The 288358-nt window shown below is 34.3% G+C and overlaps 4 protein-coding genes and 3 long non-coding RNA genes across 10 annotated transcripts in view; 3 read left to right on the top strand and 4 right to left on the bottom strand.

Annotated features, from left to right (window-relative positions):
* Nucleotides 1-27105: 27105 nt before the first annotated feature.
* Nucleotides 27106-30561, bottom strand: LOC119077597. Its single transcript, XR_005087836.1, has 3 exons — nucleotides 30550-30561; nucleotides 27684-27688; nucleotides 27106-27203 (listed from the first exon to the last, which is right to left on the bottom strand). It is a non-coding gene; the product is annotated as an uncharacterized LOC119077597 (long non-coding RNA).
* Nucleotides 30562-65357: 34796 nt separating this feature from the next.
* LOC119077594 (zinc finger protein basonuclin-2) lies at nucleotides 65358-225509 on the bottom strand. Of its 2 annotated transcripts, XM_037184803.1 has the most exons (5): nucleotides 224894-225509; nucleotides 170450-170644; nucleotides 111026-111081; nucleotides 68208-69251; nucleotides 65358-68108 (listed from the first exon to the last, which is right to left on the bottom strand). In XM_037184803.1, exons 4-5 carry the CDS (start codon nucleotides 69171-69173, stop codon nucleotides 65898-65900), a joined length of 3177 nt encoding a protein of 1058 aa, XP_037040698.1. In that variant the 5' UTR covers nucleotides 69174-69251; nucleotides 111026-111081; nucleotides 170450-170644; nucleotides 224894-225509; the 3' UTR covers nucleotides 65358-65897. The 2 variants fall into 2 exon arrangements, with proteins under 2 accessions (XP_037040698.1, XP_037040697.1); XM_037184802.1 differs by lacking the exons at nucleotides 111026-111081; nucleotides 170450-170644; nucleotides 224894-225509 and adding an exon at nucleotides 97849-98445.
* On the bottom strand, nucleotides 131510-146584 carry LOC119077595. 2 transcript variants are annotated; one of them, XM_037184805.1, is made up of 3 exons: nucleotides 145656-146584; nucleotides 145477-145584; nucleotides 131510-131520 (listed from the first exon to the last, which is right to left on the bottom strand). In XM_037184805.1, the coding sequence occupies exon 1, from the start codon at nucleotides 146558-146560 to the stop codon at nucleotides 145760-145762; it is 801 nt and encodes a 266-aa protein (XP_037040700.1). In that variant the 5' UTR covers nucleotides 146561-146584; the 3' UTR covers nucleotides 131510-131520; nucleotides 145477-145584; nucleotides 145656-145759. The 2 variants fall into 2 exon arrangements, with proteins under 2 accessions (XP_037040700.1, XP_037040699.1); XM_037184804.1 differs by lacking the exon at nucleotides 131510-131520 and adding an exon at nucleotides 138283-138293.
* LOC119077596 lies at nucleotides 191683-203228 on the top strand. The gene is made up of 3 exons (XR_005087835.1): nucleotides 191683-191869; nucleotides 196382-196386; nucleotides 203218-203228. It is a non-coding gene; the product is annotated as an uncharacterized LOC119077596 (long non-coding RNA).
* A 9662-nt stretch (nucleotides 225510-235171) lies between the features above and the next one.
* Nucleotides 235172-239291, bottom strand: LOC119077593. 2 transcript variants are annotated; one of them, XM_037184800.1, is made up of 4 exons: nucleotides 239071-239291; nucleotides 237709-238691; nucleotides 237230-237652; nucleotides 235172-237173 (listed from the first exon to the last, which is right to left on the bottom strand). In XM_037184800.1, the coding sequence occupies exons 2-4, from the start codon at nucleotides 238573-238575 to the stop codon at nucleotides 235260-235262; spliced, it is 3204 nt and encodes a 1067-aa protein (XP_037040695.1). In that variant the 5' UTR covers nucleotides 238576-238691; nucleotides 239071-239291; the 3' UTR covers nucleotides 235172-235259. The 2 variants fall into 2 exon arrangements, with proteins under 2 accessions (XP_037040695.1, XP_037040696.1); XM_037184801.1 differs by having other exon boundaries at nucleotides 237230-237436; nucleotides 237916-238691.
* A 2840-nt stretch (nucleotides 239292-242131) lies between these two features.
* LOC119077592 (protein disconnected) lies at nucleotides 242132-247404 on the top strand. Its single transcript, XM_037184799.1, has 2 exons — nucleotides 242132-242543; nucleotides 245994-247404. Exon 2 carries the CDS (start codon nucleotides 246078-246080, stop codon nucleotides 247374-247376), a length of 1299 nt encoding a protein of 432 aa, XP_037040694.1. The 5' UTR covers nucleotides 242132-242543; nucleotides 245994-246077; the 3' UTR covers nucleotides 247377-247404.
* A 40413-nt stretch (nucleotides 247405-287817) lies between these two features.
* The window catches only part of LOC119077591, a 4214-nt gene continuing 3673 nt past the window's right edge, over nucleotides 287818-288358 (top strand). The window contains exon 1 of the long non-coding RNA XR_005087834.1: nucleotides 287818-287964. This is a non-coding gene — a long non-coding RNA (uncharacterized LOC119077591). The remainder of the gene's footprint in view (nucleotides 287965-288358) is intronic.

Here is a 288358-nt window from a genome sequence, read left to right as displayed (position 1 = left end):
TCAATGTTAACAGATAAAGAAAAATCGTAAAATAGCTTGGCCGATTTTAATAAAGCTTGATTGTCAGGTTATAGAAATACCTCTTCAATAGTCAAAATCCGTGGAAACACAGACGAATGAAAGTATATATCAGAAATTTCAATACATTACAAACGAATTAAGCCAAGTAACTGCTCCCAAATGTCAAACTAGGCATTTCACAGAAAACAATTGAATGGGCGATTCTTCACGCAGGCAGTCTCAATTTACTTTCTTTCAGAACCTGAAACAATGCTCCAATGACAACTCACCAAAGTAAAAATGCTAAATATGAAAACTACAGACTTGAATTAGGCTGTGTGCCTTATAATATAGCTGCAGAATTTATATTGCGGTAACAACGCTTCGAAATAGGAACGTATTAAAGCACAAGCAAAATTAGCACAACAGCAGCATAGGTGACGGTCGGATTCTCAGGTTAAGCATCAATGGGCGCGGTTAGTACTTGGATGGGTGACCGCAAAATTCATGAAAGTTTAGGAAAAAATTTTATTTCTCGAGATAGATTTGAAACGCATCTCACAGCTATAATATAAGTTACACAGCTATTTTAACTACAGTCTTCGCAATATGCATTACACAGCTATATGCCAAAAAATGGGGGTGCTAAGTCCACTTATAGATCTCATACGCATATTGGGATTTTCCGTGTAAAAGGTTCAGCAAATTAGTCGAATCACATATGTAATGTATGTACCGTACCTCCACACTCCGCACCGGTTAACCGTAACCATTACACTCTTTTAAAACGCACAACAAATTCGTTAAACTGTGTGTAGAAAAACCATATTAAAAAGTGAGACTGCAACTCAATTATTATTCGTCTCGAAAAATGAATGTCTACAGTTTGATTTGGTGTGATTTATTTAGCCCCATGGGGTAATATGTTTTGGGTTTAAACATCAATTTCGTTGTAGTTGTATAAAAGGATGGTTGTTCTGGTTGTTCTTTTGACAAAATGCCGACCTAATAATACGTTTTTATGATTTTAATTTAACATTTTTGTCATTTACATTATGAAATCGAATTTGAAAATACAAAAAGAAAAAAAAATCGAAATTTTAATTTAGTTTTTCAATAGGTTACCTTTAATGACAATCAGGAAAAAATGTAATTTATTATATTCCGAAACCAATAAATCAATGACTGTACGAAAAAATATTGTGTTGTGTTCAGTGTTCTTGTTCTTGTCGACGTTGTTGTATTATAAGATATTTGATTAAAAAAATGGATATTAATTTAATATTTGGGTTTGTTTGGATGTAACCGGGAAAAAAATGTGACAAATGTTTTAATTGAATCAAGTCTGATTGGTACAGATGTTTATAAAAACGTGTTCTTCATTTTCGGTATTTTACAATTTCGATTTCATAAGCAGCAGAACTAATATACCGATAAACCCATATTTAACCTTTCTCAAACGGCTAGCATATCAGTAGGTAGTTTACTATTGGATCTACTACTTCATTTGATCTAAATACATATTTTCAAGAGATATTTTAGAAAATGACAATAAAATATTTCGTCAAGATTTTTTCATTGAGATTTAGTACCGAAGATCGAGGTAACAATCCCTCTTTGGATTGATACTGATACTCTTTGAATACGATAACTCGTTGTTTCCTTGTATCCTTGTAACTTTGTCTCCAGGTAATCTACAACAGTTGTGGCAGAAGTAGCGCCACATGCAAAAATTGCATCTGCGTCAGATAATCATGCCCGAACGATAGTAAGCGGGCGTGACGCAAGTCACCTATCAAAAAAGTTTTAAATTTTTTTTGTGGTGTAGATTACCTCGAGACAAAGTTTCCTGTAACAGGTGAGACTCTCAACTTTTTTTCCTCACCTCTTCTTTCATTGTAAATTCAATCCAATTTGATCGATCATCTTCTGTCTTAAGAAAATATTTACTGAAATTTTCACACACAAAATTAATTTGATAAATGAAAATCTAGATTTTTTTATTCTAGTTCAAAATATCAAAAATTCAGAAATTATAAATCTAGATTTTCATTTGTTCAACAAAATTCTTGTGGAATCATTTTCAAACCACAGCAACTATCAAAGCATAAAACATGTCGAATTTCACTTTTCTCTTCTTGTGGGCGAGAAATTGTACTGTGAAATTGTGAAAAAGTCGACGTTTCAAAATATTCACTTTGACCACATTTTTGGACCACCAAAAAATTTGAAAAAACTTCTTTGGTGTGGGAAATTTAATTCTCGATATCATCCATAATAATATGAAATATTTTGTTCAGAGTGTTCCGAAAAAGTATCGAAAACTGAGATAGCCCAGACTTTCCCCGTCTTTTTCCCGAAAACTGGCAGGATTTCAGCTTGACACCCGAACGTTTCTTTTTCAGGGTACCAATAGCTATCCAAATCGCGTGCGTCAAGTTGTATTTAGTGGTGAAGTGGAAGGATTTATGGTTGTCATGTTGCACAAGACTAAGTTAGACAACATACGAAAATGAATTCACCTGAAAGTTTGGATCTGTAATTTCTCTGTTTGTTTGGAGTAGCAAGACAATTATCTACTCAATTTAAGTCATCTGTGGGAATTACAGAATTTCTAAAAATATGTTTAATCATTTACCTCTGGCAAGCATATTTTAATCAATGTCTCCAATGGGAAGAAGTACCAGAAGCCTGGGAAAATGCGGTAATTACATTGCTGCATAAAAAAGGAGACATAACAAAGCTGGAAAATTACCGGCCCATAAGCCTATTGTCAACACTCTACAAGTTGTTTATGAAAATCATTACGAAGAGGAACACTAACAAGTTCGACTTCTACCAACCTGTTGAACAAGCTGCTTTCAGATCTGGTTTCAGCACAAACGACCATTTGCAGGTGATGAGAACGCTTATTGAGAAGTGTCGTGAATACATCGACATAGTCTTGCTATTCATAGACTTCGAAAAAGCTTTCGATTCAGTGGAAACATGGTCGATATTGGACGCATTAGACGAATGTAGAGTAGACTCAAGGTACTCCAACACAATTCGATATGTGTACAAAAATGCTACTTCATGTATAAAACTTCATAAGAGCACGGAGAAATTCAGAATCGGCCGAGGTGTAAGGCAGGGTGACACTATTTCACCGAAATTATTCACGGCGATTCTGCAGAGTGTTTTTAGGAAGTTAAACTGGAGTAAAATGGGAATAAAGATAAATGGAGAGTACCTGAGCAATCTCCGCTTCGCTGATGACATTGTACCGATAGCAGCGAATATAGGTCAGGCTCAGCTTATGCTACAACAGTTAAGTGAAGAGGCAATCAAAGTTGGCCTCAAGATGAACTTATCGAAAACAAAAGTCATGACCAACATCAGGGACGATAGAGAAATCAAAATTGGTGACACTGTCATTGAACGAGTCGACAGCTATGTATATCTAGGACATAAACTGAAGTTAGGTCTCGACAACCAGACTGCAGAAATAAGACGTAGGATTGGTCTTGCATGGGCAGCGTTCGGAAAACTCAGACTAATTTTCAAAAGCAAAATGAATAATAGTCTGAAACGCAAAGTTTTCGACACTTGTGTCCTTCCAGTGCTCACTTATGGAGCGGAAACGTTAACTTTAACGAAAGCATCCGAAGATAAATTGAGAGTGACACAAAGAGCCATGGAACGGACAACGGAGTATGCTTGGAATAACACTCAGAGACAGAATGACGAATCAATGGATTCGACAACAAACCAGGGTCGTTGATGTCATGGAAAGAATAGCATCTCTGAAATGGAGCTGGGCGGGACATATTGCAAGAAGGACAGACGAACGTTGGACCAAAAAGATCATGAACTGGCGACCATATAAAAGACGAGCTATAGGTAGACCACCAGAGAGATGGACAAACGGAATTAAGAATATTGCAGGTACAAACTGGCAGCAAATGGCAATGGATCGTACGAAATGGAAAGAAGTTGGAGAGGCCTACATCCAGCAGTTTCAGTTTCCAGTTTCTATCCAACAGGCTGAAAAAGAAGAAGAAGAAGAAGAAGCATATTAACTGTTTGACCATTCAAACTATTACCTCATTTGATCGAAGATTTTCATAGATTGGTTTCACAAATCTTTTACTTCATTTGTTTTGATCATGCCTTTTGATAAGACCTCATTAGTTAAAGCTTGTCGTTTATTCTTGCTGTTGTTGTCGATAACATATGACAAAACCGTCTGTATACAGGTTAAGAGTCTGCCATATCCAGTATATATCTTCAAAATCTTGTACTTTTATAGTTTGAACACACGTTTTGCTGAACACAAAGTTGATCATTCATTTTTTAGAGTGGTTGTCGATCGAGTCAACTTGAAAATACGTCTTTTTGGAATGCTTAATGCGAGCAAGGCTGTATACTTTGGGGACCTCCTCAATGTACACAGCCTTGAATGCGACCGCATGAACACCCGCAACTTACTATTGATATGGCTATTCCTCGCATTGTGATTCTGTATGTTACTTGTATTGTTATTTGGAGTGTTGTGATTAAGAGTGTTATGATTAGGAGTGTTGCGATCCGCTGAGGGTCTGCATTACCTTCAGTGTTTATATACTTTGGTTATAATGTCAATAAATATTGATTTTTTATTGTTAATCGATTGAGAACGATAAAATATTATAGATCATCTTCAAGTAATAGTACTTTCATACTTAACCTCACTTTATTAATTTTCGTTAAATGTTTTGTTCATTGATTCATTTGTATGATTTTTTGTAATGTGGATGACCGTATGAAATGTCCTTGAAGATGATCTATTAGCATTATAGAAATATCTTGTTCCATCGAAATGGTCACATTGGAGACTGTAGATAAAGCCCATATACCGATATCAATTTAAAGATTGTCGTCAGTCTAATCGACAATATAATATTTTTCCCCTTCTTATAAAAAATTAATTAGCCATGATGAATGCCGTTCTAAACGCGATTTACTTGTCATTTTACGTATTAAATTCATTGTTGATAATAAACGCAAATGTAACCCTTCGATATGTTCAAAGTATAGAGGAGAGAAAAAAAAACCGAAAATTAACTGAACTTAAATATATTACAACCATTTTCTTATTACAATCCTCCCCTTTCGCATTTGCAATTTATTTTTAGTTTCCGTAATGTGACATATTTGCCCTTGTTTACAACTACCTGACGTGTGTGCCTATACTTTCAAGTTTGCAGAGTTTAAATAAAAAAAAAATTGAAAATCAATACGATAGCGTGTGCATGTGCAATTTCAGCTGCAACGCTTTTACACTTCCTGAGGATACTAAGTACTTAATACTACTTTTTGTTATACAACGGAGATTGTGATAAAGCTGGATAAAACGGTATAGGTAGAATAATCTAAATAAGGACTTTGCATCAGTAGGTTGTACGTATACGTACATAAAGTAAGTTATTGAATTTGTTACCTGTCCGGTTAATTTACATTAACAGAACGCTATTTACTCATTCCAACTTTTCATATAGAATTATCGTGCTCGAGGCTACAGAAGTTTATAAGCTCAAAGACTTCGTATTCCCTCTACATGACGACCTGAGACCATTATAGAGATGTAGAGAGTGTGTGTGTGAGAGAGAGAAACACATTTTCCTATTCCTTTTGTCTATAGACTTGATTTATTCACGAATAAAAAATTGGTTTCAATGAATGTGTCTCGAACTCAAACAAGAAATAATATGTCATGCCCAGGAGGTCCTTTATTTGCTTACAACAACAACAAAAACTGTAAAAGAATTCTACTCTCAAATCCATCCAGCGAAACTTGATTTTCAAATAAATTATTCAAGATACATCCTTGTCAATGTGTTCAATTGCTTCACATCTATCTTTGTTCTACCAGTCCTTTTTCAGCCAAAATCGAATTAGTCGAGCAAAAAATAAAACAATTAAATTAAAGCCCCGGTTGCTAGAATAACCCTTAATCAAGAATCGTCTGTACTACATTGGTTCGATTGGAAAGCCAATGAGGGTAGGAAAATTGCTTATGAGGATATGTTGTTTATAGGTGAAACAGAAAAGAGATATTCCAGCAATGAACAAAGCATTGATCAAAATACTCGTCGCATTCAGTGGCGAACATATTGAGGCTTTCCGTTGTTGTTGTTGTTGCGCTCTCGGTAGAGAATCACTTTCGTGAATACACGGTAAAGTGTACGTAATTAATCAAGGTGAATCGATGGAAATTATGATGAGACTGCTTAAGTTTTGTACAATTTGATCAATTGGTTATGGATTGTTTATATGCTACGCAAACCTCCATAACAAGAGAATTCATGTTGTACGGCGCTTAGCATTATAAATTGAAAGACACATTCGCGTTGTATATAGCCTTAAACTACAAAATAGTATACAATTATTCCGTCATTGAGTTTCATCAATTTATAACTCGATTCGGGTTTTTTTTTCGCCTTCATTTTTAACCCGAAAGTTTGTGTACCGAATTATCTAAGCAACTATTAAACATTGTAATATGTTGATCGGTTTTTAATATTTCTGAAATTTTTCCCATTTTCGAGTCAAATCTCAAAAAGCTGTTGTTCTAGACGTTAAAATGATGTTTGTGTTTGGACCGTGGTTTGAAAATGGTAAATTTGAATTTAATAACGTAACAATACCAAAATTATAAACGATTTAAAGAGTTTACCGGTAATTGTTTCACAATTATCATATTACAATCAAGGTAAGACACACTTTACGGGTTGCATTTAGATGATCAGTCCGATTTCAAGTAGATGGAATATAAACTCAAGTTAAGTTTGGTTTAATTTTCTGCTGTAATTTCCATGAAGAACAGCTGAAGGCGATAGTTTACATTACATAATCGAACAATAAACGATGGGCATTTTTAAGTTTTATTTTCTTTAAAAAAAAGTGGATAAACTCTTACTTGTCATAGCACAACAAAGAACATATTAAAAATATGTTAAATATGAAAGTTCTATCGAAATAAGTGAAAAATCTAGGTCTGGATATATTGATTACACCACAAACAATAGTTAGTAGTCAGCGCTGCCAACCAGGTTTTTGGAGCTCTTTGCAAAAAATTGTTGGAATTACAAACTATATTTTTAAAATAATTTCCCCTACAAATAGAAACTTACCCCCAGTAAACACTTAAACTGCAAATAATCTGCTATCGACAACAATGACAAAAGTAAGCCGTGATCCCCTGGGTACTGTGGTTTTATACGAGAAAATGTATTTTAAAACAAATGATAAACAAGATTTTTGGTCAAGTACTTATTGCACTTTGAACAGTGGAAGTAGTAGATTTAATCAGTATATCAAGCCACTTGCCACAGTGCGTTTGAATGAATTTTTGATAGAATTTAAATACTCTTTTGATATTTTAGGATAACTTGAATCAAATCATTGCTCTGAACAAGGTTCTATAAAATATTTTGATTTCTGATCGCACCATTTGTGTGTGGAAGTCAAGGAGTGAACGCTGGAGAACTGATTGAGATCTAATTCTAATAAAAGTGTTTCTAAACTGGTTCCATTTGTGGTATAAGAAATGTTGTTTGTGTTGAATTATACACTTAACATAATTCTATCGGAGTAGTCTTACTCACAGAGAAAATCGAGTAACCTTAGTTAGGATGGAAATTGTAATTTTTACTTCTCAATAAACAGCCGAAAGGCAAGGTTGTTTTTTACTGGAAGTCGGTGTATACGTTCTACCCGTAATATCCTGCAGCCAACCCACAACTTTTTTTTCGGAAGATAGTCTCCCTGCGAGGAACTATTATAACGAAAATCTTTTTTTTTTTAATGGGATGCATCTGGTACATTTAGTAATTAATCATACTAATAGAGTAGCATGCCTGCTTCTAGTCTTAAAAAAGAAATTTTTGAAAACAGTCTTTAACAGCTTGTAACATGGTAATCTTTTGTGTAAAAATGTTCATTTAAAGTACTAAATCGGATACCATCTCTGAACCGTTTCGTACAGACCGTTTTGAAAGATTTTCTATTTTGTGACTAGTAGAAGATTTGCAATTATGATCAGCAATGGTGATTTAACAATGGCTTCTTGACAGTGTCTAGATTCGTGACTATATTTTCGTAAATTTTCGCGAGTTTTCTTTAAATTTTTTTAATGAGAATTTGTCTTGAAAATTCGCGAAAATCTAGAAAATTGAAGATTTTTTTTTCGAGAATCTAACCACTTCTTGTAGACATTATTAAATGTTCTAAGATGAAACATCTATCTATTTTGTAACTTTTGAACCGGAACTTTTTGGAGCTTTGTGTGATTAGACTCAAGAACGCTATAAATTGACTTCTTCAACTATATCCAGCATCTTTTCTGTGTCCATCACACAAATCCACGAAACTCTCAATGTAATTAGTATACTCAACGCGACGATAATTCATCATACAGGCTTTAAATGACAAAAATACTCAATGATATATTAATTTTCTAAAGATATAAGTCGCACAACATCCATCATCAATTGATTGCGTTGCATTGAATCAGGTAGCGAACGGACCAGGCGATGATGTGAGTGAAAAACATTTCTTTAACGACATTTTTCTATGTGAATGGAGAGAAAAAATCCAGTCACAGTGCCCATTGTTCGGATTTCGTATTTAATCTGAAGTGAAGTAAAAAAAAAGAAAAGAAATATTTTTTATTCGATTCAACACCAGTGAGCTGTAATAGACACAAAATGTGATTTGATGAGTTAAAATTACCTTCATGTCATAACAAAAATAAAGTCGCACCGATCTGAACGACAAACAATTTTGATTAATTGTTATTTTACTTTCATTTTTATTACTTAATACTCCGTCTACTGAACAGTTTTCAATGGTGATGAGGATTAAAATGTTCAAGAGAATTCTTGATGAAGAAAAAAGTGCTAACAATAGACAGTTTTTTTCATTTGAATAAAGACCCGCCGCAAAGTCAAATTCCAGTATCAAACAAATGTATACGCGTAAACATTAAACATATCGTACTGATCACGCTACCTAATTTGGAACCTACTAATTCATTCATCCATGCAAATTTTTTTCTTCCACCCAATGCTAATCATTCATCATGAAGCAATTAGAGTCCACTATGAGTTGGATTACGTTCGATGCTGCGAAAGTAATTCATTGGATGAGGTAACAATTTTGTGCTAAAAGCAAACTCACAAGTGTGTTTTTTGAGTAAGAGATTTCGGTAACTGTCTTTTCGACTAATCCGCGCTGAAGGCGAGGTGTACAACTACACTATTTGAAAAACAGTTCGAGAAGCAAGTTGCTCAAACGACTGAATTTCCTAGTGGCACAAATTTATTTTCGAATTATTGAATTACGTAACAGCATCCAATGAATTCTCACTGCCTGCCCCATGCGGAAGTTGATTATCACAACGTATTCACCTGAAACGAGCCGATAACACAATCTTCATGTAACACGTAACAGTCAATTTTCGCAGAGAGCAAACTGCCATTTAATGGTCAAGTTGCGCATGGGGTTGGTAATAAAATATAAGAAATAACTTTTTTTTTTATTTTGAATGTTGTATTGCTTCGGTGGTGTTCCGAACATTGAAATAATTTTTTATGCATGAAGATTGCAAGTTACTTGACAATGAAATTGAAATTTGGAAATAAAATTTTTGTTTTACGCGCCCTGACGAGATTTGAACCCCAGACCTCTTGCGTATGAAGCAAGCGTTCTACGTATCAGTCTTGTGGTTTGATACGTAGAACGCTTGCTTCATACGCAAGAGGTCTGGGGTTCAAATCTCGTCAGGGCGCGTAAAACAAAAATTTTATTTCCAAATTTCAATTTCATTGTCAAGTAACTTGCAATCTTCATGCATAAAAAATAACGTTCAAGTAATGTGACACAGGGGCGTCATTCACCAACACGGAAATCGTGGCTGTAGGTAAAAAGTATTTAGAGTTTAGATACTTTAGTTGATTTTGTCGACTAAGACGATGTAGGACGAACCCACTACAATAAAATACGGGCCAATTGCAATAGACTGTACTGCTAGCCATAAGTTTTTTTTTTTAGAATGTTTGATTTTAAACGCTGAAAGAATCAATAAAAGTTTAACCCAGGCATGGCCTAATGTCAGGGCGGAGGACAGAGATACCTTAGTTAACGCACTAATTTTTATATTGACATAAATTGGTAGTACGTCGAAGATAAATCGGTCGATTTCGATTTATTTTTTCGTATGGCTTTGGTTTGACTGGGAGGTAGTTACTGCACTCACAACTAACCTCTGTTCGTATTTCTCGTGTAGTTCTTGATTTTGTAATTTTTACACCAACGAACACCTAAAAGTGCCGCCGTGTTATCAATCCCTCATTTCTCATTCCTCCATAGCAAAAGTATGGCGAAGTGAGAGAAGTGCAAGAAACAGAGAGAAATAAGATATTTAGAATAAAACAGCACTTTTAGGTGTTCGTCGGTGTTTTCAGAACTAATATATTTTAACATAACCCAATACGCACAAGGTCTATACGTAACGTACACAGAGGATGAAGCCAGAGGAGAGTACAAACCTTGTGTGTATTGGGCTATTTTAAGCATAGTTTTACTGTAATAGATGATAGAGTGTTGATGAAAACGTCAAAACCGATTCATTTTTTAACAACCGATTCATTTGTCTCCCGACCGATTCATTATCTCATATCTGATATTAACACAATCTGATCGTTTACAATAAAACATTATTCTTCCAGCCTATAATTGAGTTGAAAGTCAACTCTAAAATGTCTAGATGAAATACATAACTTCTGCGAAAACATTCTCCAAAAACATGTACTAACTGCATTCGATTGAATGACCTAATCTCAGTTATTTCTACAGATATTTTCGCGTCGAAAATTTATAAGAATAAAAAATGAAATAATTAAACGTAAGTTTGCTAAAGTCTTAAAATTTTACCGCAGTTAAATAATCGTTAAAAATTTATATAAATCATCGCATCAAACATAAAGATGCCATTCCAAAAGTTACTTCCGAAGTTTTGAGTGCGCGGCAATACAATTTTATTTGAGTGCTGCGATGCAATTTTCGAATAAATGAGATGCTTTTATTGCCGTATACTTATAGCTGATGGTTGACCAATTTGGCAGTTCGATTATTCAGTCAACGGCAATCATTCATTGCGATCAGTTTTTTTTATATTAACGCAACACTAAGCTGAATAGTTCGGGTATGTTTATATCGTTTAAATGTACAAGTGGAAAGCATAATTAAAGAACTTAAATTAGGGTTACAATAATTGTACTCAAGCTTTAAGATCATTAAACCATTATCCTCATATAATTATATCAAACAGTTTTATGAATCCACTTTTTAGAGTTTTTTTTGATCGCTTTTTAATTTTGAAATACACGCCACTTATTTGTTATTATTACGTTTAAAAAATCTGTTTCTCTAACTTCGATGACGACAGCCTTTTATATATGTGTACACATTTATACGCTGTACAAGACATTCAAAATATATAACACGGTAACATGTCAGACAATGTGAATTGTGAAATGAAAAAGAACCTGGCGATAATTTTCTTTTCCTCGAATTCAGGACATTTTCATGCGTCACGCGACTTTAGGAAATGGCGCCTCCTTATTTCACCTATAAATTTACATTCAATATTGTTTTTTGTTTTAGATCTATATAGATGATTTTCGCTGGGTGAACATGGAAAAGTTAATTTATAACCTCTATGTGTGTAAGGTAAATGTGTAATCTATGACCTATCAAACGCTAAGTTTACTGGTGCAAATGGAAAAAGCAACACAAGAAAAATTTCAACTGCATTAACATTTGCCAGAAAGAATGAATGTTTGGAAAGTGGCATGGAAAAAAATGGGTTCGGTATGGTAATTTCCGGTAGCTTATTTTCTATCAATAGGATAGTAATCAGCTGTGTGCAGTGCATGGCATAAGGCACTATCTCAATGTACAGTAAAAATAAATAATTTCACTGTAAAATAAAAGTTAACGGCATCGAGGACAAAAGACATTACTCAACTGACAATCTTTTGCGTAGGGCTTTATTTTCTAAGCAAACTACAAGAGATTAATCCCACAATGAAACGACAAACCTTTCAGTGGAACAAAGCTCTTATGCAAAGGAAATAGGGCTTCATTGCGAATTGGCAAAGGACCATTAGAATATCATATGAGTGAGTGCTCCATAGAAAGGGAATGAAGGAAAAATCATCTTGCCCAACCGCGGATTCGAACACGGGACCTCTCGATTATGAGTCAAGAGCTCTAACGACAACTAATAAACTCAATTTGTACGTTTTACATTGTTTACTTGTGGTTTGAGTGCCCAGCCCATCTAACAGTATACAAAAAATCGTAATCAAAATTTGATCCTTGGTCCTTAGTCTATGCTTTGATCCTTAGTCTATGCTCCAAAATAGAGAACGAAGTTTGTAGACAAGTTATAAGAATTTTGTTTCGCTGGTTTTTTACAGATGTTTTACTTCATCCTTATAAAATGCGATAAAACTATAAAATAGTCAAATTCGATAAAAGTCCTGAAAAAATTGTAAGAAAAATATAGAAAATTCTTAGAAATCCAGGAACTTACTCAAAACGCAAGGAGAAAATCCTTAAAAATTGCTGGAAATGATCGAAAACCACAAAAAATGGTAAAGAAGTCCTTCTCAAATCATACAAAATCGTGAGGAAATCATTGAAAATTGTGTAAAGTCTTGTACCGCTAAGGAATTCAAAGCCAGTAGAAACGAAAATATTTTCCTTTTACGTTGACAACGTATATAATTTTCAATCAACCGAGGCAACAACCGACGTATGCAACCAAATCATTCAAAATCTTCATAGGATTTCTTTATGAAAAATTTTTTGTCAACAAAATTTGCATATATCCGACCTTTGGCTTCTGATCAAAATTGATGATGGATACGTCAAACGAAAGGTATCGGATGAGACGAATCAAATCATTGTAAGTTTTCAAAAATCGTGTGACTTGGTAACGATTACTTGCTTTTCAGCCAGGCACTATTTTTAGGAAAACATTTTCCTACATTTCCACACATTTTCCCAATGTTTCTTTCGTTGGTAAAACAATAGAAATGTTTTCTCCTTTACTTTCGTTTGATTTTCGCCTGTGTTTATCACAATCATTTATGAAAATTTGTTTCCTTAAACTACTTAGAAATCACTAAAATGGTCGCAGACTTGTAAATTATTAGACGACACTGTTTTGCTACAGTTTCACTTCGGTTTAAAAATCATAGCAAAGTCTATTTTCCCGCACCTCCTGCTAATTTTCTACGGACGCAAGTATTTTTACCAATTTAAGTATCTTGAACGCTACTATGCACCATCGGTCAATCAGTAATTACTTGCACCCAGATAATTTCTGGTTATCAAACGAATAGATTACATTGTAGTAAATGGCATGTTAAAATTCGGATTGAATGATTCTACTTTCAAAAGCCTCCGCTCCATTTTATCGAATCTTTCAAATATCCATTTCGGAAAGAAAATGTTTGCACCATGTTCGGCATTTCATCCGAAAAATAATTCAATAATTATATCAAATGCTCAAAACATGCCCAAGGGTCCGATTATCGGTTGAACGTTTTTCTTCTTTTTGTAAAGAACACACCAACAATCCAATATGCAGTAAAAAAAATGTGAAGTACAAAATTGTTCGTGACCTATTATTTTTGAGACCAGAAGCGCGCACAGGACTACTGAATATCAAACAAATGTTATCCAAATTGTTATTAATTATTGAAGGCAAACAAAAAAATTGTTTTAGCATGTGGCGAATTGTTACCCGCTTCAAACACACAAAAAAATGATCAGTTTAATCATTCCTAGAAGGCATTTCGGTTTTGAGCAGACAGCGCAATTATTAACGTTCGTTTTGAGCTGTGCATACACCTTCGTGATCTATTATTTTATTGTAGATCAAAGTGAAATTTGACGTTACAGTTTTGAATTTCGTATGGCGGTGCACTTTTGTTCAGCATTGCTCTGTGTGGTACTATTTATGATTCACACCATTGACAAGTCTTAAAACGATAGATCCACAAGGTAACCCTCGAGACAAACAAACATTCCACTAAAGTAAAAAAATTCAAAAAAAGAGTTGGATTTTCAATGAAAAACATGGTAAAAATCGAGCTGGAGCTGTTTTGTCCTACGTTATAACCTGTTGGGTGGGTCAGATCCCTATACTGTTTAAATTTCTCAATAGTTTTTGTATTGGTAACGATTTAACGGCTTATTTTGATTGCCACAAAAACTCAATTAGAAGAAGAACTACTAGAACGGTCTTAATATCTCATTAATAAATTAGTTCTATTTAGTTACACTGAAGATCTTTGAAACATTCTGAACGTTATAAGCCGATACTTAATTTTGGCTTTCATAACTTCATTTTCTGGGAGTTGCGGGAATCGTTTCTCGTATATTTACTTGTGCAAACATGTTTATTAAAGTTTGTAATTTCCATATTTTGTTTCGGAATTTGTAGGATGAACATGATTTTTGTTGTACTCTACTGTTATTGTCCTACAGGAAATAATTTTGGTCTGATGATTGCACTACTTCCCGCAACTCCCTGGTACAAACATGTCTGGCATTATGCTAACATTAGAGTGTTATCGTCTATATAATGTCTGGTTAAAAAAGGCGTGTGTGTTCAATAAAGCTTAAACTCGTGTAAACTGCTGCCCTCGCTTCGCTCTGGCCGTAAACTTCACAATCTTTAGATTTTGATCTGTTTATTCGCTTGTATTAACAAGGCAAAATTACATAACAAGAAAAATACTATTGAAATAGATACAAAATTTCGTTTAGTAACAGCGGCGAGATCGTTGAACACAATATATCTTGAAGCGTAGCCTCGGGAATTCCATTCTTCACCAAACAATTTTTTTTAGTGGATCGTGTTATCGTGTTAAAAAAAGAGAAGAAAAGTCTTCTTTCGAGAACTACTCCCAGATGGTTGAACCGATACCTATCATTTTCGAACTTGTCCTGAGGATTTCAATACTTCATCGAATAAAAAAAAAGTTTTTTAAAAATCGGTTAAATCCATTACATTTTTCATCATAGTGATCGTGCTGCGTACGGTGTATTTTCTGTTGTAAGACCCATGACCTACAGCCTCTCAACTGCCATAAACTCTAATGAAAATATCGTCTTTTAATTTTTTCGAACAGTTTACAACGGTTTAGAGGCTGTTTTAAGCTGGTAACTTTCTTAACATCCAAGGGTTCCTCAACTTTTTATTTCAGAAAATATATTTTTAGGCATAAATGCATGAGTTGGTGCTTATTGAGTTTTCAACGCGTTACACTGACAAAAAAGAGTTGCAAATCTCACCTGCAGCAGGTAACTTTGTCTAAAGATAATCTACATTATCTGCCACAAATATTGCAGATTGCCTGGAGACAAGTAAATACCGATGAACTGACCGATGATGCTGTAAGTTAGCTTTCGACCCTCAAATTGTAATGTTCTGTCGTCCTACTTGTGATGTTCTTTTTAATTTAAATTCAATTTTTATCTTTTCTTTCTTGTTCCTTTAAATTATACGATTTTGAGACAAATAAACGATACGCTAAATAAGTACCTGGAGACAAAGTTACCTGCTACAAGTGATATTTTTGATTTTTTTTGTCAGTACCACTTGGTGCTGGGGAGGAAAATTTAAGACAGCTTTGATTTGAACCTTTAAGCCCGGTAATTGTCATTGCAGCTCTTGAATCTTTTACTACTTTTATTTAAAAGTTTGCTCAATATTTGATAAATTTGTTGTTTCATTCGTTTTAACATTGACTTCACTACTCGCCATCGATCGCATATCATTTTTAGTCTATCACTCAATGTGGATGATATGAATAGGCCTCGTTAAATAATATATGATCTACACGGAAAATTCGGCAAATTCGACATTTGTTGTGTGCTGCATATATTTGCTGCAGACTGAATAATGTTCCCGTGTGTTGTATTACAATAAACATGTAATATGAATATTTTCAAAATATAGTTCCGGCAACAATATTATTCAGCTCGTAGGAATATTGTGAGGTTCCCAGGTATATATTTGCTGTGTGCTGAATTATATCTTCAAATTAGTTGTGGGATGTATTACTTAACTTTACCTGCATGCCGAATATTGACTAAATGGTACTATCGAACTATACCTGCATGCTGAATATTGACTAAATGAATAAAGTCGTCTGAATTTAGAATGGACTATGCAACAATAAATTTATTGTTTTAATGAAATAAAAGGAAGATCTCAAGAACATACGCATAAAGATGATTATCAAATCTAATTTTATTCCTTCATTTAAAGTTATTTCTATTTTTACCGAATTAATATGCAATGATAATGTTACATTTATGTATTTCAATAGAAATTTTGACGAACGAACTTTTAAATCCATTTTCGGTGTTAAAGGCTTTTGAAATGTTAACAGAAATAGTTGGTGGTATTCAGCAATAAATGATGGAATTTGTTTATGTACTGTCCGTTTGACAAGAGGATCGCCACGGTTCAGCAGGGGGTTTTGAACATTTGTTTTTTACACGTTGGCACACGTACTCTTGTCAGATTCAAGATTCTTTTTACGAAGGTTACGCTGATTATACTTTGTGAAAAAGGCCAATACCTTGCAAATATGTCATATCTTGGACAGAATTTGACACTGCAATATCTGCAACATGAAAAAACTAAATGTTCGAAACCCCCTGAAACCCCGTGCTTCCACCTACGTAATATACACAAACTAGGTGAGCCAATCTTAATTTATTAATTCGCGTAATAGATGCTCACTATTAATGTGAACAGTTTTTTTGTAGAACGATTGAAAAAACCTCTAATTCAGAACCAGGCTCAGAATCAAAATAATAATATCCGATTACATTGCTTAGTGGGGAGGAGTACTACATTTCATAGAAAATAAATTCAATTAAATGTTGTTGCATAACCCATTCTAAATACGGACGACTTTATTCATTTAGTCAATATCCAGCATGCAGGTATAAATATGCCTGTGTGCTGCATAAAGCAAAGTAACAACGGTTCGAAATAAGACTGCCACTATATGCAAGCAGTATAGCAGCAGTGGTAAAGTCGTTGGCAGTCAGAAACTGAGGTTAAGCATCGATGGTCGCGGTCCGTACTTGGGTGGGTGACCGGAAAAAACGTAAGCAAAAAAAAATTCTGTTAGCAATTTAATATGATGAATTTAAATATAAATCTACGGCTAATAACAAAAAATAATAATAAAATTGAAAATAATAAAAAAAAATTTTTGAAAAATTTTTTTCGTTTTTTTTGCTAACGCAAATAATATTGATAAAGTTAATTAAATCAATTTCTTCTATTAAACGATAAATTAGGTTGTTTATTGAATTGAAAAAAATGGCGTCATTTTATATTATAAAACAGGCATACAGCTAAGACCTGCACGCTGAAAAATAATATCCAGCACACAACAACAATATTCATTAGGCGGGCATTGTATGATCCTCAGATATGCAATATGCAGCACACAACTAATGTTCTATAATCGTGAAGCTGTTCCCGATTTCTTCGTCTGGGGTGCATATATGAGTTTTCCGTGTACTTTCTGCACTAACCGAACTACGTCTTGACAGTGCATACAATGATGCTCACCCCACCCGAAATTGAATTAAATTAGCTTTAATAATAAAATCGATTTGAAAACGTTGCATGTTCTGTGGTCACTTACTGCTTGTTAAACTGTTAAACACAATGCTGTAAATTGAAATGCGGTTATTCGGTAAAATTTGCAGATCTATTAACGAAAGCTGTTGATGATGGTGTGTAGGCTATTATGCATATGCACACTTTAGTTTTGTGATCAAAAGATGCAGATTACGAAAAACAGAACAAAAAATATTATTTTTCTGGGTAGAAATATATCAATTTTAACTTTAAAAACTCGAAAGCCCCATTTAATAAGCTATCGACAATTTATTGTTTCATGAATTTTTAATTTCGACTATGGGAGCCGCAAATCATAAACTTATTTCGAAAACCGAAACAGAAAAAAAAATCAATTTAAAATCTCATCCGAATGAACTGAAAATATATTCCATCCGATGCATCATAGAGGGAGGAGGATACATACAGAGATACATATACTTCACATTGCTTGAAAGAGATTAATCGATCTCCGACTAAGTGGTTCCTGCCGTCTATTTAATTTATTTTTTTTTTCTTTTGCCATCGGTTTCATTTATTTGTAAACTTTTAACATTATGATAGTCATCCTGTTTTATAATATTATGATGATATTATCCTTCAGTCAACATACATGTATCCGTCTTCGCTTCTTAATGTTATGTAAAATTATTCATGCAGATTTATTCAACATGAATGTGGGACATTTGTTATGAAGCAATATTAGGAAAAAAGAGAAATAAGTGACGGGGAGGCAGCTTTTATATTGGTCGATCTTTTCCATTTTTAAATTAATGAACATACAGATTAGAAAGATTACAATGAAAATTCGTACCCTCCCGGCAACATAAGCATATTTTTCCTTTGGAGTTGGACTCAATCTAAGAGATAGACGAATTGCAGAAATCGCAATAATTCTGGTAAAGGTCGGAGGTTGGTGTATATAATTCTTGCGTAACTTACCCATAAATAAACAGATGAAGAAAGGTAGCTACGCCGAACATTATTGGAACAATATTGTTGAAACTGGATGTTACGAGAGCAATGAAATGACTGACACAATTCTGATCGAAAATAATTTTTTATGAAATCATGGGGTGCGCATAGATAAAACTAAAAGCCGAACGATAAAATAATCTAAATTGTCGACAAAATGAAAACGATCAAATAGAAACGACTCATCACAAAAATCCTGATTTTTTTTTGTCTTGTGATGATGGCCGGAGCGGTTATAACATTGTATACAAGCGGGATGGATTTGTGCAAGTCATTTTCATTTTTAACAGTAGTTTCATGTTGAAATCACACAGTTTATTAATGCATTGAAAAATGAAATAATGAAAATATTTTGATTTCTTTCCGAATAACTTATCCGTCTAATATAAACGGTCCGAGTGGGAGTTGTATGTATGTGCATTTAAAATGGGTATTGATGATGCATTCATTATTTAGATGGATTTTTTTACGTTGGTTCTAATGTTTATAGGAATTTCTACACTTCAACATTCTTCACGTGAATGAGTTGACGTAGATTAGTAAGATGTGTTCAATCAATTTGTCAAACGTGATGACGAAAATGAAATTTTTCTTTTACAATTTGATGAACTGAAATACTGGCAGTTAGACGGCAACCTCAACAAACACTAAATATTTCTGAATGGTATGTATGCCGGAAACTTTTGGGAGTTGGGAATAAGTAAGAATTTTTAGCAAACAAGGAAATGATTTTGAAAGAAATTTTCAGAATTTTTTCAAATTCTTTAACGAAGTAACTATTTGCACCCGGATACTACAGTGCATCCTTTTCGCAAATACAAAATAAATTAGTTACCGCACTTTTACGACTGAAACTATTATATCACCAATGAAGTCAAGTATGCTTTCTTGAACAAACTGAATAATATTTCGTGCTTCCTTGCACAAACAGAAGTTAGATTTTTTGAATTGGTTCATTGTGGTTCAAGGAGGTTTGACCTTAGGGAAATTGTACTTTTACGAACCGTACAAAGTGAATATGGAAGGTCGCTTTACTCGATTCCACTGAATTTATCCTTCCCCCCACTGGTGGTCGCGACTCAGGGAAGAGAACAACTCATGTGCAGAGCTCTTCAAATTGCATACATACTATGAAAGTTGGAACCACCAATCTTTCGATCACATGGTAGATGAGCAGGTGGCCCTAGTAAAAATAAAAGTCTCAAAGGTTCGAAAAGAGACGTCTCATGTCTCACAATACAAAGGATTTGAGAACGTTAGACGTCTCTTTTCGAACTTTTGAGACTTTTATTTTTACTCGGGGGTGTCACACTGATTACATGGAGCAATGGGAAAATGCTTGAGCGGGATGTCATGATACGAGACACATTAGTATACCACTCGTACATGTCATCATTGAGAGCAGCTTCAGTAGCGAGCCGTGGGACAGTTGACAAATTCATCAGTGTAAAAGGAGATTATATTGTCGTCCCATTTGCGTGTGAAACATTAGGACCTTAGTGCATCGAATCCCTTCAATTCGTGCAAAAACTTCGAAAATCGATGCTATTAAGTAGAATATTTTAACATTCATACCCTGTCCTTCGAAAATGGGTTTGTTTGATTTTATTAACAGAACATTGTAATTTCTCCATCATATAACCGAAGAACTAAGATCACTCCAAAGAGGAATGACGAACCAACGCTATGGATAAATTCACCAAATAATATTCCACCAACCAATCCATACATTTTACTATTTATGCTAAATGAGCCTCTTCACCAACGTATAAGAATAAACAATAAATAAATTCAATGAGTGATAAATTTATGTGTACACACGGATTCACTATTCAATACAGTATAAGAATAAGAATCAACATAAACGAACGGCAAGAAGATATAATTTTTATTTGGGAAAAATCGTTATTTGCCCCGGAGGGAAAATTGTTGATTAGATTTATCGAAGCGCAAAATCGATGCTCATTACTCAAAAGAGTTGGAACCTTAACCACACTATGAATTACCCCACCGAAAAATACTAACAACCGTAATTTATGAAATTTTGCTATAGTCATACAAAGTATGTAATAGGTATGGCTGATACTCCATGTATAGTATAGTATATACATATATATTGCATGGTGTTTAATGATGATATGATAAAATGATTTTAAGATACAAGAGGCCTCCCATTCATCCTTCAGAAAATCATTTGTGTTTTGGATCGGGGAATACGTAGGTATAATGATATAATAATATTGAAATTGATGGTATATATTACACAAAAAAATATGAATATTATGTAACATTGAAGGATTGAAAGCAAAGCACCAATTCTTCTGCTACCGGTTTTACACCATCAGATCTCTTTCTCTTTTTTTATTCTTACGTATTCTGAACAACGAAATTTTGTTTTACTTTGATCGGCTCACCCAATTAGTATGTAAATATTGATTATAAGTCGCTGATATGAATAATAAATAAATTTTAATTTATTATGTGTTAAGTGCGTTTTAATGGATGTAATGAGTTGACCTTGGGATTTATTTCTTCTTCTTAAATATTTGTTTTTTTTTCTCTTCTCTGTTTCAAATTAATTACAATTTTGTTTGACATCGCAATTTGTTGGGTACGTTCGTTGGCTAATGAGTTGATTGATTTAACAGATGAATTCAAACACACAACGAAATTTATTGTGTATTCGGTCGCCATGAGAGAAAACCACTCACCTTTTTCAAATTATTATTAATTAGGAGTTGCACTCATACAGAACACAAAATGACATAATATAGGGGGTCTTTGCGCCTATAAATTTGGCAGAGGCTATTCTGAGAATTAGAAATATTTTTTTTTTACTGAAGTGGTCAGGGTCGCTTGGAACCATAAGTTGCAAAGCTGCACTTTTCCAGTTCAGGTTCAGGTTTCTGTTTAGCTTATTTCTTGGAAAAGCTGGTGAAGTTACATGAACCTCAATCTGTTTTTTAAGCTGTTTCAAGGAGTACCAATCTTAAGATATTCAAGAGTCATTTCATTTTGATGAACCCTGTTAGGACTGAAATTGAAATACATCCATGATATGCCTTAAAAATGCCAAAAAAGTATTGCAAAATTCGATACAAAATGGTGTACTGAAATTACCGGAACAAGTGAATACCGAAAGAAACAACCGATTTCAAACCATATCATAACTTGAAGTGAAACGTGCGCTTGGTATTTCAAGTTGAAGATTCTGGGCTAGTGTCCGAGCTGTATACCTATTCTTCTTTCAAATAGTCACTAGTACACAACCGCAGCATCTACGTTATAGCATGATCTGATCACTCATGTTCATCTGATTTAGTTGTCCGTTGCCTGTTAGCAACGTTAAAAATTCAGAAGTTACTTAAGTCGATAAGGCCCGTCATTGGGAAATGACAGGACAGTTTCCCGAACATGAATGGAAAATGTTATCACAAAAATCCACCGAAAAAATTCAAAGAAACTCACCTCTTATGCTTTCCATTGTATTCGGGCATAGTCTCTTTAGGCCGCCAAGGCATATTTGAACACTAAACACTTTTTACTCGATGCAAAAACAAAAAGTTTTTTTTGTTTTGTCGCGACAAAAACACTGAAAATATTTCGACACAACTGTGACACTCCGCTACTGTAAGTACTAGAATGAATGTTTGCTGTGTTCACTTCGGCGGTAAAATATTTTCAGTCAAAAAAGTGTCGGACATATTATAAAAATCATGAATTATGTCACCTCGTTGAATAAAAATATCGACCGAGTTCTACTAATTCTCCGCTGAGCTCTAATAATTCTTCGCTGAACTTTAACAAACCTCCGCTGAGCTCTAATAATTCTCCGCTAGGCTTCAGGAAGTGTCCGTTAGGCCTAAGCAAGCTGCAGGAAGGCTTAATGGAGCGAATCGGACACTCAGCGGAGATCTGCCAAAGCTAAGTGGAGTCTTATTAAATCATAGCCACAATTATTAGGTATCTGCTGATGCTTATTGAGTGTTCGCTTAGCTTCATTGCCTTACTACAACGTGGTAAGATCTGACGAACTCTTACTGAAGCCTAGCGGAGAATTATTAGAGCTCAGCGGAGGTTTGTGAAAGCCTAGCAGAGAATTATTCGACCTCAGCCGATATTTTTGTTCGAAGAGGTGGCATAATTAGACTCAGCGAAGTCTTGTTAGCTTACTAAAGAAGTGGGAGAGGTTACAATTTTAATAAATGTCTACCATCGTTGAAGTGTCGGAGACTTTTTGAATGAAAATATTTTACCGCCGAAGTGAACACAGCAAACATTCATTCTAGTACTTATAATAGCGGAGTGTCACATGTTGTGTCGAAATATTTTCTGTGTTTTTGTCGCGACAAAACAAAAAAAACCTTTTTGTATTTGTATCGAGTAAAAAGTGTTTAATGTTCAAATATGCCTTGGCGGCCTAAAGAGACCATGCCCGAATACAATAGAAAGCATAAAAGGTGAGCTTCTTTGAATTTTTTCGGTGAATTTTTGTGATACAATTTTCCATACATTTTCGGGAAACTGTCCTGTCATTTCCCAATGACGGGCCATAAGCAGATAAAACTGTATCAACTATGTTAAATCGACTGCTTGTGGAAGTTTAAGGACAAAACTATAAAGTTACAACAGTGGATATAGGCGCCTTGTTGCATCATAGTTGCAGGTTTTAGTTAAAACTTCCTAAAGTAGTATCAGACTGTGAGCTGGTCTCGGAAAAAATATTTTAATTTATTATTAAAAATTTATACCTTGTGTACACATCGTAGCAAAGAGTTCTAGAGACGGGCTTGACGTAGACGCTTCACGAATGAAGACTCTACATTTTTGTTGAAACGATTAAGTGAAGCACAATTAGACTCTTGGATTATACGCCTAAGACTCTTGCTAATAACATTCTATACTGGTTGCTGAAATATTCATGCCAAGTAATTGCACATTTAGTGACTGAGAAATTCCACTAGTACATACGGACGAACCGTCATACGTGGCTATCGCCAGATCAATATATCAATCAACATGTACGTTGAATTTCTGTGGAAACTGACATCCAATTGCATGCTTGATACATTATTCCACAAAGTCATGATTTTATGCCATACCAAAACCCTCAACATTATTACCCGTTCGTACAGGCATATAATCAAGCAATGAAGACGGGCAATTATGATACATTTTATTACCAGTTATCCATAGCATATCACAAAGAATCACAACTTAAAACGTATGAAAATTATTATATATTTTGTCCCATCACAACAGGTTCAATATTTTCATAAAATTCATGCCAAGTATGATAATTGTTGCGTGGGAACGCATGTTATTGATAAGTTCTTTGCATTAATTTGTTCTGGCAGGCAATGCCATTATTTATTCACATTATACTTTGACTGGAAGATGAAAATAAAAATTCTACGATGAGTTCAAAAATGTACGGATTAAACGTTGGTGATCATGTGGAGAGTATTGATTGTTTAAGGAATTGTTAAGTTTTTTTTTGTTTCTTGTTCAATCGTCTTTGATGGTTTCGTTGTATTATTGTATAATTATCTGGAAATAAAAATGTTTCAGCACAAAGTGGGAAACTGAAATAACGTGAACAGTGAGCACAGTGCTGAATGTCATCTCTGGAAAAACTTACTTGAACCATCAAAAATGTGTTGAATGTTCTGCTTATCACAAACACAATCTTATAGATTGCCTTAGTCCAATAATGCCAAGAGTGGGGTTACACTTTATTTTGTTATTCCTCAGACGACAAAACCTTTTTCCTAGAACGGGCGAATTCGATCCGACCGGAACCCGAAACTGAACTAAAATGTCAGGTTCCACATATAGAAGAATCGTTTGTCTTTACGTTTCTTCAATTCCACACGACACTCTTTACGATTCTTTTGTTGACAACATGTAGAACGATGTGGAACAATTAAAACTGTAGAATACTAACCAATTACAAACTTAAGAGTGATATCGCGAAATCTTCAAGCAATCGGCAAGCCATGCCAACCGGATTTTTGACGAGTATGGTACCCATCGTTCTTGCTTCATTACGAGTTCAACGAGGTATATCTCGCCTCTCTCGGAATTGTCGTTTTCGTGGTAGAGCTGTTTGAAAAATCGGTGGTTTTCAGGTGGAAATTTTTTCATCCTGATTATCAACAAATTTCGCATTTTATGTAAGAAGTAAAGTCAGGAAAATTATCATTGGAAAGCTGAGGTACCAAGCAACTCTGTAAATTAAATTTAAGGTGAAAAAAATGAAAGTGGTCGACAAACCGGTCGAAATTTCTTTGGAGTAATAGGTGACATTTTAGAAATTGTCCTATCTCTTATTGCCAGTAGTCCCTCCAGCATAAGTTTTTATATTTTTAGGAAGTACCGAGTCTAAGCCTTCTAATGGAACCCTAAACCTTTAGGTTTGCTGATGCGCGCACCCGTTAGTAGTCAGAGAAAATTTTTCTTAATACAGTCACTGAAGCCAGTACAGCCAACAGCCCGACGTATTTGGTAGCTTATGTGATCGGTCTAGTCTAGCACTACAATCCCCTGAAATTTGAACGAAGTCGACTCTTTATTACCCGAGATAATCTGTGTGAAAAAATTTCCACTTGAAAACCACCGATTTTTCAAACAGCTCTACCACGAAAACGACAATTCCGAGAGAGGCGAGATATACCTCGTTGAACTCGTAATGAAGCAAGGATTCGATGGGTACCATACTCGACAAAAATCCAGATACGTTGAATTTGTCCTCCATACAAATTGTTCGAAGATTTCGCGATATCACTCTTAATTGAGTTGAGTTTAGTAGAGTTGGATCGTGGAAATGTCCGAGAACTCAAAAATTTTACTCATTTGCTCATTTACTCATTCGCACATCCCGATTATATAGGCCCTGTCGAAAGTCGAACGTCTAGAACTTAACACTTGATTTCCTCTTACCAAAAAAGTACTCCGTGGAGCGGGAAATTTGTTCAAATGGCAGGCAGGCACATCACACGTCAGGACTGCTATCGATTCTATTGCTTGATTGGATCTCAGATTTTTTCGACAGACTCAAATGAAATCTTTTACTTCATTTGTTTGTAAATTAATTTTACATCTTTTAACATTAGCTGAAGACATAGCCGTAAAAGTTTTTGACTATGGGTTTATGCAATGCGTTGCCACGCTGCACATGATTTGGCTGCACATGTTCATGACAAAGTGGAATATAATTTTCATTTAAGATAACCACATCATTATCATCGATTTCTGCAAGGTAAATTGCAGTTCTACCAATAAGAAGTCTCCTATCATCTTAACATTGTATATCGAAACCAATAAACATTAAAATAGACTCAGTGTAATAATGTGTTCTCCTCCTCACCCGGTCAAAACGTGTTGTACGCTAAGAATATCCCGAAATCATCTTCGAACTGCGAACAAATTGCGAGAATTTCATACGAAAAGCTCATAAATAACAAACAGTTTAGATTTAATTACGATTGAATTTAGTCGTCATGTTCGCCATAACGTGTGTTAAAACAATCCATTTTTCATACGAAAACATTCACGCAAATAAATTATCTCTCTGTCATGTAGCAATTTAATAATTACGCCATGGTACAATCTGATTTTGAGATTAAAAAAAACGTTTTTTTATTTATATAATACAATTTATACATCGAGGATAAGTATAGGTTACACAAAATGGCTACCCACCCTTAAAAATATGATTCTATATTGTTCCTAAAAGATTTTTTTCTGGCTATTCATATTCATAGACCGCATTTTGATTGCGTGTAAAGCTTTTTTTTTGAGTTGTTTCCACCCTCGTAATTTCTATTCATTAAACATTTTCAACCCTCTGGTAATAAGTAGGTGCATGACATGAAATTGTCTTCTATACGTCATACATATGTAAGTATATAACTATGCCACCATCAGGAACAACAATATTATCTATATTTTACCAGCAGACACGTACCCATATTTATCGAAATTGTACGCTGTGATATACAATGTTTGTGTGAAAAATTAAATAATTTCAGTGGAAACGCATCACAACAACAGACTAGAGTGTGACAAGCTCCGCCTGGTTGGTATAATTTAAAAGAAATGACAAATTTCGTCACTTGAAATTAAAATAGACATTGCGGCTCCACTGAAATATGTATACATATCTCCGATGTGGGTGTCACAAACCCAGTCGCTTTGAATACGCAATCGCGTTTAGAGTGACAATGTTTTTATTTGTTTATTCATTGAAATCCAACGTACTGTGTCACTGTGTATATGACCGGTTCCGTTTACTCCCACAAGAAAATATCGACTTGTTAGTTGTTGATAGTTCAGGATAGTTTTCGGGTATTCCATAGCACCGATTCTAGCACGAACACTCATTTCTGCAATGTCAAAAAGCGTTCAAATTTTCAAATATGTATGTGAGTACGATTGTATGTGTTGTGTTATTCACACCAAGAAATCATGACTCCTATCTTGATTGCATAAGCCTCCGAATATTTGTTATGTTCATGCTAGAAGCAAAGTTGTGGTCTTTCCGATATAAGAGGCATTGTAGCCACATACCATCACTTATCTATGTCGTCGCTAAGATGACGTTCATACTTTTTCTCGATATTTTAAGAATCACTCCCTTGTCTGCTTTTGCCTCTTTAGTGGTTATCCCCCCTGTGTGTGGCGCCTTTTTTATTACCCCTTCCAGTTCTTGTATTTTTTTAAATAGCGTCTTTGAATGGCATCATTTTTGTAATACTCAAGAGTTGTAAGTCCTCCAGAACTACGACTACCCAGTAATTGCAATCCGCGAAGATTACACGGGACAGTATAATTTCTGTAGATTCTTCTCAAATCATAAATGGTTCGTGTTACCTCTCCTTATGTCATATGTGCCTCATTTTTCAAACCTTCGTCATTTTGTGAATGGCTTCTTAGCAGATCAACTTGACCTCACCTGTCCTAAGCGTCAATATCAATAGTATTGACAAAAATTTTGTTTCTTCACTTAAACGTTCAGCAGTTCATGCCTACCAAAACATAACCCGCTTCGCGTACAATTATCATTTGATATTAGAGTCGTATTGTGTACGGTCATTTGGCCGTTCCTTTCAAAGGATTAAAATCATTAAAATAGTTAGAGTCATCATCATTATTTAGTATAAACACAGAGTGTGCAGCTCGTAAATTAATATCCTTTTAAAACAGAAATCAGTGCCCATTAATAATGCTAATTCGTTGAAGGGAGTACGTTAAATCCAAAATGCATTTTATAATATTTTACTATCATCAATTAGGCAAAACATAATATTAAATATATTAAAAGGATTCCATTCCGAATCCATCTGTTTGGAATATACCTATAATTTAGACAAACATCAATTATTTTTTGGAAAATCACGGAATATTTATAACAAAAATGTAAAATAAACAAAAACCGAAAGAAATATGTATTCATTCATAGGTCGTTAGAATGTACCATTTTTATTATACTTAATTGTTGTGGTGATGTCTTTGCACGAAGGTGGCTCGGATGCCAATGATGTTTTCTCTTTCAAGCAATAAAATTTTCTGAAATTTTTATTATAGTTTTTCGATGATTTATCTGTAATGTCGGTTTAATTATTGTCCTGAAACCACAGCAGAAAAGGTTTGGATCGTTTTATTTTAGAGAGAAAATAACCATTTTAGCCACGAGCCGACTAGACATTCCTGGAATTTAAAATATGTCTCGCTTCTGTAATTATATGCTGTCGGAAAGATCGGAATTTTAAAATTCCATTCTTGCATTTTTCTGGTAATGAAATTTCGTTATTTCGAAGTGAATCACAAAGAAAAATTAATAAAGAGAGCGGCTACGCTGGGTGCCATCTCGTCTTTTTCATTAAAATGTTTTCATCGTCGTAAGTCTTAAATGGAACAGTGGAACAAATTTTGGCAGTGTAAAAAAAATCTGGAAAAATTGTTCAGTATTCTATTTGGCAGCTGTCTTAAAGTGCGTTCAGTCTCGGCGCGGAATTAAGAAATCTTTTACTTACTTTGCTGTAAGTTTCGCTGAGCGTTCTACACAAAATCTTTTACTTCAATACTTTTAACATATGATTTGCTATATAAGAGAACACTAGCCAGAGCTAGTCGTTTCTTTTTGTCTACACTGTTCATAATAGATGTCTAACCATTTCAAAGAGGTACGTTGCTCTACATCCAAATATTTTTTTTTGAACGCTAAAGTGATTTAACGATGTAGGATTAAGTTGTCGATGTATATTAACTGTAGAATATAGCCATGCCCCGACCAAACTTTTGCGTATGAAATACCAGTCTTAGTATACTTTGTCGTAAGGACCGTTCACAATTATATTCATCACGCTACTTAAAAGATTTTTCGATATCCCTCTCGTCACGCGAAAAGGGTCAGAATTAGTCCAAATTTGAAAGAACCGTCAAGTTTCATTGACAATTTCCTTTCACCACTGATGTTGACATGCCGTGAGTACCCTGAATGTGGAAAGCATTTCGTTAGGCCTGATCGAGTTAGGGTGTCACTGTGACTGTCATCGGTGAGGTGATCCTTACCAAATCACTCCAAGAACATGCAAAGGAACAGATTTTATTAACTGTCATTTGCCCCTTATTTTTTATGGAACGTCCGTAACGCAGTGACATTATACCAACAGAAAAAATTAAATTTATATGAGAATTTCGGACTCTGCTACTGATCTTCATCACTTAACGATAGCTAAATATCGAGAAGTATTAGATTTATATCTTATCTAGGTACGACGGGTCCGATCTAACCCAATATGCTAGTACGACTGAATATTACTTAAAATTGATTTTCAAGCAACTAAGAGAAGTGTTTTCTTTAATTTATGGTTACCTTATGCACTTTATCCGCCCCTCTTTATGCGCCTGCGTGTCCTTTTTTTAATCGAACTTTACATGGAACCATAAAAGCTGGAACAAAATGAAAACGTAATTGTAGTCGGAATCGGAACATAATATGCCAATTTAGGCAGACACTTTTAAAGTGTCTATTAAAATGCAGATGTACAATGTATGCAATGGTGTGTGTTTCCAACTAATCATGAAATTGGTCTCGATTTCATCGTACCAAATAACGAAAACAATCATCACTCATCAAAATAAATTTAATAAAAAATTTAAAACAAAAAAAAAACCGAGAGAGAGAAGAATCGAATGTAATGAAATAAAGCTATGATTTTCCGCTGCAAACATTTAATAAGCACCATATATATAACATGCGTGCTGTTATATCCAAAACCGTTCCCATGCAAATGAGTGTAACGTGCCATAAAAAAAAAAATTGGCCACAAATCGCGTCCATATTATTCCGTTGTTAATTCAGAAAAAAAAAATGAATTAAAAATTGACTTGTGTGTATATATACCTACATACGAACTGAATATTACTTTTCTACTCGATGTACAAAAACCATACAGGTGGTTTAGATATTTATTAAATTGTTTTTGTGTAGAGGTAGAAAATGATTACTGATCACCAATCGGAAGCATTATTTTATGCCAGATCGTGCACTGACATGCCCCAATCTGAGTATAATATGCGAGCGATCCACATCGTATTATATATAAGAATAAGACCGATAATCGTTAAAACCGCATATATACCGTGTGGTATAATTGCTTATTAGAAAATTTTATGTGGTGAAACAGCACCCAGTACAAGTTAAAAATTGTGTTTCTATATTGACTACATATAACCACGACGCGTATATGTATACCTTAATTGTCTCTTGAACGGTATGATTTAGATGGAAAATAAGTCATTTATGGATTAGAAACGTTACGAGAGAAAATTAAAGTCGAAGATCGCATTTGATAGTCTTTCTACTCACGAATTTCTAAAAACCCACTTGGACATTAAACACTAGAACGAAAGTCGTGAAGAGTTGAATCTAATTATTATTATTTTTAAGACGAAGATTCAACTTCAGTTACAAGGACATGACACATTAGAGTTTCTTACCGATACCGTACGAAAGTAATAACTCAAATTGAAGAGGTTTCTTCTCTTGTTTATGGGTCTAAACCGTCTAAACACCTCGGAGAACGTTACAAGCGTCCGCATTATGCATTTTATACCGTCCATTCAGTCACTGACTGCCCGTGAAATTTTCCACAACAAATTATAAAAAAATCCAATTTCCCCGACTAATTGTGCATTGTGCATTTTGTGTCGTAATATTGTGGTGTAATGCACAAATAAATATGAAATATTAGGCTAATTTTAACCCTTTGCATAATAATGCGATAAACATGGCATATAACAATATGGGTTCACTTAAATGACTTGGACACGCATTTCCGTGAACCATTTTTCGCTGATTTATATTTTTAGCTCATTTACAGATTAACGGTATCAATTACAATGCCATCTGATATGAAATAGAACCGGTAAACTTACTGAAAAAGTGAATAATTAGGTTAGAGCCGAGTCAGACTTGGGAGTACCAAATTTTTGGAAGAATTTCGCGAAATTGAATTTTAATAAATAAAATGTAAAATTTCTAGAGTACGTGCGAAGGATGCTGGCTGTGTCCACTACTGGAGCGGAAGTCGATAGAGCACACTCGTACATTCTCGGAAGAATATACATCGAGTGAATACTGAATAGTGAAAACAGAAATAGAAATTTTATTAAAAAAATTTTTCCCGGGAGGCCCGAAAAAATCTGACCTGATCCGATCAAAAATGAGAATCGGTTGGGGTTCATACCATTCGGACTTTTCGAAAACGACGTTGAAAACCTGTTACAGACGGCTGTCATCTGTTGTCGACAACGACAGCAATAATAAACGACAAGCTCTAACTGATGAGGCCTTACATAGGAAAAAGCAAGTTCAAAACAAATGAAGTAAAAGATTTATGAAATCAATCTCTTAGCACCTTCGATCAAATGAAGTAATAGTTTGAATAGTAAAACTGTTTTGTTTATATGCTTGCCGTCTGTGACAGGTTAATCTAAACTTTGAAACAAACATACCAAACAAAGACATTCTATTGATCAAATATGTGACTAAACATGTAGTTTTGCTACCAGGCAGCTTCAACATTTTTTGTTCTTATCGCGTCTACAAACGGCCTCATTCAACTCTGGAGCGGCTGGAAAAATGTGATATCAAGGGTCAAGGTTCTTACGACAGAAAATACGTCTTCAAGTTCACAATGATCGGTTTTATGTGAAATGTTGTCAAAAAATGGAAAATACTAAAATGTCTGTAACGCATGGTGGCACGAACTTGAGTAATTCTGGACCGATTTTCAAATCGACGAGGAATAAATTTCCTGATGCGAGGGTAGGTTCATAGATAGACAATATCGACCGAATGATCTGGGAGTTATTGCCAAAAGAGTTTTTGACTGGTTTTTTGATGACACGATCACTTGAGACATCCTGAACAAATTTTGAATATTTTGGTTTGATTTGACAAGTGATAAAATTTGGCTTACTTCATTAAAGAATCAAATTTATGGGATCTGGTATTATCTCCAGAATCTATGAGTTAAAGAGAGTTAAAATTCCAATTACTTTTGGGTGTTTGTAATGTAGTGTTTCTTTTCCCAATCGTATTTTACTTATTGCAGTTGTCGCCTTTAGCTCATTGCAGTGCAGTGCCTATATTCGCGAAAATATTTTCACGAATTTTCTCACATTTTCACGATTTTTTCAAATTTTCGTGAATTTTCCCAAAAAGTTTTTTGTTAAAATTTGTGAAAATCGCGAAAATTTGAGAAAATTCGTGAAAATATTTTTGCGAATATAACCACTATTGCAGTAGTGTGTCAAGCTTTATGCATTTTATGGTCTTAATTTAGAGAATGTGGTTTAGAAGTTACAATAAAACAATTTTGCAAAGTCTTTCGATAACTTCATCAGTCAAAGGACCTGACCCACCCATAAGGTGGGACCTGGTTATTTCAAAAATTACTATTTTTAAGTAAATTCACGTACTTTAGGGACATTTTAGAACGAATTTTGCTCAGTATAACGTTCTTTGTCGAAAATTGTCTTAGCTTAGCTCTTCAAGCAATGCAACTCGCCAACGAAATTGCCATGAACCTCGCCATGAACTTTGTTTTTTTTATGGAGTAATAAAATATTTTAGAACATTCTTGTGGCAGCGCGACATTTTTTTGTGTTCTTCAGCGAATAAATTAATTGATGCCATTGAGTGTTTCGATAACGTGTGTGGTATTTCACATTGATTTATACGAAAATCAGCAAACTCGTTTTAAAGATCTAACAAACTCAAAAAAGGCAGCATTTCACCTTGATGCTGGGCTGTAGTAATATGAATTATGTTTGCCGTCGCTCCATTGCGAACAAGAACATGATCAAAACCCCAAAATTAATGAAAAGCAAGAAAGAAAAAGAAAAAAAAAATGCCAAAAAAATATTGCGAACACGCAAAATCAAAATAAAATCATCACGTGTCAATTTCAAACCGCCTATGGCTTTCGGTACATCGGACTTAATGTAAATTTAAAATTTATATTATTTTTTGAGTCTCTCAAACACAACAAAGTCGGCAACAAAAAAATGATTTAGATAAATGGAAAGAATCAAAAGAACAAGAGGCATAAATAAATAGAAGAATGTTTGCTGTAACCGGTCATTTTTGACTGAGATATTTTGTGTCATTGGCAAAAGCAATTATAAAATTGGCGCTGCGAATTTTCGCTATATAACAAAGAAGAAGTGGAAAGAAAAGATGCGAAAAAGTCCGAGGGGTGATGCACTTCATGGACCGAATGGACCAACTATACTAAAAGGACACTACAGCATATAGGACTAAACAGGAATGGAGATTGACGTCACCCCTCGTAAATGTTGGACCACGCAAAAATGGGAAAATCGTTTCGTATCGTGCATGTTGGATATTGTTCCATTGAGGTTAAATGGTTCCTATCAAGATTGTTTCCATATAACAACCCAAAAAACGAGCGAAAGGGCGTTTCTCTCATTTATATTTTTTTTCGTGAAAGATCTGAAACGGAAATTGTAAGACAGTGCAGATGCTTTTATTGTATAAAAATCATATCGTTACCGAAAAAAACATAACAAAACCATAGCTAAATGAAACATCAGTCAAAATATATATGAAAATAATTATTATTCGTTTATGGCCATTCCATTTTTATATAAACATTTTTATAAAAGTGCTGCAGAAGTTGCAGCAGATAAATCATTATTTTTAAATTACATTGTATGTTCTCTCTCGGTCGACTAAAATTCTCTATGTGATATGGGACGGGGCTGAAAATGCAGTCAGCTTTAACGAAAGGAAGAAACGAAAGACGAAAACATTTTAGAAAAATATGTGAAACGTTTAAAACGAAATTATACTAATATCACTTAATAGCACGCCAAACTCAACCATTCATTTGTTTTAATTAAAATAATATTTGTGTTTAACAGCCGTTTTGATGGGTTGGTTGTGTTTACGAAGAGACTTTTTTGTTAGTTGAATTGGGTGCAGAGGCCTATTTTTCAGTCAATTTTCGGTTTTCGAGAGCAGACAGGTAGGTTATTATATTGTTCGTCGATGGCTCTTGGATTTTGGTTTAACTTTCGGAGAATATCGTAGACAATTTTTATGCAGTAATGCTGGAAAATAAAAAAGAAATATTTTGGACAAAAACAAAAAAAATTATCCGAACGGAAGGAACAATTTTTGCCTAAATATTTTCAGAAATTATCCATCAATAATCTCTGATGGAGCTCATTAAAGCATCAAAATTAATTGTAATAAAAACTATTTTTCAATCATTCAAGATTATACCCTTCAAGGAAAAACAGGGTATGATACACGGTATGTCTACTACATTTACGTGTAAAACTCAAATGATGTGCACTTAAAGCGTACAGTTTTCCATCTTACTCGTATAATTTGTGAATGATTCACCTATTGGTCGTTACTCGATCGTGATCTTATATGTAATATTTAAGTCTCCCACGACTCATCCCTATAGAATACAACAAAAATTGTAATAATTTTACGAAAAAGCTATTAGGACAAAGTGCCAATAGCCACAGTATTATAATGTGACTATTGGCACACTATAAATAAAAAGACAACGAACACTATTTGCACCCGAATTATTAAATTTCTCGAAAATCATTGAAAAATCATTGTTCGCATGAATTATATTATCGAAAATGCTAGGAGTTTTATTTTCCTACTGAATTCCTCCTTCTACAGATTGTGCATGGAAGGAGTTTGGTTGGTTCCAACTGAATTCATCCTTCTAGAGATTGTGTTAGGAAGGAGTTTCGTTTGTTCCAACTGAATTCATCCTTCTAAAAACTATACAGGGAAGAAGGTTGGTTACCTCCAACTGAATTCATCCTTCTACAGATTGTGTTAGGAAGAAGTTTCGTTTGTTCCAACCAGGGGCTATTTAGTTGAATTTTCAGCGAATTTTGGCGAATTTGGAGAATTTGACGAATTTTGGCGAATTTCGACGAATTTTGACGAATTTTGACGAATTTTGGCGATTTTTTGTGAATTTATACATGATTTTAAGAAATTTCAAAGAATCGTAGAGCTTAGTTACATATTTTTGGCCAAGACATTCTAGAAATCTATTTTTAACCGGGAAGCCATGATGGCTTTTTTTTGGAAAAACGATGAAAAATGTCCTAATTTTGTGAATTTTACATATATATTTGTGAATTTGGTAGATTCTTGCATATTTTTGTTATGCTATATCACAAAACTAGCAAAATATTTCAAAAAACATAAATTTGGAAGAAAATTTTCAAAATTTGAATTTTTTAATTTGGGAGAATTTCGGCGAATTTCGACGAATTTTGGCGAATTTTGGCGAATTTCGGCAAATTAATTCAACTAAATAGCCCCTGGTTCCAACTGAATTATTCATATCAAAAATCTCAAAGCGTCGGAAGTAAAAAATGTAATTCACTAAATCTAACGAAATAAAATTTTGGTTTGAAAAGCATGTTCCTTTGATAGTTGAAACGAAAGATTAGGCAATGTATGAGCTATTTGCAGTCGAATGGTCTGCTAACAGAATTGGCAGAGAGTAACGTCAGTTTTTCTTAAAATGTGAGAGAACAGCAGACTATTGTCTTTCAGTGCGAATGGTCTCCTTATTATAGTGTAGGTGTAGTCCAAATATTGAAATAGAGACTACACCATTGGAGGTTACGTGGAGGTTACGTCGATTGAATCGAACTTAGACCTACAATACGAAATAAAATCACATAAGTTTTCAGTCCTCAAAGTTGGGTGCCAATAGTCACATTATAATATTGTCTTTTTCTTATACTGTGGCTATCGGCACAAAGTGTCAATAGCCACAATATTATGATGTGATAATAATGACACAAAGTGTCAATAGCCATAGTATCATAATGTGACTATTGGCACTATTGGCATGATGAAGAAACTATTGGCACTCTTAACCATCATCAAAAACTCAACAGAAACCTAAAATCTTCGGAAGGTCTATGAAGAAACAGTAACTGTAATGGGAAATCCCTTAAAAATGTGTGAAAATCATTGAAAATCCACCAAAAATGGTGAAGTAAATCCTCTCAAAATCATCAGAAAAATCAATGAATTTTCTTCAGGAAAATCCTAAGTGTATTTTCTTAAGGAAAATCCTAAGTGGATTTTCTTAAGAAAAATACTCAGTGGATGTTCTTTAGCAAAATCCTCAGTGGATTTTCTTTACACTCACGGAATTTCGAAAACCGACACATTTTCTGTTTCTGTGTTTTACGTAAGTTATTTATTTCTCCATAGAAAAATATTTGTAAAATTCACAAGGAAAACAGTCAACCACAAAACAGAAAATGAGTCGGTTTTCAAAATTCCGTGAGTGTAGTACAATCCTACGTGGATTTTATTCACAAAATCCCGAGGGGTAACCGACTGGCCAAAATGGTGGGAAATCAATTTCTAATTCCTTTCAATTCCGTTTAATTACCTCAATTACCGGACCAACTCGTCTAATTGCCGGATTCGCTCTATTTCCTTTCAATTCCTTTCATTTCCTTTCAATTCTGTTCAATTCCGTTCAATTCCTTTCAATTTCCTTTCAATACCCTTTCAATTTCTAAAGGTACTTCCTGTCAATTCCTTTTAATTGCTCTTAATTCCTTTTATTTCTTTAATTAACGGATTAACACCACTACTTGCCGGATTCGCCCTTCAATTCCTATAATTCCAATCAATTCCTTCAATTCCACGAATTTGAATTTTCGAAATAATTGCTCGATATTTCCAAATACAGCCAAGGACAGGCAAAAAAGTGCATTTTTATGATTTTCGTTTTTATCGATTTCAGCTGTTTTAACAATACAAATTACAATGGCAAAACAGCTGAAATCGATGAAACACGTATAGAATAAAAATGCACTTTTTTGACTGTCTCAGGCTGTAGATATAAATTTAAAGTCAAAGTTAAACCCTTGAGCATTTTGGAAAAAGAATCGTTAGACTATATCAAGATAAAATTTGGAACAACTATGCTGTCCTACATTTGTGACTCATTTTGTTAGAATCTTTAATTTTTACTCATACTTTTAGAAGAGATTTTTCAATTTCAATTTAGATTAAACCGTCCAATTGACTGCAGTTTTGTTTAAAAATTTCACATCGCAGATCATTGTTTATTTTAGATAAATAGTATTTTTCGTACCAAGTCAGGAAATGACGAAAAACTTTTGTGCCGACAACTGAAATACGACATATTTTGCCATGATTTTTCATTAGGAAATGTCAGTTTTTCCCGAACTATATATCGTGCAGAATTTACGTATATGTTGTGGACGGTATATTTTAGGCAATTTCGCGGATTGTAGTGCGAACGAAGTGAGGGCGACAAGCGAAAGTGCCTAAAATAAACCGTCCACAACAGATGCGTATACAACTTTTCATGCTGAGGGCCTAAGTTACGAGAAACATTCCGTAATTTATGCCCAAGGCATGAAAAAAACTTCATTTCTTGACGGTTTATGGTGCGGGAAAGAAATTACATGAATTTTTCCATGACTATACGATTGATTAATATGGTGAATGTGAAGTGTGTCTGTTTTCAAGTAAATTTCTGTGTTTTGTCTATTTCAGTTGTCCGATGCACAAAACGTTGTTCGTACCTCGACAGGAAATGGATTTGTTCAGCACACGTCAGCAAAAGCCAAAGCACTCAATTTTTTGTTTCGTTCAAGTGATCGACATCGTAAGATTTTAGGCTTTTGAAAAGTTGATGTCGGTGATGCCTTTTTTTGTAAATTTGGTTTGAAACTAGAGCATTTCGCATCGGCAATGCCCCAGCCTAACATTCCCCCGATGAATATTCACTTGTTTGTTGCGGCTCAAACTCTTCCGTATCTGATTCACAAGAATCCTCTGAAGAAGAATCCTTCAGTGTGCATATTTTGAACATAAAAGGACGTTGGACCAGTTCTAAAATGGAACTGATCAACACTGTACACTGTTATTTATTGTGCGGGAGCTTTTAAAATTAAAACAAAAAGGAAATAATGTGGTTTTGCATTCGCTGGTCCTTCTTTCCGATTATCACACTTATCAGCATTTACTCTTATTTACTTTCAATTCCTTACAATTCCACATATTTACAGTCAATTCCTATCAATTCCGATCAATTACTGCCATATCCGATCAATTCCAGTCAATTCCGGTCAATTCCAATTATTTACCGGATACTCCGGCAATTTCTTTGAGGGTGTGTAGTCAATTACCCGAGTCGGTTACCCCTCGCAAAATCCTTTGTAGATGAGGCATCGCATAATTTTATTAGCGTAAGTTCCTTTCTTATTCTTTTTTGCGTAAATTTTATTGCGTGGCGAGTGTCAGCACTAGCAAAAATCTTAAATTATCGTACAAGGGACGAACTCTTCTTTTGTGATGTCAACTATTTTTCAATCGGATAATCTAACAACGTTTAAGACAATAGACTATGAAGTTAAAACATATTGCTCTGTTGGAATCTTTATCATGTAGAGTAGTATCAGCCTACAATACTCTAAATTATGTTGCCAGTAAAAGTATTCTCACATTTTTAGCAGCGTTCCTCCTTCAACATAAACATATAATTAAAACATTTACTTTCGCAATCCTGGTTTGAACATTTAAGACATATTGCTTTGATCTGCCTTTGACTGAAACAAACCAATAAAAAGAAAACCGCAGAATAAATGATATAAATTCAAATCAAAAATGGATCGCATTAATATCACGAATATGAGTATATTCTCTGCGTACAGAAAATTAGTTTAATTGCTTTTTCCAGAACAGTCGCGACTAATTAATAAACAAAATGGTATCGATTTTAGAGCCATCATTAAAATTTTAGTTTTACGACTAACGATTTAATGCGAAAAAAAAATTTATGCCGACTTCTATTTCCATTCCCGTTGCAGCTTAATGCATTTTAGAAATGAAGCACGATGGATTTAATTAATTCATGATGGAATAGAATATTTTACTAAATTATTATGGAATTAACAATAAAATATTTATGCGAAACAATGGCATTAATATGTGGTGGTACATACACAGTTATGGATTTTTGCAGGGATAATAAAATGGGATGGGAAAGGATTTATTACATGGCTGACGACTAATGTAATACGCATCAGCATAATAATTACTGAATAAAGGGATCATCCTCAGCGTAAAGCGGACAATTTTAACATTTTGTAATATTTCGCACTTCAAGTCTTGTACTCGTAAATGACGTTTTTCAGGTCAGGTTTGACTTGAAATTTAAAAACCGAGTTCAGGTGACATCATGTCATGTTCAGTCATATGCTATGGTTCAATAAGTATATGTTTCACTTTGGTTGTATGAGCTTATATCAAAATGTTAGAGTTGAAAGTTCGGATTTGCTCAATAGATAGATTTATTTATCGCCAAATATTTCGTACTCACATCAAGGACATTGTCAATGACTGAAAATACATTAGCTTCAATAATGCTTTCGATGGCAACATAATCAAAAAGTGTAAAGTAGACGAGTTAACCACTAAACGATTGAGTTCTCTCTCATCTACAATACTTACTTGAAAAAAACATCTTCGTTAAATTTTACTGATCCGAGTCGACGCCGAGATCAATAATCAATAATGACAATTTAATGACAATTAAATTTCCTTTCTTGATTCAATGTTTCATGTTTTTCGTACTTTGAGCTACAAAATGCATTACATCTATCTCTTTGATGAAATGATGAAAATCTGTTGGAGCTGCTCTCATAGTCGAGTATCTAATATTAATTAACGCAATATTGCCATTTATTTAATTGTAACCAAAGCTCTACATAGTTACAGTAATTTTACCATATCAAATTTTCAACATTTTTGAATTATTTACAGTGAAATTCATAATTAAGCTACAGCGTTCGAATTCCATGATTAGAGTTTTTTCACATATCGACGCCATATCAAATGAAAATAAATTAAACAAATGCAAACCAATTTAGCTAATAAGTTAATATCTCATCATCAATAGAATCGACCTAATTCGCCCTTAACATTTTCAGATGATAGATGGTAAATATATCTAAAATCAGCCACGAACTAAAACTTTATTATGCGAAACCCTTTAATGTTGCCAACAATTATTCTTTCAACCCGGCCACCCAATAAACATTTGTAAAAGTAATTTCGTACGTAACAATTTTACATGTATGCTTTCTATGCAAATTTCATATTCAAACAAGCTCAAAATAGCCCATTTCGATGTAATCACTACTTTGGATAATTTGTAACATTGTACGTGTAGCGCGACGTGTACATATAATTTATTTGGTTGCAAAAACTTTTCGCTGCGATTCTAATTGACTTTACGAACAATTGTATGTATATCCGAAACTTTAACACAAAACTCACTATCATTGGATATTGAATGGTTCTGTTTGCAAGTCGGTGTGGCGCCGCATGGCTTACCAAATTCGTTCTCGGCGATAATGTAACGTTTCGCTTTATTGTTGATTTTGTGCTGGGGGGGTAAAATGCAGAGACAAAATCTTCCGATCCATACAAAACGACTAGTCAGTCATATTTGAATTAATGGTTAAATACATTTTGTTGTAGTTGTTGTTGATAGATTATCATGTCTGAATGGGTGAAATGAACAAAACTTGACTACGATAAGAAATTCAATTCAGTTTCATAGCATGAAAGCGCACGATAGCAAAGTCTCATCTGTTAACCCTTCCCAGATGGCGAGCAGCAGTACAATCAGATCTATTCCTACATTCGATCGATTCGATCTAAGTATTTTCAAGAGATGGGTTGTAATGAAAGTTCATGGTTTGACCGTCGAAACTGATCGCCAGCGCCAATGTCAACCTTTTCTTTTTGATTTTTCACTTCAATGATCTATTGAAATTGAGATATAGACTCAATAAACCAATTTATTCAACGTATACTACATGCCTGAAACATAAATAGTTTCACAAATTACTGAGTATTTACTGAGCGTCATAGACCTGAAACGACATTCTTCTTCATCTTAAAATGGCGAAAATCACAATACATTGATTTCAATCTTTTACTTCATATTTTGAACATGGTTTTTGCTATATAAGCCCGCGCAATTATCAGAATTTGAGGTTTCTTCCTGAAGATGTTTCAATGATGGTATTACTCCTAATTTAGATTGTTAAGAAAATGGTTGAAAACATAAATAATCATAGAAAGTTTCCAACATTTTTTTTTAATTCTTAAAAGAATTAATTTGAGAATGACATCAAAAGATGTAGATCGCTGACAAAAGTAATTTTATGACGAAATGTACTAGAAGCGTAATAGTCAAAAATCTATTAAATTTGAGTTAAAAGCCTCAAATAACGTTTCCCTATCCAATATTGGACACCATCAAACATTTATTTGTTTTAGACTTTGAAGTATTAGATTTTAATTTGATTAGAACTTGACGCATCATGTGAATCATTTCCTATAGATCTAGTACTTCAATACATATTTAGTGGATTAGAGCTTAAGGCCCGTTATTGGGAAATGACAGGACAGTTTCCCGAAAATGCATGGAAAATTTTATCACAAAAATTCACCGAAAAGATTCAAAGAAACTCACCCATGATGCTTTCCATTGTATTCGTGCACCGTCTCTTTATGTCCCCAAGGCATATTTAAACACTAAACCACTTTTTATTCGATGCAAAAACAGAAAGTTTTCTTTTTGTTTTGTCGTGACAAAAACACAGAAAATATTTCGACACAACTGTGACACTCCGCTATTATAAGGACTAGAATGAATGTTTGCTGTGTTCACTTCGGCGGTAAAATATTTTCATTCAAAAAAGTGTCCGACACTTCAACGATGGTAGACATTTATTAAAATTGTAACCTCTCCCACTTCTTTAGTAAGCTAACAAGACTTCGCTGAGTCTAATTATGCCACCTATTCGAACAAAAATATCGGCTTTATCAAACCTCCACTGAGCTCTAATAATTCTCCGCTGAGCTTTGACAAACCTCTAATGAGTTCTAATAATTCTCCGCTAGGCTTCAGTAAGAGTCCGTCAGACCTTAGCACGTTGTAGTAAGGCAATGAAGCTAAGCGAACACTCAATAAGCATCAGCGGATACCTAATAATTGTTGCTATGATTTAATAAGACTCCACTTAGCTTTGACAGATCTCCGCTGAGTGTCCGATTCGCTCCATTAAGCCTTCCTGCAACTTGCTTAGGCCTAACGGACACTTCCTGAAGCCTAGCGGAGAATGATTAGAGCTCAGCGGAGGTTTGTTAAAGCTCAGCGAAGAATTATTAGAACTCAGCCGATATTTTTATTCAAAGAGGTGGCATAATTAGACTTCGCGAAGTCTTCTTAGCTTACTAAAGAGGAACGAACATTTATTTACGCTCTTTACGCTATGTAGACATGAAGGCATTTTCAATCCTACTCTTAGTCACATTTCTGTGACAGAATTTGATTCTTTTGTAAGAAAGAATTATAAGAAGTTACATTTTCAATGGAATCAATATGTTCGATTTGATTGTAGTTGTTACTGCTTATAATATAATGTAATAAAGTAGCTCCTTAGAATTGTTTACAAACTGGAGCTACGCAGGTCACTTGTTATGTTTTATTTTTATGAAAAATAAATGAAATGAAATGAAATGAATTCCGAGACTGTACCACAATTATTTTCAGTATTTCATTCTTTGCACACTATTTTTTGGTGAAATAACTTGACTCTGTCATAGCACATTTAGAAGACCTGAGTAGCAGTCCTTAGAGCTTCTAAATGACGAAACAGACTGCCTCTGTTTAAAAATTGATTTCATCCAGGACGCCTTGTCCTTAACGGAGTCCCATGTTTAGGCTCCAACGAGAGTTCTTGTTTGTAAGATTTGTCTGTTGCTACATGTTATACTTAAATGGTCCGTTGCCAATCTGCAACGTTAAAAAACTGAGTGAATTTTATGCACTCCCTATCTGATAGACACGAAGCACGAAGTGCTGCGAGTTTATATTTGTTCACCAAAAAGATGGCTACGTATAATGTGATATCAGACAATGTCAATTAAATGTTTGGTTAAAAAAGCTGAAAGAAACTTGGAATCAGAAGGAAAAAAAGTTCCTGATGAATGTTTCTGGATGTAATAGACTTTTACTAATTCCTAAATATTAAATCTCTATTAGATTTTAGTGAAATTTTACACGAAAAATGAACTAGTACTCAAATAAATTCTTGAATTTCTTAAATTCGACGAAATGTATTCTAGTTGCTGGTTGTAAAATCAACCTTTTCAACCTTACTATTATGTCATAAGTTTCCAAACATGAAACCTATGATAGATATACGTAAAAAAAGTCCAATTTTTCCTACTCAAAGAGATTGAATATTTCAATTAGGCTGAGAATTAATTATCATTTTCGTTCGATATTATGCCCGGCAAAACTAACAATAAATTGATGAACAAAATAAATATAAATAAATTAATTATATAATTAAGTGTATACGCAATGGTTTTTAGCTGTAACCCATAGCAAAATATCCGACAGCCACCTTGATAAATGACCATATCTCATTATATTGTGTGCCTTCTACACTCATATATACCTCTCTCTCAATAAAATATTATTCCAACAAAACCAATTGTCGGTTTTTAACTATATGACAACTAATTGTTGAATGTGGAGAAGAAGAAGAAGAAAAAAAAACATTTTTTTTTACTTTAATAATATATTGGTCTAGAAATATTTGTGTGTGGATAGATACCATCCAGTTATATATGCATATTATATACTGAGCCATGAGAGTTACAGAAAAACATCGTGTACACAAGAGGCAAAAGGTAAGACAAATAATCACCTAACATTAAAAATTCTTGAAGATAAATCTTCACAATAATAATGGCATTAATCAATCAAATCGATCAAACATATGTCAGCAAAATTGGTAAAAAATTACTCTGAAAAAAAAAACCATTTTTGTATTCAACAATATAAATTATAGACCTTTTGTAATTGTTATTATTTATTTATTTATAAAGCGTGTTTTTTTCCCCGACGGTCGGAATATTTCAATTATCGATCGAAATAGTGACTTTCTAAAAAATTTAAGTGTTAAAGGTTATGTCGTATTGAGAAGTAGTTTACACACAGCCATAAATCATAACACAACATAAATACACTCCATGATGAAGAGAACGAAGTCTATATATCTCATATACACAAAAAACAAATATTTAAGAAAAGGGATATTCGTCCTACATCCGTCTTACAAGCTTTTATTTTCGGGAACAAGTTTATTTAATACACCTAAATACCAAACGATTACATATATCGCACACAACATTTAGACCCAGAGCATGATAAACAAACTGCAGTGAAGCAGAAAAAAAATTGATTTATCGATTCCATTCGAACATTAACATCGATGATATTTTGTCGCGGATTTTTAATTTATTTTGCTTCGATTAGTTTTTTGCTCTTCAGCCAACGAAAAAAAAATCATCATCTCTGATACCTTTCATTATTTTGTTTGTTTTAAGCGTATTTGCAACGAACGTAAAAGAGGAGAAGAATAAAAAAACACTCAATCCCGCAGTGCCTTAAAAGGCGCCAATGTCTCGCACTCCATGGGGTTCTTCCTTTGCGTTTTTCAGTGCATTTTATTTGGTGTGTAAAAGGTTCGGAACCTCAGATGTTTGGTTATTATTTAAAATAGTGATTATGTGTTACAACTTTGTCAAATATTTCAAATACACTTTCGGGTGGGTGTAATTAGTTATGAATTTAATATTTGTTCGTTCCCATCGACGTATTATTGAATGAATCCCAACGCAGGCAAGATCAACTGGAAGACTTTTTAAAGATTCTTTGATTTATGGTTCATTGACAGAATTTTTTTAATCTGAAACGATTTAGAAATTCTGAAACGAAGCTTTATTGCATTGCATTAAAAGTAAAATTTGTAAATCTGCATGCAGCACAAGGACTGACAAGACACAGTCAAATTTCATAATTGTTTACGCCTAAGCTTAATTCTAAAGAGTTTTGATTCCATTCAACATTCTAAAAAATTTATTTTAAACTGGCCGCAGACATGTTTTGAATAGGTTCACTACCTCGAAAAGCGATATGTGTGAATGGGCAATGTTGTGTACTAATCAATGTCTCTTCCATCGATGAAATTTTTGTTTGTTATTTTTCATCGGTTGACAAGTGTTCAAAGCTCATGGAATGTTTTTCTTGAAGCTTTATCCTGAAAGAACTGGACGCTAGCTTATGTTGAAGCTTATGCCAGTTCTACTAATTCCACAATAGGATAGGATAGACGGGAAAGGAACTAATATTTCTTTCCTACCTATAAGTCGCTAATGGACCTGTTGTGTCTACCCTCGTTTTGTTGGAGAAAGATTCCTTTTATTTCCTATTTAGGACTCCTAATTTAGGAGTAGGAAGTTATTTTTTCTATTTGAATATAGATGTCGCACTTGTTAGTGTAATATGGTGGCAAATGAGAATTTCATTGTATTTTGTGAGTCTATGTAGGAGCTAATTAGAAATTACTAATAGTAAAGACTAACCATCCATGATTACGAAAAACCATTTGTTGTTCGCTCAACCCTCTACCGATTGAGCTACACGGACTTCCATTATTCGAAACCCCCATTGTTCGCCAATTTTCTCAACTTTATATAAATTTTCTCTAACTAAATTATATTTGTCACTTAGGGCTTAATTTCTACTTACAAAAAAACCAATTCGTTATGCCTTGTATAGCTAAACCACGCATCTTTTCTATTGTTTAAATAGGAAACGCAGAGACAACTGAGAGCTTTTTTTTGTAAGTCGAAATCAAGACTAAAAGTGTGACTTTGACATTTGTGTTCATCATTTTTGTTACATTATTTGATTCATTAAACCTTAGCTGTTAAAATTTGATCAAAGATTCAACAAAAGATTCAAATTTATGACAATTTTTCTCGTCACGAATCACTAGGGGAACCAAAAATATAAAATAAAACCAAGAGCTTTTTGCACCACCCTAGTAGCTAGCATGATTTTCACGATTTTTGTGTAACTAGTCCTATAAATTAAATCAATCAAATGGAGCTAAAAAAAAAACATTCAATCTGTACAGGTTGCATGTTGATGGACACTTAGCTTGAAATTAGAAATGGTTCAATCTTTCATTTGTTGCAGAAATTAAATTAACAAAAGAAAATAATATCTCAAACAGTGATGGGACCAACCCATCCAGAAAATGGTAAATGGTAACTAGATTCAAACAGAATTCGTTTTATTAAACCGACTAAATATCAGTTTCGATGATGAATTTTCAAAGTAGCAAAACAAATTCCAATTTGATTTAATTAACTCGAAAAGTTTAAGCCAATTATTTTGGCGCCCTTCAATCTATCATCTTCAACAACAACAAAAAAAAAAAGAAAAAAAGAAAAAACGATTTCACTTCAACAACACGTAAAGACACACAAATTAAAATAAAAGAAAAATCAGTTCACCCAAAAACGAAATAATGTGTTTGGCCCTACTATATTTAACAATAATAAATGCAAAACTTTTTCGAAGCCACTCACTCCATTAACGAATAGCTTTTAATTTTCGTTCAACCTCCAATTTTCTGTCTATACAGTTTTTTTTCCCGCTCAAGACTATGCAAATTATATTCACAAATTAGTCCAATTTAAATTTTATACCGAGAAAAAAAATTGTTGTCTAATAATAGGTAGAAGAGCATTTAAGTAGCTATTTCTGCTTGAGCCAATCAACAAAGAAAAAGAAAAGAAAATCAATAGCAAATACGTCGTAGACTTAATTCTTTTTCTTTCTTTTTTTTTTGTTATTTAAAATGGTTTTGGCCTGTCACTTTTCATTAGATTGAAAATATCTATTTTGGTGAGCGCAACCCCTTTTTGGTGTGTTGCTTTTTTCACAAATTCATGAATAAATCCCCAATGAATTTTCCACTCGGTCAATGGGTTCTTGTCTTCTATCAGGTATTTGGTGAGAGAGTAAATAAATTTTATCGACACAAAAGATATATTGCGGTTGTTAGCATTCACAATTCACCTATAACATTTTACCCTTCTGTTGATGCTCTTTCGATTTACGTAAATATTTTTTTTTTAAATAAAATGAATGGAAAAAGATGAAAGAATATTGGGCATAGTGAGGGATCTAAAATGGATTTTTTTTTGTACAGTTCGGGGCAACCGCAAATTTCTTTCAGCTTTTTTACAGGTTGGTTATGGTCATACAAAAATTCTCGAACATTTTTGGTCAACTTCTGTCTACTGTCTTCATTTGGCTAAAAATGTACCATGATGGCTTTATGGTGAAAAATCGAATTAACGAATAGGGAGATTGCGATTTTCACTCTTCAAATTTGGAGAAGCTACTTAAAGTTTTCAAGTTTTACGTAAATTACAAGTGAAAATCGCAATCTCCTTTATGTCTTGGCCGAAAATAAGTTTTGAAGATCTACAATACGTTGCACAGGAGAAGTCAGTGTAATTTAGACACCAGCTTCATCTGTATTTCAGTTGATCCACTCATAAAAATAAAAGTGCTTAATACGTCTTTATTCGGTTTTACCACGCTAGCGCGACTGTAAGCACTCTTGTTTTATTAGTGGTCCAGCTGAAAAACAACCGAAGCCAATTCATGTCTAAATGTAACTGATGTACGCTGTACATAAATTTGGTCGGTTTTAACTCTATTTTGAAAATGTTGCAAGATTGCGTTCATGACATAGATTGAACGATGAGTACTGTAAGAATTATTTTAGAGAAAGAACGCCAGAGTAGGCATTCAAAGAATTTGAAAAAATGGTCTGAGAATGAGAAAGGTAATTGTCTACTGCTCTGGTACAGTACGAAACACAGACAAATGTTTCATTTTCATACACCTTTCTAGACTAGAAGTAGTAGTAGAATCGAGAAGAATATAAATTGAAGCGTACACCGGGATACAGTAAAACCTCTGTGACCGACAATTAGTGATTTAAAGTGAATATGCGGGGAATATAAGGACGGAGAAACCCAGGGATTTTCGTAATGACCTCCAAACGTGAACATAGTACATTTGAATATTCACCCTTAAGAAAACTTTGATACTTCCAGGACTTCACAGCCCCCCAGTATCATACTCAAAGATATACCTACAATTGCCACCACGAAATTGATATAGCATGTCTGCTGTAGTAAACAAACTGAAATACTTAGTCTGGTTAGTTTTAAGTTAGTTGCGAACTCTAACTAAAGCCATACACTTACGGATTGGTCATATCTATTCAGAACAGCGGAACATAATTTAAAACTTTTGCATATACACATCCACATAGACGATAAGATAAAAGCAAATCCTTGAACGGTTGAAATCCAGGGAATGTCATGCAGACAAAATGTTATGCTTAATATGTGTAAAACAAGGGATGCAAATCTTTGGAAAAGTTTTCGCTTACTTTAACTTCTGTATGATGTTTGACTGCGGAAACTTTTCCACTTACATAATCTATGACGAAACCCTTTCTAAGATTTTCCAATCACATGTGAGTTGTGGGATTTATTTACTGTCACTGAAAGATTTAAGTACGGTTTTCAACTTGAATAGTAGCCGAAAGATAAAAGGGAAACACATTTCTTTTCCTCTCCGTGCTTTATTTTAGCATCATGTAATAGTACATTTTCTACCTTGGTGTATATTTCGAGAATAACTTCGTATGTACAATTGTATATAACGAGCGCCAGCGAGTGTATATACAATTGTACATAAGAAGTGATTCGAGAAATATACACCACGGTAGAACAATGTTTTATCTCCTGCAAGCTGATATTTCATACATTAGCGAAATAACCACAAAAATTTGGATTTAAAATTAATTAATTAAGCATGTTGTTTTAAAACGCATTCACAACAAAAAAAAAACATCATACAGAGAATCCTTTATTTACTTACTCACACACATATACTTATACTATCCACCTCAACATTTCGTTCAAATCACATCATTCCGACTACTCTGATTATTTGATCGATGTAGAAGTGACTAACGAACCACTACCGACACCAATTGTATCGCGTTATGTGATTTGTTGGCGTAGTGGTCAGCATGTTTGGTTCATATGCTGCTGGTTCCGTGTTCGCTTCCGCCGTTCGGCGTTTTTTTTTTTTTCAAATATGTAGATGGAAAGTAAATTTACCCTAGGTGGGTTATGTGTGAATTATCCAATCGTATAGGCTGTGGTTATGTTTATGTTTGTGTTTATATGCAGAAACGCGTAATGTATGAAATATCAGCTTGCAGGAGATAAACATTATTACCGTATAAAGGCATAAAATGTTCTGCAGATTTTCATGATTGAAATGGTTTCGTCTGAGAGATGTGAATTTACAATCAAATTTAATTATTCTCGGTGCCAGAGGTGAACCAATTTTAGTTTATGTTCACATGTTCTGCGATGCACTTTCAATATATAAACATCTGAATGCATTATAACGTAGCGCTTCGCTGGTAATGAGTGTGTGATGGAAACGACACTCAATGGGTAAATCTTTTTGAAAAACTAATTTACTTGAAATTAATCCTTTTAGTTTTATTCGTCTTATCTTTTCAGTTTCATTCTGTTTTTTTTAACAGTTGAACAATGCTCGTATATGGGACATTCCATGGTTGGTTGCGTTACATTTTGACATTTTTTGACTGCTGTCATAACTGTTAAAGATTTTGTCATTTTGGCATAAAACTTTTTTTGGTCAACTTTATTTTCTCTCGAACCACTTCTCAGATAAGATTCTTCTTTGTCAATTTCAATGGTAAACCTAGAGTTGTGATGACTTAGCTTTACCAGGAGAAAAAATTATTGGAGATAGTTCGACGATTCTTGTACGCTTTTAAAAAGTAGTAGTGGATCCGTTCACTTACACTTCATGACAGAAAAGCATTTTTAAAGAAGAGAATTAAAATATTTTCACAACGCAGTCGAGAAAAGAGTCAATATCTCCCCTCCACTGAAACTTAGGATTCCGAATTGTGTTTAAAAATTTCTGGTAAAAAAATTGGAAAGTTGGAAATTGAATTTTCTCAGGTGAATTGTAGCCCTCGCTACGCACTTTTCTTCCCTCGTTGAACAAAAAAAATATTTACTAGTTTGTTGTATTGCTGGTCATGGATACAAGCTACACAATCAACAAGAAATTAAAAAAATATTTATATTCGAGAATATAGTTATTTGTTCATCAAGGGAAAAGAAAGTTGGAAAATGTATTTCGATGGAGTTGATTGTGGCCAGAGCGTGGCGATGATGGTAGCAAGAAAACCGAGAACATGCAAATTCCAACTTTTTACAACGTTAAACAAAACGTTTTTCACAACAAAGGCTTCTGAAGTTTCAGCGGAGTCGGAACTATTTTCATTTTTTTTCAAATTCTGTGTTTCATTTGACATCAACTTTGACAAAATAGTTTAGAGAAAAGATTGAGTGTTGTCGGAAACATTGAAAAAAGTCACACTTAACGTGGAATGTCCCATGTATGTAATAGCAAACAATGAGTCGCTGTGCAGATCGACGAGTGGTTTGGTGAATTATTGCTTGCATTTTTTTGTGTGGAAATTTAACTCCAGAGATGTGAACTTTGTCATTTGTAACCAAATTATACCCCAAAAGTGTGAAACTAACGAAATAAAAGACTTGTCATCGATCTGTTGAAAACACTTCGATCTAAAGAAGTAATAGATTCCGTGATTGTCATAACCCTATTATGTCATATGAATAGAACTGACAACTCATGATATGTGACTGAGCTATACCTCCTTATCGAAAATGCTATTAACGTGAATGGTAAACGAAATTACGCATCAGCATAACCAATTTTGTTCTACCGGATGAGTATACATAATATTCGTTTCATAAGGTAGACAAATTCGTTCCTCTGAACGATATATGCACGGCATGTTCATCTTTCGTCTTCTTCTTTTTTTTTAAAGCCAACCACCAATTTCGTTTTCGGATTTATTCTCACGATTCTAACTCCCGTGTGTTGTACTGTATTTACAGCTAAAAGTATCATCAAATGTGATCATGTACGGTGTGTGTATCCTCAGTTGAGGTAGTAAAGATGCACAGATTTTTTTTCCATCTTCGCGAATATATTTTTGCTTTTATGAGCATACGCTGATTCTTAGTAAATTGCTTGGCAGCATCGTATAATGATAATAATGATTCGGAACGCCTACTTTGAACTCTAGCTCTCAACCGTGTGTATGTGTGTAGTGTATGTACATGGACATGAAGTTCCTCAGCACTCAGCATATTATGCACCTATGTTGATTTGTTGTGATTGGTAAAGAGTAAAAACTGGCACTTGAATTATTAATTATACATCTCTATCCTCTGTAAAGCATTAAACTGTCACATAAAATTGCAACAAATTAAACTTCGACGAAAAGATTAGGCAATGCACGGACACACAGAATTTATATATGAACACAACAATCAGGCATATTGTGCACTTACTAGCATCGTAAAATTACAACGATCGAACATAATTTCCTTCCGCCCGAGCACAGTGAAAAACAAGGGTTAAATTCTTTTGAAGAGAAGCCTTCACAGACAGTTGACAGTCTCAAAATCTGATAGATCTTAGATTCGTTCTTCTCCTAATTTTGGATGCTTTTCCGAGGATTTTTGGAGTATTTTTTTACTAATTCTGGATGGATTTTCAGATGATTTTTTCTCGATTTTCAAGGATTTTCTTCTCAGTATTTGATTCTCCTTTAAACGATTTTGTGAATTTCCTTGAGGATTTTCGACTAATTTGGGATATTCCAAGGATTTTCTTTTAGCTGACCAATGATGTTCTATGAATATGAATATTTGCCCCTCGAGAAACTCAACATTGATTTTGTCAACGCACTTCAAGCAAAAGTGCTATTCATGACAGCTGCCAAATAGAGTACGATTTAATTTGAGGATATTCCAAGGATTTTCTTTTGGATGACCAATGATGTTCTATGAATATGAATATTTGCCCCTCGAGAAACTCAACATTGATTTTGTCAACGCACTTCAAGCAAAAGTGCTATTCATGACAGCTGCCAAATAGAGTACGATTTTGTATGAAATTTTAAACCCACTCTTTTAACAGTGTAAAATTTTGTATGGAGCACTGTCAAGTTTCAGTACCCTATTTAGAGTACCACTTTTGCTTGAAGTGCGTTGATTTTGTCCAAAACTCTACAAAATATGAGTTGAATGTATTACAGTTTTATGACAGCATCAATTGCGGACGACTCTTAGAAGTTTCGAGTAAAAAGCTCCTTAGAAACGAGAACAATAGTTATTTGTTCACCAAGAATTAAAGTGAAAAGAATTCTTCAAAATGGGTTGTACTGCTGGCATATACGATTGAAATTTCTCAAAGTTTGTTACTGTTGAGGTTTACTTCTATTCAGCCAATTGTGTGGAACGTTGGCAAACTAAAGTAATTTTGCTTTAATTCCACACAATTGGCAGAAGTAAACCTCAACATAACAAACCTTGTGAAAAGAATATTTTCGGTTCGTTTAACGAAAATTTCTTGGTGATAATTACCTTTCGCATGAGGCATTAACCTAGAATAAATTGGATGCTGCTTCATAATTCACGACACTGAGGAAACTATTTTGTGAGAAAAGCAACCTCGCGTGCTATTGTTCAGCTTGCGTCGGAAACTACTTTTCGACGAGAGTGACAGTTCAGCTCGCCCTCGGCTCGTATACACAAGACATTTAATCATACACACATACATGTTTGAAATTTGAAGGCTTTTTAACGTTGAGAATATGAGTGTTCGTGATGGGAGCAGTGCTATGCTCTGATATAAAAACTCTAAACTTGTCGAAGAGACAGTAACCGAAGCGTGTTACTAAAAGAAACAAAAAACACACGTGTGAGTTCACTCTTATTAGAAAATTGTTATCTAATGTTCAATGGACTACTTTCACAGCATCTAATGTAATCTACTATTTCACAACAAAGCCACCTGAAGTGTCAACTGGTGGTCGGAAAAATGGTTTTTTTCCCATTCTGCTTTGTAAATAGCTAATTAAATTGAGAGTTGACCTTGGAATTGACTCAAATATTCGCTGTTCAATTGCAATTTGCACTATTCGTTCAGCTTAAATTTCGATTCAAGTATCGTCGATCAACTATTGTGGGTCTCAATAGTAATAGACCAAAGGAAAATACACGGCACCCACGAAATTTGTACCGATTCTTTGTTATTCTATTATTTTCTATTGTATACACAGCACACACGCATATGACATTTAAGAAATAAATTTCTCATACAGCGCCCCAGCCATACGATTAATGGCCACAAATTTTTAACATTTAACAAGAAATTATTAATAATTTTTATTTTTGACAAGTTGAGTGATTGATTTCCTTAAATTGAAAAGCACAAAGTTGAATCAATTAATGAGGTCATTGCTGTCCACCATTATAATACATTTCGTCCACATGATGCATACAGCATAAGAACAGTAATGAATACATATTATATACAGAGATGAGCATCATTCACAAAAACGTTAGACATTTGGCTATTCGGATGGATTAGGAAAAAAAAACCAAAACATTGTCTTAATCATTGTTTATGATGATGCCCAGTGGGAGACATTTTATATCTTAAATCAAAATCCATCATATGCTGCCGGTAATTCGTTCTCGTTTTTTTTTTGTTCTTCTCTTCTTCAGGAGATCGCCTTCATTCGTTTATTGTACCATTTTTATAACAAAAATATTATAAAGTTTCTCTGGTTTATTATATGGATGTTGATAAATGTTGTGCATGGCCATAAAGACACCGCCATCATATTGACAAAATGGTCAACTGATCGATTCCGATTGTTATATATTGTGGATCAATCGAACGCTTGGAAATTTGTTGTTGTTTTTTTGTGTGTGCTTGTATGTTCGTCTCTCGTTTCGAAGCTGTTGTGTTTTGTTCAACATTTTTACAGCATTGCTGAACTGCTGTAACATGCAACAACAAAACAGCTTCAAATTAGAAATATTTTTTTTGTCTGTTCGTTGAATAAAAAAGATCTATCCTGCAGTTTGGTTCATACGATTTTCTTAAATTATATTCTCATAGCAGGAGATTGGCCAACAGATTGTCTATACCATACAGATGACTGTTATTAATTAATAATTGAAGATTATATACACATGATAATGTAATTAAATGTTTTATTTTTGTTACACAGTATTTACATATGCTACGCGAACAATTTTGTGCGTATAATTGCCTTTTTGTTACGAACATTGCTGTGAACTTACGGACATTTTTGTGATCAACGCTGATGATAACAAAGACACCATAACAACAGCAGTTGGTTGATCAGCATGAATAAATTTCGTAATTTTTTTTAACGAATTGGAAGAAATGGCCCACCGATTACTGTTCAATTTGAAATTATTTTGATCCATTTGAAACGGTAATGGACTGGGAAAAGTTCTCAAAATATTTGATTTTGTATCTGCATTTTAAAGGGCATTTATTGCCAAGTTTTTTAACGTTACGATTTGGCAACGGACTAAATGCAACACTAGAACTCAACCACCGCGCAAGGCCATTAAACAGAAGATAAGTTCACAAACAAATCCAACGCTGTTCCCTTTCCCAGGGCTCGAGTTTAGTGAATGAATTGAGAAGAACCAGGCTGTTTCGTCCTCGAGAACTAGCGGCGATCCAAAAGTCAAAGTGGACTGACTATGTTCAGTTGTTTCCGCTAACCTCTTACACAAGACAGCAGTAAATTTTCGGTTGAATTAATATTTAAAAAAAATTACATAGACAAATGCCATCTTCTGACGGAAAGGTTGGACACGAGAGTAATGCCACTTCGACGAAACCTGAAGCGTAGCAGACAAGAGTTAAAACATTCAGCAAAAACAGTCTAGCACTCTACTTACTCACTCATTATCACAGAAAACCATTCAAAGCCGACTCTGACTTTTGGACCGCCGATAGTTCTCGAGTTCGAAACAGCCTTCTCTTTCTCCATTCGTTTTCTAAACGGGAACCCTGGGAAAGTGAAATGCGTTGGCTTTGTTTGTGAACTTATTTTCTGTTTTAGCCTTGCGCTGTGGGTGAGTTCTAGTGTTGCATTTAGTCCGTTGCCAAATCGCAACGTTAATAAAACTTTGCAATAAATGCCCTTTCAAATGAAGAGGCCGAAACAGTGTCTCCTTTCGATGTATGTTTCCATCATAATTCACTTTACGTGATAATTAGCAGTGGTACGGTAAGAGCAAATTTTGCTCTGTTAAGCGGTTTTGATAAAGTGAGAATTTGTGTAGTCCGTTGCTAAAGCGCAACGTAAAAAATACCGTATGCTCAATCTTTGAGTATTTGATGTATACATATATGCCAGGGGCCTATTTTAAGGAAATTAAATTTCCAAAAATTCTTAAATTTTTCCATCACTTTTCGTCATTTCGTCAAACAAAATTTAGAAATTTTAAGAACTTTTGTGAAATTTGTGAACTTTTGGAAATTTTTGGAAATTTTTGGAAATTAAATTCCTTAAAATAGGCCCTGATATATGCACCGTAAAGTGTGTCGAGTCCCAGAGCCGAACTACCTAAGAGCCCCTCAGGCATTGAATTTGTTAAAGGTCCTTCGTTCATCCAAAAAATATAAAAGCGTTTCGGGCATCGCCAGACTGTTAGCATTACCACAGTAATAGAGCCTACTGAATCCTGTATAAAGATACATGATTTGTTTTCGTTGTAAGGTTCAAACATACAGTAAAAAGAATCCACGTTGAAGTTAATTGCGGCTTGTCAACTTTCGGCACCCTGGACTTTACTTAAATCGTCGAGGAATGCCTCCAAATAAATTTCTAAAAATCCAAAACGGAATTCTAGATTTTTAGAAATTTATTTGGAGACATTCCTCGACGATTTAAGTAAAGTCCAGGGTGCCGAAAGTTGACAAGCCGCAATTAACTTCAACGTGCTTTAGCTGCTGTGCTCATTGCTAAAGCATCGAAATGTGACGCTTGATAAAATCAGTGTTAATTCTAGGACCTATGAACTGAGTTCTAACATTACGAATACTACGAATACTACTGTCAAGGTTCTGGGTCAATAAATGAAACCGAAAGCCACGTTTCTTCTTAAACCTATTAGAAACGACAGCACCTGTTGACGACAACGAAGAATAGCAAAACTCGATACCCTAATTGTTTGGAACTCTATATTAGAGAACTTTAGGAAATGAGACGAAATGGGTAAATAGTTCACAAATCATGGTGTGTTATGTGGTGGTAGAATTCAAATTTCTTGTGAAAGTACTTTAACAGAAATTAAATTGAAATAGAAAAATATAATTTTTCGGGTTGATATTTTCTATATTCTTTGAAAAGAAGACGTTTCATTTCGTTTCAAGCCATTTGACTTGCATTTTGGTTCTTATATTTCTGCCGGGAAATTGATTTCCAATTTTACAATTATTTGAGCATCGTTTGGATATTAACAGAAAAATATCTCAAACAACTTGAAACGAGTGAATCTCCTGGACTTCTGGAGAGGGATTACGACATTAGTTCTCTTTCCTCTATCCTATGTCAACTCTATCGATTGAGTACGATTCACTATTTCACTGAAAGATGTCGCAGCAACAATGTCAACAGAGATAATAATCAACGGATTTTAGTCAAATAAAATGCCATCGTATAGCACATGGACTCAGGACTCTGGAACAGTAATTAGTTTTTCAGTTGGCCCTATATTTTCTTGGAAACAAGGGTTTGAAAAAACGGATTCCTATCGTGTCATCCTTTTATAATACTCTTATCGCAAAGTCGATATGGGGCCCATTTAAAAACTGATTACTGTTCCATACTATGGAATCCATAGTCACTGTTCATGGGCAAATACGATAACATTTTGTTTGACTTACATCAGTCGAGAAATTAATTATATTTCTGCTGATATTGCCTTTGTTGCAGTGACATCTTTTAGTGAAATAATGAATCGTACTCTATCGGTAGAATAGAGAACTGATGCCGTAATCTCTCTCCTGGACATGAGATTTCTATTACAAATATATTTCGCATCAAATCTGGCTCAATTCAGTTTCATGTATTCCTGTTGTGTGTAGATAATAGCGTGCTTCGATACTGTAAAGCGATGTTGCATCTCAGCGAATTGAAATTTTTCTTTTTCATCTAAATATATTAAGCTAATATAATAAAATCCAACAGTAATTGCCATGTTCAAAGAATTTTTTTTCACCGAAAATTTTCTTTGCACTGCTTTGAACACAAACAAAAACCATTCACATCCTTTGAATGGGATGCCCTTTCAGCGCAAATAATAAAAACCATTGCAAGTATAGAAATAAAAAGGACATGCGAAAACATTTCAATCATGGTGTGCATGCAAAGAATGATGGGTACAGCTCTGAATGACTGGATGTATAGTTACAAGTATGGAAGCATGTGCAGAGTTTTTAATTTATTTTAAAAATAAAAAAAAAATTGAAGAGAGCAATAGAAATTATACGTTCCTACTTGAAAGGGATAGTACATTAAGCTCGATTGGAATATGTATGATAATCAAAAGGGCAACATGCTAAAGGGAACGATGATATTATGTTAATTTGCATTGGAAATAAAAAGCAGTGTAAGGGATAAAAATTCACTTGACCATTTTGACTTTGATGGTTTTGCGTAATGTACAACATTTTTTTTTGTACTGAAATGTTATTCATTGTGTGGTGTGATCAATGGGAAAGCAGATGGAACTCAATGTTAACAAAATGTAATTAACTGATTTATATTCTTCTTTGCTGGTTGCCCGCAAACATGCATTATATTATGAGTGTTTGGATATTCAGAATTATTTTTACGCTATCACGTTGTGGCCAGTTCATTGTCAATATCTACAATTTTTTTTTTATGAAAAGATTCCAGTTTCCAGGTTAATTAAAAACTGCAATTAACGTTAAACCTCCTCCAGTTCTGTAGGTTCTTTTATGTTCAGTGTTCACTGGAGCTATCAGCAATTCTGCCATCACTCCACAAATCGGTTTTTGTCACCATTTGTCGGCTTGGCGCATAAAAGTTAAAGACGGCACTGTTGCAAGGTATATGAAAACTTTATCTCTACCGCGATTAGACTGTGGAATTATCTGCTCATGTTTTCCCATTACGATCCCAAAACACCATCAAAAAGAATATTCGTTCCCATAAGCCCATCTCCTCCTTTACATAAAACTGTGCTTGATGAACTTTAGTAAGCTATTGAAAGCTTTCAACTAAATTCTGAAGAGCTTAATACAGACTAATAAGAAATGACTTATGTCTCTGGGTTGGCTTTGTAGAAAAGGATCAGGTGTATGGGCAGTTGACTCAAAATTATTTTACAACTTTTAATCGATTTCACATTAGTAGAAGATGTCAAAATATTCCATACTCTCACATACGTGAGTATGTAAAGAAGGATATTGTAACCCTAGGTTAATCAATAACGAATATTGTCAACCTATTATAATTTAAAGAACTTTTTTTGAAATTTAGTCATATAGTCCAGTAGCCATGGAAGTAGCCAATGAAAAATATTGTTCATAATTTTTTTCAGATTACCCTGTAAGTTGTCTTAGACGCTTAAAGATTCAAGAATGAAACTACTAATATTCGTAATAGTTCGTAATAGACTCAGCTTCGGACTAAGTTCATATTCTTCTGTCTTTCACAAACATTGTGATCCATCCTGTATTATCCAAGTGCTTGTAGCCATATTTCTAATTGTTAGATGTTCGATAACTTATTGATAACTTGGAATTTTGCTTACTTCTAAATGTCAATATATGTATCAAAATAGTGGCCGCACTTGATATTTTCCTAGTGAAATCTTCTTTCTCAAATACCCTGAACACCATGTTAAACTTAAAAAATCATAAAAAATATAATTCCATCGCCAATCTTCAACATTTCTGCGACAAATTTGGTTAAAAATAGCTATCATTATTTCTCTATGGACGCAACATAACCATTGTTCAGGACCACCCGGTAACCTTCAGTGCCTTTAGACATTTGAAAAATGGTATAGAGAATTTTCCGGGCAACAATATCGGAGAACATTATCTAAACATAAACTCATTGTTTCCAATAAACTGGGCTCAGATTTTATATTCTGTGTGGTTCAAGAGTTTTTCTGGTTCCACACGATCCACAGCGCTTTGAAAGCTTATTTAGTAACCATGCCCTGCTGCCCTCTCATTCAATTTAGTCGAAGCTATCAATTTCATTCGAGACAATACATACACATTTTTCGGTTGAATATTTACTGTACCAACTACATAAATACCAAGCGATTCAAATGCAAAGTGTTACAAGTCAGGTTCTGTTTGTAATTGATCAATTAGTTTTGGTGCTTCTTTTACTAATTCTGACGCGTTACTTAATTGTAGAGTTGACTCTACTGTGCACATATAGAATTCTTCTATCTTAGTTCTTATCTTATGTATCAATAGTGTGCGAAATTTATTCTACAAATCAAGTCCGCTGGTGATGTTTTATGTTCTCATATGCCTAATGAAGGACAAAATACAAAATTCCTAAGAACTAACCGAAGAATAAAACATTTTTAGGATTGTTAATAGTCTACGTTCTACAATATGAAAATGTAACGACATTTTAGTGGACAACATACCGAGGTGATTATGGAAAGTTCAGTTAGAACAGACATCTGAAAAGAATTGCGATAGTCGCCTTTCGACGAACACACACTTGGTGTATGACATTTCTTTTATTTATTATCATTGTTGTGCAAGTGTCAACCAATTCTGTTTTTCTTGTGAGGTTTGATCTCTGTGAATTAGATAAATAATTTTGTATTGTCTCAAGTGAAACTGATAGCTTCGACTAAATTGAATGAGAGGGCAGCAGGACATGGATATTAAATTAGCTTTCAAAGCGCTGTGGGTCGTGTGGAACAAAAAACTCTTGAACCACACAGAATATAAAAACTTATTTTGAGCCCAGTTTATGATAAAAACAGTGAAAAATTAGATGTTTCAAAATAATTCTTCACTTTGACCACATTTTTGGACCACCCTGTGTTGTCAAAAAAATTTGAAAAAACTTCTAGGGTTTAGGAAATTTAATTCACTATCGATTACATCCATAAAAATATTTTGTTCAGAGGATTTCAACTTCTCTTTTTCAGTGTAACAAGGGCTATCCAAATCACCCAAGACATCCCGTGCACCTTTCATGGACACAGGCACTTCCGTGGCTGCTGCATTAATAGCGAAGATAGCTAACCTTATAATTTATATGGAACTTTACTCACCTGTTATCGGCATCGACGCGACGAAAATAAGCGATGAACTCTGGGTAATTGAGTTTTATATAGCAAAATGTGTGTTAAAACTATTGAAATAAAAGTTTTTTATCGATCTGTTGTAATTTCTGTTTTTACATTTTTCGAAGTAACAGACTCGGTTTCCCGTAAATTAGATCACTTATAATGTTCAACTAAATACCAGTGTCCGCTTTTAAACTTTTATTATTCAAACTAGAACGGAACGATATGAAACTGAATTGAGAGAAATCTTTTACTTGTTTTCTATATAACCTTTGCCACTTTTCTCGCCGTTTGACTTTTCATTTTGTGATTGGCAAAGAAAACAGTTATGAAATTGTGACAGTATTGACGAGCTCCAAATCTCTTTCATTGCAGTCTTCATGATTCATGAATCATGAAAATATTCACAGAATATTTGCAGCAATTTTAGCTTTACCTAAAATCAGCTGATTGAACCAATAAACTTTTGAAATCGAACGAACTCTCGTACTTTATAACAATATTTCCAGGGACTGTAACGCTATCCTTTCCAAGTAATTCTTCTCTAAAATTTCCCTTTTTCAACAATTTTCAACTTACTCTTTCGTAAACGGCTAGCCATTACTTATTAACCAGACTACAATCTTAAAGATGTGATATTTATATATTTGACGATTGGGATGCATATAATCTATTTGCTTTTCATTGCTATTGCTACATGAACTTGCACCAGTTGCAATGATGTTTTTTAGGTAAATTGGAGAGCATTAATTCCATTAAATCTTCCAAATCGCACATATTCTCTCAAAAGTAAACAGACAGCATAAACCGGTAATGTAATGTTGTATTCCAAGCTCAGGACAGAGAGCACATTTTTTTACTCAATTTTACATTAACTGTCTCAATCTGAATTGTGTGCACTGAATCGGTAAAGAAAATGTGTAGAAACCACCAGACACTCAGTGGACATTTATTTATTTTTCTTATAAAACTCCGTCCCAGTACACACAATAACACTCCATGTGAGTGAGAAAATAAAAAGTGAGCATAAAATAAGCACACAACAACAATGGGCTCACGAGAGATATTATTTATCGAGCGCAATATTGTACCATGGTTAAGCAATATATCGCTTCGGTGCAATATCAAAGTTTCATGCATTTTTGCATGATATTATTGTCCGCATATTTGTACACATATATAACACACAGTTGTTCTTTCGGTTATTTCGGACAAAAATGTTTTAGGTTCTCGTTTTCATGTGAACGAAAGAGGTTCTCGTAGAATATATATATGGGGCGTCGCAGCTATAGAACTCCTCCCACTCTTGTTAAAACAAAGGAATGAAAAGTCGATGGTTATAATGTTATTAAAAAAAGCAAAGCACGAAACGAATGTGAAAAATGAATTTTAGAAAAACTGCAGAAGAACTAAAATAAAAAAGGAAAGAAATAAAAACTTTAATATTGTGTCTTCTTGGCCGTGTTCTCAGAGTGTTCTTTAATGCAACACAGACAATATTTATTTTTTCCGTTCTGTTCATCATTTTTAAATGCCTTTTGCTCCAGCAAAATTAAAGTGTCTTCTGATCTGACATGGGACTCTTAATTATATGTGTGCAACCTTAAGGTACATTTTTAATATTGACTGTCGGCCAAACAATATGGCAGCTAAATGTTTTTATGTCGTTATTTTTGTACGCTTTTATGTTGTTGTTTAAAAAAAAAAATATTGTTGCCGTTTGTTGGATGATGTTGACGGTTATATATTCTCTTGTATATATAGTCAAGCATCTTTAATTCATTTGACCATTATCGTTAAAGAACATAAAATGGTAAAAGAGACCGTTTTCGTTCGATGCAATACCTTTTGAAGACATTTTTATATTAAATAGCTGTGTGTATAAGACGTCGTCGTGACATGTTTTTCTTATGTCAAATCATGCACCTGAAAATCAATTAAAAATTGAAAGAGCGAACAATTTTTGTTGTTTTTTTTTGTTGTTTAAATTTAATTTATTATTTCTCAAGAGCCAATAGTTATTACAGAGCGTACATTTTCATTTAATTGATTTTTTATAGACTTTCTGATGTACAGGTTTTCATGGTTTTTAGAGGAGTATTTGTGTGTAATCGTAAAACTGGTTTCGTTAAATTTTACTTTATGAATTTGATATTAAACTTACGAACAATATTGTTTAGCAATAATAGTGAAATTTAATAAATTGTTTTTTTGTTTGTTTCTTTGTTTATATTTATTGATAGATTTTTCATACTGGGTGATGGTAATTTTATGCACAAGTTTTGGTTTTTGAAAACATTTTTGAATATCAAGCAGTTGGTTTTTTTTTGTAATTTACAATTTTCCCTTTCTTTTAAATAGTTTTTTCTTTTGTTATTGAATAGAATTGTTATTGATATATTCAGTAAGATCAGTCTGTCGATTTTTTCATCTCATTTCTTTTTCTATAAATTATTATTTGATTTTATAGTTTTTTGTTTAAAATTTTGCTAATCAACTTTTTGTTTTGTTTTTAATAAACTTTGTTTGTTTTTTGTTCGTATACATAGAATTGAAAATAATTTACAATTAAAATTTAATAAATTCTTTCTGCTTCCGTTTTTTTGTTGTCGTCCCCAAACCAACATTTACATTTTTTTTATCTTTCTTACTTGTTCGTCTTAAAATTAAAACAAATAACAAAAATTCAACCGAATTATTGTAAATGTATCAATTTGTAGCCTCATCACATTGAAAAAAGTTTTGCTTTTAGTTATCAATTATTATAAAAGCATCCAAATCGCTCGAAAACACAATCAACCGATATATACAGAAGAAAAACCACTTAAGAGACATGGATACTTAAGTGAAATTGGAGTCTTTGGTATTTTCCGTTCCTTTTTTAAATTTAAGAAGACAATAACCACCACAAATGTGTTCGCTTTCAATAAAAATTTATTTCTTTGTTCTGAGAAAAGTCAACAATTTGCCTAATTTTGCATAAACTGCCGAGTTTTCTCAGAGATGGTCAAACTGTCACGAAAAAATCAATTTGAAAGCTAACACATTTATGGTGGTTATTGTCGTCTTAAGTGCACATTTGCACATTTGTTGCCTACAAAAATGTTGGCTTTTCAACAAAACATCCATTCCTCTTAACTTGAAAAGTATGTTGCCTTTCAGACGAAAAATTCGATGAAATTTCTATTGAGCAGGTATGGAATGAATGCTCAACTAAAATGCTTACATTAGTGCTCAGCACTGACGCAAAGAATTCTATTTTTTATTGAAAGCAAACGATTTTTCGGTCTGTATTGCAGGTTTAAATTTTTAAAAAGGATTCTGATACAAAGATCTCATTGAAAATAAAATACGAAATTTCAACTAAGTGGGGCCACACCTCTCAATATTGTTACATTGTCAATCACAGGCTCATAAAACGTCAATCCGGAAAAGTACAGCTTATATGTCGCTCATGTCTTTACGCCTACGCTACTTGTATGCAAGTCTCTTCAAATATATTTACAATTGTGAAATAAACCGAAACAAACACTAGATATCAACTTGACAGGAGGAAAAAAATGCAAGACTAAACATCCAGACCACAATTAATTTCGAACGTACTTTAGGCAGCCCAGAAAAGTTTTACCCATTGCGTTCCTTTCAAAGAATGCAGTACTGTAAAAACAATGTTGTTCAATTTCAGAACTAGTTCTCCGAAACATAACGAAATTTCACATAGTAATCGGCTTCAAAAGAGGCACCAGACCGTCCAGAGTTGGATCGGTTATCCGAAAAACCGAAAATTTCGGTTCGGATTAACCCGAACCGAGAATTTCGGTTCGGATTAACCCGAACCGAGAATTTCGGTTCGGATTGAACCGAACCGAATACTTTGGTTTTGTCGTAAAACAATATGAAATGAAGGCAGACTCGTCAAAATTGATTGATTTCATTATGAACTAACCAAAAAGAAGTAAATGGAGCAATTGCATGATACTTTTATTGAGAATTGAAAATCTCATAAGTTCTTGTCAAATTCGTTTTCTCACAAAAATCGCATGCAATTGCTCCATTTACTTCTTTTTGTTTAGTTCATAATGAAATCAATCAATTTTGACGAGTCTGCCTTCATTTCATATTGTTTTACGACAAAACCAAAGTATTCGGTTCGGTTCAAACCGAACCGAAATTTTCGGTTTTTCGGATAGCCGATCCAACTCTGACCAGACCTTCTGCTGCGATTAACACAACTCTTTAATCGTAAGGGCCCGTCTAATGTACCCCATATATCAAAGCGAAACCGTATTTTAGTAAAACAGAGACTATTTTCGAAAATTAAAATTTTCTGAATATCGAAAAAGTTCTGGAAAAATTATCAAAAATCAAAAAATTTAGATTTTTTAGAGAATTTAAATAATTTGAATTGTCGAAATTACTGTATGAAATGATTCACCTGACATCTAAAACTAGGATCGACATTGTCCAGAGCTTAAAGCTCTGAAAAGGTGGTTTAATCATGCGTGTATTTTAAAATGTAAAGAGAAATTGCTGAACTATTTTTTAGATTAATCTAGTACTTCATAAAATCGATCGGTCGATTGTATTTTCGCGCATTTTTTGTCTTGGCTCTGAAAAATGTGTCCCTATATTTTCACTGATTTTAACTTTGTATTTATATATATAATCTACGAGTTTGAGAGCAAGAGAGCCATTTTTGATTTACCTACCATATTCATATAAATTATGTTACACTTTTCCTTTTGTTTTATTGTTTTCTTTTATTCTTCTTCTTCTTCTTACGATTATTATTCCTCTTCTTATTGTTCATGTATACACAAGCTTACAGTTACGTATAATAAATTAAACCTAATTTAATAAGTAGAGAGAATTATATAGAACGAGACGATAGATTGTGAATTATATTGCACTTTATTTAATTAACTTGCGTTTGTTTGTTTGTTTTTTTTTTCATTTATTTTTTGTTTTTAATTATTTTTACTTTAAACTTTAATTTTACTGATACGAGTTGTTTACAATCACTAAATTATTTATACTTAAAGAAAAGGAGACTGAATAGCATATTCTCTTAGTAATTCTTCTTTCTCTTTTTTTTTGTTTATCACTGGGCACCGTTTATCGCAACAGTAGTGTTCACACACTCAATAAAATGTTCAGTTTTCTTCAATTTTGAGATCACCTAAAACACAACAAATGAGAAACTTACCACCAAATTGCTCCGTTTCACCATTCGGGTGAAAAGCGTACAAACGGATTCGTTTTGTACGGTCACGACAATCCGTCCGGGGTGCGTCGAACACAGGATTTATCGTCAATGGGCGTTGTTCGTTCGTCGTCGTGATGTTGAGATATTGGCGATGATACGTGCGTGCTATTCGGCGGTGAGCATGCCGATATTGGCGAATGGGAATCGGACGAGTGGCGTCGATTGTTCAGTGCCGAGAAGCCGTTTAGGGGATGAGGTAGTAGATGCGGAGCAAATGTGCTGAAATTCGGAAATCCGGGTAGACCGCCCAGCGGAGGAAATAAGAATGGATTCGGTGGATGGTGGCCAGCGGCAGGAAATCGACTATCGCTGCCATTCAATAGGCCACTGGCGAATGGATTCATTTCGGGGAAATTGTTTTTGAAAGCCTCTAAACTGAACGGAAGTCGCTGCGAATCGGCGTAGAGACGAGCGAGAAATTCCGTTTGCAAAGTGTTCGGTAATGATGTGAATGATTTGTCCGGTGGTGGTGGTTCATCCAGTCGATCGGACGATGTTGAGAGCAATTTTCTGTGCAGATTCAAGTTAGCACTGTGCCGGTCACGACTACGCTTACTGGGAAACGCAGCGTTGCATCCGTCAACATTGCATTTATGCAACAATTTCAAATGAACATTTTGATAATGAGTTTTAACACCGAAGTGATTCTGGAAGACTTTGCCGCATGCTGCACATTTCCTTGGATTGTCCTTGTCAATCGGAACATCCATTCCGTCGATATACAATCCGTTTTCGTAATCTTCGTCATCACATTCTGAATCGTTGTCGGGATTTGGGTCATTATTTGTCGGTGACAACGTATGCGATCTTGCCGGACTCGGTGGTGTGGCATTCATCATGAATCCTAGGTTCGAAAATTGATTTCCCAGCAGGTTGTTTCTAGTCATTATCAGATCGTTGATACGATTTTGCGACAAGTTTTCCAATCGTCTCAACGCACCTATCGACATATCGGACTCATCGTACTTTTTCACTGGTTCATAGTCGACAATTTCACGTTTGATTTCTGACGTTTGTCCGAACATTTTCTCAGACTTTGCAACGATTTCGTTATTGTTTTCATTCGCCGGCATTTCGTCCATATCGGTGGCTGTGCCTTTCTTGCACGACAAATCCAGAGTCAGATTTTCTGGTTGTTCGTCACACGTGTCCTTTTTCTCTTCTTTAATTGCAACTGGTTCGGATTTGATAACTGGTCGTTCATCGTGTTTGTGATTGTGAACAGATAGGTTTACCGCGGAGAATGGTGGAGGTGAGGTTGTCTTCGATCCATTCGGTGGTTCAACGGATTTGGGTCGTTTGATGAGTGGTTCGGGCTGGTCTTGCACAGGTTGAGAGTTGTAGCTCATATCCGTCGAATCGTTGTCTTCTGACATACTGTCCATTGTGCTCATCAGCGGCACAGCAAATCGAATTGGATTCAAACTTTTTCGCTTTCTCTTATTGATTGTCCGCAAGGAATTATTCAGATCGTCCTTTAGACTGTGGGAATCGGTGACGCTGAGTGAGTCTTCATTCGTATCTGAGCCGCTATTCACATCATCAGCATCCGACGACGACTTTTTCGGGAAATTTCTCGCGATACTAAAGTCAGTTGGCTGATTATCGCTGTTCAAACGATGCGATCGATATGTGTCGAAACAATCCGATTTCTCCTTGCTATCATCCAAATCGTCGTGATCATCTTCGTCACCGACCACCACAATTCCTTCCTCATCGTCGTCGTCATCCTCGTGTATGCTACTTCCCTCAGACATTGCTTTCATGTGATCGTCGTGGTTGTATTTACCGTGAGCCATCAGATCGCCTCCATGTTTGTAGTCCATGCCCGATAAGCCCGAATGCCGGGAATCTGGTGGCGGAGTGAGCAATGGGAACGGATTGAACGGATGCATTGAATTCATTCCGGCAGGCATCATACCAGGCGGTGGTTGTAGTAATAACGGATGCGGCTGTGCACTGCGACCATCGTGTGGTGATATTTTTCTTCGCAAATGCGGCGAATGAAGTTTCGGATTCGGGTTGGCACTGTGACGATTCCGGGATCGTCTTGAGCTGAACATCATACTGCAACCGTCGACGGTACACTTATGCATTTCACGCAGATGTACCGCCGAGAAATGTATTTTTAATGCTCCTTTATCACAAAAAGTTTTCAGACAAACGTTGCATTGAACTCGCTTCTTGCCGGTTGCTGGATTTATGAACTGCGTCTGAAATACAAAAGGAAAAAATTTCCCTTAGCTCTCGGTTGGTCGATGGTAAGTGGTCAGTGCATGTAGCATTAGAGAAACAAAGTAATTTATACTCACGCCAAGATTAAGTGGCACTGATCCCCATTGTCTCTTCGCCGGTGAATGTGATTTTCGAATCGATGATGGTGGTGATTGCATTGTCGGAGTCGACGGTAGTCGTTGCATATGACCGTGCATCGCTTTCGGACTTCGACTCCGTGAATCTCTACCATCTCGGCTCAAATTCAATGCATTTTGAATGGATGATTCGTCACGATTGCGGTTATTTGGTTCTTTCTTAGGTTCAACTGGCGATTTATTCTTCGATGAATTCGAGTTGTTCATCAGGTTGGAGAAAGACGAAGCCATAAGACTCGCTGCTAACGGATTGAATGACGGTGAAATGTTGTTGGGTTGTGGAGGCAAATGAAATGGTAGATGGTGACCTGCCATCGCCATGTTCATTAGACCAGCTTGATTGCTTTGCTTTTCATTTGATGCACTTTCGGACATTCGCCGTCGAGCTTGAGCAGCCGCAATTTGTTGCTGTAAATGGTGTCGTTCTAGTTCAGGACTCAGTCGAGGATGCTGATGACTCGGCGGAAACGCACCGAATCCAGCAGCCGCAGCACCAAGCCGACGAAAATCGAACGGTTGCATATTTTGCAAGTGATTCAGCGGACTCGAAGAGTTGGCCAATGCTGACACCATGCTTGACGTTGAACTCGTATTCGTGATGTTGCTATTGCTGGGCGACGATGACGGGCTTTTGAAGAAATTGTTTAAATGATTTGGCGGTAGTCCAGCTGCAAGCTTTTGGTGCATTTGCGATTGTAGTTGCATTTGGGTGTGGGCTAGGCCCAAATGCATGTTCATGGGATGAGCAGCCAGTCTTGGTGGTGACGAACGTCGGCTTGGTGACATCACCATCTGTTTTTGTAATGTTAAAAAGTTGCTAAGCGAGCGATTCGTATTGTGTAATTCCAATAGTTGTTGATAGCTTTGCTGCTGTTCCGCTGATAGTGGTTCCAAGTGTTTATTCATTTATTTGATGCGTTGTTTGCTTTGTGGTTGGTTGAATAATTTGCTGTGAATCGGCATTCATGATGGTCTGTTGAATTTCTGGAAAAAAAATGGGAAAAATTTTCGGTTAAAATTTATTTCGCTTTGTGCAGTCTGATTGACTGATATGATGTGTGGGGATCACTTTACTTGTTCTCCCCTTTCACAGATAAAATAAAGTTCAAGGTGGATGGTTTTCATTATCATTGTTTGTCGATTCCTAATAACTGATTCAATTACAGCCGAACCATCTCATGGGATATTATATTTTGAGAATATATCAACTTGACTAGTGTTCCATTAATATAAAACCCCTTTCGTTCTGTGCACTACGTACACATTTATAAGAGTAACCATAGCTGCAGAAAACATGATCAAATTTCATCAACTTGCCACAGTCGTTCAACAACTTCACAATTTCATGTTATTTAGATGGTAAAACACTATGTATAGATGCTCAGCTCATTCATAGTTTTCATTATATGAATTACTCTCTCAAGCCACCAACGTATATACGCTAAAACATATATATATATATATGTACAACAACTTCCACATTACATGTGACTACGACAACACAAAAATTATAAATTTAACTTCCAATTTCACAGTATACATCATATTATATACTATATACCACCACCGCACATTTTATGGCATTTATACCATTATTGTAGTTTTAAAAGTGTTCTCCGGTTGGTTTTTTTTAAGAACATGCAACTTGTCATTACATTTTTATGGTCATTTATACGTTACACCGAATATGAATATGAACGAAAAATGAATGAAAAAGGGAATAACATTTCTAAAAACAAAACAGCAAATAAAAATAATTATTACAAGAGTGGACGGGGACGTATTGTATACCGCAATTAAACGATATATTGTTCGGTTGTTATGCGCGGAGTGAGAGTCGGAGTGTTTTTCTTGCAATTTATTTAAAATGGATTTATACGTATACATTCACTCCAGCTCATATCAAGATCCAACGTCTACGCATTTCACATTTATTACGATAAATGATTGCAAACAATTCTAATTGTTCGGGGGTGTTTTTTTTCTCTTCTTCTTCCTTCTCCTTTTCGCTTTGTTTCATGTGCTGCATGAATAGCCATTTATCATTTTATGTATAAGCCAAAAGAAAAAAAAACTTTTTGGCAATATTTTGAACTGTAAGTACGTTTTATGTGCATGGAAATATATTTCACTTAGCCGATAAATGAACTTCCTGTGTAAAACAAAAATTTTCGACGAACGCTCCGAGTAAAAGTGACGTTTTATGTAATTTCAAAAGAAAAGTGGCCTCATTATCGTTCATATCCGGTACCGAGTCAAAAAAAGAAAAAATTCTTAATTTTTCGTCGACCTATTTTTCAAAAAGAAATTTGTTTGGATGAAATTAAATTATTGAACAAACAGTCCAATAAAAGATGTGTGTCGGAAATACGACATATGTTGCGTCGATAATGATTTTTGTTTTGGATACAGGAATGAGACATTTTTGGAATAAAAAGGGAGTAAAAATTGTGTGGGTTTTTCTCCGAAATTAGTAAGAAGCGTGTAAAGTGCAAATCATCCCTTCTGTTGATTAAATGTATTTAACAGTTTTTTGTTGTTGTTATTGTTGGCAGTATCTTTCTACATTGTTTATTTTTTGGATTGGATGTTATTCGTTGTCGATTCGTCACGATTGATATAAAAAAAATCTTGGGACTTGGGAATTCATTTCTTTAGTTAAACAACTGTGTCGTATGCTATCCAATTAGGCCATCCAACATTAACAAGGATAAAAAACCGAGACAAAATTAAAATTCTTTGGAAGGTAACGAGTTTTAGTGTTTTTTTTTTTAATTTTCTTTGCTCTAATTGTGAAAATTTTATAGAAAATTTAGTTTTGTTTTATCAGGTATAGTCCAGCACAAAGACAATTTACTTTACCGCGATTGGTTGAAGGAATCTTTTAATGTTTGTCCATAAATTCTCAATAATGACAAATAGTTATTCATGCAACCGAGTCATGATGATTCCTTGTATGTAATTCCGTTGCAAACTGTTCACCTTTTCATGCATTGTTTCAATGGCATATTGATGTACCTTTTATCACTAGTGGCAAAAAGGACAAAACGTTTTATGCAGCACCAACATGTTGCGAAAACAGTTTTCTGCAACGGCGCTGCGAAAAGTGAACGTTACCATGTCGTTTTTGTTACACGATGTGTTTAACTTCGCATCTAATGACAAAATCTATAACTTTTCACAACTTGTTGCGTAATGTTTATTTATGACATCGAGTTCAAAGTACTTTGTTAGGCTCTAGATGTATAATTATGACATGAGACCGCAGGACATTGTAGGACTAATAAAGTATTCTACACCGAGACTCATACAATGATTTATGCAATTATGAGTTGCATAAATTACTATTTCTTTGCGGTGTGATTAACCTTATTCTCTCTACTCATAAGACCTTACGAAAACACATTTTGTTGACGCTTTGTCTAATGACAGTTCGGATGAGAAGATTTCTATTTTCTTTTCACCTGTTTTGACAAGTGAGAAAGAAGAAATTTTTTACTTCTTTAATGACATTTCGGGGAGAAAATGTCGGTTTTCTTCGCTCTTGTTTTGACACAGGAGAAAATAGAAAGTTTCCACCCCAAACGGTCACCTTTGTTTTTGTTTCTTGGAGACACTAAGCACATATGTGAAAAACGTCGCTCTCGATGTAATTTCCAATTTTCTTCTCTCTGTTGTAAACGGACACATATTTTAGGCACTAGACGTAGTTTAGATTGTCAATCAAGACCCGGCCATTTGTGTGACCATTTATCACCGAGTTGTATACAAAGTTTTTCTTAAAAAAAGGCCAACGAAAGTTTTACTTTTCGTCACCGAGTTGAGAAAACAACAATTTAACATCAATGCGATCGAGAACAAGAAACTGTGCTTTAGCGTCACAAACAATTTAAATGGCCATTAAAATCATCCTATAAAATCATAATCGACATAATCACAAATTTATTGTTTCAAGGTTACGATCAAACATAAAGAATTCACTACAAATTATTTACAGAAAATTATAAAAAAAAATCATTTTGTTTACGACCACAACCAAAGAGTAAATAAAATTCTTCTCAACACGGGCATAAATGAAAAAAAAAAACCGACGATCAGTTGAAGCAAAGGAGAAAAAAAAACAGATTAAGGCGACAACACGTCTTAAGTTAATGGTTTTTTAAGAAATAGCTCCAGGCAGCCAAAGCCACATCTAATAAACGATAAAACAAGCAAATAAAATTTTTTCTTTATTATAAAGTCAAATCTCAACTTGAACGAATACAACAAATATGTTAAAGAGTTCGGATAAAATTGAAAAACTTTAATTTGATTAGTTTTTAGTGACTTTGAGAATGTCCAGTTCCATGGCTATATGGGTATGGCTATATATCATGTGCCGTTTAAAATGCATGAAAGAATTATATTTTTGTAACGAGTGTACTACACACATATACAGCCATTCGTTCGATCACTTAGCAGTTTTCAAATATAAAATTTGTAATCGCTTAAGGGTACAACACGACCGTTGATGACCGTTGCCATCAAGAGGAATATGCTAGTGCTGGACAAGTAGCAATTTAAATTCAGTGCATTGTTGTACACACATATTGTATTTACAACAAGCGAACAATGTGCTTTGGTTTACAACAACTGAAATCAATATTTGCTGTGATGATTGTTTTACATTACAGAAAATGATTGTTTGCGTAGGTGAATTTACGAAACAAAAAAAAACGTAATTGAAGAATGAATTGATACACGAAGATGACTTGCACTTTTCATGTCTCTTTACACTTTATGACGATGAAATGTTACACAGTCACCCAGTCTTCTCTTCTTCTTTTTTTTTCCTGTTAAGATCACAAAAAAAGATCTTCTGTAACGAATTGAAATTTATTTTATTTTTGAGTGAGTAAAAAGTGTCAGGTAAATCGGTTAAAGATGTTATTATACTAGGAATTAACACTAATGACGCCACTTGATCTTACTGGAGTATGAAGGTGTGGTGGCGAATAGCCACTTCAAGATGTTGGAGAGAAGAAAAAAAAAGTTAATGTCAACATAATCTATTGTAACGAATCAGTTGAGAAAATAGGTTTTTGTCAACATTCTCCCATAATGTACAATTTTGTGAGTCGAGTGTGTTGTCTTTGATTGAGTTAACTTTTCGGAATTAAATTCTTTAAATAAACAAAAGTTGGGATTTTATGTTTAGAAAAGTGTTTCTTCTTACAAGAGTTTAAATTAAATCAATGTGAAGATGATGGCTGATGATTGATTGTCATTGTCTTTTTGACGACGTTGGGAAATGAAACTTATTTTTTGTGTCGTAATATACATGCGGGAGGTATAATACCAAAGTGGAAGAATAAATGGTTGCATTTTTTGCAGAATTCCATCAGAGTCGCTGTTATCTAGATTACAGATTTATTTCTGAATTTGCTATGAAAAACTGCATTCAGTTTCATGGAACCCTGACCTGTTTGTCATCTCTTGGGAACATGATCAGACGACCTGAACTTGAACTGTATAATTACTGGTCATATACCGTAAGGTTTAATACACTAAATCTGTCTCAGGTTAAAACCAGATACGGGTAGACCTTATCTACAATTCCTTTCAGATATTTCGTTTTGATTCAATCATAGTCGATTGGATTTCGGCGCCAAATTTGAGTTTCAAGGAAACATTACTTGACGTATCAAAATATGTGTGCCTGGACTCTCATAAAATGCAATAATTTATTGTCAATAACGCCAAGCTACGCTTGGTACATTAAATAACAAAAAGGATTGAAGAAGTAATCTATAAAATATCGTCGCCCTGTGATAAGCATCGCTCTTTAATTAGTTATGGAAAACCAGAAGAATCTATTCGCTGCAGTGTTTTGGTGGGATTTGAAATAAAGTTCTATATGTTGCACGTATTAGGGGACATCCACAAATCACGTCAGCAGATTTCTTGAATTTTCACCCCCCCCCCCTGGAACAATAGAAACGTCAGCAGTTTCTTTGTTCTTTCTGAAACAGTGAACAAATCTCAACATTAGTTCCTGCATTGTCAATGTTAATTATATGTTCAAGATCTTTAACTTGTGCTAGGTGAAGTGTTTTTCAACGGAACAATCTGCGTAACTAGTCAATTAAATAAAATCTTGAATTTGACAGCAAGGTATGACAACATACAAAAACAAAAATCAAAATACACTCGAAACTGTTTGCGATAAATTTTTTGTCAACGGACGACACATGAACAAATTCCACAATCTATGAATGCTTCTTTGACCTCTTCTGATCCTTCGCTTCGGTAATAGTACAGTATTTGTAGTCTGTATTTACCTAAACGAATGCGTTTTTTAATGTTCACTTCCAGTAGCATTTCAAAACGACGAAGATAATCAATTTTTATGTGCTGTGAGCAATAACAACCAAAACTGTAAAAAGACATGAAAATTCAAGCGACATAATTATAACTCAAAAGTACCCTCACATTCTAATAATCTTTCCCAATAAAAATCAAAAACAACATTACAACAACATCCATCGGTAAGAGGTACTAATGCAACACTTCCTCATGTGTTGCATTAATAATAAATGAAAAATATAAATTATGTTATCAGAAAAGCTATTAAAAACGAAGGAATTGGAATGGAAAAAGAGGACTGAACGTTGAGTTGTCTTCGACAATGTCTTAAGCAAACAAAAAAGAATATATTGACTTCATTTATACGAAACATATGCGACCATTATCATTTATAATTCTATATTTATAACTGAAATTGAAAATATAAAATTTCATGTTTTCCTTTTAATAAAATAATTAATAAAATTGTTTAATGTACATTGTGTATTTACTATGACTCTGTTTAAATTGTATGCTTGGGATAGGTGTATACATACAATATACAAAGCGCATACAAATTCTGTTACCATAAAAATAAAACATTTTCCACTTCCAAGACATGTGGCACATATTTTGCATGAAATTCTAAATTGAGATATCACTCATTATTATCATTTTATTCGTATAATGGAATTAAGATATTAATGCCGTGCATATACTTACATACATAAATATCGGTTTGTACAGGAATTTAGTGAAATATTTTAATTGGATATTGATAGGAAATCGATTGGAGTCGTGAATTGCAAATAGCTGACTGGATATAAACTAAATGGACATTGTAATTGTAACGGCCGTTATATTTAACACTTTATCAATTCTAAATTGAATGTAGCTAAAGTAATAGAAGTGTCTTTTCGGAAATGTTTTAACATGCGGTTCGATGGCGGAGAAGTTTGTGGTAAGAAATTATGGATTGCGACTACGAATGCTTTATTATCCAGCGATTTTATACATTAAAGCAGCGGTGTCATCTGCTATCGACTGCGATGACAAAAATAATAGAAGTGATCCTGGCTAGTACGATCTTATATAGAAAGATTTATTAAAAAACAATTGAAGTACAAGATTGTCTTTTGAAGTTTTGAAAATACTCAGATCAAAAGAAGTAACAGAACTGATAATTATGTTCGTGATATGAATGCTTCGAAGGTTGGAACTTCCATTTTTATGTTGATTGAGTCTAATTTAATGTATCGGGAAATATTAACCAAAAAGTAATCGAACAAAAAATTAATTGTTTTACAAAATAAACTTTTCCTTTTCCGCAATTCACCGAGTCTGCTGACAAAACCGAATTCTTTTCCGTTTGTATATAAAATTTGATCGAACGAAATTTTGTTTGTTTTCTGTTTAACGACAATATCTTTAGCTCTTCATTCATATTGAGATTTTTATGATTTTCAACGTCTTAAGATCAGTAAACAGATTCATTCAACAATGGCGCGCCTGTTCTCAAGAAATCGATTCCTTGAAAATTTTCTGGAAGTTCTTGATTTCCCCGAAAATGATGTTGCAACGTCACTACGTAAAGAAGCTTCAAAGAATTCATCGAATGCAAAAAAGTCAAGCTCTTAGTGCGGACTTATATAGAAACATACATGTACAAACAATTGAAGTAAAAGATTCGAAATTAACAGATTGAAAACTATTTTATCGAAAGAGGTACTAGACCCGATAATATTATGTGATTTCTTGCTGATTTCTGATTGATTTCTCTTATCTAAGTCACAGCAAAAAAAAAATATCTTGAAAAATCTAAAGCTGTTTATGCAAGAGATGTAACGGAAAATTAAGGATGTCCGATGGCTGCAGTCCCCTAGAAAGTTTCCTAGAATTTTTTTTCTGAACCTTTAACCTTTTGTACAACTTATCCATCAAACGGCAAAACAGTTATTGATACTAGAAAAAAATCAAAACTCGTCAATTAATGGTTTCTCTAAACAAGTCTAACCACTCAATAAATAATTAGCACCGCATAATGGTCATTATGTCAATTTCAATCTTCTCAAGATGACGGCCGTAACGTCATTTGTGTACGGGCATGCATGCAATATCATAATTGATATTAATTAAAAGCCACAAAAGACGCTAAAAAATTGTGATAAAAAGAAGCGTTTAACTCTCGACAATCAAGTGTATCACTTGTAATTGCTTGTTTGTTTGCTGGGTGTGCTAATGAATTATTGTGATAATTGACTTTAGTTTTATGTGAAGCTTAGGACATACTTTGTTGCATTATTATGGCTGAGCAAACGGTTTTGTTATTATAATTAGTTGATTGTTCAGGTCATTATGGGCTGGAAAAAACATTTCTTCAGCAATTTTAGGAAAGATTGGTGGAATCGGTGGAATAAGTTTTAGAAAATATTTGTATAAAATAAGAAAGGAGTTGAGTACTCATAATCGCAGACCAAAGTTTTGAATAGCTACCGAAGAACATTTACGTCTATCCAACACCACCTAATTTGGTAGAAAAAGAACTCGAGAACTAGAATTTCTTCTTCAATAATGTGCTTCTATTTATAAATTTATTGACATTCTCATCCAATTATCGACTGTTCTCCATAAGAATTTATAAAATCATATTCACTGCCCAGACAAATTTGTTCCCATGAATTAAATTTACAAAAAAAAAAATCTGAAAAGAAAAGAAGACGAAACATTCTTGTGCTTCGTTGCTTTGAAACATGCTTCAGTTTCTCCATATAATTAATTTATCACATAATAACCTCCGAAAAACTGATTGAACTACATATTCATTATTTATGATTTTCTTTTGACAATGTACAGCTATTTATAGAAATACTTCGCTTACACATTTATATTTTGATTATAGCGCACAAAAAAGCTACCAAAAGGATTTTGAACCACACAACCAAGCAAAGCCAAATAATAAATGGTTTATGTGAACAGCCGAGTAAGACTTTTTTGACTTCAGCTTGTTATCATTATGTTTAAAGAGAAAGAAAAAACCCAAAGTTTTTTTTTTGTTCAAATTGGATTCGATTTTTATTCTTTTCGCTATTATTATTTATATTGTTACGTATGGCTGTACAATTATTCATTGTCCAATATGAAAATCCAATATTTATTATTATTTCTTGTTTTGACCATTTACAGGTATATTGGACGAAGAGGAAATATTGCTTTGTATGTTACGTGCACACACAGTTCTACATATATATATATATTTGTCTGAACTGAATAAATATAAATTATAAGTTTTAAAAAATATTTATATAAATGGACGACAGCAGATGTTTCAACAATATAAAATATTTTCCAATTTGAAAATATGGCGCTTTTTTTTAATAACCAATTACAGAATAAGACACACAGCTTGGCAAAGGGAAAAAAAGAACATCAACCAACGACGCTACATTTAAATTTAAAATTTATTTATCTGCATTCAAAGACAAAAAAAATGTATTAAAATGAAAGAAAAACGAACATCGGACATTGCCAATGAATGGCTACACAATATTGGGGCTGTTATACCTTATTCCTCTCTCAACTGTTTTGTTCTTCTTCTTGTGTTAACTTTTTATGTTTTAGTATATACTTGTCTCGGGTCATATAATCATATTTCAATTGTTTGAGATATGCTTTTATTCAAATCTTTGAAATATTAATGCAATATCCTCTCCGGTGCGTATATCCCATATCTCTTACATCGATATATATCGAAAAAAGAACACATTCACAAAATATAATTACTATGTTATAAGGTTCGGAAACCTGACTATATGTACAGATAATTGGACAGTATTTATGTGGTCCCATTATATGTTATATGAATATAATTTTATTACATTACCGGCCATTTCAAATAAAATATGTATCATCTTCATCATATCATATCATATCATACACATGCGGTTGTTATTTTAAGTTATATACTCATATGTTGTGAGTGTAAGATGAACTTGAGGGGCAAACCAATCGATTTGCAACTCTTGCAGTTCATTTGCAACTCCTTTCTTATTTATAGTTTGATTACCTTTAGAAAACTCAATTTTAGATTTATTAAAGTTTTAAAAGTCTTCTATGTTCCCACTCAATTAAGTGATTCCCAGTGTATGATATTTTGGCGCAAAATTTGAATTCGCTGAGAGATCTTCCAATTTTGTTCCAAAATCACGGGCTGGACACTCCGTGAATAGTAGCATTTAAAAAATGAGGAATAGTGTGAATAGGGTCCAGGGTCCGGCCAAAATATCAAATCTTTAAAACACTTTGTTGACTGGGTCGATGACTTTCAAAACTCTAAAAAATGTTAAATTTGTCCCGAAAACAGTAAAACCCAAAGTTACCAGTTTTGTGTCAAAAAATGTAAAGAAAATCAACAAAATGTGGCAAAAATTTGGCATCAAATTAAACTTTTTTAGCAAATACAGAACCGTTGAAAATTACATCATCTCGACGGTAACACACATTAAACTTTACCGATAAAGAATTATTGTGCTACCGACATCGATGTTTCTGAGTTCTGATAAAAGTAGTCCATGGTATGCACCAATAAGGTTTCTATCGATAAGGGCATTACTTACAATGATGATCGGTAAAACTCATTTGCTTAATTTTGTCAAAAATAAAACATTTTATCGACGAACTTCAGACATGATGAGTATTCTTAATAGAGTACTGTAGAGTCACTCGAAGCACTTTTGCTCGAAGTTTATTGATTTGAACAATTGAAGCTGTTAGTAATTAGTTAGTAATTACTAAGTTCAAGTAATCGCTTGAAAAACATTGGAATTACTTCAGCGTGCAACTCTTTTTTATATTCTCGAATATACAAGTCTTTTGCAGACATTTTCTATCATTTTTAACGTACAACTCTTTTGTTACCGTGCAATACTTCTGCAACTCTTCTTTTTAGCTTACAACTCCCATTACGCATGCAACTCTTTTAAGTGGTGTGCCCCTCGGATGAACTATATATGTACGGTGGTATTAAATGAAATAAAACCGAGAGAAAGAAAAAATCCAACTTTTCTTTCCGATATGTGGCAAATATACGAGGATATACAACAAAAATGAGGGGAAAAATTTATGATTTTTCAAGAAAATTGATATTTATTGCTTAATTTGCTATTGTGTTTTATGTATTTTTATGTGCGTTCATAAAGTTTATACGTTATTTACATAGTTCATTTTAATAATATGTATAGTATACACATCTCTCAGTTGATGGTGCATGCTGCATATATGTATACGAATAACACTGAATGAAACAAGTTTTTCTTGTAACCGGCCAAAATGTGCAACTAAGTGAAGATATGATTATTTTTTTAATGCACCGATGCGAATAATATATCTTTGCATTTTATTGCAATATTCAATCGATTAAATTTTGTGTGGAAAAAAATGTATTAAAAAAAGCGGAAAGTATTTTTTTATGCGATTAATTTTGCTGATGATCTGACTAATTGCTTTAATCATCAATTTTATAATAAACCCATTCTCACTGCATATAACATTTAATAATTTGAACAATTTTGTTAATTGTTTTATATAAAATTCTTTTTAACAAAAACTTGAAATTCGACAGCAAAAATTTGTAATTATTAAAATTCGTTGCGAAAACAATGCAGATAATATTTAAAGGGATAATGTCTTAAGCAGTAGAAGCTCAAGTATCATCAGCTCAAAGCCTCTTGGATGCATCTTCAAAGATCATAAATTGGCTTAGTACTAAATCGCTAAATTTCTTCGTTGAAACAGTTTTCCTATAAAAGCCTCTCAGGATTCCAGCGGATTACTGGCGATTTGCAAATCATGGATGGATGTGAAGTAGTGCAATAAAATTGCTTGAAGCAAAAAAATCGCACAACCAACAGGCGATCAAATAATATGCACAGAAAAGAAAGAAGTCGTGAGAGTAGCCAAGGAAAGGATTTTTTGTTGTTGCTTTGGAAACTCAATTTTAACATCGTCTTTTTTGTATGTTCTACTCATACCTCCCACAGTACAATGTACAGTAACGCAGCTAAATCATTTAAATCAATTGAAATTTGTATAGTTAAATCTTACAACTATTGTCCCCTATCGATACTTGGTCCACTCGTTAGAAAATTACCGACCTGTCATGGGCCTATACAAAATACAGGTGTCCCAAAAGTTGGTGGATGTACATAAATGACGTTCGCACTTTTTTTTAGAAAAGTTTGAAGTCCAATTAAGTCCACTTTAACATTACTTGTCCGGTTTTGTCATGCTACTCCCGAATCTAGACAGCTCCTTGACAATTACGCGAAATACCCTATTGTATTTCGTGCGAAGTGTAACTCATAACTATTTGCTAAAACGTTCTTTGTGAGCTAACGTAAAAGTGCTAAGCCTCAACTGCTAAACCTCACATTGCGGTGCCGTGAAACCACAAAGATTAAAAAATTTGCTGAAGGTTACGTTTCAACAGATTTGTTAAATTCATGTAATTTTTGGTAACAGTTGGTTGAAGTGAGGGGGAACTACGTGAGCAAATACTGGGACAGGTGATATTTTCTATTGGGGGCCAATGGAAGGAAATAGTACGCCAAAAGACCCCAATGAAAGTAGATGGGAAAAAATTTGCTCACGTAGGTTGAAGTTGAAGTTACATTGTTAATCATAAGCTTGAATAAAACTGGCTAGTAGAGATTTTGGGACCACAATGGCTTGGTCAAACAAATTCAACCAGACAACAATAACAATTCAAAAACTCTGAATCTATGACTCATTTTAAATCGAAGATTTATTCGAATCGTCTGGTTATTTACGACATAATCATTTAAGCAAACACAAAATCAAATTGCTCCTTTCCCCGCTTCAGCTCGATTGCAGTAAAAATTAAAAAAAAAACATTTTGAAAGTATTTCCAGATGTCTTCAAAAATGATAATTTATTTCCCTATGTGTTCATCAACTCGTGAAGAATTCTATCCTAATAGCGCACTGTCTTCGGCTGGTGTACAATCATGTAACCATTTATTTATTTTATTTGAACAGTTTTATTTTTTGAGAATTATTGTAATTTTTATTGTTCAATTACTTTATAGCCGTCTTGTCGAGTATGCCTACCTACACAGTTTGTGTTCACACAATAATGGTTTGTCTATTATTTTCGATTGAGCAAAGACTTTATTTGTTATAATAACTGGATTGTCATTAATGTAATGAGAAACAGAAAAAAAACCACACACAATCAGAGAAATCATTTGTGGTTAAAAGCCTTACAAGACATCATCAGTCACATCCAACGTCTATCATATATAGCGAAAAATCAATTCAATGTGACTGACTCGCTTGATTTGTCAACACATTTATTTTTTCTTCATTTCAAATCGTTTCTTTTGTTGAGTCCGAAAAATTCGAATAAAGAATTTTTATAATTTTTATAGAAACGTAACGACATAAACAAATCAAACCAAACGGTAAAGAATTTCGATCGGAAAATTAATGTATTTGAATGACTTGACTTTTGATTTATTTTTTTCGATTTATTTTAAATTGTGGAAGCATAAAATTTTGTATTAATAAATAATGATTTGCGTAAGCATCCAAATGGTTTTTAAACATTTTTGTGAGTTTTTACTTCTTCTTCTCTCCAGTTCGTCTATCTGTATGTCTGTTAACATCAAATAGAACCAGCATCATCGAGCTTTTCGTCAAATTGTCATCCCATGAAATGTTTCATGCGTTACAAATTACTTATGCATACAAAACCATTCGATCATACGATTTGATGAATATTTTTTTTTACTTAATTTTGTCTAAACATTTGTGATCATTGTAATGATTTGTGTTCCTTGTATTTGTTATTTGAATGATGTTTTATTGACATTTCCAAAATATTTGTGTTGAGTAAGTTTAAGACTTGTTTGTACAATTAATAATCAACTTTTATAAATGATTTGATGAATTGTCCACACAGCGTGACATTAATTTTTGAAGGCTATCTCATTATTGAACTTTGGCATTGGAATGAAATATCTTAGACATTTTTAGCGTTACTTAAGCCTTTACAGTGGGCAATTTTCAGCAGTTTTACAACAGTATTCTATTACTTCATTCGATCTAAATATTTTTAAGAAACTGATTTCGAATCTTTTACTTCAGTTGTTTTCAATATCCTTTTTGTATGATAACATGATGATTCCTTACAGGCAAAAAAGGATGTAAATTGACCAAAAAACGTGAACTAAAACGTTAACTTACACTGACAAAAATGAGTTGGAAATCTAGCACCTGTGGTAGGTAACTCTATCACTAGGTAATCCACACTATCTGCCTCAGATGTAACTTTTTATGTGTCACTACTGCTGTGGCAGCAATTGTAGATTATCTGGATAAAAATTTACCTGCTACAAGTGATATTTTCAAAGGCTTTTTTGTCAGTGTAGGGAAGAAGACTGGTTCCAAACGCAACAATTGTAAAATTCAGTCTGAGTTAAAAGACCCATAGAACCAAAAATCAAAAGAATACCTTCTGCAAAGAATTTCCATCGCAATTCAACGTGGTAACGCTGCTTGTATTTTGGGAACATTAGGGAAGAAGAAGATCGATGATATTTATTTACTGTAGTTTTTAATTTTTGAGAAAAGATCGATGTTTTACCGGCTGCGCCATAATTGTGAGCAGTCTTTTTTGTCGCATTTAAAATAAATATGTTAGTGTAAAGAAGAAAAAAAAAAAAGAAAAAAATTATTGGTAAATGTATTTACCGAATTTACTGAAATTTACCAACAATAACCAAAAATTTACCGCAAATCTATTAATAGTTACGGCATCAATTATAGTAAGCCATCCAGACCTTAGTGACATATTTTTGGCCAAAACATTTTTTCAAACACTTTTGTGACTGATTTTTGTAATATTATCCATAAAAATGAAACCCTCACGGCTTCATGGTAAAAAAACTTATTTCAAGGATGTCTTGGCCAAAAACATGTCCTTAGAAAAAAATTTCGAAATTAAAATTAGAGAATTTTTTTTGAGTCAAACTCAAATGTGTCGGTGTTAGCTTAAACTAGATTGCTAGACTTCGGTGACTCTCTGGAAGGATTTAACTTACACAAATTAAGATTCTCAAGCAGTTCTCTAGCAGTTCAATGCTATCGCATGAATCGTAACTTTTAACTCTGTGACACATTAATTACGTATGCATATAATCCATTATTTAGAGTGTTAAAACCATAAAAGCAAAAGATTTTTTTTTTAAATTTTAATTCAACGAAAAGTGCTAAATTTCACGTAAAGCTTCCATTCATAATGAACGCTCGAACATTTCCAATCTGACTGTATATGTTGTTCCAAATGAAACCAAAAATTCGAATTTATAAAGAACAACACCTCCTGTGTGTAATAGTACTAAATAAAACAAATAAAAGTTTGTACAGCAACATTAATCAGATTATTATTATTATGGAATGCACTCTAGCTCTTGGCAAAATATTATTTTCATCGGTGCAGGAATAACCACATCAAATTTTCAATGTTTTTTTTTCGCTTGCTCTCTCTCTCTCTCTCGTCTATAAATAATCCGAAAAACCGATATAAAATCAACACAATAACTTTATTTATTATTTATATTAAAATGTTCGAATAAATTTTCAATAAAAACGATCAAGCACATCAAGCTCACACAAATATATATATTGGGTATGATATGTATGTATATGCAGTAATATACATACGTAACCATACATGTAGAATGTTTGGCGGGCGTTTTTTTTTGCTGTATAGTTCTTTTTCAACGCTTTTGTATACGAAATTATGCGTCACATAAATATTAAAATGTTCATATATAGATACATGCGCTACCATAAAACGATTATTATATTATGTGTGAATAAAATCCAAATTATACTATAAAAACACTTGGTATATATGAAATGGATAAATATCGGTAAATGTCTACATTTATTTAATAATATTCATTTAGTTTTATATATGGTTGACTTAACATCTTGTTCAATCCGGACATAACATCATTTTTACAAAGCCAATTAAATGCGGTTTTTTTTCTCTTCTTCTTATCGGAGATTTGTTTTTCTGTTGAGTTGCATAATATGGGGGCACACGCTAGCATTCGTCAGGAGATCTATATTAGCGATTTAATAGTAACTGCAAATTGATGACTTATATTTAGAATTTGGAGAGACTGAACTCGTTTTGTCCAATTTTAACAACATTGAAGATACTCGTTTTGAAGTACATTCATGTCCATGAGACTTTCAGTCAAGATTAGTGTGTAGTATTGAAGAATCTTGAAGAATTTTTGCGGAATCAGAAAAGTGTGATAATTTCTGGGAGTTTGGGAATCAATGGAAATTAGAACTAATTAAGAGAAATATAAGAAAAATTGAGTTTCTTACTTCTACGAGGGGACTTTTTGCCTCCGGCTTGTACTGGAAAACTCTTATCCGCTAAGAAAACTCTTGTGCAGTCGTTAGAGTAAGTACTACTTTACCGCAGTTATGACCACGTTTTACAGATTTTGTAAACATCAGCTCAGAAAATATAGAAATGAATAATTGCAACACTTCCTGAATTCAGTACATTTAGTACAGTCAGTAATTTAAGGCTCAATAATTTTAGCTAGGACTAATGGTGGTACAACACTTTCTCAAATTTTCTTGAATTTTCCTAGAATTTCCGGTATTTTTACCGAGGGGGAAATCACTTTCTCATATAATTCCATATAATCATCAAATATTCAAATATCATCCCATATAATCCTTGTCAAAGTTCAGTGATTTCCCTGTCGATTTTCCCTAATTTTCACAAAAAAAACTTTTGGAAAAATTTAAGAAATTTTGAAGAAAATATTGGGCCTGATTTTTAGACCATGCAGAACATTTAGACCATTCAGTGCATTTAGACCATTCAGTGCATTTAGATCGTTCAGTACATTTAGATCATTCAGTACATTTAGACCATTTACATTTAGACCATTCAGTACATTTAGATTATTCAGTACATTTAGTCCATTCAGTGCATTTAGACCATTCAGTTCATTTAGACCATTCACTTCATTTAGACCATTCAGTGCATTTAGACCATTCAGTGCATTTGACCATTCAGTACATTTAGACCATTTAGACCAGTAAATTTAGATCATTCAGTAAGTGCTTCAGTAAAATACAGTTTGACAAAATTAACGCATTTGTCCGAATGATTTCAAAGTATATAATTACTGCAGCAATTCAGTTTCAATCGTAAACCATACTTCACTGAAAGCTACTGGTAACGTTGTGTTCAATTAAAAATTTGTTAAATTGAAGTAGCCTATTAGGTATGTATGAAAAAATGGTAAGCTTTGCAAAAAAAAGTTTAGATTAAAAAAGCAAATTAATAGTAAAATCAATTATGGAACCACATTCGAATAAATACAAATGGTGCGTAATAGTAAAGCGAAGGTAAAATTAACTCAATTCATGCATGTTCCAATTGACTTCTGATCTGATTTAAAAATGTTAGGTGAAGTGCATTTGAGATAAATAATATTTTGTTTAGTAATTGCGATTCCGCACTAAAATTTAACATCGATATTCAACGCGAACATTTCAACCATCAATTGTCAATTCCCAATGAAGATCACGGTAATACGAAAGGTGTAATTAACCTTAGGCAACAATAACCATATATATTTACAATTGTGACTGAAAAGATTTCAGCAGGAAAAAAAGCACTTTCAAGGTCTTAATTAACAAATTAAATTAAAAGAAATATAAGATTGGTATTGTTCGCTCAGCATATTGAGCAATAAACCAGTTTCCTGGTTTTCTTTCATCGATAAATTTCTATTCATAGTATACAACATATTCCGATGTTTGTTTGAAGGATTCGTATACGAAAAAAACAAATTGTTATTCACATAAGGTTATGAGTTTCATAATGATGTCGGCACTTTCAATATTTTGTCGTTTTAAATATGATTGTGTTAGGGAAGCATTGTGCTTTGATTGTAAACTTTGTTTTAATAAATTTTTTTAAATAGACAATTGAAAAATCTATGGGGAACAGCTCGTTGGTCATTGTGTGCTAGATTTTTTTTAAGCTATGAATCGATAATAATTCAACCAGAAGCTGGTCGCAAGATGTAATGGCTGCTCTATTAATTCTTGTGACATCTTTCCCGACTCTCCGCACATACTATCTATCTGTATAAAAATTATCACATCATCAGACGGTTTCTGCTCAGCACGACAATCACTTTAGTTTCTTTTTTTTCACTTAAAATTACTTAAACCTTCCCCTAGAGTACGACTTAAGCAGGAACAACCACAAAAGGAAAGGAACTCGCTCTGTATCTCACTCATCATTATCTTTGTAACCAGCAAAGCAAAGCCACGAAAAAGCTAATGATTAAGACTCAATCTAAGATTCAGATGATTGAAACTTGTGTGGAAAAAGTAGTTCTTGTCATTTAGTGACGATGTTCTAGTAAATGTGGTATTGTCAGAAAGGTAAGTACTTCTGCAATACGAACAATTACGTCTGTAAGGTTTGAGTTTTCCTTGATTGTGCTTATTTATCGTGAGTATTCGCTTAGCTTATGTTATATCAGAAAAGCATTTGTTTTTTGACACATGAATAGTACTTTATTTTAAATGCGACAAAAAAGACTGCTCACAATTATGGCGCAGCCGGTAAAACATCGATCTTTTCTCATTTGTTTTCGTGTGGGAGTGCTGATATGTAAACTACTATTGTTGTTTAAAACAAATAAGGAAATTTGTTAGTTTCACCTCTGCTACTAATTCTAAATTCCAACGTTTTATTCCACATTTCACACATATATCGATCGCAATAACCAAAAAAACGAATACAAAAAAGAATTGCATGGACAATATTGCACAGACCATTAAATGATATATTTCACTTGTATATGATGTCGTATGTATGCTATTTACGGGCATAAAACCATGTAAAATCATAATATAGCCCTAGGGCACATCGATGCAAATCGTATTCTTTAACCGGTTTTCGGTTACACTCTTGCAGCATCGATTATAATGTGGAAAATGTTTAAATAATAATGTAAAAAGCTGGTGCAAGAGAAAATTGATAACTGCACATTGAGTTTATCTAATAATAAATGCATATGCAGCAAACGGAAAAAGTGTTTGGATTTAAAGTGTTCTCTATTGCGAAGCGAAACAATGATTCAAAATGGAAAACAGTTAAAATTATGTTCTTCTCGGTAAATTATAAGCATTTTATGAAATTATCTACCGAACAATTGACTGGTGCAGCTTATGTGTGGAGAAATTGCTGGCTTTTACATTCAGCCTGTGGTTTATCTGATGGTGGAAAATTATTGAAATTTTTTTTATGAACGTTAAAGATAACAAGACTATTAGGCGAATTTATTTACCGATTGTGCATCGAGAACCATCGGCTAATATTAAGATATTTGTATGATTACTATCATTACACAGATCGGGCAATTTAAGGTGACCCAAATATTAAATATTTAAAAATATTTAAAAAAAAAAATGATTTCCATTACCGCGCCGAGCGCACACTTTAAGTGATATATATTTCCATGTAACTGTTCCGTCATATCACCGAAACGAGAAAATACACACAGTCGATCTACTCATATACATTATTAATCCCCGACATTTTATCTGAAAATTGAGGATGTCTGGTTACAATTGAAACTATTTTCGTAAAATCGATTTATATTTGGAATAACAGACGAATATCATCAACGGCATCGTGCTCATGAGTAACATTACAGAATTTATTTCGATGAATTTTTTGTTATTTATTTTATTCATTAATTGGATTATTTTTGAAATTCGTTCATGTCGATGATTGTTTTTTTCTATGTACAGTGATTGATGCAGTAAAAACGGAAAAATGTCGAATGTGGAACGCATGCAAATTATAAACACCAAGGTGAAAAGATAGCTTCACACATAGAATCAGATAGATTCGCTAATGTTTTCGATTGTTCTGCTCAGTATTCGGTCCGAGCAGGGCTTATTATTAGGAATTTTTAATCTGATAACTCCGAATAATGTTGGAAAATTCTGGAAAAGTTCCATAAAAAATTCCCAGAAGTTTTCACGAATTTTTCGGTAGTTTCCAAAAATTATTTGGACATTTTTCTGAATTTTTCGGAAGTTTGTCCGAATTATTAGGAGTTATTGGGAATGTTTAGAATGCAAATTCCCAATAATAAGCCCTGATTCCGAGTATCCGGGACTTCCCCAAACAGTGTTTTCGATAAACTTTTTCGTAAAAATCAAGAAAATGAAGAAAATTTAACAAATTTAAGAAAGTAAGGAAACTTCTTACATTTTCTTGATTTTCTCGAATTGCAGAAAATCCAAAACATCTAGAAAATCTTTAAAACTTAAAAAAATCCGACAAAATACAAGTTTCATACTTTTCCGATAAGACAGAAGTTCAACGAATTCAGTACATTTAGATCATTCAGTACATTTAGACCACTCTGTGCATTTAGACCATTCTGTGCATTTAGACCATTCAGTACATTTACAAGTGCTTCAGTAAAATACAGTTTGACAAAATTAACGCATTTGTTCGAATGATTTCAAAGTATAATTACTGCAGCAATTCAGTTTCAATCGTAAACCATTCTTCACTGAAAGCTACTGGTAACATAGGCCCCTGCAAAGTATACGCTAATGCTTTCGATTGTTCTGCTCAGTATTCGGTCCGAGCAGGGCTTATTATTAGGAATTTTTAATCTGATAACTCCGAATAATGTTGGAAAATTCTGGAAAAGTTCCAAAAAACAATTTTCCAGTAGTTTTCACGAATTTTTCGGTAGTTTCCAATTTTTTTTCCTGAATTTTTCGGAAGTTTGTCCGAATTATTAGGAGTTGTTAGGAATGTTTAGAATGAAAATTTCATACTTTTCCGATATGGCCGTTCTTTAGAGAGACACATAAGTGACAGATTGATTGTAAAAGATCTGATCAAATAATTGTGATTCGAGGTTCGGTTCAATATATATTCAAGAAGAGTTCTTTCTCTGATCTTTAATAGTTGTGATGTAGTGGCCCAGAAAAAAGTTTCTGATGTGAGCTCTTGGACAAAGTGATTGGTGAACGGCTGATATTATTACGACACCCAGCACAAAGTGCCATTCGGCATTCGAAATTCCTTTACGTCAGACAGATATGGATATTAAGCCGTATATGGCCTATCGCCATATCATTGTTGCCTACATTTTGTACAAGTTATAATGATCGAACACACCTACAAAGAAAACAAGACTCACATCAATCGGTATACGCGCGGCTTGTATACGTTTCTTATTAAAGTTTATTGATATTGTTGTGAGTTCGTCTGACGGTAATAATGTTCATAGTTTGAGTGCCCGAAATTGCTTCGAGCATACAATAAAAATCTTTGATAGAAAAAAAATCTCTGAAGTTGTCTGTGTATCATAAACTGTCTTTCATGGATCAGTTGAATGAAAAACCGTAGGGCAGTTCCAATGAATCAGTATACTGTTTCAACTATAAAATACCCTAGCGAGAGAATGGCGGAAATGGGGAAAGATTAGTTGTTGTCTCATTTCTCATATAACCTTTGCTATTTTATCCGAAGCTGATTGAACTGACAAACATTTTTAATTCGCAATTTACTTCTCATGAAATTGGATTTTGTTTTTCTTCATCTGAAATCTAAACTACAATTCAGCCGAAAGTCAGTTGGAGATGTGTCTAGGCAATGTTTCTATAAATGTAACATATCAACGAAGCTGGCTATATATAATTATTTCAAGATTTTTTTTTTTTCGTTTTTAAATAATGCCGCCAGCGAAGGCCTGTCAAACAATGTTTTTAAACATTGCACTAAACAGTTTGGTGCGGTTCAACATTAGTGTATCGCCGTGTGTACACACAACAAAACAAGCCTGATGTGGGTGTTTTGACATATTAAATTCACATAAATTTATTAATGTGAAGCGAATTAAATACCGAACTATATGCTTTCTGTCTGTGTGCAAAGAGAAGCCAGCGAATTTATTGACTTGTTGGAATTAATATTCATAATTTTATACCCAATTCGCTAAACGGTTTATGGGGGCCCCTCTCTCGTTTTGCTGATTTTATGAATAATACGAATTATTGGAAATGTGATGGATTTGTGTGTTTAATGTATGCACATAAACATACAATCGGTAGATGCATAATAATGTATCGATAGATTTCCGTGTAGAACATCATGTTTATGTGGATGGAACATCGAAGGCATATTACTGATTAACAACCTCTAAAGTGACACATTATGAAATATGTTTTATTACGACCGAGAAAATATTTTGGGAATAAAATTTATGGAGAAAAAAGAGTAATAATAAATATCCCTCATGTCATCTATTCAGTCATTAAAAATGCTTTTAACCGAGTAAGAAAAAAAAACCGTCATCAAAGCCATCAATATAATAACATGTTATTGCTGGTTGAGCATAAAAACTCACATTTAAATGATTTTAGTCGGAATTTCAATAAATTTTGTATTGTCATTCACTGTCATGCCAGTTTTTTTTTTTATTTCTTATTTAGCTTGGCCGTGTGACATTCTTCAACAATTTTTATAATAACACCGGAGACTCTGTTGTGTGCTTTTTTATAGCAACTCTTTTATAGTTGCCTCGCCATGTTATAATACTTCGTCATTATTATTATTAAAGAAAAAAAATTTTTTTTTTTCCTTCATTTTTACAATGACGAAGGTCAAATGAATGCACGATTATGTGGAGCTCTATACACAGGTAAATAACTTGCCGCTTATTGAAGTAATTGCGTTGTTTAATGGAGGTGACATTATTGTATTGGAAAAATCAATCAAAATGGAGGATTTTTTTTTCTTCTTCTCATAATTTTTATGTTTCATGAATTTATGATGTGTCTTGTGAGTTTTAAATGGAATTTTTTAATTAACAAGTAATGGTTTTTTGAATTATGGTTTCTTCATCTTCGTCGCTGTGGTCATCAAATATAAAATCAGCTTTTTTTTATTACATTGTGTGTGTCTCTACTGCTATCTACCGTGAATTCGATATAATGAACGTATAGAATAAATTGGTTGATATTTTCCAGTCGATCTCAGAACTGAAGGGGTGACGCGCTTTTACCACATGCGTTTTAGTGAATTTAGTCATAGAATTGAATCTTGTCTGTCTTAACGATGGACATTTAGAATTAGTCATCTCTTATCGATAGCCACGACAAAAATAAGCGGAGTTATTAATAGTGAAATATATGTTAAAACTAACGAAGTACTAGATTTCGATAACTAGAAAATACTTTTATCAAAAGATGTAACAGATTTGATAATAACATTTGTAGATCTGTTTGCCGTCCGTGAAAGATGTTAATTGATCCCGGACTATAATGTGAAACTTGATTCTCTTCGAAATGATAATCGAAAATAAATTGTCACCATGAGACAAATGACTTTTTATCAGTTTCTTATGAAATTCAATGTTTACACTTGGTTTGTTATTTTGCAAATTGTTTTCTTTAATATTTTATTTTGCTTTGGTGACACTATATGCTGAAATGAATTGATTCCTCTATGTAAGCAGTATTTTGACTGAACATACTTTCAACTGAAATTTAATATTCACAAAAACAGACAATTTTGATAAGAAGCTGTAAATAAATATCTAAAACAGAAACAGACAAATTTTTGTTAATATAAAAAGATGAGCAATAATTTTGCGTCATAAGAGTTATTGGGAATATCTTCGTCTTTTAATGTATATCATTTTTTAAGAAAAGGAAAACCGCCGAAATAGATTAGTAATCCAGGCGTCTGTTTTTACTTAACTTGTAACTTTCGAAAATGTTTCATATATTGCATTGCTGGGATGAATTGAATATGCCATTGGAACCTGTTACAGACGGCAAGCATATGACCAGTATTATTACCGGGTCTATCACTTCCATCGATCAAAGTATTTTTAATCTGTTGATTTCAAATCTTGTACTTCAATTTTCTTCATTCATTTTACTATATGAAAGACCCAGAGCCTGTCATTATTTTTGTCGTCGTTATCGATAACAGATGAACAGCCGTATGTGGCAGGTTAACTTTGTTTCGGCATTCTACTTATTTCCAGGTCATCATCAGGAAAACTTTGTTCAAGACTTTGTTTATATTAATCACAACAGTTTGGACAATAGAACCTATTTTTACCTTTGGCATATTCAACCCAGCAATTGTTGTAATTTTTCATACAGTTTATTGACCTGCAGAAAACACAATTTTACATGTATCAGAGTTTTAGGGGCTCGTTCAGGAACGGAAAATTCTTCACTCAGTGAACATTTGACGATTCGTTTAATGTTACACTGACAGTTGTCTGATGTTTGCCGTTCAGATACGTTAGTGAAAGTTACGAGTTAACTTTCTGTTTATGTTTACATTCACACACCGTTTTCTTTTCTGAAAATATAATGCATGAAGGTAATTCTTTTAAGAAGGACCTGAACTCCAGTTAAGTGATGAAGGATGTATTATCACTTACAGAAATACACGTTTTAATTTTCAATTCAATTTAAATCATTTATTTTATGTCCACTACTGCAGTCTAGACTTCAAAACAACAAGAGTTTTTCGCTCACACTTCCGAATGACAGTCAGGTTCAGGGTCAGGTTGAAACAGATTTAAGACGGCAGTGTCAAATTGTAGCCAGCGGATCCTGGTCTGAAATCAATGAAGACCTAAAGTAGCGACTGATTTATCGATGAAGAGGAAGGATGATCCACAAAAACTGACAACCAAACGGTTCTGTTTCTTATATATTTATTTGACCATGACGAACATTACAAATCCATTATCAGAATTCATTCGACGCAATGAAAAGTCAGAAAAAGAATATTTTCACACAAACTCCAGTGCGCTTTTCTATGATTGGCCATCCAGTTCGACCATTTCTTTGATCATCTGAATTGCATCAGGCGTCTCCTCATATGGGCATACCTGGGCATGAGTTTTACTTCTTTCACTGTACCGACACGCTGTCATTGCGTCCAAATAGTCTTTCGGATCGATGAGACCGCGATCGACTAGTTCCGTATGCAGCGGTACTTGGCTGTAAATAAAAAACGAAAACGAAAACGAAAATCGAGAAATGGTTGGTCCATGTCATCCCAATATTAATCATCGCTTGTACCGATAGTTGCGTGGCATTTCATGAAATCGTAACTCCTGATCGTTTCCCTGTCGTATGAATAGTGCTTGAACCATTAATCGAAGCCGCAAATTGTCTTTGCGACAAAATCGCAACATTTCTGATCCAGTGCAACTTTGACAGCATCTTGATTTTAACCAAATAGTTGACGAGAAGATATCTTGTTCGCATCGATCAAAGATTTCCCAAAAACGCCCCACTCCCGTTTCGAACACATTCGCCTGCAACATAACATGAACTATGTGGTTCTGCACGCAAAAACCTCTCTGCCATTTGATGGACGTTTCTGGCATTTTTATTTGCACTTGGATGCATGCCACTTCGTGATTAATATCAGCGGTCTGATGTTCTCGACAACAATATAACAACCCCCGACTCGTACAGGATTGCTTTTAGCACAACATCCGTTTCTATGAAAATGTTCTGTTAGGTCGGTGGCAGAGCGATTCGACTTCGGAAAATCTTTGTTCTTGAACTGTCGACGCTGTCATATCGATTCATCAAATGGTCCACAGAAACCGAAATTATTTTTATCAGCAGACAATTTTTTAACAAAAAAAAATTCAAACCACAACAATCCATTGTAAATTTACTTCATCCAAGTTTCATGACATTTGGGTAACATTTCACGACCAAAATACATCGTGAGAAATCTAACCTCACAGTTACACCTGTCATCGTTAACTGAACGAAACTCAGTGAAGAAAAAATCGTTCCTGAACGAGCTCTAGAGGTCATCGATGTTCGCTGTTAATAAAGTGATTACCAGTGTATGTTATTTTGGCGCAAAATTTGAATTCGGTAAGGGACTGTCAAATTTTGTGTCAAAATGTAATAACACTTTATTGGCTGGGAACATCGATGACTTTTAAAACTCTAAAAAACCTCAATTATGTTCAGAACTATAAAACCCACGATAATTTCTTCCGGTTGTACAGTTCTTCCTAATTACTTTGAACAAAAGAAGTGAAAGATTGAAAAATTACATTGGCTCATGACATGTTTGTCGGTTGTAAAAGCCAATTATTTCGTGTCATTATAATTATTAAATCTGTTACTTCGTTTGTTTAAACAAAACCAACAAAAATTCTTTTACTTCATTTGTTTTAACATTCTTGTATAGTAAAATAAGAACAAATTAGTCATAGGTCATCGCGCCTATTTTTGTCCTTGTTGTTAATAACAGATCGTTAGCCGTTTTTGAAGAGCTAACAGACATGGAGATGGACATAGATTTATAGACAAAAAAAATTCATGACAACAAACGTATACTGATTATATTTATGAAAGACACGTACCAATATGAATGACTTCAAATATTGATTTTAAATCAAATAATTTTTTGAGCGACTATACTTGCTTTATAATCAATGCCGTAGAGGATTGCATGTACTCTTGCTATTCGAATATGTACGATTTTATTTTCCACTGAAATCGACAAGGATTTAAAGCTTTTTTTACGGAAATTAGAGCACATCGTGTTTAAAACATCTGTCGCTTAAACGAACAAAAAAATATCACAAATTTAGTCCAACATTGTTTACAGACGCTGAACATTTAACGACATTATTCGAGAAAACAAAATATTTCTCAAATAATTTTTTTTTTCACGAAAAAAAAGTCTATTTTAAATCGTAACTTTCGAAGCTAATAAACTTCTTGGAAAATCAATGCTAAAACGCGCGATGTATAATTTTTGTTTTACGATTTTGTTTTCAGTTTTTTTTTTGTATTATAATTTAGCGATATATATGTGCAAAAAGAAATATCGATCGTCGCGGGATTAATTTTAATTTATTTTATGCATATTTAGTGGAATACGGCCCATAAATCAATAATATTTCTGGCCCAAGAAAAAAGAATGAATAATTAATTTATGGTCCGATGGCATCTCTTTAAGCTTGTAACTCTTCGACAATAAATTGAATTCGTATCTTCCATATAAAAAGTGTTGCGACACCGCACTGTTCAAATCATTTTGAAATAAAATGAATTGCATTCTGCGGTAAGATCGACAAAAAATTGTCAATAATCCCATCACATCCAGTCTGGTTAGGTTGACTGATAGAGTCTTTTAAAAATTCAGACGACCACAGAATTATTAAACACAAAGTGTATTTTTGTGCACGGGGTGTCAGTGGTACCAAACTATTAATTGACATATTTCGCTAGAACCATATAAATATAAGAAGGAACCTAAACCTCGTGGTTCGAAGGTCAGATAAAACGTTCCTATGTTCGTCGTAAAAACTTTCTAAAGATTAAGCAAGTTTCTGCGAAACATCTCATTCAGTGTTAATTAGAATTAAGCTCTTATCAGTATACATTACCTGAACATCCTCTTTAGTCCTTACCACTATTCCACGAAAATCGTTCTCGTAATCAGACAGAAGTTTGTAAGAATTTATGTGAAACTGTTTTAGTTTTACGGGAGCTTAAACCTTGTTTTGTCGAAACTACCACTAATGTGTACACAACAAACAAATTGTTTGAAACAATGTGTACCGGTAATCAATACGCGAAAGTTTCGGGGAATGTTGGAGTAAATGCTGTAAATAAATCTGAATATTTGAACTTCGTTTTTTTACTTTTCTGACGCGGAAAAGGTGGAAACTTTAATCTGTTCAGCGTTGATGACGAGTAGACACTTGATTTCTAGTTTGTTGATTCAGAACAATGACCGATCGTAGGACTAAATTTCGGTTCTATGTTTTTGGAAAAGTAAGAAGCCCAACATCTGCAGTGAGCAAGGCTATTCAATGAATCGTGGTAAATTCTAGCAGGAAACCTAACACATTTTCACATTTCCAGTATGTTGAAAACTTAACTCGAATGAAATCGTTTAATGGCTCGTGTGAGTGGTGCCCTGTGTATGGTCTACAACCATCAAACGACTGCCTTATTGAGTGGGTTTATTTATTGTTTAAGTTTTAATTGGTTGCTGTTCTAGTTTTCCAATTTAAAAGTAGGGAATCATCAGTCCTGAGCTTTGTGAAATGAAATTTAAACGAAGTTTGTATCTCACAGGTTAATTAGACTCTCATCAAATGTACACTGTACGCCATGAAAAGAACAAAAACAAATTAAAATATTGTTGAAACTTTTGGTTACACTAAAAAATTTTTAATTCGTGAACGTAAATCGCTTTGCAATTGAAGTAGTACCAGAACAGCCAGTGCATGGTTTTGCATTTTGAAAATATGAGATGCTTCTAAAACTTTTCCCTATTCGTTTTAATGATAGTGGCTCCGAGTTGGAGAATCAAATAAAAGTTTAATGAAATATCTTACACTCGAAACATTATTTGCCATCTCCGGTAAAACAACCCAATTAGCAGACCACAAACAACTTTTACGGATTTCGATTGTAGGAAGATGCCGCTTTAATCCTATGGACAGCTTTTCTGCTGCGATATAAATTATGTTTCGAATCCATTGAACACAATTTTTACAACCAAAAAAGTGTCAATATTGATGCGAGCATCGAGATGAACAGATAGAGATAAAGAAAGGTTGAGACAGGTAAACGATTAACACATTCGGGACATAAGATACAAACGAGGTTCTGTAATGTTATTAGAAAATTGAACAAAAAAAAGTTGTGGAAGAAACAAGCTTCAACAACAATATTCCCGTCCTTGTTGTCATTGAGATAAATTGTACTGTGTAGCATCCACAGCAATTTAATTCAATATTTGTTAAAATAATAGAGGCTCGAACATGCACTCGACTGTTAATTACATCAAATTGGTTAGGTCACACAAATACATGTAACCGTTTCTATAGAAAAAAAAAATGGTTAAGTAACGAATTGTCGCAGTTCGTGTAGTGTAGGTACTTAGCAATTAATTAGCATAAATTCTCAATCAATCATAAAACTCTTACAGTCGCTGTGATGTTCATAATATCTTTTCAATGATAAGTTGTGTTTAATTAAAGATTTTCTTGATACAACAAACATTGTATAGAGCTTAAGACGAGTAAATAAATATATATTTTTTTAAAAGAAATCTTTACCTTTTAGATTAAAATCCCATGATGAAGAAAATCTGCATCTACATAGCATAATCCATGCGTAAGTTTCTTCTCGGTTCTCTAGCTCAAACACTTTGTATCTTTCCTTTTTTTGTATCTTGTTTTCTTTGCCTTAATTAATTCTCAATCAATGTGATCCACAAAGGAAAAAGAAGCGAAAATACGACGAAAATAATAAAACAAAAAACCAAAATTTTAACTTCAATTTGAACACACAAAAGTTTTCATTTAGGAAAAAAATAAAATATTTTCTTCAAAATTCCACTTGTGCAACTCTTTCACCACACTAAATCTAAATAAACAGTCCGAAAATAGGTATAGTTCATATAAACACACAATCATACAATTCTAGTCTAAATCTAATCCGCATCAGACGGGCGACACTAAAACGCGGTCTCCTCACGAACGGATTCATCAATACTGCTAACGTTGAACGCAAAACGACCAAGCGACCAAACGTGACGAAGAGAGTATCCAAAGTCAGGTGTCGTCCAGAAGTGTGTCTGTGATGTTAGGAGAGGGTGACGGGTGTTGGGAGTGTTGCATCAGTATAAAATTATACGATCAAACTCGTCGTCGGTTGGAACACACCGACTTCGACTCAATTTGTTGGATGTTACGTTACATTTGTGTTGCATGTTACTTTGTAATGTTACAGTGCGTGCTTGTTTCAAACAGAGAAGATGACAATCGACCAATGTGTTGTGTGTATATTGGACAATCAACTTATATACAAAATATGTATCGCATTGTGCAGAGACGAGCTTATTCATTATACACACCAGAACACTCGGCAGACGGAAAAAACAACGATTGGTGGGGCGTTGTGTTACACTGGTACTCGTTGTCATTCGTGATGAGAGAGCGAGAGAAAATCACATGGAATTTTCATATGACATCAAATAATTCTCTCCGAATAAAGAATTGTGTGTGATTTTTCGGTGAGTTTTTTTTGTCTTCTTTCATGGCACTTTTGCACTGTTGTTAGTATAATGGTTCTCGGTTAGGTATGGGATTATATTGAGCGTTTTCGATGTTATATAGAAATATATTAAACAGAAGGAGAGAATGAGAAAATTGGTTTTGTGGGACGTCCGCGTCGACAATTTTTGGAGACATGCGACCTGTGACTCCTCTTATACGAATGCGATGCACAGATGGAAGAAATGGTGTACGTAAATGAGATGGAATGCCGTAAAATGTCCCCACTATTTTGCGTAAGAGTGAGACCGAGTGCGACATGCGACAAATCAAATGTCAGCTATTTATAGTTTTATGCGGTATAGTTTCCATATACAAACGTACACTTTGGGCACTATGTAGTATATTATGTAGTATCATATCATATCAGGTATATAATAGAAAAAGAAAAATTGTTTTCAGAATACATTGCACGTTGAAGGTGTATATTATATTTCATCAATGGGTATGGTGGAGTGCGGCATATACATATACATATTTACGTAGATAGATAATAGTGTTATTATAATGTCACTTTAATGCATAATTAATGGTTCTGTGTGGGAATTATTCCATAAAATCACTTATGCATTGTCTATGTACATATATACGCGATGGAGGAACTACTGCCTGGTATTCTAACTATAATTGACCGGCTATAATGGTTATTTATTACTTGTATCATGTTTGCTTGGTGTCCTTTAAATGTCATCGATTTTTTAATTTACTCATTGGTTGTATATGTTTTACTTGCGGTAATTGCGGTTAGTCGTTTAAAAATTCAATGAGAACAGTCACTAGTCCGTTTCGGAGGCGATGATGTTTAGTTCTTGAATTGTACACAGTTTTTGGCATGAATAAATGAAATCAGAACTGTTGTTAAATTGTCGTTGTTGCTAAGTTTCAAGCTCGGTAATTTGTACATCTACAAAATGTTCCGAACAAATATCGCTCATAAATGTACGCTGTGTAACTGCACATTTATCGTGAGTCTGACATTAGATTAGATTAGATTAGATTAGATGGGAGGGTGTAAGCCCAGCACCTAAGCCTCAGATGGGCCTGTTGTGCTATTGTACAAGTCTCTTGATCATATGGACTGTGATTTTACATCATATCTCTCCCGACTTAGATTGTTCACAAATCGACCGTGTGTTAACGTCCCATACGTTGTGAATTCTCCAAGCCGTGGGTGGTATGCGAATACCACAACCATCACTAATTGACCTGTACATTTTCCCAAAGATGGCGCTATCAACATTGTCATGTTGTAGCTCTTTCTACTATTGACGTTATGTCGATATGGTTTCTTTTATGGAGAAAGCGAATGTTGGGTTTTTTGATATTTCCGACTTTGTTACGGTTACGGCTATTAGTTTTAGGTAATAGCAAGTGTCTAATCACCATAGGCCATGAGTTGCCTCTTCGTATAAATCGCCATGCCACCATGTGACTGAACTCGTTCTGGCGTTGCAGGTTGTAGCGTTTGAATGATTCGTATTTCGTCATATCCCTTGACATCCATACAACGTATCAATCAAAAGATCTGTTAAACCTCGCGGTCATTTTGGAGTACAAGATAGTTTCTGTATCTTGGGATTGTACCACAGCAAATTTGTAAAAATTTGCTATGTGGTTTTGGGGTGTCAAATGAGAACCCGAGGCGTTTGTACCTTACCTGCACTAAAATTGACTGCCAGATGCCATACGGCAATGTGTCATTTTCGTACATTAATCGAGCACGTAATTTAGCATTAGCTGAGTCTGACATTAAACAAATGACGAGTTTGATAGGAGCTGGAGATCTGGCAGACATTCAAATCTATTACTTCCTTTGCTTAAAGGATTTAATAGAAAATACAAATTCTTTTACTTCATTTGATTTAACATTTATTTTGTTCCATCCAAATTATATATAGATAATTCGCTTCTGAAAGGTCGTGAATGTTCATACCGCCTTAGTATCGGAATTCTCCACTACTTTGCCTAGAGTCTGTAATCATAATAACGTTTTCCCGAATTTTCATAAATTTTTGCGAGTTTTTAATAAATTGAGAAAATTTGCAAAAATTCGCTAAAACATTTTCACGATTACAAACTCTGATTTTGACTGACCTTCCCTACTTGTACATGATTTTGAAATATACGAAAATATTGGTATTTACTTCGAATGTTTCGATAGAGTCCACATATCTTCTGAACAAGCCGGACACGTTTTTCAACTAATTTTTTTATGAGAAAATCGATACAGTGGAATGTTAGAAAAACTTTTTCTTTAAAGTCAAAATTTCATTATCGAAAAACCATCAATTATTGCTCGCTGAGCATCTTCCCACATTCAGTCAATTTACAGTTTCTCACTTCTTATAAGAATCCAAGTGCTAAATGGATTTACTTTTCGTTTTCTACGTAATATTTCGTACCTTTTACCTTCCATAATGCAATAGTTTGCAACAGAATGAAAACGAAAGAAAAGAAAAAAAAACGCTGACCCGCGTAATGTTTTCAATTTTTAAGAAACATCCTCTTGCGTACCAGTCAACGTTTAGAAATAATTTAAAATTTCGTCAAACAATACAAAAGATTTTTTTTTCTGCTCGCAATAATATGCTCAGCCTATAAAGCATATCGCTTATTATGTTTAACTTAGTTTACATTCCTTGCATCTAGACACTTCAACTGTAATACGCCAGCATTAAGCTAAAAGAAATAATTATTGCTTCGGTGGTGGCATATCAAAAACTGTTCATAAAACATTGCACACAATTGTGTATGCTGGTAATGTTTTTCTTTTCGCCGAGTTACGTTCCATCATAAAACAGTATTATGCAAATTTTCTCCTATATAACCACTAGAGGGAAAAACTGAAAAGAGAAATTTTCATTGAAATCATATTGCGTGATGTCTTATGCTCGTATGTCTTCCTTCAGTTAATTTAAACAATGATTTGTCTTTCTGCGTATCAACACAATTTAATTTAATTTTTTTTATGTATTTTCTTAATTAAAATTGAATTAATTGGAACGCGTTATCGTGTTAATTAACAATAATTTCATTGAGTCAATAAAAGACGCATTAGAGCTTGAAATATGTTTGTTGGTTTGATACATTCGATATACCGTGTATATAAACTCTACTTATTCGTTTCGCATGTTTGATTCATTATTTGATGAATTGAACCGATAGAATGTGATGAACGTTAAGTTCCATCAATTTCATTTAACCGTTTTATTAATTAAATTTAGAGACGTAACTTTGGCTTCACAGTGGTTCATCCCAAATATTTTATTTTTTTCAACTGTTAAATCTGTATAGATTAATCTAGCAATGTCTTTCGTCTTTTAGTAGTTATTCAACATACCACTACTGAAGTTGTTGTCTAACCTGCATATTTTGATGGTCTAGCAGTAATTTGATTTTTTTTTTAAATAAATTTAGATAAAATGAATCGTTAAGTCTTCTTCTTCTTCTTTTTCAGCCTGTTTCTATCCACTGCTGGATGTAGGCCTCTCCAACTTCTTTCCATTTCGTACGATCCATTGCCATTTGCTGCCAGTTTGTACCTGCAATATTCTTAATTCCGTTTGTCCATCTCTCTGGTGGTCTACCTATAGCTCGTCTTTTATATGGTCGCCAGTTCATGATCTTTTTGGTCCAACGTTCGTCTGTCCTTCTTGCAATATGTCCCGCCCAGCTCCATTTCAGAGATGCTATTCTTTCCATGACATCAACGACCCTGGTTTGTTGTCGAATCCATTGATTCGTCATTCTGTCTCTGAGTGTTATTCCAAGCATACTCCATTCCATGGCTCTTTGTGTCACTCTCAATTTATCTTCGGATGCTTTCGTTAAAGTTAACGTTTCCGCTCCATAAGTGAGCACTGGAAGGACACAAGTGTCGAAAACTTTGCGTTTCAGACTATTATTCATTTTGCTTTTGAAAATTAGTCTGAGTTTTCCGAACGCTGCCCATGCAAGACCAATCCTACGTCTTATTTCTGCAGTCTGGTTGTCGAGACCTAACTTCAGTTTATGTCCTAGATATACATAGCTGTCGACTCGTTCAATGACAGTGTCACCAATTTTGATTTCTCTATCGTCCCTGATGTTGGTCATGACTTTTGTTTTCGATAAGTTCATCTTGAGGCCAACTTTGATTGCCTCTTCACTTAACTGTCGTTAAGTATTGATTAGAAATCGCCATCAGACCGACATGCATATCAGTAACTCATAAGACCAAACGGCTTAAAACTTATATCGTCACATTATCCGACACTAAAATAATTTTCTTGACAACTTTAATTTTTGAGCGCTTCTAGGGCTATAACGAGGTTAGACGTCTCAGCTGTCACTAATTGACATTGAAGAAAATCTAAGTCAAAATGAAGGTTTTGGAGCAAGTAAGGGATGAAATTGAAAAATAATTTTTGTTGGCACGTCTAACGAGTCAAATGTTTGCATTTTCGGCATTTACACAGCGGAAGACCTGCCATTTGGCTCTAGTGACATTTTTACATCAATTTAGATTTTTTTAGAGTATATCTACCCTCGTTAGGACCGTCCATGCGTTCAATCTTTAAAAGAACCTTTGATATAAGCCACTGAGATATGAGACTACGTCAGTCAAATTTAGATATGAATTTGATTCAGCTGGTCCACTCATACAAACAAAACTGTCCATATGGCTTTCTACGGATTTACAGCTACCACGGGCGTGAGTGTAACTCTTTCACCCGTATAAAGATATACGATTAGTTTTGTTTGTATGAGCTGAAGTAAATTCAAGTCTAAATTTGATTGATCTCGACTGTGTGTACGAAGCATTTGCTTCCTTAAAAAGCATTTCTCAAGCGATAAGGATTTTGCTCTTTAATGCATTTGTTACCTTGAAGAATAAATTAAACCCACCACTGTATCAACTTGATTATCTCTCTCGCGAGAAAGTCTCTCTAAATAGAAGATGTAAAATCTACTCCAAAAATCGCCTTGGACAAGCAGTAGTCAATACTTTGAGCTGAGTCAAAGCAGGTGGAACCTGAAGTATGGCTTGACATTTTCTAAATATAGCTACACCTTACTCACGAGATATCTGTAATAAGAAAAACATTTCTAGACTTGAAACCTGAAACTCTGCCTTACAAAACAGTTATTATCCAATATAATTTCTGATGTACTTGAGTTGATATTTTTGTATTATTATTTGTGGATTACAGTGGTTTTTTCTTAGTTCGGAACACATTTGAGATTTTTAGAGTTTTAAAAGTCTTCCATGGTACTGGTCAATAATAAAGAAGTTTTGGCGCAAAATTTGAAAATTCAAATTTTTTGCCAAAATATCATATGCATGGAATCACTTAATTGACTGGATACGTCGATGACTTTCAAAACTCTGATACATCTGAAAATGTGTTTTCTAAAGGTGAACAGACTGTAGTTGAATTAAGTTTTTTTTTATAAATCACTTTATTATTCCTGTGCACTTTCGCTTGTAGACCTCACTTCTGTCGGCCTACAATCAGCGAAATTGCCTAAAATCAATCGTGCAAACAGGGCCTATTTTACGGAATTTAATTTCCAAAAATTTCACAAATTTCACAAAAATTCTTAAAATTTCCAAATTTTGTTTTCTGTTAGATCTCATTCCGAAGTTATCAGTTAAGCTAAAAGACATGAAAAACAGCTAAAAAGGCAGTAAAAACAACATTTACGATGCAATTTGTTGTGTTTTTAGATGAAATGACGAAAAGTGATGGAAAAATTTGAGAATTTTTGGAAATTCAATTTCCTTAAAATAGGCCCTGCGTGCAAATCAGGTACACAAATGACTATTGTTCTCGCATTATTCGTTCGTCAAGCGTGTCACCATCGGTGGATTTTTATTTTTTATTTTTACAAGTTGGCACAAATGCATTGGTACATTAACCCCTCTGAAAACCCGTGCTTCCACCTACGTGTAACAAACACAAACTTAGCGAGCTAATGTTAACCTTTCGATGATATTTTTATAGTATTTTTTTGTCGTATTCTAATTCAACAATGACGCATACAGAAGCACTTAAATCGATGAAAATATTTTCAAGAAATTAAATTAATTTTCATGAAAAAGATCGAATTTTCAAAAAATGTGAAGTATACAGAAAAGATCATTGGAGGACACTGGAACAACAGGAGTCAGTGATTTTAATTAAAAATCCTAAAGGAAATTCGACGCACCCTGTAGTATAGAGTTAATCTTTAGTATGAGTATGAGTATGAGTCATGAACCGACTTAAATTTATTTATTTATTTATTTATAAATTTAATTACCGAATATCACTTAATTCTTAATGCACTCGTCATCAATTAAAAAGCGACGATCGAAGTAAAAGAAACAATAAAATCAAAACGACTGTGAAATTACATTTCAGTCCACTTTCAAAGCAATAAATAATCCTTTTATTTGAATGTCTATGTCCATTCTTATCCGAAAATTATCCTTTGTCATTTTATTTTTAGAGCAATTTGAAAAGGTAAATCCATTTTAAGGTAATTTCACATACAAAGGATAATAAATAATGTTTTTCTTCCCAGCTTCATGAAATGAACAAATTATACATTTTGTGTACAAGCGCCGTGCGCTTCATATAACTCATAATATAATGTTTTGGACAGGACAGCAGTATAAAACAAAATTTTATATCCAACAAAAAAAGCATTTGATTTTTAGTAAAAATAAAAAAAAATGAACAAAACCTCACAAAAGGCAAAACAAAAATTAGTCCAGTAATTTGGAATCACCAGATTGAGCAGTTTGAATAGTTTATGAGGTATTGAGAGTTTACCTGTTTTATGTGCTTTAAAGTAATCTTCATCCACATCGGAGAGAGACAAAAAAAAACCAAAATTATAAATATACAAACCCCCCGGTGACAGTAACAAAGGGAAATCACCCGCAATCCAATTGTATCGAGAATGACTGTGTTTGTCCCTTTGTCGGAATCGAATATTGTACATAAATTCGGTCATGTTTTTAATACATTTTTTTTGTGTGTTACAACGTATCAGTGCTCTTTGGCCACCCATTGTGTCAATGCAACATGTGTACAACGATTTTCCTTGTTGAAAAGTAATTTTTATGGTGCCATACAACAGGTTCTTTAACAATTTTTTTTTTCTAAATATCTTCTAATTCGATTATTTGGCGATGTAATTTAATGTGTCCATTTTCACACGGTCTAGATATATATGGGCTGGCAAGGATATGCTAATATTTTATACATTGTTGTGCAATTAGAGTATATGAAGTTTTCAGAATAGAAACCTTATAATAAAAGTGTGCTGGAACTGGAATTGATTACAGTGATATTCAAGGAGACGAAAAAATTGATTTTGTATACACCTCTGTGCTCAATGCATATAATATATTAAAAAGAAATACCACAACAGGTTAGATGTAAATACTCTCCAAATGACGTCACTGATTAATAATATATTATGCGAGAATGTGCACTTGGGAATTTGTATTATGCATTCGTTTGTAACATAAAATTATATATTTTTCTTGCACAGGTGGAATGATACATATTTCATACTCCTGGTCGTTAATCAGAGCACTCGGTAAATTTTGTTAAAAATAATTTACTGTTTCAGTTTGCCCGCAATTCTATAGAGAAAAGTGTGTAAGTAAAAAATAAAAAAAAATTTCATTCAGGGACGGCAAGGATGAAGAAAAATGCAAAATAAATTCATTTGTGACGGTGTGTACACTTTGATAAGTGTACGTAACAGCATACCCGAAGATGTAATTTTGATTGGTACAGTCCAATGAAACTGTTTTGAAATCAAGTAATTTACTTAGATCATTCTTGGTCTGTCACTGCCCTATGCGAAAGTTGACCGTTACATAGCAGTTGAAATGGTTCATTTTACTTGAATTCCTTTGTTCTTTGTAATATTCCACTTCGCACGAGATACATTGGTTGGAGCTACATTCGGAAAAGTGACTATTTTGGTTTTTGATTAGTTCTCACTAGCTATGAAAGCATTGAGGAATTTAACAAAAAAAAATGTTTTTTTTTCTCGAGGGTGTAATGACGTACGTTACTAAAAAAGGTCGCTAGAAAATTCGTCCGATTTCGGTAGGTCCATTTACAAATGAATCTCGCAGTTAATAACCTCGAAAAACCTTGATCAAAATTTTCTCAAGAAAATTTTGTGATTTGAATTTTTCTTCACATTGGCACCATTATGGCATAAAGTATACATGTTGCTTCTACCTAGATAGAGCACTTAGTTGTCTAGGTCTGGACGAAGAGTTTTATGTTTTATACATGACGTGTAGTAGGGCCTATTATTTCGGTAAGTTTATTTACCGAAATTTATAGAAATTTAACGAAATTTACAGAAAGCGTACGAAATTTACAGAAATTTAACGAAATTTACAGAAATTTAACGAAGTTTAACGAAATTTACAGAATTTTAACGAAATTTGACGAAATTTAATGAAATTTACAGAAATTTACAGTTTAACGAAATTTAACGAAATTTAATGAAGTTTAACAGAATTTACCAAAACTTACCAAATCGAAACAATTCGGAAAATTTCGGTAAATTTCTCAGAAAATTCAGTAAATAAATTTACCAATAACGACATTTGTTACTAAAACTTCGTAGAGAGCTTCAAGAAACCGGCTATAGTCTGTTAATTAATCAGCCTAATCTACTGAGAGTTGTTTTCGACTCGATTATACAAAGTCTACACTTGTCGAAAAGACAGTTACTGAAGCATTTTGTTCAAAAAACTCTTTAGTTTGATTTTATCACAAAACTGTTACCTCATGTAATGAACTACTTTCGCAGCATCCAATGTAATTTACAATATAACGAGGTGTAGCAACAGCTTAAAAAAGGCTACAAACCCTATCCTGCCAATACAAGACCAACATAATCATTATCTTCAATCAATTTTAAATTCAATTTGAGCGAAAAAGAAAAATTTGTAACAAGACTAATAAACTTCGTCGAATAAGCAATTTCAACTGCTAAATAATAAAAAATATTTTTTAAGAAAAATAAAACAAAATAGCAACATTCAAAGCCAATTACACGCTATATGCCAATATAGCCTCATAATCGGCTCGTGCCCTAGCATTTGATTGTTGTTATTATGCTATACACAGATTGTATGGTTGGAGTTTCTCGTCTCAATTATTATTAAGAAGTAACTTCCATAATCATCGACGTATAGCTTTTTATTTTTATTTTTAATTCAAATTAATTTTATTATTCATCGTAAAATATTATCATGATAATCGTTTATAAGTTTTTGATATTTTTTGTTGCTATTTTTTTTGTTGTATCTTCTTGTTGTACTGACGGCACTGTCACACGCAAACTCGCTCAACCATCAAAATGTAAATTTTGTCCTCTTCATGATATGAGAAATTGACTTTGCGGCGCGGCTATTGTATGATAATGTTTTTAATTAGAGACGTAAGTATTTGTTCAATGCATGTGAAATGTAATTCTGTGCGATAATTGAATGGAGAAGAAAAAAATGTTTTGATGAGGACAGAGTTTCACGTTCGACGAACGGGTCTGATCAGTTGAATACCCGCACGAAACTTTATTCGCATCAACGTCAAGGTGCACGTTTGGGTTTCGTTAAGTTCAAGCTTTATGGAATTACGTTACGTAGCGCGCTGTGATAGATAGATAGGTATAAAATAGTACATTACTGTCTGGTTGGGATTTTTTTGGGGCGTGTGGGAAGATTGTAATTTGAGCCGAAGACGAAACACGTCAAAACGATTTCCCAGCAAGACTGTACCGTGTTTTGTTTGCTTGCGGTCAGAAAATGCGAAGAACTTGTTTTGAGAAAGACGGTAATGAGTCGTTTTCTGGCCGTAAGCTAACAAAAATGTTGTCTTGCGGCCAGAAAATGTGTCATTACTGTCTTGCTAAAAACCGGTTTTTCACATTTTCTGGTCATAAGACAACCAAGTACGGTACTGCCTTGTTGGGAAATTCTTTGTTTAGTCGTGGGGATGCATTCCTCGCCTTCTGCTTGAAATAAAACCTTTCCACACCCCTCCACAAAAAATGTTCCAGCTATACAGTAATGTACTATCAATCAAAATGTTCATTGCATCGGAAAATCTTGTCATTGAATTGAAAATGTTGATAAACTTCACACAGAACAAAACTACAAACACAAAAGCAAACAAGAAAACCTTCCTCACATTCGCGCAATCTACGCGAAACTGTCTGAATATTTTCAGCAAAACAAAAAACCAAAGATTCCAGACGTATAGCGTGCAATAAGATTAATCGACATCCAACCTACTCGAAAGTGACAGTTGATTCCCATGATGGCAAAGATCCATTTTAACAAAATATGAATTATAAATTCACGACGAAAAAGAATCGAATTTTATTGTAAGATTTATCAAGATTGTGATAAAGTCTTTTGATGGTTCGGTTCCATAATGGCTGTTATTGACGAATGGAGTTGTTTTTGGGGAAGGAAAACATTATTGTGCACTACAAGCATAACTCTATTGAATCATAATGATTATTGAATCATAACATTCGCTACATTCGAGATTAACGAAATATGAGGGGTGTATTGTTATTGCATATAAAGTAAGAATTGACCGATGAATATCCATCACAATACTGTCAAACTGTTCAATGGATAAAAAACTGTACAGTCTTTAAAACCTGGGCTGTTCACAATATTTCATAATAATAAGCAGTGACATTTCGTCCTATTTATTGTTGGAATATCAGCTAAAGAAGTTAGGCGCCAGATATATTTAATACCGTACTCAATACACAAGTAAATTCAGGACACACAATGAAATGCTGAACTTTCATAAAATTCATATTTTGTGCTGGGATGAACAAAAATTATTAAGACGAATCTTTTGTTATTTACAGGTTATACCAGATCTATATTCCCTTTCTTATTATTATTTTGTATAACATCGATTTATGAACTATGAACAGGCAATAATTTTTTTCGTTTCTTTTTTTTCTGAAAATCATTCAACCGAATAATCTCATTTAAAATGAAAACAATATCCTTGTACGTCCTGGATTTTCGTAAGAGATTTCGTTTTATTTCGTCTTTGATTGGAAATTCATAATCTCATGCAGTGAATTTGATAAGATGTAGATATAGATCTGATGGACCTGTAAACATGTTTGGTTTGCTTTTATAAAGAAAATTACCGAAGAACTGTAAAGTTACTTCAACTTTGTTTAAAGAAGTATTTTTCGGGAAAACAATGAGCTGTCGCAATTCAGTGATTTGAGCTGAAATTGAGCGAAAATTTCTGGACCTACAGGCGTGATTTAAAAATCCAAAAGCATATCGGACTCAATTCACAATATAACATCTCTTGGCATTATAATCAATATCATCATCTTACCGTCTCACAATCTAATTCCGATTAAAAAAATTATTTTACTGTTCGTTACTTTACTCTTTTTTTTTAATTTGACGATGGTATCCGCACTAACATCTCAATTGAAATTCAACAAACGATTTCGTGAACAGCCAGAAAACTATACACAGTCTCGCATGATTGTTAAATGAAACTTTCCATTGTTAAATTGTTTCTTATTTTCCTTCGAATCGAATGACACCATCTAACCATCAACCGTATTTTATTTATTCACCTTAACGGGTCGTACTAACAGCAATATAGTCAATATATAGCTATAAGTATACGTATACATTTTACCTCTAATAATTTTGTGTTATTTTTGTTTAATTCAACTTGCGTGACATATCATGCCTAACCTTATGCAATGGCTGTCAATGGTGAGGCGAGCTGACATTTTCTTTTCGAATTATACGATAATTTTGTTTTAATTTAATTTTGTGTCAACAATTAAATGTGTTCTTGTCAATCAATTGTAATGACATCGACTGTAGGTTTTTTTTTCGGTTCCGTTGTTGTTACGGTTGTGTGTTAGTAGACAATCGTATAATTTTTTAACGATTGTCAACATTTTATGCGATAGTATAGCATCAAATTACGACTCTTAACAATACAAAGCCAAGTCAACAACCAGCCGGTGAAATGAAATTTTGACACAAAATGTATGGGTCATCTGTCAAAATTTTCAGCTCATGTGAAAATATGTATGAGAACTTCTTTTCATCGACTGGTATACTTGACTTAAAGTTAAATTTTATGTTTTCACATACCCATTCTCTTCAAGCTCTGCTTCAGTCATAGAAGAAAATTTTCGTGTTCATCGTACCTAAATGAAAATAGAAAAATTCTTTAGAAAATCATAATCTTATTTGAGTGTGTTAGTGCATACGAAGCTTATGTGTCTTACAAATGTGTAATATGAGGTAACTGAATTAGTAAGGAAAGTTGGAAAATACAGTTTTGTCTTGTGAAATTTGTTAATCCGAGACGAGGTCGAAGTTAATAATCACCCACACGAATTAACGGCCAATTTTTAAGAGTTTGATTCCTAAAAATTGCGTAAAATCCTACAAATTCTTTTTAAAAAAATCCTTAAAATTCTTAATAATTTAGGAATTTTAGGTAATTTCGTAAAATTTTATCTTATTTTATTTATTTATTTTATTTTCCTAAAAATAGGTCCTGACTAATTAGAAAACAGAAGAAAAGCTTTAAAACCCAAGGACTGTAAACTATATTCTTAAGAAATTGCGAAGTTGTAGTAGTTCAACCTGCAAAATATTTCTTCTCTAATTTATCACTGAATCAGATCAGAGTTTTCCACAGCTGTGCAGACACGCAAATAGTTGTGCCATTTCTTTGACACTTACCAAGTTCATGGGCATGTTACTTTAATGTGACGCATGTTTTCATGTGACAGCACGGCAGAGTAAAATAAACTAGGCAGGAGCGGTTCATTTTCGAAACGTCAAATAATGGACCTAATACACTGGATGAAGATGAACTCAAATGAACACTGACATAAATTGAAAAATTTTATTCGCAAAAAATATAGGGCTTCTAGATTATTCAGGTCCCTTGTCAAACGTCCACTACTGCCTGGTTAACTTTACTCTGTCGTGGTAACAGCGAAAGAAATAAAACCTTCAGCATTGTATACGAATTAACATCGCATGCATTCCACACCACATTGCATGTCACGTCGTCGATACACCTGGATAATTTTTGCGTTAAATAAAAAAACTCAAGTTGTCTAAAGGTCTATTTCTGCGTTCAATGAAAAGTTTGCTTAAAGGTTGGATCCAATAAAATGAATTGAAACGCTTAAATGTTACAACTCAAAATGTTTTCTACTTTCTAGTGCAATTCATTTAGGAAAATGTTGTCTTTCCCAAGTGCTTTCACAAAATACTTAAATTAGAAATTCAATCGAATTGAATTTGATTCATAAGTATCTGACACTGAGAATGCTTAACAATGTTATGCATCACCCTTTCCAAGTCATCAATTTAAGATTCATTCACTCTCCAACGAATTTGTGTCTACAGACAAAAATGTGACGATGAAACTATTTCCATTTTCATTTCGGTTCGTTTCAAGGGTCCACTCCATTCAGCATAATGTGTCGTATCATTTTCAATTTGAAACTCGGGTCTGTCTTATGAATAATTTGAAATGGTAGGTAGGCTAGGTATACAACGTATTGTGTACTCGGTAACACCGTATCATCGTTTGTACACACAGCCATAATCTCAGTGTATTGCATCCAAACACTTTAAACTTATTAAATTTAATAATTAATTTTTCTCGGCCACATTTGAGATGTGGTAGACATGCATCAAGGGACACAAATGTTTCGAATGTATATGAAGAATGATATGGGTCAAGTTTGTGTTTATTTTAAATATTTAATCGTCTACATGAACTACCGTTTGCATTCTCATGTAAAAGCATCCTCTTTATCATTGAATTGGTGTTATGAATGAGTAATGCATTACTCATGAGTGGCATTATTATAATCAGTAGACAATGGATCTTGACTTGATTTAGACGACAATATAAGGTGAAGAACAAATACAAAGTATGTGATGGGATGGGGCTCTACATCAGCCATACATATTCTCATCAGATTGTAATTTCACTGTTTCATAAGCCAGAGAATGAGTCACACCTTTAAATATATTCTTTTCTTCGTGGCAAGTGGTTTGCACAACGTATGTGCACTGGACATATGAAAGTTTTTTGAAACCTTCAAAAGCATGAAATGCCCATGCGACTTGAGTTTTTCATTCTTCTATAGATACGAGGTGCAAAATTTGTTGAAAGCTCAACCAACGGATCGCTAAGCCATCGTTATACATGGTTACCTAGAATGCTAAGTATTCATCACAGACAATGAATCCGTGCCGTTAGACAGACACCATGTCGAACAAATAAGAAAGATATACCAGCTTTCTGGTAGCTTTACCAACTTAGCAAGTTTGGTGATGAGTTGTAATTTCATTTCAACTACGATTCGCTAGACTTGTTCGTGAGCAAATTGTACCACTGTCGCCTTGGACTGATGAGAAATGGTATTTTCGAACTGCACATTAATGCAAAACGTATTAAATTTTCTCTAAGATCGAAACAGTGGTCGAATGTATTGCTCATTTCTTCGAGGAAAACAAGCAACAGTCGAGCACAGTCTACGCTTAGACAAATTCTTGTCCATAAATTACATGCATTTCGACCGAAGACAAAAGACACACAGAAGAGTAAGAAATTAATTTAAGGTAGTAATTGCATGAAATCAGCGTTCATTGTCTTTACTCATTAACACAGATTCACAAAGTGATTTACAATATTTTCAATGTCGGGACGCTTAAATACCCGATGTTTGCTCGCTAAAATTATTCTTGTTAAATGTTATTGATCACTTCAATTATGGAAATGATCTTGAACAAAAGACCACCATTGTTTCATTTTAGAGTCCGAGCAGAGTTTCAAGAAAAACAACAAACAGAGAAGAGAGAAAAAAATCTTTTAAACAAAATTCTCGTGTGCTGTTAATTAGAATGCCATAATTGCCTCGTTTAAACATGATTTGTTTTAATATATTTCTGAACTATTATCTACCATTTCATATGTATACTTAAAACAAACAAAAATGTTTTACAAAGAGCAATAAAATAAAATTTGTGGAAAGAAGTCTAGAAAGAAACAATTTCTATATTTTGTTCAACATAACTTAAAGTCAATGCTAATCATTTTCAATCATTCATATAAATAAAATTTAAAGTATACAGCAGAACTGTACGTACACACAGCCAAGTTTTTTTTTTTAAATTGGAAATATTCACATAAAACACCTTCATGTTCCATAACTGCTTTTTAGATATAAAATAACATTTTTGTGATACACATTTAAGACAGTTCAAAAGGAAATTGTTTTTAATTACTTTTTGTATATAATTCCCAGTTGAAGATTGGCGATACAACAAAGAATAATACAAAGGCGATAATATGCTGTAATACGACGGGAATGAAATAGTATATAGCATAAAATTGCGTGCATTCAAAGAGATCCTATTAAATTTGAAAACGTATTATCTCACTGACCATTCGGTTGAAATATTATTGGGTATTAAAACGGCACCAATAACATTACACGATTTTTATACTAGATGGACGTTGTTTTTACAAATTTTATTATTAAATGGAACCAGAAAATAACAATCGAAATGGTGTAACAATCACATTGGTGGAGTTTGCCTTTGACAAAAAAGACAGAATAGTATTTTGCATGCAGCACCGAGCGAAAGTGAGTCATTACACGCACGGCACTAGCATTTGTGAGTTTCGATAAAATACCTTACGTAGTTGTTTGAAAATTGTTGGTTTGCCGTTGGTTTGCCTAGTGGGATTATAGCGCTTGCCTTCGGCGCAGGCTACAAACATCCCACTCAGAAAAATTGAAACAGGTACTTAATGTACTAATTCCCAAATGTAAACTGTAAAAATTGGAGAAATTACAGTCTCTAATGAACCGTTCTTTTCATCGAGTTTCATTCACTTTCGAAGGCATTAACAAGTAAAATGAGTTACAAAAGTCGAGATAAAAGTGTGTTTCGTGCGTTTATTGACCTCGGCATCGCCTCGAATCAACAAAATTCACACGAAAACTCGACTGCTCACTTTTTTATCTCTTGTTATGTAAAAAAAAATATTTTTTTTGTCTGCAGAAGGACACAAATTCGTGCGTACTTCATGAATGACCCCCTATCAGAATCGAAATCTTATATCTGTCTCAATTCAATTCAGTTCAGTAGCATCATAGTAAAAAGCTCAAATACGTAGCTTAAACAATATTATGAACTTTTTTTGCTCGCATAACCGTTGTTCCGGTTGTGTTCTTTATAATTCTTTCAAGTTTTGATTTGAAAAACTTTTAATTGATTTTCTCTGGCTGTAGTTGGCAATTCAGTTTAGAGCTCTACTGCTCTACAGAGTTTTCCTTTGAATATTTTCACGGAAATGCTATTTACTGAGACGTCAACAGCACCAAGCAAATGATTAGCTTCAATCTTCAAATAATATTTATTGAATGCAAAGAGAAAATTTAAATTAATCGACTATCGACATGGCTTGGAGGAGATATGCAGTTTGCTTTTGCCTTTACATAAAAATAAAAAATCGATCGAAAACTTCGTGGTATGATGAAGAATCAGATGGTTTTAAATTTAATATTCAATCAATCTCCAGGAATTAGTTAACATTCGTTAAGTTTATGCCTTCGCATAAATTCTGTGCGGTATTCTTCAAATCTGAGATACAACAATTTCGGATGCCATCAGCCGGTGATGATTCCCTACATTAGAACAGACATCTACTCTGTACTATAACTATAACTAAAATACTGCTACTGCCGAATGAATACAATAAAGTACATCCAGTCTTTGCATGGTCCTTTGCATAATCAATTTTAACATTTAATTCGTAAAGTACTAGATTTTACGTTCGACAGATCTTTGCGATATTACAAAAACATTGAAAAGCATGCATACTGTATCGAAACATAATAACCAGCTGGCATTGGAAGTATGAATTACAAATTCTCAAAGAGTGAATTTAATATACCTTACAAATACCACAAATATTATAAAATTGTTACCAGCACTACAAGTTCGTGACTTCTGTTTATGAAAATTATACCACACCACTGATCAGCAATTTAACATCTTTTAAAGAAAATTTTCTATATTTACAAAGTCTTATGTGAATATAAGAAGCCACACATTGTGATTGTGCATTAAAACTATTTTATATATTTATAATAATAGTCACGTAGGTGAAATTGTTCAGATTATATAAATAAAATTCGCCATCTTGATATTAAAAGTAATTAATTTTATGTTAATTCTATTTTTCTCCGACCCATTCAATGGAAATGTGTGTTCTGGTGTGGAAATTTTATGACATTTTTTTGTTGTTGTTGTTGTTGAAAATTGTCTTTATTGATACTGAATGTGATACACACAGTGGAACACACATTTCACGCACATATTTTATGCCGATCTAATTTAAAAATTAAATCGAAAAAGTATTTTGATGAAATGTTAAAGACCACGGTTTGAAAAGGTCTATCCAATACAAAAAACATTTTCTTCTACGACTCTTATTTTTCCTTTACTAGGGAGCGAAAAAGGATTTTCCGTTCCTAGGGGAAAGTCTTTTCCTCCTTCGTAAAGGAAAACGTTATACTCGGGAAATAATTTGATATTTCGTATCACGATGAGTAAAAGTACCTTGGGCTTTCCCTTGTATAGTAATATACTATTTAGCAAATGAGGGTTTTGGTTCTCCTTGAACTATTTAGCCTTAGAACTGCCAGGGCCGTAGTTGGAAGATAGTGATTTCAGGGTACCGATTCATTTGTACAGTTATGATCTTATGCATAAAAAGACAAAATGTGAAATGAAAAGAGGGTGCCGCTTGGAAGTTAAGAAAGTTGGAAGAAGTTTTTCATTTATAAATCTGTAAAACTTGTAATATAAATATAAAATTTCGATGAAAAAAAAAGTTGTCAATGAAAAACACCGTCTCAACTGTAATACCGTCTTTCAATTTTTTTAACAGTTGTTTAGATGTATTTCCTTGATAACTTTCTTGACTTCTAAGAGTCCCCGTACTTTTTTTTTCAGAAAATGGTTTTTTAGGCATAACTGTACAGATTAATCTCTACCCAGGAATCAATATCTTCTACCTACGGCCCTGATGAAGAGTCCTAACGAGGCGACAAGATGTTGGAGACAAATCTCGAATTCGAAAGTAAAATTTTCGTTGGAAGGTCTGAATTTCTTGATAGATCGAATATTTAAAAATTTGAGTTGTTAGGCAAAGCAGACCTAACGCTTAATTTACTCTCAGTGATCTTTAAGCGATACTTCGACAATGGAACTTTTTAAACGATGTAAAGCCTAATTTTGGGAAATCTGGGATTTTCCAAAATTTGAATAAAATTACCAAAATCTGCTAGAAAATTTTGGAAAGCATTGGAAACACAGACAGCAAACGTAGCGAGAAAACTATTTTATCGACAGTATGTCATACTAAATTAATTAAATAATTACATTGCAAGGGGACGTTCATAAATAACGTACCGCAAATGAGGAAACGGAAAGTCCAAGGCTTGTATCCATAATTCTTTCATTTTAAATGTCACACATTTTGCGGGACATGAAGGAGAGGATCTTGAAAATGGAACTTTTTACGCTACGTAATTTATGAACGGCCCCTAAAGTAGACTGATCAATTAAAGCAAAATAATTCTTATCCCCTCGAATATCACGTCATCAATTTAATTAATATTTCCTATTAAATGAAGAAAATGTTTTAATTTCCACTGGCAGCAAGGAAACAAATATGTGTAGAGTACTGATACCGATACTCATCCCTACGAAATTCCATCCGTTTTAGTCTATTTAATAAATAGTATTTATGTTGATGATATAACTGTGAAACGAAATTGAATACAACAACGTCGAACATGGAAGGTCACCTTAGATTTAATTAAAATGTGTAAGACTTGCACTGCAATTACTAAGAAAACTATGGCAAAAATGTCTGTTTCATTTGTAGGAAAATATCAAGGTTTCGACTTGCATAAAATGTTGATATTTTGCATTTAAATATCATCATCTCATCTCGTCTCATACATTCATAACGACTAAAAGGGATATTTAAATAACTTTTTTTTTGTTCGTTGCGAAACTCAGCCACGAAAATCATATGAAAAAGGGCAAGCACAAGCTTGATTACTTATGCAGATAGACATTTTTAATTAAAAACGGATCCATAGCGAATTCAAAACAATATATGAGGCAAACGGTTCATTATTATTTTCATATTTTGTTCGCCTTTTTTTACAATAATACACTGTGCATTAAAGTGTGTGTGAGTTTGTGTCTGCGGCAATATGAAATATGTATTTTAGACCGAATTTTTGAATTTTCGGTTCTTTTCATATCCTCTTTATGGGTAACCCATTTCCACTGGGTGAAGCGCAGAGAGCGTAATTAAAAAAACAGAATGCGCGGAGATACATTTAAATCGCGCGCTTCAGGTCATTGTGTGTAACATATTATGTAGCGATAGATATGTGTGCCAAATATTTTTCTCAGAAAACTCATTTCAATTATAATTCTAGTAAAAAAAAAACAAGTTTCGTCTACCGTAACATACCTCAAAAATTTATTCGGTTCACCCTTTCGACAAAGGAAAAATTTTGTCAACGGTTTCAGTAAGGAACACCAAATGTATTTGATCAAAACCATGTCATAAAATTATGACACATTTTAATAATTTTTCTACGAATTCTAATTGTATACAATATACACCGTCTTCGTCAAAGCAAATGTCTTCAATCAACCGAGAGAAGAAAAAAAAAAGACGAAAAAATTAGACGAACAACGACAAAAACATCAACCGATTTTTTTTACTTCTCTCGGTCTCTCTATCGTTTTGTTTTAACTTTGTTCCACATAAACGCTTGCGTGTACAAGCGATGACAAATCCTTGTCAACCTCGGATTTCTTTAAAACATCAACGTGTGCCCACCCAAATAATACCATGCATTACACAAACGTTTGACATGACGGAAATTTTTTTTTATCTTTCTAAATTCTCAAAAAATAAACAATTATTTTAACTCGATCGTCGCTCTGTGTGTACGGTGTACACGGTGTACACATTGTCGATCTAAAAATACTATCGCCGTGTATTGAAACCAATTAATGGTTTTGTTGTCATTTGAAAATGAAATGAGAAGAGAAGAAAAAAAAATGGATAAAAATATAATGTTAAACTGTCAGTCAAATAATTTGTCACCTCTTAATTGCTTTTTACACAATGTGCGTCGAAGCCTGGGCGACTGAATATATTTAATGTAAACTATAAATATTTACATATTGATGATTCCAATTAAATAAGCGTCAATGGTCTTTCTCTCTCGTACTCTTTGGTTTTCTCCGCACGAAGTTATGCGTCACCGAGCCCTTAGGCTGCCTACGTCTGCGCTACAATGAATAAAAAACTTAGAGCAACAGAGATGCACGATTTTATGAGAGAAACACTTACGTTTACTCTCTTAACATCTTGCATCTCTTTCGCACTAAGTTTTTTATTCGTTGTAGCGTAGACCTGTAGCTTTCAAAGTTCCACAAAAATGCCGAAGCTTGATTTCCACTTATCAAAAAACTACTTATTGTGAGAGACAAAATTTAATCACTTTGTTTACTTGACAGCTCGTTCTCTCATGGCTCTCACACGAAGTACTTTTTGTGTAGTGGAAACCATACTTAACTTGTAAAAATCATAAAGGTTATCTAGTGGTATCTTGCTTCAAAAAATCGAATAAAAGGTACCGACAAATTGGTACTCATCGAGGTCCTCATTCCGACTCTTTATTTGTTCCGAATTTTTAAATGCTCAAGGACATACCATTGGTATTCTAAACACAGTCTGTGAAAAGCGCTACGATACATTTATCTATTCGATAAACTAGCAAAACACCAGTCCGCGGATATAATAACAACATTAACACATCCACTCTATTGCAGTCCAGTTGATATGATCTTTTATTATACCAATAATGAGCTTAAGACATTTTTCTTCAGATCTATTTAACAATTGGTTTTTTTTACGTCTTATGTACAGCTGTAACGACATTGCGTAAAGCTTCAAGCAAAACATTTTTTTTAACTCAACGAATATCTGAAACATAGAAACAGTCAGGTCTAGCAAATGCCTGAAGACAACCATATTCCGAACTGAATATATATACGAATCGAATCTAACAGATGACCGGACGGTTGATCTCACCGTTGATCATAAAAAATGGCAAATGACATTCTTGCTCGTTGATCTAAATGAACAACTGTAAAAAAACGCTAGCTCATAACCGCCTTTCCGCTCATAAACGAATGGAAAGTAATTTTCCAGTAAAAAACAATGCGATCGCGATCTATAATGTGTACAAGAACTAGAATAAAAAGTGATAAATTCAAGGCTTCAGGGAAATGTAACCATAAAACGTGCGTGCATACTTAAAGATCATGCATTGTGTGTATGTATTATATATTTATTGAATAAATTACACGATGTATCACGTGCTCTGTAATTGTGATTATATGCCGTGACAGCTTTCGTGTCCCCAGGGCTTTGAGACCTTGTTTTAATATTATATTTTGTCAATTTTATATATAAATTCACTTAATCTTACATGATCTTCAAAATGTTTACAATATGTAAGACATAAATGTCACATCAATTTACGAAATTGTGATTTATTGATCAATTCACCCAGGTCTAAATTGCATGAAAGTTTATGTGGTTAAAACATAATAAGTAATTTGTTACGTTTTTCATAGCCAACACATTACTTTTCGTGCCATTTATTCTGCCGGTACACATCATCATCATTGTCTTACCAAAAAAATATATAAATTTTTCGACTTCTTTTAACGGAATAGCGAAGGTCTAGTGAAACATCCTGTTTGTCACAATTGGTATGGGTCATTGAAAAAGCGATAAATATTATTTAGAAGATCGGAATCTTTGTCTTTTTTTTGACGAAACATTTTAAATGAAAATCACCTGGGTTTGAGGTAAATCTGGTTCGAAAGTGATGTTATGCGTAGAGCGAATATGCTTTCATTTATAGTTAATGTCAGAGAGATTTAGACATGAATTTGCAGCAGATATTTTTCAGCTCGTCCACTGTTTTGTAGGAGTTTAACCCCTACCACGCGTCTTGGTGTAACTATTTCACCAGTATATGGACGTGTACAATGAAAGTAGAGTACAGGTATGGTCGATCGCCGAATTTATCTTAAACGCACTCACATTTTATGTCAAAATAATATGAAAATTAGTGCGTTTAAGTACGAAAATCAAATTTTTATGTCCTCTGGGCCTGTTTTACACTTTCATTGGACATGTAAACACTTTTGTTTGTTTGAGTAGATCAGCTGAAGAACAGCTGGAGCGAATGCATATCTAAATTTCATTGATGTCGACTGTTAGCAGCAGTCTGTTACCAATCTTAGAGGAAGATTAAAGCTATCTATGCTAGTATTACTGAAAAATGGTATATTGGTTTAAGGCGGGAGTCCGAGAAGAAGTCGAGTAACTGGTTAATAACAATGAAAGTACAGAACGGCCGTACTCACAATTTATGTCAAAATATTATGAAATTGAATGCGTTTGAGTACGAAAACCAAATTGTCCCACGGGTGGACGATAGACCATACCTGTTTTACACCTTCATTGGTTTATCATACCATAATTCCAGTTACCAATTTACAATTCGTGTTGATTTATATACAGATAATCACAACACTTGCTGAGTGTACCATGAAGCGAATTTCGCATGGATGAAATAATTATTTACACAACTAAGGGTGATAACAGTGAAAATTTTCACTGACAAAAAAGAGTTGAAAATCTCAACTGTTGCAGGTAACCTACAATAGCTGCCACATCTGTAGCTCCCCATATGAAAAATACATCTGTAGCAGATAAAATAGATTACCTGGAGATAAAGTTACCTGCCACAGGTAAGACTTTCAACTCTTTTTTGTCATCAGTGTTGTTAATCCGATCCGAAGCCGAGGTCTATTATGACATTAAACTTGACTTTGTCAACTCAAATGGAAGGAATATGACCAAAAAACTTCTTCTTGTCAAAATTCGTCTGTTTGAAATCATTAGTCTCAAACGAACAAAATGAAATTTTAATTATTTGAAACGTTTTTTGACTTTTGTTATGTGAACGCGCCTGATACACGAACTACAAAGTAACAAATCCATTACAACCCTAGGGATGTAACATATCGTGGGCAAAATGACTAAAGGACGTTTAGTAGTTTTTTTAAACGAATTATGTCTTTCGAACCATTGGTTGGATTGACTTTACATAAAGCTCAAACTTTCAGAAATATTGAAATGTTTCCATTTTTATCACGAGCTATGAATGGAATTTTACATGATGCAGGCGTCAAGTGCATGACTTATAAAAAGTACGGTTTTCGAAGCAAGTATCATATAAAAGACTAGTGCTAATTCATTACAATACTGTGGGAGATGTGTACCAGGCTCTTTACAAATGGGGCCAGAATTTTTATTAAGTAAGAAAGTTTCCAATTAACTGAACCATCTCAGTTATGACTATTATTTGGGCAAAACACTGGACATAGGAAGACAATGATTTTTGAATTTGAAAAAAATGGTGAACACATTACGATCACAATTTATATGTTAATCAAATGAATGGAAAAGAAAAAAAAACGAACGAAATAACAACATTAAGTTGGCATATAACAGTTTTGAGGAACCCAAAAATATAAAACAAAATCAAAAGATTACATAATAATTATAAAGCAAAAGAAGTGGCATAAAATTTATTCAAGATTTTTTTTTACCTTATTCGTTATATATTGTGATGATGATCATAAATATTCATGTGTCACATTTCGTCGCACAATGGAACTGTTGACCGTAACAAATATTCTTACATTCACTTATATGATAATAAGATAATTAAATAAATATTTTTTTTGCTCTCATGCTTCAAGAACATTAAATTTTTTGATCAATTCAAACCACGTCGTTTTCTGTTTGTTTCTTCCGTACTATCAATTTATTTATTTAAAAAAAAGGACAACACTGAGTAATTACTCGCCACTTTATGTAAATGTACTATTTAACGTGTCCGGTCGTTAGTCATATTAATGCAGAATTGTACAGCGATTCAACGGTCAACAAATGTTCGACCTAATCTAGAAAAGGATTGTCATGTGAATAGAAGTATGAAAGATCCCTTGGAGATATTTTTGACATTCCGCATCCCTAAATATTACGCTAATTTCGATACTAATAAGTTATCGGAAGCATAAGTTATTTACAACTACGCTTGCAGTAAGCGATGAGCTTCGGTCAATGTTCTTTTTATTCTGTAAAATGTATGTTAAGACGATTGAAGTAAAAGATTTGTTATCAAATACATGAAAATAGTTTCAACAAAAAAGTAATAGAGTTATTGTACAGTGATACACTTACGAACTATAGGCAAAAAACAGGTCTATTGATAGTTTTGGCGGGATTTGCAATTGATAATTTTAAACGATTTAAACAACACAAATTATTGTGTCTCGAGTAGTGTAACTTAGTGAAGACCTCAGTGCTGAAGATCTACTGAGGTGATTAACATTGACGTTTTTAAGCGAATTTGATTCCGGAACTCGCCTCAACCTGGAAGAACCTATTTTTGATGTTACCCAAGGAGTTAACAAGGAAGAAATTATTCAAGAAACAGAACAGAACAACAAGTACTAAATCCTTCATTGCACCAGCAATAATTTTGCCAATAGGATAAGAACTACTCAAGTTAACGTGGAAACAAAGAAAAACATCTTTGTGGAATTACTGACATCTTGCTGCTCCAATAGCATCCATCTACGAGCCTCAACCTCAAGAATTAAATCCTTCGTCGATTGAAGCAAAAATTTTGAAAATCGTTGTATTAGTGCTCACGTTATCGTGAGGTCTAACTTTAATATTATCCATCTCCGAATTTTACCTCAAGAATTTCATTCTTAGTCGACCAAAAGAAAAATTTTAAAAATAAGTTTAAAATTACTCGAGCTATCGTGGGAACAAGCGTTACGGTGGTTTTTGTATTTAACGTTTTTATCAAAGTTGAACGGATATTTCAAGCGACTCTGACTTCCAGTCAAGGAAAATTGTAAGTGTTCTACGACGAGCATAAGAGAAAGTAATTCTAGATAGTAGAAAAGTTGATACTGCGATGCAATGGTGTAAGAAAAGCGGTTCAAAAGTCAAATTTTGTCGAGTTGCTTATCTAATAACCTCTTGGCGCATTTTTTGAATTTACCATATCAATCATTAACTAGGTAATCTGTCATACACTGAGCCTGAGCGTTTCCTATTAGATCCGTGTTATTTTCGTACTTTTCTTACTAGTGAAGAAAGTATGCATCCTTCAAGCAACTCTCAACACCGTTTTTCATCTCTGTTTCAACCAATTTTCACATGTCAATTACAATAATAAAATTTATTTATGTAAAACATAATTGTACATCCAGAATGCCATATATCTTTAACAATAACACATCAGTGTTTACATTAGAAAACAGGCGTCTTGACGACACGTACACATTTTCTCTCAAATGTTTTGACGCCTTGCGGTCATGTCAATGTTTTGAAATGAGTTTTTTTTTCCTTCTTCTTCGTCTCTATATTTTCTTTTCTCAAAGTCTTTAAATTTTCCAGTTATTCGGTAACATAAAATATTCAACAATAAACAAGCACGCGCACATTATTCTAAAAATGTCTTTTAGATGCATTTTCCGATATTATATGTATTCGTCTTCCGCGTGAAACCAGTCCATAATACACATGCACGCACACCGTTTCTCTACCAACTTTATGGAATAAATGTTTTCATTCAGAGCCTGTGTGTATTTATAAACAGTCGAACCGTCTTAAAACATATATATAAGTTCGACTAAATACAATAATTGTTTTAACGCTTAGCAATGTTTTTCCTCTGCGACATAAATACATCACACCATGTGTTAAAAGCGAATAAATAATAACTTTTTAAGAGAGAAGGAGAAAAAACCGAAGAGATTTATTTATATTGTTGCATCGTGCATGTTAAAAAAGTATAAAATTTCAACAACAACAAAAAACTTCAGAATTGTTCGAGACTGCCATCAATTCCATGTAATGGATTAATTTTGCGGTTGGAAAAAAAAATTAACATAAAGGCTGTTTTTGCAGTAAAACGTAGTATTAACCCATTTGCGCATCAATCCATTTAAGATTGCAATTAATTGCTTAGACAGTAGCAATGAATTTAAAATGTCGGAACATTTCGTATCAGGTTTGTGAGTGCTTTTGGACCGCATTTACAAACTGTTTGTATAAATTAAGGATCATTTGATATCGAGAACACTACGACAATAATAGGCGTTGCGTTCCAATGTTGACGTATATATTTCAAACTGTTAGATAAAACAAATGAAGTAGTAGATTTCAATCGTTTCAAATTGAACGTAAGAAGTAAAAGATTGGCTATTAAACTGCAATATATCGAATATATTCTAGTCGTCTGTGAAACATTAGATGGAGTTTGCCACAATAAAATCTTAGCAAAAAAAAGTGAAATACGACAGACAAAAAAATTAGATTAATATTTTAAGGTTGGAGGGGATTACTATCGAATAGTAATTCTTTTTGGATTATATTTTTAATTTCAGCTAGGAATTGAAGACATATAATATCTTCAGGAAAGTGTAAAATGTATTTCCTCCAGGACTCAGAGGGATTCTTTTGAAAAACAGCCTACCGAAATCGGACGCATTTTCAAGTGGAATGTTTTATATTTGCCTAGAAAGGACTTTGACCCTAGAAGCCAAAACCACTTTCAATACCCCTCACGACCATGTACGTTTTGTGTACGTCAAGAAATTTCTGTAAGAACAAGAACACTGTAAGTCTTCGGTTGAAAACTTCAACTGCACATATTTCAATGCGGATGAATTTTAAAACCAATAAGTCCCTATTCGACTCAATAGTACATGTGATTACCTTTCTAATGACATCCCACACGACCCTGTACGGTTCCTTTAACTGGAGAAATTTTTGTAAGAAAAGTACAAGTTTTCGGTTTGTGATCACCATTCACCAGCCATACAAGCTGTGAAGAATTTTTTGACAGCGGTTTTGGCTTCTTGGGTCAAAGTCCTTTCTAGGCAATTATAAAAAATTCCACTACAAAATACGTCCGATTTCGATAGACTGTTTTTCAAATGAATCCCTCCTAATGTTTTGGGATGAAAAACGATCGCGTACTGTTAATCCCTAAAATATCAAGGTCCATATCTGTGTAGACGACTTAACATCAATGAATGTCCTCATGATACTTTGAAGAAAAGAAGTAAAAGATTAGCAAAAATACTTTTTAACATAAGTAACTGATTCCTGATGATTGTAGCTTGCTACAATCCTAATAAAACTTAGTAAAACTAATTATTTTTTTTTTTTATTTTTTTTATTAAGGCTAGTTGTTGCTCGTCCTATACCGGACCAGAAACGCGCACTGAGGCCACCGATGGGCCTATTGTGCTTACAAAACTAATTAAGTTTGAAAAATTCTTATAAAAAAAGAAGTAAAAGATTGGCAATTACACTGGGTGCTTGTCGCCTGTGAGAGTGAGAAATACCATCCAACGTAAATACCCGATTCTTCGAATGTAGTTTGCCACAAAGAAATCTTAGTAAGACTAATTTAGTAGAAGGCATCACATCAATGAATGTCTAAAAAATGTTTGAAACAAAAGAAGTAAAAGATTGGTAATTTCACCGATTATTTTCCTTGCCGTCTGTTATGAGGGATACTCATACGCAAGGTGAATAACCGGTTCCTGAGAATGTGATTTGCCACAATAAAATCTTAATAAAACTTCGATTAATCTCCAAATTAATTTAATATTGAAATAATTAGGGAAAATAAACAAACATGAAGTCATCAAAATTGCCATATATAAATTTGTTATACCTTCATAATGACCGTAATAATATTTCGTGCGTTTCAAAGATCGATTCGGTCGGGGAAAAAAGGTGCACACACTTCGATACTACCAACGAACCAAAACAACAACAACAACGAAAAGTATGCCTATTTTATGGGACATAAAACAAGAATTATTGCGACAAATTATAAGGTTATGATACGATTTTGTTGTCAACGGTAGATATCAAATTATATGCTTCTCGTTTTCTGAATTATTTTAATTATGTTTGACTACTTCTTTATGGCATTATACTGAGCATGAGACACATACTGAAATATAATTTTAATAGTCCAACTATGCAGGGTCAAATGGTCTGATATTCGTGTTTTGCTATACACAATAATATCCTCTTCGCTTCTCGGCTAAAACCGTAGTCAAGTCACAAGCGTACAGTATATTGTATACCTTACAAATAACAAATTATTGTAATTACATAAAATTATTGTCTGATAAACATCTATTTTAATTTTATTTATTACACGGTTGTGTATTCGTCGTTTTATTGGGTTGATGAATTGGCTGAAAAGTGTATGCTGGCTGTACGCTTTTAAGCGAACACGTATTATAGAATTTTGAAAATGCTTAGCTTATTGACGTATACGAGTGCAGGATGCGATATAAACAGACTTCTATTTTGTTAGTTACTTTGGGTAACTATACTAACGAATGCTGTAAGCGAGGCTGTAAGTCGAACAGTTTAAGCATCCGAGTTCATGCGAGTAAAATGAAAAACGAAACAATTGAAATGGGAAAATAGTACAACCTGTAATGACTGCAGATATTATCGCACCATGCAAACAAACAAAAGGAACCACAATTCGCACGTGAATTGTTTTGTTATTTGCAAACATTTTGTGTTCACCACTTGATACCTTGTGTTCCTTGTACTTCCTCTCACATGTAGCAAAAAGAACAATTGCCCGTTATTTACAAGCATTTGGTGTTAGCTACTTGATGGTGGTTGTTGTTTCTTCGCCGTTTGTAGGTGTTTTTTCGTGGACTATCGCGGCATAAAATAAATAAACAAAGCGACTTCTTGTTTGTACGATATTTCGAGCCTTGGTTCAGCTCTTCTTCAGGCTATATTTAGTAAAAAAATGACCAAAATAAGAAAATTAAAAGGAGATGTTACGTCCAAACAGCCTTTTCCATATGGACAAAAAGGGCAATGACATTTGGCGCTCAAAATAATTTGACACCCGTTTTGCAACCTATTAGTCACCTAAATCACTGTCATCTGGCACCCAACATGTGCACACATCGCGCCCTTGATGTCAAAAGTTAGAGACGTCCGAATTTGAGAGACTAGACCATTGGCACAAGTTATCCTAGAAGGATACAACTAATCTGCAAAATTTAAAGCTCTGAACCTAAAGATCAAGTCACTATTTGACTTGTAAGGAGTTGCGGGAAACATCAATATTTGCCACACAAATCAATAATGTACTCAAAACTACAAAATAATCCTAAGCCTAAATCCTAAAAAGGATCCTTTTTTCAACAAATTATTTTCATACTGATCTTTTAGCATAGATTGTAGAGGATTTTTAGACGTCTGAGTTGTAGGTGCTGCGGAGATGCTACAAATTCTGTTTTTCTTTGAAATCTGTGAACTGTGGAGGTCATACATTTATTTCAGAAAAAACGAAAATGTGATTCCCATTTGACACATTCATTTCAGAACATTTGTGATTGTGAAGCAAACATTGGCATTTGCCGCAACTCCCCTGATGTCTGACCTTATTTCTAGAACTTGAAAGTGCTTCATCTTGTAATTATACTACTTGGATAAAATTGCACAGCTATTTACGACGGTCAGCAGGCCAATATATATGAACCAAAGCAACTTGAAACATTCTTGAACAAAACTGCCAATTTTAAAATGATTTAAACTCTTGTGTCGGCGCGGCATCTATTTTAGGTGTCGTCGATACACCGAAAAGTCAAAGTAAATCTAAAGTGCGGTTTATGATACCGATTCATTTTCAAGAAAAACATCGCATAACTTGCCCCATAAATAGATCGATACGAACTTTATAACATTAGCAATGCTAAAATGAAGACATCAAAAATAATATCAATATTTTCGCGAATCGGATATTCGGGAAAGCAAAAAAAAAATTGGATGTAAAATTCAGCTTAAAATTCCAGTTAAATTTAGAATTTTATATTTAAAATGTACATAGATTTCCATCGTATTTAATAAACAAAAAGCGCAATTCAAGTGCATGTGGCTTATGTCGTTTATTTTACACAATTTAACACACATTTTATATATATGGATATGAAAATGATGTGATGTTTACAAATCGTTCAGTATTGAGTATGTTTTTTAAAATGCTATTTTTGTCCAATTTAATGTAAACGAAATCGGTGGGTACGTAATAATTGTTTGTCTCCTGTCGACGATTAATTGTAAACATATCGTGACATTACAAATAACATTTGAATATTTTCGTAAGACCTCTTTTAAACATTCGATACGTTGTTTATTTACTTAGTGCGTGGTCAAATTTAAAATATTTTTGTTTAGGTAGCGATATATGCGAATGGTAACGGAATTTTCATTGAAGCTGGCTGCGTGTAAAGTGTTTGATTGAATCCACGCCACACATGACGATTATTTTTTCTATTTTCATAAGAGATAAAATAAATTTTCCATTTTCTTTTGAACGTTAAACGATTGATTCCTAGTCACGGTCAACGGTACACTCATAATGCGACTAAATTCAATGAGTTTCACATTGTTTATCTTAGTCAAAAATTGTTTTACCTATATGGCCAAACAATATGCCCCTATCCTTACGGGGTTATTTATGAAGTATATGGATAAAATAACCCCATCAGCAACATGTTTTGAATGAAAAGACAAACTATTGTTTCATTTTACTTTTTTACGTTAGAAAATTTTCGTGTTTATTGCACACAAAAGCTTTTTGTTCGTAGGATAAAGCTCAGAGAAATACACAATGCACGTAGCGAAAGAACGGCCATGGTCTCGTTAACCCTCCCCATACAATGCTTGATGTTATGTGGTCGATTTTAAAGCTTTACTTAATGTTTTTCTTTTCAAATGTAAATACGGTGGTTTTCCATAAACAACAAAACAATATAAACGCCGTACCGCTTTGTTGTTGATGGGGGTTTTCGATTTACTTTTGTGATAGATTTATTATGGAACCAAGAAAAAATCTCATTTTCGGTTGGAATAATACGAGCACGGTTTAATCAACAGTAAAGACAAAAGCTATGAGAAGTTCATTTTCGAAGGTGAGTTCGCTCAGAAAAGGCTAACAGATTTTATTGTTGGTTGAATTTAAAATATAAAAAACCGTAAATATTGACAGTGATTATGTTTGCGGGTCGTGTACGTTCATAGATCTATTACCTCAACATATCTTTCAGTTTCTAGTACTTAATCAGTTCGCTTAACAACCAACAACGAAAACTATTAAATTTTAAATTTCCTTTCGATTCCCGTTATTCGCATAAAATATCTCTTGGATAATCTATATGTACGATAGTAGTAACCGTAGTAACATTTTACTGATACAGTTAGTGTAGTGACATAAACTGGGATAGTGTTTCATCAGAAAAGCGTTTTACCCATCTAACAAATGGAATAGGGTATTTGGTGGTGCCCATCCTTCACTTAGAACAAAGCGTGTAGTAGTGTTACCCATTATCTTTTAAGATACAAGGTATGTCGTGTTACCCATCCTTCACTTAGAACAAAGTATGTAGTGCTGTCATTCATAAATTAGGAACAAACGAATGTCGTGTTACCCGCCTTTTTTAAGACTAATGTTTGTTATGTTACCCATACTTCATTTAGAACAAGGTATGTAGTGATACCTATACTTCACTGTAAACAATGTACGTTATTAGTGTAGTGACTATGACGTGTAAAGCAAATTGACAAAAGAAACTCTACCGGGCCGGACAACTCATCAGGTAACAGCAATGTAGTGATTCGTCTCTGTTCTGCACAATTTAAGTCAATTCATTTATTCATTTAAATCAATAAGCTATATAAATAAATTTTAATCAAGCGAATCAGAAAAAACAGAAATAAGAAAGTAGAAAAGGTCCAAAAGCAAAGTGACGCAAAAAACATTACGAGCTCGTTAAGAAGAATGAAGTCCTGGTTAGTGTTTTCTTACCAAGAAAAATTGTATTCAACTGATGAAAAGGTTCAGTAGCAGACGTAAGAAAATAGTTTAACCACTAGAAGTAGTGGATATGTACAGAGGTAGAGATAATCGTGAATTTTGAGTGTAAAAGGATTCTCCTTTGATTTTCAAGGTTTTTCTAGGATTTCTTTGATTTTCAGGGATTATCTCGGTTTTTCCTTAAATTTAAAGGATTTTTTTGTGGGATTTTCAACGAATTTGAAGATTTCCCTAACAAGGGATTTTCTTTTGAGTGCAAAGGGATTTGCTTTTGATTCCAAAAGGATTTTCTATGCTTACCTGTCCGCGAACTATATACTGTGATACTCTTGATGTTTGTTAAAATTCACCTGATTTTTTTTTTGCCTGAACATTATTCACATATGGACTAACATAGGAATGTGCTACATGTCCAGCCTCGTATAAATTATACTATGAGAACAATTCATTTAACTACCTACTTGGGAGACCTTTACTTTGGCCAATATATACCAATAAATACCTTACAAATTTAACGAACATTCGTAGTTTGAAAAGTTATAGAAATCAGCTGAACACTAAAAACTGTCATTGTATACCCCTGAAACAAAATTTATCAAATAAAACTAAACTAAAAATGATAATATTTCCAGTTTCAGAGAGCAGAGTTGTTTTTACTTCATGAAAGATTTCAGAATATAAACGTTTTCAGTATGTAGGTAAAAAAAAAACTCATCTCACTACGCCTTATACGAAGAACAACTCAAAAATGTATGTTAAAAGATGTAGAATTAAAAACCGCCCTAAGTCAGTACTTGATTCAATTAGATTCATATAAAAATGGCAGAGAATTACCTCCAGAATTATAAACGAACATTATATGACTAAAAAATCTCTCTTCAATTCTTATTACAAGTAACGAGACGTCTTCAAGTTTCTTTTATTATTGTTATTGTTATTATCATTGGCACTCATGTTTTTTCCTAATTGAATTAAACCATATAAAACTACGAACTGGAAACCTGACTATAGAAACTCGGCTGATTTTCGCTGTAAAAATGATTTTAATTAAAAGTTAATTTCTCTCACGCATCTCTAAAACATGAACAGGTGTTATTGAGCTTTGATTTGAATAAAACGCTAATGAAAATATAAATTCTTTTAATTTGCTGTGTTATTTTAAAGTGAAGACTGTGATGCATCACACACACAAGATTTTTTTTTCTCTGCTGTGTACTTTTTGCAGGCATAGAAAATTTATGAGAGAGAACAACGCACTTTATTATTAACAAAACCATTGTTTATTACCATTTGTTACAATGTACATATATAATATAATAATAAAAATATATCGTTATTGCTAATTAAGATGTTATTTATATGCGCGAAGCCAGTGACGAACATCAAACAATAATTATTAATTGTCTCTTTTCGTAATAAAAATATGGAAAACCTTCATGAATTATTCAAATTTTCCACTGCACACATCTAATTAGCATTTTATGACGAACGCGAAGACAAATAAATTTGTGTGTACAAGCGGTTTAAGCTTGCTGATGCTCGGGTGCTGAAGTTTTAATTCGCATGATGCGATGTTCAGAATTCTTTCGACTCTTGACTTGAAACATACACAACACGTTGCATTTATGATGAGTCGCTGGGTGTATAATCGTAAACAATAAATTGTTCATTTGGTTATTCGCACAATGTAAACAGTAATTTCTCAGCATAAAATAAATGAATAATTCGGTATATTTTATAATACCAACCAACACCATCGAATAATAATAAAAAGAAAACCGATGAAGGCATAAAATTGAGAATTTTCATTCCTCACTCTCGCGTATGCATATGAAGACGCGTTAAAAAATAAATCATGGAATGTACAGACATATGATTACCTGTGTGTGTTGATAACGACCTAGCATCTGTAATCTTTTATTGTAACCGTCTTGCATATATTATCGTAATTTGTTTTAATTATATTAGCTCGCAGTAATTTATATCCTCGTTTCGAAATTTATTATATCCAGCCCATTATACGAATAGTTAAATGCAGAAACGGGACGTGTCACATTAGAGATTTATAGGGAGAATGAAGTTTCACTCATTTAGCTTTGCTTCAAATGGGCTGACGATGTCAATAATTGTTTTTGGTAAATTAAAACAAAGAACATCGTTAGTCTATTTTATGCAAGCACTTGTGCGCTATAAATTCTTTAACATTTTTCTTCCTTCCATGTTGTTTCGTTGATTGACATGAAAAGTTGTAGAAAATTGAATATCGTTTTTCCAGCCGGAATGTGAAAACATTTAAAGTCGAATATCGACGAAACTACAATATTTTTCTGATATTTTTCTGGAATGTATGGCAATGGCTCATTGCTGATATTCTGACATTCTGATTTTATTGGAGAACCTGAGGTTTAAAGCAAAACGTTTCCAGAATTTTCATCTCGAATTTCAACAATTTTGATTTTTGAAGCGCTATTTCGTGTGACATAACTATTGTATTGCATACGTGTTGATAAGTTGGTACTTCTGTCTCTTCTGTGATTGTATTTGAAAGGATAAATGAAATTCCTTACTTTCTTTGTTGCCCGCTCGTAGTACTCGGTTTCCATTCAGTGACGATATACTTATATTATTGGTCCCTTCCTTTGATGCAATTACTTTTGTGACGGTTTAATGGGTAACTCATCCAAAATAATGTCTAATCCTGACGTTCGTACTTAAATTCTTTGTTTTAGACTCTTACATTTTTGGTAGTTTTTCCGCAAATATTCGGATTTTTAACAAGTCACCAGAGGTCAGTTCTCCTAAAAAAATGGCTTCATCTTGGTACACTATCTTTCCTATCCTAGAACTACACTAACAAAAAAGTTTTCAGATTATTACCTGTGACATATAATCTTTCCCCAGGTAATTTAATTTCTCATACAAAAGCAGCATTATCTGTCACACGTAATGAAATTTTTATATGAAAAATTACATTACCTGGGGACAGAACTGTCAACGTTTTCCTCAGTGTATGGAAGTGCAGCGAATTTTTTGATTCCCTTCTGAATTCTATTGATGGTTGGAGGTAACAGCAGGTCTGTTGATGTATGTATGTTAAATCCGAAGTTATTTTCATATTTTCCCTTTAATTTGAATTTTTAAGCTTAAATATCGCAGACAGTTAGCCATCTGTTATCGATAACAAAGACGAAAATATAAGCTATGAGCGCAGGCTAATGTTTCTTTAAATAATAAAGAGTATAGTAAAACCCAATAAGTACAAGATTTGGTATGGAACATAAGGCTACACTTAAAACAAAAGAAGTAACAGATTTAATATTTGTATGGCCACACGCTTGTGTCTAGAAAACGTTCACAAATGATATGAAACCCGATCGTTTGGATGCAATATGTTCCCAGTGTAAAGATGATGTTATAGACGGTCAGTTGCATAAACAAGAAAGACGACATTTTAAGACGAAAAACATTAAAAAAAATGGTTTATGGTTTTATTGAACGTATGAAAACCGAGTTTTTGTTTTGTTTTGTTCCAAACCAAAAAAAAATCCTTTTCCTTCAGCCGCTGTAGCAATTAACACCTAAACCCAAAAAAAAATCTTCTCTAAAATAAGGCGATAGACGATATTGTTCACAAAAACAATTTATAGAAGAAACTGGTATGGTGGTCTTTCGTTGACATTGCACATAAAATAAAAATGGAAATTGTTGCTCAAAGTTATTAACACTTTTTTTTGTGTATTAAGACTTCTGTGATGGCATATCGAGACACTTTTTTTTCAATTCCAAGAAAATGTCGGTACATTCAGTGTGTCTTACATAATGGATTGGGTCAATGTTTATTTAAATAAAAGTGCAGTAGCTGGAATATAGTTGTGGAAATATAGCAGAAACACATTTAAATGGAAAAATCAAATATTTTATATGTCGGCTACGCACCAAGATACGCAACATATGCACAGGAAATTGTGTTCCAAGTTAATTTTTTGTTCTGTATGTACGTGACATTACAACTGTAATATATAGTTATTTGATTTTGTTTAATCGCATGTTTATACATCAATCCGATGCCCATACCCTTTGGCACTTAGCAACTAGGATGCAGGCAGTGGGGTGAACATTTTCAACTTAATTAAAACAGGCAAAACATAAAATTTATATATTTTCCAGATGTAAAATGGGAAAATTCTTTGCTAAGAGAAGCATATTAACCTCACACTCAATAAGCAATTAGTCGTGACTTGTGGTTTTTCCATGTATACCTTAATTATCATTATATAAACTCCGCCCGATACGAAGTGGTTTTTGGTTGCTTCAAATGACTGATTTTAAAAGCATTAATTAAAAACTTTTTTTTTCTATACACTCATTTGCAATGGCAAAATAAAATGATGAATAAAAACTGGGTATACTTTCAAGATGTCGGAAAAAAAAGTATAGAAAATATAGGAAAAAAATTTGTTTTGTAGGACTTCGTAATTAAATATCCATAAATATAAGCTTATTTGCTTCTGATTGTGCAAAGGGAGGCGATCGCTGACTTTAATTACGAACTGGAAGGTAAATTCGAGTCAAATTATTACTTTTTAACGAGATGCTGGAATTGTAATTTTATGTGTTGCTGAATTTTATTTTTCGTTATAGCAGAGATTTTCCATTAATTACACGATGGTCTGAAGGGCCAGTCCGTATTCATTAAAATAGTAAGTACTTCCTAGAGAACGCAAACTATTGCAGCGAATCGTTTCTGGTATTTTTGTTCAACAGCTTATTTTCGGATAAAGTCAAACCAATTTACATGCTTTTGTTTTCGCTAGCGTCGAAATTGTCTTATTACACACCAAGGGAAAACAAAAAAGTTGGTTTAAATTTCCCTAACATGTAAAATTCATGAAAACTCAGGATAAAGAACAAAAAATTCACGTTTCCGTGTGATTGTTGACCTCGGCTTCGTCTCGAAAACTCTGCTTTTCATCTTTTTGTCCGTAATCATGTAAAATACTATAACATGACAACATGACTAGGGATAAAAATATGAAAAGTAGAGTTTTCGTGTAAACTTTGTTGATTCGAGACAAAGCCGAGGTCAATAAATACACGAAAACGAGACTTTTCATTTTTATCTCGAGTTATGCGGATTTTACATGCGTAATAAGCCACTTTCCACACTAGGGATAAGAAAAGTATGTGAAAATTCATTACAAAACTCGGGACAACTCGTGATTGTTGACATCGGCTTCGCCACACAAGCTCGACTTTTCAAATTTTAATCAGCTGATTCACCTATGCAAAAACCCTTATTATACGTGTTTGCTTGTTACACGTGTACTTGTGATTATTTAACCCGCGTCAGCGTGTTTGTATAAGTGTACCAGCTGGTAAAACATATAAAACCAATCTCGATATAAATTTGGTTGACTTTAATGGAAAATTAAGGTTGTATAAGAGGAGGTTGCAACGATCGCCATTATCTCACTATGGCCATATCCCAAAACTTAGCGGCTATCGGTAACTTTAACTTTATTTCAGTACGAAATATCAACTGAACTGAATCGCACTACAATTTTGTATGAAAATTACAGCAAAGTTCAGTGGATTTTTGTGATCGACGTAACCTCGTCATATACAACCTTGGGAGAAAATATTGCAAACTGCTTCAATATCAAACAATTTGTGGGAAGAAAGAGCTATAGTTCTGTTGGTTTGTTCAATTCACCAAAAGATCATCCCTGGGAATCACTTTATTTTCCTGATAAAATTATGTTTTGTATCATCGGCATTACCATGAACGTTAGGTTAATGGAAGTTTCTTGGCTCATTGCTGATTTACACCTTACCGATCTATCGAATCAACGAGCATTTTTTGAGATTAGCTCTCGTACTACCCGCATCATGCAACGGATCGTTGATTTCAAATAAATAAATAAACAAAAAAGAATCGGAAAAATAAATTAATGATTTTGAAATAAAGTTTAGCAACGATTCGACTTTACAGAACAATTTCTTGGCCATTATTTAAAATCCGAGGGAAGGCTTTCGTTAACCACAAAACGATTTAATATTTTTCAAAAATCTTTTTTTTTTCTAATTACGAGCTATGTTTAAACCGTGACAGTTTCGCATTTCTTAATAGCCACTATATGCACTTTAAACAGTCCATAAATACCGAACATAAGAAAATGCAAATGTGATCTGCCATCTGTAACATATTGCTGTAATAATAGAAGTCTCAGTTTACCATCCCAGATACATATTGGTCTCGCTTTCTAAATAAAAACATTGTTTTTTTCGCTTAGTTTTCTTTTGACACAACGGATATTGAGTAATTGGCATTTTATTTATAGTAACACAGTACAGGGTTCGTGTATCACTTTTAATTTGAATATTGGACTCGTAGAAACATTAGCCAATTATTATTCTAGCAACGAACATTATCTTATGAGTAGAACCATAACTAAAATTAGCTATTTTACAGCATTAAAGCGTGTTATATTTTGCGAAATAGCTGAAGCTAAAAACACCTGATATATTTATGATGTTTTATTAAGCATGATATTACTTGTATTCGCCATGGCACTATTATATAATAAGCTCTATAATGACAGTTATAATATAATCATAATGGTCATTGATTCCGCGCATATTTAATAAGCCAGAGCATAATTACACGTCCAATTACTACACAGTCTTACACATCATATCCATATTTTTTTATTAAGATTGTTTACTTCAAATTATGAAGTTAAAATTTTGTTGAATCTAATATTAAATCGGTTGTATAAACATTAAAACAATAACGGAATGCAATACTGCAAGTTCATCGTCCATAAAACAGCCGCAGTCCAATGAATGCGACAGAAATGTTGTGTGCCATCAAGATAATGAAAATAATTAAAATCGAAAATTATTGCCGGTATTGTGGTCAGGGATAATGCTTGTAATCACCGTTCGTTGAGTAGCTATCAAATTATAAAAATAGTTGAAAAATGGCTGCGTATGTGGTGGGTAGTGATTTTAAGGCCAGGTTATGCGTCCTGACATATGTGCCATATATCGGACCATAACCTGGCCTTAATGGAAAATTAATTAGATAAGGTAAAAGGTGTCGTCAGTATCGTTAGGAGAATGTTGTACACAAATTCATTACAGCCAGTAACCCTGCCTTAGAAACGTTTTTCTGATTCGTTTCACTATTCTTAAACACACAAAAATTATCCATTTATTATTGACTTGAAGTACTAGATGTCGTACACAATGTATAAGCTATAAAATGCCGTGAACGTTTTTAAAATACCGGTATTCGGTATTAGAAAAACCAATACCAGTAAAAAATACCGGTATTTTTGGTATTGAAAGAAAATACTGGTGTAATAAGGGAGCGATTGTATGACCTGGATCTTATCGACTTTCCCTCAAAATTTCTACTTTGTCTCAAAGACATGAAATAGGTAAGGTATATATCCGTTGATATGAAGCTGAAATTCAGGTCAACCTGAAAATATCTGAGTCTGAAGTATCCTTACCTGAAATTTGAAAAGTCAGGCAAAAACAAGAAAAATCGGGTAAACTGATAAATCAGATTTCAGTAAAACTGCGATAATCACAGATAAAATTGAATTCGGACCTGATTCGCATGAAGTTCCCTTAATTTTTATATTTCAGGTAAATTCGGGTCAGGTAAAAATTTTCAATTAGGATTCATCTGAGGTTCAGGTTAATCTGATCTGTTCCCAGAATCAATTATCTCAGTGTCTAGATAGCCAGATGGTACTTGAAACTACCTCACATTATATACTCTACTGATTCACAAAACCTTGAATTTAATGCCAAATTATAGTCCTCAGTTGGGTCGGGTCGATTTAGAAACCGTAAATCTGATGTTTTAACTCATTATCTTAACCAAAGCGACGCTTACCGATACGAGATGCAAGATCCTGGTCGACAACACGCTGTCCGATGCCTTCTCTAATGAAACAGGACGTAGACAAGGTGACAAGCTCTCAGCTATTTTGTTTAGCTTGGCTTGAGAAAGTTGTGAGAGCCATGTCAATAAACTGGGCTTGCAACATCTTCTATACGAGTAATCAGCCAACGGCTTTCGCTGACGATGCTGACCTGATAGGAAGAGGGACACTAGCAGTCAAGGAACCTTCATAGAAATGGAAAGAGAAGCGTGTAAAGTTGGACTCGTGGTAAACGAAGAGAAAGCCAAGTATCTGGCATTGGAGCGCAGTCAAGGATCTTGTGTGGGGCAAAACGTGACCATAGATACGTACAATTTTGAAGTCGTGCAGACATTCAAGTATTTGGGTTCGACATTAAACGTAACCAGTTATATAGAGGAGCAGATCAAAATGAGAATTACGCAAGGACGCAGAAGCTTCTATGCACTGAAACACCTGTCCAAAAGCTCACTTGTGTCCCGTGCAACAAGACTCCGACTCTATAAAACTGTAGTTCGACCCGTCGTCATGTATTGTTGTGAGACGTGGTCCATGGCATCCAAACAAGAGCAGAACTGCTTTGAAAGAAGAATCTTAAAATCGATATGTGGACCGGTACATGAAGCAGATGGTTGGAGAAGATGAACGAATATGGAATTGTCCGAAATTTTTGGGATGAAGGACGTGGACCGAGAGGACGACTATGGAAGAGATGGATAGACTGTGTGGTCGCAGATTGAAGAAGTCTGGCCGAGGACAGGAACGAGTGCGGAGGAAGTTATTAGAGTCAGCCAAAACCCGCTTGGGTTGACAAAGGCTGCTAAGTAAGTAAGTAAGTAAATCTGATGTGTCCATATGGTTTTACAGCAATAAATTCGAATAAAAATGCCATCTGGTTAACCCGTTTAAAGCACAATTCGTAATTTCGATCGAAAATTCGCTCGTTCATTTTTTCAAGTCTACTTTTTGGAATTAAATAGCGTTTATTGAAACATTAAAATTGGTTACAAAAACGAAGTTACAAAAACTCGTTTTCATCTAACTTCTTCCCATGGGTCAAAGTGCCCATTATTGAAATCGCGTTGTCTACTTTACATTTTTCGGTATTTTTGCAAAAAGACGGTATTGGATGTTTCCGGTAATAGTACCGGTATTTATACTGGTATAACATTTCCTAGTTTGAGGGTGTTCTAAGTAAATGCAAAATCTAGTACTTCAAAATCTAAGAAGTAAACTGAAGTAAATATGGATACAACTTGTAAAACTGATAAAATGAAGAAGGATTTTGCTGGTTTGAACACTACTTGAGTAATTAACCCCTTCACCTAGCAACTGAATAAATCCGAAAAGATGGTTTCTATTCCATCCAACGCTAACTTTATTCCAATATTGAGTATCATCAGCACATCATCGTCAACATCAGTTTATTTAATATGCGTCGCAAAATTATTTGTTCGACAAAATTTCAAATTTAATGATACAACCACTAACAGCATAACAGCCGCAACGAAAAACATAAATTTTATCATAACAAAATCCATTACGGCAGGTTGTATTCAACACATCTAGATGTGATACCCGAAAACTTGTTAATATAAAATTCTTGACTCAGTTTGCCCTGATTTTAAAACCATATTTTATGTTATATTGAAAATTAATATTCGAAATCCCCTGGGTGTGGCGACATGACACAAAAAGGGTTACAACATCCCTATTTTATTCATTATGTTATATGTGCAGTACATATAATTTTATGCTATTTATATCGTGTATTATAATGGTATGGTCGGATCAGGTTATAGCTGAGGTATATATTAGCGCTGTATTTACATAAAAGTATTATATGTATAGGTTTTCACATAAAACACGTCTCTCTGTATAATACGGTTTGTGTTCGTAACTGCTGATCCAGATATTAAATTTACTTAAAAAACAAGTGAGACGGAAAAGGACGAAATGAAAATTAATTGCATAGGTTCAAGTCAAATTATTTTGCATATATGAATGTTAGTGATGTCAACAAAATGGGAGAATGTACGACACACAGTGTAGGGATTGAAAATCGAGTTCTTTTTTTAACTAGGAGGACAACAGTTTCAAACAGTTCGTGCTTTATCGGTCACTTTTCTTTTTGAATTTTCTATGGGGTGAGGCATGCCATTCGTAAGTTAACACAAAGGATGTTCTTTGTAGTAGGTTCTATTGCCTAGAAGACTACCAATTTTTTTTTGATTTAAAGTTTCTTAGAAATCTGTTGGTTGGTTGGATACACTGCGTATCTATAGAAGTGTCAAAAGTCAAGTCGCATTGGTATGGACTTATGAAGATTTGAGAAAACTTTCGTGCAAACCGTTGCTTTGTTCGTTTCGCTCTGTGGGATCATAGACTGGTCACGAGTTAGAAAGTTTAGTTATGAGTTGATGTTTCATTTCAACTATAATTCGCTAGACTTTTTCATGAGCAAATTGGTATAGTGATCTTAGCCAATATTTTCAATTATCTATAAAATGCACAAAACAACATGCATTCAAGATATGTGCTGATTTCGAAAAAAAAACATCCTCGATTGAACTAAAAATTTCTCAGAATTCTTGATACTCAACCATAAAGTTCACTGCAATAAATGCATACGCTTCGCTATTATTCAATTGAGCATTTAATATTTATGGTTTTACAACGGTTTTGTCGCCTTATTCACCATACGTTATGTTTGATCTTGTTTCGTTTTGATCACAACTTACAACAAACATTAATAATACACACGTTGAGAAGTAACATATCAGTTTTCCTATTATAATGCGAAAGTTTTTCTAAGCTCAACATGAAGAGAGAAGAGAAAAAAAAGTGATTCTGCAACGGCGCGGCGAAAAGCGAACTTTCTCATTATTCATTTGGGTGACGTATGATGGGTCTTTTTTCACTGGATCACGTGGCTTTCATTTTCGTCACTAGTGACTGTGAATGATTCAACAGACAGGTTTCTATAGTTAAAGAACTGAATATTGTACGAATTTTATTAAAAATAAATTTTGTGGTAAGTTTCTACAGCTGATGGTTGTATGTCACAAGTTGCGAAATGTGGATGTTTTCGTCACTAGGTGGTGCTATCAAACGAGCGAAGCAAGCATAAATAACTTGTTGCATAAATAACGATTGCAATTCTTGTTATAAGTGCATACGAACGATATGTGTTATATTACTTGCATACTTAACTCTCTTTTTTTATATTGAACATTTATTCACCTATGCCATAAATTTATATACATCCCATTCGCCAAGTAAACGATATTATATGGCATAGTCACCGGTAAATATTATTTTGCGGCTTTGTTTTAACACTTCCATGTACAAGATTTATTATAAGTGATTCTTCAATGGTGCATGACCGAACGGAACACGACAAGCGCTTATCATTACTCAGCAGGTCATTTTTTTCCGTAAATAATGTTTTGCCGGTGTATAAATCGTCATAATAAATAATTTCGTTTCAGAGTTCCAGTAAATTAATTCTTTTCGCTTTCACATCACATTCATGATTTGATGATAAATTTGATTTGTATTTTTCTTCTTTTCTTTCTATAACCCAACGATTGTACACGGCCTATTAGAAGGAACCTTAAAACAACAAAAATGATTGTGGTATGGTAATGAAACACAAGCCGATGCGGGAAAAGTAGGAAAATATGCACAAACCAGATTTTTTTGTAAATATTTTGTTTCGTTTCGTCAATACCTCTGAGATATGCTTGAAAAACTAATGGAAAACAGGCAAAGCAAGCAAAACACATTGTTTTGTTTGCATTCTCGCAAATACTCGCTACTGATCAGATTATCCTAAAACTGAAATATTCTGATTCGTCTCGTCAATACCTTTCATTTGATGTATCGCACACAATTTTTGAGCTAAAACGTTTAGAGATATGCTCGAAAAACTGGTGATAATTTTTCTTAGTTTTCCCGCACCTCCCAAAGAATTTCGTTTCATTTACACAGATTCGTAAAAATTTCTTTTTGTTTCTGTTTCATTTTTATTCATTTTGTGATCACTAAAACAGATCTTTAACCTTGAAGACCGATGTTTTAAAACTTGTTAAATTGTGTAAAAGCAAAATTCCAACCGATACCACCTAACAACACTAATTATTTATGTGTTACTATCGTGATTATAGACTTAAATGCACACGCAATTACTTTTGCTTTAGTTAATTTTAGCTATGCATTCCACATGAAAATAGTTTAAAGTATTGCACACACATATCGATATCAACTAATCGAGTGAATTTAACATATATGTGAACGATATGTGGCATGTTTAGCGAAAGAAAAACGAACAAAACATTAAATGCGACAATTTAAATTATCGAAGTACAACTCATTGCTGGAGAAGATTGATTCTACTTCCATGGCATACACATCCACTCTACTATACTTAACAAAGGTCACTTTGGGTTCGAACAGAAGGAAGAGAGAGTATGTAAAGTCGGTGCTAAAGGTCCACGATCGGTTTTATTCCCAGATATTACTGCTACAAAAAACGATGAGCCTAGAATCCGACTCCAGACATCAAAGCAATATCATGATTTGATCCGAAGACACCTCACACACAGGTACATTTCTAATTAACGATGTCGTGCTCCATGTTTTTGTTCGCACTAATAAGTGATTCAATATCGCAGCCATATCTAAGCCATTCATTGTGTGTAGTGTTGTTGCTGTTGGGTGATTTACATTAATAAAATTAACGTTTTCTTTTATTTACACGGAGAGGAGAGAGAGATTGTCTTTAACATTAACATCATGAACGCTTGCGGATGGTTGACAGTGATTAAATCAATTCGAGTTTTAACGGAGGTTTTTTGTCATTGCATTGGAGGATTTATTTTAGTTTTATTTAATAATTTGTGTGTTTAAATCAATTTAACTTGTGCCTCTGCGGTAACGAGTGACAATATACACACATTTAGTGCCTAAAAAAGCATTAACTGGCAATTCAAGCGAGAAAATGTTTATTTTGTTACCGTCTTGTCTTGTGAAAACAGAGAGCGATGGCAAAATGAATGTCAGCGGAGGGAAGAAAATTACTATTTTCTCAACTCAGTGACGAAAAGTAAAACTTTCGTTGCCTTTTTTGAGAAAAGCGTTGTATACAACTCGGTGATAAATGATTTTTTAGGCACACGATGTGTATTGTCACACTCGACCTCGACCTACGGCCTCGAGTGACAATTTACACATTTAGTGCGGCGTGATTATCTTTATTTTCTCCACTCAAATGCGGTGAGAAGATGGCTTTTTGTTGCTGCTCTCTCTAACGACAGTTCAGGCGAGAAAATTCGTATTTTAACAACTCTTTATTTCCCATGGGGCAATTGTTACTTTGTTTTGATTTTGAAAATTTGTGAAAATTGATGTTTTATGGATAAAAACGTTTATTCACGCCCCATACGGATGAAAAATTATGTTTTCATCTCGGAAAACATTTCATTTCCTCGGGATTGCACAAGTAGAGTAAATGATAACAACGTGGACATTGGCCATGAATTGTAATCTACTGTTATGTAATAGTATTTTACATGACTAGGGATAAAAAGATGAAAAGTAGAGTTTTTGTGTGAATTTTGTTGATCCGAGGCGAAGCCGAGGTCAATAAACATACAAAAACGAGACTTTTCACTTTTTATCCCGAGTTATGTAATGGATTTTACATGCTAAGGGCGTCGAAAGAAGTGCTTGAAACATGAAAAGTACGGTTTTCGACGCAAGTAGCATATAAAATAAATTGCACTACTGCGAATTTGGTGATGCATAAAAACGAAATACTCCTGATACCTCATTACAGAAAATGGAAGTTGGCTGGCAAATATTGTCTTACCGCTTTAATTTTGCCAACGAAATATATTTTTAATTTTGTTCAAACAGAATGTCTAAAGTTAACTTTAAACAAAAAATACAAAGTCCCATGAGACCACTTACATTACCACCCGAAAAACCGAAAAAAAACAGTAGAATAATAGCAAGAAAAAAAATAGATTAATCTGATCAACCTGCATATCATTGTGCAAATAAATTTAGATATTCCAACAGAGAAAAAAAAAAGTTTATAAAAACATCTTTCGACAAAAATGAAACATAATATAAAGACGTTTGGTGTGTAATTGTACAATATTGATGATGGTATAATACACAGAATGAGAAGAAAAAGCATCGTCAGCAGTTTCGGTTACGCTTTACCGATTTTATACAACTCTGATGTTGTAAAATGTACGAGGGAAATATGGATTAATATTTTAGAAGTTTTTTTTTTGCCATCGTTCTTTCTTACAACTCATATTTTTTAAGATTACACCATTCTTCAACGATTCAACCATATGTTATTTTTGCAAATGTGGAATGAGTTTGTTCGGGCTCTTCTGTGCATGAAGAACTTTTAAAATATGGTTCGATGTAAAATTCAACAAGACTTATACACATTGGATATTGCGTTGTATCGCCTGGATTCGACAAAATTAAAACTCCAAAAGTTGATGTGACCAAATTTTAGCCTAGCTTTCGACTGTGTGACCAGTCATCTTCAAGGCTGAAAAAATTTTATTTGGCACTTAATCACTTAGAGCTATGAACAATTATAATTTATTTTCGTAAACTTACGCTTACTACTAGGTTGTAAACAAACTTAATCAATTTCTTGGTTTTTCCTTATCACTTGCTTACAGTCTCGTTTGTTTATGTTTGTCACTTGACAATTTCACCTGTCACTCAAACATCTGTTGCAGATTCATTTCATCATTCCGTCTTCGAGGGGGGTTCACATGGCGGCGTTTTCCACTATTCACGATCAGATTGTAGAACATTGGCGATACATGAGCTGCATCTTTTCTGAAGTTCACAGCTGAATTTCCTTTAAGAATGATTTTGTTCGCTTCATGTATTTTGATCGTTCGTTTTGACCGGACTTTTTTCAGAATTTCTTTGTTCGCAAAATCAAATTGATGTTTCTTGGTGGACACATGGTAGACCAGTGCAGTTTTTTTGTTGTTCTTGGCCATGTTTTCCACGTCTTTCTTATGTTCTACATCCCTGTCATCGAGCCGGCGACACGTGCATCCTACGTAGCTTCTGGGGCAGTTCCGACAAGGAATGTTATACACCACATTCGAACATTGACCTGGTCTGAGTTTGTGTTTCATATTGGAGAAAATGCTGGCCACCTTATTTGTAGGTCTTGGGGCTATTTTCAGATCCGGTGCATATTTTCCGACTTGCTTTGCAACTGCTTCAGTTAATCCGGGAATGTAAGCCATTCCTGCAAACCGATTTTTCTTTGGCTGTGTTTGAACAGCTGGTGTTATTGTTGTGTCTATTCTGGTCGAGTTTGCATTCGGTGGTGGTGAGTTAATTTCCGATACATCGGCTGATAACGACGTGCCAGCAATTTCCATCCTGCTAATGAGCGGGTAACTTATATTACCTTTCGATGTTTGGCTGGACATCATCTGGTTCACTTGGTGGATTAGTCGTTCAGTCAGTTTAGCCGGAAAATTGTTCTTGTCCATTATCGCTTTGATGGTCAATCGGTTTTCCTGGTGGAACCAGGACTTATACACATTTTTGATCATTGATACGATGTTTTTGTTTTTCAGTCAGAATTGCATCTTGTTTGTTACAATTTTTAGCACTGGTGTATGCGTAACAATTGGAACTAATATTTTCGAAATACTTTTGCGAATGTCATGCTATTAAATTGAAACGATGAAGATTGGGGAAGTGTTTACTTCATCCATGTACCGAATGAGTTTGTTTAGGATGTTTCACCTAAGTTTCAGTCTAAAGATACATAGATAGGAGCAAATTATAACTTTTTTTATTTAGAGTTGTTCTGTGGACGATAATATCGTTCTGAAGACAATAAAATCGTTTTTTGAAAATTTATCACCCGATTTTCTCGTTGTCTGAACGACATTATCGTTGTCTCAACAATATTTATCGCGTAGAAATTTTCATTGCCGTGACAGTGTCTTTTCTCCCTTCTCCATCGTAAGCACATTTTTACACAACTACAACATTTGAGTATCACAGTTCGCAGAAACTATGTGGAAGGATTTTCATAAGGAGGATTTAAAATGTGTTGATCAAAGTTATCCTTTCAAAGCCGGAATAGTTTGGCTTTCAATTTTCCTATAAAACCTAATCCTCCGGCTTGAGAGATAAGTGTATTGTGCGTAAGCATTCAAAGACCATAAAAATAAATCTTTGTGTTTTGTTATGTTGTTTTGTAAACACTTGATAAGTTTCGGTGTCTTTTAGAAATACAATTTCATTCGATTGAAAGTATTTTCGAATTTTTAAAGGACATAAACATATCCTTTCAGAAAAAAGAATAAATTACCCCGCTAAATGTAACATAGACGTGTTAATAGCATTGTAATAAATTCATTCCGACGACGTTGTGACAATCAATTCAATAAAGCAGGTAACCAACGTCTTGGTATTTATTGAAGAAAGAAACATTGAATAATAAAAGGAGCGATTCAGGTTTTTCTCGTGTGTGTGTGTGTTGTGTCTATTCTTTAATTATAAATTCATGCAAGAAGACCGACACATCGGTTTTATTGTGTATTGTTCATTAATATATTATTATACTTTTATACATGTCGCAGTAAAAACTAGGTTCCATAATAGATGTAAAGATTTTTAAAAGAGCAATTTTACTTTTCAGCCGACTCATGATCACTAATGATTCCCAGCCATAATAATCATAAAATAATAAAAAGGGTTAAAGATTTCAATTTGACATATTTCGTATTTGGGAAGACGATTTTTTTCTCCTTCCTTTGGGGGTTATAAATATTATTAAGCTTATTTGTCAGTGCAAGCGGTGTCTTTTGATAATTTTCAATTTATTATATTTTGTACGAAAAAAAAAATCTTTTAAGATTCGAGGAGGTTGTTAGAGGATTTTTCTGTCTGAATATTGTTAAATTCGTTACAATGGGTTCGATGCAATTTATGCGTATTAATTATTGATGTTCCCATCAGCTGTAATGGCCGTGGAAACTTTTTGTTCTCTCAACGGATAGCTAAAAAGATATGCTAACAAGTCTCGATTCGAATCAAGCAATAGGAATAAAAAGATAGAAACATTGCAGTAGAGAAAATTTTATTTAAAAGTTCTAGTGGTGAACAATGTTCAATTAGAAGTGTTTTTGCCATTTCAAGACTACAAGATCCACATAATATATTCCGATATACAAGTGAAGTACTAGATGTCGATTTTGCCATGAATTCTAGAATCTGATACTTCAAATGATTATGCTTGGTCGACGGAGAAAAAAAAATCTTTGAATCTGAGTTTGTCTACTTTCTGTCGCTGTGATGCTATCTATCACAAAAACTAAGAGTAGTATCTGTCGAAAGCAAAGATTTGACTTGCTAAATTAGGTCCTACAGGCGACGAAAAGTGAATAACGCCATTATTCCTGATTTGGAAGTTGTCGTTGTCCACTTTTTAGACCCGTACGAAGTACTGGGGTCTTATGGGTTTACGCATACGTTTGTAACACGTCGAATTGGACTCCCTGAGTAAGGGGAAACCTATTGTGGTTGTCTAGAGATGCCAAATCCGCGAAAAAAAAATGTCCGTCTGTCCGTCTGTCCGTCTGTCTGCACGATAACTTGAGTAAAACGCATCCGATTTTGAAAATTCTTTTTTTTCCCGTTTGGTAATGTCAAAAGACAGGCTAAGTTCGAAGATGAGTGATTTTGGATCGACCCCTCCCGAGCTGTGGCCCAATAAGTGCTTTACGGTTTTTCGAAGATATCTCCGGACATTTAAACGTTAAACTTGTAAGTGATACGTCAAATAAAAGGTATTTACAATACCGATCGACAAAAAAAAAGTTTATGGAAATCGGATGACCGACTCGTGAGTTAGACCCCTTGGTGTGGAACAGGCACAGGGCGGCAAGCAGTTTTTGCTTGTAGGTCGGCCACATTTGAACATATTTCGTCTGTTTTAGCTTTATTAGATAGGTATTGACCGTACCAATCAGGGAAAAATTTTTTTATGAAATTATGTTCTCCGGAGCGTGAGCTAGGTCTCTTGGAGTGAGCTCTTATCTGGCTACTCGGAAGTACAGTGAACGTGGTGTATTTTGACAATATCTCGAGTAAATTTTGACCGAATTTCATGAATTTTTTTTTTGTTTGAAAGGTATTAACGAATGTAAAGCGTCGGTACTATTTCCGGTCTCCTAACAAAATGGCTGCCGGCGACCATATTGGATTTTAGTAAAATAGAAATATCTTGGGAAAAATGATACTTAGAGAGTTTCTGTTAACATGGAAATAATTTGTTATGTGTGTGGGGTTTCAGGGATTCCATATACGGACATCTATATATACCTATATACAGCTATATTGAGCTATATACAGGCATATAGAGCTATATAATAGCATATATTTATCTGTGAAATGTTTATTTATAGTGAAATATAGTTAAATATAGCGGTATATAGCTGTTTAAATAGGAATTTATGAAATTTGTCTTCGTACGGGGCTGTCCATATTGCCTCCGGCAATTTAGTTGTATATGATAACAAGGCAAAGAGTGGATAATGTAAGTGATTTTAAAGGGAGAATAGTTTTTCAGCAGAGAAGAAAATGAAGTAAGAGAAATGAAGAGTTTCACATTAAAGGCTTTTGATACGAATACGTGTTTCGTACGGGTCGGCGTTAGCTATGTTTTTTGATTAACAACAGAAGGACTAGATTTAAAACTTCTAACTTTTCTTAGATAAGCGATCACAACTCTAATACCATACTCTAAATATGATGATTATAATTAAAAACCGCTATAACCCCCAAATCGGGACACATGTCGATGTACACTCTTCTTGGAGTGTACGTTTTAGTTTGAAGTTAAATAAGCAAATTGGCGAAGGTGCTTATAGGAAACAATGACAAAGAGTCAATACCGTACTTTAGTTCTTAGGCCGGAAAATCGGTTAAAAATTGGCGTAACAATAATTCATTCTATATACACAATGTAATTTCAACCCATAGAAGGTTAAAAATTGAATTGCATGGGAAAAAATGCCATTGATGTACGTCGACTCATAAAAAAAGGTGGAATATCAGCAAATTCATGATATGTACAATTAAGGTCCGCATCCACCATTATACTTTTCTCAATCTGAAAACGTATAATGACATTTTTTTCATAAACAACATCCCTTTTAATGTGACGTTAAGTACAATATTCAACTTCCACCGTTTCCACCCTTCATTCAAATATTAATTTTTTTTTTCACTGAATTTTCGTATATAATTGACATCTCAAGCATACATTATTAATCTCGGGTTGTCCCTTGCATATTATTATAATCAATAGGACCATATATATGGTGTACACCATCATACCTACCTACGTAACAATTTATTCTTCCATTCAGAAAATCTCTCTCCGTTCACCCTTTATTTTTTTGCTATGAAAGGGTTTCATTTTTGTTTATATATTGTTTCTGCATTACATTATGGATATGGGCATGGACCCCATAATAAAATATTATTTAAAATATTGTATAAGCGCGGTGTACGCTCTTATTAGGGCCCATAACACATGTACTTAATTTTCAGTTAAGCAAATGACTGCTGTACGAACAGTACACAAATTATGTCTGTTTTTATTGAATCGGAAGCCATTTTTTTCTGATATTGCGAGCCTTTTACACTCCACGTCGTGATTGAAACTACAAATTTTCAGTTATGAACGATAATATTAAACAAAAATGCATATAATGGATTGTGTTTGTGATGATTGTGTGTGCACAAGTACTCAATATCCGATTTCAATTAAATAATTTGTGTACATTGGTAGAATGGATATGTTGTTGTTGGTATTGCAATATGACTATGTCGTAAATATAGTAAACATACCACTCTCAGCGTTATTAATTTGATTCCCATTAATTTAGAGGGAAGTCGAGAAGTTCCTAAGTATCCAGTGTGCAAAAGCTTTTGTTTTAAAATTGTATTCTCTTGAAACTAGAACTAAAAATTGAAATCCGAAAAAATTGAAGTGCACAAAGTCAACATTCGACGCAATTTCGATTGTAAACTTTGAGCTACTTACACTCTAATTTTTCACAAAAAGCTAAGGTTTTTGTTTATAGTATACAAACAATGCTTCAATGGCCAAACATTACGTAGTTTCATCGGTTTATTACTATTATTATGTGTTTGCAGAATTCATATTCTGAATGTTAAGTGTTTGCTAAGTCCTTTTTTTTGGTGAATTTTAATTAAAAACTCCCTTCGAAGCGAAGAGACATTGAAATATGCTTTTATAGTTGCAGACCACAGTTTCTATAAAAAAAACCTTTTCCAACGAATCGTTGCTATTCGTTGCACATTGGAACTGGAAATGTAGGGACGAAAAACAACAAAATCCTACTCCGCCCATTTTAATTTTAATGAAAAATAGATTTACGAAAAAGGCTTACGTGGACCTAATTTATTAGCGCATTATCTTACGAACTCAGATTAGCTGCAAAATTTATATAAACTTTAATATTTTGATTAATTAAATGATTTATAGGCTGCTGGTCAAGGTGAATGTTATGTTACGTACAGATCTTTCGTTTTAGATTTCAAAATATTTGGAGTTTGTTTTTTAAATGTCTCGAAATTGAATGAGATGCTGGTGGTATGTATGATATCCAAAGTTTTTTTTTGTCCTGCATTCCTATTAAAGGTTCGAAATTGTGTATTGGACATATCGATCGAATTCAATGTAGCTTTCAACAATATTCCATCGACTGAAAGTCATGGGTCAACGGATGATAAACACTTTAAAATGTTTGACACAAAATGTTCACTATTATATGATTGAAAATGCATGAATGAACTTTAAATGTACGAAAATGTTTGTCGCGCTATAGCAATTCCTTAACAACACAATAACTTGAAAAATTCTCTTCGGATTTACAAAAACTTTGTTTTTATTTGACGAGGAAAGAAATTCCTGATGTTAATTTCGAAGAAGGGGTTTGTCAGTGATACTCCTAAAATAATTTTGGCTCGACGCTAGATAACACGATTACTCGAGTAATTCTTACCGAATTTCTAAAAACGTTTTAATTCGACAAGGAAAGAAATTTGTTAATAAAAACTGTCGGAGTAATATCCTAGGATGCGAAAAGAGTTTTTTACGTTATTTCGTGGTAGTTGTTTCCAAAAAAATCAACGAATGTGAAGATTCCCCGGTAAAAAAAAAAAACGTATTTGAGACCCTTTTTGAGACCGAAACTTTTGTATGGCCGTGAGACTACGTATTTCGAGCCTTTGAGAATATTTGAGACCGAGAATTTATCGAAATAGTTCATCGGAGTTCATCCAAAATTCATGAGACGTCTCTCTTTAGACTCATTTGAGGATGTTCTAGTCTGACTGAGTGGTCTGCTTTCGGATTTGCTAGACGTAGTGAGACTGACTGAGTGGTCTGCTTTCGGATTTGCTAGACGTAGTGAGACTGACTGAGTGGTCTGCTTTCGGATTTGCTAGACGTAGTGAGACTGGATGAGTGGTCTGCTTTCGGATTTGCTAGACGTAGTGAGACTGGATGAGTGGTCTGGTCTCGGATTTGCTAGACGTAGTGAGACTGGATGAGTGGTCTGGTTTCGGATTTGCTAGACGTAGTGAGACTGGATGAGTGGTCTGGTTTCGGATTTGCTAGACGTAGTGAGACTGGATGAGTGGTCTGGTTTCGGATTTGCTAGACGTAGTGAGACTGGATGAGTGGTCTCATTTTGGATTTGTTAGACCTTGTGAGACTGGATGAGTGGTCTCCTTTTGGGTTTGTTAGACGTTGTGAGAATGGATGAGTGGTCTCATTTTGGATTTGTTAGACCTTGTGAGACTGGATGAGGATAAATGAGTGTCATAAAAAAAAAAACTTTTTCAGACTTCGAATTTTTGAGTTTTTTCTAGACCGTTTGAGACTTCTCTTTTTTCAGTTTTTTCTAGACCGTTTGAGACTTTTCATATTTGATTTCTTTTTAGAACTTTTTTCTTCGTTCGTTATTTATCGGAAGATTTTTTTTGTACTTCTATGTTGAGTTCACAGATGGCCACTACCCTTTACTTTTTTTATAATTCGCTAGACCAAACTGACTGAAATTGTAGAATCGTTAGTAATATTTGAATTTTTTTATTTTACCTTTTTTTGTTTGTAATGTTTTTTCCGGTCACCCATCCAAGTACTAACCGCGACGAATGATGCTTAACTTTCAATTTGGACGGCCGTCGACGTTCACGTGCTGCTAAATCAGATATATCTATTTGGAGTTCTAATTTTGAAGCGTTGTTACAATTTCCGAGGTCGGATGAGCAGTCTCATTGGCAGGCGGCTTGAGACCGAGTGAGTGGTATTTTTTGAAGAAAATAATTTCTTCAATTACTGAGACCGGTTCAGTGGTCTCATTTGAAGAAAATATTTTCTTCGATATCTGAGACCGAGTGAGTGGTCTTTTTGGAAGAAAATATTTTCTTCAATTACTGAGACCGGTTGAGTGGTCTCATTTGAAGAAAATATTTTCTTTGATATATGAGACCGGTTGAGTGGTCTCATTTGAAGAAAATATTTTCTTTGATAGCTGAGACCGAGTGAGTGGTCTTTTTGGAAGAAAATATTTTCTTCAATTACTGAGACCGGTAGAGTGGTCTCATTTGAAGAAATCATTTTTTCGATTTCTGAGACCGGTAGAGTGGTCTCATTTGAAGAAATCATTTTTTCGATTTCTGAGACCGGTTTAGTGGTCTCATTTGAAGAAATAATTTTTTCGATTTCTGAGACCGGTTCAGTGGTCTCATTTGAAGAAAATATTATCTTCGATTACTGAGACCGGTTCAGTGGTCTCATTTGAAGAAAATATTTTCTTTGATATCTGAGACCGGTTGAGTGGTCTCATTTGAAGAAAATATTTTCTTTGATATCTGAGACCGGTTGAGTGGTCTCATTTGAAGAAAATATTTTTTCGATTTCTGAGACCGGTTTAGTGGTCTCATTTGAAGAAATAATTTTTTCGATTTCTGAGACCGGTTCAGTGGTCTCATTTGAAGAAAATATTATCTTCGATTACTGAGACCGGTTCAGTGGTCTCATTTGAAGAAAATATTTTCTTCGATATCTGAGACCGGTTGAGTGGTCTCATTTGAAGAAAATATTTTCTTGCATTATGGATACTGTCTACACCCTCAAGATCAACAACACCAAAAATAAATGAAACTCATTATAATGAACAGTGTGATATGAAAAACTAAAACAGCTGAAATTGAATTTTCGATGGAAAATGTAATACCGCTCGGTTGCCAGAGCCTTTATGTTTTAAATCTCTAAACCATCCCAACACAATCATTAAATCTGGTACATACTTTTTTCAAAATCCAAAATCTATCACTTGAATATTTTCGTCATTTATGTTTTGCTATATAAGGAGAGAGCTGAGACACAAACACATTTATTTCATCAATTGAAATTTCCCGTCAAACTCCGATTTGAGAAACGGTTGCGTTTTGTCATTTGTTTCCGAGCTAATACGCATTTATCTTTTTTCGTTTTGTTGACGCAAAAAACGTCATTTTCGTACCTTTAGTGTACATTCGCATTTATCTTTTTTCATTTTGTTGACGCAAAAAGCGTCGTTTTCATACTTTTTTCGTTGTTTTGACCAATTCAATTTCCTTTGTTAATAAAACGTTTGATTTAATTTAAAACAGTTGTCTCACTGGATCTGCAGAACGAACCAAAAGAACGCAAAACCTCAACTATTCGGTTGCATTTATTTTTAAAATTAGCATTTTCTTCGAAAGAGACCACTCGACCGGTCTCAAAGAATTGAAAAAATATTTTCTTCGAAAGAGACCACTCGACCGGTCTCAAAGAATTGAAAAAATATTTTCTTCAAAAGAGACCACTCGACCGGTCTCAAAGAATTGAAAAAATATTTTCTTCAAAAGAGACCACTCGACCGGTCTCAAAGAATTTCCAAAAATATTTTCTTCAAAAGAGACCACTCGACCGGTCTCAAAGAATTGCCAAAAATATTTTCTTCAACAGAGACCACTCGACCGGTCTCAAAGCATTGAAAAAATATTTTCTTCAAAAGAGACCACTCGACCGGTCTCAAAGAATTGAAAAAATATTTTCTTCAAATGAGAACACTCAACCGGTCTCAGAAATCGGAAAAATTATTTCTTCAAATGAGACCACTCAACCGGTCTCAGATATCAAAGAAAATATTTTCTTCAAATGAGACCACTCAACCGGTCTCAGATATCAAAGAAAATATTTTCTTCAAATGAGACCACTCAACCGGTCTCAGATATCAAAGAAAATATTTTCTTCAAATGAGACCACTCAACCGGTCTCAGTAATTGAAGAAAATATTTTCTTCCAAAAAGACCACTCACTCGGTCTCAGATATCAAAGAAAATATTTTCTTCAAACAAGACCACTCAACCGGTCTCAGATATCAAAGAAAATATTTTCTTCAAACAAGACCACTCAACCGGTCTCAGATATCGAAGAAAATATTTTCTTCAAACGAGACCACTCATCCAGTTTCGCACAGTTCACCAATAAATGTTAGCAAAGAGACTACTTGTTTCGTCTCAAGCGATCTGAGTATATTACTGCAACGAGACGACTCATCCAGTCTCGCACAGTCTGGCGAAATAATATTCGAAAAGAGACTACTCGTTTGGTCTACGGTATTCTCATTTGTTCATCCGAAATGATTTTAGCAAAAACAAAAATATTTTGAGACCTAATTGAGAATTCCAGCAATTTTGAGACTGGAATTAGACCGTTGAGAATACGTATTTCATGGTCTCGTGAGACCGACATTTTCACTGGGGTTCGAAAATGTAGTTTATGAAAAAGCAGGTCAACAATTTCAAAAATTGTTGGAGAAATTCAGTGAGTCAACGGACCTGGCCCATCCAAAAGGTAGTAATGTAACAAAGTTTTCAGAAAGCTAATTTTAATGCAATTTACAATACTAACAAGGTAAAACGATTGCTCTTCTTACAATATCTGTTCGGTGAAATACGTCAAACTTTGCAATCACCAAAGGGAAAATTAATTTCAAGTTCTTTTAGTTGTAATCACTTTGTGCTACCCATTTAAAAGTTTCCTATTAAAACGAAATTCGTTGAACTATGAGAGAAAGAATATGATTAAACTTCTCAAACAGACCTTTACGATACTTGGTTTTAAGATAATTTCTATAAAAATATGACAAGACATATTGTAAGAAAAATGAGAACAGTAATATGGATGAGAAGATTGTAATAGTAGATTTCGGGCTTCTGTGCAACTTTTTATTTTACCAGGTGTTGCGTTTGCAGCTCGAACCGGAGGCGAGTTATTTTAATTTTCAAGCCTACCAAAAAAGGAAAATTGAACTGTGGAGGGCAGCATTATCGATTGAATGTAAATAAAACTTCGATAGAGATGAGCGAATCGCCCGTGCAGAATTAGCGAGCAAATGGGCAATTTTTTTTTAAATATGGGCGCATCATGAGAAATGTCAAAGAATGTGTGCACCCGCTAATTTCTTTTATTTTTACAGTTAAGGATATCCTCTTTGCTCCAAAGGTTAACGCGCTGCGCATTGAAGTCATAACTCCAATATCAGCCCAACAGCGAAAGAATGATAACTGAATAGAGACGATTGAATTCGTAGCTTTCATTATCACTCAGTCTTCTTTCCATTACTTCTCTAAAATTGATTCTGACAAAACTGAGTAGAAACTACGAATTATTAACGAATGAACTATCACACCAGCAGCCAGCAGAGCTTTCCCCAGTCCTCGCAATTCTCACATTTAGTGAAATGTGATAAAATGAACTATCGAATCAAAGATGTTTCGGTAATGGAAATTATTAATATCGAAAGTCTCCGATTGGAATGAAACCAACACTCCTCAGACGCTTTCTATACGTTCGTTGAGTAATTCTTTTAGAGAAAACGTTCTTTGTTTCATTGACTCATTAGGAAGTATTGATTTTATTGCCGATTCTTTCCTTATTGTCAGTCGACAAGAAGCAGCATACCCAAAGAAAATGCTGCAATTAAGTGATCCCATACAATTATCTTGTTAATTGCAACGAATTTCACACAAACACTAACACAGAGCTCAAAGAACTTATTTTAAATTGTCCATTACATGAACAATTTTAAAAATATTGCTTGGAAAATAGGAACGGATCGCTGAAAAAAATATTCGGATATCTGACAACATTTGGTGCATATGTTGATGTCTTGCAAAAATATACTCGAAATATTCGCTTGTTATCGGTATACCAGAACGGTAATCCGTAATACATTGTAATATTATACAATAACATCTAAAATGTGTGGTATGGGCTACTTAACAAAATCTCCATTTCCAAATTGATCAAAGCGCATCTGCTCAAATATACTTTTAAGTTTTTTTTTTTTATTTATAACATTACATCCAACCTACTCTTGTGTACAATGAATAGATTGCCTCTTCATATGAATAATATGCAATGCACATACCTAAAAAATAGTTTCAATACCGAAATACATATCGAACAATGCGATCACTCAGGTTGAAAATATGGTCTATCTATACACAGCATTATGTAATGCTATACGAGTGCATATATATATAGTAATATTAACCGCCCCTAATCAAAATGTTGAATAAGATTTTCAAGCCTGCAGATATTCTCATATAGTACAATAGATGCTCGTAATCTCTACATTATATTCAATCACAAATGCGTGTATAACCGAAACGAAGGTAGGCTATAACAAAATTGTGAATGAACATATCAAATGACAATGGGACGACATCGTTACATATATAATGTCAACGTGATGAGTGGTATAAATGGGACATATGACATGTGAAAAATTTGTCAACGCCATTAATGGCGTGTATAGCACTGAGTGTTCATTGGTAGAACAGATTTGTCCAATGGGATTTTAAACTTTAGTTGAAACTAAAAAAAAATAAAATTTAATCTTTTTCTATGGGACAACTGTAGTGGTTTTGTAATTCGTACAGATATGGAATAGGTGTGTCATTGAAATGTGAAAATGAAATAAAATTTGTTTTTTTGTATCTGTCCAAATCACAACGTAAAGCAATAAATAAGACTGTCAGTAAATGTCAGATGGAAAATAAACATTTTAATTCATTACACTCTAATGCTTGCGTCATTGATCATATCAACGAGAGACGAGACAGCATTTTGCTGTTTGTATTTGCCTGCGTTGTATTAGACAACAATCTTGTTTGAAATGAATAATTATTGAGTTACACACGAAAACCAACAGCATCACGCATTGAAATACTATCAAGAAAATTCGATGATTTTGTGGTTACACTGTTGGTACTGTTGGCTATAATAATTCGCACGATATTGACTACATATCAATACTAATTCAAATTCATCATTCAACATCGAAATTTTCGGTTTAGAAAAATAAATTTCGTTTCATTGTCTGAATTCACTAGATGACAAGATAAATTTAATTGAAATTTTTGTTCTTATTTTATTACAAAATGTTCAGTTGCTTGTGGCAATTCACACAAAGCCATTCGAATGTTTTGAGTGGGAACAACTAAAACGACTTTTTTTCTCGATAACTTCTGGTTTGCTCTTGTATCATTTGTTCGCTGTTTACTTATCCGAATCGATTGTTGTTCTACAATTCTACGCTTACGGTTCTCTTCGAAAGATTATATCACGTCACATCGCTTTTCGCTTTCAAAATATTATTTTACTACCTGCCCAATGCGAGCGTTGACCATTACATAGCAATTTCCTCCCTGCGGAAATCATCCATTACATTTTCACAATTTTCAGTTAATTTTAATTTTATTTTTCAATGTCCTATGTGGATGCTGCTACGTGCTTCATTACTTCGGAAACAACTTTGTGATACTCGCAAACTCACTTGTTTGTTTTTAAGCAACTTGCTTCGGTAACTGTCTTTTCAACAAGTCTAGAGTTTGTATATCCGAAAGCAAGCTTGTTACTATAAAATACTCCTATATGAAACTTGCATGTAAATGATGTGTTTGCATTAGAATTACTTGAAAGAACCAGTCTGTACCGTTACAAGGATAGTGCAAGGGGGTTCTCCATTTAACTGGTAATATTTTTTTCAGAAAAATTCCACCTAAAATGCCTATCTCACGAAGTCTGGCCACGGAATTCTGTATTTTATTTCGTTAACTTTTCAGAAAAATCATAAATTAGACACTGCGAAAAGCTGAAACTATGATCCTCAATCGATGTACGTTTGACCACTGTTTCGATCTGTGAGAAACTTAAATATGTCTTTGACATGTTGCATTAATATGCAGTTCAAGAATACCATTTCTCATCAGGCCATAGCGACAGTGGCAAAGAAATTACCAAACTACGAGAGGTAGTCATAACTTTATACACGCTATTTTTCAGTGAATCATTAGCTAAATGAAGAAATAAAATTCTTCAAAACGCCTCATCACTAAAAAGCTTACACTTCACGTGCTGGAGTACTGTAGCTATAGCCACAACAGAGCAACACATACTGCGAAGAAAAGCACATCAGAATGATCCTTAAATAAGGTGTCGGAGTTTTGGTAACAAAAAACATGTGCAAGATCTCCGTTTACGTAAATAGCTTTGTAACATTACGATTTCTCGTAAAAGCAATTTAAACAAAAGAAGTAAAAGAGTTCATCATTGATGGTTGATTGAACATCCAATGGAAACGTTAAGACTTGAAATATAATCATCTTAGCATTAGTTTTTTGATGAGTTGGAAAGAAGTAGTGTTACTGAAGTACTTCTGTCTCACAAATCTTGCAAACGTTATACGGTTGGCTACTGCTACTGTAGTTGCAGAACTAGTCTTATAGTGTGCAAATCGGTATAGTGTTCGATGGAGCACTGTGTATCGAGTACCACTTTCGCCATGGGGTCTGATGATAAGTGGTATTTTTGAACTGCATATTAATGCAAAACGTCGAAAGATTTATTTAATTTTCTCACAGATCGAAACGGTGGTCGACTGTCTTTTCAAATCAGACAACAGTCCTTTTGATTAAAAACAAAAAATCTTATTCAGAGCCGTTCAATCGTGTATCAGTTGTATTCATCGAACGATAACACATTCGAAGTCGCAGAATTGAGGAGTAGTATTCGGGTGATCTATTCAGTGTACATCGTCTATGTGAATGAGTACGTTTTATCGACGCATCCATTTTCCTATTGAACAATAACAAAATGTACATTCCCCGAAGAAATGGAAGGTATTATTGCATTCTTTCATCATTGGAAAACGTTGGCTAAATCCATATGAAAAAATTGCTCAATATTTATTTTTGAAATTATTTTCAATACTTCACGCTTGAAAAATCATACAAATGTTACACATAAATTCCCTGTTTAAAGCACAATATTCAACAAATATTATACGTTGGTCTTAAATGCAATGATTGGAGGGTTTTCTGTTTTTACATCCTTTTAAGGATTCATCAAAGTGTGCACAAATTTGTTTTATGACAATGCATTTTTTGGGAACTTTTTTTTCCTCATTTTATTTTTCATTAAAATATATTGCGTCTGTTGGGTCAATATATGATTGTTATGAATCTGACAAGGATCTTCAAAATAGAAAAGATAAAAGATTTTTTATCCTCCGTATTTTTTGTGAATAAAACGTTAACGGCGCTATGGCAAAGGTAAACGGCGTAACGAGTGAGATAATAATCTGAAATTGAAGTTTGTGGATCTCATTCGCAAAGGGAATAACTTGAAAATATGTTAAGTTATACCAGTTCATCATTTCTCTTACTCATTTACCATTTATATGCTTACAAACTACATCCAACTCGAAAAATATTATTCTACGAAAATTAGAGTTTTTGTGTGAATTTTGTTGATCCGAGGCGAAGCCGAGACTTTTTTTTTGAAAGGTAAATAATGAACACAACAAACACAAAAGTTGTTTTTATTATTTTGGTCGAGGACAGTGAGCAACACAAGGACTTGAGACCATAACATCTGTCTTTCTTAAGTGTCCAACACTTTTAATTTTTATCTTGAGTTTTGTAATAGATTTTACATGATGGGGGCGTCGAAAGCCGTGCTTCAAATGTACGACATTCGACGCATCTGATAGTCATTTTCCTTTTCCATGCTGAAAGGCCTTTTTTAGTGAATGAGATGTTTCCAGCACGAGCAAGATATAGACAATGTTTTCCCTAAACAACGGCAGAAATACGCGACGAAGTCGCTATATTTTTCAAAACTAGTTACAGTCAAAGGCAGTCAATTTTCAGCATAAATTTGCTTCAGCTGTTTTTCAGCTGATCCACACATACAATCAAAACTGGTTTTCCTTGTTCATACGGTTGAAGCTGCTACACGCACGCGCATGATAGTGGTAAAACCGTATAAAGACGTATAAACGGTTGTGATTGTTTGTATGGATCAGCTGAAGCTAATTTATGCTGAAAATTGACTGCCTTTGACTGTAGGAAAAGTTTTTAAAAAGTGGTTCGTTAGTGGTTCGTGAGCTAGTGTCTCAATTTTGAAAAAGAAGACATTTCGGCATCAAAAAAGAGGACAAAAAGAGGACGCCTTGATATTCAAAAAAGAGGACGAAAAGTGAATTTCTGACACGGAATTACAGCAACTGTACATGCTGTTTGTAAAACTATTGTGTAATTTACACCAGTTCATGGTAAAAACAAAAAATTCTGTGTGCATTGAAATCTTCCTGATATTCTTTTGGATTCCTTCTCAGTGATAACATCCACTCCATATTACCTGAATACAGACTTCGTTTTACCTTATCCTTGCGTGATCTTTGGTATCTCACACAACGCTACGCTGTTCTTGTAAAATGACTAACTTTTATTTTAATGTATGAAAAAATGAGGTGCTAAAGAATGCGAGCGGAGCGAGCGAATTTTTTTTTTTTTGTGATGAAGATTTTGTTGTATTACCGTTCAGAGATTCTCTGACAGATAAGATTATTAGTTAATCCGCGCAGCGAAAATTTTTCGTTCTTTAGGTATGAGCTGCAACAAATTTACTTAAATAGGAAGAAGAGCGGAAAAAAAGAGGACAAAGACGACGTCTTCTTCAAAAAGTTATGTTCCTAGAATTTTAGTAAAAAAGAATAACGAGATGAAAAAAGAGGACATGTCCTCTAAAAAGAGGATGAATGGGAACCCTACTTAGAGTGAGGTAGATACTGATGGGACCGAGGTGTTTTTCACACACAAATCAAGTAAATTTTAACCGATTCTCATCTCTTTCAAGGGTATTGACGATACCAACTAGGGAAAAAAGTTTATAAAAATCGGGTCAATGTGTCCTCAGCTAGGACACTTGGAGCAAGGTACTATGGCTGGTCATGACTCTTAAGTAATATGCAACTAAAATCAGTTATAGTCTTATGTCTTATGTACATACACAAATTTTTTTTATTCTAAAATCGGTTCACGGATTGAGCGAAGGTAAGGCTGTTCAGCTGTACAATAAAAGTATTAATTTTTGTCTCTGTCTCGAGTGATCTTATGAACTTTTATGGAAAATTATAACGTCCACTATTCGTACGGGTCTTATGTTTCTAATTAAATTTATCGACGAAAAACTAGTTTTCTGGTCAAAAACTTGATCAAGCACCGATTTTATTTGCTTTCACCATTGTACTCAATAATAACCGTGTAACTATTGAAACGTACTTGTTAGCATCGACAACAACCTCATACAAAATATCATCCACTCCATTAAAAAGCCAACAATATTTCATATTGTTCCATTATACTGGTAAACCGGGAGCATTTCTACCATCGGCATATATTACTTACCGAAAACATTTTTAATTGGTTAATTAAATAAATATATACCACTGGCATAACAATCAATATAACAGCCATCGATCTAATTAATGTATAATTTCGTTCTATTATTTTCAAAAGTTGAACCGTTTGATTGAATATTATTTTGATAAAATAATTATCCAAGATCGAAATAATATGAGAAAAATTCTCACGATTCCCATCAAATCTAATGGTTCTACATGATCGGTATACGTAAAATTTACGAAGGCAGACATAAAAAAAGCGAATTCATCATTATCACTTATATATGAGTTCTCACCTTAACTACAGATGAACAACAAAAGAAATCCACTTGTTCGGGATTTTTATAGGCCCTGCTACATATGGATGACAAATGATGTTTGAGTCCTTTTTTTAGACAAAAAAAAAATTGGGTTCACGACGTATCCTTTTTAAGTTTTTTGAAAATAAAACACAGCTCTTTGTATCAATCATTATTTATCATTCGTCACGCGTGGCAGTTTCTTTTCTATTGTTATGGAGTTTTGAGTATAATTAAGGACTTTGGATTTTGTCAGATTTTCACATTTCGTAGTGAAGTGAGTGTGATACGAACACTCAATACATATTTGATGGACTCAGTTGTACGTTTAAAACTTCAGTACACAATAAACGGTTTGCATAAGTGGGAAATGGGTATTGTTGTGTCCAAATTATTGTTAAGTTTAAAATTTTAGATTACAGTTACTTCATTCTATAAAAAAACACATTTGACAGTTTTGTAAGAGTTTTAAAGGGCCTCGCGCACAATGAGAGTGACATAGACCCGATATTAAAATTGACATAAGAATTGACAGATAAACTGTCACATAAATATTGCGAATGGGAATGTTGAGTCATATGAAATATTGGCTATATTGTCAAGGTGATCAATTGTGTATGATTGTGCCACGGTCATAAAGGTCATCGATGGTCCCAGTCTAAGTCGTGTTTCCAGTCTATGATATTTAGGCGCAAAATTCAAATACGCCTCAGCGAATTCAAATTTTGCGCCAAAATTTCATAGACTGTCAACGTTGATGATTTTTAAAACTCTGATAAATCTAAAATTGTGTTTTTTAAAGATCACATGCATGATAGAAGCCTTGTCTATTCGTATTCATATGAATCGTTTCAAATATCAATAAAATCACTTTAACGTCGTTGATATTTATAAAGCCGCCAACAAAGTCTCCATGCTTACGTTCAATAACATTTGATTAATTCATTAATCACATTTGCGCCCTTAAATCTATAAACCCAATTCCATTTATCGGCTGACATCTATTCATCGGCAAAATGCAAACAAATTGAACTCGATGCTCGCAAATCTATATAGCAAAAGTTGATGGTGAATCAACAGAACGTAAAAAAAAATTAAAAATCTGTGAAACATGCGTGGATGCAGCATACTTCATAATGTGTTTCAATGATTAAACATCGTACTCTTGTTTATCCATTCAGCATAACTAAAACCGTTATTGCTTCTATGTATGGACAGCGATTTAATGAACATACCCCCACAATCATCACATTATTAACATGTGCACACATGCAGTTTGTTGGTTTAATTAGCAAAGTAACATTTTCTACTCGTTTCCGATTTGATGGACTTATACTTTAATATGCGGTTTTGATGAATGAATGCAGCTCTACGATTTACCTGGTACACACACGGTGAGCGCAATGTTTACGCACGCCTGGATTATGTCATAGTTATGATTTTCAACATGTTGATGGATGAATTATGATGGTCAGTGAAATGGGATTTTATAACTTTCGACGAATCAACATAGATTTACAGCGAAAGGCGTTGTTGCGACAAGACTGAATTGTAAAATGCAATTTTCCAATTACATCGAAGCGAGAAGCGCTAAGAAAGTAAGAAACGTAATTTTTTTTAGATGGATTGGCCAGTTTGATTATTTTTTTTATGTGGCTCTTGTCTTTAAATATATGGCAAAATGAGTTAAATAACCTAACCAGTTACAATGTCAGTCATATCGCTCACGAAAAAAAACAACAAACCATTTCGAAATTGTATAAGACAACGATTTTCTTTTATTTACATCTGTTAAGATGATTGAGCGATAAGACTATATAAGATGTAAAACAGCGTGGTCACGAGACAAATTCTGTTGAAAAAACGAGCTACGAATGAAAAAAAAATCGTTCAAATGTCATTTTACGTCTTTCATCTCTTGCAACGACGACTGAAACGACTGACTAAATCTAAGACTTCTTTATGAAAAGAACATTGAAATCTGATAACGCGTACAATAACCTCCAATCTTTCATACTCGAGGGGAAAAAATGGTATTAAAGTGACAAGATATTATAACAATATATTCCATTCATACATGAATCCCACATGCATTCAAATTGACTTTTATGTGCTGTTGTTCGCTTACGTTTAATGTACAAACCGAGAAATATGATATGGAGACAGATTAACCCGATAAGTGTGTCTGAATTAAATTTATTTAAAAAGTTTAAAAGAGAATAAGCCAATAGGAATGGAATGCCCGCACGAATTCATTATTTAAGTTCTGAACGGAACAGTGAAATTAGGAAAGTTATTCGCAAAATTTCCACAGTTTCCAATAATTTCTTACTCAATTTTGCCATTTTCCTGTTCAAATTCGGAAGTTCGTATAATATAACCAAACAGAAACATCATTTTACGAAAAGTTTCTTTATATCTGTCGATTGAGTTTGGTCAAAAATCTTTTACTTCTTTAGTTTTAACACATATTTTACTAGAAATCACAAGCAAGAGCTCCCAAGCGATGATGCACGATTAACTAGATCTTATTGTTTTGCCAAACCGATATTTTAAAACAAATGAAGTAATAGATTTTGCATGAATTTTGCAGTAGTAAAAGATTTATTGATAAAACTTCTAACTTTCCAACTCAAGGATTCATAGCTCCCAAAGATTCGTAACGCTAACTGTCAAGATTCGTAACTGAGTTAGCAAAATTAGAACATAGAAAGCTTTGAGATATAATGTTGAAATAGTTATCTACATGACAAGAAAACTGAAAGGTAGAGTTTTCGTGTGAAGTTTGTTGATTCGAGGCGAAGCCAAGACTATTCATTTTTATGAGTTTTGTAACGGATTTTCCTAAATACTAAAAGCGTCGCAGGTAGTGCTTCAAACACGAAAAGTATGGTTCTCTACGCATGTATCAACCAGCAAAAATACGTACCTGGCTTTTAACACTAAAGTTGGGTAAATTTCCATTTCGTTTCCAATGAATAGCTACTTTTGGTACCCCGATGGAGATGTTAGGAGAATATTTTTTCATGTAAGTTTCAACGAATCATCTTAATCTCGGGTAGCTTGGATTAATTGATTTAAATTTAATATTCAATATCAGCATTGTTAGATGTAGGCTCGGATGCAAACCGTGTTCTGAGAATCTTCATTAAATATGTGCTCACCAATAGAGTTTTGAGTTTAAATTTTATCGATTCTCACAAGAAGAGTATCGTCGAACAATACTTAATGCTAATAACACTTAAGCTAATTTCATCTTCATACTACATAATTCCGGGCAATTAGCCTTATGGTGCATGTATCCGAATACCTTTGTTACACATCAACACAACCAATATCGTATAGGAAACTCACTCATATTTTACAACAATTTTCTGGTTAAAAAGAAAACCGTATTCTCTGCGTCTATTTCCAGATCCGATAACATAAACAATTTATTCTGTAAAGAGTGCATGCGCCATTTGACACTATCGCCGATATATAGAATTTGTGACATGCGTGTTTACAATTATTGACGACCAAGTGTATGTTTGTTCTATGCTATTTTTGTCGAATAACATATACAAATTGGAGTTAGAATGTTTGGAACTATTTGTCTTTTGTGTTTTGTTTACTTGCCAGATTCTTCTTCTTTTTTTGTTGTATTGAGTAATATTATAGTTTCAAATCACTATAAAAATATATACTTTTTATGTCACGCATATCCGGAACAAAGAAAATCCAAAAACTAAGAAAAATATACGAATTTCAATGGAATACCATAATTATAGTATCCGTGATCACATGTCTAGTGCATGGACATTAAACACTCTTTTCGAACGCTAACTGTAATCAACATATATTCGTTACAATTACATCAAGAAGAAATGAATTGGTTAGAGTAATTTCGAACGTAGGAGGTAGGAGTAGATAGCTTCGACACATCGATTTAATAATTTTCCGCGAAGTTAGGAAATCAGACAAACCATTAACAAATCATTTAAAAAAACTGAACGAGTTGATAAAATTCGATCTCCTCTTGATAGATTGCGAAAACACCTATGAGGTGACGGTAAAATGGATAACAAATGCAAAAGGAAAGGCAAAGTTTTCATCTGTTATCGATAACGTGTTGTGTTGCGTCGACCTTTATAGCCATACGTTTGTTGTACGAAATGAAGTAATAGATTTTGAAGGAATCAATAGACAATAGTTGCAACTAAACGACGGAAATAACAGATTTACTGATTATTCGACAAGAAGGTTGGCCTGTAGAATAGCACACATTTGTTTCATTGTTCTTCATTCGCTGCAGGTTTTTTGTGCAGGACAAATGTAAAAACAGAGAGTTGATAACAGATGGCGTTGCTCTGTTACATTTTTCTCTTAGTTTTCGAACATCGCTGCCCTAGTGGCTATTTTCAAAATTTACTGTGTCAGTACTTTCTTCGTTAAGGCACTTTGATTGGTACAATTATTTTCCGCTTAGCGTCCCACCCTTCAATGAAAATAGCCAAATGGCGATTTACATGTGTAGAAGAAAGAGTTACTTTCTATATATCGCACCCTCTGTTCTAAATCACCTTTTTTATAGAATTCGGCGACAATTGTTTGTTGTGTGGAATACACTTCTGTTCGATATTCAAATAATTCAAAAAAGAAAGTAGTGTCATCTATTGAATGTGAAAATCACAAATGCCAATATACGATTGCCGTACGTGAATGGTTACCTGTATGCGGTTAGATTGTTTATCTAGCTGTAACGTTCAGTCGATCATTCAATTTTAATTTTATCACATAAACTTCAATAACGGATGAAAATGCCAGCATAATACTCATAGTCCTAAATTACGTTTTATTGATATGATGTGTGTGCCCACGACTAAACTCGATATTGTATGGGCAATTGTGAAATATATTAACGTTATTGAACTGATAGCAAATGTAAAGATAAAATATTGAATTTTTTTTTATGTTTCTCTTTCTCGAAAAAGACCATTGTTATGGACAACGCCTACCAAAGACGACTATCACAAGATAAGTGTGGCATTTATCTGAACAATGATACCCAGCGGCATACGTTTTATAATGTTAATGTTATTACAACAAAAAAGTAATGGAGAATTTTCTTTTTTCGTTCGGTTTTTTTGTGTATATTTTTCCTTTTATTTTAAATAACTCTGATTTGAATGCATTAAAACGGCATTTTGTATTTTGAGGGCGAAAAAAGTACGGCTAATATGGAATAAGATCACGCGAAATTTATATTACTGTACTGTAGTTTTGACCAAATAATTGGAGGGATTGGTTTCTATTGTATTTGAAACAAAGGAGAGGTCGGGATGGTCACAGATATATTACGTTTTATTACAACATTTTATTAGAAAGATATTTAAATTATTAATAAAACTTTTAAAAACCAGAAAGAAATCCTCTGTAGAACCTTCTGTTTGTTCAAATCCAATAGGAAAATATGCCGGCTGCAAACCGTTAATTATATGGTAGAAGGCGGACGCTTGATACTTTATTCGTTCCATACGGTACATAAAACTAAGATACGAAAATATGTTACTATTACCTTTCCATCTGTTAATCAATTTCTTCGCCTAAACTGTAATTTATTGATAATCCAGATGTTTTTGACTGAAAATGTTTATTGACTTTTGAACTCTCGGCAAAGCAAGGGCGCATCCTCAGTGAAGGTGTGTTGTGTAATAGAGCTTCTCAGAGGTGAGGGTGACTGAAGTTGCAGAAAATGATTTGGTAAAGACTTTGAAAAGGATGGTTGCTGTTTATTAAACACTGTTAAAGACCCTTTATTTTCATTTGTTCCCCAAATGGTTCTGATAAATATGTAAATAGAGAAAGTGTACATGTACAATTATAGCGAGTTATAAGAAAAATGAACATCAATGATTTAACATCATTACGAATAGATTGTGGGAATTGTTTTCGTCACACCCGCAAAAATCAGCTATGTCACTACCACCGAGTCGATCTTTTGAGCACCAAAATTTAATAGAAAACAGATTAAGGCTAGCTCGCTTAGTATGTGTATATTACGTTGGTGGAAGCACGGGTTTTCGGGGGATATAATATACCAATGTTTGTGTGCCAATTTGTAAAAAGAAAAAAAATCAAAAGTCAAAGTCACTGCCGACTCGGACGAATATTCAATTTTTTCACAAATTGATATTTTCGATGTTGTCCATGAAAAATGGTGTGAAGTTACAGAAGAGGTACAGAAGCCTTGATGCTAGGGTCAACCAAAGACAGTACTGAGAAATGTTGCTCTAATCCACACTTGTTTGTTTGTTGATAGTTCACAGAAGAGAAACGAATAGTCAGCCTATTCGAAATGAAGCTAAATCAGTGAAATTTCATTTTTCTTATAATTCGCTAAATGGTCATGTCTCTTCTCTGCAATTATATATTCGTATGTCGTTACCAGTCTTTGAATAGATTACACTTTCAAGTAATCGCAAGTCCTTGCTCGCGAGTAGTTGTAAGTTTCGCAAGTGAGATTAATTGAATAGAGACAATGCCCTCACAAAATAAAGTTCACATAACATATCAAACATTTTTGAAGGAAGCGACCAAGAATGCATTACCGACGAAACAAATTCTCTCCTAACAAATGTTTGTGCATTGTTTTAACATTATTTTCAAATTTAGTAAAATGACGAATGTAACAACATGCAGAAAATCGATAAAGATAAAGAATAGCACAGAAATATGGAGAGAGAAAAAACACTTTCATATACACCGACTAAAGCGAATGGTTAACGAAGAATTGCAACAACTGCAACAACAAAAAATGAAGCAAATCTCTTATATTGACAAACACTTTATTCCATTGCCTCAGCTGGATATAAAGTGCAAGAAAGAAATATATTTGAATTTAGCATAAATTTATTGAGCCATTTGCTGACTTTTTCAAACGAAATCAAGTCTTATATGGCGATAATAAATATTTTTGTTTTATGAAAAAGAAGAGAGAAAAAAAAAAACAACAACAACGAGAATAAAAACAGCGTTGTGGAAAACAACGAAGCGTACGATGTACATCCGATGCATTTGTAACAGTTTCCAACTATTGCATATAAATATTACCATGCTAATAATGGAATGCACTTTCATTCATTGGATTTTTTGGGTTGTTCTTTTTGGCTGGTGCTTATGCAGAGCGCAGCAGTTTATATTTCATTTTCATATCAAGATTCGCGGTTTAAATTAGAACTGAGATATATTCACTTACCCATATATATTTATGAAGTTGTTATTTGATAAATCAAACTGTCGGTGCTTCGTTGAGTATCGTCCTTTAGGCAGGTCGGTTGTTTGATATTTGTTATTATTGGAAAATTCAATTCAGCATCTATTTGTCGAAGCTCGTAGGGATGTCGCAACGATTGTACTTTATTGTCACACGTCATGTTCACTGATTTTTAAGCTGAAATTAGAGGATTTGGTTTTTAGTAAGGTGGTTCCTAGTTTGAATATTTTAGGGGTCATTTAAATAGTACTGCTCACTTCACACATTTGCTCGTTTTATAGAACACCCTTATCCTCCCACAAATTACGCACATCTAAAGATAAATTGATTATAGAAACTGCGTATTTTCCCGTTACTTCAGCATCGACTAGAGGTGTGCGCCGGTCAACTTTTGTTCGGCGGCGGCTGTAAACATTTTTCAGAAAATCGGCGGCGGCGTGAATAGACTGAAGTTTTTTTTTCGGCGGCTCGCTTCGGCGCAATACAATTTTTAACCGGCGGCGGCGGCGCATTTCGGCGCAAAAATCGGCGCTATATGCCGAATTGTTATTACTTTTCAAAAAAAAATCCCGTTACTCTAAAATATTTCATTTGAAGACCAGTGCTGAATATTCAGTTGATTGTTGTGACAAAAAGCGGTCCAAGACATTCTCAATGAAACTAATATCTTAGGAACTCCGGTTTTGAGTCATTTTTTCAAATAGCTGTTCCCTTAAAAGTTGGATTTTCAAACGGAAAAATAAGTAATTGACTTTTTATTAAACTTTTTGTAAAAAGACCACCAATTTTCACTAATTTCAAGTTTTCAAAATCCAAACCGTACATAAAGTATCCAATCAGCTACATACCAGCCGAAACTTTTCCATGGTCAATAAAGAAGAAAGTTGAAAAATCTGATAGTAAAAAGCGAAGCATATAAAATCACTTACTGATGTTATTGATTGGTGATATAGAATTACCAAAATATTATTCTCTTTTTATCAACATCAACGTATACGAGCGTAGCGAAGGAGTTTACTTTTCACACGAGCTCATTTTTACAAGATACCATCACTTATACAGATTTTTTCGAATCATTAGTCAAGTATTAGTTGTCTACCATTCCTTCTCATTTTGGACACATGCAAGATGTTGGTTTTTCTCACTCAATTCTATTGTGTTTTTTGATAAAAATTTATTTTTACTCGTACTTGTTGAAACGAAATCATTCTCAATTACCTCTACTTTGCGCCGAAAAATGATGAAAAAAAAAACCGGCGGCGCAGCGGCGGCGCAGTGTTTTATTTTTATCGGCGGCGGCGCGATCGGCTGAACAATTTAAAATTTCGACCGGCGGCGGCTTACTTTTTACTGAAAATTTTGGCGGCGATCGGCGCGACTGGCGCCGGCGCTCACCTCTATCATCGACAATGAAAACCCATTCAAAAGAAAATGTGCAAAGTAAGTCCCAAATGTCCCCTGAAGACCGCAAAATGGGAACTACTGGTGTCAGTATTACTGACGGAAAAGTCGGTTCTGCTTCTAAACCGAGCAGTCCCGGCCCATTCCACGAAGTTCCCTCGGGGCGTTGCAACCCCGCGGAATTTGATGCAAGTCGATCGGAGCTGGGAGTTCATGATTCCATCCGAAGTGGTCATACCAACCACGTACCCTACCCGAGGGTTTGTATCGGTACCACGGGAGCTGGAAGCCCCCCGAGAACCAGAGAAACTCTCGGTATCGGGCCCAGCGATGGTTGAGGAGCCTATCCTTGGCTGAAACGTGGTGGCTGTCGGTTCAATTGCGCTTTATGCGCTGGGGTACTGCTCCCGGGGGAAGTGCAGTAAGGGTTGAGATGGGCTCTGGCCTCACCTTTGGTAATGTTGGTGCATGAACACCGGCATAAAAAGGTAGTTCTACCCGCTGATTGAGCGGTAATCTCGATCAAATCCTTTTTGGAAAGGAAGAGCTGTTAAGCTTATGGCAGGTAAGCTCTCTAATCTAAAGATATGTTATTCTGTCCCCTGAAGAACCCTTGAAAGTACGTAAGATTTGAATGACCCTTTCCTATCACTAAAAATCTTACAGAAAAGCTATTAATAAATGCAAAACGGCAAAACGATAGAAGTTTTACATTTCAGTTCTCTGAAATCCACTTCAATCGATTGATCAAATCAATTTCAAAATTCTGCCCTCCGTCCAACCACGCATTTTCCCAGTTTTAGTAGCCGCCTTAAATTTACATAAACGGACATATCGAAAATTATCTAAACATTTTGTACCGTTCCGTATAAACCGAACTGAAAACTCTTAACATCTGACTGTATGGTATAAGTGATTTTTGCCAATAATTGATTCAATTTATCGTTAACGTAATTATGGATCTTGCAAACTGATTTCGTATTAATCAAATGCGTTAATGGCACGAGTGCGCAAGCTTTTACTTTTATCTTCATCATCTACACAGAGAGATAACAGCGCATACCTCATAATATACATATATACATTCACTCTCCGCATGCAATGAATAATAATTGCAACGTAATTTTTAAAACGAAAATTATTAATCGTTCTTTGCAAGTTAAATCATGTACAGCGTACAGAAAATCGTACCACTGAAAGGGAAACATCAAACCGAACAAGAATGAAGGTTTTTTTTTTAAGTTGAGTTGAAAACGGACAGATTGTAGTTGATAGCCGATTAGTCGATGCTGTAAAATTGCCAAGTATTTATTGTAATTAATAATCGCTTTTAAAAACACCTAACGAAGAAGCGCCAAAATCAATAAAGCCAGAATGTAATGATTGGTTAATTTCAGGTTTCTTCACACAATTTGATTTATTACCAATTGCATGTAATCTGCATAAATTACTTACATGCATTCTATGTTATTAATGTTTGTATCCTTGGGATATGTACTTAAGTCAAGAAGTTTCGGTTATTCATAAAATATCTTAATTGGTGTTTTACATTGAATATGTTTATCGTGTGAGATTTTTCCGGATTTTATGAAGCATTTTACCAAAGAAAAATGAAGCAGTAGAAAAGTTTGAAGAGTTTATTCAGCGACCGCAGAATGCAGCAATAAAACAAAATTATTTTCATTAAACCCACCTCGATGTATTAGATTTAGATGAATGTATATTTCACACAATGCGGGCTGCAGGAAGTAAATTGGAAATCTACTACTTCACAGTTTCAACAATTTAAATTAATTGTATTGGTGCTGAAGTAGTCGATTTAGATACATGCTCACTTCACAAAATAAGTAGTACATGGAAAATCTAGTACTTCACAGTTGAACAAACATAAATGAATGGTATTGGTCTTCTTGGCGTTGCTTGAAGTAAATAGAAAATCTAGTGATTCTCAATTTCAACCACATAAATCAATGGTATTGACCTCAAAATAGCAGATTTAGGTGAATGTGCAGCACATACAATTCGTGTTGTTCGAAGTAAGTGACAAATCTAGTACTTAGCAGTTTAAATTGGTCTTGAAGTAGTAGATTTAGATTAATTCGTGTTATTCGAAGTAAATGGTAAACCTAGTACTTCACAGTTTAAAAACCATAAATAAATGGTTTTGTTCTCAGTCCTTGAAGTATTAGATCTAGGAAACTTGTTAAAAATTAAAAGTTTTCAAAGAACTTTTTCTCAGTAAGCTAAAAAAAAACTCAGTAACCAACTAGGACTCATCACATAAAATACCGTTATAGCAACGACCTAGCTTCAATTATACTCGAAAAACTAAGGTAGCTCAAATGCTGAAAAATTAGGGATAGTGAATCCGAACACATATTCTCATGCATTTGACTGCAAGGCAAATTCCAATCCGTGTCCATGCCAAACATTCTCCGTCGAAATATAATTGCATAATAATTTCTACAGATTCGTTCCATCGCACACTTTCATTTATCAAAAAGTCGACTGCATGATAATACGTTTGGGCTGAACATCTCATCATTATATGTATTAGTCCTCTGTCAACTCAAAATTGCGGTATTCTTTTCAGAATTGCCCAAGGAATTACGACAAAAAAAAAACGAAAATAACCAACAGCACGAAAAAAACCATAATCTGCACAAAAGAAATACGAAGACAATATGCTTTACGGCTGGTTGTAATCACCAATTTGTTATTTTTCTTGCATTTTTCGAGATGAGACAACTCCAACGATTGGTCACAAAATTGGTTTGCGGCTTTTTTTATAAATAAATCAACTCTGATTCTTTGATTTTTTCGATTTGTGTTGAGAGAGAAAAAAATGTGCCTGATACCTAAAGTAGGTTTCAGAAAATATGCTAAGTAATGGTTCTGTATGGCGCGTTATTTGTCTTTTTTTTAATGTGGTGCGAGAGGCTTTGTCATTATAATCTATCACGGTGAACATGTATTGATATTGTTAAAAGATTGAAGAACACGGATCTGTTAAATGAATAGACAAGAAAAAAAAATGTAAAAATTCGAAATGAAAATTTTGTTAGCGCCTATATGGACACAATTATAATAATAATCGGGTTCGATCATCAGTGTCGCCATTGTAGACACGATCGAATTTTTTTAATATTCATACAAATTAATTGAAAAGAAAAAGCTTTCAAATTGATGAGTTTTTTGTCTTCTGACATATCGTTTGATTGACATTTAATGTACACATTGAGAGGAGTGTATGACAAACTCGGTACATTTTTCGATCGTAGATTAGTAGTTCACATGCGCCATAGTTTCTAATATTGGAATGTGATCGCACAAAAAAAATGTGTTACGCTATTACGACTGCAGATGCTCTTACGTTCAGAGCGCTTATATCACACAGCTCTATGGATCATTTGAGCAGATGATCTTGTTCAGATGTCGTCTAGTGCTTACACAATGCATCTGCTCTCTGAGATTTTGTTCCGTGATCATTGAAATATAAAGTGCTCTGCGCCATAGAACGGGAGAAAAAGATGCCACAGAAGAGTCGAGGGGCTGCTGTGGAGGTCACAATTTAAAAGTTTTTTTTTCGACAAAAACTGGCTCTAGAGTTGTGGTACCCACAACAAGTAGTCGCCACTCTTCCCACAACATCATCCAAAGCACTTGAATTCATCGAGCTACTTCACAATGATCCGTGGCTACTTCGACTATCGACTATTTCATCCCGGTAATTGCAAAGGTTACATAAAAAAACTCGCAGCTTTGTCAGAACGTTTTTAAACAAAAATGAAGGCTTGAGAAGTTGTCCACTCTAACTTCGCTGTTCCATCCAGACTATTCGAAAATCAAATTTCAATCATGAGTTTATTGCGAACCGCGTTCAACAATGTCACAATTGGATTCCTATCAGAAATTTCAACCATGCAATTTCCATCTATTCGATTAAAACGTACTACACTGCAAAAGACTCCTGACCGTTTTTGGTATTTTCTGTTTTTTTCTTCTCGATAAATTGAACCGTTCGTTGGTTACTTGAAAATTCCCATTACATTCGTGATTTACGAGTACAAAACAATTACTCAATAACATACTCATTTACCTATAATTTTCGATAATATCGCAAAGAGAGGGCTTATTTATTGAGGATTAATTAATCATTTGATTCAGTAAATAAATTTTGATTTTATGCTTGTTAGTATATACGAACCATACTATAGCGCTATGCAGCATGGGTAATAATACCAACATTAGACTATATATGTGGTTCAACTTTATATATTTTGTACATTTCGGAATGCGTTTAATGAGATTGAAAATTTAACGTTGGTCTCTAACCGCAAAATAAATCTTTACGTTGCCTTATGGGAATGGTGCATTTATGATTGGCATCATTTATGGGAGTTATATGGTGTGATTGATACATTACTATAGATCACAAAATCGTTTCGAAAGCCAACTGTTAGTCGGATGCATACCAGCTTCGTAAATGGGTTCCAATGTTAGAAAATTAATTCGATTTCTTTTTCTCTTGATATTTTAAAATGTGAAATCCATCGGTTATCGCAAATCATGTAAACGTATACGTTATAAACGTATGTAATGAAACTATATGTGGCGCATTGATATGTGAATCGAATGGTCAATATAAGACTTTCAAATCGCCCTTACGTGAGTCGATGAATGGCATTCATCACGTTAACCAAAATTACAGTTACATAGAACCGCATATTGCTTACGTGAGTTTTGTATTTGCTTTATTCACCATATGCCATCATTATTTCGGAAAAATGAACAAAAAAAAATATTTTTTTTGTTCATTTTCTACCTCAAACAATATAACACACAAAATTATTGTTAAACTGACGACGTCTTCTGGTCGGAATAATGATCTTACTGAATGAAATACTTTCTGCACATAAATATGTTGTCTTCAACCGCATATGAATGAATGAATATGGACGGTAATAATACAATTTTGTGGCCTTCTGGTGCCATCAGTTTCAGAAATGGAAATTTCGTTTCCCTTCCATTCCGCAATAGTTTTCACGTACAAATCGAACGATCTCTGCATTTTCCATCGGAAAAAGAATTAAACTCCAGAGTTCATGCAGTGCAGTTACTTGTCGTCCCGTCCATCGTTATCGATTCAAGTCACATAACCACGAACATATAGAGAAAGAGAGAAAAAACAACAACAACACGGAAATCGAATAAATCCTTTGCTATCAGGCAATATCATTTATAAACCACTAGGTAATCTTCCCTGCGCACCAAAAATGACATTTAAAAGCCACACAAGACACACATTTATCGTCAATGACTTCAGACGAAAAGCTACAAGAGTCGGCGAAACAACGTTTCGGTATTTTTCTGATGCTTTTTCGCAATTCTTTAAATGTAATGCAATAACAATTTAGTTTTATAACCCATAACGTGTGATAATGCATGTTTTAAAGGTAATGTCATGGCAATAATCATAGATTTGAACAGGAAGAAAAAAATTATTTTATTTTACTGTCGCAAGCTTGCAAGTGATAAAGGTGTGGGATGGTTGTAATGGTTTTTTATTAAATATTTGATGAGGGGAATGTGTATTCAGACTGCATAGTTGATGTGTCTGATGTTCGGGTGGCTGATTTGTTTTATAGGCAAAAGTTGATATATGTTCATGACATTATGAGATTCTTTTTTCACTCTCCGTATATCTGGAGAAGACTAGGAGTTTAATTCTTTTAAAAAAAGTGTGGCGTTTGATATCGGGGTTGGGAGAAGAATTGAGGTTGATATGATAGCGTGTAAGAGGAACATATTATCTTTTATGGCAAACAAATAATAATAAATTTTGGTGGTAATGTGAATTAAATATGAAATTAGACGAGAGTCACGTTCACAACGTCATTAACAAAATTGAAACCAGTTTTGCTGGATTTGGAGACTGTCATTGGGGGGGGGGGAGAAGTCGTGACATTTTAAAGCCAACATTCGTATACAGGATTACGGTTTTTTAACACTCAAGAGACAGATAAAATCAATTTGGTTATGTGGAACCAAAATAAAGCTGGAAATATTACCGTTCAATGATGGACTAGATTTTTACCTATCGACCACCAACCGAAACCTTGCGATAATAGGATTTCATAACTACGAACATTCCGTTATGCTCTGAATTATATTTTATCGCATACGGAGTGTGAGTGTATTGGTGTTATGCACAGCACACGATGCCTAGGTGGATATAGAATTAACAAGCAAAATTATATCGCTAAAGTTCTAACGTTTGCCTACCGTGAAATTAGTAGATTGCATCAGATACTGAGAAAGTAATTCATTACATGAGCTAACAATTTTGTGTCGCCTTCGGCTCGGGTATATAAACTCTACTCGACACTTCTGAGTCTGCTAGTATCACAAATTTGTTTCACAATTAATGAATTACATTGCAGCATCCAATGTATTCTGGAAAGTGATTACGGCGTCAGTTCTCTTTTCTCTATTCAATCAAAACTCTACCGATAGAGAACGATTCACTATCTCATGTCAGATGTCGCTGCAACAAAACCAATGTCATCAGAAAAATAATTAAATTTTTGCTCGACGGATTTTAGTCAAATAAAATGTCATCGTGTATCATATGATGTCAGGACTCCGGAACAGTAATCAGTTTTTCAATCGGCCCTATATCGGCTTGGGGATAAGGGTTTGAAAAAACGTCTGCTGCCGTTTCATCACATCCTTTTTTAAGACTCTATATCAAGCCGATATAGAACCGATTTAAGAAATAATTGCTGTTCCGGAGTCCTAAGGTCATGTGCTACACGATAGAGATAGAGAAAATAGAACTGACGCCGTAATCCCTCTCCTGGTTTATTGCCTTCAACAAAGGAATGCTCGTTATATGAATGGAGAATATTCTCCATATATTGGATTATTTTCGCAGAGGTCAATCTGCTATGTAATGGTCAAATTTCGAATGGGTCTAGCATCAAAATGTCTCACATATAATAAGGAAGTTCATAAGAGATTTCTACTAATAATAGCACAAGCACTCGTGTATCCGTACTACACGTTTCTTATATACTATATTGTAAAGGAAATGTACTTTGCATGCCTTTTTTTAATTTTCCTTTTATTATAGTCCCTTTTTCTTAGTGTGGAACACAATTAGTTGTGAACTGTAAAAAAACAGTTTGCCAAACAAACTTACTGCCTTCTTACTTAGGGGCCATTCAAATAGTGCGCACGCAGTTTCCTGGGCCTTTTTGATACCCCCCTCCCCCTCTGCACGCTTTCGCACGCTTTTCAAAACCCCTCCCCGGGGGAGGCTCCCCCTAAAAGTGCGCACGTTTTCGAAAAAAAATTGTATTCCAAAAATTGTCCGCTTTTCTGGTAACGGATCCAGAAATTCAATAGAATAAACTTTAATTAGTGTTTGCGTGATAGTGTGATGAATTTTAGTGTAACACCACACGAAAGTCTTTTTTGGCTATTGAAAATTGTATTTCCAAGGTCGAACTATACGTTTATATGTATCACTTCGTCGAAGGATTGATTCCAGCGCAATTCCCAACCAAATTTGTGTCAGGATGAGATCACTTGGATTGAACCAAATACCTTCTCTACTCTACACAATTTTGTATACGGATGAGGTCACTTGCGTTGACACAAACACCTTCTCTGCACAATTTGTATAAAGATTTTACTACAAAACTGTGTAGAGCAGGTGTTTAATTAAATGCAGATGACTTTGTCCGTCTACAAAATTGTATAGAGAAGATATTTGGTTCCATCCAGATGACTTCATTCTTATACAAATTGTGTAGAGAAGGTGTTTGGAATCAATCCTTCGACGAAGTGACCCATATAAACGTATAGTTCGAACTTGGAAATACAATTTCCTTATGTAACGTGAGACCAAAGCCAATAGCCAAAGTAGAATAGCACTTACCTTTGTCTGTCTTGAACTAAAATATCGCATGTGTAGGTCATACTATGAACATAACACCGTATCTAAATTATGTTAAATAATGATTTTAGACTTTAGAGCGCTTGACTCAAGAAATTCACTCCTACTTGTACAGGAAATCTTTCATTTGCTGAAGAAGTAATTCCACATGCGTTTGGTTATTCTGATTGTTTTCTTGAGAATATACAATGACCGACTAGAGAGTTTCTTGAGCAACGCGATAGTTCTAGTAGGTTTTTGGTACATTTCTAGTTTACAAGTTTCGGACCAAAGTGAGTGCGCACGCTCTTAGCTAACTCCCCCCTCCCCTGCGCACTTTTCTGCACGCTTTTAACAACCCCCCCTCCCCCCTTAAGTGCGTGCGCACTATTTGAATGACCCCTTAATTAACCCTACTTAATTTTTCGCTTGTCGCCCTCACTTCGTTCGGAATAAGCTAAAATCTACAGTCCAATACATAAATAACTAACAATCTTTCACAATTTTATAACACACCCGTTCAATTCATACCAAGTCGATACTGTAAAAATAAAGTAGAAAATAAAAATCTAGTACTTCTTACGTTGAAAATGTGGTTCGCAAACGTGCGGGCATGGAAATAACGTGGTATCCGGCATAGTTACCCAGTTACTGGGAATTCAAATTTTTTTCAAACAGATTACCGGGAAATGCATGGATCATGCAGGGGTCGTACTACTCCTTATTTTCCTGATTTTCCTTATTTTTGAAAAAACCACCTTATTCCTCCTTATTTTTGAAAAAGTTCCTTTTTTTCCTTATTTTTCAATAATTTTGACGAGAAAACTACATTTCTGGATAACAGATAATAAAAAAAAATCGCTGCGCGGCAGAATACTGAGCAATAGGGTCATCGTAAATCTTCACCCGATCTCCTACTGCTAGTAAACAAACCATAGAAATGTAGTTCCTTGTTGTCGATTTTACTGAAGAAAAATATCCACGTGGATTACAGTAATTTTGCTACCTTCCCACTCAATGGGAAGAGCGGTGTTGAAGAAGGGGAGGGAGGGTAGAATTGAAGGTAACGGACGAATGTTTGGAAAGAATTGCCTCTGTCTCACGCTAAAAAGCGCGGTCATACTAAGTCAGTTAAAGCATCGACTTTACAAAAAGTCAGTCTAAGAAACAATCTAACGACAATAGAGCACAGTGGGGGAGAGGGTCCCAAAGTTTCAAAATTTTGGTGGACGCCACTTGTGTGCGACCTGTTGGAGGCTTGAAAAGGTCAATGGAATCTACCTGTTCCAAGTCATCTATGGGAAGAATCATTATTTTATTGTTTCACTGATGTACTAAGAGGGAAACTTTCCCAACAAACTATTTGGTGGTAGATCACACAAAAAAACAAGACCTACATAAACTTAAATTCATTTGATCAAATTATTGTGTTGTTTACAAATTTGATATAATTCTGACCTCAAATCTCTACTTCACCTAAAAGAAAATTAAGGAATGTAGCATATTGAGAAATGTACAGTTTTATCCTGAGGTTCAAAACACGACCTACAACCAATGGAATGTTGTAAAGAGCCATAGTCTTATTTTGTGGGTTGTGTGGATTATTTGTATTAATATTTACACGTAAATATTCACAGTCCACAAAATAAACAATTGACATGGTATAAGAAAGTAGCGGTAAGCTAAGGTTAATAATTTCAAATTAACTTTTACTATTAAACCATGGTAATTCATAGGCCGCGTTCAGGAACGAAAAATTCTTCACTGAGTGAACATTCGTTTCGTTGAGTTAACGCTGTCAAGTTTTACTTTGAGGTTAGATTTCTCACGATGTACTTTGGTCGTGAAAGTTTACCCAGATGTCATGAACGTTTCGTTTCTGAACGTGGCCCATTGCGTTTAAGTGGATTTAAGTGGATTAAATTAGTGTAAAATCGTTGAATATGGGTATGGGAATTTTTGAAAAACTTCGTAATTTTTGATTATGAGCCTAAAAAAGCGTGCAGGGGGTGTGCGTATAAAAAATCATCAAGATTTTTACCCAAAAATTTACTTCCAAGCTCCTTATTTTCTCCTTAATTTCAACCGAAAAATTCCTTATTTTCTCCTTATTTTTTTAAAAAACCTCCTTATTTCCTTAATAAGGCACGCCATTTTTGAGTGCGAGGTCTGATCATGAAACCAGTTAAACGCTTTTGATTATTTGATTATTAAACGCTTTCGGAAAGAAAACATTATTGCCATGCCCGACCGAGTGTTTCACTTTTCCGTAGTGTAGTAATTTTATCTGCCGCAATCCGATTGACTCCACGACATCATCTCGAAACGCCACTCGCCAAATTTGTGAAACATATTAGATCGAGCACACAATTCAATGAACTGAACGGAATTTTTGTTTCTAGTCACATTATCCGGTAAACAAACCCTTCATCAGCAACCCTCAAATTAGATATAAAAACAAAATGTTTTAAATGCTTCTTAAATTACATTCAATTTATCTTGTAAGTCCACAAGGTTTGGTGTGAATTGAATGACTTGTGTTTGACACTTTGATTGATTGTTTTTCATTTTGCTTTTTTCGCCCGAAAATTGTACAAATATTTTGTTGTATTTACACTGTACAATGTGTCTCAGCACCGGAGCTGTCAACACACTCGAAAAAGCTTTAAATCAAGAGGGCATCCGATAACAGATACTCTCTCAGCAATGACCACTTTCACTTGCAGCTAAACAGTCACATAATAACAAAAAAAACAAATCCTCCGCAAAGAGGAATCGTTATCACATCGGTGGTTCGAACCGAAAATTATTCAAAGTTAATTTAATTAGCCCGCCGCTCGTTCAAAGATGTAATGTCGTTAGTCGTTACCGAAATTGTACGTTGTTAACTGCTTTGTCATTCCATTTGAAAATGAATCAACAACAACATTGTTCAATTCGGTGCCGCATTTATTAAACGAAAATACATATAATAGAAAACGCAAACTGATGACTAAACGATACCAAACGGAAGTCCTGGCGTTATTTTATATTATGAAGGGTTGAAACAATCGTTGCCCCTGGCAAAACATAGTAAAATGGAAAAGCATTTTATGATGGAAATACATGCGGTGGCTCTAATAAATTGTAACGTAAAATGTTTAACCAAATACACAATGAGAGTGGGTGGCTGTATTGTATATATACATATATGTATGGTATAATGCCGGTGTTTGTTGGAGAAATTTGTGAGCCGTTTAAATGGCACGGAATGACTTTAAGGTACATTCTCCACATTTTCTTGTATCGTCAACACAAAATATTCAAATTTACTGTAAGTAATTTTATTCCCGATTGTTTGTCGTTCATATTAACTTCACAGCAAATTCAAACAAGAAAGGTGGAAGAAGTAATTAATTCATATTTAATGGGTAGTTATGTGGGCTCTTTTCGAGCCGCTATCTCGTTAAATTATTGGAGGTTGTAAATTAGCTGCTCTGGAATTTTTTTTGTATTGCGTATCTGTTTCGTAAATATCGCATTGAAAATGGAAATTGATACACATGATCGAGAAGAGTGTCGCTATCGGGCCTATTTTGAGCAACCACGTTCTCCAGCATATGTCACGGTCTCCTTAAATTTATCAAACTTCCCAAAAATTTCTGATAAGTTTTAGTTTAATTAACCTTTCTCCGTGAAGCCATAATGGCACATTTTTGACTAAATGAAGACAATTTTACCAGGCTACACGAACTGCATTTTGCATCATCAATCCAAAATTGTTCTATCATTGCTTCACAGTGAAAAGTCGATTCGAAAAATGAAGAATTTGAATAAGTCACTATGCCTTACGATTCGTTCCTAAGAGTACTTATACCTAGAGAGGAAATGTCGAACAAAATTGCGTAAAATAAGTGGTTCCAACATGAAATACGAAATGTTATGGTATTTGTTTGCCCTCTTAATAGAGTGTTATGATGAAAGATAAAGAAATATTTTGACAAGTACCTCAAGACAACTTGTAATAGACTGGTCTTCGGTCCTCTCGCTCTCAACGTAACATACTGAAAAAGAAAGCAATATTTTGACAAGTACCCCAAGGCAAGTTATAATTAACTAGTCTTCGGTTCTCTCGCTCTGATCATAACAGTCTATTAAGAGGGCAAATTGAACTATCAAAAGCGTCAACTCATACATGTATTGGTGTAAAATTATACGAAATGTGTATCTTATACAAGCTGATGTTGGGACCAACGTCGTAGAAACATAATTTATAATTTAGATTCTATTAACTTTGGATTGTCATGTTATATTAGCAAAATCTTCTAATGCTTAATTTCCTCTTACCAAACAAGTACTCCGTGTGAGAGACAAAATCGAATTTTTTCAATTTTTCGTTTGTTTTTTTGACAGCTCGCTCTCTCACGGCTCTCTCACGGAGTACTTTTTGTTGAGTGGAATGGACACTTAAGAAAAGAGGTGCAAGAATGGGACAATAAAAGCAACTAACGATAGCTAGACCGCAATAGAAATACCACGGTATCGGAGAATATGGTACACTGTGCCAAAAGAACGCACTTTTAATGCTTAGTTTCCTCTTATCAAAAAAGTACTCCGTGTGAGAGACAAAATTGAATTTTTTCAATTTTTTCTTTGTTTATTTGACAGCTTGCTCTCTCACGGCTCTCTCACGGCTCTCTCACGGCTCTCTCACGGAGTACTTTTTGTTGAGTGGAGTGGACACTTAAACTATGTAAGAGGTGAACTCGCACTCGCAAGTTTATTGCTGCAAATGCTTTTTAGCCAAGGCATTGATGCAATGACTCCTTTAACAAAATTTTGGTATCGAAAAATCGTGTGCTAGTTCACCTTTTATGTAGTTAAAAAATGCGTTGTTTTAGCACCGTGTGTCAAATTACCCCACGCCAACACCACCCTATATTTATCAGGCAGAAAATATCTGAATACAAACTGAAACATAATCCGAATTTTCTGTTGACCACACTACTCTTTCAAAGTCTGTTATTTGTAAGATATTTGCCAGGAAAACCAATTATTATTACACCGACCCATGTATAGAATCAGTCAAAAAAACTTTGAATAGTAAAGGTGACGCAATTCAACAGTAATAGAGATTCGAAAGTGGGTAAAGAAGTGTTTACTAAAAAAGTGTGCCACAAGTGACTTTGTCGGTTCAGCTTTGATTGAGCGAGAATGTGACGTTTCCATAAAACAACTTCTCCAATTTGGAGGCCTCTGTGATGAGAGCTACCTTTCTGAAGGTGATAACAACCATGTTGTCCATAGCTAGGCCTATACAACTAAAGACTTACCAATCCACTTATCAGAATATCTTTTAAAATGGATACAGAACTTGGAAAATGACATTTTCTTCTATAATGGAGAAATACAAAATATTAGTGCAATTCGTGAAATAAATTTTTAAAATAGGCCCTGACTCCAAGAGACATCTTGATTCAGAAATAGATTAAGATTCGCTAGTTCGGTCTGTGCTTTATATGAAGGAGGAAGTACAGGGTTTTGGCAACTTTTGAAATAAGGTATGTTGCGACTTTAAAACTAGCAAGGTCACACTAATGTTATTCTATCTGATCTCGGTTCTCTCCGAAATACTTACACATTTTCTATAATATTGGTATGTCATTAAGAGTGATATCGCCAAAACTTGAACCAATTTGAAAACAAGGGTTCGGCGATCCGGGCGAGCTATAGCGCGTTGGATTCGTCTTTCAATTCTAGACAATACGTATCTTTTCCTTTTTGCTATTAATTGTGTACTTTTGGTGTAAATTGGTAAAATGCAGGCACATGTCATAGGGTAGGGAAAACACTTTTTTAGTATTAACTCGAGGTAGACGATTTTTTAAAAGTTGAAATGTTGTGCGAATGTGCGCCTCTAAAAGACCTATCATTAGAGTATAGGCACGAGTCGGTGCCACTGTACGTTCGGGAGTAAACAATGAAAGTATGGTCGATTTTCGCACAGTACTGCTGGCCTGCAACAGAACATTTCCGTGAAACCGACTATGGGGTGTTGTAGCTGGACACACTCACTATCATCCCACGTAAACTAAACCTCAGAAAAATTGTGTTGCATTCCAGGAAGTTGCACGAAGTAAAAAGCTGCCCAAACTTAACCAATTTTTTCATAGTTTCGAGTTCAACGAACGGCGTTAAAGTCTGATTGTGATAAAAATTGTCCTTAAGTTATGCTATTTGCATTTAGTGATCATATCATGAGTCTAGGAACGAACAATGCCATTAATCTTTGTCTACACTCAGCTAGAGTGGCTTTTTTCCGTATGTCTAAAAATTTCAATTTTAAACCGCCTCAAAATATGGTATTAATTAGCTGATTCCAAAAATATGTTTTTTCTAATTTTTGGAATCATTTTAGTGATCCGGAAAAATCGTCAAAGTTTGTATGTAAAAAAAATTTTCCCATATATTTCCATACAAACTTTGACGATTTTTCCGGATCACTAAAATGATTCCAAAAATTAGAAAAAACATATTTTTGGAATCAGCTAATTAATACCATATTTTGAGGCGGTTTGAAATTGAAATTTTCAGACATACGAAAAAAAACCACTCTGGTATGTATAGACAAAGAATAATGGCATTGTTCGTTCCTGGCCTCATGATATGATCACTAAATGCAAATAGCATAACTTAAGGATAATTTTTGATCACAATCAGACTTTAACGCCGTTCGTTGAACTCGAAACTATGAAAAAATTGGTTAAGTTTGGGCAACTCTTTACTTCGTGCAACTTCCTGGAATGCAACACAATTTTTCTGAGGTTTAGTTTACGTGGGATGATAGTGAGTGTGTCCAGCTACAACACCCCATTGTCGGTTTCACGGAAATGTTCTGTTGCAGGCCAGCAGTACTGTGCGAAAATCGACCATACTTTCATTGTTTACTCCCGAACGTACAGTGGCACCGACTCGTGCCTATACTCTAATGATAGGTCTTTTAGAGGCGCACATTCGCACAACATTTCAACTTTTAAAAAATCGTCTACCTCGAGTTAATACTAAAAAAGTGTTTTCCCTACCCTATGACTTGTGCCTGCATTTTACCAATTTACACCAAAAGTACACAATTAATAGCAAAAAGGAAAAGATACGTATTGTCTAGAATTGAAAGACGAATCCAACGCGCTATAGCTCGCCCGGATCGCCGAACCTAAGTATTGATTTTCCCCAAAATTGGTTCAAGTTTTGGCGATATCACTCTTAAGGCTCGCTCCAATGGATCTACTTAGTTTTTGTATTATTATTTGGATTTGTTTATGGGTTTATTTAGTAAAACGTCAAGGCTATTTCAGTGGCACAGGTAATGTAATAATTATTTGCATCCTTAGGAGAACAAGAGCAGAATCACTGGTACCTAAGTACGGTGATTACTTCGTCGATTTTATAAGTTTTTTTAGCAACCAAACAAGATCTTTCATTTCTGATTCTCATGCATTAAATAAAAAAGAACCAAACTAATCTATCATCCACAATTAAGTGGAAAAAAAAGAACACAACTCAAATATTGGGTACCAAAAATGTTCGTACCAAAAAAAAAATCTTGAAAAACCTCAAACTCTATTTAACTATACGAAAAATTGATCTGTTCAACATTTAACAATGACGGACAATGGCAACAACAACAAAAAAACAACAATCTTGAAAAAACCACAAGACATTAAATTCATTAATTTCCATGTGATTGTTAATGATTGACGGGAATAATGTTGTCGTTTAATCAACTGAAACGTACATTACAATCTAACATAATCATTTCTCGGTTCCAATTCCAATTTATAAAATATATTTTGTTTATGTCGGCCCCTAAGGGACCTCAACTTGTCACGATATCTCGGTACGACACAAAACACATGCCATCATAATGATTCAACGGGCCGTGATGATGGCATATTATAATTCAGTCTGTAGTCTGAACGATGTAAAATTATACAACGACAATATTATGCGTGATCGTGAAAAAAAGAATTAATGTCCAATGGAATGCTGATAGTGTCCTCGAGCACATCCAAGAACTGTTGTGCATATAAGTGATGTTATTTTGTGATGTTTTAAAAATGAAAATTCCCCTGAGAACTACTTGGTATTGTGCATGAAGGCGTAGCAGTTATCAATTTGAATGTCGTGCGGTCTGAAAATTTGAAACAATCTACATTCTAAAATTCTTTGAAATGCCCATAAGTCAAATTTCGGGAGACAAACAAACTTAATTTGATTGAAGCTGGATGACTTAGAGTAGTTTCATCTTTTAAATAATTTTGTAAAATTAAGGAACGATGACCTTCCGAGTCATATTTATTTATGATAATTTTCAAATTAGTGTACGACACAAAGTATTAGGAGTAAGCAACTCGATCAGCATTCGATTTCAGCAGAATGCGATTTCAGCAGAACTCGGTTCCAGCAGATCTCAATTCTAACAGAACTCTATTCCAACAGAAATCGATTCCAGCAGAGCTCGATTCCACCAATCAATTCCAGTACTCGATTTCAGCATTCGATTATAGTATTCGATTCCAGCAGAACGCAATTCCACCAGAACTTGATTCCAACAAAAGTCGATTCCAGCAGAATTACAGCAGAACTTGATTCCAGCAGATCTCAGTTCCAGGAGAACTCCATTCCACAGGGCCTATTATTTGGGAGTTAATTCCCAAAATTCCCAAAATTCACAAATATTCCCAAATATTCCCAAATATTCACAAATATTCCCAAATATTCCCAAATATTCCCAAATATTCACAAATATTCCCAAATATTCCCAAATATTCACAAATATTCCCAAATATTCACAAATATTCACAAAAATTTAAGACCAGGTAGACGTAGACTTAAATAAAATTTGAACGATTCAGTGGATATCATGCTTATAAAATTTGTGATACATAATAAAGTGTTTTAAGCCAGCGGCGTTGGAGGTACCCCAAAAAATGTATGTGTTACGGCACAGCCCTGCTACTAGCATGAACACTGAATTGACAAGTTTCAAATTTGGAGGCTTTAGTGATACGAGCTACCGCTTAGGATTATGTTTTAACTCATACAACAAAAACAAGTCATCTATCTGTATAACAGAAACGCAGTGCCTACTGTGATTTCATCAGCCTCATCGTTTGGGAATCAATATTGTTAATATTTGTGAATATTTGGGGATATTTGTGAATATTGGTGAATTTTGGGAATATTTGGGAATATTTGTGAATTTTGGGAATATTTGGGAATATTTGGGAATATTTGGGAATATTTGGGAATATTTGGGAATATTTGTGAATATTTGGGAATATTTGGGAATATTTGTGAATATTTGGGAATATTTGTGAATTTTGGGAATATTTGGGAAGTAGACGAGGTGTAAAAGTTTTAACGATAGAAAATACCTGCTGTAATGCCACTGGTTTATTTCTAAGTCATTTGTGAACATCGAAAATAAACTTCTGATGGATGAGATTAAATGTCAATGGTATTTAAACACGATTTATAAAGCTTTATTGATAACAATACAAAATAGAAACCAAACATTTTGGGATAATATATTCAAAAGGAGTAATTATTTGGGAATTAATCCCCAAATATTCACAAAAATTCTCAAATATTCCCAAAATTCCCAAATATTCACATATATTCCCAAAATTCACAAATATTCCCAAAATTCTCAAATATTCCCAAATATTCCCAAATATTCCCAAATATTCCCAAATATTCCCAAATATTCCCAAATATTCCCAAATATTCTCAAATATTCCCAAATATTCCCAAAATTCACAAATATTCCCAAATATTCCCAAATATTCCCAAATATTCCCAAATATTCCCAAATATTCCCAAAATCGATTCCCAAATAATAGGCCCTGCCATTCCAACATAATTCGATTCCAACAGAACTCGAATCTAGCAGAACTCGAATCTAGCAGAACTCGATTTAAGCAGATCTCAATTCTAACAGAAATCTATTCCAACAGAATCCGATTCCAGCAGAATCCGATTCCAGCAGAATCCGATTCCAGCAGAATCCGATTCCAGCAGAATCCGATTCCAGCAGAATCCGATTCCAGCAGAATTCGTTTCCAGTAGAACTCTGTCCCAGCAGAGCTCGATTCCAGCAGAGCTCGATTCCAGCAGAACTCAATTCCAGCAGAACTTGATTCCAACAATTAATTCCAGTTCTCGATTCCAGCATTCGATTGTAGAATTTGATTCCAGCAGAACTCAATTCCAACGGCTAGGAATCGAAATTCAACGAGGAAACGTAGTATCAATCTTGGGTACGCTTCCACCGTCTAAAAATTTTAACGAAATATTTCACTTGTAAAAATTTTCATTTTTCGGAACAGTTTTGATTCCTTATCAAATTCCTGCAGAGCACGAATCTAGCAGAACTTGATTTCAGCAGAACTCGAAACCAAACTCGATTCCAGAACTCGCATTCATTCTCTGAAAGAGCCATTGAACATTCCTTAGGAAAAGTCCTGTTAGATCACTTTGTTACTTCTTGTACGTACACTTGGCATTTTTATAATGAAAAACTAACTTGACAAAAACATAAAATTTTCGTTTCACGACAGTTCCCCATTGAAACAGATCCATCCAGTGACAATTTTTTACTTTTTACACTACCCCGGGAAAAAATAGCAAAGCCGGCAAACACTACAAATGTTGTCATTAACAACTTTCAATTAAAGATTTAACTATTTACCCGAAATGACTTCTCATTCCACACAATATCAACGGTTGTAAATATTTGCCGCAAAGCAATTAATCCTCTCGAATAGCAAACGAAACGTAACATAAAAAAAGAAGTAAATAAAATGGGTCGTGTAGTGAAAACGTATTTCGTTTTAAGTGTCTGGGCAGAGAAAACTAATTTATGTTGGTTACACGACCATCAGTCCTAATGTCTAAACAAGTCCCCTCTGGATTTACTTTATGTCGTCGCTCTTAATGATTTCCTCTTTATTAGAAAAGACAAAGGTTGTTTTCTCACGGATAGTGGAATTCTGGTGTATGTGCTTGGAAAGATATATGAGATAGTGATTGTCAAGCAGATGGAGTACATGATATGTGTATGACTCCCTCATCATGTGGCGTGACAAGAAGAGAGTTTTCTTATACATCGAATATTGGAATTGTGCTACGAAATATGTTGAAGGAGATGAGATAGGAAATTCGGAAATTAATTTCAGCCAAAATTATTTTTCGAATTTAAACCAAAACCGACCTCAAATGAAGTTGTAAAACATTTGAAAAATACATTTCAACCCAAAAAAAAAAAAATGTAAATCGATAAACGAAACAGCTGTAATATAATAGCAACGAACCAGAATCCATCTTATAGCCACTAATAATGTGTTTTCACATAAATCTCGTTCAAAATGGGGAAAAGAAAATGACCATCAATTTTGTTGGTTGCATTATTTGTAGCAAAGTTTATAGTTTTGTGTTGTTAACCTCATTCAGGGAGATGTATTGCTTTGTCAAATAAGAGTGGACATTAATTACAACTAAGATCGTTTGTGAACACCTTGAGAATTATTATGGCCATTCGGAATTTATGTGTGTCTTGTGAAATTTTATAGGGATTCATTCATTATGTTCTTACGTTGGTAATTAGAATTATAGAGTGTGCTGGATGCTGTGTATAGTATATTAGGGCTGCTCTGACTCCGGGGAGTGTGGGATATTGGGCTAATGAGGTGTTTTTCTGGTCCGGAAGGCTTAAATATTGGACCCGTATCTTTTTTTAGAATTTTAAAAAATAGTTTAGGCATGGGGAGCAAGTCATTTGTACAAATGTACGAATGCGTTGGTTAGAAGAGTAAAAAAGATGTATACCATCATTCTCCTCTCTTCTAACCAACGCTTTCGTACATTTGTACAAATGCCTCGCTCCCCATGCCTAAACTATTTTTTAAAATTCTAAAAAAAGATACGGATCCAATATTTAAGCCTTCCGGACCAGAAAAACACCTCATTAGCCCAATATCCCATATTGCCCGGAGTCAGAGCAGGCCTAATAGTATATAGTATATATAGTGGTCGGTGTTAGAAACATTGTGCTCCAAAAACTTTGATTAAATGGTGGTGTAGCTCGGTGGAGTGATATACAAGTTTTATATTTATAATTGCTTGCCACGATTTACTGAATGGCTTACCAGGGATATAGTACTTTAAGTGGTGAATCATTAGAGTTTGTGACTATTCATCAAATAAACGAACCATGTCCTTTTCACTGACTGTTGACTCAATAGACCATTATCCTCAAGTTGTAAAAGTGTTATCAGCTCCTCCAACCTTCATTTCATCCCGATCTTTTTTATTCTTCAAATTATATTACAAAAACAAAAATTGACAACCACTTCATTACACGTGCTTCCAGCTTATAATTTGCAGCTTGAATACATCAAAAAGAGAAGCAAAAAAAGTAGCCTTATCGTCGACAACATCATGTTTTGCATTTAAGCAACGTATTAACAATATTAATTATTCATTTTCAGTTATCTGTTTAATGTCACAATTTATCATTTTAATAATAAATTATCATTCGACTTGCTGTAGGTAGTTCGGCCATAATACTACACTCATTCTGGATTTACATATACTATACTCAATCATGAATGAGTTATTTTCCAATATATAAAATTGCTTTTTAATAACATCAATATTTTATCAATTTTTTGGATTATAATATTTAATAAACGCCGAACGTCCATTTAATATACTCCACCGTTTCACAAAACATAAGTACTTAACAGATTAACGACGACATTATATGAAATGTCGTTTATCATCATCAAAATAATAATAACAATAATAACCAACAATGTCGGTGGGATAATTTTATCATGAAATGTTTGCTTATTTGGAAAGAGGAACCAACCCAAAAATAAATTTGAATGATAACCAAATTCCAGCAGAGAATTTTGTTTTTTTTTGTCTAATGCTATATTTCTGGACAAGAACATTTATAATTACAATAATATACTTGAATCATTTAAATTATTGACGGTCCCTAACGTGCCAATAAATTTCTGAAAACAGCTCTTCGTCGTTAAGGTTTTGCTGCATCAAATTGGTTTTTAAAGCAGTTAATCTGGAGCAATTGATAATGTGATCGGATGTTTGTTCGGTTAAAATGCACAACGGACATAGTGGGGAACTTTTGACGCCAATTCGGTTCAAGTGTTTGCATAACAAATCCATGAATTGCTCCTTGCTTCAATTGACTGACGAGTAACAACATTTTCCGCCAGTGTCTTTTTAATTGAATTTTTTGCCATTCTAAATTTTCTCATGTTTGCTCGTCGCTTCTTCTGTGTTGTAACACATTCATTTGCAGATTCAAGTCATATTTTGTATGTAAATCTTGAATTTTGTGGAAAAATGAGACTTTCGATCGTAGGGTGTTGTTCATAGGTTTGATGTTGTTCCAAAGGCAGTTCGAGATTCGTCGAATTCTCTCAAACAATTTTAAGGCTGCTTCTTCGCAGAACAATTCAATTGGCTTGACATTGCTGAACATTTCCATCGCAGTAATGGGAGTTGATTTAATACCTCCAGTTATGATTCGAAGTGCTTTATTTTGCACAATTTCCAGTCTTTTTATTTGTGATTTACTTGCACAAATCAACAGTTCGCTGCCATTCCTCAGCACTGGTAAAATGAACGATTTGTATGTTAGAAAAATAGTACAGATCTATTCATTGTTAGACCTTCTCACCCAGGAGAGGGATCACGGCATCAGTTCTATTTTCTCAGTTCTATCTCAACTCTACCAATAGAGTACGGTTCGCATTTCACTAAAAGATGTCGTTGCAACCGAGTCAATGTAGACAGAAAAATCATCAATTTTTTACTCATGACGTGATTACTGTTCCGGAGTCACATGTTATAAAGTGGCATTTTATTTGGTTGAAATTCGTCGAATGAAAAATTAATTGTTTTTCTGTTTCATTGGCGTTGTTGAATGCAGCGACATCTTTCAGTGAAATAATGAATCGAACCTCAATCGCCAGATTTAACATAGAATTGATGAGGACAGTGAACTGATGTCATAATCCTTCTCCTGTCTTGTCGGGCGATCTGAAGCAATAGACAAAATATTTTTTACGGTCTAAGCTGCATGAGCCAGTCCGGGCCTAGTGTCTTACGGTTTTTTTTTCATACGAGCCTAACAACAGACTTTTTAAAATTATGGTCACACTGACACTGTTCAGAAAAATCCACCTTGTTGACATCGTTACCAACATCACGTCATATTTTAGCTGCAAATCGCAAAAAGTGCATTGCAAAATGTTTTCTGATGTTGAAGTTATTGTGGTCGGTCAGTGCCGTCTTTTCCCAATGGACTTGGACACTTTGGGCAATTGCCCGTTTTTTTGAGTAAACTAAGGCATGCAACAATATGGAATTTTGGCGCCGAGAAAAAACACTTGTGGCGCAAATTCCAAAATAGCCATTGGCGATAGCAATCTAAAAGAGGCACTGTTTGTGGACTGTAATTATTCCCACAGTAATTCAGTATTACATAAAGGCCTCATTGAATTCAAGTCATTGCCGAGTGAAGTGAAGAACGAGAAGAGGGGAGGAGTTTTTAATAGTAAATTCAGGAGTTATTTGAAGGACGTCAGCATAAATTTGTGATTTTTAAGGGGAGACGAAAGTTGATTAGAAATTGACTAAGAAGTGTGACCTTTATTTCTGTGATTTTATGTGAATTGTAATTAAAATAGCAAATTAGCTATATACATGATTATCTTATCTTACATAAATTTCGTCTAACAAATGATAATCTAGATTCTGTGTTTTAACATTTCCTTACACATCGCATGCGGCTATTAAGTATTTAGAAAAAACAACGAAAATAGAGAATCTAAATTTTCAATTGTTAGACAAAATTCTGTAAAAATCAAACCACAACAACTTCGTACCCCTCTCAGTCCTTATCTCTTTAATACTGAAATGTTAATGTCCCTACCCATCTGAAAAGGCTCCGTCAAAGCAAATTACTCCGCTAAAACATATTGCTTACATAAACTAAATTAGATACACAGTATAGTCGCATCGAGTTATGCGTAAAATATGTTCGACAAAAAACACTTGTTGTTCGCATAGATAATTGTTGTAAGCATAAAGTTAAAAGGCATTATCCTATACACATTTCTCTCAATGTTCAATGTGGTTCACTCGGAACGAGTAATAGTAAATTACCTGTATAAAACACCTGAACTATAATAAATAACCAGTTTTAAAGACCACATGTTATAAATAATTGATACGATGCATCATACAATGAAAACACCATACATAAGTATACGTGAAACCGTAGCAAAAGATTCGAGATAATATTCACACGGTCACTTAGGGTCATAACAGTCAGTCGGATTTTTTTTTGTCACGAAACAGAAAAAGACAATTCAAATTGGTTATTAAACATAATTATTGATTGAATGGAGAGAAGAAGCATACAAAAAAAAATTGTGTTAAAAACCTTCACTTTGAACGGTTGAAGAAGAACCACTTTTCTGTTTGCCATATTATAGAGCTACCGGTAGAGTTACAGCAACTCAAGACGATATTAAAAACTTTTTTTATCTCTCTTTGTATATACATCAAAAGCAGCATCTACATCACGAAATATGTTTGAAGATAATGCCATGATTTAAATTGTAAATTGATGTTCAAGGGCAACCGTAAACTTCGTATCGAGATTCATAGTGTTTTCATCCCCTTTGTTCGATCCGCCAAGATGAAATGCAAAACAGCACATGATATGATTCACCGCGCGCATTTAATTTGACATAATATTAGAGTCTTAAGAAACGGAACATTTTGCTTCTCATACAACGTATAATTCGTTCCAACAGCAGCACAATATTATTCTGGTCAAAAATTACCATTTTTTTTAGAGAATAAAAATTAAAGTCACTGTTCCACGATTATTATTCAAATGCGGCCTTAATTTGTCTCATAATTTATGATTTCAAATCCACTGTACTGATATTAACTATACATCGCGCATATTTTTGTATAACCTCCGAATCACTCACCGAAAACACCACAAATGACTTCTTTAAGAAAATGTGCGACGAATTGTGACGTCATGAATATTCATTCAAGTTTCTACAATCTACAATGTCTTGTCTTGTGGACGATACACATACAATATTTTATGAAATGAAATTGTGTCTTTCCGAATGAGAAATATAAAAAATAAAAATTTCAAAATTTGCATAAAAACACTGGAGCTGAGATCTTTATCGTTGGATTAGTTTGCATTTATAACATGTCATTTAGTCATTTATTGTCTCCGAGACTTCCTCTCTCTCGGTAGACTATTTTGGATTCGGAATAATTGTATAAATGAATCGTGAATTTGTATTCTGTTCAGTGGGAATAAACTTAAACAAGAATTGTCTTTTAATGAAGTCATTCAATGCAAGGAGTCCATTGTCTTCGTATTCAAATCATTTTCAAGTTTTTACGAAATGTTGTAAAAGATTGTCATGGAAATATTTTGGAATAAACCTACGATCTAGCATCAGTTATATTTGGAGAATTATTGGAGCCAAAGAGCAAGACGTATCGAATTTTGAGACTTGTAAAGTTTAGGCTCTGCGTTTACGGAAAATGTAGACTATCGAAAACTATTTTCCAGGCATACGTCATGGAATGTTGTGTGTCCTTGGCTCACCAACCAGCACCGGTTGCAGAGTCTCCACTGGCTTCGTGGGCGACGTAGATACGCTTAAAAATTCCATTCAGAAATGATAAAAAAATTGGTTACATATAGGTCACTGACCGGAACATGCCAGGTGCGCTGGTATTACTTGAATTCTTCTACAAACTCACACCACAAGCTAAATATAATCAACTGTCTATCAGAAAATATGAGGAAAAGTCGGAAAAGACCTGCGATGGGAGGCAATCTTTGTGAGGACACTTTCTAGACCATCGGCACCTTCGGCAGTTTTGTAGAATTTTCAATGCTCAATAGTCTAATATAAATTCTTTTTCAAACAGGCCTTACTCCGTTAAAATCGAAGTTGTATTCGGCACGACTTCTTCAGTGAAGAATGACGCTCATAAGTCAACCCTATTCCTCATCACTAAAATACAACATAAAATCTTACCTACCGTACGGTGGTAGCACAATCTATCTTTGATTTGTTTGTAAACACTAATCAAACTATGACTTAATTTTGATCAAGCTGTAACTCTAAATGTGTCTTGCCCTTAAAAACCCGAATTTACTATGACAAGTTACACTATATGCTTTGAAGCGTTCGAGATAAGATAATCCCAAATTGACTACAAAAACTATACATGTTTTTTATGCAGCACGCGACCTTTAATTCAATAACCGAGAAAAAAAAGTTCTTTTTTTACATTTTCCAACATCATCTACAAATCGTTTTGGTTGAATAATCTCCCAGTTCAGTTTTACGATTATTTTTCAGTGTGTCTGTTTTTCTTTAATATGTTAAAAGGCACTTTAAACATTTTTGTATCAATTCAAATATTGAAGCGCGATATATGTAATGCCATGTGATAGCTTCAAAAAAAAATCTTTTTTTTTTCGTTTACTCGTTGGCTTACAAAATATATATAAAACGAGCACTGGAAAGTGTGTTTTCTGAATCGTCGTGTCTGCATAGAGAGTATTATAAATCAAACATCAAAAATACCTCAAGTGTGACGCTAAAATCTTTTAATTCCGTTTCTATATCAAAAATAACTCTTTATTGGATTGACGATGACCAGAAGAAGTTCTCTTTAATAATGTCTTTTCGGTTGATCGAAAGTCAAGTGGCTGTTCGTTCGTAATCTATTTTTGTCATTTTGAAATACACAGAGGATATTACTGAATTTTCATCGCACACCCTCTACTCGCATGGAATATTAATGCAATCTCATATGTTGCAGTGTTCAGTGAAAAATAAATTAATAAGAAACTTAAATGGATGGGCTGTATCGATGACAGTTGTAGCGAAGTTACTGTAAGAAAACGAAATTAATTTCATTGATTTGTAAGAGATGACGAACAAAGGGAGCACCTGTTCGTATACATTCATACAAGCGATAACTTTAACAGTGATGTTACCGATAAAACTCTAATGAGCAAATGGCCCGCTATAATCTATGTTCAGCTGATGGACAGTCTAGGGCAGCTTGAAAAGTTAGAGAATAAATTCGGAACTTCCCGTTGAGAATTATTTAAACTGACGCTGGGCGGGACGTACCTTGTTTTGTTAAGCTCAAATACCGTATAGTATTTGTGTCTCTGCTTTTGAATAGTTTTCGTGAGCTCGGAGAATCTTTCTCATTCCACTAAAATCTTCCACTTTCCCAGTGGAATCAAGAAGAAGCTAGAGGCTTGCTAGAGCTCTCCAAAGCTTTCCAAAGTCCACAACCGAAAAATTTACAAATGCTGGTTAGTACTTCAATGAATACGAGCAGGTATACCCACACAAGCGAGCGTAAATGAGTGTCAATGTAATTATGTATAGTAGAGGTTCCACTCCATACAAAACACAATTGCATAGAGCATTTTGTGACAAAGGTCTGAAAATTTGACCATAGGTAAATATGGACTTCGAGAGTCTAATGCGATGTGGAGCCCAAAATTTTAGCCCCTCCCTTCTCCTCACACCTCTTTAAAGTTTACGGTGCAGAGGTACGTATGATGAATTATTGTGCAGCCGCCATAACTCCTACCATAGCTATATATAGCTCAAATGAAAGAGGAAAGTCCAAAGTTTTTTTGACACACTTTGGTTTTCCAAATTTTCCATTTTCATTGGACTTTTCCGAGCTTTTCCGAAATGTCAGAAAAAAAGTTGAGTTTCAAAATGAGATAACTCGTGAAATTTAATTTTCACAAAGAAACGATGTTCAGAAGGTTCAGTAATTAAAAAGTCAACTAGAAAAAGCTAAGCACTAATTCGGTATTCATAGAATGTATACAGCACCGAGTCACCAAAAACGCCTATGTGCTCTGACTTCTCATTCCTTAACTATTCAACCGAAGCTTCTTTTGCATGAATGTACTTGCAGAAAAAAACCAAGAAAGCATCCCAAAAGAAACAAACAAAACCGACCGATAAAATACATATGTGTCATTCGTTGCCCGCAACTGATAACAGAAGTAAATACCTTTAACATCATGAATACAAAGAAGTAATAATTCCACATATTTTCAACCTACCTCAAAATGCTAAGTTCATTTTTATGCACCTGAATTGAATGCGACACCTCATTTTTTTCTGTGTTCATTTTCTCACCGTAGCATTTACGGTTTGGAAGGGAACAGCGAAGAGGAGCCTTTATCTTTTCACATGAAATCTATCTTTTTGATCGAAAACATCGTTTTCACATTAACTTTAGGTCGATTGCGAGCAAATTTTTATGCACATTTTATGGCAAAGAGGAATATATACCCACCGAGCATGGATGGCATGTAATTTTACGTATGCTATATAGAAATGTGCAAGCTTTTGCACGAGTAAATTAAAAGACATTTATGCACTTTTAACATGAAGAGATAAGAAATAAATGTGTGTGCATACCACCAATAATTATATAATGCAGTTTACGTGTGTCCACTGGTAGTTGGATGGTGTATTATTGTATGAAATGTGAACAATTCGTGTATAGAGATAAATGTCATAATTTATCAATTATAGGCGCATTTTACGATTTAAATTCAAATAAATTTTATTGATAGAGAATCCAGAGAATCTGATTCTGACGAAATAAAACCTACCATAGACGGAGATGTTTTGTAATTCAATTTTTTTTTATTTGGCGCTTTTATGTACACGATAACAGATCGGTCGTATAAATGTTACATTTAGATAATTTTATTGAGACATTAATATACCATTTAGCATTTTATGTTCAACGAAGATTTCGTTTTTATTTCTTCAACTTTCGAGTTCACGAACACATTTTTCCGAACCAATTTTCCGTCATCGTTCAGATGCGCTCAATGCTTGATGTTTAACAAGCAGATAAATTACCTCAGTCTGTCATTCAATTTGTCACCCAACTAATTATTTGCTTTTAACCTAATGTCAACCTTCGATTAGTATAAAAATTCCGAAATGACAGACTAACCACATTGTGCACAGAGTCACTTCGTAAATTACGTTAAATGTGTTTGAGTGACTTAACTTATATATCGTGTGTGGTTAAAAACCGGAAAGTTACGTGATGGGTTTTGTCAGTTTTAAACGACAGTTGTTTGTTCAATGATATGGAAATGCTGTTTAGAAACTAAAGCTCAAATGTAACAGATTTTCGTAAAATTCTATTACATTTATCGTACGTTTCGTCGGAGAATTACTAATGTCAGCGCTCCGTTTTTTTATGAACCAACTTCACTGCAATGACATTTCATGGGTATTTTTACCAGAGTGAAGTTATTTCAGAAAGAAATAGAACGCAAAGAATGAAGTACTGAAGGACTCTAAAGGCTAATGGATGTTTCCTATAGATCTGATTGAGGAGGACTCACTTTCCTTGCCTTGGAACTGATGAAGAGTGATTTAATTGTTCACTGACTGAACGTATCAGTCATTGTAACGAATAAAATGCTAACACGCATCTTTCTAGTTTATATATTGTTCGCGTGCGGGTATTTATTGTTGTCGCAGTTCGGTATAATTTTCATATTGAATCTAATTTATGTTTACTGTTTTTTTTAGAGAGACAAAATTTATTTATGTCCGACCACTTATAATTATATTTTTTCACAGTCGATGAGTTTGTCATTTTTTTTTCTTCTTAAAATTTTTGTTTAATGCATTCAAAACCGTATGATGTTTTTGCGGTTGTTTGATCGTTAATCTCCTGACTATGAATTTATCACATTGAAGATTATATATTTGGTTGTACGTAATACGTGGTTATGTCTTTAATTTTTTTTGGTATGACTTTATTGGAATTTTTCTAACAAAACGTGATAATTAATAAGATGTTTGGAAAAGTGAAATAGAATTCCTATCATCTACTTTCGTTTGATCAAAATGAAACTTTAACAGACGTCCAAAATTTTAATTTTCACAAACTGCTGGAACATCGTAGAAATCGATTGTCTAGTTTCAATTGAAACTATTTTTGATACAAGTACTTTTGACAGATTGAAATGAAATCTTTTTTACATGAGCGGATGTGATAAACCTTACTTTTCCACTCAAAAAGGCATAAGTCACAATTGTTGACAGTTCGGGTGAGAAAATGTCTATTTTCTCCCCTCTTGTTCTGGCTGTCACATTTGTTTTTGTTGCGATAAATGGTATAACAAATTGATGTTTTTGTTGTGTAGAGAAAATGGGAAATCACACTTCGCACATTATGAAAAACGTTATGTTCATTTCTGAAAGAAACTATTACTTCACTTGTTTTAACTGGTATGTTGCAGTGCCTATTTTCAAAATTTATTTCACGAATTTCATTAAATTCGCAAAATTTCACGAATTTCACGAAATTTCAGGAATTTCACGAAATTTCACGAATTTCACTAAATTTCACGAATTTCACGAAATTTCACGAATTTCATGAAAATTTCACTAAAAATAGGCACTGGTATGTTGCTATAAAGACGACGTTAGATTCAGTTAATTATTTAAGTTTCTCGACGTCGTTGTCGATTACACTATAATGCATCGTTTTGCCAATATTCAAATCAGATGTTAACACCTAGCGATCCGAGCTCCGGTACCATTAATATTTATTGAATTTTTGATTCGACATCGCATTCGAATTAATAAGTATATGGAATTACGTAAGAACTCTCAGTACTTTATTCTTACGTATCACTTGCGTCATTTGCTTTTACGTACCTCTCACGTTACAATTATACAACACTGGTATCGAGCTTAAAATAATTGATACCAAAAGATATTACCATCTTACCATTATCGTACCATCTCATTCCGTAATCCAACAAAAAGTATGAAAAGACTGAACCTTATACAATTATTGTAAAATTTTCGTAAAAGAAACTTTATCACGACGGGGGCAGTAAAACTTATTATATTTTCCTCATTCCATAAAATCCCAGCGTCAATAACATTTTTTTTTTTTTAAATAAACCCAGCGTCATTTCAGAAGTATGCACATTCTCCTTTCAATAAAACGAAAGAAAAAAAAAACTTTAAAAATAAAAAAGTCTTTAAAAATTTTTCCTTCAAGTACAACCATTTCTGGTGCTATGATGTAGTAATGGTGCCATAACTTTTATGTCCTCTTTGCCATAGTCCCGCCTTTACGTAATGTACTTTTGTTATTTTGAACCGAGACCCAGTGCTTGATTCATTTATTTTATGTAGCTGAAATAGTATACACACAACATCGGTATGTATATCCATGGAGTATAAGTAATTATTACGGCATTCGGTGTACTTTTCTCTTGTTGTCTATGCATTATAAGTAAAATCGTATAAATCTTGGTTAAGAGCTTGCTGGTCGTAGATCACAATGTCCATTAAAACTTTCTTTACCTATTACCATCTAATGGAAAATGAGCAAACAGGGATATTTATCGTAGAATGGATTGCAGATTTTTTTTTTTGTGATAGCGATAGCATCGGTCTTGGTTTAGTTTTTATATTATATCAAGTCATAAGATGGTACTATATAATACGTGGAGTGTCGCAGATGCGAATAACTTTCAATGATAATTAACATAACATTATGACCAATTGTGGATCAAAAGTTCGGAATGGTTATCAATGGGCTACAGACGAAATAATACTCGAAACTGGTCGCATTCGGTCTCACCGAAAACCTGACCTGATTTTGGCCGAAACTGAACTAAGATTTCACCTAAGACCCGAATCTGACTCGATCTTAAAATGGCATTTTTGTGTTAAAAATTAAAAATTTTCTCAATTGCATACAGTTTGTTCCACTTTAAGTAAACACAATTTTACACTTTTCAGAATAATTGTAAGTCATCGATGTTCCCAGTCAATTTAGTAATTCTTAGTTTATGATATTTTGGCGCAAAATTTGATTTTGCCAAGGCACTTTCAAATTTGGCGCGAAAACATCATTAAATGGAAATTGACTGGAAGCATCTATGACTTCTAAAGAATCTTAACTATGTTCAGAACTAAATAAAAGCCGATAAAGCACACTGTAATCCATAACTTGGAGGGAAGGGGACCTTAAATTGAACCATTTTTCAACGAAAAACGAGTATGGAACGGAGAAGGAGTCTAGTTGCTCTAGTTACTAGAGTGAAAAATGTATAAAATAATATTTAATGAAATAGGTTCATTTTTATTATCCAAATTCAATTTTCTCCATCTATTTTTATCTGTATAATTACAGTATTCGAACAATACAGGGTCATTAACACGGAAAGTTTGTACAAACACTCACCCACATATTGTGTGAAACATATTGATAGAGCTGCCGAGAAAAGATAGAACGAAAATAAAAACAGAAGAGTTCAATATCGATTTTCTTACCCTTAATTTACTTCATCAAAACATATTCGTTGAAAACGTTTGCAGCATAGCACATATAGCTGATGTATAGCCGTTTTACACTTAATACTTAATACGTGCGGTGTTATCTGCACAATAGTGAATGTTTGTATATACATGTCGGTTCTTTGTATCAGAAACTATGACTTCAAATTGTTGAAAGCGTTTCGTTAAGATAGGTAGATGTTCGAAATCATCTCTCCTACTATACGATACAATCAATTAATTGGAAGAATTTTAAAAGAAATTCGGTTTGGAGTTGCTTTCGCGAGCTTGAACTGGATTTTATTAAATTTTCTAATGGAAATCGGACATAAATGCAATAAAAATATATTCAAGTGTTTTGTCCCTGATGTAGCTGCGAAATTTTTAGATATGATGTCAAGTTTAATTGGTAAACCGTATTGGGGCTTCAATTTTTTGATAAATTTACCAAATGCACGGAAAACCGAAAAATCAACATGAAATCAACATGAAATAGATATGTGTGTCGACTTTAGGTCACCGTTTGCGATAGCCACCGTTTGCCTCCATGGATCATTTAAATTATAATTTTTATATTTTTCAGTGCTGTCAGTAGGTTTAATTCATCAAAAACTCCACAAAAATGTAATTTACGAAATGAAATAATTCTGCCTGTTTTATTGGGTGTCTATTCAGGGTGTAGAGCACTTCATAAAATGCATTTTTATCGAGTTATTTATGATTTGAAGCACTAAAAAATGTGGACGTTTTTCCATGACTCCTAAAGCTGACCATTACCAATGTTAGATCGACTGCATCGGCTGAAATGCTTTTGAACTTAAACAAATGGAGGAAAATGTAGACCATAACCAAATCTAGATTTTTCTTCATTTGGCCAAAAATGAGCCATCATGGATTCATGGTGAAAAATCGATTTAAAGAATGTCTTGGCCAGAAATATGTCAGTAAGTTTTATGATTCTTTATCTTTTATCATACTAGTCGCGATTTTGCGGGAACCTTCTTTTGGAAAGAACAATTCCCAACATTTTCCCAAATGAAGAACAGTTCCGATTATCTTTTCATTAACACTAAACAAAATCGTTGCTACTGTTGTTTTGAGCGAGAATAAGCGATTATTTCATCTTCATCCGTAAGTTGTAGGATTGGGAATAGGATGGAGCATTCAGGATTAGTAAAATCATAAGAACTTACATCTGTTCACCTCAAAAATGCTGTAAATCCAGTCTAAAACCGAAAAAGCTTGATAAAAGCGAAAGTAATCCTCTGTTCACGTCAAAAATGCTATAAATACACCAGAAAACCAAAAAAAACTTGATTGAAGTAAAGAAATCCGGGATTACTCGGATTGGTAACGGGGTGGAGCATTCAGGATTGAAAGAATAGTATATTTCAACATACCCCAATACACACAAGATGTGTGTGCACGCGCGGGCGAAGCCCAAGCGAAAACACACATCGAGTGTGTATTGGGGTATTTTGAAAGATATTTTTCTGTAATAGTGAGAGTGTGTTGGTGCATTCCTTCCCAACCGTTACTTTCCTTCTCGACCGTTTACTTTCCCTACCAACCGATTCATATCATAGCTCACCAATACACTCTCACGTGTACAGAAAATTATAGTATCTACTTACTTATAAGTATTATGACACTCCGACCACATTTTAGAAACAAACAAATCGAAAAGAACCACTTTACAGTTAATAGAATATGGAAAACTTGACATACAAAAATGAAATTTTGCTACTCACAGTTTCCAGGCTCGTATCTGCGGTCCCTTTGAAAAGGACCGGCTAGATCTGAAAGTGCTAGTCCTTTGCTTTCCAAAGAGTCTTATTTCAATAAAATATGTTTCGATTTGGACAATTGAGGTCAAAGTTAGCAGTTTTTTGAGATTGTGGATTTGAGCATTATTTCACAGGACTATCAATGATTGACGCCGTCGGCAAGTCGATCTCTTCTCTCACTTCATCAAACAATATTTTCATGGACAATGGTGATCGAAAATTTAATTTCCTAACAAATGATTTTGATTTTTAAATTTCGTATCTCAAAAGACCGACTCGAAGGCAGTGCCATCGCTGATTTTTGCGATAGAGACGTTAACAATTTCCACAATCTATAGCTAGGACATTTTTCCAGTCCCAGAAAAAAGTTCTTCCTTAAAATATCGGCAATGAATCAGGCATTCGATCAAAGCAAACTCTATCAGAAAAAATGGTTTTTTAACGGAGATATTCGAGTTTAAAGTTGTACACCAAACCGGTTATTTTACCGCTATTACCGGTTCGTGATACCCACAAAAAAATTTAGTTCCACAATTTTAACCCCTCTATCATATCCCATTCTTCAAGACTGTTTTAGGATTGATGCACTACAGCCGTCCGAAGATATTGTGTAGCCGATTGACGCACAGATCTAGACTGAGACTGTCCCGTAGCCGATATAACGGTAAAAATGTAAATAACTTTTGTTTGTGCAAAACATAGCCGAAAATCAATAAAAATTTATTTAATTAAATTGTAAAATACTTTACGGTTTGCCTATTGATGTGTTTATTTTGATATTTAAACATTTTTTTTTGTTTGAAACAACCAAAAACCATGTTAATTACATTTGAAGTATACGCACAACCAAATAATAACGTCAGTATCAGGAGAAATTTACTTTTCGGGATGTGATTAAAAGTGAACTCATTTGTAACAAATTCGTTCTTTGATGTTAATCAGATTCATATTGTTTGGGCTGGAAAATACTCTGTTTGTTCCATGTTATGTGTATGTGTGTGCTTGAATAATCAATGTTGTGGTACCGAGATGTGTACACAGCATGTATATTTCATAATGACGTTAACTGAATGAACATTATAATACCCCGGGAACCCACACCCTCCTTCTACCAGAGCGTTTATTGTTTTTGCTTTTACATTTACGTTACATTACTCGGCGATTATCATGTTATTGCACAGAAATGGGGAATCATTTTTAGATTCATCTCTTCGGTAATTAATTTTGAAATTATTGTACAATAATTCTAGATGCACTTAAGGTATTTGGAGTGGAATTTATGTGTATTTGGTATTTCTGACATTCGATTCGAGTCAAATCATATCAGAATGTTAGAAACATCAAATGATTATTATTTGCGAATGATGAACAGTAATTTGAATTATATTCGATCGTAACACACCATCAAAATCTGATGCTATGGAAATAGTTTATAGTTTCAGGGCAATGTCTTATTGTCTTACTGTCCAAAACAGAGATAAGCAAGTACCATGATGTGTGTTATCGACAGCGACTATAGTAATGGTATTATAAACAAGAGGCTAAGAGACAACGTACGCTCAGTAACGAATTAGATTTTAGTCGTTGTGTGAAATCGATTCATGGCATCCTAACTCTTGAGCATGTATAGCTACATCATCATATGATTTCGTAGCTTTAACTCAGTATAAGGGCCAAGGTTTTGTAACTCAGATCTGAAAATCGTAAAATTTTATCAGCTTTTTCTGCTTGTGTTGCTTGACTAGGAACCAGAAACACAACAACCATTCAAATAATTGTCAGTAACTATAGATGAGGTATCATAACTAAGAAAACCATTTTTACAGACGAAGTGACTATTTGCACTTAAGTGCAAATAGTCTTTTTTTACACTATTTGCACTTAAGTGTAATTAGTGTTTTAATACACTATTTGCACTTAAGTGCAAATAGTATTCTAATGCACTAATTACACTTAAGTGCAAATAGTGTAAAAGAAGACTATTTGCACTTAAATTCATCGATTGTTCATCTTTTTTGATCCAATTTTAATTTGATAACTGGGTCTCAAGGCGATACTTTCATGAAGGCGACATCCACTTCTTCATTTAATCTTATTGTAAAGAGGTTACAGGAGCTTACATAGCCTCTTCTTCGCTATTCGCACACTGTAAGGTAAAAAACATGAATCCAGATATTATTTTTAGGACAGAATTCGCTCAGAAACTGAAAATATATGGAGAGATGATGATATAAATGACCAGAAAATGATCTTGTCAGAAAAATTATGTAATGGTAGCTTTCGAAACCAAATAATATTAATGTATTCATTCAGTCTTTATATCAGAATATTAATTAGATCAAATAGTCAGCTTATATTAACCTTTTATGAATCGTATGGTTGAGGTGTTTGTTTTGTTCCTAATTCATCCTTCTACAGATTGTGTGAGGGAGGAGTTTTCTTTAATACAACTAAATTCATCCTTCTACAAACTTTGCAATAAAAGAGTTTTGTTTGGTCTTACCGAATTCGTCCTTCTCCATCTACATGCTGAGTAAGGGTGTAGTTTGGTTTGTTATAACTGAATTCAGCCTTGTACAAACTGTTAAGGAAGGATTTTGGCTTGTTCCTACTGAATTCATCCTTCTACAAACTTTGCAATGAAAGAGTTTTGTTTGGTCCTACCAAATTCGTCCTTCTCCATCTACATACTGCGTAGGGATGTTGTTTCGTTTGTTCCAACTGAATTCATCCTTCTACAAACTGTTAAGAAAGGATTTTGGCTTGTTCCTACTGAATTCATACTTCTACAAATTGTATTAGGAAGGTGTCTGTTTGATCAACTGAATTCATCCTTCTACAAATTGAAGCGGATATTCCAGCTAATTTGTGACTTTTCGAAATATTTTCACCAAATGTTAACAGATTGCGGTAAACTTTTTTTCCCTGAAAGCTGTTGGCCAGACGCGTAGTGTTAGGTCAGTGGCCCAAATTCTCAGGGAGATACCACCATTAAAGTGTGTGCATTTTTTTAGCTAATTTGTGAAAAGACGCGTAGTTTGACACCAATATGAGGTCATTATAGGCATAAAGTCTCGGGGAGATATGACCAAAAAATGTTTGTTTGGTTTTAGCTAAATTTCGACATTTCGAGATGTTCCCACTAAATCTCTAACGATGCCGAAATTACTACATTGAAAAGTTACTGCATATTACGTCACGAAAAGAATAGCTTTGGGTTGATCAGGTTGGGTGAGTGAAGTAAGTGAAAGCAGCTTCCCAGTGGTGATAAGTGACGTCCTCGAATTTTACCTCGCCGATGTTATCTCGAAAAATTTTGTAACAATTTTTTTAAACGGTTTTGAGCCAACATTTTGACATTAGGTTATTTTGTTCGACCTTGACAAAAGGCTACTTCCTCAAAAAGTGCGAATAGTGAAGAAGAGGCACAATGTGCGAATAGTCTCTTCTTGGATCAGCAATTATGGTCAATAGAGAGAATCGTAAGGATACGTACTTTTCGGTCATGTGCAATGTGCATTAATAAGTTAATTTTTTTCCCATACTTAAATTGAAGTTAATTATAATGTTCTAATACACTATTTGCACTTAAGTTAAATTAGGAAAAAGACTATTTGACCTTCCAGAGGTTAGCAGTCGCTATGGAACACGATCTTTCAACTCTTTCATCATTCAAATCCAATCCATTAAATAACTCGGGATAAAAAAAAAGTCTCGTTTTCGTGTCTTCATTGACTTCGGCTTCGCCTCTAGTCATGTAAATTGCTGTTGTCTATCTATCGAAAATACGACCACATAAAAGAAGTTAGAATAGTTAGAATCTCAAATATATTTCTTGGATTTTTCGACTAGGTCGACCGACTTGTAGAATTAGAGACCTAATTATACGATATTCGTTGAAATATTAGATAAAACTGCGTTGTGCATAATAGATCTCATGTAATAGAGTTCACGTAAAATATTTTATTTAAAAAAATGTACCAACTATGTCGGGTCAGCATTGCCTCACCATATGAATAACAAATCGAAAATCGGGCGAGAATAAAACACATCAATCTACATAATATTCAGCTGATGGTAACTCAATCTCAGTTCGTTATTGTTTACTCGGAAAAATGTGTTCGTATCAAAAAAATTTCTAATTGAAAATCCACATTTACAATGTTCAACAACAAATAATTGAACACGTAACCAATCAATAGTGAAATCACATTCATTTAAATTCGATTAAGAATTGTGTAATTTCATCAACTCATCATTATAAAATACCATCGTTTCTTGCATGTTATGTGATCACGCTTTTTGCGTTTATTGTTTTTATTTTTACTCATTTTTTTTGTTCCGATGCTCCAAAGCAATAAGTATACAAAAACGATATGTAAGTCACAATAAAAACAAAATTGAGAATGTCTTTAAGAGGCAAAAAAAGGCATGTAAAATAAAATTTCCTGACATGTGCCACAGAACTACGGCATTGTCATTATGTCGTGACAAGTTTTTGTGTCCCTTAGGGTTCAACAAGCCATCAATTTGTCATACAGAGTTTCCAAGAAGAGCTTACATATATGTTTAGCCTCAATTATGCTTTTTATCATATTCTCCATATTAGACGTGGAACTCTTCTTTATACCCGAACCTACTAAAACGATGTTCTCGGTGGTTTCGATGATTTTGGCGATACATTAGAAACATGAAATTGGACGAAACGCACTGCAAACCCTAGCACTAGAGCAGATATTTTTTAGTATGTTACGTCACTGCTTGTAAATATTTGTTTAGGCAAGTGTGAGGTTTGCGGAACAAGCCGAAGGCGAGTGGAGTAATCACATGTGCCTAAACAAGCAGTGACGTAACACATTTTACATGTTTGTGGACGGTAAGTGCATTTTCCCTGTCACAAACAGTGATGTAAAGTGAACTTTACCGTGCATAAGCATGTAAAACTAAACAATTGACCTTCTTTTGTATGGAACGTCGGAGCGCAGTGGACTTATACCAATAGTCACAACATATGAGAAATTCTGACTACTGCATCGAGCAGGCCCTGACTTAAGTTGTGTTTTGGTGCTTGTTCTGCAGTGAGTAGAGACGTAATGCACTACATTGTGAAAATTAGGTAATTGCAGCTTCCTTCGCAATCATCGACTAATTTCGTTACGAATTCTTGGTGATGTGACCTGAAAACTTAATCAAATTTCATTTCGCTGAGACAGCTTAGACAGAAGCATGACATACTTCCCCTCAAAGATAAACCAGTTCTCCTGCAGATGCGCTCGACGAAGATCGAAATGTGACAGTTGTCGCTGTGCTGACCCTGACAACTGTATCATAATTATATGGATTTTTGATTTTGGCTAGAGACGTAAATATTTAATTACGATGAGTTCATGTTGTGTGCCATTGTAAATAACAATGGCTTTGAAAACGTACTAGTGCTTGAATACAAAATCTTCCAAATGAATCAAAATTTGCCCCTTTTTGTATTTCGTTATCGAAATGAAGTTTTGCAGACGAATATCCTAACTAAGATCGTATAGTAAGGTCGAGGCCAACGTTGAGTGTAGCACAAACGAGCGAATCCTCTGATCTATTCACGCCATAAGTGCACTGAAAATTCAAAATCGAAAGTATGAAAATCTAATGAAGGCAGCGGTAAATCGTCATACTACCCTCGAGTATTTGTCACTTTGCGTGAAAAATTACACACGTACCTGTCTTGAATGATTGAGGGTATACTCTCTGAAGAAAGTTAGGTGCTGAGACATCTCGCCTAAATGGCTAGACATATGAAACAAATTCATCGTATTTGGCTTACATCATACGAGTCACTCAGTGTGTACATCGTTGCAGCCCCCAAACACACTGCACCTACCCAAATTATGAAGATTGACTGAACTTTAAGGACGTTACCAATGTGATAAAATCACTAGAAAAATTCCATGTGGAATTGTTTCGCACACGAGATTCCATTGGATGGAAGGCTAGTAAATAACAACTGAGCCATCCCGTCCGTTCGTTCGGGCTATTTCGCTTCAATCGATCACTAGTCACTACTCGTTCACTTAAAATTCAAATTCTGAGGTAAGTGCGCCAATTGTATAACCATTACTCAAATCAACTCTGCATTTTAATTTTTAAGTGCTTAGGAGACCCAAAATCTTGATTTATTTTTCGGTTCCATTTTTGTTGTCATTCCAATCCTATTTCATCTCTTGGCTGATTGAAATGTTGATCAAATATGTGCAAACACATCGACAAATTCGAACAGTCTAAAATAGTTGGTCGTTTCACTTAACATTTACTTAGCAGCTTATAAAAAACAACGTCTATATTTATACCTTATGGTGATATTTATTATTATCTGATCGTGATTCAGCCTCTTGTATGCGCGATTTTCTGTAAGGCACTTTCTCAATAGACCCATAAATTATCAGATTGAACTTTTAGACTAATTGCATGTGTGTAATATTTTCCTGCTATAATTGAGTAACTGTGTATTTGAAATCAATTCAATCCGATATATTCCAATCGTTAGATATGTTTAAAATTGTGTATATAGAACATCATTTTGTTACGTTTTTTTTTATTTAATAAAAGAAATAACTATCGGAATCAAGGTGATTAAAGTCATTACGACAAGATCAAGAACCTTGCTCAAAAGAAATATTATTCCGGATAATGAAAAAAAATGTTCATGTACGAGTCTATCACACTCATTATCAATTGAATTTTTAATTTTTCACACAACAATCCAACACCAATGGACCGGCATTAACATTATTATAGAAACAATATCAACAAACCGAAAAAAACGAGCATTAATCTACTGATTTCGATATTCCCACAATTACTCACCGACCATACCAAAAAAAAAATAAAATTTACCTTTTTCTCTACACCAATTTCCATATTATTTTAATAATTTTTTTTTTTCGGTGAAAAAAGTTATAAATTCAATTATTTTGATACATAATGATGGACAATATGATGGTCTATCAATTTGTTATCCCCCAGAAAAAAATAATAATTTAAAATTGCCCAATTTATTTCGATATTAATATCGTTGTATAATGAATGATCAATCGAGTTCTGTCTATGCTCGGTTAATAAGCCTCGTACGAGTGTACTGCAAGATTTATTTTTAAGTTTTTTTTTTCTTCTCAATATTTTTATTGAAAAATAATGTTTTTTTCGGTGTATTCGTAATCCGTTAAAAAATCAATTAACTTTTATTGATGCATATAATCATCAAATATATGCGGAAGGATAATTTTCACGTATGCGGAGAGATTTATGCTTATTCAACTAGGAGAAAATGGTTTCATTAAAACTAAGAGATATTTCAATAAACTTTACGCGGTATAGTTTCATCGGATATTTATGCTTTCATCGGTACCGTTTCTGGACGTACATTTTACCAAAATTTTGCATTAACATTAGTTGATTGACCTTGGTTTTGTTGAAAAAATAGTAGATGAAAAAGAGGTGAGACGTTATGCCTTTAGCCCCATACGAAACCGTAGCACTAGTGCATCCCTAACTCTAGTGCGTCTGTAAGTTACGGTCCGTAACCCTATTATTTACTTCAGTAAATTGTCCGCGGAAGCTCGTTCGGGCGATTCCCGAAGGGCCTTTTGATTTTTGTACGAATAAAGGGCAAAATTTCTACATACAACGCCCGAATGGCTTTTTTGAGCCAGTCCGTTTACTGAAATTGATTCCATTTTATATGCAGTAGCCTCCCAATTCTAGGAATCTAAGCCCTAACTCATGATCCGGTGAACCGATTTTAATAAACTTTTTTCCTTAGTTAGTATCGTCAATATCATTTGTCGTTTCATTTGCATTAAAACACTTAGGCGGTCCTAGCTCAGGAAGAACCGATCCAGTATCGTGGTCTCAAGGTTTTCTTTTTACCTTTAATAAACTTCTTTTGTTTAATGTTTGAAACGAAATCTAGTACTTCTTTGGTTCTACTGTATGTTCTACTATATAAACTAGAGATCATCATTCATTTTTAGCGTCGTTGTCAATAACAGATGATCAGCAGAAGAGCGAGTGACATTTATTATTGTTTGTTCTAAGTTCTGAGAAAGCGATAGAAAAAATGTTTGTTAAAACACATACAGCATCGTTGTCATCATTTGTCACATGTGAAATGAACTATTGTTTCTCGATGGTATAAACAAGAATGAAATCATTTTTGATAAAGCAAGCAAATACTAGGAAATTAGTACGTCAATGGAAGTAGATGGGACAGAGTATGCTCGCGTAGTTTTCCCCTCAATTTACTCACATACATTTTCGTTGCTAGTCCAAACGTACGACACATTGCTAATCCGTTAAAAATAAAGTGCAGTGACCGTCCAGTCCATCCCTAAATTAATACAGAATGAGTAAGTACAGAGGATTTATCTTGGATTTCATTGACGCACTGATTACCGATTTCTATTGTGTTCAGTGTCATTTTCAATTAATCAAACATTTCGATTTCAAGAAGACGAAGGAAGAAGCTACTGAAAAATAAAAATCTTACTGACGTAAAATCGGACACATTTCCTCATGTTGTTTATTATTCACATCGCAATGAAAACAATTTTTTATAAATTTTTTTATCTGATATAACACACACGGAGTAACAAAAGTACTTTGAACGTGGAAAACGGTTTTGTTCAAACAAAACCAGAAAAAAGAGATATCTCTGGTTATTATACACACACTCGGTTAGGTTTTAAATTACGTCTTTTATGCACAATAATGTCAATTTCATTTGGGTTTATTAATCTGTGATATTTTTTTCAAATTACATGAAATCAGAATATGGAGAGCGGAATGGCATAGTTGATTTTGCCTACTATTACGACCCACGACATAATCCAAATATTATATTTGGTGCTCCTGAAAAGTGAGACAGACACTTCCAATTGTCACTTGCTGCTATAGGGAAACCTCGTTGACCTGTTGAGACGAGACACGACAATTTTTTTCGATACTTAAATTCTTTGCGATCTATTTTTTGGTGAAGCATCTTCAATCTTGTATACTCATTCATGAAATATCATAGCAGTGAAGTTGGTTCACGAAAATATAGAGCGCTGACATTAGTAATCGAGGAAATGTACTAGAATTACACAAAAATCTATTACGTCTACTAGACTCAACAATTCGTGGTTTCATAATACTTATTTGTTCAACAAGGAAAAGTTGGAGATTGCATTTCGAGGGGTTGAGAGCGTAGCGATGCCACAAGTCACCTGAGAAAATTCAATTTCCAACTTTTTCCCGAGGTAAACGTTTTTCAAAACAAAGGCTACCGTAGCTTCAGCTGAGGGGAGGAAATAGCTATTTTATCCCCTTCTTATTTCACTCAATTGCTGTTCAGGGAAAAAGGAACCATTCTTGCCAATGCTTCTACAAATGTGCACACCGTTCATCTACACCAAGCACGTCCATCCATCGACGGTACTATAAATTCAAAGACGTGGGACGACGTTTTATTGTCGTACAATAAAAAATTGTCACAACACACAACGATTTGAATAATTTTAGTAGAGACAAAAATAAACGGAATGGAACAATAACAAAAAGCATTTTAAACAGCAACCAAACAAAGTCACAATATCTACAACAAAAGAGCCGAACCGATAAGATATTGTGCCTACAATACTACATTATGGTTACTCGAAAGCTACTGGGCATTTCAAACAAGACACGCTCGATCCATTCAATATTGTCTACACATGGAATGATTAAGAGGCTGTCACAATACTACATGCTTCCATTATCTCTTCATAAGTTTCATTTCATGTGATTTTTCATAAATTTTGTTTTTTGTTTCGTTTTAAATATGCAAAACACACAAGATGCTTGTGGTTATTTATTGTGTGACTGAATTTATGAATGAATGAAATCGGCTAGAAAAGGTTCGTTATTTCTGTGTTTGTTTCAATGAGTACTTTGACCCAATTAGGTTTCGTATTGTGTGACGCTGATTAGTGTGATATGTACCGGTGTAAATTCGGCAGACGACGAGCGTTTAAAATGAATTGACCAATTATAATATTTTCGATCTCTTTAACAAAGTTTTATGTTTCCTAAGGGATGGCATATTCACAGCAAAAGCAAATCCATTGTTCGGCTAGCACAGAGAAAACCATTTGACCATTATTCGAATATTTATAACCGTTTATACCAATGAACCGATATAACCATTGCACAAAAGGTTTTCACGGCACAAGTGAAGTCAGAGATATACTTTCAATGTGCCACGAACAGAAAACCCTTTATAAATTTATGGAGATATGCATAACAATTTATTCAATTCCCAATCGGGCAGTAAATTATTTGCGTATAGTTTGAACGGGAAATTTTATTTTTAGTGGCATACCAAACTAATGTCTAATTTTTGCTGTCCATGCCGTGTATACGATATTTGAAACCATTACGATTATTTTGAGCTGGCGAGCAAATGCTCATTATTTCTGTTATTTTTATTTGCTTCGATCTCCGATGTATCGAGGCTGAATGATTATTGGAAAGGTAAGGTCGGTCTGTTAAAAGCGGCTCAACAGTGAAAATTTTATCTATTTCTTTCGTTGGTGTTCCCTAAACATGACAGTAGTGGGAGTCCAAAGTCTGTAATAGAGGAAAATGCTGAATTAATGAACCGAGAGCCCGCGTACTTTTCAGTCCTACATAAGGTCAGGGATACTGTCTAGGGTAATGTTTTCCCATGAGTGATAAAAAATGGTTCTGTGGTTGCCATGGCGCCAAATTTTCGAATTCTTCTCGTAATTTAGCCCTTTGTGTTTAGGCAATTTCGATTGTCGCCTTGTTCAAGCTTCAACTCGTGAAATTGTTTAAAGTCGTCTGTCCACAACAGATACCTAGGGGACCTAGTGTCAGTCATTCAATGCTCAAGAGCTTCAATATTCGACAAAATCGAATTTTAATTTCTTATCGTTTACCCTATGATCTGAATCATAATGACACACGTCCAAGCACGCCAAAGATCATTTTACTAACAAAAATTTAAAACTGCAAAGTCCAACATGGTCATTTCTTATCGTTACGACAAGACGATCTGCAATAACAGTGCCCACAGACCTCAATCAAGAAAATCACCATCGACTGACACAATTGAGCCAGGTGTCTCATAACGAGCTCTTCACTCTTTTGTTCAAAAACAACTGAGACGCGAGGTATGGCGACCTCTAGGACTAAATTCCAATCCGCTTTAGTCCAAGACTCATATTTTACTTTTTGTGAAGAAATGGTCTTCTTGAGCTGCAGATGAACTACCAGACCCAATCGCAACTAGATCAACGTATAGTTGTACACCTTAAATGAACATTTTACTTACGATTGAGTCTAATGTGAGTCTTAGTCTTATTTGAGTCTCATACGCTAATCTTAATAGCCCCAATCGCCATCTGCACTTTTCAACGGGTGGAACTTGAAATTTACCTCCAGCTCGATGCAGAAAAACTGTAAAAAATTATTGATCGTCTGCTGGCATCATTTCGTCTTCTTTTCCGTTTTACTAAATCGTAAGCTTCACATTCGAAATTAAAAAACCACATGAACCAAGGTAACAGGCCTTCAAGTGGTAAAAAATTTGAATTTACACAAAAAGTTTGGTATGCTTACATCAATAGAGTGTCATCACGTTTTCATATTCAACATCATCACCAACCAAAAAAAAACGATTCAAATTGATTCTACTGTACACCTTTCATATCTTTCGCAAAAAATAAAACAAATTAAATTCATCAAAGTTCATCCATATATCCATATATACTGCGGATTCCATATACCGACTTTCTTTATCTTTTTTGGTTGTGTAACGAAACCATTTCTTTAGTGTAACTGCGGTACAATTCAATTTGGTATGCAGCAATTACACATTGGATAAAACATATATATAACACAAAGCTACGGTCAAACGAATGTGTATGTTATAACAACAAAAACCTTCTGTTTTGCGGTTTCTAAGTGTTTCTTTTTTTCGTAAACCATTTGAATGCCATCTGTTGTGCAACCCATATAGAGTGCGAGTGTTATGAGGATGTTGGTTGTGTGGTTTTTGCGCCTCAACTAATTGCGAGAGTAGGTTTCATTCGTTCTAATGGCTCTTGGTAGTTCTATGCTTCACAATAATATACGTGCCTATCAATGCGGTTTCATTTTTTAATAGAATTAATGATAGTTTTTTGTGCTAATCAATTATCGACATTATGCACGTTTTACATTTTCACGTATGGTCCCGTTTCAATGGTGGTCCCCAATTTCGAATTGCCAGTCCAATTTTTAACCTTGTTGCATCGAACAAATTATATCGGGGTTTGGTCAGAATTAATCTACATTAATCGATTTGATTGCATTCCTTCTCACAGAATTAAAAAATATCTAGCACGTTCCTGCAAATACACCTTGTTGCGCCAGTATATGGTGCTGTGGTTTCAGTTTTTAGTTTAATAATCTTCTTGGTTGCTTGAACTAAATGTGGCGGTAGTTCTTTCCTAACTTTTCCTCAAACGATAGTTCATTGATGGACCGAAAAATCTACTGAAACCAATGCAACACTTTTAGTTTAATTTTTCCTCTCTATTGTCGTGAAAATTTTTTCCCAAGATTTCCCACATTTTCCTTTATTTTCACAAAAATTGATTTCACAAAAATTGAGGAAAAATGGAAAAATTCACTAAATTACTAAAAACGAGCCGTCAGAACAGTCGGAGCGTTTGCTGCGACTGAGCCCCGTACGAACCCGTAAATCTATTGTGCACGTGACCCTAGTTCGTCCGTAGCCATACTCTTCCCGTAAACGTCGGTAAAGTAAAATTCTTATGAAATTTGTACGTCTTAAAAATTGCGCATAGCGCAATTACGAAGCCCCGTACGATGTTCCTTTCAAACGTAACACAAATTTCAAATTGACTTACAATTTCCTCAGTCCTATATTAACCTATATTTACCTATAAATAAACAATTTACTGATAAATATGCTAGTATATAGCTCAAAATAACTATCTATACCGTTATATAGCTCAATATAGCTATATATATTTATATATAGATATCCATATTTGGGATCCTTGAAACACCACACACACATAACCAATCACTTCCCACTGATCAATAACTTTGTAAGAATTATTTTCACCGATTTATATTGTTTTTACAAAAATCCAAAATGGCAGCCGACGGCCATTTTGTTAGGAGGTGGAAAGTAGTACGGCTGCTTTACATTCGTTAGTACCTTTCAAACAAAAAAAAATCATGAAATTTGGTCAAATTTTACTCGAGATATTAACAAAAAAACACCACCTTCACTCTACGGCCGAGTAGCCTCATATAAGCTCACTCCAAGAGACCTAGCTCACGCTCAGGTGAACCGAATTTCATGAACTTTTTTTTCCCTGATTGGTACGGTCAATACCTATCGAAAGCAAAATCTATCTAAATCCGTTCAAATTTGGCCAACGTTCAAGCAAAAACGGGTTGCCGCCCTGTACCTAGTTCACACCAAGGGGTCTAACTCACGAGTCGGTCATCCAATTTCCATAAACTTTTTTTTCGTCGATCGGTATTGTAAATACCTTTCATTTGACGTATCACTTACAAGTGTAGCCTTTAAATGGCCAGAGATATCTTCGGAAAACGTTAAATCACTTATGGGGCCACAGCTCGGGAGGGGTCGACCCAAAATCGCCCATCTTCGAACTTAGCCTCACTATTTTGACTATCTTTCAGGGAAAAAAAAAATTTTGAAATCGGATTTGATTTACTTAAGATATCGACGTGACAGACAGACGGACAGACGGCCCAAATTTTTATTGCGGATTCGTCATCTATGAACATAGGCAAACACTTTGCCCTTACCGTCTGCTTCGAATTCCATCAATTACACACGGCATCGTAATCCTATTAGCCCCTTGTACTTCGTACGGGGCTAAAAATAGTCTCATATCTCCAGCCTCAAGCAATCGTATATTTGATCTAAATTAAACAAAGACAATCTGACAACCAGGGCCCATTTTAAGGTCGAAGCATTATAATTTGATCGATTCTATTCATTTTTAAATAATTGTAGTTTTTCAAGAAATCATTTCGAAAACATTACAGTATAAAAGCTTACACATGCGCATTAGAGCTGTTTACTCGCGGTATACCTGCGGGTAATCCGTTCAAATGCACGCTTCTAAGCTTTTATACTGTAATGTTTTCGAAATGATTTCTTCGAAAACTACAATTATTTAAAAATTAATTAAATGAGCAGAATCGATCAAATTATAATGCTCCGACTTTATCAAGAAAATTTTCTGGACTTTCTGAATTTTGAAGAACTAGACCCCTCCACTTGGATGTACCTTCATAAAATAACTACTATTTCGTTACTTTAAGTTCTTAGTCCTTCGTGGACTCGAAAAAAAAATGAAAATCTGGTAAAAAATTACTAAATGTAATGTGGTAACAAGGAAGAACATCTGTGTAGAATTACTCCCATATTGTTGCTCCAATGTTATTCGCCTACGACCTTAACGTGAGACTCAAGAATTTAATCCTTCGTTTATTGAATTGAAAGAAAAACTTTGAAAATCGGTGTACAGTCAGAGGCAATGAAATTTGAGCATGAATTTGCTTCAGCCGTTTTTCAGCTGATCCACATATACAATCAAAACTGTTTATACTTGTTTATACGAATGAAGCTGCTACATGCAAGCGCGTGGTAGTGGTAAAACCTTAAGCGTTTTCTGTGGCAACCAGAATTATGACCATTCCACTACTTTAATAGTGTCCATCTACGAACTTAGCCGTGTAAAATGTAGAACATTAGTTTTCACTATGATCATAAGGAACAGAGATTTCAGTCAAAAAAATATTTTTTTCAGTTTTTAAAAAGTTTTTAAATGTGGAATCACGAATTTCTAGCAAGCATGCCCAGAAAAAATAGAATTCCGAAAAATATGCCCTGTCAGTAAACGCTTTGTCCACAGTTTACAAAGAGCTAGTTTTGTGATTTTTTTAGGTGAACATTGGATTTTCTCAACGGTATTTGTGTTTTTAAAGAGTAAAACCAAACATTTTGTAGCCATTCACATCTCCATTCAATTCTCCAAAATGTAAAACAATAAACAGAAACTGGAAACCTCCAACAGAATAAATAAAAAACATTAAACTTTATAAATAACGATAATTACCAGCCACACACCATAGGTTTTTTGTAAATAAATTCAAATAAAAAGAAAGATAATCACATCTTAATTGACGTTTTCGATAGCAAAATGGAAATATCTGTGTAAAAAAAAACGAAGCCACAAAGAGTGTCTATATAATGATGCGGTTTCCATTTTATTCAATAAAATTATAATTAATAAGATAACGCGTCTCAATTAATTAAACATTAGTTATGATTAAGAATTTGATACAACGCACACACAGATGTGAAACTTGGCTACTGATGGGAAAGACATTTATTTAATAGAAATTACGACTTTGAAATGGTTCTATTAAGGTCAGAAATTGAGGTGTAATGAATATAATATGCGGGATTTACGCAAGTCAATTGAATACGGTGAAACAAAGTGAAAATTTGGAATTTCATCTCAATATTGTGATGTCATAGAAATTTGGCACGCTCAAGTCTTTGCAGGTCACTGTAAGGTTTCAATTAGCAAGTTGCACAAAAATGTTTTATTTTTAAGTCGTCTTCTTGAGGATTCTTGAAAAATGTTGTAATTAGTCATACCGACAGATGAACCTTCTAAAAATTATTATTTTTAAACTTCAACAAGCCTTCACCAGCTTCTGGTGCACCCATTGGAAAAAATTAAATTACCGTAAATTGAGTGCCGTGGATGAAAACAAACCAAACATTCTTGTGGAACCTTGAAACCCTTGAAAACCCCCTTAAGCAAACACATATCTCTCCTCGCCTTTTCTGCTCTTCTGACTCATCCGCAATGTTTTCAATAATGGTAGCATGGTGTGTCGCTTTTTTCAAGACACCTAGTCCAATCGGGTGGTTACTAATCATGGAGAGAAAAATGACGACATTCGGTATAGTATCGTTCTAATTATTCGTCGACATGGAATGGAAACATTTACAATACTTACAATACAATTAATTGCAGCCAGTCATATTCATCGACAAACGAAAATAGAATTGTACACTGAACGACGAACACAATTTCAAATTCACAAACAAAATACTATATCAGATCCATCTCTCAGCATATAAATTGAAGGATAGCATCTGTATAGTATCATGATCATAAATTAAGCTATTGATTCGGTGGTGTCGGAATGAATTGCAAGCGCATGTTTGCAATAAAGCAATTAATAATGTGATTAATTAACACGCTGGTTTTAATTAATTTCTGTTATTGTTTGATGAAAAATCATTCTCCCGTGGTCGAAATGATATTTTCGATTTTTATAGAACGGAGTAAAAATCGATTCGTCTGTACATTGTACAATGTTTACTCGCTCGAATATTTTGTATGTCAATGACAAATCTATCTTTGAATTAATTTGTTTGAAATTGATTTGATTTGTGGGAGAATGGAGATTAAACACGCCGAAACACTCGTAGCTCGTAGATTAATTTCGAATATTTTGATGAAAGACAATAGGGTGTGTTACAAACTTGGTAAGTGAATAAATGGGTCATGATTGTACAAGTTTGAATGTGTGCGATAGTATATTGTGTAACGAGTGGAGGCGAAGCAAGAACGAGTGGAGGCGAAGGAGGAACGAGTGGAGGCGAAGCAGGAACGAGTGGGGGCGAAGCAGTAACGAGTGGAGGCGAAGGAGGAACGAGTGGAGGCGAAGGAGGAACGAGTGGAGGCGAAGGAGGAACGAGTGGAGGCGAAGCAGGAACGAGTGGAGGCTAAGCAGCAACGAGTGTAGGCGAAGCAGGAACGAGTGAAATAAATTCTCGCACGAGGATCAGTAGATAGTCAAAAGAGAATGTCAAGAAGAGTGTGTCCCCATCTCAGTTAACTGAACTGGTTTGTTCCTAGTTAACTAGACTTTTACAAATAAATTTTGACATATCACTTCATCGAAACCAGTTGAATAACTTTTTTTCTTTTTCTGCACTTTAAACGAGCGCACACATTCAAATTTGTGCATAATACTCACTTTTTTGACCTAGACTGTTCCATTTTTTGTTGTCTTGCGTCATTACAGTCTCACTCAAAACCGGTTTTTCGCATTTTCTGGTCACAAGTCAACAAAGTACTGTCCTGGCGTGTGGGATGCATATCTCGCTTTCGGCTCGAAAACTAAAAAAAATGTCCCAGCAAGACAGTAATGTGCTATTATCACATTAGCGTTAGGTACAGTCGAAAAGCATAAACACGTACGATTCGGATGCAACCATTTTGCAAAGTTCTTTACGGTCAGAGGTTCATACTAGTGTTGGTAAAGTACTTCAAAAACAAAGGACGATTTCATGTAATTCCGAAAACTAATTTCCTAAATTAATCGCACCGCGTACCTCTGTACCTCTAGTATCCGTCACAATTCTAAGGAGGTACAACGGGACGATGTAAAGTGTTTGCTACGGAAGGTGGTATCATACACAGCAAATTACAAATTACTGGTAGCTGATGTGATAAAAGAAAACATTTCTCGAGAGAAATCTCATTTATCTTTTGTTTAAAAAAAAATGCAAAGCTCACCCATAGCTTCGCGTGATTAGCCCCCTTAAAGACGAGAAAAAAATTGAATAAATTCAAAATAAATATGAATGAGAAAATGTAACCGTGATGTCACAAGCGCATCTAACATCATAAATAAAATGTCAAATGTTGTCAGTTCATTCACGAGAAAAGTTATGAAGGAAAATAACTGAAGATAACATTTTACTGAATAAAATTTCAAAATAATATACATTCTCAATAGCCATAAATTCAAAACAACCATTTTTCCACTTCACTTTGACAAGTTCAACAAAGGTTAGTCATATTAAATGAAACTAAGAGATATGACGGCCGATAACTTGAAACGGACATTACTGTAATAATTGTCATAAAAACCAGAGTGACATTTAATTAAATAATGATTTTCCATAATGTTTGTGTCTGATAAGTAATGTTGACTCGATTCTTTTACTCTACAACACAACACAAAAAAAATTCTGTTTTTAAAACGGATTTGACCTTAAACAAAATGTTATCGACCACATTTCTGTTTGACATGTTAGTATCTTAAAAACATCAATAAAATTAAACGGTTGATCATTCGAATGGGCTGTAAAATTTTTTTATTTTTGTTTACTAGTATTACAAGAGTATCATTCACCAAGACGGTATGATCAACAAAGAAAAAAATATTTCGAGTCAACGTATGCAACGGATTCAAAGGAAATCCCATTTGACTCAGCCTCATTAATGCGAAGAAAAATAAGCGCAATTTAATTAATTACACAGATTATTGCTACATTCTTGAGCACTTGGTGTTTTTTTGGAATTATCACGACATTTAGTACAATTTGATTGAAAAAAAACTCTTGCCAAAAAACAGCTGTAAAAGTAGCCAACAGAGACGGTTTTTGTCGGTAAGGTGGAAACGTTCTTTTCATATAAGTACCTAAGTACCTAAGTTCTTCATGATTTTGTTTTCCCTAGCGGGAAAATTCGTTAATCTTCAAATGAGAGAAGCTTATATGCCGAGCTGAAGGTGAGAGATATACTCTCCCGAGGTTATTGAAATATTTCTGCAGAAACACGTTACATAGCTAGGGATAATAGTAGATTATGCACCTCTGTCCAAAATGTTTGTTTTGACGTTTCAAAGTTATGTGCAGAGCCAAAGGCGTGGTACATAATCCAAAATGTCAAAAGAAACATTTTGAGCAGATAAAAATACGCTATTTTACTCAACAAAGCGAGAAATCAACAAAACAAGAATCAACACAGCGAAGTAACGTATGTGTTATCTACCTAGAAGCACACTGTTTTGAGTAAAAATATTTTTGTCTGATTATTTAACCTCGGCTTCGCCTCGGTTCAAAAAAATTCGCTCGAAAAGTAGATTCTTCAACTCATCATCACTTGTTATGCATTTGATTATGATCATTTAAAAATTACGCACGCACCTAAGGGAGATAGCCTACGAAAACGTGTGGGTCGGTGGGAGTTAAGCGGAAGCATACTTTTTTTGTGAAATTTTGAACAAATACAAAATTATAAATATTTTCCCAATTCGGGTTCAAAGCAGTTTTAATGACATGCAACGTACAGGGGCCTCCATTTCTGCATTGAAACCCCGTCCGAAGTTGTTCATAATTTCGTTTCTCTAGAACTTTCACGGGTTTCATGAGTTTCGTGTTTGTCTTACAATCAGAAATCTTGTTCAAGTAGATTATAATTGATGAGACAGCACTGAAATATCGACGGCACGAGCATGTCTCGCGACTCGCATCCAATTTTTTTTTTGAGCCCTTCTAAATCGCTATTCGTTATCAAAGGATGACATTCTGTCATCTCAGTTCTAGCTATACGTTAAGGTTTTTTGGTCCCATGGGGACTGGGGACTGTCTTATGTAAGCACAAAATTCAAATGGCTACAAGAAATGTTTAAAATTCGTCGAATGTGAACAGACATGGACGATGTTAAATCAACAAAATTCTTCAAAAAATATTCCTCTGTAAATAAAGACTGCGATGACTGTGTGTAGGTAGCGATGGCCATCTTTAATTATTCTATCACATTTATTTCTTGAAACGTAAAAAAATACATCTAATTTAATGATGTTAAAAAGACTCACCTTTGACGATGACCAGATGTTGTTCTGTAACAGCAGGTTGTCTCTTGCAAAATATAAACAGAAATTTTTAACTATCCCAATAAGCGTTTGATATGTGACATATACGAGCGAATCTTGCCGCTTAACAAATAATTAAATATACAAAAAAAAGCTGATTTGAATGTTCGACTATTCCACCCGATATTGTTTATCCAACCGAAATGGTGTTGAAAGCCTATTTATTTACACTACCGAAAAAAAGAGATCGCTTTGGTTTTACGGTGCAGAGCATTAATTAGCGTGTTATAAACATCCCAGAATTAATTTTTAAGTGAAGATGACGTACAAAAAAACACACTTTTCCATTTTCTCTATCATTGGATTTCGTGCGTTTCACTGCTCGACGGACATTTATATACTCGTAACTGTTTAGTGAAACATTTTTCACAATTGGTCTATTAAGGTTTTTTTTAATACCGATCCGTATGCGGTACACATACATGTTTTATAAATACCACTCGTATTGCAATCCAACGAAATAATAATGATTAAAGCGCTCCGGAACGCGTGCACTGTACAAAATGTACAACAAGTGAACAAACACACACAACATTCACCTTTCCATTTAAATGGTATTCAATTTCGTTCCGTAAAATATACTTAAAAAAACGTAGAAAATCCATTCCAGCAAATATAATAATGAAATTTATTGGAAAAATGAAGCAAAAACCGGCGAAAAAAAAACAATTTCGAATTTATGGTGTGAATTTTCTCACATGTGACGGTGACAAATAAATTAAATTGTGCTTGGTGCCGGATTGTACCGAACAAGAAAATCAACGACACATTGTCTGAAAATTATGAGACGCTTTGGCTTGAGTATATAAAAAAATATGAAATGGTTATTTGTTCACCAAGGGGAGAGAATAGGAAATTTCAACAAGAGTGAAAGTGAAAGAGTATAACTCGCTTCGCTCTGGCCGCAATTCGCTTGAGTCGAAATTTCCTATTTCTTCCCGAGGTGAACACACAATTTTTCATCAGTGAGTGGCGTGAATAACTGTTTCCACGAAACAAACACATCCACTTGTTTCACGATTTTTCAAAATGAAAACAAAGTGACAGTTGCACGGAATTGTCCGTCCCATGGGAATCAAACTACTTGTTTTTAAAGTGGTGAAAGTGTCAATTAGCCTCTGGAATTTTCATGAATAATGTTGTGAATTTGACACAGAGAGCTGAGAGATTGTTTGGCAGAGAGAGTTTTCGGAAAATACAAAATTTTCTCCCCTGAACTGTCATCGGAGAAAGCATCGACAGAACACCATTTTCTCACCGCATTTTCAGTGGAGAAAATGAGATTATTCACGCCGCACGGATGAAAATATACATTTGATGCATGTCATAGTGTGACAAACAAAAAATGTTCAAATATAAAACTAATAACGCAAAGTATCGCGATTTGATGTGTTTTCCTTTACCGGTTACCAGCAATGAAAATCGGCTGCTCTAATATTTAGGGTATACTGTCTATACATTTATGAGTCAGGGTGTTTGTTATTTTTAATGTAAAAGAAAATCCAGTTGCAATTAGACATGCCAATAACGTGACATCAGAAATTGATCGCTTTATGTTCTTCAAAATACAACAGTATTACTGCCTACGATGTATGTATTAACGTTGCATTACTTTCAGTTTTACTGTATACAATTAAGGATATCATCCGTGAATAGGTTTAATCGCCTCAACTAATATTAAGGTAGTGATGGTAGTGTAGATTAACAATGGAATTGAGATGACATTCGTCTAGAACCTTGACCAATAATCCCTTATTCTAAGCCCAGTTACGTTGATGGAGGAGTGGCTTTTGTCTGAACATTTAATTTTTGGTCTAACAATAACTAGGTGATCCTATTGTGAGAATACATAAGAGTTACTATCAGGAGTCTGCGACTTCCTTGTCGTGTCTGGCCGCAACCACACTTTATATCCCTTTGTCATACTCAATATTACAAAAAATCGAAGTCAAATTTCGAAAACTTATCAAATTTTAGGATTTGCCACACCTAAAACTTTACAAAAACACTCGAGCAATTTTGAATAGATGTGTTCGACAATTATGCTGCGTAATCCGATACCGATATTCACCACCAGGATCGACAATGAAACATCCAACATTATTGTCGATCCCATCAACACAAAATCAATCAATACAAATATAGAAACGTGAAGCATGGAAACGAGTAAGCTTTTGTTAAGCTTTCTAACGTCGTTATGAATTACATTTCACTTCGAATATCAACAAAACAGACTTACACACTCGATTTTGTAAATCTTTCATGTTGTCAACAAAAGCTATTCTGTTCACTATATAGCACTGCTATTGTTTCACTTCATGTTTTATCACAACCGAATTTAAAGATACATTTCTCACTTTTTAATCAAATATTAGGTAAGTTCTCGCACACGTTGGACCAAGAAACTACTACTGGTGATTTAGACATTTTTGACAACTGTCAGTCATTTGCGTACTTTGTTTGTTATTATGGTCCAACTTCACACCAATGACCAAATGTGATTCAAAAACAAGAGGAGATTGACGCGGCAGGCGCGTTAGCAATAGACTCGCACGTTCCGAAACTACAATTTTCGCAATATTTCCACACATTTAGTATAGTTGAGTGTAACTGCTATTACAATCACAGTAGTCCTTATTACATAAATTAAATTTCGAAAATGGTACAATTGTGAAATCACATAATATGAAGAGTACTTACTATTAATAGTTAAATATTGATAGTCAAATGTCGAACAACGTAGGCGCAAGCGGATCATACATTTTAATCAGTCAAGTCTTGACGCTCGCCTAGTTAACATCTCCGCTAAAACATTCTCTTTCAACTATCAACTATTGATAGTTGACTATCAATAGTTGAGGAAGAATGTTTTAGTGGAGATGTTAACTGGACGAGCGGATCATACATTTTAATCAGTCAATTCGTGACTCTTGTCCAGTTGACATCACCGTTAAACATTCTACCTATCCAATATTGATAGACAACTATCAATAGTTGATAGTTGAGGGAGAATTTTTTGGCGGAGATGTTAACTGGACGAGCGTCATATATTGACTGATTAAAATGTATGATCCGCTAGCTACTAGATTGTTCGACATTTGATAGTCAACTATTGAATGTCAACTATCACACCATTATGTGATTTCGCAATATTTCCATATATTGCGTAATTGAATTTATTACATAATATTACAAAAATTTACAGCAGCACTAGTCTATGCGCAGCGCTCGTTCGGTGAACATCTTTGTTGAAGCATCTTAAATATTTGAGTTCTCATCGAAAAGGCTCACCCTCTATCACATATCAGACATACGTGAGAATGGTAGTTGGGCAGAGTGAATTCGATTGGGACTAAAAATCTTAATGGAGTGATGTGTGTCGTTGCGCGAGACGCTGTGACCTATAAATTTTTGAGGTCTGATCGAAAAGGCTCACCCTTCATCAATATACCAGACTCAAGTGATAATTGTAGATGGGCAGAGTCAAAAAGATCGGGATCAAAAGTTTGGATAGTTTGAGCGTGTCGCTTCAACCGTCCTTTCATATTTTTCTAAAGTTACGACACACGGACAGACAGACGGACGGACGGACGGACGGACGGACGGTCGGACGGACGGACGGACGGACGGACGGACGGACAGACGGACGGACGGACGGACAGACGGACGGACGGACGGACGGACGGACATGGCTCAATCGTCTTATAATATCATACTGATAATAATTGCCCACTACGATATAGGCCGTTTTCGATTATTTCACTTACTTACACGATGGTGGGCAAAACATAAAGACTCTCACGATTTACTTCGTATCGTGCGAGTCTAATGAGCGAAACTTGCAAAGGCTGATGAGTCTAGTATGAACGATGTTTTATTAAGTTGCAGCCCCTATGCCCCTAATTACTTGAGTGGAAACAATTGAGCAGCTGAAAACTTGAGTGGGTCACAGTCAATCATTTTGTTAGATACGTACGTTCTGATTAGTTTTGTGTATAATAAAATGTTGTGGGACTTTCCTTCCAATAAGCATGTTCGCTGTTCGCGTATATTTTACACAAAAAATTTCCCCAATCTTCATCTTCAAAATGTCTCATCGACACTTTCTTGAATTCTTGACAAAATATTTGACTTCTCTTTGATCGCTTGAATGTGTTCCTCAATAAACGTTGACGACGGTTCCGGACTTTTTTTTAAGCACACACCGCAAACAACAAAAATTTAAATTTTGATTGAAATCGATAGATATTTCAGTGACACATTAACATATTAACATCAAGAATTTGCCGCAGAGCAATATATTTTGTTGAGGTTTGTTTTTTCGGCTGTGGTGTGGTATATAAATAAGAAGTTGTTTGTGCTACTGATGAAAAAGCAAATAAAAATAAAGTTTTGCGGCTCGAGTTATATATATTTATACAAGATATGGGATTACAAAAATGTCAACTACACCGTTGTGATTTTTTAATCCATTTAGAAAAAACCTCGGTGCGAAAATTCCTTTCATGGTTGATTTATAATGGAATTTTGTTGGACAAATTGGAATTCGCCGCTGGTATATTAAGGCGGTGTGATATTTTATTGTTTCGGCGTAAATTCAGACAGTGTCATATCGTGCATTAAGACTTATACTCATATCAAATTACGGTTTCCCGGAACTATATTTGATTAGGGATTCGCGATCCGCACCGTGTAGTGCGAAATGCACAACTGAAATTTAGAGTTGGAGTAGGAAATCATTGTCACTGTGCCATAATAGTAGATTCAATTCAACTAACTCGCGTAGAGAACTCTTAAAAACATTCAATTGACCTATTACAACGCACTCCAAGAACAGGCAAAGGAACAGATTTTATTAACTGTCATTTGACCTCTTATTTTGTGTGGAAGTTACGAAACGTACCAAAAAACCGAATTTGTATGAACATATTATTTGCCTGTTCTTGGAGTGTGCTGCCTATTCTTCCCGTGTTGATTGACTTAAAAAACTGAAAATTTCCTCAAGCGTGACGTATTCTTTAAAATTTATCAAAAATTTTCTGTTGATATCGTCAGCCTATTTGCAATGGAGCTAAATCAATGAAATCTCATACTTTAGGTAATTTGACATGTCCCATTGCTGTTAATAAAGATTTGACTATGGCACCTCAATTCCAATGCATCTTTAAGACTTCACGTAAGTTACTTACGGTAAGTAATGACTAAAGTGAGATTTTTAGCCCCGTACGAAGTACTGGGGGCTTATAAGATTAATATGCCGTTTGTAACACGTCGAATTGGAAGCAGACAGTAAGGGCAAAGCTTTTGGTTATGTTCATAGATGACGAATCCGCAATAAAAAAAATGTCCGTCCGTCCGTCCGTCCGTCCGTGACCCCTCTAGCTTGAGCAAATCACAACCTTTTTTCAAAATTCTTTTTTTCCCCGATTGGTATCGACAAAAGTAAGGTCAAGTTCGAAAATGGGCATGGTAGGGTCGGCCCTTCCAGAGCTAGGGCCCTATAGGTGTTTTTCAGTCTTTCGACGATATCTACCGAAATACGCACGTAATAGCTGCTTGTGATATATCAAATGAAAGGTATTGACGAGTAGAACAAAGTTGCTGAACATTGTTTTTGTGTAGGATGCAACGCGAGCTTGTTGGGAGGGCTCAAAGGTCGTTACTCGGCCCTAAGTGTTTTTTCCACATAAATCGAGTAAATCTCATCCGATTTTGCCAGATTTAGTTTTTTATGGAAGGTAATTGAATACCGAAAAGAACGTGGCGAAAAAAGTTTCAAATTTGGGCCCTTGGACTAAGGCCGCTACTCGGCCCTAAGTGTTTTTTGCACATAAATCGAGTAAATCTCATCCGATTTTGCTAGATTTTGTTTTATTTGAGAGATAATTGAATACCGAATAGAATGATGGCAAAAAATGTTTCAAATTTGGGCCCTTGGACTAAGGCCGCTACTCGGCCCTAAGTGTTTTTTGCACATAAATCGAGTAAATCTCATCCGATTTTGCTAGATTTTGTTTCATTTGAGAGATAGTTGAATGCCGAATAGAATGATGGCAAAAAAAGTTTCAAATTTGGGCCCTTGGACTAAGGCCGCTACTCGGCCCTAAGTGTTTTTTGCACATAAATCGAGTAAATCTCATCCGATTTTGCTAGATTTAGTTTTTTATGGAAGGTAATTGAATACCGAAAAGAACGTGGCGAAAAAAGTTTAAAATTTGGGCCCTTGGACTAAGGCCGCTACTCGGCCCTAAGTGTTTTTTGCACATAAATCGAGTAAATCTCATCCGATTTTGCTAGATTTAGTTTTTTATGGAAGGTAATTGAATACCGAAAAGAACGTGGCGAAAAATTTTTCAAATTTGGGCCCTTGGACTAAGGCCGCTACTCGGCCCTAAGTGTTTTTTGCACATAAATCGAGTAAATCTCATCCGATTTTGCTAGTTTTTGTTTCATTTGAGAGATAATTGAATGCCGAATAGAATGATGGCAAAAAAAGTTTCAAATTTGCGCCCTTGGACTAAGGCCGCTACTCGGCCCTAAGTGCTTTTTGCACATAAATCGAGTAAATCTCAACCGATTTTGCTAGTTTTTGTTTTATTTGAGAGGTAATTGAATACCCAATGGAAAGTTGGCAAAAAAATTTGGGTTTATAAAATAATGTCGTAAATTGTTGGTTTTATTTGAGAGGTACTTCGTGCCCAACTTGACTTGCATTTTGGTAACAGACGCATTAGAGGGTTGTAGACGTATTAGGGTTCCGGGCGTATTACGGCTACGGACGTATTATGGTTACGGACGAAATAGGATTACGGATCGTACGGGGCTAAGTCGCAGCAAACGCTCCGACTGTTCTGATGCCTTGTTTGATACAAGCAACGCACTCCAAAAACGTTCGATGCAAAATAAGAGGGCAAATAACCGTTAAAAAATCTGTTCTATTGCCTGTTCTTAGAGTCGTTAACAGAAGCTAAATACATTTTTACGTGGTTATGCATGCGGTTGGAGAGTTTTCGGAATGTGATAAATTTAGGGTGCAAACTGAAGGCAGATAAATAAAAGCTTACTATTTAAATAAAACCTTGACTTCGAATAGAAGAATGAGTCAATTACAGCAGTTCTATAATTGTTTCAAAGTCAGACAGAACAAACACTCATATAACAATATCCACCGCAGTATAAATTTCATCAATATTTGCCTTCCTTATAATATTAGTTGTATAACCTTAAGCGTTTCAAAATCGAAATATATACCAGATCAAAAAAAATCGAAATGTGTACCAGGCAGGGCCTATTTTAGGGAATTAAAATTCCAGAAATATCCTCAAAATTCCCGAAAATTCACAAATTTTATTTCAAAAATCATTCAAAATTGTTTAACTGGCTTACACCATGGTCGAAAACAGCTAATAAATATATAAGTTGTCAACGCACTGCTCCTAGCATGAACACTACTTTGACAAACGTCGAATTTGGAGGCTTTTGTGATGAGAGCTACCGCTTAAGATTGATTGTATTGTGTGTTTGAACTCACACAACTAAAACAAGTCACCTATCTTCACGAAAGAAACGCAGTGCCTACTGTGACTTCATCAGCCTCCAAATATTTCTTATGTTCATGCTAGGAGCAGTGCGTTGAAGTTGTTCAATATGTGGCAACGGAAGTACATAAGTCAAAAAAATTGAGGAATTTTAGAGAATTAATTCCCTTAAAATGGCCCTGGTACCAAATTGTTCGAATTTTGGAATCAAGTTACCACTTGACCCATTGAGATTTGTGAAAAATGGTATTTTTGTGGATTTGTATGCAAAATTACTTTAAGGCCTAAAACACAAGCCAAAACTTCTCATTTATTAGCTGAGTCGACAGTTTCTAACTTTCTGCTTGCATTTACAATTTAATGACTCCAGTCAACGCACTTCAAGCAAAAGTGATCAAATTGTTTTTTTTTTACAGAGTTTTACAGTTGTGTGACACTGACAAGTTTTAGTTCCCTATTTAGAATACTAAGGGTTAAGTAATTTCAATGGATTCATGCAAAAAATTTTACTTCATTTTTTTCAACTCATGCGTGAAGTGCGTCGCTTCAGGCTCTCCGGTCTTCAAGTGTCAGAGTAACGCTCACAAAGTATTTAAAGACACTAAATTAAGAAAAATGTTGACAAAATTTAGCTCATATTCCATGTGATGCAATTATTTCAATTAGTCAATTTCGATCTAACAAACAAAAATTCTTTAAAAATGAAAAAAAAAACGGAGAAATTATTATCCGAAGCCATTATCTCAGTATGTTTCCATTTTTATGATCGAATTTTTTTAGTTGACCTGTGCCCATCAGGTACTACAGAGAAGAAGTAAAAAAAACCGTCATCAAGAATATCAGATATAAAACATATTGTCTTTAGGTGTTTTCGTTCATCTTCTTTGTCTCTTTTATATTATTCTTTTTTTCTCAACTAAACCGAAACAACAACAAGACAGAACATTATTTTGAAGGAAAAAAAAACCGAAGGGAAAAAAAATTTGTTATTCGGTGCCGCCAAAGAGTTGACACGAAAACTAATGATGATGGTCAGTATTTTACGACCCAAGATATTTATATGATAAATAACCCTGCGGAACAAATTTAGATTACGTTTATATTGATGTTCCAAATGGCATTTATCGAATAGAAAAGATCGCAACGTTAAATTAATGATATTTCTCCGTCATCATGTATGTATATGGTATATATATGCCCAGCACACAGCCCATATATACCTACTTTTCTATTATTATTTTTCAAAATTCTTTTTATGGATTTTTATATTTCTTCAAATTTGTTTGGGACCTTTGTATGGGAAAAAAGGGAATTGACACATTGTCTAACAAAATTATACGATGTCACTTTCATCGATAATTCCAGTCTGTTCAAAGAAATCTATGTTTACGAGACCCGGCTTATGCCGTAGGGTGCATCGTATTTTCAATTTCATTTTATTTACTTAAACGTCTGATCTAAGGTTGTACGCAGAATGATCCAGAGATCTTTTGCAGGAGAAACTTTTTTTTAAACGTTTTTCTTACAGTGGAAGTCAGTGAAGTTTAGGCATGAATTTGCTTCAGCTGATTTTCAGCTGATAAAATCATACAAACAAGACTGTTTGTTCGTATTTATTCGGGTTTAGCAATGAATGCACATGAATGAATGGCCGATTCTTCAAAATCTGTCGATTTATCTTGAACGCACTCATTATTTTTGTCAAAAGAATATGAAAATGGGAGCGTTAGAATCCGTTTTTAAAATCGGTATTTCCTCCGAGGTGACATTAGACCATACGTGGATGGTTTACATTCATTGGGCTTTACCACTACTACGCATGCGCGTGTAACTATTCGCTCGTATCAACAATTTTCTGCGGAAGCAATTTCATGCCTAAATTTCACTGCCTTCCACTATATTGCACAGATAGGATTTTTGATTTTTGTGGAGTGAGGCTGTGAACACTGAATAATTTCTCTGGCATCTCTGAGATGAAACCGTTACTGTTGACTGGCGCCAATAGCTTAATAATTTAGCTTGAAAATGAAATGACAATATTGTTGGTGATGAGTTGTTTGTGATGGAGACTCTCCTTCTGTCCTTTACCGACTACTACTTAAGTGTTTGAGTATTTTTTGCTACTAGACTATGACCGGAAAGGCAAATGAATTAAAACCAAAAAAGAGTCTCGATATGTTCAACATTGTTAACATGAACGCCAGTCAATGATGGTAGTGATGGTTTTATCTCACACATGCCAGAGAAATCATTCAGAGTTGCATGCAACCTCTTTACACTAACACAAAAATCGAGAATCCTATCGGAGCCCTAGGAAAACACATTTTTTTAAAGTTTCTTCTACAAAAGATTCTCTGGACGGTCAGGTTGGACTCTGCGTGCATCCTTGGGTCAGATGTTTAAGTGAAAAAATAAAAGAGAAAACACGACCCACCCTATTATGTGTGCTTATACACATTCTATACACACACTTACGTTTTAATGTGGATCGAATCTCTGTGGCGCCAGTTATTGAACGTACGTTAATTTCTGAATAATTTATTCTTGATAAATGGATCGTGTTAAGGGCATAAATTGGACGTAGAAAAATGTAATAAAAGGTCCATATGCGACTGTTGCGTTCGGGAAATGTACTTATAACAGCAAGTTGCATTTTAGCCGTGATGGAACAAAATACCAATTCGAACACTTTACAAAAATGTTTTATTTTCACAAAATAAAGTCTTAGAAAGATCACAATGATCACAGATTGTTGGTTTTTCCTTCTTGTATTAGTTACGGCTGATATTCTTATTCAGACGTTCGACGCTGACGTTATTCTGTTGGAGAACTCTCATATATTTGTCCCAGTTCGGTGGAAGAACTTGTGATGGCTTCGGAGGAAGTTGCGATGGGTTCTGCGGAACTTTGAACACAGAAACATTATTTCGTTTAAGGAACAGTACGCACTCCGCAAAAGATGGATCTCCCGAGTTTTGTCCATCTCGACTGACACCAGCAACTGCAGCACAATTTTTAACATCGGTACGCGGTGTAGCAATGTTGGCTGAAGTGGAACTGGCCGAAATATTTTTCATGTTCGTTTGAGCTGGTTTCTGCACCTTTTGTACTTTAGCTGGAACGTGTGGTGATAAGTGTTCCGTATGCGTTCGTTTTAGCGATGCGACACCGGTTGTTGTCGAATTCGCTCCAGTTTCATTTGACACGGATGACTTGAAACGCTGTAAATTTTCCGTTCTCTTTCGTTTTGCCGGATTGATCTGATTCGGCGTGACTTCATTAGTCACTCGCAGCTTCAAGGACGATTTCGAGGCCATTTGGATGTTGGATGTTTTCTGATCGAAAATCATCTGATCAGGGTTGATGCGAGCAGCATTCGAAGGTGTTTGAATTATTGTACCGACCGGTAGCGCCAGATCGATCAGTTCATTCGATTGAATGTGAATTTTGTTGTTTCGGTTGTAGGATCGCTTTTGACCTTTCACAGAGGAGTTGGGTCTAGATGCTGTTGGTCGCAAAGGATTCGGCATTGGAACGGCATTCGGTTTTTCCAATAATGGCATTATGTCTGCTGATATCGCAGACGCTGGTGGTGGTAGTGATGATGTTGTTTCAACCGATGGATCTGGTGGAACTGAAATAAGTATTTCATTCACATCGCTCTGTGATGCAGCCGGAGTGTTTACATCCGATAGACCAGCCGGAGTGCTTACAGCCGATAGATATTTGTCTTCCAAACTTTGTGTTGGCCAAATAGTTGGTTGTTCAATCAGCACATTACTGCTGTTCGATGAAACGATGAATTCCGCTGGTGAGACTGGTGGCGTTGTAAATTCTAGAAACAGTTTACTGTAACGATGATCACGTAGAGCTGGATTGTTCCATAGATCACTTTGCGATGTAACCGGAGCTTTCATCGAATCAACCATGTTCTGTGGACTTTCAGGTGGCGAAACCCTTTTTTCCTCAATCAAAACATTCTCGATGTTCGTTTGTTGGATAAGTGGTTCTGGTGAGACGTGTGCAGTTGGACATTTTTCCTCTCCGATCGGTTTATCGTTAGAATATTCCGATAGAGCTGATTCTGAAATAATTATTTCATTCAATGCATCACTGAGAGGTGCAGCCGGAACACTTATCGAGTCATCGAGATGTTGTGGACTTTGCGGTTTCTCCTCAATCGACACATTCCTGATGTCCGTTGTAGGATCGATGCATTTCGATGACTGCATATGCGCCTGTTGTTCAATTGCTGGTGTGGTTTGCAGTGATTCGGTGATCTCGATTTCGGATTCATTTACAGCTGGTATTGGTTTCGATTCAATGCTCAAACGCAATTCAGAGGTGGCCAGTGGATGTTGTTCATTCGAGCTGACAACTGTTTCGCTCAATACTTCTGGTGAATAACGCGTTTGAAATAATGGCCTGTTCGACCATACGTTTGGGTTTGTAATCAAGATACTTCGTTTGATATCCAACGGTCTATCCTTGTTCTTTAATAACTTTCGCGCTAATGACAACGAGTCGAATGAGTCACCAGGTTCTGATTCATTTGGAGATGATGTCAAGTCTGCGTTCAGTTGTAACATTTCGTCATTTTCACCTTGAATAGGAGCCGTTTCCAGTTCTCGTGATGAAGTCAACGTTGTGCATTGGCGAGATACTCCATCACCTGTTTCGTTCCACTGTAAATTAAAATTAAATTTACTTCCTGAATGGTACTGATTTTGAATGAAATTACCTCTTCGCTCGTTGGCTGCAGTGCGTCAACCGGGGTAATCAATGACATTTCGTAGCCTTGTTCGTACCATGGAGTAGTGGACAGTGCAAATAGGTCCTTTGAATTAACAGCTGTTTCGGTCAACATTTCTGGAGAGTAGCGCGTTTGATACATTGGCCATTTCGACCGCATTTTTGAGTTTGCCACTGCCATACGTTGTTTGGATTCCTCACGTCTTCCCTTTTCAGCTTTCTTCAATAACTTTCGTGCTAATGACAACGAGTCGAATGAGTCACCAGGTTCTGATTCATTTGGAGATAATGTCAAGTCTCCGTTCAGTTGTAACATTTCGTCATTTTCACCTTGAACTGGAGCCGTTTCCAGTTCTCGTGATGAAGTCAACGTTGTGCATTGGCGAGACACTCCATCACCTGTTTCGTTCCACTGTAAATTAAAATTAAATTTACCTCCTGAATGGTACTGATTTTGAATGAAATTACCTCTTCGCTCGTTGGCTGCAGTGCGTCAACCGGGGTAATCAATGACATTTCGTAGCCTTGTTCGTACCATGGAGTAGTGGACAGTGCAAATAGGTCCTTTGAATTAACAGCTGTTTCGGTCAACACTTCTGGAGAGTAGCGCGTTTGATACATTGGCCATTTCGACCGCATTTTTGAGTTTGCCACTGCCATACGTTGTTTGGATTCCTCACGTCTTTCCTTTTCAGCTTTCTTCAATAACTTTCGTGCTAATGACGTCGGGCCATATGGTCCGCTAAATAACTCGTCGAAAGTTTTGTCAGAGTCAAAACTCTCTGAGGAACTTCCGATCGTCGAAGCAAATTGATCGCCGTAGCCTGTTTTGTTCCCATATATTCTCTCAAAACCTGCTAAACTTGGTACGGCTTCAGAATAATGCAATTGCATTTTTGCCTGCGATCGTCCGTTTTGCTTTGGAATGAACGTTCGTCGGTTGGATTGCAATTGCTCCTCATAGGCTGATCTTGATCCAATTGTTGTCGCATTCCATTTAGAAGCGATTAATGTAGCAGCACTTCGGCCCTGGGTGGCATTAGACTTTTGACGAAATGGAGAGACGGATTTGACGGATGCCACATCAGGTTCTGCTTGAAAATACCCATGTTGCCAGTTTGTCTGGGATCGTGATCGCTCCTTTTCCGTCAGCACACAACTGTTATTTTGCGATGATGACGACGCTTCACACGATGACGATAATTCTTCTTCCATTGACTCATCTGAGTCGTCTCGCTGAAATTCCATCTCAGAAAAATATCCGCTGGTCGTCGATGATTGATCTATGTCAGGTGATTGTGAATCCGGCGCAGATGCACTTTCCGATCTTTGCATCTTAATCGCAGGTTTAACGTTTTTGTACACACAATGATTTCCCTTGGTCAGTTGCTTTTTGTGTTAATTTTGGTTAAATTCCGCAAAGCGGAAAATCTATTGTCGATAGCTTGTATCTGAAAAAAAAGGTTTTGCGTTAAACGTCATTGCTTTTCCAAGGGCCATTTAGCGCTTACATCGCAACAGAAAATTCGAATTCGATGCAAAATTAGTACGATTAGTACCCTCAGTCTCAGACAAAAATGTTGCGCAATATGCCGCGGTTGTATGAATAGAATGCAAAGCACCTAGCGCTTTGAAGAAAGCCTTCATCGCAATAATAGGTATCTGGAGCCTCGTCTGGAGCTCAGAAACGACCATTTTGTCATATTACGAGGCTCACATGCCTTATCACACTACTTTACGATCTTATTTTGACTGATAACTTTCTGGAGTCTCCGGTTGTACAACCTAACCTCAAAAAAGTAATTGTGTGAATTCCACTTTCGATCTTACCTTTTTTCTAATTGACTTCTTCAGCAAAAGCTTAGAATGTCTTTCGACAGTTACAAGAACATGAAGTAAATAGTTTTTATCAAAATACAGTTGAACACTTGAATTAACAGTAAATAGAGCGATTATAGGACGATATTACAATGACAACGCCACTTTACAAAATGATTTGGCTTTCGTTTTTTGATTCATTGTGTCGTGCCGGTTTTGACAACTTGAAATATTTGCATCGGTGTGGGTGTGTATTAGTTTATTATGCTCAATTACCAGAGGCGTGAAAGAAAGCATATTCTGTTACAGATGAGTTAACGGCAGCGATGCGAAATAGATGTTCATGCAACTCAGCATCATAATGTTCTATTCGAAAACTGCGAACTTAAGATGTCTCTGTTGCATAAATTGAACCTAATAAAGTATACTTTGCAGTCGATGGCATAAATAACATCTAGTGACAAAACAGAACTCTATTTCGCAATTTGTTGGATAAATACCTGTTATATAATGAACTATGTATGCATCTGGAGAGATCAGAGAGATCAACATCACACCAGAGAAAATAAAAAGTTCCAAACAAGGACGTAATCTTCTATTTACTTTTCATTCTAAAATTGTACATCATAAAGCACGGCAGAGTAAAATAAACGTTACTCTGCCGTGCACAAAGGCTTCGAGAATTTTTCTCCCAGCAGTTATTTACACGAAACAGGGACGAAAATGGGCAAGGATGTAAACTTTGGGGAGGTCATGCAGATGCAGATTCTCGTCGCCGTGACGGTGTGGTGATTTTTTTTATATGTAAAATCTTTAGAAGTGGCGTTATCTAATAAAATGGCGACCTGAGTGACCCCAAAGTTTACAGCCTTGGAAAATGAAGACAGTTTAAAAAAAAATCTCAGGTTTTCCATCTGAGGGATTCTTTTGAATTTCGACTGACCAAAATCGGCGCTATTTATTCCAGGACTTTTTTATATATGCCTAGTTAGGCCTTGGTGCCTAGGCCCCAAAACCAGTCTCAGATATTTTTGATCTTCCAAACTTGGCTGGTTGTAAGTGGCCGAAAGTCGAAAAATTAGGTTTCTTAGTCCGGATTTCATTTCCGTAAGGTGGTGAGGACACGGGCGTGTATGGGTTCGTTGGAAAGCTGAGGTCGAGTACTCCTGGGGCAAATATTAACTTCATAAAATTTGATGATAAACGGCAGAAAATATGACTTCCGGAAAATTTCTCAGAAATTTCTCCTCCGCTACATACAAAGTTTGACATTCGACCATACCTTGTGTTGACGTTCATTGGTTCGCATATAATATTATGCTGAGTGGCATAAATAACAAGGGATAAAAAATTGAAAACTACAGTTTTCGTGTAAATTTTGTTGAACCGAGGCGAAGCCGAGGTCAGTAAACATACGAAAACCTTGTCTTTTCATAATTATTACGAGTTATGTAATGGATTTTACGTGTTACGGCATGTTTCATTTTCGTTTACATTGCCTAATCACGTAAAGCATTGTACTTACGAGGTTCCAAGTTGTTATTTGACACCCCACTTATCAAATACCCAACTTGGAAACTCGGAAGTGATATACTATTACATGCTGATGGCGAAGAAAGAAGTAAATAGATTAATAAAAATTTAATTTTGTTCCTTTTTGAGCTATATTCAAAATTAATTTTCCCAAATTAGAATATTTTGTCAATACATAATTAAGAATGGTGATGTCGCAGCTAACTTAGCAACGTTGTGTGACTTATGAAAGTTTCTATTATCAGTGTAATGTGGATGTTACGTCCTAGCATAGCACTGCTCCTAGCACGAAGAGAAACAGAAATTCGATTTTTATTATGCATACAATTTTGAACTTAGGTTGTCCATTCCATTCGGTAGTATATTTTTGCATATAATTTCAATAAAATGTAATAAAACCTTGGGTGCTGGAGAAATCATCATTGAAATTATTTAACTTTTTTCCACAATTCAATATTCGAATCGAAAATATATGGACAGTCGTATATAGCCGTGCCATATTTATAGAACAGATGTGTTTGCTGCATTTTTGATCGACTCAAAGAAAAACCATTTACGGACTACATAACAACGTTTATGAAAAAACAGAATTTCGCATGTTCTGTGTCAATTTCTTAATTTTACCAATTTTTTCTTTTTGTGTCGACGCAAGGTAGATATCAAATTGGAGCTTCCTTTCTACAAATAATTTACATTTTTACCTGATATATCACCATCTGCTCAGCGCTCATCCTGCGCCCAAGGATAAATAAGAATTTATATTTTTGAGTGTTACATCTTTTATAACACTTATTGTATTTTATACTATATAATACGCCAGTACGTTACGTATATATACATTCTATTATACATAATGTAATCATTTTATTGTGAATATACTTATATATCTGAATAATATCATCACAATTGTCTATATAGTGTGTATATATATCCATGTATACTATCCAAGCACACATCATTTGGATAAATATATAAAGTCTCAACTCACATAAAATATACACATTTTGTCGCCTTTGTCGTTTTGTATCGGATTCTTTTCTGGCCATCTCATTTTTGCATTAGCTATTTGTCATCGGTTTGTTGCATTTTAAAAGGAGGAGTCACATCGAAAACTATATGCGAACGACGGTGTATGTTATATTCACTTCATAGAAGTCGTTTGTCGTGAAAAAGGTGTCATTTTGGTCCCTCCCTTCTCTTCGTCGCTGTTATTTTAAATGCTACGAGAGAGTGTCGTTTTTATGGAATCAGTGGACGATATTGTAATATTACACGTTTTCTTTCTGATACAATACAGTCAACGATAGAACTAATCCGTGATTATGTGTGTGCGTGTTGTGTATGCTTCAATTCTCTTGTACACCAATTTTCTTCAAGCTCCGGATGGAGAGAATGTTGTTAAGTTTTGTTCAAAATGTTGTATGACTTGAATCATGTTGCATGGTTTTGTTGCTGACTTGTAAGCAATTTTCTACTCTTGCTTCTTCTTTAGCTCTCTTTTCGGTGTCGTGTAGATGTTTTTTTTTTCTGAATATGTTTCTGGTATTGCTGTGCGCACTTGTTCTAGTCAGTGGAGCGATTCATGCATTTAGTTGTATAAGACTGTTTGGACAGCTACGTTGTATTGAATTGTGTCATTTTTTGTCGTTGTGATATCTGAAAATAAATTAGAAACAAACTGGGAAGAATAAACACTTTGCTGTTCTGTAATTGGAAGACAAAATTTACAGACTTAGGTCTTTGAAGTGAAGAATTTTTTTGAACATTAATTTTATGCGATTGAATATTGATTTGGGCCACAAATTTATTTTTTTTTATTTCTTATAAAAGACATTGAACATTAAATTTAATTGTGAGTGAAGTGAATGGAATCTTTTGAATTTACCTTCAATTTATAATGCCATTTGAACTTTGTGAATGAAGATGGAACTTTGTTTCTGAGAGAAGTGAATGTAAGTAATGTTTGTAATGTTTCTTGTTTCTCGTAAAAATAAATAACCTCGTCAATTGAGGAAGTTACGTGAGTTTTTAGCAAAGTAATTGTTATCCTTGGTGTCAGTTGGTTTTTTTTAGAAAATTACAATTTAGGTTAAAATTGTCATATTTGATCGGTTCGTCATTTTCATTTTTTATTTTATTATTTTTGAACTGAAGACACTCAGGTCTCGTAAATTAATAAATATTTCAATAAATCGTTTGATGTATTCGTTGCTATAAACCTGTCCAGATTTTATATTAGGTAAAGACTTATGTAAACTTAAGTGTTGGTAGTATTTTTCTTACGATCTCGTAATAGTTGATTGTGTAGTGGCTGTAAAAAAATGTGACTAAAAATAGATTATTTTTCATTCGCTTATTCGATTCGAAAATTTTTGGTCAATTCGATCTTAGAACATTTTCTGTAAAAAACAAAGTTTTACATCGAGAGTCAGACGGCCCGAATTTAATTCTCGTTTCGGTGTTTTGTGACCACTACAGAACTACATTCAAATTAGAACAGATTTGTTGTTGTAGGATTTCTAAATTTCTAAAAATTTCGAACAGGAAGGAATTCTGAAGAACAGACGAATAGTAAATCTTCAGGACAGAAAAATCTATTACTTGATTCGTTTGATAGAATTCGACAGTTTCAAATAAAATATTTTACTTCATTCGCTTTAACATGTATTTTGCTACAGCTAGAGTTCATTTGTTGTAACAGACATAGCTGGCTATTAGAGGCCATCAATTTGTTAATCCATATAGCTCCATCCACGATCTAAATAGCGACCGTTAAAACAATCAAGTGCAGCTAAATTTTAAAGTTTTATTACTAAGAAAATATAAGATTTTACATTGTTAAACCTATTGTATGGTCAGATAAACACCTACACCGATGTTCTGTGGGTGCAAATTAATTAGAACTGCTAAGGCTTCTCTTCCATTACACATTCAAAACTTTACTCGAAAGTGTTTTTAACTGCTACTTGCACAAATTCGATTGTAAAGTTAAAGTAAAAAAAAAAATCAACGGTTAGGCGTTGAAATATTACGAGCCTGTAAAAGCATTCTTAAATAAACAATTCTTCTCTAAATATAGTAACACTTCATCCAATTATTGCTAGGGGGTATGTAACTCTGTTACACTAAATATGTGTCTGTATGGATACATTATCTCTGTACCGCCCAATATTCAGGCTTTAACATCCATCACTTCATCGTCATATATAGTTTATGCTGATGATTGAATTAATGTTGTTCGTTTCAATTCCAGTTCACCTCTCTGTTCACCTTTAATTTCCATTACATTATAGAACCATTTGCGCTATAATCACTTCGATTAGTCCTGATTTAATTCCGTGAATTTCAATTTCTAATAAATATTCATTGGCAATACGTGAATTCGCGTGAATACTTTCTCACTCTCATGGTAGCGCTTGTAATGAATATTTTATGCGACAATGAATGGATGCAATTAAATTGGGGTGTAAATGATGTGTTTTGGTGTATATAACCAGCCACAGTGTTATTAGTTATATACACTGGCATTAAATGTACCTTCGGCTGTACCAATCAAGTTGTTACGCTAAATTTGGCGCACATATCAGGAATTGCACCTGTTCGGTGTGAAGGAAAACATCCAGAATGTCTATGCGAATGTTGTGTTGTGTCAGAAGCAATACAAGGCGTTCTTATTAGTCACACTATGTAATAGCAAAATTTTGGTTGTTTCATTCTCTTGTTTCGAATGGAATTACCTCATAAGTTAGGTCATCGACGTTTAAGCACTTCATGTGCAAAATTTCAGTTGTTGGCAGTTGCCATAAAATGAGCGATAAGTGCGTGCAGAATTTAGTAGGACTTCATTGCTAATAGTTTTAATGTTTTGTTGATGTATCCAGAGATATGGTCAAAACGCAGATAGACTTATGCGTAACAAGACCTGTGGTTTAAGTTAGAAAGTCTAGAGTCATGAATTGGTTTGATATCAAGCTAATCTAGTTCCAAGCTAATCTAGCGAAAGACTTCAACCACTTCAACCTGTGGTAATAAAAAACAGTTTTAGTGAGATACTCTGTATACTTTTACAGACTTCTTTAGCTTGGAACTGTCGAGGTGTTTTACCATCCTATCGAAATAAAGGACACATTCGTCGCGATGACATGTCACATTCAAAATGGTACAAAAAAAAAATTGACTTAAGTCATCGCAACAATGGTAAAACCAATTCGTATAGGATAATTTTCGTTGTAATGACATCGATGAAAAAAAAAACCGTATCAGACAATGCCGCAAGCCAAAGCGTGACAATGTTGTACCACGTAATACGATTAAATATATCGTAAAACAAAATTAAATAAATTAAATACAATGTGTGTAGCCGAGAAAGACAAACCTAAAAATCTTTGGAGGCGCTAAAGAAAACCGGTTTTAAATTAAATAAAATTAAAAAAAAAAGTTGTTTCTCGAATTTGGTTGTTGTTGTTGCTGGTAATAGACTAATATAATATAAATTTTGTATTATGGTACTGAAATGCGCGGTTGAAAGCTGCTTATCATCATAACTATGATGCATTATAGAAATTTGAATAGACAAGTGATGTATTATGATCGACCAAAAAAAAAATAACATCAAGAAATAGAACACACACAAAAAAACGAAACAACGACTAGACCTGTAATTATACAGCTATACGGTCCGGTATAACTTCATTCTTAAACATTAAATAATAGATTTGATAATGTGTCTTAACGTTTTTGATCATTTTTCCACAACGATCATTAATCAAAAAAAAGATTTTTTTTGTCTTCACTCGATTGCATATGGTTTACAATTTTCCTCTCAACAGGGATGCCGGAGCTATTAAATATAAAAACCATTTTAAATCATGAGCGAAAAAAAACTTTATTTATAAACGTCTTTTGATTAATTTTCTACTTTGGGAAACTATGTGAAGAGTGTGACTCTGCTCTGTTATCTGGACATTTTGTTTAGTTTGCTGAATGTAGATTCAATTAGCGGTGTTAGGACTATCTAAATCTATGAAATATTAGAGCCACATAACACTCCACAATTACCTGTACTGAGAATTTAAACTGAGATATAGTACCTAGGGCCCACGAACATAAACAGACTTATTTTTGGGAATTTTAACTCCGAAAATTCATAATAATTCTAAAATTATTTTCCGGAACTTTTCCGAACATTTCGGATTTTTTTTTTGAACTTTTTCCGAATTTTTTGATACTCTCCGAATTTTTCGGAACTTATTCCGAATTTTTCGGAATTCTTTCCGAATTTTCAAAAATAAAATTTTTAAAAATAAGCCCTGCCCACATATATACTTGGATCTCCGGTTTCTTTGTAATCGACCCACAAACAGCCAGACACCTTTTCTAACTTTTCTTTTCTTTTGTTTCAGATACAAAATCTTCATCTACAAAACACCTGCAAACGCTGAACGTAAAACACCACAAACCAATCGTTGACAAAACCATCCAGCAAAATGCAACTTTTCGATTTCCGCAAACTCGGTGCATCGATGGAATCAAATGCCAAAAGCATGGAAAATATTCAGCAAAGCTACCAACACATCTCCGATTTCCTATCATCAAACCAACCCCAACCGCCACGCGAACGACTCACTCCACCGCCCGAAAAACGATCACCACAACCGCAACTGAAAAAGTTCCGTGGATTTATTCCGTCTGATTTCGGAATTGTTTACATTGATCCAGCATCGGGAAAGAAACGGGTTCAGTGTAACGTCTGCTTCAAGACATTCTGTGACAAGGGCGCATTGAAAATCCATTTCTCGGCGGTGCATTTAAAGGAAATGCATAAATGTACGGTCGATGGTTGTATTATGATGTTTAGTTCACGTCGATCGCGCAATCGTCACAGTGCGAATCCGAATCCTAAATTACATTCACCGTATCTGCGTCGCAAAATTTCCACATATGACGGACGTAGTCTACGATATCCCACATTTAATGGTCCGATCGTACCGAACAATCATTTCCCTAACGGTAAATTCAATAACTTCAATCCAAGTATGATGGCCGCACGAGAAAACATTCAGGGACGCGAGAGCTACTTCCAGCACTTGGAGAAGCAGCAACAATATTTGAACTCGTCACAAAATCACAGGGAAACATTGCGATCACCCATTCGAGACCAATTGGAATTCGATCGAAAGTCGTTCGACAGCAAATCGATGAGTCCCACATTGTCATTAATGTCCAGTCCACCACCGTCACCACAGCAAAGTGCAACTAGCGAGCCATGTGAAGAACAAACGTTGAACAATCTAATGAGCTACTCGAAAAGCATAGGAATGAAACGAAAACGAAAAAGCGAAAATCCCATTCGGTATGAAGCAGTGCAAAGTCCCATGAGTCAAGATCAAAACGAACCGCTGGCGGTTATCAGTAGAAAAATGAGAGAATTTGAAGAAAGTATTAGAAGGATGACCAACACCTTGCCAGTATACCCGGAAGTGTCTGAACGATTTGTTAATACGCCAGTAGAAGAGGATCAGATGGAAACAGCATCGACGCGTGACGACGAAGTGCTAGATTTGTCGATCAAAAACAAAGCCAAGCCAACGAAAAACGATGCCGTAGAGAATGATGACAGTGCACTGCACCAACAGCAATCGGTTCCGTGGAAACTGCCAGAGCCAAGCAACGGAATACAGTATGCCGAATTATCCAACTGGTTAATGAATGCAGTACGTCAGACACAAATTAATTCGTTCATTTGCAATCAATTGAAATTACCCCAGTCGATAGCAGCCAGATGATCGGTAGATGAATTAAGTTAAAATGATAGATCAACGGAAAAACAAAAGTTAGTTTAAGTTTAAGTAACTCGAATTAAGTGTGTATATCGTCTCTGTACCATTCGTATTAAATCGACTATCAAAATCAAATGAAAAATGAAATGAACACGTTTCTGAATAGCTCCTATTTATATGTTAATGTTTCCTTTGAAATATCGAATTAATCAATCAATGTGTAATGCTTTAATTAGTGCAATTATTAACTTGTATATATCATCGTTATATTATTTGTAAAATTAATTTTTTTTAAGAAGTATGAAACAAATAAACTTAAAAAATTACAATAAATCGTTTCGTTTGCTTGTTGAACGCAATTAATATGGCCCGGACTTAAAAATACCTATTGGTCAGTTCTGCCGTAACACATAAAAGCGTGTTATCACGAAAGACTTAAGGTTGTTATGTGTTGCACCGTGGAGTTCATTAAATTACGACAAGATCACACCACCGTCTCCTAACATCATAACGAGTCATAACAGAAGCCAATTAGTCTATAGTCTTTTTTACGTTACGATTTTCGCAACGGACCAAAAGCAACGGTAGGGCTACCCACAGCGCGAAGCTATTAACCTAATTTCAGGTAACCAAAACAAATCCTCCTTTTACAAATTTATTCAGGCACAACAGCAGAGACAGTAAACACAAATTCTCCTTTCACAAATTTAGGCGTGGGGTAATTTGGCACACTGAGCTAAAATAACGCATTTTTCAACTACGTAATAGGTGAACTCGCACACGATTTTTCGATACTAAAATTTTGTAAAAGGAGTCATTAAGTCGATGACATGGCTAAAAAGCATTTGCAGCAATAAACTTGTGTGTGCGAGTTCACCTTTTACGTAGTTTAAAAGTGCGTTCTTTTGGCACCGTGTGCCAGATTATCCGATACCACGTGACATTACTTTCAGAGTTTCAGATTCAGAAAGCGTATACTATAGTGTTTCAGCTAGTACATCTACTGTCATAGTACTTTGAAAGGTTACCTACCTAAACAAATCTAGTCGGTCTTTTCTACAGTTTCATATTTTACTTAAACCTTCACATAGACAAAGTGGAAGAACGCTTGAAAAGCTTTTCTGTCCTTTGAATGAGCTTTTAAGTTATACGATTTTGAACGGAATAGCGATTCGCCCGCAGCGCCAATGCAGTAATTACCAATAATTTTGTTGCGATCTAACGACTTAAAGAATCTTAGAAAGAATGTGTCGGTTAGGTTGATCAGAGCTTTAGAGCTTTAGAGAATTTTAATTCTGAAAATTTCGACAGATCTGATAAAAAAAAACTCTGAAGAATTCCGTAAAGATTCGGATTTTTTTAGGAATTTTTCGGAGTTTTTTTAGAATTTCTCACAATTAAAATTCTCTAAAATAAGCCCAGGGGTCAATTTTGTCGATTTCAAAATCTTCACCCATAACATTTGAATTGGCAGCTTGCACTGATTCCAACACGAATTTTTTTTTATATTTATCTGACGAGAAGACGCCAGTCGCGAAACTTTAAGTTTCCTAATCTGACGTGAAGGCCGTCAACACACAATCAATTGTCTATCCCATCAATCCAAAATTGCTCGTGTGTTTTCAGCCTAACAAACAGTAACAAGCTTTTGCTGGACATCGACTTCCAGTCAAAAATTTAATTAATTAATTTCAATCTTAATTTTCACATACAGCGTTCTTTGATCCAAACGTATCAGAGCTAATTTCTGGGATTTTTGATTCTGAAAATTCCGAATAATTCAAAGAAAAAAAAAATCCGACTTTTTACTCATCTTGATAGTAAATAACAAACAGGCGCCAGATATTCAAAAATGTTTTATAACAAAAAATCCAAAGATAAATTCGTTTTCACAAGCTACATTTAGAAAATTTGATGATTTCCAAATCGACCTCCTATTAATCGCATCCCGTGTTATCATTGACCTTATTTTCTACGTCGATCAACCCAATCTACTCGTGTCGAGTAACACAATTTCCATTTTATTCTTGTAAAGTGGTGAAGCTCTGGGTCGGCACAGTAACGGATAACATAAGTCTTATACCACCCGCTACATTTTCATTGCATTAATCTGATGGAGTATAAGTGTTTCAACATTTCAGAAATTTTCCTGCAATGTCCGCTTATATTAAGTTGAATAAACAAACGAGTTGAATGGTCATATGTTACCAACAACTGCCCCAAAAATATATTCAGGATTTCGCATCTTTAAATTAAAATTTTATGCCATCAAGTCTAGATCAGGTCTAGAGCTCGGACATTCACCACATGATGGAAAACGCATCATAATTGTCGATTTAAACATTGTATTCTTGGCCTACCTGAAAAATATTCAGTTCAATCAATCGAAAAACCTCATTTCTTCATAATTTTTGTGCATCCGACAACTGAAATACGACCTATTTTGCCATGATTTTTCATAAAAAAATGTCAGTTTTTCCCGAACTATATATCGTGCGGGAAAAAACTTCATTTCTTTACGATTTATAGTGCGGGAAAAGAATTACATGAATTTTTCTATGACTATACGATTGATTAAATTTAATATGGTGAATGTGAAGTGTGTATGTTTTCAAGTAAATTGATGTGTTTTGTCTATTTCAGTTGTCCGATGCACAAAACGTTGTTCGTACCTCGACAGGAAATGGATTTTTTCAGCACACGTCCTAATTTTCCTTACTCGCTTCGCTCGTAAGGAAAACTTAGGACTGGTGCTGAAAAAATCGTCATTTCCTGTCTTGCTACGAAAAATACTATTATCTACTGCCTATTCGAGTTTATGGTGTTGTAGTGTCATTGTCGGTTGATTCTGGCTGTACATAGTTTTTTTGGAAAACCCCTAAGTGTTTTAATCCATAAAAATATCAAAGAAATCTGAAATGTTTAATGTGCCGTATCTACGTCGCGATGCGCCATTCCCTTCGATTAAAAATGAACTCTGAACCAATGCTTTTTAATTCGAATTTCAATTGATAGATAAACCTTACTGACTAACTGCGCTTATTGAATTTCAATCTACTAAAATATCAAAAGCACATCTATACACAAACCAACAAACTATCCCAAGAGAATGATATGATAAACGACAATATGTTACCAAATTGCAATTTGATTCGAAACATTCTGAAGCGTCAATATTTCGCTAGAGTATCTATATCAACCCCAAACCTTTCAAACACTTTTCCAATCCAGCGCCCAGGTATATCATACATTATTTTTTATGGGATCATACACATATATGGAACGACTGGCTATGCAGGTGGAAATAAAAGTGGATGGCAGAAGAATAACATCGAACAGTACAGCATATCATTCGTATTATATCTAGTAGACTAGGGATATGAGATGTGTATTTGCTTTTAGTACATTCACTCGATATATATGATTAGGTTTATTGGTATGAAATTGATTTTTACGACCAATCATAGCAATATGAAAAGAAGATAAAAAAAATGGAAAGGAAACCTGTTTGTTTGATTTTATTAAAGTGGTTTTGAGTGCTTTTTTGCCGGATTCTTTTTTATTTGTTGCGCAATGATTTACATTGTATGTCTAACAGTTCCTCAGAGAACTATTTATATTTTGGTTTCCACGAAAGTGCACAACTTCACAAGTAGATAATAGAATAACATAGACGGTGTCTGAGACATCGAAAATATTGTGGCAGAGGGAATGTTAATCTAAAATTGGGTGAGCAGTAAACCAATTCTTACAAGAAGATATTGTAGCAAAAGTCTTTGCATCAATTTCTAAAGATTTGCAAGATTCAGCAGCAAAAAGATAATTTGCAAAGAAATGAAAATCTTTTGTAAACTTTCTGGTTTTTAGTTGTTCTCGGTAAATAAATTGCGTCCAGATGGCGCATCATTCTGCAATCGGCCTTATTGTTCTCCTAACGTTTAAAATGAAAAGCGATACGACAGACTTCTTAACTTGAGGGTCTTAAGTAATGCAACAGCATATAGCAGTTACGACAAAGGCTGCAACGCGACGCATAGCGGAAAAATATCGTCACCAATGACACCTTTTGTGAAAATCGCCAATCGTTCGTTAACGCAATTTTCAAGGTACATGGGCCATATTTAACCGAGTCAGATGTGCGGGGCCATCTGTTGTGTGATAGGCAAAATATTTTGTGAAACACAAGTAAATCATAGTCAACCATTTTAATATAAAGGTCTTATGGGTACCTCCACACATTTGAGAATGTTTTTAATGCTAAAACCCCAATTTACCTCATATCTTTTCCTTTTTCATTGGATTTACAAGGTTTTAAAGGTATGTAGAGTGCAGAAGTAAGTTCATAAAATTCCATTCTTCAGTACTCTGTACTCCACTTCACTCCTAAACCTAGAACTGAAGGAATACAAACACGTCCTTTGGGAAGTTTCGATTTTTTTATTAAATTTAAACAATTTTTGTGGAGACTAGAGATAAGTTCCTCATATTTCATTATTATTGATTACGAGTGCTATGCGACTAATATCACGTCGGTTTTCACTCTGAAATTTGCCGAGGTTGTTTCGTTCTTTCGTCAGTCACAAAATGTTTTTCGGCTTCATAATTTCGGGCATTTTGACTTAGATTGATTTTCAATATTGGAGATTAGTTCGATTGTATCGAGGCAAATCATCTACACACATGTATGTATAAGTCAATTAAAAGAGAAGTTACGTAAAACGGAATTTTGTTGTTGAAATGAATCAAACAAAGTAAGTTCTAGAAAGAAACTTTCGAGAACATTTCAAGAAATTCAGTTCTTTCTGGGAAATAATGGCGCGAGTTTAATTTTAAACTAAAGCTGGAGATGAATTGTACGGTAAATTATTGTTATTCCTCAAAAACGACGTCCACTATGTACGTATCGAACATTTGATACGCTGGCAAACCATTTAGGTTAATAACAATTCCGATGTTCCTCATTACAATACACATCTCACCATAACTTTTTTGATTAAATTTGCATATATGCGATGCGATGCTACACATATATTTTATTCCATATCACTTTTTTGACAGGACTAACACATCTTTTATATTCCAATTCGGTGGATTCGCCAGCACACGATCGTAACGAAAAATTGAAACACTTTTTACCCATTTTGCTGTTCAGTTTCGGTTTCATAAAAGACAACCGCAAAAGACAACCGAAGCAACGTCACATTCAAATTCTGACACGTGCTATGCTTGGTTGTCATGCAATAGTGTGTGGAGGAATGATGGCACTCCTTTTGCACAGTAATATTTTATATCATATAATATGTGATGTGGCTGAAATGGATATATGAATGCAATGTTCTTTGCTAGCATAATATAGGCGCTATACCGTGGAACAAGTTGGAAATTTATGATTTTGATATTCTTCCCTCAGGGTATATGCCACTTTATCTTAAACAATAATTTTACATACATGGATGGATGGTATATATGCGGCGAATCGTATATGTTTGGATATAAATGCAAATAGGCTATTATTAACTAAAAGAAAAAAAATTCACTTTTTTGATGATGTTACTCATATCTAAATGTGCTGTTTGTCTTTTGCAAATATTTAACGGCGTAATTTATGTATGTTTTCCTCGGTTATTATCTTGTTCATTATTATATGGTTTGCAACTAACTGCCATTGTAATATGCTAATTATGGTTATTTGAATAAATGTCTGCCCAAATATGTATGTAATATTAGCCACAAGGACCTCTGTGTTTCTTGCAACTATTTTTTATGTAATTTCAATTGATAAAGACGTTTAACGCCGTGTTCAAGTAACATAAAATTGATACTTGATGTCAATTTTATTAAGTGGCAAATTTGTTTGACAATTTGGTTGTAATGGCTTGTCCGACCATCTACTCTTTTCCGTTTTACGTACATCCATATATCAAGTGGATACCACAGAATCTATACCTTTTTTTTAAAGATTAATATCTTAAGAACAAAATGGAGCTTGCTTAACTCAAATCACCACCTGCGTTTAGACTATCGTATAGTCACTATACCATAAATTTTACATAATTAGAATTCTGAATTCATCCAATAGATTAAAACAACTGTTAACTATTTTCTGTTAATGCCGATTGCCAGAGTTACAGGGTTGGTCAAAATTCACAAAGGGTGACAAATTTGCATAGTAAACACAAATGTGCTACCATAAACCTGTTCCAAAATTGAAAAACCATATTTTTTCCTACGTTTTAGTTATTTGTGGTTTCAACAAATAATCTGCTTAAAAAAATAAAAAAGAAGTTTTTTATTTGATTTCAAAAAAAAGACTAATTTTTTGTAATATTTTCTTTTGAAAAGATCGTTTTTTTACTGACTGCGCCTTAGTGAGCAGTCTTTTTTTCGCATTTTATAATAAAAATCATTGAAAAAAAAAGTTTTTTTGACCAAAAAAATTTCATTTAAAATGGCTCAAATTTAACACGAAAATGGCAGCTGGCCGCTACGTTTGGAAAAATCTAAGAGTGGTTTCTTTGGGAAAGTGGTGGCAAATTAAATACTAAACAATACTCCAAAAAGAAATTTTCATTTTCAGAACAAAATTTTGAAGATATTTAAATTTAACCTTCAAATTAAAAACTACACCTGAAGAAAAATTGGAAAATCTGTGGAAAATCGGAAAATGTTGGAAAATTTTAGGATCTTGAAAAAAAGCTTTGACTTTCCTCTTTCATTTGAGCTATATATCACTACGATAGGTGAAGAAATCAGTTCACAATAATTCATTAAAGTTGCATATGCACAGAAAACTTTGAAAAGGGGTGGAGGGGTTAAGGATGGGTTTTTTAAGGGCTAGTAATTGTTTTTAAAATCTACGTTTCAACATTAATCACTGGTCCAAAGCACACAATTCTACTATAATTTGCACTATTTTTATGCTATGGACCCGCACTATCTATTGAGAATGTCCAAAATGCAAGATTCCTATTTTTGTTAGAAGGAGGATTCTTCGAAAGAAGCTATATGTTTATATGTGTGTGCGTATGAGGATACACGCAATAATGTCGCAATGTAATGTTGTCACTCAGTTCGTACGTAAGCCGAAATTTTAAGCAAAACTTAGATCGGGTTCGGTCTGATTCCACTCGAATTGAACTCTTATTTTCGTGAGTCGGATTCAGGTAACTCGAAACATTTAATAATAATCTGACATGATAATTTCAAATCCAGATGAGGTTCTTCTCAAATCTGAAAGTGAAAGTTCAGGTTGAACCGATTCAGGTTCGGGTTAAACCCAAAATTGAAAATTTCAGTGTCGGGTCGAGTTCTTGTCGAACCATAAACGTTAATTTAGGTTCGGTTGGGTCAAACCTAATCCGACTCGTGCCGAGCAGTGATTTTAAGTTACGTGCTCAATTACGATGAGTTCAACGATATAATTTTGTAAAAATCCTCTTAACAATCGCTAAACCGAATTGGTGTGCATACGTTATTTTGCACCAGCTGGTCACATACAATTCCAAATGGGACCAGCTGGTGCAAAATAACGTATGCACACCAGTTCGGTTTAGCGATTGTAAGGAATTAGAATAAGTGGGTGGAATTTAACCTGCACCTAAGCCTCAGATGGGCCTTTTGTGCCTCTTAATGAACTACAAACCGCAATATCTTCCACTAATGAGTGTTCAAGAAAGAATAAGTTGTTCGATCTGCTTCTCTAAAAGTAAACATTTTACTGATTCAAAGAACTGCAAAGAACTTCATTTTTATTGAAAGCGATCATATTAGTTGTGGCTTTACGTTTTTCAAAAAGGTTTTTTGTTTAAAAATATCGATGGACTCTCACTTAGTGGACATCATTTATGGACGTCCCTCGCTCATTCCTACAATTACTCGGGCAACTGAAATTTTATTTTTCAAAGAAACTAACGCAAACAATGTATTGCCTTTAAATAGGTTTATTTATAACGACGCATCTACACAAGTCGTATGCTTACGTTACTTGTTGCTTATTTTTTAATCCCTCCATAGAACTTGTATGATAAAACTGGAACTCGGTTGCGGAAATCATCATCAAAAAGCAACTTTCAAACAACAATTTTTCCCCATCTTTTCCAACATTTTTTTCACTGCAATAAAATGCGGCTTTGTCAAACAACTTCAAGCATCAAAAATGTACACCAAAAAATTAAACCCCATTCGACCTCTGCTCCTCATCCATATGCCGAAACAATTTTAATTTCTCGAGAAAAATTAAAAATTCATGTTATGCGGTTTACGTCCCAATCTTTTCCCTTTACCCACCTACCGAACGCCAAAAAAAAACACACAAGAACATTTTTCCTTTTCGGATAAGTCACCCGAACCAGATGAAATTATAAAATGTAGGGTTGTGGTGCGTATAACTACCCCCCATTAAAATTGCTATTTATCTTTTCAAATGTAATTACCTCTCCTTTTATTCGAGACAAATTGCCCTTAAACAATTTTAATAAAATTAATTAAATATTGTACCGATCTACCTACGTAGTACGTACCTTTGACTCGACAAAATACTTGAAAGTTTTTTTTTTAGATCTCTCTGTGAGATACCTACCTATATGTGGATGCAAATCGTTTTTGTTTTTCACTGAGAAAAGTTGGTTCACAACGAGATGGAATGGCGAATTTTCTAAAAATAAAAGGTAGACATTCCTCGGGACAACAATCTTTTTTTTGGCTTGAACAGAAATATGTAAATTGTAGATGTAGATTGGAATAATACAACCGCTGGGACGGTAAAATGTGATGACGTACGTCTGTTAAAACGTATGACAATGAAATGATAAATAAATTGTCTGACTCAGTCACATTTCATTTCGTAATTCTACTTGGTGCTAGGTGTTAAGGTCAGACAGACATTAAGTCACTCTTCCGTTTCAACAGCCATTGTTTAACGATTCCGATTAAATTTCATTTCAACATTATCTAGGAAAGGAAAAAACCGAAAATATTTTCCTCCCTTCAAATCATTTACGCAACATAAAAATATGTTTTTATGTCAAAAGCCACATTATATCATGTCCCTTAACGCGACCGTTCTAAGATGTACGAGTCCCAGCGGAGAAGTAGGAAAAAAAAGGAAAGTGATAAGTATGCGTGCATTACATTCAAGTAAACGATAAACGTGTATAATGTAAGCTTATCACGTATTCGAAGGTAAGATTTGGTCAAACTCGTATACAATCCACACTTATAGGCAATATTAGTATTCAAATGGACTATATGATTTCAATAGAAGTAAAAACGGAAAAACTTTTGTTTCTTCTTTTCGTATTTTTCTTCTGTCATGAATGGAAGGGAATTGAATGGAACCGAAATCTTGCTTAGTGGACGGGATTTTGTGTAGAAACTGTCGATTGATTTTTGATCAGTAGAATTCGTGAAATTGATAAAAGTTTCTTGGTTGGTTTGTTGGTTGTTTTTGTTTTGTCATGAGCAAACTTATATACACCGGAAATTAAAAGACTTTCACATTGTATTACCAAACAACTTTCGATAATTGATTTGATTGATTATGGATGTGGGTGGACTGGACACTGTGGGATTAGTGGTATCTTGGCTAACTTTTACTGTGAAATTTCTGGGTAAAATAATGAAACCCTGAAATATCGGCGATTTGGTCCAATTTTATTATAAATTTATAAAAACCCGAATTCCCTTCGCTATTTTTTTTTATATTCATGCGCTTCTTCAGTGCATACCGAATCAATTATATTTCTGCAGTCTCTTTAAAACTGAACCAATAATTTTTAAACGAGATACACTCCACTCACTTATGCATAATATATGGATGCTACTGGACTATATTTGCTGCTCACAAATTCCTTTTGACCATCGGTACCTCTTTTTCATTTCATTGCGACATTCGACGTAAACAGAAAATTTACTTTTTACATCGTTTGAACATTAAATCTTGTGATTATGCTTATCATATTCTAATCTACTTAATTAAAAGACATGGACTTTAAAGTGCGATAATGTTTCAGAGAATGTGGTACGTTGTTTTCATTTGGTATGCTTGGTATACACACCATACACACCATCTCCTTTGAAGTTCTTCGTCCGTATATATAAATGGTGTGCAGGGCCGTAGCTACATGGGAGCTCTGACACTCTGACACTCTGAAAATACAATAATCAACTTTCTAACATCATATCATATTGATTGTCGACAAGAGTGCTGGTGAAAATTTCCTCATATTGGCTTTCGACCAAACTACACTGTAAATTGGCTCGTATGTCTTGATTTCTACATTATGAAGATTAGTGATTCAAAATTCTCAATTATTGAAAGCTTCTTGATAAGAATATGTTACTCTCGCAGGGGCACAAATCTTGAGGAATTATTCTACAAGACTCAAAGGATCTATATATTATAGGCCCGGGCAAATTTTACGATTAAAATGCGTTTTTCAAACAATGTGATAATTCACTTTCTTCAATTTTCTTGCATAAAGTGGTTAAAAGGCAAGTCATAGGGAAATGACAGGACAGTTTCCCGAAAATGTATGGAAAATTTTATCACAAAAATTAACCGAAAAAATTCAAAGAAACTCACATCTTAGGCTTTCCATTGTATTCGGGCACAGTCTCTTTAGGTCGCCAAGGCATATTTAAACAGTAAACACTTTTTACTCGATGCTAGTTTTTTTTTTGTTTTGTCGCGACAAAAACACAGAAAATATTTCGACACAACTGTGACACTCCGCTATTAAAAGTACTAGAATGAATGTTTGCTGTGTTCACTTCGGCGGTAAAATATTTCCACACAATTCCACTTTAGACTATTAAGTTTGCAACAAACCGCTGTCTTTTAGATTGTCGACTTCATAGACGACTGTCGTCTATCAAACGTCAAACTACTATAATGGAAAATTGTAACTGGCCATTTAGAGAGCGCTATACGTCAAAATTGAAATTAGAACAAAAGAATTCTATCAATTTTGACACAATATATCGCCCATACGTCGGTCTCTAAATGGCCAGTAACGTGAAATTCTCAGAGAAATAATAAGTTGGTTCAAATGCGGCGAGGTAGAAGAAACATGTGAATGACAGCTCCTATGAGAGAGACTGCGAGACGTGTAGCAAGTTAACATTTCTCTGAAAATTCTTAACAAATTTAGATCGTTAATTTGAAAATGTGTTTTTTTGGCGGGAACGTGTTTCTTTGAATGTGTGTGCCTTTCCGGGAAAAATGTTTAGTTTTTTGGTGTTTATAAGTATTGTTTTACTATTCAAGCCTATCTTCCTCAAAGAAAAATTCAGAAGAGCTCAGGCCACCCTAAAAATAAGATCTAGCTACTGCCCTGACGATGTGTACGATGTGTATGTGTATACGGAACGCTAAGTTAATCCAGATGTATAACTTTTAACTCGGCTTCTCCGCTCTAAAGATACAAAAATGTTTGCAAAGCAAGGTGTCCGTTTTTCTTTCTGTCGTTTTTGTGTTATTTAGTTCATATTACTTATGCATTATATCACTTCAAAATGGAACAATTCGGAGAGCAGCAGTATCACACACATTATACAAAGTTATTTCGAAAGACTATTATGCAGACAAATTGTCTGTCACTATATAATGCATGTGACTATTAACCATAAACTACTTACCCGTTTAACATGCAACACACTTTAATTGTATTATATATTTTCATGTTGTGTAGTTTATTATTCAATTACCAACCAAAACAGACCATATTAAACCACAGAATCGAAATTCTTAAACATCTTATCGTAGCATTCTTAGGTCAGCTTTCGTCTGCTAAAATATTTAATTAATTATTGCTTGTGTCTGGAGCTTTAAACAATTTCTGATATTTGGTCATGTGTATATGCATGTTAACGTACAACGTATAAAGTAGTCGTCTTAGCGAACTCTGTACACAAGGTTTAATAGTTAATACCATTGGCAATGTATAACAGAACACTCACATGACGTTGTAACCATCAAGTTCTTATATAATAAAATATGTTAGAGCTGAAAGCTTATAGTTTCGGTATACGGACTGTATGAGGAAATAACTTTAATAGTTCCGTACTACAATCTTCCTTCTCTCATAGCTACACAATGTGTATCCAAATAAAAAGTAGCATCTGAATAATTGAAATTGGGGTATTTTAGATAAATAATTTACAAATTAACCTACCAGGTAAAATCTAGAGAAGTTATCAAATTTAGCAAGTTAATCGATTTGACCGGCTTCTGTTCTGTTTTGATGATAACAATGGTACCATTGTGGATCGAAAAATGGCTCAATGAGCGTCTATCCAATAGGTATTTCAATTTGTTTTAACCTTTCATAGACTGCCCAAAATATCAACATATAATCATCAGATCTGTTACTTCGTTTGCTTTTAACATTGCATTGTGTTGAACACAACTTTTACTTCATTTGTGTTGCTTTACGTTTTACTATATTTTGTCGCATTAGCCAGACAACATCGCTTATTCTTGTCGTCGCTTCTGATAACAGATGACTTATATTAGAGAAGTCCACAATCGTTTTGTCAAATGGGCCTATGGTGTATGATGTATTGGTATAGATAAAAGGCTAGACTTTCAACTTAACAAATCTATTCATTGTTGAGCTTATGCTGCATGAACAAAGTCTAGAGTCAAACTGTACTATCATTTCGACTAACTGAATTAGGAATGTCGAAAACACAAAAAATATGGATTTTTATGCATTTCTCACAATAAAAGCTAAAGTAATGAGACCCGTGTTTCATTTGATAATTTTTAAGTATTTCCGGTTTATACGTTCCGTTCCCGCCCAAAAAAATGTGGAATCAACATAGAGTATTAAGTTTGCAACATAAATATCGGTTCACTTCATTCATCCCGTCATACAGATGAAGCGTGGCGTTGAATGAACACTTGTATGATGAATGATAGCCTGAGCCAAGCTCCACAGGCCGGTTAGATTTGATTTGATTTGGGGGTCGTTCAATGAGTAAGTTTTAAAGAAAGAAAGAAAAAACGCAAAAAAATCATATTCCTCGATTTTTGTGTTTTTTTTTATTCTTGTCCATAATAGTCCAAAAAACCTGTCATAAAGATTTTTGCATCCGCATCCCTCAAGTGTGTAGTCAAAGTATAGTAGAATACACTGAACCAGTCTTAGGGTTTTTCCAAAACATCTATGCTATTTGTATGACTTGATTGCTTACATAGAGACTTACAGCAGTATCTTCAAATCTATTAGAAAACTCTAAAGCTTTCAAGCTCAATTTTAGTCAACGCACTTCAAGCATGAGTGATACTCTAAGTAAAGTACTGAAACCGGACAGTGTATTAAACAAATGTTGAGACTGTAAAAAAATCTGGAAACATTTTTTATACAAAATAGTACTCTATTTGACAGCTGTCACTCGAAGCACTTTTGCTTGAATTGTGTTGTTTTAGTGCAAAAATGTAAAGGCAAATTTTACTGTTGCTTCAATGACTGCTACACCAAGATACCAATAGTGTGTGTGGGCTCGTTAGAAAGCCTGTGACATTAACTTCACAATGACACTAAACACGCTTCTAAAAGATTTGGAAATTGGAAACTTATATGAGTTTCTCTTCACTTCTACATTTTTGTGGTGCTTTTGGAAAATTATTTATAGAGAAAACCAAACTATTTTGCTATTGAAAAGTCTAAGTTGCGAACGCTGTGAACACTCTTAACGTTTAAGAACTGACCTTGAACCTGGCTTGAAAACCCGCTAGAACCGGACCGACCACTTCAGATATCGATATTGAACTCAAAAAAAATCGTGATGAACATTAATAACGAATATCATTTTGTCTTCAATTGAACATAAATTTTTCGCGTAAAAATAGCAAAGTAAAAAAAGTTGAATTCGAATTGCGGATAAAAAACGCATAATCGAAATGTAAATACAGATTAACAACCCCTAATGCCCCCAATGGTTTACACATATTAATCCCACATATCACATGACAGTGGAAACCATTGCCGATGAAACAGAAACAATAAAATTCAACAGGTGTCTGGAATGTCTGTTAACAAAAAAAAAATGTGTTCCAGCACAACAAATAAAAAATAACTTGACATGCCCTTCTAAACCAACATTGAAAATGTGTATACCGAAAAAAAAGTACAAAAGATCGTATTATAATGTGACAAAAGACGATAAAAATCCACCCTCATGTTTCACTGACAAAAAAAAAATACGAAAACCCTTAATGCTGTTTGACTTTATATAAAGAGGGGATGCGACAAGCTGATTGTTGGATATATCTTTAACACACTTAATTTGATAAATTTAAAGTCAGAGACGGAGAAAAAAAATTGTTTAAAAAGAGAATTTTGAAGAAGGATACAATTAAATTTTGTGTTCAATCATTGTGTAACGAATTTTTAAATGATATAATTTGGGATTTGTGTTATGAAAACTTACGTTTTTCACTTTTAAACCGTACAGGACACACTCTATTGTCACGTTAAAATGCATGCAAAGAAAGTTCATCATTTCGTTCTGCATCGAGATGGAGACGTTAATTATCTGCTCAAGGAATGCCTAATGGAGCTAAGGTATTTTAGAAATTTTGATCTACAAACCTGTCAATTCTTGAGTCCATCGGAACAATATAAATCTTGTACGATTCAGCTATCTAGGATGAATTGAGGACTCACCTTTCAGTGTACACTTTTACTCTACTTTATCCCATGTTATGTCTTTTGTTTGAGTCACCAAAGACAACCGCACACATTTCGCTGGGTAATGCAATTTAGCACCGTTAATTAGGTCTTTTTATTTTGCTTTTGCCTCATGTGTTCTCGTAACTTTGTTTTCTCCACTTGTGATATTGATGTGTCTGTTTACGTGACTTTACTACATAAGAACGCTAAAAGTGTGCATTCAAGTAGCACGTATCTACCACTTATCCAAATATATTTATTTGCCAAATATCAAGTGGTCAGAAATATTGAGGATTTTTTTTTCTTTGCTTCCCTACCATTTCAAGAGGATGTAATATATTTATGTGTAAATAAACGATGTGGAGTATTGATTGGATGTTTCTATTCACAATAAATAAATGTTACGGACAACAATCGTCGAAGGTTTCTTTTAAAACATTCTTTTCGACAATTGGTGCACCTATGCACAACATTTCGTTTACATCAATCAAATGAATGTTGACAAAATACGGACAAGAATTCGCTCAGTCAAGTAAATTCCAAAAATTTGCCTCAAGCTATTCGTTTTAAGAAAATTTAGACCTGCAGACCTTTTAAAGAGATATGTGGTCTTGTGTTTGGTATGTTAACGGTTTGTATTGTCTCGGGGCTGTTGTCTCTTCACCGCAAGAATATGGTTTGTGTTATCGCTCGTTTAACAATTTTACGATTTGTGGTTGGTATGGACTGTCTTACAATTACACCATTGTGATGACAGATTTTCACCATTTCTTACAACGGTAATTTATTGTCAATTTTGCTGATGAACGTTTCTTAGAACACCACACCAAGCTTCAGCATTAACCTTTCAGAATCGATAAGCGAATGTACATGAAATCTATTTCTTCATTTGATTGAAGGCTTTTCAACCTGTTGAATGCAAAATCTTTTACTTCAAAAGTTCAAACATATTTTATTTTATAAGGCAGCTTCGACTAAGTTCATTGCTTAATCGTGTCGCAGTTGCCAATAACAGATGAAATAGTTGAGGTTTTCTTTTCTTCCTTGATATTTTTTGACATTGTGACTTGAAGAGAGCTGAAAAACTTGAAAGTTATACCTGACAGATGGCGAAAATGTAGCTTGGCATTACGTTGAGGCATAAAAATATCTATGTGAACTGGTGTTGAGTTGATGAAATGGGTTAACCGATACTAAAACTAATGAATTTTTAAAGAAAATTTCCACTTTCATAAAATCTTTTAAATCAAACCACTAGTAACTTTTTGCACGCCATGACGACGATGTTGTTGATCATGTTCATCCTGTACAAATGCAGACTAATTTATTCGTCTTAAAGCATCTTCGCATATGTGTGAGATATTTATACTGGTATACGAGAATGTTATAATATTTTAGACCATTTCATGTTGATGAGTTCGGGAAGGAAAAGCAGGACATAAGAAAAATTGAGTACGTGCTACAGATTACTTTATCTGCAAGGTCATTAATTTTGATGTCATTTCTTATGCGATTGTCTTTCTTTGCGATATAGACGGAAATAAATCAAAAAAGTATTTTCCTGGTGATGTATGATATACCACGAGGATTATATTTGCTGTGAAGATTATATAGGTCATCGAGAATATTTTATTATTTGGATAGTAAGACAGATAAACATATTTGTGATTAGGCTGGGCGGGCATTATGTATTCTATTTATCGTGGCTATACTATCCTGATCCAAATGAAATTTTAATTTTTAAGATTTCCACTGTGGAAAAAAAAAATTCGGATTTTTAGACTCGTATTTCGAAAATTCTTTTAGTTCCCTACAAAGGTATGCCGGCAATCGTGGAATTTGAAAATAGGATAGACTTTTGAGTTTTGGTCAAAATTTTTTTGCATACATTTATGGAAGTATGACGGAGCGTTCAACGTTTATAAATGAAACAAATGTGAGGTATTGATCATACTAATCGGGAATTAAAATCGGTTCACTGAATCGAGCCAGAGCTCACAACTCAGAGTCGATCATAGAAGGATAGGTGATGGTTTTTTTTGCATGTAAGTAACTGAATAAATAACCGATTTTGATAATTTGTTTTTAACTTTTGGAATTAATGGTCCATAAGGTCAACTATCCTCCCAATTCCAGAATTCAACTATTTTGAAGGATTTCTGTGGTTCTTCTGAAATGTTGGTTCCTAAAGTTCCACCACTCTAGATGGTTCACCAGCTCCCAGTTCTATAATAGGAGTAATTTGAGGGACTTCTGAGGTTTTTGAGGGTTTACGTCTAGATTTTTAGGATTATTGAGGTAGTAACATGGTGTTTCCCAAAATTCCATCATAAATATATTGTAAATGGTTTTTGCAATATACGAAAGGTACATCGTACGGACTTTCATAATTTTAGACCTTGAAAGAAGCGATGGTGGGAAAAGAGTTTCCTCCATAAAAGATTTTCTAGACCATCCTAAATGCAGCCAGGGGTCAGGCGCTTTAAAATAAAATAAACAATTCGACCCACTCTATCGAACATACCATGAGAATGATGTAAATTGTTAACGCACACAATTCCGTTCCACCCACAATTGAAAATAAAATTCTGAAAATCACTGCAGATCAATGTGTGTTTAACAAAAAAGATAATAATAATTCAATCAATAATTCCAAAATAAAAACAAATTCTCATTAAACTGTTCCCGTAGGGCTTAAGTGGTCCTTTCTGTAACTTCAAAAACTAGGTCCCACCTTTTGGGCGGGTCAGGTCCCTTGACTGACAATTTTTTCAATATATTTTTGACCAATTTCATTGTTGAACTTCCGAAGCATCACTGATAAAAATGCCTACATTTAATATATCGATTACTCTAAACATGACAACGAAATTTGACAGAAAAAGTTCTTCAAATAAACCTTCGAAGACCGAATGATCTTTGAGTTCTCATTTTTCTTATAAATTTGCAGCAAGATTTTCAATCAACCACAAATCGTAAATAAAATGCGACTCGTGTGATTTACGGCCCTCGCTTCGCTCTGGCCGCAAACTTCCCACTCGTATGAGCTATCTATTATTCTGTTTGATTGCCATTTTGTCGAATTTAATCAGAGTAGATGCGAAGTTTTACAAATGTGGAACGATGAGACAACTCTTTCACTTTGGTAAAAAATTAAAAAAAAAACGATAGATGTTCTTCTCTTACAGTTTTGTACAAAAAGGAAGTCCCCCGGTATTTTACAAATCCGTCACTCGTGAATAAAATGTGGATGGTAATAAACGACCGATAAATTAATTTTTTTTTTCGTTTCTTCACTTTTGTCGATTCAGAAAACGACAAAAGTGAGGGATTGACAAAACGTCTTTAAGTTACATTTCGTAGAAGGATGAATTTCCCTAGGAACGAACAAAACGCCTTCTCGTTACATTTTGTAAAAGGATGAATTCGCTAGGAAATCGACAAAGAGTGAAGCAAAGACAATTTTTTTTTTACTTTTTACTGATTTACTGAAGAGGTGCCAGCGACATGTACCACATTTCTATCGGTATTTTATTATTTTTTATCGGTAAAATTGAATTTTTCTATTGGTCGAATATAATATCCCTTAAAATTATTACGACTCGTGAGAATTACGGCCCTCGCTTCGCTCTGGCCGCAAACTTCACACTCGTATGGGAGTTGTAACATATTTTGTTTGATTGTTGGAATAATGAATTTAAAAAAAATATTCAGAAATTTGTTGAGAATGACATATCTTATATTGCCTACAAAGAATGATGGTTACATTTAACGTTTTTCATAAAATTTCGTACACTTTTCAATCATAGTGTGCTCATGAAATTTTTCTGTCGTAAGACCTTGAGTAAAAAAACATCTTTCTTTGGTAGTAGACGCATTAAATTTGTTAGTCAACTATCAAGTTGATAGTCAACTATCAAATTTGATAGTGAACTATCAAATTTGATAGTCAACTATCAAGTTGATAGTCAACTATCAAATTTGATAGTCAACTATCAAGTTGATAGTCAACTATCAAATTTGATAGTTGACTATCAAGTTGATAGTCAACTATCAAATTTGATAGTCAACTATCAAGTTGATAGTCAACTATCAAATTTGATAGTCAACTATCAAGTTGATAGTCAACTATCAAATTTGATAGTCAACTATCAAGTTGATAGTCAACTATCAAGTTGATAGTCAACTATCAAGTTGATAGTCAACTATCAAGTTGATAGTCAACTATCAAGTTGATAGTCAACTATCAAATTTGATAGTCAACTATCAAGTTGATAGTCAACTATCAAGTTGATAGTCAACTATCAAATTTGATAGTCAACTATCAAGTTGATAGTCAACTATCAAATTTGATAGTGAACTATCAAATTTGATAGTCAACTATCAAGTTGATAGTCAACTATCAAATTTGATAGTCAACTATCAAGTTGATAGTCAACTATCAAATTTGATAGTCAACTATCAAGTTGATAGTCAACTATCAAATTTGATAGTCAACTATCAAGTTGATAGTCAACTATCAAATTTGATAGTCAACTATCAAGTTGATAGTCAACTATCAAGTTGATAGTCAACTATCAAGTTGATAGTCAACTATCAAGTTGATAGTCAACTATCAAGTTGATAGTCAACTATCAAGTTGATAGTCAACTATCAAGTTGATAGTCAACTATCAAGTTGATAGTCAACTATCAAGTTGATAGTCAACTATCAAATTTGATAGTCAACTATCAAGTTGATAGTCAACTATCAAGTTGATAGTCAACTATCAAATTTGATAGTCAACTATCAAGTTGATAGTCAACTATCAAGTTGATAGTCAACTATCAAGTTGATAGTCAACTATCAAGTTGATAGTTGACTATCAAATTTGATAGTCAACTATCAAGTTGATAGTCAACTATCAAATTTGATAGTTGACTATCAAGTTGATAGTCAACTATCAAATTTGATAGTCAACTATCAAGTTGATAGTCAACTATCAAGTTGATAGTCAACTATCAAGTTGATAGTCAACTATCAAGTTGATAGTCAACTATCAAATTTGATAGTTGATTAACAACTTGATAGTTGACTATCAAATTTGATAGTTGACTATCAAATTTGATAGTTGACTATCAACTTGATAGTTGACTATCAAATTTGATAGTTGAATATCAACTTGATAGTTGACTATCAACTTGATAGTTGACTATCAAATTTGATAATTGGCTAGCATGAGATGTTTACCGGTTCAAAGCTGGACATCGACTGATGGAATTGTTCTTTCCACTTATTAAATAAACTCTATCGAGAACATACTTATACGATTTACACACACGCAACCAAATCAAATTTCATCAAAGTAATCTTTTTCGATTGAGGCTATAATCAACAGTGTAAAATCCTGTTTTTCTGGGATAGCTTCCAGATCCTTCGTCCCACATAGCCCATCTTCGAACTTAGCCTCGGTATTTTACTTCCACAAATTTAAAAAAAAGATTCATCCAAATTGCTTGAGAATTACTCAAGTTATCGTGCCTTCAACGATTTTTTGTCACCCACATTTAACGTTTTTCATACCATTTCATACATTTTCAATCATAGTGAACTTTTTTGTCACCCACATATTTCGGTATTTTCTGGTGTAAGACCCTGACTTTCAGTCAAGGGAATAACATCAATTAGAAGTTAATGAAAGAAATGAAATGTGGCACGATAAGAGACAACCAAAGCTTATAAGCACCCTCTAAAATAATTGCCCTGTCAATCAACCCACTTAATCGTACAAACGACGACGAGGACGATGAGGAAGAAAAAAGTCTGTAATGGAAAAGACGATGAACATTCCTGGACATTTATTAGATGATGTAGTCTTAAAAATGAAATTTCCCCACACTTACACTTCAGATAATTAGGGTTTTTTCAGAAATCATCTAGATGTGGAGGGTTAATGCTGTGTCAAGGAATGATGGAGACACGTTCATTGTTATTGTTTTCTCCTGTATAAGTAAATATAAACGACGTACACACAAACACAACACGTTCATGTTCTATAAGCTTATATGCGGAAACAGATTCGTTCATGCTTTCATTACATATTGTTTTTCGTAACCTTCCGGTGCTTGCCATTCTTCTGCAAAAACTATTTGACACATTATCGGGACAGAGTGTCGTTAGGACATGTAGGGAAATATAATTGAGCAATGCATCATATTTATTTCTTGTGATTTATACGCTTCAGCGCTTATCATTTAGTTAATGGGGCGAGTAACGGTTTCATACGCTAAGGGAATATGAAGCTTGACTTATATATGAGTTGCACAGTCAGTCGAAAATTTTACAATTCACTTGATTCACGAGCTATAAACGTAACATACTTTCTGGATATGAATTTACCGTTTTTTTGTTGTTGTCAAGACAAGCAGAATTTTTCAAAGATTTGGACCTTTCAATATTTTTTATGAATATGGGTTGAACGTCAAAGATGCAGTTGTTGCATCGAAAGTGAATGGCGACGAAGATAACGAAGAAAGTGTGGACAGAAAGTATGATAGTTCTGATAAGTTCATTCATATAGACTGAATATGAGCAAAATTCTATGAAATATTTATCGCACACACACAACAGTGACAAAATAGTTATTTATGCGTCGTTTTCGTGTGTTTATTGACCTTGGCTACGCCTCGGATAAACAAAATTCATACGAAAACTCTATTTTTTAACTTTTTATCCCTAGTCATGCAATAGTACATACATAACAAAGGATAAAAAGATTTAAAGTAGTTTTCGTATGAATTTTGTTGATCCGAGGCGAAGCCGAGGTCAATAAACACACTAAAACGAGACTTTTCAACTTTTATCATCAGTTTTGTAATTTTGTAATTTCCCCAGGTGTGTAATAAGCCACTTTCGACCCGATGGAAAACGAAAGTAGGTAATTTTTTCTATTTTTCAAAGTCTTCTTGCATATTTTCGTACGAATTCAATAGATGATTTTTCATTAAGTTTGCCATTTTGTTCTATTGGGGCAAATGTTTAGTGTTTATTCTACTCTTCCAATTTTCCAGAAAAGAGTGGGAGGAGGGGTCATTAAAAAAAAAGTTTGGGCATCTTCTATGGACAGCCTCGACGTGAAATTATGATAAAACTTATTGAAGGACAGTCTATCTGCTCTGCATAAAAAACCGTTCAAATAATCGGTCTCTTACCGAGCACCACTTTCAATTTACTATTTCATGCTGGGAATTCGAACTGTAGTGAAACGACTTTTTTTTATAGCTACAGTCAAGAGTCAAGTATTTTTCCCATTTAATTGAAAGGTAACTTTGAAACGTACAATTTAGCATGTACCTGCCAAGCATTTCTTTTCAATCTATCGAAAATCTTGATGGATTCATGATACACACAGTTAAACATTCAACGACAAGATTTTTCGCCTTTTTATCTAAATACCTAAAACCAATTTAGCCTACATAATAGCAATCATTATGAAACTATGCGTCGTTGTCTCAACAACGTCTCGATCTTGTTCCACGTTACATGCACTCTGGTAAAGTAATACGAAAGCCAGTCGTATATTATAATTCCTCAATTCAATTTCTTAAAAAAAAACACAAAAAACGACATGAAAATCGTGCATGTTTGAATGGTTGTGTCTTTACTCTGCAATCATTTTATTTGCTCTTTTTCGGTCCAACAGTTAATATATATTATTGAATGTAACACATAATATATTGAGATAATTCACAGCAGGAGCGATTATTTTCACACGGTCATTTCGGGTCACATCAATCGGGACTTTATTAGTCACGAAAAATTGCTTTTTGAGAAACTAATTCGATATTTGTCATTAAATTGTAAAACGTCTGTTCGAAATATTATTGGAAACGAATTTTGATTTGACTTTATTACAATTTCAGATATTACGTTTGATTTAATGGTTAATAATCTGAGCGGTATACAAAATATGCATTCAAAACATTCAAGACAAACATTTACGGCCACTAAATAACGAAAACGAATTTTGTTCAGTTTTATTTATGGGATCAGATGAGACGATCTTACTTTTTTCAGCAATTTCGATATTTATGTCTCATGAATGGTGACACAAAGAAAATGAGAAGACATAAACCTCACATATACAGAGAGAGAGTATGGCAGCATCAACATTTTCTACAGTTTCTTCTATCATCGACTGAATTTGTGAAAGTGAGTAGGATGTTGGAATTCGAATTTGCAAAGGGTACTTACAATATTGGCATTGGTTTAGATCAGGTCGGGGTTAATCTACGCACTAAAAGGGTATAGCCCTGAACTCTGGTAAAATAGGTACGCTGAGAAACTTAAATGTTTTTGAATAGCACAAACTCAATTTTTGCTCTCGCTTCGCTCGTAAAAAATTTAAATATTTCCTTTCATGTGTACAAACATTGGATAACTGTATGTATCTAAAAAGAATCCTCGATGAGATGTCGTCGAATCGAAGCTCTAAGCCTTATTGTCTTCCTATGTGACATGACGCCTCTAACCTGAAGAACCTTCACAATTTATTTAAAAAACTTGTCCTTTAAGTTTTGGCAGGGCCTATTTTCTATAAGTTGATTCTTGAAAATTCTCGAAATTTCGAAATTTATGAACTTTTGAGAATTCAGAAGAATTTAGATTCTTAGGATTCCTGAAATTGTCGAAAAATCTACAATATTCTGGAAACTCATGAAAAAATGATTCCTGAAAATAGGTCCTGGGTTGCTCAGGTTGCTCAGGTCAAAACAAATCTAATGGTTAATGTTGGCAATAATATATCCACAATTTATCGCTGAGTGCTCGGTACAAAATCTTGTACTTCAATTTTTATTAACTTAAAATACATACCAAGAAAAGGTGGTCAGGTTATATTATGGCGTCATTCCGACTTGCAAAGCTTGGATGTTTTCAATAATACAAATAAAAAAGTTCATTTGAATTTTTTGATGGCGGAAGAGTCCCACATTTTTAGATATTATTGATCTATGTTATATCCCTAGTCCGAGTTTAATTAAATATACCGGCGAAGGCATTAAAGCATTTAAATTTTATTTTCTACTGGCACTCCAAGACATTGTGTTGTGTTTGGAAGTAAAAGAGATTGTACACAAAGTCACCTACAAAACCTTCCAACGATTTTTGTACAGAAAAAGGTTTCCGTTTTCTTTGGTAAGGTCAAGGGTAAGGTTTAAAAACGCCTTTGTGTATCTCTCTCCGAAATATCGAGAGACGAATTCATAAAGTTTGCTATACATAACTGTGGGAAATGTATCCATATAACACTGGCTGTTAAACACCGCTCTCGAAATTGATGTTTCCCAAAAAATAAATTCAATTGTAAAACCGAAATTAGAGCCAAATGAAATGCAGAAACACCATGTCCGAAAGTAGTGACAGGCAACTTCTTCTTTCTGATGGCATCTAACCCTTCACATTGAGTAAATAATAAATTTGCCAACAATTACTGCTAAAACAATTCAAATTACTCAAAACAAAATTAAATTTCATTTAAAATTGGTTGATCCCCAAAAAAAAAAACTGTTACAAGACGTGCAGAAAAACACAATTTTACCCCCTCGGTAAAGTCTCGGCTCTTAATTTAATTGTACACAAGCAATTTAGAACATTTTCCACTCACACCGAAATCTAGCAGAATAATATAAACACACAGTCGACCCAGGCGTTTTGGTGTGATTTTTGTGATTAATGAGAGACAACTTGTCCTTGTGTCATTCTGTTTTGTGAATTTCTGGGGTTGTTTATTTGGATGTGACTGGAAACATTTATGAGCTGGTAGATTCAATTTTGAAAAATGATAGTCATTCTGCTGTTACATCAATTTCGGTGGCAAGAAAATTGCTTTTCGGGTGTAAACGAAATGGGAGTGAATGTAATACGTTTTGCGTGGTCGCACGACAAGGATTCTGGTTTCATTTTAAAGGCCACATATGATACGATTCGTTACAGGATGTGACGCAAACTTGAATGAAATAAAAAGGACGAATGAAAACTTCGTCTGCGAAAATGTAGAACATAAAAATTTCAAAGATTTTCATTCGAAATCAAATAAACATTGATGAAATATCAGCCCACCCCACCTAACTGCGCCGTTTTACAAGCAATACTTAATAGTTACATCAATAGATTACAATGAAACAACGCTCTGAGTTTCCAATTGAATTATTTATTATTCAAATTTAATCTCAACACAAAATATTCATTTGATTTTCCTTCAAAAATGTTCATCACGGTGCTTTGATATCGAACGGGAGGGGTGATGTTCGAAAATGGAACAAACAAGTATCATCCAGCAAATAACATATACACAAGACGACTAATAAAGATGTTAAACGAATAATAATATTGCTGGCAAAAGACAAGTACACCCAGCCATGGTATTGTACAAACAAAATAAAATATTAAAATTTTTACGTCTTGAAATTGTTTGATCTTCAGATTTAAAAATATAAAAAAGAGAAGTAGAAGAAGGATACAGAGCCGAAGTTGTTGGAAAGCGTGGGGTGATTTTTGTACTCTTGTGTATTTGCTTAGCTTTATCCGAGTATAATGTTGTCGTAAATGTAATGTTTGATGGGGAGAAAATTGTCGACGCATATTTACTATGACTGTGAGTCAGTATAAGGATTTGTACTTTGCTTAATTGTTTGTAAAAACAAGAAAGCAACACAATCGAACCCACCAATTTTATTTACACTGTACCGATTCTTAAATTGACGCAATTGACGAGATAATGCGCTAATTATCCTCCTAAATTCGGTAGAAGGTATGGAAACAAAATCGTTAAAAAATTTAACTTATTGGTTTTCTGTTCAATACCAGCTTGTTCTTGAACACAAATGCTAATTTAATCTGAGTGTACGTCGTGTTACCTAAGGGAATGTTGAAACGGAATTTCTGTCCTGACCAATGTTTTTCCTGTCACAAATATTTTGGAGCATTATACCGTTATTTCAGTCAATTTCGACCAATAACAGTAACTCAACAGCAAGCAGAGAAAAGTGAAATTCGAGATGTTTTCTGTTACATTAGAGTTTGTGATTTGTAAATGACTACACAAAATTTGTTTAACAAATGAAGATCTAGATTTTTAAATTTAGTATTTCGTTCTTGTTACGAGCGCGTGCCTAACCACAAGCTAGATTTTCATTTCTTCAACGAAATTCTTGTGGAATATGAATTACAAACCACAACAACTCATAAATACATGGAATCACTTCAGGACATTCAACGATTACATAACATCAAAAAGGACGAATTAGAAAATAGTCGACAACGAACGACGAAAAATTAAGAGTCGTTAAATCTGTTGAAAATACTTAAAATGAAGTAATAGATTCGAGGTATGCATGCCGTCTGTGAAATGATAAACGATCGAGTTATGCTTTGAGTCTAAACACAGACTAATAACATCACGTTTCCAAAGCATGTAAAGGTAGAAATCCTCCTTTATACTTGCAAAATGCGAGATTTTACGGTCTTCATTATACACGATGATCTTACTGATGAACATTTTACGATCTTCACTCTGCGACTGAGGTAAGAACAGAGCAACAACAAAAACTAAATATCCAAGAAATAGACCACAAATGATCGTTCAATCCCTTATTAATTAGTGGCATTTTGCCATTGAAACAGTTTATGTGCAATTATGAAGAAATTACTAACTGTCTCGTATAATTTATGAAAAATATAACGTTCCGAATCCACCAAAGATACTGTAACGTCTTCGCTTCTATGATGATTTCCCACGCTCAAAAAAATCTTTTATTACTCTGATCATTTCATATCGCATGTAGATTTTAATAATACGTCTGCCATTTGCTGGATTTGTGTATATATATGTGTAATGCTGTGTGTTGCGAATCGTGACTAGTAGGACGAACAAATTGCACGCACATGGTATTGTTAATTTCAATCGCTACTTGTTTGAAAGCGAAACAGTTGTGTTTTCAAAACACAGATAAGTTTTGTTGGTGGAACTCTGTTCAAGGAAGGTGGTTGGAATTTAATGTGTTTTCTGCACACAAAAACGTTTATGGTAGATGGAAAAAAAATTATTTGTCTTTCAGCCGAAAATTACACTAATTAATGGCTCTCAATGCATTGAGATGAAGTAATCATTACGTAGATGTTTTGGTCTTTCAGTGCATGTCAAATTATAAAGGGTTCCGTAGAAATTGGAAGTTTAAGAGGAAGTTTGATTGAAATTTCTTCAAGGTATTATTCGACTAATGCTTCCATTCCAACTCCTTAAAAAGAGAAGGTTAAAACTAATATTTCTCCACCCTTCACCAGTTACTTTTGCTGCCATTTATACGAAAGTAGAAATGAACTTAATACATTGGTCTATCGAAAAGAGACCGTTTAGTTGAATCAAGGAATCTAAATGTTTCGTTTATTATCATGGTAACATTACCCTTAGTCACTAAAAGTCATAAAAACTCTTTGAATTTTTATAAAACCAGGTCCCACCTTTTGGGTGGATCAGGTCCCTTGACTGACTGATTTTCTCAAAAGATCTTTGCAATTGATAAAAAAATGCCTTTGCACATTAATTGCGTATTCCATTCAAAACTAATTTTCAGGACAAAAAAGAAACAATTACTTACAGATTCCAACGAGCGATACTTAAGCACTAAAGACGATCAAAAGATGGCCTATTCTGTGCCTACTTATTCAATAAAAATGGCTCTCATGTAAATTATGGCCATCGTATCGTTCTGGCGGCAAAGTTCACACAAAGACTTTTTCAGCAAGCTGAAAAGTTGTCTTACTTCTCTATTTGCTAATGAAGAAACTATTCACCTCGCTTCGCTCCGATCGTAAACTTCACATTTTTGGAAATTTTTTTCCACAACATAATCCAAGTAATTTCAATCCCTCGTCGAATAAAAACGTTTTTGAAAATCCGTTGATAATAACTGTCCCTTGTTATACAGCTATAAGATGAATAAGTTGAATATCTTTAAGATCACCAAGTTCGTTATAGGACATTTTCGGACTAATATAAACGTTGTGTTGTCGCATTATAAAGAAACCGGGGGAAACTTCTTTTTAGATTGTTAGATCAATAGAGCCCATAACTCCTCCGTGTTATCAAGGAATGGATAGAGAGTGACAAACAATTTAATAGATTTTTGATTGTTTGTGTGAATCAGCTGAAGAACAGCTGAAGCAAATTCATGGTGAAATTTCACTGCCCACAACTGTAAATTCTGTGACTTCAGTATTTCTGTCGGGCAAGTGATGGTCGGCTTATAATACCACTAAAAATTACAAAACTAAATTCACCTGCTCTATCCACTTCAACAAGAATCTACAGCATGAAGTAAATGAATTAGTTTGAAGAAAAATAAATTAATTACACCATTGACATCGACAAGTGATTTTATTGTTGTCATCGCAAATGTTCAATAAGACGAAGTATCGACATAAACTTGCCGCACTTGCCCGGCTCATTCCACCGTAAACAAAAAGGGGTTGTAGCATTATTCCATTCCATTACCTTCATTTAAAATTTGATTTCACGAACGCAGTTAATTTATCATTTACAGCTGGAATGACAAAGCACTAAGACGTTTTCCTTAAGTAATGACAAAGTAATTTACGAAACAACCGACTAAAATGACTCGGAATGATATTTGAACTTATTATAGCAGCAGAGGAGAGAACAGATGCATTTGATTTGAATGTTATTTTAGTTTCGTTTGAACGTCTCAAACATAAAATGTCAAATGATAACAATGATAGCTGATGACACAGCTAAATGTATAGAATGGTTATGATCTATTTGAACTAGCTACCAACATCTTTAATATAATTATATCGAATTTTAGCTTCAAAGAGCATTTCTAAATGAAAATGCCGCCAGCTACAACGGTATCTCACTCCTCCAAGTGCAGACAAATATAAAAAAAAATGTTTGATTCAATGTAAGGCAAGCCACATTGCGTATAAATACAGCCTGCATAAAACAGAATAAATTTATGGAACTTTAATGAGATCCAGTGGGTTCAATAATTAAAATAGGATAAACGACAAGGAATTTTTCAGTGTTTTTTCGTTTCTTTTAACAGCTTTAACACCCAACAAAAAAAAAACGAAAATAAGAAAATACTAATCCGGCAACTGGAAACATTAAAAAATTGAGGGTTGTTTGTACGATGGTGCATTAAGAAACAAAGCTTGCGATTTATTATTTAGGTTTTCTTGCGTTCGTTTTTTTATAATACGCATAATTACCTCCATTTTAATGACAAATTACCCTTAACGAGACCACATAATGGATTTAATTAAAAACCTGTCTACGTCCTGATTACGTTATTTATGATTAAAAATTGCAACCAAGAAAAGAGGTTTTTTGTGTGGCATAATTGGAGATGTAGAGTGTTAGGAATTTTGAAAAATTAGGTCGGAAACGATAGCACGTGTACCCCTTTCTCGTGTAACATGGAAAAGTCTGTTTCAATTGGATTCATATTTTAGAGTCTCAGATTCAGACTAAACGACTGAAAAGATGTAAGATTCTCCTAACAAATATAGTCTTATTCGAACATCAATGCTTCCGCCGTATGAGTTTTTTTTGAATTATTATTATTTACTCGAAAGCACATGAAATTTAATACCGTCCATTAGATTATTTTTGAAGTTTATTTATAGAGATGCTGAAGATACATTTGTACAGTTAATGTCAACAAAATTTGTGTTTAAGTTTGCTTAGGCTGTTCAGGTGTTGTCCAGACCATATGGACCACTTTGGTACCCGTAGCGCCCGAAGAAAAACTGGCTCCCGGAAAAAACTTAAGACTGAAGACTGGCACATAACATGACAAGAAGAAAAAATTTGTTTACGTTTCAAGCGTAAGTGGCTTAAAAAGTTACGTCTTTATACGGCTGTCATAATTGCACTATAAAATTATAAGCACGTGTTACCAGTGTATGAATGTACCAGCTGGTAAAACAGCTGAAGCAAACTTAGACACAAATTTGGTTGACATTAATTGTATCAACAAAACCAAGCCGATTACATTAGATAAGTGTTTGAATTGTAAGTAGACTTTCAAGGAACTATTCACAGATTATGCACGCCAAAAATTACCCCCTGTGTGTAATACGTAAAATGAATGAAGCAAATCTCTAAAATGTATGAAACGTACGACCGCACTTCTCTTAGAGCATGCAAAGTTTGTGAATGACCCCTAGGGTTCTTTGAACATTTTGCGTGGGTATCAATCCTCTCTTTCCACATTTGATAAAAGTGTACGTCACACACTTATCTCTCTACCGTTCAAGTGAAATTCTATTTTTATCGAAAATTGAATACGTATAGCATGGAGTATCTAAAACCGGGAAACATAATCCCTATTTACGTAATTCATAATAAGCGTTATATTTATCGAATCAGTTTTGCCAGTGTATAATATCCCACATATATGTATATAATAAACAGCACACCACACATTTATACACCACGTTGTGAAATGAGGATGCTCAGAAATATCATCAAATTTGACTCCCTTTTATCTGCATCGTCAAATATAATATTTGCACTACAAAAGACAACCACAAAATGGGATTTTACAATGAAATTTTGACATTTCGTATCATGGTTTATGGTTTATGAATAATTATTAAAGAGAAAATTGAAACTTTGTGGTTTGCATAAATTTTAGTGTATTTTAGAATTTCCACAAGCTATATTCTTCTATCATAAAAAAAATTTCCCATTTAAAATTTTGTAGGTAGGTAGATTGGTGGTAGTAGTATAGTTACATAAAAGTGTAGATAATATTCTTCATTCTACCATCATCATACCATGTACTTATATTATATTGCTATTCGGTATACTAACAATGGTACACCACACCGTGATGCGATTACTATTGAAACTACGTGAACGAATATATTAATAAAAGTGGAACATTCGTTCATCTTAAATTCAATATTCAAATATGCATTTAGGGCTTCGTGCCGAACAACCGGCATACAGAATTGATCCCTTTCTTCGCATCTACACTTTATCATTATCGAAAATTATACGACTATGACAAAGAGTTTATAGAATACATTCATTCATTTATTGGACTTGTGTGTTAGAGATCCATAATAATCTTATATTCAGTCCGGAATGAATAGTCTGATGCCATTTATGATGTATGATGAATGACCACACACAATGTAATTCTCTTGGGTCGAAATGGAATATTATATTTTTACGGAGCGCATAGATTGATGTTGGGTGTCAGTTTCATAAATAATAAATTTTATAAATATTAAATCATAGATTTGATTCTGTGCTTCAGTCACTGGCTGAGATAAAAATAAATAGACTTTGCCATGATTTCCATCGTGCAAAAATCTTGAATCAGAAATAAATTAATGGATCCAACTTTGGAATGATAACTATGTATTGTGACTGGTGCTATTGCAATGACTCATATCAAAACCTTACATAAATCTCCTAAACAAGCACAACTATAGTTTGAATGAAGTGAGTTGTTTAGGCATTGTACGGGGAATTAGGAAATATTTACACCACTCAGCTTATCAAGAAAAGGGGGATTTTTAAACGTTTTGTGTATCATTGTAAAGGTGTGGGACTTCTGAACGAACCAACTCTTTTTAAGTCCCGAGCGACCGTGTGATTTTCACACTAAAATCGATTTCTAGCAACTTAGAATTTTTTATTGTAAAAGTCTGTAGTGGGAGTCGTTACTCCCCGAGTAAAAAATTGTTTCAAATCGTTTTTTTTAATTGGTGCGGTTGATGGTGACGTTGGTATATTAGGTCACACCCTCTAACAAACCAATGTTACTACTTATTGTCGCAATTGACAAAAATGTGAATTTTCGACATCTCTATTTCTAGACCGATGGGGAAACCACTGGCCAAAAGGGTGGCAAATCAATTTCTAATTCCGATTAATTACCTCAATTACCGGAGTAACTCGTCTAATTGCCGGATTCGCTCTATTTCCTTTCAATTCCGTTCAATTTCTTTAATTTCCATTAATTCCTGTCAATTCCGTTTAATTACCGGATTATCCGGCAATTCCGAGCAGGGTGTGTAGTCAATTCGAGTGGTTTGACCCTCGTTCTAGACCTTTATTCGAAATCTATTACTTCTCTAATTTTAACAAATATTGTGCTACGAGATAACACCAGCTAGAGCTCTCAAGAAATAAACGATGACACACTTGGTATAATATTAAGGAATTGACGTGAAAAAATGAAGTAATAGATTTTGTATGAAACTCTAGGAATCACCTTGGTCTTTGATACTTTGAATTAAAAGATTGCCATAGGGTTAGACATGTAAAACAAATATTGTTATACGATATAACCTCTACACCATTCTTAAATATGTCCAACGACTCGCACAATGGCACAATACTATTTTCTCCCTATTACTTTAAAATCCAACACTTAAACTATCGGAAAATCATTTTATCAACAAGCTGTGCCTGCATGAATCCGTCTCCCCCCCACATATTTATCCGACTGAAGCATAAAATAATTTTATTCTTCCACTTTTCTCTTCCTTGGAAAAATAACGAGAAACGAACCCAAAAGATTTCTTACCTCAATCCTTACGTGATACGAATTGAAAAATGCTAATTGTAAAGTATAGCCAATTCCATGGAGTGTCGTATATTTGAAGGTGATCGCACTGTGGGACTTTTCAAATTTATATGAGGGTTCCAAAACACCGTATATAATTTTATGTGGTATATAGAGTGTGCTAGCACCGTATGCCCTTTTCCCGTTTAACCGTATAACTCTCCGCATATATAATTTATTTATTTAATACACGAAAAGTGGCAAAAAATATGTCTTTTGACGCATATATGTAGTTTAGGATTGCCATTTTACATTAGGGGATTCAATTGCCAATGTGACACTTTTGTGTAAAACGTTATGCGTCCTCTTGACATAATTTACACTGTTATCCCCCCATCAGTATTGTCAGTGTGAATGAAGTAAAATTTTAGCCGAAAATATTCTTCTCGATTCGATTGAGGGAATGTTATACATCCATACACCATAACATAAATTCTATGGTCTAACTCAATTACTCAATCGTCGAACAAAAATCATATCAAATTGTCATTCGAAATAAAATCAATAAACTTCGGTTATAATTTAGTGTAACATAAGGACAGTATCTAATAAACCATATAGTATACTCCCGGTAACTTATATTATTATCTGTATCTAGACGAACGGCAAGAAAGGAAAATCTTTCTTTTGATTATATTTTGACAAACCGATATGATTTATTGTCCTCGATGTATAATTTATTAGGCCGATACACACACATACATTGCCTGTGTTGTTCTTCAACACTGCATTGTCCGTTGATATATCTGAGAATGGTGGGGTCATCTGGCTCCCTTGAGTAATTTACTTTTGATTTATATGAATGAGGTTGTATAACCGAGACGAGTAATCGCAAAAGTTATCGAAAAAAACACACACAAAACAGTTAAACAAGAATTCTTAAGTTAAGTATATTTTCGCAGCTTTATGAACTTGTCTGATAACAACGAATCAAGTGTGCAAGGTATGTTACGTATAGTATCTGAGTGGAATAGCCTTGAAGTATCGCCAAAGTCCAATCGCCAAGATTTTTTTTTGCGATACATCATATTTTGACGTTTCTTCACACTCTGGTGACTTTTCTTAGCGTTTTTTCAAACTTGCGTGATTTTTCTTGCCAATTCATCATTTTTGGTTGATATGTTAAATCACCAAGAAGAAACGCTAAGAAAATTCGCCAAAGTGTGAAGAAACGCCAAGAAAATCGGCAAAGTGTGAAGAAATGTCAAAATGACCAATTTTCAATTATCTGTGTTTCTTGGAGTTTTTCACACTTTGGCTATTTCTCTTGGAGTTTCTTCACATACTAGTGACCAAAAATGATGAATTACCAGAATGTCAAAAATCGCCAGAATGTCAAGAAAAGCCAAGGAAAATCGCAAAAGTGGGAAGAAACACCAACAAAAATCGTCAATGCTTGGAAAAGACTGCACATTACGCATTAAATCTCTTTTGACCTTCTTACATACTGTCTGTCACTGTTCTGTCTTTGAAAAATACAATCATTTTGTGAAAGGATAGTTTCCTTAGGATCAAAATGCCTTGAAATTACTTTTCGTAAAAAGATAGTTCCCTTAAGATCGTAGGACAGTTCCCTAAGGAAGGATCCAACAAAACGCCTTTCCGTCACAATTTATAAAAAGATGCATTCCATAGGATTGAACATAGAACCTTTGCGTTACATTTCGTTAAATTACCGAGAAAAATCGAAACTGAAGACAATGCCAAAGAAAATCGTCACAATAATGTGAAAAAACGCCAAGAAAAATAGCCAAATAGTGAAAAACGTCAGAAAGACAAATTTTCCATTCTTTATGTTTCTTAAGACTTTGGTGATTTTTCTTGGCGTTTCTTCACACTCTGGCGATTTTCCTTGACAATTTTTTTTTGACCATTTGACTTTGACGATTCTTTTCGGGAATCTTTGACTTATTTTTGGTTGCGCTTTTCTTCATAGCAAAAAAAAATCCGTCAACATTCTTTTCTGTACATTTCAATTATTGAATCAGATCAACACATATCCCTCACACATTCGACAAAACCCTTGTGGATTATCGCGTTGAACAACAGTAAAATCAATTGTAACATCACTCGTTACGCATTAAAACCAACAGTTTTAAATGAAAATGAAAATGTGTTCAGCCCACACGATTATGAAAACATTTTCATGTTTTCGCTGAAGCCTCTGTACATGATTTTAATTTTTTTGTCAGTTTTTTCAGTTCTATAGCATTGGGTTCCAGTTCCATGTTCGATGCAGTACAGAATTACATTTTGTTTTGTGTTATTTACATAACCTGAATGAATACGACTGAATTTTCCGTCCGTAGATTTATAATAAATAATTTCAATGGAAATTCGGATACATGGAGTGTGTATGCACAGAAAAAAGGAGAGAAAATAATGCATAAAACGACACCCTTTCGCACGATGATCACCATTTTGACGATTTAGATTTTTCTATTTTATTTATACCCAGAGAAAGCAAAATATTTTCACATGCTATATTACCCGTGGGATGTAATAATTCAGAATAAAAACTCTAAAGGCAATTGACCACTAAATATTTACGAGCTGTTTCGTAATAACGCTATTTGTATGTGCCATAAACCCTTTTGTGGTCATTTGTCAATACAGTTTTCGACCCCCACAAAGGCGGTAAAATATTCATCAATTTCTCCGATATTTATGGCCATTTTTCCGGTTCGTTTTTAGTATAATATTATCTGGTTTATAATATGGCACCACAGTTCGTATTAGATGCCATAGGAGAGAGGATGGCCAGAGTGAAATTGGTTTTTTATGAGGGTATAAAAATGAATTTAAAATGACCACCTCTGGTATATATCTTCATATTTCTGGTGAATCGAAATAAATTTCTTTTTTGCATAAAATAAAATAGAAAAAAATCTTAGATTTACTTGTCGATACTTCAAGTAGAGTAGGAGTCTATCCTTAGACGTATAACTTAAACTTATTTCTCTAATCTTAACACGAAAAAAGCATGCCAAAAACTATGCACATAACGGTAAATTAATAGCACAGAACAGAATCCAGCGTGTAGCATGTGAGAATATAGTTTCTGGTTAATGTTAACTAATTGTAAACCCGTACTATGCCTTACGAAATATCATCAGTTGACTAAACTGGCTTAGAAACATTAATCTGTTTCGATTCTCTTTTCTGTTTCTTCAATCAACCCACCAAACATTATAAGCATAAAATGCATTGGCCGTGAAGTACTAGATTTAGTATATATATCGCGCGCGTCAACAGGAGTTGAACTTGTGGAATTTGTTAAAAATTTGTTCAACATTTGGCGTTTCATAAATCTTTCATTGTTTGAGGTGCCAAAGTCAGATCAGATCCCGATGCAACACAGTAGGGCTGGAGAATGTATGAGGAACCAATCTGATCATAAAAATCGCTTCATGTTTGTTCTAAGTTTGCAGAGGAAATAAAAAAAGATCTGTGATCCACAAGGTGTATCCTTTGAATAGCACAAAAATCCTTGTCATCCCATAGTGCCATAATTTTGATCAATGTAAATCGTTGGGAAACGGATCCGAATCAAGTACTTTTCCTTAGTTTACTCACATAATGGTTAAATCCTGCACTGAGACAAAAAAAAACTTATTAAAACTGTTCAAATCTATATAAACTATACGTGGTTCAAAATTCACGCTTTCGTACTAAAGTGAATGAAAATGCAGCCTTATTCTACAAATTTCTTACTATTTGTCCCATCAACCACAACTGGATTTATTCAACCGTGATGAAGTATATCCAGGAAAGCTCCTTCTGAATAACGATCACCATCGAACACTAGATGAATCCGTTTAAGTAATACTTGAGTAGGGAGGTGCGGGAAAACGGGAAAAGTAGGAAAATGCTTGCCTTCTCGTCTAAAACTACTGATTGACCAACTAGATTTTACTGAAACTGTTTCGAGAACTTGACTTGTTTGTTTGTTTTTCACTAGTTTTGCAAGCATATCCTCTGAATGTTTTTGATCAAAAATCGTTTGCGATATGTCAAACGAAAGGTATTGACTAGACGAATCAGAATATTTGAGGTTTGACGTTATGGCGAGAAAGCAAGCCAAAGAGCTTTATTTGCCTGTAATTCACAAGTTTTTCTAGCATATCTCTGAATGTTTTCGCTCAAAAATGGTATACGATGTGTCAAATGAAAGGTATTGATGAGACCTTTTATTTATTTATTTACTCGTGTATGTTTTATCATAGCTAACACAACAATATGAGACAATTCTAGCTTCAAACATAAATTAATTTACATTAAATTTAACAAAAACAAAGAAAACGTCGACAGATAGCAAATCTGATTGTATGAGCTGAGCGCCCATCGAACGTTTGTCTTTGAACTTGTGTTTATGTCTGTGTTAATTGGCTGTGGCCAATTATAATCATCAGTGATACTTCTGGAAAGGTTCGGTTGTTCACCGGGAGTTCCATCCAGTAGGATTGACTATTAATTATTGAGTTTGCCGGTCCATGTTCCGTTAAATGTGATACGATGACGTCCAAATAGTTAATGTCGTTACTAATCGGACATAATTGCGTATGAATACGACGAATGTTTTGATAGCAATGACCACCGGGAGATCCTGGTTCAGTGCATAAGTGATGATTTCATAGTTGCAGGAGCAGCTTGTGGACACACTGGTAGTCAGGGTAATCATCATCCACAGCGGACAATTGTCTTTTCGTATCGCACGGTACAGGTCATGTTATCGTTGCGTTGATTTTTTTTTTGAATAATTCTGTAGATTTGTCGATTTATCATAAAACTTCATATAATCCGCAACCGCTAGGCTACGATGAGTAGTACTTTAGGCAATAATTAACACCAGAAATATTAATGAAAACAGTTAAAATATGTTTTGTTGGCGCGAGTACGAGAAAATTACGACTTTTCGCTATGAGTGCGTTCACGTGTTCCTAACAAAATATTGAATGTTTAAGAAAATCAGGTTGGTACATATGTACAACATTAGCTATTGGCAAGAAAGCAAGAAAAATTGCAAATTTTTCTACTTTTCATGTTTTCCCGCACCTCCCTGTTATATCCTCGAGCCTTCGTGTAACTGCAACTGCAACAACCATTAATTGCAGATTTCGTCTAGAGATTTTTCTTTTCAATTTCATGTCAATATGCCATAAATTCAAATTAGGAATTTATTATTGAATAAGTTCACTGGATATCATACAAATATCCTGTGCATGTTATGACTATGTGTAGACGTCATGTCACGTTTTCTTATCCTTAACAAAACTTCCGCGCCCAAAAAAATAATAATTGAACATTTTCCTCGCACCTAATACGAATACCACATTACACAATAATGTTCACAATCGGCACAAGGTAGGAGAGGTATATATATTTTAATAATAATGGCTTTACATTTTACGCAAAACACAATATTCGACTAAAAGAAACCATAAATTATAGATGAGCGTTATTTTTTAATAAAGTGACAACACAACATTTATTTACGATCTAATTTCATGAAGACAGCTTTGCCATCATACCACTTTGCAAAATATATCTAACATCTACCGAGCCTCTAAGAATGGTCTCATAACAATATGCGTAAAATATACAAAGTGCGCCGTTCGAAACGAGAGAGGAGAAAAAAAAACCAACAACCTAGCAAGATACTATCAGATAGACACGCAACAAAAACTCTGTGTTGTATAAATATATAAATTTTTATATTCCATTGACAAGGGGTAGTCGCACAGGGGGTTTGATAATGTATTTCACGCTTCTTTAAAGGCTTTGTTTTTAATAAATGCATCCGTTCGTTGTGTTTTTGGGGGTTAATTTAATTTGTATGGCATGTAATATCTGTGCCTCGTTGGGAAAATATTAAAATGAACGAAGAAAATGTTGCATTGACTTGATAGCAAGTTGGTAGTACTCTCAGGACTTTATTTCTTAATCAGTTGATTTAATGCTTGTTATGTCAGTGGAAGAATCTTTCATTATTTATTCCAATGATTTTCCAGTTTTCATTTCTATCGCCTGGAAAATCGAGAAAATTCGTGAAAACTCAAGAAAATCATGAAAATTCATACAGACACAGTGAAAACTCATTTTAAAAATTATTGAAAATTATAGAAAAATTTAAAATTTAAGAAAACCTAGAAAATGTTGGAAAATTCAAGAAAATGTTCGAAAATTCGTTGAAATCAAATTTGTGCCAACTAAATTCGTGAAAATTCGAGAGAATCAAAGAAATGTTTTCACGAATAATTTACAGTTCTAGTATCACAATGGTTACAGCGAATTCGATTCCAGCACTCGCCTCCTCCGGCTCATTCGCTAAAAAGGCCCTTCAGCATGAGTTGGGAAAATAACTATTATCGTTGCCTTACTTGTGAACTAGTAAAACAAGGGTCTTGATATGAATAGCTAAATACAGAAAAGGGACATGTTGAATTAGTGAATTATAAGAATAATGAAATTTAATTGAATTAAGTTCGTTTCGAATAGACTAACATGTCAACAGAAGTCTTTTGATACTTCAGAAGAAAAACAATGTTCAGTCTAGGAATGAAGCTGAATCAATTAAATTTCATTTTTCTTATAATTTACTAACTTGTCCCCAGAACCAGAAACAACCAGCCGAGACACCGTTCATTAAACTCTCTTACAAAAATGTCCACTTTTGGACACAATAAACTGTTATGAACCTACAAAAATTCATAAACAAATCAAACAACTGCAGGGCGAAACTTGCAGCGCCCCCAAAAATATTCGAACTTTTATTCGGGCATTCAAGGTATACAGCGCGAAGCAACAATATCAATTTTAATGCCGTTAGGTATAATAAATATCGGAAGTATGATACAGACCGCGATTCATTTTTGTAATAAAAAAAAAGTTCTATAACTCACCGACTTATTTATATACGAAAATGAGAGAGTTTTCCCCGAAATGAAAATCCAAGTATCTCGTCGCTGGTAATGTTCCTTATATTCTATCCCATTTTTATGCAAAAAGGGATAGACTGGTGATGAATTTAATATTCTCGGCTAAGTCTGTACGAACATCGGGTTCATGCGATTATGTTTAGAATTTACTATTCAGATTTCCGGGACTCATATGGTTTAACTTCATTTATCAATTTCTTGTCACATGCCATCCTTTTTCAACTGACACAATCAATCACCAATCCAATTTGAATTTTAAAGTGTTCTTCACACAGTTTCGTTCGACGCAAATTGTATTACGGTGCCTATTCACCGAAGTTAACTAATTTCAATAATAAATTTGTCGTTAAATCGGATTCTTCGATTGTCAGCGAAAGTGTTTGGATAGTCGACCCAAAAACCAAATGCATTGTCGAGACACTACTGCTCAGCTTTCATCACTTTAAAATGTTCTGGTGTACACTTTTAGAGGTTTTTTGTATAAATAAACCATAAATCGTGGTAAAATTACCTTGTTTACGGCACATCCGAGGCCATTTTAAAAGATTTATCACTTTGGATATTGGTCATTCGACCAGAAAATTTATTTGAATTTCCGAACAGCCAATATTCTAATGGCCAAAAAAAAACAAATCCTTTTATTACCATTTTATGCATTCAGAAGAGTATTTTTCCAGTCTTAGCTTATGTATCGTAAAGGGTTTCGTTTTGCCGTAAAGTTGCACTTTCTTAATGTTTTTAATGTTTCCACACGTCGGTGGTAATCTTCAATTTTCGGAACTTTGAAGCACTGAAAAAAAGTTTGAAAATCTCCTCCGTGGAAGAATCTGCTTTGCTTGGGTCAAAAGCTCTATCAACGAAATTGTATGAATTATCATGCTCGTTCAGTGAACTAAAAGGGTCTTTTAAGCTACAGTTCGAAGATGGAGCAGTGTAGTCTGAAATGCAGATGCCCTAAGTCCTGAAAACCCGACCCTTAGTTACGGGCCTGAAGACATAAATCATTAAATCTATGAATCACATTTGTATAAGATGAAAACTACGTCCGTGAATAATAAACCGATTACAACACAAACCTAATCTTTTCAATAATTTCTTGTTAAACGATAACGGCTAATCGACCCACTGTGCAATAATAAAAAAAAAAACAAGACACAATATTATCACCCGAATTACCGATAACAGCGAATCGATAGCGAAAAAAGGTTTATCTGGGAAAGTTTTTGGAAACTCAATTAGTACACAACGAGTGCTTGGGAGTGTTGCTTAAGCTAAGCTAATGCTAATAGATTAACGACAAGATGTGTAAATTGCTTAAATGTTGTGCTTGCTGGTAAATATTTAATGCTTTACTATGATCCGCTTCTGTTTTTAAAATGATGTGTTTTGAGTGGCTTTTTCAAAAATTACTAAAAGCGCGCATAGCACAGTAACTCCAGTTAGTTCGTTGATGACAGTTATCAACTTTCTTCCATCGGTTTTATGGGTAGACTTGTGGTTGACTACCATTTTGATTAACCAATGAATCTTATCGAAAATTTGCTGTACGTGCTTAGTGAAGAAATAAATCCACTTAAAGTGATACAATTAACAACATTTTCAATTGAAAATGTATATCATTCGATTAGAATTTGCTTATCGCACGAAATTTCGTTGGAACATGATTCACTTCCTCGGTCGAATTGTCTGATTGTATATTCAATTGAAAGAGTCACAAGATAGTATTT

The sequence above is a fragment of the Bradysia coprophila genome, unplaced genomic scaffold (assembly GCF_014529535.1).
Source record: "Bradysia coprophila strain Holo2 unplaced genomic scaffold, BU_Bcop_v1 contig_24, whole genome shotgun sequence".
Taxonomy (NCBI): Eukaryota; Metazoa; Arthropoda; class Insecta; order Diptera; family Sciaridae; genus Bradysia; species Bradysia coprophila.
Note: the sequence above shows the minus strand (reverse complement) of the source record. Positions and strands in the feature narration are given on the sequence as shown.

What these genes read in the sequence shown, in the direction of transcription:
- LOC119077594 (XM_037184803.1), bottom strand. Translation starts at nt 69,173, where the DNA reads ATGAATAAACACTTGGAACCACTATCAGCGGAACAGCAGCAAAGCTAT. An exon ending in CAGTGCCACTTAATCTTGGC is followed by an intron (nt 68,109 to 68,207) that starts GTGAGTATAAAT and finishes TTTGTATTTCAG; the next exon opens with ACGCAGTTCATAAATCCAGC.
- LOC119077595 (XM_037184805.1), bottom strand. Translation starts at nt 146,560, where the DNA reads ATGGACAAGAACAATTTTCCGGCTAAACTGACTGAACGACTAATCCAC.
- LOC119077593 (XM_037184800.1), bottom strand. Translation starts at nt 238,575, where the DNA reads ATGCAAAGATCGGAAAGTGCATCTGCGCCGGATTCACAATCACCTGAC. An exon ending in TGCAGCCAACGAGCGAAGAG is followed by an intron (nt 237,653 to 237,708) that starts GTAATTTCATTC and finishes TTTAATTTACAG; the next exon opens with TGGAACGAAACAGGTGATGG. An exon ending in TGCAGCCAACGAGCGAAGAG is followed by an intron (nt 237,174 to 237,229) that starts GTAATTTCATTC and finishes TTTAATTTACAG; the next exon opens with TGGAACGAAACAGGTGATGG.
- LOC119077592 (XM_037184799.1), top strand. Translation starts at nt 246,078, where the DNA reads ATGCAACTTTTCGATTTCCGCAAACTCGGTGCATCGATGGAATCAAAT.